The 222,949-nt window shown below is 41.2% G+C and overlaps 1 protein-coding gene, 2 long non-coding RNA genes and 1 other non-coding gene across 8 annotated transcripts; 1 reads left to right on the top strand and 3 right to left on the bottom strand.

The window, feature by feature from the left end:
- Positions 1–6,469: 6,469 nt before the first annotated feature.
- On the bottom strand, positions 6,470–117,101 carry Met (met proto-oncogene). Of its 5 annotated transcripts, none has more exons than XM_011241043.3 (22): positions 117,024–117,101; positions 92,605–92,653; positions 88,013–89,223; positions 66,909–67,100; positions 54,003–54,137; positions 53,201–53,374; positions 48,867–49,027; positions 46,437–46,539; positions 46,192–46,328; positions 45,347–45,508; positions 44,513–44,612; positions 39,794–40,012; positions 33,354–33,500; positions 31,611–31,764; positions 31,278–31,418; positions 26,981–27,211; positions 24,823–24,903; positions 21,560–21,741; positions 18,183–18,292; positions 16,731–16,896; positions 8,942–9,078; positions 6,470–8,837 (listed from the first exon to the last, which is right to left on the bottom strand). In XM_011241043.3, exons 3-22 carry the CDS (start codon positions 89,207–89,209, stop codon positions 8,627–8,629), a joined length of 4,140 nt encoding a protein of 1,379 aa, XP_011239345.1. In that variant the 5' UTR covers positions 89,210–89,223; positions 92,605–92,653; positions 117,024–117,101; the 3' UTR covers positions 6,470–8,626. The 5 variants fall into 5 exon arrangements, with proteins under 5 accessions (XP_011239345.1, NP_032617.2, XP_011239344.1 ...); NM_008591.2 differs by lacking the exon at positions 117,024–117,101 and adding an exon at positions 116,202–116,493; XM_011241042.3 differs by lacking the exon at positions 117,024–117,101 and adding an exon at positions 116,310–116,385.
- Positions 38,653–44,046, top strand: Gm52893. Its single transcript, XR_003956408.1, has 2 exons — positions 38,653–38,962; positions 43,229–44,046. It is a non-coding gene; the product is annotated as a predicted gene, 52893 (long non-coding RNA).
- Positions 117,102–144,037: 26,936 nt separating the features above from the next.
- Positions 144,038–144,144, bottom strand: Gm25021. Its single transcript, XR_003956656.1, has one exon. It is a non-coding gene; the product is annotated as a U6 spliceosomal RNA (small nuclear RNA).
- Positions 144,145–196,501: 52,357 nt separating this feature from the next.
- Gm46953 lies at positions 196,502–198,541 on the bottom strand. Its single transcript, XR_001785199.1, has 2 exons — positions 198,477–198,541; positions 196,502–196,685 (listed from the first exon to the last, which is right to left on the bottom strand). It is a non-coding gene; the product is annotated as a predicted gene, 46953 (long non-coding RNA).
- Between the last annotated feature and the right edge of the window lie 24,408 nt (positions 198,542–222,949).

The following is a 222,949-nucleotide window of genomic DNA, read 5'->3' as shown; positions in this document are numbered from 1 at the left end:
AAAGGACTTCTCCCCACAAAAGGGATGGAAATTAATTGTCAGCGCGGTCTTGGGCCAGGGCTCCAAATAATGTGGGGTTATTATTTATTTAAAATTGAAATTTCTGTTTATTCATGAGAAACAGGGCCATTTTGTTCTCAGCTTTGCTTCTTCAATGCCACCTGAATAACATCTGAAAGCTATTCTAAGCTGGCCCTTTCAGTGATTCTCTCTCTCTCTCTCTCTCTCTCTCTCTCTCTCTCTCTCTCTCACACACACACACACACACACACATATACACAGACACACACACACACTCACACAGACACACAGAGACACCCCCCCACAGACACACCCACATACACACAAACACACATACACCCCCCACAGACACACCCATATACACAGACAGACACAACCACATACAAACGCACACACACAGAAACACACACACACACAGACACACAGAGACACCCCCCACAGACACACCCACATACACACATACACACAAACACACATACACCCCCCACAGACACACCCATATACACAGACAGACACAACCACATACAAACGCACACACACAGAAACACACACACACACAGACACACAGAGACACCCCCCACAGACACACCCACATACACACATACACACAAACACACATACACCCCCACAGACACAACCACATACAGACACACACACAGAAACACACACACACACACACACACACACACACACACACACACACACACACACACAGAGTGGTACATGTCTCTGTGAGCAACCATATGTCTAGTTGGAGGCCAGAGGTCAGCATCAGGTCTCTCTCTTTTTTTTAACCAATCTCTGCCTTGTTTTTTTTTTTTTTTTTTTTTTTTTTTTGAGACGGTCTATTACTGAGCCCCCCAGAGCTCACCTACCAACTAGACTGTTTGACCATAAAGCCCCAGGATCCTTCGTCTCCTTCGTCTCCACTTCCCAAAGCTGGGATTACAAATGTGCATTGTTAAGCCTAGCCTTTACATTTTTTTTTTGAGAATTTCATACACGAATACTGTATTTACATAATTATACCACTCCCTCCCCTCACTCCCTTTTAAGTTTATAAACTCTTCTACAACTATTGTCCTACATACACACACATGCACACACAAACATACAAACTACCAAGTCCATTTACAGTTGCTTATATGTACAAGTGTTTAGGACTGGCCATTTGGAATTAGATAAACTCTTAGGGAAGGCGGAGCTTTTTTAAAAAAAGAAACATGGGTGGTAGAGATTTGAACTCAGGTCCTTAGGCTTATGCACTTAGGACTTTATCCAGTGATCTCTCTTTAGACCCCTAATTCCTTAAAAAAAAACCAGCAATAATACAGGATTTAGAGTTATTTAGATATTAACTATACCTACTAATAAGTAAATTATGTGAGGAAGTAGAAAGGGGAATGCTGGGGTCCTTTCAGAATACAAGTGAGGAGTAGGACAGGGAGAAGGGGGAGAGGAGAGGGAGGAGGGGAGAATTCAACCTAAGCTATGTAGGAAAATGTTATAAAGAAACCTGTTACTTTGTACGGTAGTCAAAAGGTAAAATATGTTATTATAAATAAGTAAAATGAGAAAGGTAATTCATACAAGACTTTTGAATCCACATTTTTTAATAATAAGAAAAACACACATAGCAGGATAATTTTAAGAGCATCCAGCAAAGGAAAGAGAGAGGGCAGAAATTCCTTCCATTTCAAGTGTTTGTTCAGTATTTGCCTTGAAGCCAACACAGCTCTAGCTGGATGACAGGACAGAAAGCCCTGTTAATGATGGACTTTTCATTACCATAGGTATGCTTTTGCAGTTTTCCTAGATTTCTGCTCCAGGGTCACATGGCAAGTCAATAGCAGTTATAAACCTCTCAGCATTGTGATCAATACCCTCTGGCTGATGTAATCTAGACCTTTGCTGTGATTTACAACAAAGGACAGTTTGGGCAGCCTCTGTTTTATTACCTTCAATTCACCAGCTGAAATATTTCACTGGCTATGACTGAAGTTTTTTTTTTTTTTTTTCCATTTTTGTGATAGATAGGGAATTAAGATAGTCCTGAAGAAGAAGGTCAGGTTTGACGAGGGAAACCAGCAGTGGGTGTTGTTTCCTCTGAGGTACAATGTCCTCATGCCTTTCTGTGTCACAGCTTATCTGAAGTGCCAGACTGAGTCGTGTCTGTGGAGCTCCCTGAGTGTAGTCATCTGGATGGAAGAGTGTCCATGAAGTATTCCTTAGCTTCTCAACACATGGTATGCACTAAAACAACCCCGGACACAAGCTACTCTTCCTGAACCTGAACAGTCAGTAACAACCCACTTGAGCAAAATGAAAACATTAATAATCTTTAGGCTGTGGGGGCCGTGACCCTATCACTGCACCTCAAGCAACAGTCCTGGAATTTTATATGAATTGCCATTTTCCATGTCTTTTGTGGATTCCAGGTCTGAAGATCAAACAAGAGAAAAAGGAAACCAGCCACTGTCAGAGAGAGTGATAGACCATAGCGAGAGCTTCAGAGAAACATGGCGTGTTGATGTCCTTCAGGGTCCTCCACTGGACAGAAGTGCCACCACCTGGACACTATTTTGTCATGCTTCCCGTTTGCACATTTACTTTCTCATCTCTGTGCTCATGAATGAGATGGAATCACAGTGTGAGATGAAGGTTTGCAGTTGAACATCTGTAAGGTCCTTTCAGATCAACCGCAGGCTACCCTGATGTGGGCTTCTATTGTCCAAGACTTGATAATATCCCAGTTACTCGGCAGCAGTGGAAATCAGCTGTTTTGCACACTCATTTTGAGTCCTGTAACAATCTTGTGAGTTAAGAAGGATCAGTCTATTTGACAGCTGAGGAACTGGGTGTAGGGAAGAAGTTCAATAGATGGCTAAGTCAGAGCTTGGTCCTATCGTCCAAGAGCCTACCATTTTTGTTGTAACTGTGATGCTTCTTCAAGACATTTTATGGATCTAAGAAAAGCCATGGTATAATATTCCCCAATTAAGTACTTGCTGTCTGTCTTATCCATTGAATTCTTTGAAGTAAGAAGGATTGTTTTACAACCTCTTACCTAACAGTACCTGACACAGAAGCTGCCTGACCTAAGTGACAGGCAATTTCTTTGTTATCATACTATTCTTATTTTTTGAAATAAATTGGAAAGATATCATCATCTGAACATTTGGTATATCTTTACAGGTTATATATCTCTTCATTTTTTAAAAAAATTTTCCTTTAGAGAAGAATAGGATCTTTCCTAAAGGTCAAAGAGTAAATATATAATTGATGTTTGGATCATGAGCTGAAAATACATTTCCATAATTAAATATTCAGGACATCAAACAAAGGTATGCAAAATGTCTTGTTTTCTTTTTTCTATTTCCGTGTGTGTGTGTGTGTGTGTGTGTGTGTGTGTGTGTGTGTGTGTGCGCATGTGTGTGGTGTGAGTCTGTGCATGTTTCGCATGTGTGCATACGTTAGTATGGCACATGTGTATGTGGAGGTGTGTGGTTGACGTTGAGCATCTTCCTTTCCTTCCTTTAATCACTGTCTTAGTTCAGGTTTTCTATTCCTGTGATAAAGCATCATTTCCAGGGGTAGCTTGGGGATGAACTTATAGTTCCAAGTTATAGCCCATCATCAAAGGATTAGGGCAGGATCTCACGCAGGGTAGGAACCTGGAGGCAGAAGGAGAAGCCATGGGGGAGTGTTGCTGACTGGCTTGCTCATGGTTTAATCAGTTTGGGTTCTTCCTCTTCTTCTCGCCCTTCTCCCTCCTCTCCTTCTTAGTCTTCCCCCCTTTTTCCTCTCCTTCTCCTTTTGCTCCTTCTTTTTTCTTCTCTTCTTGTTCTTTCTCTTCTTCAACTTTTAATTGATTCTTTGTGAATTTCACAGTATGTGCTGCAATCACACTCATCTCCCAGTTCTTGCATGTTCACCCTTCACCCTTGCAACCTTCTCCCTCAAAGGAAAAAAAAAATCTCACTGGGGAAGCTGTAGCGTTTCATGTTGTGTCACACAGTAAATCCTGTTGCCCAAACAGCTTGACTTGCAAATGCTCATTGCAGTGAGTCTGGTTCGAGGCCTCTGGCTTCTGCTACACTATCAATACTGCATCCTCATCGGACTCCTCTTGCATATCCTGCTGTTGCCATGTGTTGTAGAGATCCCGAAGCTGTGGTCCTGCATGACAGCCTCTTTCATGTGCTCCAGAAGCTCATAGATGCAGTAGACGTTGGAATGGGACAACTTAAAGCCCTGGATATGGGCCTGGGTGATAGTTGGGTTGGTCAGCCTGCCAGTTCTCCTGTGTTCAAGCCACTAAGACTTCACTGCCCAGGTGCCGAACAGGAACAGCTCACCCAAGTGCCACATCTGGCGAGGAGTGGGGGCATCTCAGAGCAGCTCTCAGACATCAACCTTGCCCCAGGTGGCAGGCAGCCCAGACCATAGCTGTCCGCAGGGCTTTTGGTGGTAACATGGGCCAGGGTCATGAGCACAGATCCCTGCTGTACTCAGGCCAGGAATACAGACATAGCCCTCGGCAACTTCATGGGTCCAGACGTCACCATGGGCTCAGGTGCAGGCTACTCACTTCAGGCTGTTCCTCACCAGTTCATCTCCAGTTCTCTCTCTTTCTTCAAAGTGCACAAACTGCTCTGCTTCTTTCTTTCCATGACATTCTTGCTCATGGCACTGGCTCCTCCACCCTCACCGTGGCATGCACGGGCAGGCCTCTGGCTGGGCCTCTGTCAGTTTGTTTTCTTATACCACACAGGGCTTGGGGGGCACTATTTCCATATTTTTGGACCACCCACATAAATCACTAATTAGAAAAACATACCACAGGCTTGTCCCCAGGCCACTCTGATAGGGGCAACTTCTCAGTTGACATTTCCTCTTCCCAGATGAATCTAGCTTGTCTTAAGTTGACATAAAACTAGCCAGCATACTTCCTATATCACTCTTTGAAGCAGTATTTCCATTATTCAGACCTTGCTCAAAAGGCTTGTTCTGGAATCCCTTATCTCTGTCTTTAGAAGCTGGAATCAGAGCTGGTTGCCATGATTACCTGACATTTCTGTGGGTTCTCAGAATCTGAACTCCAGTCTTCATGCTTGTGTGACAAGCATTTCAACCACTAAGCCATCTTCCAGCCCATATTATTTTCTATGTTATCAAGTTTTTATGTCAACTTGGCCCAAGCTAGACTCCATTTAGAAGGAGGAACCTCAGTTGAGAAAATGTTCCCACTAGACTTGCCTGTGGGCAAGCCTGAGACGGAGGCGCATTTTCTTGATTGATGATTGATATGGGAGAACCCAGTTCACGGTGGGCAGTGCCACTTCTGGTTTGGTGATCTGGGAGCTATATGAAAGCAAATTCAGTCAGCTATGTAGAGCAGGCCAGTAAGGCGCCCTCCTCATGGCCTCTGCTTCTGCTCCTGCCTTTAGGTTCCTGTCCTGTTTAAGTTCCTGTCCTGACTTCCTGTGATGATGGACGATAATGTCTAACAATAAGCTAAAATCAACTCTTTCCTCCACAAGTTGCTTTTGGTCATGATGCTTTATCATAGCAAAAGAAGCTCTAACTAAGACAATCTCTTTCCTCAGAAGGCTCCTATGAATATGCCCTGTGTTGGTGTTCACCAAATGTCACAGGAGATACATAGCTAAGAACTTTTCCTGCTGGTTTAAAGTGGCTGTTAGGAATCGAATCTGCTGGCTCAGTCCAGTAATTGTAAGGGTCCAAATACTAGGGGTATAAAGATGACAAGATTTTCTCTTCAAAAGACAGAAGAGTGAACTTTGTATAAGACAGCATCTCCTGCTGGAAGCCTGGCCGTGTACAGGAAATAAAGAATTAGCCCCCACTGTATTTATAAACATCAGTATAAACTTGGATTTTTGAAGAATCAGATATCCCCAAAGTGCTACACCATTCTTAGATGGCTGACTTATCATCTTTGAGTTCCCGTTCCATTTTGAGAATATACAGTTAAGATGACTATAGTTTCTCTAATATCTAAAGGCCCCAAAGGATGGATACATGTATATATCAAAAGGAGGATTTTGATGGGGCAAAAAGACATCTCTTCCCTACTGCCACTTGCAGAATCCAGCTTTCTGTGAACGATGCATTGAAGTTCCTTTGTCCCAGCTTCTGGCCCATGGATGCTCTCTTGCTAGAGATATAGCTCCAAGTTAAACCAGAACCAAGGACTCCAGCAGGGGAAAGGCTGTCAGAAAAATGCAGGGAATTGAAAACTCAGGAAAAACCACCCGGAGCAACACAGGGACTTCCAGAGAGTCAGGCATGCAAATCTATATAGCTACTGCCCATACATTAAGAATCAGTATCTGGGCCATGGAGCCAGGGGAATTCAATCTTAGGCTTCCTCTGTCATTATGTAAATGAGGTAGGTAATCAAGCAGGACTAGCTACAGCCAACTCACAGTATACAAGATGTTACGTCACTTTATTTCAACTGTATGATTCATCAGAACAATTATTAACACATGGAGTACCATTCAGCTCAACTGCAGGTATAGGCAGTGACAAATATCTAATTCTTTAGGAAAATGACTTACTCTTACAATCTGTCCAGACACATTGCCCTAGGAAGAGTCATAAATAGAGAACATGATTTTCACATTACAGCTTTCTCGAGCATGTATATACAGGTATGGGTGTCTTCCACAGCTCTTACTGTTATTGGCGCATTCATTTTCTTGACCCTGTAATGGCAGACAATTCTTTCTACAGAGCAGATCTTTTTTTTTTCTGTCAGTCTTTGACAGTGCTCTGTAAATTTGCACTACTCTTCATAATTACGAAGCAGTAATATTTGAATTGAAATAAATCTGGGCTACAGTTCCTTATGTGTTCTGATATGCTCCACCACCATCAAAGACCTGTTGATGCCATCATTTTCCTGTAACAACAGCCAAGTTCAACGATTGGGTTTCAGCAGACCACACACCCATGTCATAGCTTGCCCTCTTAACCCTTGGCTTCAAGTCCTGGTGACGTAATGAGGGTGGAGTGCACTGGCAATCAGTACATTTCCTTATCATAACTTACAGCCATTTAAAAAATCATGCTGTCGTTGAACTGGGTCTCACATACCTCTTCTGAAATGCTCACAGTGCAGGATTTCTGCGGCCTAAGGAAAATTTTTCTTACATCATTAAAAATAAACATTTCTATAAAAATATAATACTTTCAATGTTTACACGGACAAAACCAGCTAGGGTAACCTAAGCCACATGCACTATACAGTAGTAAGCACAAAATTCCACAGAGCAAGACATGTCAAAAGTCCTGTCCAGAGTAACTATTCATCCACGATTTTCAGTTGGCTTTTGTCTGTTTCTAAAATATGCTTTTGTTTAACCTAAAATATGTCCTAATGCAAAAATGAGACTTCCCCAAAAGTGTTGGGTGCAATTGTTTCAGGCGAGAAGCCTCCTCCTGAACGAGAGTGTCTGATTCTCGATCACTGACCCTTTCTTTCTTCTATACACAGGTTGTGACTGGAAGTAGCGAACCCTTCAGTCAGTTTATTTTGTCCTTTAAAAAATACTGAGTTGCCTTTAAAAAGATTTATCACCGCAAGTTACTTATTTCCAAAGTTGCCATTAAAAAACAGATAAAAAATTTAAATGTCCACATTCATTAGATCAGAACAAAATCTTTCTCAAACAGTTGAAATTTTGTTTGCTAAGACAGACAGTGTAACCCATGCTGGCCTATATATACATCATCTGTATGCAGCCAAGGTTGGTTTCAAACTTGTGGTAATCTGCTTGCCTCAGCTTCCCAAATGCTGGGATTGTAGGTGTGAGCCAACACTCCTTGCTAAACAGCTGGGTTTTAAATGACAAATATTTTACTGTAACAAAGCTATTTCTTGAAATAAACAATTTCCTATTGTCATCTATGTACAATACATAAAATCCCTGATAATTTATAAACACACCTCATGTCATGCTCGTTTAAAAATAAGTGCATTGTCCGTGGATATTCTTCCAACCTAAGGAATGTGTATATAAGCATTTAAAAGGGAATGTTTGCCTGATGGGCAGACAACATCAGAAATGGAAAATGTTCACGACTGCAACACAACAAAAATATTTTTAAAACACTGGAATTTCAACAAGCAGCCTGCTAGGAACACCACATTTATCCTGAAAGAGGGCGTTTCTTCTGAGTTTTCTGAGAAATCTTCAAAGTTCATTGTATTGGATATATATATGTATATATATCTTATTTTTAAAACTTTTAAGCCAGAACTGAGATTTAGAATTCCGCTGAGATAGGAGTGTTGTAGCTGCAGGTTGCCACTGGTCCCCAGCCTGTGGGGGCCATGCTTCTATTTCTGTTCCATTGTCAGATGAGAAATTCCTTAGAATCCAGGAATTTGAAATAGCAAGTCAATGTTTCATAGTGGTGCAGTTACCGCAAAAGCAAAACAAAAAACAAAACAAAACAACAACAAATGTTAAGTGACCTTCCAAAGGCCAGGCAGTGAGAACTGTTGGGGAAGGGATAGTCTGGTTTGGGCCAGAACTGTTTCTTGGAAGTGGGCTGGTGGACCTCTCATTCATCATGTGTTCCCCTCGCCATCAATGTTGTCTTGGGATGGCAACAGAGAAGGATATGGAGCAACACATTTTACATTCACATAAGTAGCGTTCACGTGGACGTAGTGTTCCCCAATGAACGTGGAGAAGATTGAGGATATCCTGGAGACCAGTTCGGAAAAGGACGGGCGCATTTCCGCTTTGGGGTGCCAGCATTTTAGCATCACTTCGTACCTGTTTCAGAAAGAAATGCTGTGAGAGGCATAATGGCAACAAGCACTTCTGCACAAGTCACGAACTGGAGACATACACAAAGACCCCAGCAAACTCTTACTTACAAGGCGTCTGGACAGTATTCTGGTTGCAAGAGTCTTCTGCCTTGCAACAGGTAGATAGTGATATCAAATGTGTTCACGTCGGGATAAGGAGGGGCTCCTCTCGTCATGAGCTCCCAGAGGAGCACACCAAAGGACCACTAATAAAACAAGACAGAGAAGCCAGTTGAGAAAAGTGTTAACCACACTCCTATGAAGGGGAAATCGGTAGCTCTCCGTAATTCATCCTTGCTTGACACACTTCACACCATTTCTGTTGAGGGGGAAATTTTCTCTACAGAGAACTAGAACATTTCATGGCCTGTTTAAACCAGAACGAGATAAGGTTCAGATTACAAGAATTATAGTTATAGATTCAAAAAGAATATGTGAAGTCTGCAGGATGTTTAGGATTTAGTTGGTGGTTAGTGGACTACATTTTCTGAGTTGGTTCTTGCAGGGTCAAGGTACCAACATGTTCCTATCTTTCCCTTCAATAGTTTTGCCACAACTTTATATTTTTATAGATAAGAGTGACTTCCCAGAATTAAAAAAGATGGATTAAAAAATTCTAATGATATATGCTTGTGGGTTGGTGTGAGTATATTTGCACCACATGGATAAAGATGCCCATGGAGGCCAGAGGACATCAGATCTCCTGGGACTGACGAAGATCATTGTGAGATGCCTGATTCAGGTGTTAGGAAGAGAGCATAGATCCTCTGCAAGAGCAGTCAGTGCTCTTAGGCTGCTGAGCCATCTCCAGTCTTATGGATCCAAGTCCTCTTCTGACTCTGTAGGCAACAGGTATACATGCAAAACATCAAAATATATACATTTAAAGAGACAGGAACTGGAAACTTATCTAAGGACACAGTATTTGCTATGAAGTCGTAAAGACTAGAGTTCTTATTACTAGTGCCACAAAAAGAGGGGCAGGCATAGCAGTCTGTCTGTAATCCCAGACTTTGATAGGTGGATACAGGGAATCCCTAACTAACAAGGGCAAACTAGCTAGTTAGACTAGCTGAACAGAGAGCTCCAGGCTCAAGAGACCTTGCTTCAGTAAATACAGTGGAGAGAGACTGAGGAAAACACCAAGTATCAACTTCTGACCTCCACAAGCACTTGCTGGTGCACCCGAGTTTAAATACACACACACACACACACACACACATACACACACACACACACACAGACACACACACACACACAGACACACACACACACACACACACACACACACAGAGACACACACATCAAACAAATATGAACATGCAAAAAGGGAGAAATGTGAACATATCTAAATGTTAATGTTAAAGGGAAGCTCTAAATCAGTGTAAGTAAAAAAAAAATCTGTATTAAATGCATAACTAATCCAATTGCTAGGCAACAGTTTTCTATTGAAAACTAATTTCAATAAATCTGAACATGCTAAAGTGCCTGGTTAATGCGAAACAGCTGTATCAGTATTTTCCTGGAAGACCAGAGAGACATGGAGGGGCTAAGGGAGTTGCTAAAATCCCCTTATGTATCTGAATTCACACTGGCAAACACATTTAAGGAGTTCCTGACCCTCAGGTCTGGCAGTGTCTATTGAACTTCACAGATAGGCATTTTCTTGATTTAAAGCTCCCTACTCAAAATAGCACAGGTCAGTCATATCATTCTTCCTACCCCACCCCCACCGGACATGAGACAACCTTGACAGGGAGGTAAGTCAGCATAGGCAAGTCACCCTGTGCAGAGGACACAGGACAATAGTTTTTGCTAGGTGACATTTCCAGGTCATTTCCATACAAAAGAGCCTATGGGAAGGGGATGAGGCGCACGCGTGTGTGTCTGTGTGTGTAAGAAAGAGAATCTATACCAAAAAGGAAGTTAGAACCAAATATAGCTCAGAATATTTAGCGAAAAGAGCAATATATGTCTTGGAATCCTGAGACAGAAGGAAACTCTGGAGCTCCAGGGTCAGCTCTCTAGTTGTTAGAGCTGCCAAAGCCATCACATTAATGGCTCTTTCCTTTGTTCAAATATAAGAGCCACCCCTCCCTTTTTCTATCTATCTATCTATCTATCTATCTATCTATCTATCTATCTATCTATCTATCTATCTATCTATCTATCTATTGTGTGTGTGTGTGTGCATGTGCACACATGCTATGGCGAATACATGGAGGTCAGAGAATAACTCCCAGGATTCAGTTCTCTCCGACCACCTTGTGGGGTCACAATGGGGAGCAGACAGGTCCTCTGGCCTGTGTGCAAGCACCTCTACCCACCAAACAACTGTGCCGGCCCTCAAGAGCTCTCCTGCCCTTTTTCTTAGGATTGGGGGTACTGTCTCACCCTGTAGTCTACTTTGGCCTTGAGCTGGCAGCAACCTTCCCACCTCTGCCTCCTGAGAGCGGTGTTATAAATAACGAGCCACTCTCGTCTGTTTCAAGAGCCATTAAGATCATCGAAGTAGGGAACACAAATCCTCTCCCAGGAGCGAGCTAGATAATTTCACTCTCAACTCAGCCTCTCATCAAAGTTTTCATGCATGTAAACTCTTATTCTGGAAACTTACGGGGTAAACACTTAAGCTCTAGAACTTCAGTTAAAATTTAAGTCCATTGAACAAGTGCCGACTGATCTTTGACCCTGTCCAAGTCAGTTATTGTCCAGATAGGTAGGTCCCAGGGCTGATTGAACTGTGTTAACAGTGTTGTGCAATAAGTCTGTAACTGTAATAGAGACTGATGATAGAGAAACAGGACAGCTGCTGTGAAAAATCAGAGAGCACCAGAAAGATTATGGGAGGACGGAGGGGAAAATGGATCTCCGGGAAGAGGCACAAACTGACCCAAGAGTTCATGGCGTCAGACATCAGGATGGAGCCGTGTAGTAGCCAGAGTATGGCCATGAAGCTAGGTATGCTGGCACGCATCTCTAATCCTAGACTTGGGAAGCTGAGGCAGAAGACTAATGAATCTGAGGCCAGACAGAAGTGCTAGAGACCCTGTCTCAAACTCTTATCTCCCTCCAAAACGCACAGGTATTTCTTCCTGTTGAATTTCCAATACTGGAGAAGTCACACTTCTCACCGGTGGAGTAGGTCATGAGGAGATATGGTTTCAGCAAAACTGTGAGGGGAGGTTTTCAAATGTTGAAAATGGGCTAGGCTGAAGCTGATGAGCCATGGCTGCCATGTGCCTGGGGACTGTGACCTCAAAGGTACGTAAGGCAAAAGGAGACTCTAGCAGGAGACACGGCTGAGTTGGTGGAGAGTTTTCCTAGCATGCACAAAGCCCTGGGTTCCTTTCCCAGTACATATAACATCAGGAATGGTAGAACACGCCCATCATTCTAGCTCCCAGGAGGCAGAAGCAAGAGTGTCAGAAGGTCAAGAACTTCCTCAGCTGCATTGTAAGTTTGGGACCATCCTGGGCTACAAGAGTAAGACTCTGTCCAGCCTGGGCTACAAGAGTAAGACTCTGACCATCTTGGGCTACAAGAGTAAGACTCTGTCTAAAATTAAAAAAAAAATGGAGACGTTGGTTGACAGATCCTCAAACGGAGGATTCGGAATATGAACAGGGAAGGGAACTTCAGTGTACAAGAAACACGAGAGCCTGTGGATCTTTCCTCCAAGTCCGAAGCCAGAAGAGTGTCTGCCATACAGTGCAGCATGTGTAGGCATCACTTCCTACCCCAATTATTTATTTCATAATGGCTATTATGAATGGTTTGACAACGACCATAGCCTTGAAGTATAAATAACTTTGTACGTGTTGTAGGGACAAGGAAGCCAGAGTTGTGAGAGGCTGATGAGCTCCAGGGTCTGTGATGGAGAGGGGGTAGAATAGAGAAAAAAAAAGACTCTCGAATTCCGTATACCTCAGACAATGACATCAGAAGGGAGTTGGAGGTCTCCTGGGACAAAAGTTAGACAGATACAGCTTCCCGAAAGCATTGTCCTAGGCTATAATGAAACACTTGCCCGATGGCCCACCCATATGCAGAATACACAACTGACGCAAACAACTCAAGCCAAAATGAGGGTAAGGTATGATTAGACGTCTCATCAAAAATGATACAAGGGTGACACTGAGCACATGACATGTTCAAAATTAGTAGTCATTAGAGCAATATAGATGAAATATAGATTAAAAAGAAAGTACAGCTTTATTAGATTGGCCTGAACTCCCCAAATCTGACAATGTCAGCTGTAGGCGAGGATGTTGAATGGTCTGAACTCAAAGGGGTCACTGGTGGAAAGAGAAAACACTACAGCCATTCTGTAAAACATTTGGCACTTTCTTAAACATTTGAACACACAGGGGTGTTACTCCTAACTATGTAAAATGAAACAAAAACATATCCACACAAACACTTTTATTAAGCAGGTGCCTTGGCAATTATAATTATGTGTAGGTAACTGCCTACCAATAGAAGACTTCAGCTGGTATAGGAGGAGACAAGAGGAAGATAGGCTGTGAAGAAAAAAGAAAACTTCTTGGTACACATGGTGGGACCCATGGGTCCAGCTGCACATGTAGCAGAGGATGGCCTAGGCGGTCATCAATGGGAGGAGAGGCCCTTGGCCCTGAGAAGGCTCTATATGCCTCAGTGTACGGGAATGCCAGCGCCAGGAAGTGGGAGTGGGTGGGTTGTTGAGCAGGGGCAGGGAGGAGGGGATAGGGGGAGGGGATTTTCGGAGGGGAAACCAGGAAAAGGGATAACATTAGAAATGTAAATAAAGAAAATATCCAATAAAAAAAAAGAAAAAAAAGAAAAACTTCTTGGTTAAGATGTAGGAAGAAAAGCCAGGTGGCTCAGAGTCTAGAAGCCAAAAGAAAGGGGTATTTCAGGAAGGGCTGGGTGCCTGTGGATGGTGGATTATCCAGGGAAATGAGGCAGAATGGGGACAGAGAGAAGCCAGCCGGACTGAACAGGCAAGAACACAAACTTCAGAGAAGAGCTCGTGCTAAGTGAGAGCCACGGAATGGGGCTGTCTGGCCATGAGTAACTTCATGGAAAGTGATTCCTATCTGCTTTGAATGCCCCGTGAGTATTTGGTGTGGCCAGATTGCACCTAGGCATTGGCTGAAAAGAGAACCTATACAAACACAGGCAAGTTTTTGCTGGTAGGATCCGAGATACTTTCAGTTTACCACATGCTTTTGGAAACACTCCACGTCAACATTTAAAAAGACTACGCTGCCTTTGAAACAAAACTTTATACAAATTATTCCGTGCAATCAGCAGCTGTTGGTCAATGCAGCATTGTGTGTGTGTGGCTTACAGTTCACAGTGTTGTGTCTTTCAGTGAGAGGGAGAGAGGAACCGCACTGATATCAGCAATTTCCTTTAAGCATTGGTTTTCGTTTTTGTGGCTCTTGGGATGGGCCTTTTCTTGCTGATGTCTACTTTACAGGTTATAGAATTACCAGTTTATCAGTATATAATCAAATGCTAAAAAGTTCAGCTAGGTTATAGGCACCATTGCATCCCAGTCTTAGCTTACTTGCAACACCCTGGGAAGTTTCCTCATGCCTATTTGTAATCAGTCCCCATTCCTATTCTTAGCAACAGGCAACCACTGATCTGTTCTGGTCATAGTTCTACCACTTTCTAGAAATTTCTCACAAATGGGATCATTGAACATTTCATCTTTTGGGTCAGCTCTCTTTCACTTGACATAGTTTTGGGGGTTTTAACAGCACTGCAGCATATATCAGTCATTCTTGTATACTGCCAAATGGTTTTACACCATAGGTCTCTCTCTCTCTCTCTCTCTCTCTCTCTCTCTCTCTCTCTATATATATATATATATATATATATGTATGTATGTATGTATGTATGTATGTATGTATGTGTGTGTGTGTGTGTGTGTGTGAAGGCTAGGGATCAAGGTCTACTTTGGGTATCTATCCACCTTATTTTTATTTTGTATGTATGAGTATTTTGCCTACACACATGTGTATCATGGGCTTGGTGCCCACAGATGCCAGAAGAATGTGTTGGATCCCCTGGAACTGGATTTATAGAAGGTTATTAGCTGCTACAAAATGCTGGCAGGGCAGTAAATGCACTTACCTGGCTGAGCCATCTCTCTAAGCCCCATTACCTTTAGTTTTTTGGTGACAGGGACTTTCACTGGGCCTGGAGCACACCAATTTGAATGGATGAGATGGGCATCAAGCCCCAGGTCTGTTCCCTGTCTAGGCCACCCCAGGGCTGGGACCACAGATGCCTGGCTCAGCTTTTACATGGGAGCTGGGGACACACTCAGGTCTTAGGCCTGCACAGCAAGTACATTACTGACCGAGGCATCTCCACAGCACGAGGTGCATCATATTTCACTTATCCATTCTCAAGCTGATGATTATTAGGACCTCAATGGTTTACATGTAAATCTTTGTGTGGGCATGTTCTTTTCCTTCATTATTAGCTAATGAGTTGCACATGTGTTTGGTGTGATGCCCATTCAGATCTTTTGTCTACTTCTGCTGTTGAGCTGTTATCCCCTCCAGTAAGCACAAAGGCGGTCAAGTCTGAGTGTGAGGATAAGTAAGCTCTCATCTTAGGCACTGACCTGCCACCTTGGTTAGTGTCCCTCTCTAACACTCATTTTCTCATACTTCTTCACCTATACAAACTTTCACTGTCAAAAATCTCAGGCACTTGGCTCCACTTTGTGCTGTCACTTTCTTTTCTCTCCTCCCTCCCTCCCTCCCTCCCTCCCTCTCCCTTTCTTTCTTTCTTTCTTTCTTTCTTTCTTTCTTTCTTTCTTTCTTTCTTTCTTTCTTTCTTTCTTTCTTTCTTTCTTTCTTTCTTTCTTTCTTTCTTTCTTTCTTTCTTTCTTTCTTTCTTTCTTTCTTTCTTTCTTTCTTTCTTTCTTTCTTTCTGGATCTCATGACCCCAGAAATCTCTTTACATTTGCCGTGGCTTGTGAAAACAAACGGTTAGTCACCTCGAATAAATGTCAGTGCCTCCTCTTCCTCACAGGATCAGAAACTGGATGAACACTCCTTCTTTGGCTTATTCCACAAAGTCTACCCCTCTCTGGCTGACAGAGGAGTGAGATGACTTCTTTCCACCACCCTCGGTCCCTATCCCTTGTCATCTCTCTGCAGCTGTCGACTTTCCCTTTTGAAGCTCACAGCCTCCAGGAACATTTCCAGGATGGCTTGTGTATGAACAGCACAGATTTGTGGTTGTATCCTTAAGGGGAAAACATCACATGTTTTTCTACCTAAACATCAAACTTCTCCTGACTCTTGGCATGTGAGTAAAACATCCTCCTCGGGGTTTCACACAGCACTCATGCTCTGAGCATGCTCTGGAAGTCCTAAGAGGCCAAGGCCAAGGCTTCTGGACCAGTGAGAACCAGTAGACTTGCTTCTCTTCACCCACAATGTTTGTTACATGTTTCTCTCTCGCTGGCTGCCCTGGCAGTCTCTCCGTCTGGATCTTCAGCCTCTCTGCCTCCCTTCTCACTTTACTGTGTAGATTCTTTGAAATCATTTCTTTTGGACTCTCAGAAAAATATCACTAGTCTAGATTTCTGTGTGTGCCGGTGTTGGAAGATGGGGGATCTCTAGGAGATTATTGAAATCTGACCGTATAGCTCAGTGTGGTGCTTCGGTCTACAAATATTTTTGAATAAACAAGAGAAATTCTGAATATAGTTTGATACCTACTGGACAGCTAACTCCAGTTTTACTCCTTCAATTGGTGGTTTTGAACTTCATAAAAAAATGTTACCATACAACTACGGAGAGAAAGGATAGAAAGAGAAATTTAGGAAGGATGGGTACATTACCACATCTGACTTGGTGGTGAACTTCTGCGTTTGCAGACTCTCTAAAGCCATCCACTTTACTGGTAGCTTGGCACCCGTCTTGTTGTGGACACTATAGTACTCTTTATCGTACATGTCTCTGGCAAGACCGAAATCAGCAACCTTGACAGTGAATTTTTCATCCAACCTACAGGAGAAAAATTATTACTGACTGGAGTAGAATAATTTACAACAGCACTGAATGTCTATAGATTTTCAAAAGTGGCTTTGGTATTAGTGATCCATAATTTCCTCTGGCCTATTGACTAATGCTAAATTACAGTGGAATTCCTGAATAAAAATGCCTGACATTTACATTACAAATTCCACTGGCTGAAGAGAGACATTGTGAATGACATGGCATTTGGTATGGTGTAGGTTTGCAGAAAAGGTAAAGCTGCATTCCCCATGGCTCTCCTTGGTGGCAAAACAAATAGGGCGCCAGGCCTACACACTACACCACCTACATCACCTACATCTTCCCTTGTTATCTTACTTACAATATATTTCATGGGATGAAGAGGCTATGGGTGCTATTTTACCATTTTTTGCTCTAAAATAGGCCAGCCAGCAAATAAAACTCATATGTGCCATCAGTGAGGCAGGGAGATAGAAAGCAAAACACTGTCATGCTAAAAAAAAACCAAACCAAACCGACACAACATCAGTGAGACAAACACTTTCTGCTAAGACCACGTATCCATTGTTTAATGTACTTTTATGATGTTACCCTGAGCAAAACCTAGGTAGAACATTAATAGCAGAGCTCTTTCATTCACACATACCACGAGCCATGGATCAGTGTGCTCTGCAAGGGAAAGCCGCGACTCTCAATTATAAACTGTTGACTGTTGTCGTTACACAGCCGGGCAGCCAGACACAAATAAAAGTTCTTTGTATATTCATTCCCAAAGACCATTTTTGGTAGCGCTTCTGCAGGCTGGTTTCAGAGCTGCTGTTGGGAGTTACACTGCATTGGTATTCCTGTTACCAGCTCGCCCCTTTCACTGTCAAATGCTGGAGATCAAATTCTCTCTCCCAATCACTAATTCGGTGTGAAACCACAACACTGGAGACTGCTGGTGGGAAGGACCAGGAAAGCTGGAGTAGAGCAGCTGTTTGAGGTCCCCTGTGGAGCAACCTTTTAAATGCTTTGTTTGATAAAACTAAAAGCCCCACCTACATCCCAGGGGCTTACAGATTCACTCAAAATAATCAGGGAAATACATTTTCTTCTTTTTCCTTTCCTTTCCTTCCTTTCTTTCTTTCTTTCTTTCTTTCTTTCTTTCTTTCTTTCTTTCTTTCTTTCTTTCTTTCTTTCTTTCTTTTTTTTTTTTTTTTTCTTCGAAGAGAAGAGAGAAAATGTCCTTACTGGCATAGTAGTGAGAAAACACTTCATTTGTACTTTGCAAATAGAGATATTTTCATACTTACATGCAGTTTCTTGCAGCTAAGTCTCTGTGGACAAACTTTTTGCTGGCAAGATATTTCATGCCTTTGGCTACTTGAAGGCCAAATCCTATAAGATCTTTCACAGTTGGATTCTGCAATCAAAGAGGGTTGGAAAAGCATAAACACTCGATGTTCTAACAGTGAGCTCAGAACACTGCAATGTTTATATGACTTATCTAGTCTCAAATAATAACTCATGCCCTGTGGAGAGCCACAGCTATTTGTTAAGTAGTACTGTATACAAAGTACCGGGCTAGATGTTTTCTATAAATTTAGTTATTTCGTACACACTTCTGCTTGGGAAGTGTTACAGGCTCTGTTTTCCAGATAGGGAAATGCAGATGTTTTGAAATGCAGGTTTTATAATTTAATGTGCATGATGAGACAGAATTGATCAGGAGATAGTTCCTGTTGAAAAGACAGTTTGCTTCTTACAGTTTCAAAAACAAAAAACAAAAAACCCTATTATGACACAGCACACATGCAGAGCTGTATTGGAAAGCATCAGAGACAGTCAGGAGGCAGGAGGGGAAAGCATGAGCAAGATGCTTTATTGCAGTTTCCTTGCGAAGGTGCAGGACAAAGCCAGCCTTGGCTCTTTTCAATAGTTTCAGCAGGGCCACTTGCCTGGTCCTAGGGTGATTAAGATAAGTAGACACTAGCTCAGAGTCTGAGAGCCTGATGTAGAGGTAGCTGAGGCACCGGTTGGTTTGCACATGAAAGGCACACTCTAAAGGCAGGGTGTAGACTACTTTAAGAAAAAGAACACACATGATATGCACTCACTGATAAGTGGATATTAGCCCAGAAGTTCAGAATACCTAAGGTACAACTCACAAACCACATGAAACTCAAGAAGAAGGAAGACCAAAGTGTGGATATTTTGATTCTTCTTAGAAGGGGGAACAAAACACGCATGGAAGGAGTTACGGAGACAAAGTATGGAGCAGAGACTGAAGGAATGACCATCCAGAGCCTGCCCTACCTGAGGACCCATCCCATATACAATCACCAAATCCAGACACTATTGTGGATGCTGTCTCTTAAGAGGCTCTGCTAGTGCCTGACAAATACAGAAGTGGATGCTCACTGCCATCCGTACTGTGGATCCAATGAATGAATCCTGTGCCATTCATTGAACACAGGGTCCACAAAGAAGGAGATAGAGAAAGGACCCAAGGAGTTGAAGGGGTTTGCAGCCCCATAGGAGGAAGAACAATATGAACCAACCAGTACTCCCAGAGCTCCCAGGAACCAAACCTCAACCAAAGAATACACATGTTGGGACTCATGAGTCCAGCTGCATATGTAGCAGAGGATGGCCTAATCAGACATCAATGGGAGGAGAGACCCTTGGTCCTGCGAAGGCTCTATGTCCCAGTGTAAAGGAATGCCAGGGGGAAGGCATTTTCGGAGAGGAAACCAGGAAAGGGGGTAACACTTGAAATGTAAATAAAGAAAATATCCAATTAAAAAAAAGAATTAGCCCTGAAAGAAGGAGCATTTCTATCCAAACCAACAAGGATCTAGATGTCAAAGCATCAGGCACTTGGTGAATGTAGGAGGCTCAGAGAAACAAGCCAAACCATTCCCAAGGACTAGTGGTGCATCAGGGTATCCTCTGATGAAGTCTGCTGGAAGCTCATCAGAACTAATGCACCAGCTCACTCGTCATCCAGCAGTCCTGGACCAACACAGAGAATGGTGTATACTGTTCTCTACAAGTAAGACTGGAATCTGAAGTTATAGATGTCACTGTGGCTGACAGCTCTGAGACAGACATTACTATCCAGAATGGGCTGTCTCTCCTTCAGCAGCTACCTTGGAGCTTCTGATGACAATATTCCAGGGAGAACCCAGACAGAAGGGCTGCAGACCCTGCTAGTACACAAAGCCCACAGAGCATGTGAACAGGCCACATCTTGAAGCTTAGACATCCCATTAGGACATATGTGTTAGGACCAGTAACCACTCTCTAGGTTTTCAGAGGCCAGCTTCTATTCTGTAATGGACAGTAGGACATCTCTCCCTGCTTTAATCCTGGGAGAATAGTGCTAGAGAGAAGGTGTCTAAGCTGACTGACTCGTCAGAGAGACGACAAGAGTTAAAGTAAGGCCTTTTTGCAATGCCAATTTGAATTATCTGCAAACATTTTCATATCCTGAGGGTGTTTTATTCTTTTGGCTGAATGTAAACTATTTCCTCAATGTCCTAGAGCTTACTTAGCTCATGTTTACACAGTCATTTTTGATGAAGAGCAAAGCTACTTGGTTGACTCCCCTGGGGACCTGCACAGCAGTAGCCAAGCCGGAGGCCATCCAATCAGCTTAGTTTTGGGAGCTCCCCATTCCATTCTCCTCAGCCCTTGCCTGGCCAAAGTTCACTTGACTGTTATGTCTTGTTATAAGGGTCATAAAAACCTCACACCCACAAGAGGTGTGGGCCTCTTTTGTAACCGTGAGCTCATCTATTGGACTAACATTTATTAAGAGCCTATGTGCTGAGCACTGGACCCACAGGCGCAAACAAGATATGCAAAGTCCCTACGCTATAAGCTGGTGTGTATGTGAATGTACATATATATGGTATCTGCCTAGTATAGCACTATTTGGTATCAAATAGAGTAAGATACACATATACTTTAAAACGGAGGTAGATGAAACATCACAACATATTTTAACCCATATTTTCTAAAGTATTATTTCAACACATGATCAATATACAGAATTATTAAAGATCTATTTCTCTTTTTCTCAGACAGCATCTGCCTATGGATGTTACAGAGACGGCATCATCAGGCAGGATTGGCAAGTAGCTTTTTATGAGAGCCGCACGTTTGTGTTGGAGCTGGAAAGATGGGTCAGTGGGTAAATGCTTGCTCTGTAAGCATGAGAACCTGAATTCAGACCCCTACCATCCATGTAAACGCCAGGCGCTACGCTACACCTCTAGCACCAGAGCAGGGGGCAGGTGCTATGGTACACCTCTAGCTCTGGAGCAGGGGGCAGAGACAGGCAGATCTTAGGGTCTCACTGGCTAGCTAATTTAGGCAAAATGTCGAACTCCAGTTTTGGTGCGACACCTTGTTTCAAAAACCTAAGGTAGAGAAAGAATTGAGGAAGAAACCCAATGTCAGCCTTTGGCTTGAACGTGTACTCTGATAGGTGCACGTGCAGGCATCCCAATACACCGAACGAAGAAGCAAGAGGGCAAGCAAACCAACTGGCTGGAAAGATGGCTCCCTTGTTAAGGGCATTTGCTACTCTTGCAGAGGACCTGGATTTGTTTTTCTGCACATCCATGATAGCTTATAACTATCTGGTTAAGTTGAAGGTCAATGAGCTTAGTAAAGTACTTACATGAGTCTCGTTTCGAATGAAATTTCGCAGATCTCCATGCTTCATATAGGGCAGGACCACCAGAGGAGACCCTTCACTCCTCAGGCAGATTCCCAAGAGTGAGAGAACATTGGGATGGCTGAAGTCTTTCATGATGATTCCCTCAGTCAGAAACTGGGAGACCTCTTCTATATCTGTGATTCCTGAAAAATTCAGTGTTGAGACTTTAGCCTCATTGGAGGACAATGAATACTTTTTCAAATTTAGGTAGCAAGAGAAAAAAAAAGTCCAAAACCAGCAGGTGACACCTTGTCCAGTTGCTTCAACCACAGGGTGTTCTTTCTACAACGTGCCTGAGTGAGTGGTGTCTGGGGCAGAAAGGTCTTTTTTTTTTCCCCACTTTCCTTACCTATCCTGGGGTAACATCTGAGAATCCTACAACTAAGAACTGATTAACAACAGAAAAGTATGAGGTCTTCTTTAAAAACAGTTTTATTTATTATTACAATTAATATGTATATGTGGGGGTGGGAGAAGAACAGATGATGGTGAACCACCCACAGTGGCTGCTGGGAACAAAGCCCAAGTCCGCTGGAAGAGTAGGAAGTTCTCTTAACTGCTGAGCATCATTCTAGGCTCACATAACATCTTTTGAAAATGAGCTTTATAAGACATGGGGGCCTTCAGAAATGGAGATCTAAGTACCCAGGGGAACTATTCCTTTCATGCTTGGATTTGAGGAAAAATGGACAGTTGTGAAAAACATGACTCGATCAAAAAGCCTGTGACCTAATGAATGGAAACTACTGAAGGGGAACCCAGCAAAGCTCATCTGTTTGGCCATTGTCCCTCTCTCTGGGACATCGTCCCTTCTTCCAGGGTGTAAGTAGGACCCTTTCTATAATGAGGGTCTCATGAGTGGCTGGCAGACAATGTAAGTCAGGGAACATTTTGTGGCCATGCAGCTCAAAAACAAGAAGAGGATGCTCAGAATAATATTTCAAGGGACTATGCCTGGCTTTTGGGAACAAGGGTTCTAGTTTTTATGATTTGCCCTGGTGGGGAGAAGTTCTAATTTTTGAGGCCTACTTCTACTTTCAGGAATAAAGCAGGCCTGGGGTGAGAGAGACAAGAGATAGTCAGAAGAGGCCTGACAGAGGCCTTTTAGTTCAAAGGACTCAGCAAACCAATCCGATGTAGTGTAGGATATTGTTTTCTCGAGCCTCAATGGTGTCACCCTGTGCAGTGCCAACAAGTCATCACTGACAACATCATTTGTAAAACAGAGTTCAGGAAACAACTGGTCTCACGCAGAAGCCTAGGTTGTCTTATACAGATACAAACCAAGGAAGCACACTGTTCCATCCGGGCAGCGTCCAGGGTCTAGGCTGTCAAGTTCTGTTGTAGTTGGTTAGTGTTCGGCTTTATGGGCCATGTGGTGCTGTTGCAAATACTTAACTCTGCTGCTGAACCATGAGAGTGTGGACAGTAAATGCCTGGGGCCCAAACAATGTCACCCATGAAAATAGCCAGTAGGCTATGGTTCAGTGATTACTGATCTAGGAGAAGTTGTGGACCAGTCACCATGCGGCATATGTAGGTAGCTCCCCAACTCCTTTCTGTATTGAGGATTAAACTGAGCCTTGTATATGTAAATGCTCCACCAGTGAGTTCCATCCTCTGCAACTAAGTGGGTTACATGCGTTTGAGTTCATGCAGTGTATTCGTGTGTGTGTGTGTGTGTGTGTGTGTGTGTGTGTGTACACAAAGGTCCGAGAATGACATCCATTTCCTTTTTGTACTATTCTTTTGAGCCAGGGTCTCTCACTGAATTTGGATCAAGGCTGCATGTCAGCAAGCCCCAGTTATCCTGGTTCCAATCCCCATAGTTCTGGGGCTATAAACACTTGTGGGCATGCTGGCCTTTTTTGTGAGTGCAGGGGTCCTTATGCTTATTGATGTTACTCACTGAGCCCAGAAGAGCTAGTGGTTAGTGTAGTATATCCTAATTACTTCTAGAACGACCTACCAAGGGCATGATGGCACACCCACAAAGAGTTAACAGCATTCACATAAATGTCATGACTTATCTCTTTGATGTTCCCGAGAACCAAATGTGTTCTAAGGCCTGGATGATGATGGAGGTCAACGTGGACTGACAACAGTAACCACAGGACAAGGACAGAAAAATGGCTTGGGATTAGGGCTGTTCTGAGTATAAATGGCAACACTGCTTTCCTTTGAGGTCAGTTTATTGATCGGTATACTTAATCTACCACAGATTGCTGCTGAACTCCACGTAGACTGTCCCTTTAATTATTTTTGTAGTCAGGTATCCAACAAAATTAAGCGTATAGAATGATGCTCATCATGGAGAATTGATGGATGTTTGAAAGAGCTGAAGTAGTTCTGGTATCAGAGTGCCTTGGAGGGAAGCCTACCGTTTGCACTTTCGAAGCTTATTAGATCTAATACAAATCTATAATGTACTTTGCTAACATTTTCCAGGTGGCTTCAAATTCTAAGGTATAAAATTACAAAGTAGCAAAGCAAATATGTGAGCTCTGTCAATAGAGGCGGAGCCGGGGATCCTCTCACGTGCAAAGTACACTGGCTTGTACAATGTCACAGTTGTGCCTCTGCATCAGTAAAGACTAAGTTTATGTTCATAAGCATACTTTGGACTTTAAAGAGAATGAGCATTTGATCTTAAGAGTTTTCTATGTAATGGCTAAATTTTTAAGAAGTATTGCATTAAAAGGGGACACGTTGCATCTCCTTAGGAAACGTATTTCTGTGGGACACCTCATTGCCTAACCGTGGATAAGTGAGGGCTACCATCCTTAATGATTTGTCAGTCCTCTGCCAGTACATTTCTCTCCTGCTCGTATTACTTCAGTTATCGTTTTTTTCTAAAATGGAGTGCTGGTTAAAAAGTGTAGTGTAGTAGTGTCTCTGGGCAAAATGAGTCATTACTATGGTATGTGCCAACGCTTTCAATAGTTTCCATAAATGTCATTTGCAAAACAAATATTATAAGTTGAACGTGGCTAAATGGTACTCAGTTCATCTAAGAGACTCACCGCCCCTCCTGCCTTACTTATTAGTTCTCCGTAGGATAATTTCAGAGGGACTATCTCAATAAGTGTTTAGACTAAACACATTTTCAGGATTAATTCCACAATTTCAGTAGCAGATGCCTTTTTTCCACAAGGGAAAGTGCAAATGAACACTTCATTATTTGCAAACCACAAATGTTCCCTTCCGTAGTAAATGCAACTTACTATTTAAGGATTTCACAGCACAGTGAATTTTCTTTCCGTCATTGTCCAGCAAAGTCCCATGATAGACACAGCCAAAATGCCCTATTGAAAAAGAGAACTTGCTAGAGTTAAACTGACTTTATGCAATAATTATTTATTAAGCCTTTTTTTCTGTAAGACAAAAAAAATGGTACATTGCTTATGACACTTTGATTAACAACATCACTCTGTGTGGTACAAGTGTGAGATATAAATATAGATGCATTACACTTCTCTCCATGCTATAAGCAATGTGATTATTTAATATATGGTGCAAATTGTAGTAATATGGCTTCTTTTAAACGTTAATATACCAAAGTATCAAGTCATTGGGGTATCACTGGACACAATAATAGCTTCTGCATGAAAGGAAATATATTATATTAAGGATAAAATAATATTAAAGAAAACATGTAAATAATTTTATCCACTTGAATACGTGTAAAATATGTCCTCTATAGTCTAGTAACTGATTATAAATAATGTATTATAGAGTTAGGGTTTCCCCTGTTAGTCACTGGTTAATATGTAAGCCACTTTGGCAGGGATCAAAAGACAGTTGCCCAAATGGAGCAGATTCCCAGTGACTCACTTCATACATTTCCCTCTGACTTTAACCACTCATTTCCCCAATAGCAGCCTCTCAACAGAGGCGGCAGTAATTTCTCCCAGAGGTGCCAAGTGTCTGACGGCTGTGTAAGTCATTTAATTAATTCATGGACTTCGGCAAGCTGTCCTGAGTGCTTACTATATGAGGTATGGGGCTATCCTCTGTGACTTACACAAAGATGAATATAATAAAAGCCATGCTCATGAGTGGTCACAATTTTCCATGTGTGTGTGTGTGTGGGGGGGCATATAAACAAACAGTAGTTAATACTGATAGTTTCTTAATGACTGTGACTTGGGAGAAATTATCACCATGTTATCACCTTTCATTAAAAAAAAGTCCTGATTTTACAACACGTAGAGTGAGTATTGGCTTACAGAGAATTCCACTAGGCTCCTCCCAGGGACGTAGGATCTAGCAACAGCTTACATCATCACCTATAGCCATGTATAAGGCTGATATATAAGAGGAATGCTCGCACCCCACACCCCAGGTCTCTCTCTCTCTCTCTCTCTCTCTCTCTCTGTCCCCATCTGTTCCTGGAAGGCTTTTGCCCAATATTAAAACTTCCTTTTATGTGAGGCCTGCTGTCACTTGGCGTGGTTGTTCGGGGTGACGTCTAGGCACAGGCCCACCGAGATGCTCCCTCCCTCTCCATTACACTGCTGTTTTATAAAATACAACAGTGAGAATATAACCAGTGAGACTATATCTCCAATACTGGACCACTTACTGGAGTTACAGGCCAGCAATATAACCCAATCATACACTCGTGCACAGAGGCCCCTTTTCAGGAAGAAACAACGTAGATACTCAGCTCTGGATGCTCAGAAGGACCAGTGTTCACGTACCGCCACCCTGTCACTTTCTCCTGCACCACCCTGGCAAATGCCTATGCAACCTCTTTAGAGCATTTAAAATAGGAGTAGCCCAACCCGAAGCCACTACGTTTAAAAGGATTTTACAGTAGATTTTATCTCATGGCTTCTGGTTGGTTTCTCTTCCTGACAAATATTTCCTCCAATAGTGTTAATGTTTGAAGTTATCGATGCTCTGGCTAGCTTCTTGCAAATAGTCATTTTTTGTGTGTGAAGAAATTGGAGTGCATTGTGGAGATGATATATGTTGCCTTAGATTAGGGGAGGGCTATAAATTCCCCGTATCCTGATGCTGTCCAGCAGTGTACAAGCCGCTATAGACTAGATTTTGTTACAGCTCTCAGGATAAAGTAAGATTGAAGAGATAAAGGAGTGAAAAAACTGGCATGATTTTCCCCCAAGACACTGTAGTTACTGTGAGAAATATGAGGGAGAAATGGGGTCTTCTCTCCTGTGATAATATCCAAATGATTCCACGCACAGGGCAGTCTCCATGACTATGACTTTTCATGTCTGTATTTCTGCAGGACAAAACTCGTTATCAGGCTCTGTCAGGAGCCCTCAGCATTGTCTAAATTCCTAATCTGCAAAACAGGAGATAAATGGCTTACTGGAAAACTGTACTTAACAGAGAACTGATGGAAATACTTACCTCTTCCTATGACTTCATTGAAATGCACAATCAGGCTGCTGGGTCCAATCACTACGTGCTGAACTGCTTGGACCAGCTCTGGATTTAGAGCACTGAGGTCAATGTGAACAGTATTTTGTAGTAATGGGCTGGATATATCAGAGTCTCCACTTGTCAGGATAGGGGACAGGTCTGTCAGAGGGTATTGCACTTGTCTGCATGCTCCATTCTGAGAGGAGTTGGGAAACTGGTCTGCAAGATAAAGCAAATAGATACAGCCATGAAACCTCACTCATTGGGGTGTGCCTCAGGGGTGGTAAAGGGGATTAATAGTGGATTTTAACAGTAACGAAATGCTAGGCTGGGAACACTCTTTGCAAAGGAATGGTTGGAGAAAGATGGCAGTGAATCGGGAAAAGGCACACACACACACACACACACACACACACACACACACACACATGTTTGGACAGAGAAACATTTTATAAAGTAGAAAAAAAACCATTTTAAGTGAGCAGTGTTAACAATGGACTCTTGTTTGTCTGATTGGTTTCCTTGGGTATTTATTTCTCTTTTTATTAATACCAAAAAGCAACGCCTGAAGTTCCTTTTAAGACATAATCTTCCTCTAAGAATCAGAAGCAGTATGGACAGGTGATGGCTTCTAGGGGTAAGGGTTACTTTCCCTTAAGTGTGAGGACCCATGTGAGCACCATGTTCGACTACATGGCCCCACACCCAGGAATCTGTGGGTAGCACATATTGACCTACGTAAGTTATTAAAATGCAAAAAGAGGACATGAGATGGGGTGGGGAGGACAGGGAGTCAGCGGGAAGAGTAAGGCTAAAAACGATCAAGATGCATTGTATGAAGAGTCCCAAAGGGTTAACACAAGCATTATGCTAAAAAGGAAAAGAGTCAGAGGCTCGGAAGCAGTGAAAGTGGTTACGCAGTTGCCCAGGCCTGCAAATAAACAGTTTAGATATAAAAAATAAAAAATAGATGCCGTTTGAGATGACGACTTACTAACGGAAACGATAAGTGTCATGGGAACTCCTGGACAAGGGAATATGTACAGAAAAATACATACAATCAATACAAGTTGAATATCCCTTTCAAAAATGCTTGGGACCAGAGACTGTTGAGATTTTGAATTGTCTCAGAGTTTGAAACAGTGACATGGACTTTAATGGTTGGTCATTCATCCCTGATCACACAATCTGAAATTTAAAATCGAAAATATAAAAACTTTTCAGCGTGACACTTCAAAGTATCCTAGTTCTTAAGGGCTGGGGAGATGGTTCTGTGGGTAGCAGCACTAGCTTAGCAAGCGTGAGGACTTGAGTTCAAACCCCCAGTTGTCATATAAACAGAAAAAGCATTGTGGAGACAAGACAGGTGGATCCCAAGAGTTTCTAGTGAGCCTAGCAAAAAAAAAAAAAAAAAAAAAAAAAAAAAGGTGAGCATCAGGTTCAGTGACAGAGCCTGTCATAAGGTATCAAGGCCAAGAATGATAGTAAAGGCTACTGACATCTTGCTCTGGGCTCTACATGTAGGTACAAGGACATGCACATACAGGCACACACACACACACACACACACACACACACACACACACACACACACACACACACGCACACCACAGAGCTTTCAACTATTTTTTTACTTCAAAATTTTGGGCTATGATTGTCAACCTGCACTTATATATTGTTAGAAGTGACTAATGCGACATTCTCAGGCTTGGGAGTCTTGCACAGTAGTGGTAAGTGCTCCCACATTATGGTGGGGTCACAGAGTGTTACGGCTTCTTAGAGCAGGCAGTTGGATCTGTGTTAGTGTGCCCTACCACTGTTCAGTTGAGGATGTTTGGGCAGGGCTCAGTTTCCCACTAGCCCATCTTTACAACCAAAGTGACCCTTAAGCAAGGTTTCTTTTGTAGGGAGATGGCAGTTTCATGCCAAGTTAAGGAGCTGTGGCACTGAGTGCTTTTAAACCTAAATGAGACAAAGAAGCCACTAGGTGCTTTGCATTTCCCACTGGAACACCACCCACAACAATGACTGGACATTAGAATCACAGCAACTGGCTGGCAGTTTGTGTGTGTGTGTGTGTGTATGTGTGTGTGTGTGTGTGTGTGTGTTGAGGACTTCTTAGTGCTTTACATTCCTCACTTGCCTAACATGTATCATCATGGCTAGGAAACCCCATGTCTCCCTCCTGGCTTGCTTTCCACCTGCTCCTTGCAGGCAGGGAAAGTAAGAAAGGCAAAGGGAGGCCATCCTAAGAGAAGAATGAGAGAGTGCACATCCCAAACCTAGCCAGTAGCAACTGCAGAACTCTTTCTATAGCTGTGAGAATAATTTTCCCCCGTGGGGACTCAGAATTCTCTATGACATTTCAGCAGGATTACATACGAATGATCTGAACTGGCTTCTTTGTGTATTGGAGGCTCAGGAGGAGTTTCCTTCAGGAGACCTTTGTTTTGTATCTTACAAAAGATTTTCCTCAGCCCCCAAGAACCTACAGCTCTGAACTCCAGATGCAAAGGAAGGTGAGGGTAAAGGAGCAAGGTTAGAAAACCCTCATTTGACTCCTTGCTATGGAAGGGCCAGCCAGAGAACAAGTCTTCCTTTTTCCTTTACCCATCTACCATTTGTGAAGACCTCTTCAGAATTCTAGAATCTTCTTGGGAGGCTGCATTCGTTTGTTTTGAGCTACAGATTATTATGACTATAAAGGCCCTTCCAAAACTTTCCTGGAGGTATTTTTGAGATTTATTGTCTGGCTGAGTAAGTATTATTAACCAAAAGAGCTACTGTGGAAAATACTAAACATGCTTAAGTGGAGTTAGAAATAGTCATGACGTCATCAGCTTTCTTAAGTACTGAGTTTCTTGTTTGATTGCAAGTAAACAATATTATCTGTTGTTGCCACTGGGGACCACTTATCTAATCCACCTTTCATCTCGTACACCACACACACACACACACACACACACACACACACACACACACATACACACACACACTCTTTAAAGATCAAGAAAGTGTTATGGTGTGTGTGCTTGTATGTGTTTATATTGTGCTTATGCCAGAGGTCAATGCTTGGCGTCTTCCTCAGTCATTCTCCACTTTATTTCTCCAACTGAATCTGGAGCTGCTCTGCCAACAGACTCTGATGATGTGTGCCCTCCATGCCCAGGACATGTGACTTTTATGTACGTTCTGGTGACACAAACTCAGATCTTCTTTCTTGGGCTATAAGCATTTTATAGACAATTATCTCCCATGCCCAGGAAAGCTTGGTAAAGAGCAGTTAGTTGCAAACCTCAATAATTCCAGGTTAGAGCTATTAAAGATGGTTATGAACTACTACTTATACCTCAAGTTTAAAAGCATGCATTGAGCTTGGTTCGTCCACATTCTTAAAGGACTGGGTTTCCTTCTAACAGTGAATGGAGTCCTGTGGGGCATTCGGTAATCTCTGGAGAACTAACCCAAATCTCAGGAAGGGCAGGCAACAAGCGGTGAGAAACTTGGAATGTTCAGTGTCTCACTGCTGGTGTACTGGCTTGGATGAGCAGCTTCTAACTTCTCAGTATCCACACTGTCTGTGACTCACTTTATTTATCCAATGGTAGATATTTCAACAGGGAAGTGCTTGTACTTGACTCATGTCCTGTAACTTCTAAAGATAATGGCCCTGGTACAATACAGACATTTTGCTTTGTGTAAGACATGTTTAAGTAAAACAATGTGAAATGCCCTGGCCAACCTGACCATTTGTCGGTCTGGTGTTTTGCAAAGCAGATGCTGTTGATGAATAGCAGTGCTGGAGGTTTTTCTTGGATGCATCTCAAAATATATTCAAGTTGTAGATGGTGCTAGGCAAAAGATATGCTCATTGAGAATGTTTTAAAGATGACTAATGGCATAATTCAAAAGTTTCCCCCAAAAGATAGCACTTTAAAATTACATTGAAATAAAAATACTTTATAAGTCTAAATGAAGGGTTAAGGAGAACATCTCAGGTCTTAGAATGGCTGAGGTAAGTTACCTTGCTCAAATAATTCTAAAGTGAACCTGTCTGTACGTGAGCAGAGAGCTTGCAGATGCTAAAATTCCAATATGATACCTGCATGAGTTTGATTTTAAAGTGAAGGCCATGCAATTCTGCATCAAGTTTAGCAGAGGTCAACACCTTTTTTTTTCCTACTTGTATAAAAATATCAGGACAAAAAGCAAAAAGCAAGAACAATGCCACAGCTCACAGAGGTCTATGTATAGATATTTCTCAGGATAGTAAACTGAATTATACCTTCTGGAAAAGTAGCTCTGTAGTCTACAGACTCATTTGAAACCATCTCTGTAGTTGGACTTACACTTCGGGCACTTACAAGCCTATCCAAATGAGGAGTGTGTACTCTTGCGTCATAGCGAACTAATTCACTGCCCAGATCTTAAAACAGAGAGAAAGAGAGAGCTTGTTAAAGACTTTGCTGTCACAGGTCCCAGGAGACTTTGACCCAGTGCCCAGAACTCACAGCCTTTTATGAATGCTTATTAGACAACCCATATATCTCCATGACAGTGTTGAATGTAATCACTAAATCACTATGGTAGCTTCTTAGACAATAAACAAAATATGCACCTTTATGCTTTCTCTTTCTCATCCACAGGAAGAGCCCGGATAATAACAAAACTACTACTGATATTGAGACCGCACCAATGATCAATCCTGCAAAATTCTGATCCGGTTGAACGATCACTTTTCCAAGAACAGTTGAAGAGACTGCTTGCTTCCACTGGAAATATATAAGAAGGAAAGTCAGATTTTGTCCGAGGTTGATATAAAATATACTATCTATGGGGGACCAAGTTTCTCTGGATTCCAATTAGCACCCTGGTGGCCATTATTCTAGAAGGTGCATTACAGCCTTCAGAGTAAGTGAGAATTTCCTTGATTCTGCCTCAATGTCCAGATAATTAGGAAATATTGATTACCTAAAGCATGATTTAGATAAACAAAAATATTCTTTGATCTTGAGGAACTAAAGAATAATGAAGGGAAATGGATCGATCAAGTATTATGATACCATTGAAGTATGAATAAATGAAACTGATGCCCCATTTGGGAGGGTGGAATGCATAGCAGAAAAAATTTCTCAGAAGAGGGGAGACCATATAGGATAATAAAGTCTCATAGTCTATTTCTACTTTGATATATAGAAGAAATCTGTGGTTCCTCCCAGCTCAAGTGCTTTCTGATTTTTAACTTTGATGGTCATTCTGAAATTTCTACATTCGGTCTCAGATTTTGTAATTCTTTTGTATATTTCCATTTCTTAACGTTTCCAGAATATTTCAGGAATCCTTCAAAGCTACCATTTCTAGAGTAAGCAATATATGATATGCATGAAATAAGATATCATTCAGCCATAAACTAGAATGAACCACAAAAATATTTGCCAAGTCAAATGAGCAAGATGCCAAAAGACAAATATTGTATGATTTGACTTAGATGAAATACCCAGGTCAGCAAATTCATAAAGAAAAGAAGTAGATTAGAGGTTACAGGGCTGTGTTACCGCAACTTAAAGAAATTTACAATTTAAATGTTCCAAGCCCCTTGAACTGTACATTCCGAGTGGCAAATTATATGATTTATGCGCTATATCAAAAATAAACTGTTAAAAATAATAAAAGAAATTCTTCTTCTGGGTCATCTGACTTAGTTGTGGATGCGAAAGAAGGTAATACAGAACAATTGGGGGCGGGGTGGAGAGGTGGCTCAGTGGTTAAGAGCAGTGACTACCCTTCCAGAGGTCCTGAGTTCAATTCCCGGCAACCACGTGGTGGTGGCTCACAACCATCTGGAATGGAATCTGATGCCCCTCTCTGGTGTGTCTGAAGACAGCTACAGTGTACTCATATAAATAATAAATAAATAAAACTTAAGAAAAATGATAACAAAAAGATTGATTAAAAAAAAAAAACAACATCAACTGGGTTTCCACTTTACTCTGCCAAGTGGATACGATTCTTTTTATTTATAGAGTTCTATGCATTGTGACCACTGAAGTGGGAAGGCCCCTTAGCCTGGTAAAAAGAGGGAGAAGGGACAGTCTTGCATGTGCTCTGTTCCTTCGGAGAACGGCAGCATGTTTTGGCAAGAGTGTGGCATGACTTTTGAGAATCATACTTTTGACCCAGGGGAAAGAGACAGTGTGATTAAAAACCTAGACATTTCTCAAATCACAGCTAGGAACTGAGGCTGAGCTGATGAGCTAGAGCCAACATACAGATGAGCTTTAATGATTTATTTTAAGCCTCCTGGTGACATAATTACAACGGCATCCCTATTTACATCATGAGAGGCTTGCGGGAACCCCACCTCTATATTTAGCTCGCTGTTCAGTTTGAGCAGGTCACTGGGGACTGTACACAACACAGCTCCAGAGTGCCAGTGGAGACTCTCGCAGCTCTGATTTCCAACTTTTAACACTTCACCTTTAACTGCTTCAGGGTCAATATTGTTTCCCTGGAAGGGAAAAAGAAAACAGAAATGAAAGGTCATTAACACTTCACAGGTCAGTAGGAAGGCTGGCAGTTCTAGAAGGAAGCCAAGAATACAACAAATGCAGACGCTGTTTTCCAAGAAATCTGATTTTTTATGGTGTTCAGCTTCATGGGAGTTGAGCTGGCTGAAAGGGAGTCTGAGCATTTCAGGACACTGGGCAGGAATGATAAGAGGAGATTTTCCATCAGGCTCAGTTTTAGAGAAAAGGGAAGGAGATATTGTTTGTGTCCTTACGTTGAAAACTCTCACGCATAATTATCTTATTACTGTCTTCACATGAAGTATGGGCGTTTGGCAAAAAAGAACACAGCTTCGAGCTTAGCAGCTAAACCTGCTGATTGGCTTAACACTGTCGTTTGCAATGATTCACTTTTAGCACCACACTGAACACTTTGGAAAATACCAAAGCCCAGGTCTCATCTCCAGCGATCCAAGGAACTCCCTCGACAATACATTCCGTTAGCTGTTTGAGTTCAGCAATTTCTTTTGATTCTGCTTAGTTGAACAATGCACATAAATAAATTCATTTCAATGAAATTCCCAGAAGATGCCGTATGACCTTCATTAGGTTTTGAGAGCACAATTGCATTATTTTAAATAATTATGTAGTTTCTTGAGGACTATTAAACATTACCCAACTTGGCATAGTTAACTTGAGTTAACACCAGGAATGTTAAATGTTAAAACATCAACATTTTGTTCAAGAAAGCAATCATTAGTCTTGGGAAAGAAGTGCAAACCTGAATACATTTTTTTCATATCAAGACTTAATGAGTAGTAATTTATTAAATAGGCTGTTACTTAGAGGAGAGAGCTATCAAAACCTATTACTGTCTTTCTTATGGACAAGGAACAGCTCCTAACAACTTTGTTTTCCAAGCTCTTGAGGGTGTCCAAAACTGCTTTTCCTGTAGTGCCTCATGGATTTCAAGATAGGTTGGCCTGAGATTCTAGGGATAGGAGTATCTGAAAGAAAGCACATCTTTATATTCCACGGCTCCACTAAAGAAATGAACACAGGCAGACCCTGCCCTTATTGTACTTCCAGAGGCGGTAGGAACAGGCCATTGATCTAGGTCAGCTGCACAGGGTAATTCCACAGAGAAGCACATAAATCTCACGGGTCACTTTGGGGCTTGAAATGACAACTTGTTGGTTAGGTCTAGAAAGGGCGCAGGCCCTTACTCACATATCGGAGGGAATTCAGCGAATGACAGAGGAAAGAGATTAAAGAACCGGAGGGCTTGATTTATGAGAAGCCCTAACATGTGCCTCGAGTGCTTAGATAATAGCTAAGGGTGGGGGAAGGGAGGACAATAATACACGTCCTTCTCCAGGACTCATGTGTTCAGCCTTATGATCGCCTTGGAGAATCAGAAGAATAAACAACTAAAAGGCTGAATTCTTTTTGATTCATAACCATCAAGGAACACATGATGAGCACTGACTAATAGAATATATGTTACCAACAACACTGAAGATGAAATGTCTTTATAAGCTGAAATCAGATAGAATGGCATAGATATGGCAAGAGTAATCCCGGTGGCCCTAGCTATCTAAGCGGAACTGGTATCAAAGCAGGAAGAACAAAAATGGATGCAGCTTAAGTTTTGTATTCAAAGTAAATGTAGCTTTATCGAGCCTTGGAAATGATTTTAAAGCTTCCATTACTGATTATCAACTATTTATTAAGTAGACATTGAAGTGACAATATACGGGATTCTAAATAAAATGTTGTGAGAGAGAGAGAGCTTCAATTCTTTAGACACACAGGGCAACTCGGAATTACAATGATCGCATTTTCTCCGGTAAAACTCTTGGTATTTTGTGATTGCTGATTGACAGGAGGGGGGCTAAGCTTCAAGGAGGGACTAAGTCACAAAGTTTAGCAAATTCTATCTGATGCAAAAATCTACTCGTCACCCAATGTGGGACAACTAGGGGAAAACAAAGACTCATCGAATTTTAGATGTTCGAAGAAAGTTTAGAGTGGGGCTAGAGAGATGGCTCAGCAGTTAAGACCTTTACTACCCTTCTAAAGAACCTGAGTTCAGTTCCCATCATCCACGGGGCTTACAACATGGCCTATAGTTCTAGCTCCATGGGATCCACCCTCTTTTGGACTCCACAGGTACCCCTACTTACACCTATACATACCTACACAGACACACACACTTAAAATAAAATAAAACTTAAAAATGTTTAGAGCTATTTCACTCAAATAAGTGTGCACAACCTATGTCACATGATAAAAAAATTTCTCTACTATAAAGTATTTTTATATTCATTAAATGAAACTGAATAATTAGAAACACTGTGAATGTCACAGAACTGGGACTCAGGAAAGCTGCATCTAAGTCTTAGTACCACTGATTGCTCCCCAGAGGACCCCAAGACAATTGAGTTAATCATTCTAAACTTGTTTATTTACTTGTTAATAGGGAACAATACCTACTGACCTTCTAACCTCAAAGGTCTGCATAAGATTTAAATCGAATAACATAAAGCAAAAACCTTGTGTTACTGTAAAATGATTCATAAACATGAGTGCTATTGTTCATGGGAACCCCACGGTGTTACTACCAAAGAGAAGCTTACTCTACAACACCTTTCACAAGTGCTCTTGGTGGTCTGGAACTACCTCTATCATCTATAGGATTCCTGATCTATCATTAAAAATGACCAGCTATGGTGGCCAGTCCTTTTGCATAGACAGTCACCAGGCCAACTAGTTGCTGAGGCAGATCCTACAACTGGGGCTGAAAACTATCATGGTCCTCTTTAAATAAGGGATTCTTATAGGTACACCTGGTTGAGGAATGTGAACACCTCCTGGCAGTAAACAACAAATTTCATAGCATAATTTCTCCCATAGATATTGCTTCCTTTGCTTTCTGACATTGTTTCACTAGATAGCCCATGCTGGCCTAGAATCCCTTATCTTCCTATCCTAGCTCCCCGTAGTGGGGTTCCAAGCAGGCACTATGGCTCCTAACTACCAGTCTCCTCCTACTCCCCTCTGGCTCCTCCCTCCTCCTCTTCTTTAGTTGTTATGCACACATGCATGTTTCTTGGTGCACAAGCTGACTCCACAGGAGGCAATGGGTTTTCTGGAGTTGAAGTTACAGATGACTGTGAGGTTTGGCATGGGTGCTGGGAGACAATTCCTAACTCAGCTTTTCTGCAAGAGCAGTATACAGCCTTCACCACTGACCCACCTTTCCAGCTCCCACTTGCTTTTTGTCTAACAGGTTTATCTTTGTAGTATTATTGGTTAGGCCTGTGGTCTTGAGCATGCTCGATGAGAGATCACAACCAAGTCACACTCTAGCACCATAGCACTATCACTAATGGAAGGCAAATACCCTTTGCACTCCTGTTTGAATGGCAGTGGGATAAGTACAAGAAATTCTTTTCACAAAAACACACTACTGGGTGTCCAAGAGAGGCAGAAGGTTCAAAGTGATGGATTTTAGAAATTGAGAAAGCATCAGTCAATAAGACATACTTTCCACTTATATTTCCTCCTAGACTTACAGAAAATGGTGTATGGGAAAGGAGTGAATCGGGACATTAAAACAATTACCCTAAACTTTTCTGTCCCTGCTAGAGCACAGCTTTGTGACACACAAGTGCTATAGATTGTTAGAGAATGAGTGAACTTTATATAGCGAAGAAAGGTGACTGCTTTGTGCCCATCTCTAGGGAACTTGGGCCATGTTGGAAATACTATTAACAGACTTAGGGTGATGTCAAGTCATGTTTTTCTTGGTCCAACAACTTTGTAGGACATTGAATAACGGCTGCTTAGTTTACAGAGAGGAGTTTCTTTTCCATCAAATACCAGGTTTGTAAGGGTGGTTAAAGAACCTCTTATCTCTAATCTGTCCATCATAGACACAGGAACAGAGAAATAGTGTTTGGGGTGGCATAAAACTATTTGCACACAAACCGTTTTGTTTTGTTTTCATCAAGAAAAAACAAATGGAATCTTTCAAACAGCAAACTGTTATTGTTGAAAGCAAAAGGTCACACTAGATTAGTTTTATTGGGGGGGGGAAAGGAAAGAAGTGATAAAACCCTTTCTCTTTTAAAACTAATTAAAGAAGCAGAAGAAAGAACTTTGGTGGGGCAAACATGCTGTTCAGTGAAGCAGGCTTCCATTTAATTTCATGCTGGGTTTACTTAATTATTGTATAAAATGCAATGGTGAGGTTAGTGACTGTGTGAGGGTGAGTGTGCGCATGGGTTGGTTCAGAGACAAAAAAGATCTCCCTGAAAAAGCAGAACTATTGCAGTGGAAGTGTCACTCGGATGGCGATGACGCATGCCACCCACATGACACCTGAGCAGGGGCTACTCTGCTGCTCATGTGTGCTCTTATTTGCATTCGATGTTCTTTCAGGAGAAAACGTTCTCAATGTCTCAGACAACAGGTTGTGAGGGATGTCTAGTTTGCTATTTCAGTGGACTACGGAAAGCTCAAATCTTGATCATTTTGCTAGCTTTCTTATTATCAGAAGTGAAAATGACTCAAAGAACAGAAGACAGCTGATCTGAGTCCTTACTGTTTCTGCCTGGTTCTTAGTGATCTTTATCTGCAGCAGGAAGGTGATCCGTTACCATGTATTAAGTAGGTTTTAGAAGCTAATGCATTCCCAAGGTGGTGGTAATCCTGGCCCATTTATAAATCAGCTTAGATTTAAGCACACCTATGAAATGGCCCAGTGGGTATAAGATGAATTGAATACCCAAAGACCATGTCCAAAACTGAATGCTGTGCACCTATAATCCCAGTACTCCTATGACGGGGAGGCAGAGGTAAGAGAACCGCTTAGAAACTTATGGACCATCTAGCCTGGAGTGGCACAAACAATAAGACTCTGCCTTGCTGTGTAATGTGGTCAAGAACCCATGGCCGGGAAGCTGACAGGTTCCATGGGGGAGATTATTTTGCCAAATAGGTATAAAATCAAACTGTCTTCTAAATTCCTATCTCTGTGCTTGTAGATTAGTGTAGCTTTCAGACTTTGTCAGGGGACTTTGTGCATTGCTCGGTGGTTACAACATAAACCCAGACCTGGTCAAAGTGCAGAAAATCAGTGCTGGCAGAGTGCTAAGCCAGGCATGGAGCATCCATATCACCCTTTCCTCCCCAGGCCTGAGGGACCATATCTTGGAAGCGGGGAAGGGTGGTGAGGATAGGAAGAGTGTAAGAGTCAGAGGGTGGGGATGAGCAGCGTGAAGCCGTGCTTGCTGGTTGTTCATTCCAAACAGTTCACGTCGGAACTGTTCGTTCAGGAACACACAGCTGTCTGCACAGAACCTGTACGTGAGCTTCCACCCCGAGCTAAGGAGTTGCTGCGACGTGTGGGAATTTTGGAGGACAGCTGATTTTTGTTTTGTAAAGGGTGTGGTCTCTGGTAAGTCAACTACAAGTACATTCCAGTGGATGGCCCAGGTCTATGAATGTAGTAAGGGAGATGCAAATTGGATTTGGTAGGTTATTTCATTTTATTTTTTTTAAAGAGGACATAAAATTGAGAAGGGGGAGGGCAGGTATCTGGGAAGAATTACAGGGAGGAGAGGGGAGTGAATATGAACAAAATATGCCTATGAAATACTCTAAGAAGTAGTATATGTATATACTACTTCTTATATATTATATACCATAATATATAATTATACTATATATATAGGTATATATGGAGAGAGAAGGAATATATAGAGAGAGACATAGAAACAAGGTACAAGAAGAAAAACTAACTCTGAAAAATTGACCTCCTGTCTCCAAATATTTGCCATGGCATGCCCGCCCCTCCCCCGCAACTGGCTACACATAGATACAGAACTTCACAAACTACAAGGAAACACGAAACTGCACAAATGCATCTATCATCACAGCTCTTACTGTTTGTCTCTCAATAAGCATGTGTCGGTGAAGCCCAGGAGGGCATGCATGCCATCACATCATCATGACAGCATTGGCGGGAGCCTGTTTGATAGATTTATGCTCAGCATTTGTTACTTCTTAACATATACACAAGGAAGGGGGTCTTAAATGCTTCATTAGAAAGCAATGGATAACTACCCTTATCTTTTAGTTTCTGCCAAAGAGATTTGTTTTCAGAGCTTTGATATTTGCTGATGTAGAATAGGATACACTGAGCACATACAATGACTCTATTTACATGGCTGCGAAGCCAACAGAGCAATTCAAGTTCATTTAAGAGAGTAATTTAAGCAACTCTTACCTTAATTTCCACTACATTTTCATTGCCTATTGAGATCATTACTGGCTTTTCAAAAGGCTCAAACACAGGATTATGCACATAAGTGAGATCAAAGTGTTTGGAAAGAATCCCGTCTAACAGGAAGAAGGCTTTGGTCTTCAGGGGGAGTTGCAGGCCCAGCTGTTTCAGTGAAGGAGTAGTGCAGCAGATGATCTCTGAATTTGAGCGATGCTGACATGCCTACAGAAGACAGAGTTCCCACCGTCAGCAGGACACGGACAGCATCTATACAACTTAGCTATTTCATAACTACAGAATCAACTCAAAACACATCAGTTGTTACACATGTTCTGCATTTAACTTCCTAACGTCGAGGAACACATTTTTGGGAAACACAATGGAGGGAAAAATTTCCAAACAACCGAGCTTCACATGCTGCGAATAAGTTACGATGATGTAGTGGCAGTTGGCTCTTCCCTCCATCATGTGATTTTCCTTAGATCAACAAGGCACTTTCCTGGTTGGAACGGCTTCCTCATTTTGTAAAGCAGCTATGGGCCAAGAGGGGCTGGACCTTGAGAACTTAGAAACTTTTGATTCATATCCCACTTTTAAGTTTTAAGAACTGAGGTAAAGGCATCACACAGAAACTCAGTTCCCTCACCTAGCAAATAAGATTTAAAGATGTTTCATGATATGGTTTATAACTTAGAAAGTTCCATGTGGTTAGCACCACAGCTGACGATGTCCATGCACTCTATTAGTGTGTTTACTGGTAAGGGTTAGTTCCAAAAGATAAAGTCAGTCTCATCTAATGGTCACTATATTCCTACAGGAAGGTGTCCTGTTGTCTGTTTTTTAAGGGGTGGGGACAGGGTTTCATTGTATAGTCCTTGTTGTTCTGGAGCTTGCTGTCTTGGAACTCACTTTGTCTACTGGAGTGGTTTCGAACTCAGTGTCCACCTGCCCGGCTCCATTTTTAGACAAAGACATTGAACTTGGAAAACATACTTCATTCAGTCTGGTCACACATCTAACGGATGGAGTAGGGAGTTACCAAGGCATTAAACATCAATGTTCACTATCATCACGGCTCTTGGCTTTGCTTCTGTTTGGCTCTGTAGCACCTCTAAATAATGCTGTCCGTGCAACAAAGGCTCTGCTGTTATTATTTTATATCCTTTCATCTCTCATTTCAAATCTTCCTCTTTGAAATTCTGATTTATGGAATTTTGGAAAATGCAGTTTCCTCTTGATTGTACTTGACTAAAACCAGCCACACAAAGTGGTATATTTAAAGTCAAAGGGCTGTGTTTCTCCCCCAAGGAAAAGACAAACAGGCAACAACATCCCTTAGATTTCCTTTTCTTTGACAAGTATAGTTGGAGATAAAACAATTACTTATGCTCACAATAGCAAAAGGCCTCAGGATATACATAAAAAGCACAGAATTTACTGTGTGATATTTTCTTCTTAATAATGTTAAAACAGACTGTATTTAAAAATGTATGTTGGAATCAGATAAAACAGAGATACTATATGGATAAAATATATTGCAATATTTAGTTTTATATCAAATATAATGTCATAGCACTGAGAGCTATTTATTCCTATGATCTTGTAAAGCGGAAATGAAAGATTTCACTGCTACCATAATAATTCTCTGTATAATAATAAGAACCTAGGAACCACAAAATAATTGGGACATAGCGCACATTAACACATTAATCTACATTGTGTTAAATTAATTATTTCTACATTTTAATGCACTGAGTTTACTGGAATTAAAAAAATATTGTGGTTGGATCAGACCATGAGTTTTTATTTGTTAAATAATAAATGCTTTCAATTCATCTTAATCAACTTTAAACTCTATAAGCCACAGGGAATGGGGAAGAGTTTAGAAATGACAGTAAATTAAGGAATAATGAAAAAGTAAATAGTAGAAAATCCCTTAAATTTCTCACTCCAGTCCAGTACTAATGCATAGAGTTACAGTATGCTGCATTTTTAACTCAAACAAGAGGAGTTTGTACTTCCAGATGTATAGACCATTAGGACTTTTTAAAAATCTTCTACCACTTTTTGAGTCTTTTCTAGGGTATGCCTCTTTTATATCTGACACTGAAGGCTTCAAGCAAGCATTTAATATGTCATCTTTGGGTAAGGGAGATGAAAGCAAGCTCAGCCATTATCGTAATAATGGAGGCTTGGTCTTCAGTAAATGAATCATTTCTTAGACCCAACTTTAAAAAGTCACATGCCAACACCAAAGAGGGTTACTGCTATTTTTATTTGGTTAAAGTAAAATCGTATCTTGGTTGTGGAGAAGTGACGGCTCCTAAATTAATAACGGTGGTATTCTAACTTTGTTTGTGGCCATGTATGGGGATTGGCTTTAAGGTCCTTAACTTCATGCTGTGACTCCCTGGAGCATCTTCTCTTGGAAATATGATAAGAATCTAATAACACTTGTTAGAGGTGATGCAATGTGGATGACTGAGAGGGTCAAGAGGAATCTCGTTTGAGATGACCTTAGTGTTTGGTGATTCGGCTTGACATTTTTAGTCCCAAATTGCTTTCTGTAATTAAGGACCAGAGTGGCTTTAGTCCTTGTGAAATATTGGATGGGGGAATTTCAAAGAAAGTGCTATAATTCAATCTACCACTTGCCCAATCGAACTTAGAGCCTTTACTTCAGGTTGAGTGCATGTGTCCAACTGATGTGTGGTATTTCACAGCAGAAAAATTCTATAACAAGACATTCACCATTCTGAGGTTTAGACTTAGATTATTGGTGTTTGTTTGTTTCGTTTTGTTTTTGAAATGGTCTATTTAGCCCTAGTCTGGACTGGAACTTGCTAGGTGGAGGAGGCCAACCCTACACTCTTGATCCTTCTGTCTCCATCTTCCAGATGCTGTTATTACTGACTCCCATGCTAGGCCTAATGTAAAACTGTTACAGCTACAGATGGATCCATCTCTGTTAAGGTTAAATTATGGTTGTGCTTTCAAATAAAAAAATGTAGAGAAATGAAAAATACCATTGAAATACTTGATAATAGTATTTTATTATCATCCCCTGTATGATAATAAAGAGACAAGGACCGAGGTAAGGAAGTGCAAGGAAAAGGTTTTGATCCATAGTTTGAGGGACACAGCAAGTGGAGCGGGTGCTGTGCTTTATATTATTACTTTAATCAAGGGGTGTGTAATTGTTGAACATTTCTTAATTTCATTAGTCAAAATCGTCTTTGATTATGTATGTGTTACAAGAAATACATCTATCTATAATATCTATACATATAATGCTTTTGTGTGCATAATTTAGTCCTATCTGGCTTATTGGCATCATGTAGAATAGGTTTAAAGAAAAGAAAAATACATAATTATGATTAAAAATAGTATTTATGCACCTCATTCATAAAAATGTCTATCCTATTTCTTTCACTTGAGAAACTCATTGCGGGGTGTGCTGATTAGGTTTGCACTGCTGTGACAAAGCTCCAGGGTCAAGATCAACGTGGGAGAAGAGGGTCTAACTCATCTCACAACTCTCAAACCACACTCCATCACCGAGGAACCTCAGGACAGGAACCCAACCACACTCCATCACCGAGGAACCTCAGGACAGGAACCCAACCACACTCCATCACCGAGGAACCTCAGGACAGGAACCCAACCACACTCCATCACCGAGGAACCTCAGGACAGGAACCCAACCACACTCCATCACCGAGGAACCTCAGGACAGGAACCCAACCACACTCCATCACCGAGGAACCTCAGGACAGGAACCCAACCACACTCCATCACCGAGGAACCTCAGGACAGGAACCCAACCACACTCCATCACCGAGGAACCTCAGGACAGGAACCCAACCACACTCCATCACCGAGGAACCTCAGGACAGGAACCCAACCACACTCCATCACCGAGGAACCTCAGGACAGGAACCCAACCACACTCCATCACCGAGGAACCTCAGGACAGGAACCCAACCACACTCCATCACCGAGGAACCTCAGGACAGGAACCCAACCACACTCCATCACCGAGGAACCTCAGGACAGGAACCCAACCACACTCCATCACCGAGGAACCTCAGGACAGGAACCCAACCACACTCCATCACCGAGGAACCTCAGGACAGGAACCCAACCACACTCCATCACCGAGGAACCTCAGGACAGGAACCCAACCACACTCCATCACCGAGGAACCTCAGGACAGGAACCCAACCACACTCCATCACCGAGGAACCTCAGGACAGGAACCCAAGGAAGGAGTATGGAAAGAGGAACTGCAGGGAAGACCATAGAGGAATTCTGTACACTGGCTTAGTCTCCAGGCTCATGCTAAACTACCTTTGCTATCCCTCCCTAGAGGACCTAGAACTCAGAGTGGACTGGTCCTTCCAACATCAATAATAATAAAAAATGGTCCCAGAGACTTGCTTGCAGGCCAGTCTGATGGAGGCACTTTCTCAGTTGTGAGTCCTTTTCCCACATGACCCTTTGCTTGTGACAAGTTTGTATATATATCAAAAAGTCTGAAAACTGCTTCATTGGTGTATAAACATGTGTGTATATGTATGTATGTTTACCATGTCAGGCCAAGATTCTACCACTGAATAAAAGTACCATTTGACCTCTGCTGCAGGTTACTAGACAAAGCCAAAATGTCCTTGTGCCCTAAAAGCTTGGCAGCATAGGCAGAATGACCACTCTAAGACTTACCACTGTGTAGTTCACACCCACTTCATGCACATCTATTACCAGCTTTGGGAGGCTAACCGAGTTCAGGGTCTTCCCAATACCCGTTATTGTGCTTCCACCACTGGTAAAACAAAATAGAAAACAGGAATATTCAGAGCGTTCCTACCAGCTGTGCAGAGGTTCAGTCTTATACACTCAGCTTTATCCTTACTATACTCTTATGATGTTAGAGGACTCGCTAGGATTGAATGAGAGTTCAGGGTTAACTCTTCTTTGGAAATTCGAGAATATTTAAAGAAAATTACATTTCATTAGCTGTAGAAATGGCTGAATTTTTACCGACTAAATGTGGAGAAGAAAAATGCTAGTGACTATTGTTGGTGGACTGATAGAACGAGCAAAGGTGGGAGAGAGGCTCTATAGATGCTGACTAAAACAGAGTCTGGTGCAGGGAAGAAATACGTATGTGTAAAGGGATCGCAAAATGCAACAAGAGGAGAGGGGAAAGGCGACCTGCAGCTCAGTATGGAACTGACACAGATGGAGACACTATATATGACATAGATGCATCTATACCATGGCACCAGGTTGAACTGTTTTTATCTAGGTGTTGAAAGCATAACAGGAAATGTATAATAGGAAGAACTGCTCTTGACAGGAAGTAACATCGATAAAGTCAGACTGTCCCAAGGACTGGAATACAATTTCCCACTAAATTGGAAAGGTGCCTTCAAAAGAAACACAGCAGCGTTTAAATAAATGAGGGATTAAAAATGTGATAGCCCTTGGGTGTTCCTCAGCCAAATGATCCTTCTGCTTTTGCTTTTCTTCTACCCACCAGAAGCTTTTACTTACCTAATAAAAGATTTGGTCGGGTGGATTTCATAGACAACGGGGTCTTCCCGGTAACTGAAGCTGCTGGTCTCTCGGTTAGCCAAGTCAATCTTCAATTTCACAGGAAACTCATCAGAGGTAGTTTGGGCTGGGGTGTAGCATTCAAGAATACTATCTGATACACTGAGCAGCAAACAGACACAAAAGACCAGAAAGAAAGGAAGGAAAAGAATAAAGAGCAGATATTAGTTATTAGTGATATACATATTCCAAAATTACATCTGTAAGTCAAAAAAATGTAACTCAGTGGAATTTCCAGAGGTGGCCTAGGAGAAAAGCTCTCCCCACTGTAGCTTGTTTACATCCAACTAGATCCCACGCTTAGCCTTGTTGAAAGGCCATCCGTGACTTCAAAACATTTGGTGGTTCAAGCAAGCTTCAAAGTACATTTGGTACTTGAATAAACTTAGCTCCTTCAACTCTAAGAAGGAGAAACAGAACTACCTTTCAAACCTAACCTCACCCATTTTGTCCCACCACATATCTTCTTTATATTTGAATCTTGATAGAAATGCTCATTTTGATGTACTACCAATGACCAGAGCTTTAAGTTCACCGTATAGCTCAGATAAGACTCACCAAAATAAAGGAGTGGGTAGCAAGTCAAAACTCAGAATGGGGATTAATCAGTAAAAAGGGAAGGATAGAAAAATTAGCAAAAGGAAGCAGATGGATTTTGGACAGAGAGAATCATTAGTGGGAGAGAATCACGGAAAACATCTATATTGTGCTCCGCACAAACGCAAAAGAGCTTGGCTGGGCAAGTATTAAACACAGATATTAATAAACAACAATATTTACAATACCTTTTTAAAGTACATGTTTTCCCTCCAATTGAAATGTGTCTAGAATTGCCACTGTTGAGGTATTTCCCAGTAAGAGTGAGTAAGGTGCCTCCAGCCTGAGGGCCGTACCTCGGAGAAATGCTTGTTATTACAGGATCCTGAATGGGCAGCAAAACCAAAGAGGGACTGGTTACTTGCATCCTTTAAGCAGATGACAGAAAAGCCAAATGTCCTAGGTCATGAAGAAAAGCCCTGCTTGAACTTACTACATAGGAGAATGCACTGTATTGCGTCGTCTCTCGACTGTTTGAGATAATTACAGACACATTGAAGTGCTCACTCATCGCGGGACCAACTGTGCATTTCAACCTGAAAAAAAAAAGGCAGAGCTTAATATGTTTCAAATCCACAGGCATTTTCTGATTTTCTGGTTTGGCTGCTTGTTGTGATGGGATATTAAACCCCAAATTGTGAGCTCATGACTCCAAATAGCAAGCTCAGTTTCATGGAAGCATGAAGGCTGAAACATCACGTAATTCTATTTTTCGAATACTTACTTATGCCAAACTTTATATCGACTGTTGTAGGAAGCTTCATGTCACCCATGCAAACTCACCAGCTAAGAAGTGTATGCTAACCTAACCTGTAAAGTTATGCGCTTGGTTGCTTGGTACATGTAACATCATGGCTGCTATGTCAGCAGCCTATGAAGCAATCAGTATTCCAGCTATGAATAAGCCAGCTCTTTATCAGTTTATGCCAACAACTCTATTTCTATGACTGTTGTTGTCATAAATTTATTTAAACCACTTAAAGGCTAATGCAACTGTAACAGTTTTCTTCCATAGAATTATTATGGCTGTGTCATGTTGGGGGCACAAGTATGCATATAGAAGCCAGAAACCAACCTTGGGTGTTATTTCTCAGGGGCTATCTACTTGGTTTTGAGATGAGCTCTCTCTCTGGGACCTGGAGGTCGCTGATTAGGCTAGAGTGGCTGGCCAGAAAGCTCCAGGGGTCTTCCCGCATCTGACTCTCCAGTGCTAGATTACTAAGGAGCATCACCACACTCAACCTTTAATTTGGGTGTGGGGTATTGAACTTCGGTCCTTATACTTGATTGACAAGCACATTAGCAACCACGGCATCTCCTTAGCTACCAATGGTAGCATTTTAATCAGTAATCTTATATAGTTTATATATATATATATATATATATATATATATATATGTATGTATGTATATATGTATATATATATATATGTATGTATATATGTATATATAGTTTAAATATAATTTGTTTTTTAAATAAGTTACTTCTAAAAAGAGTTAATGAATTGTCTTTTTCTTTATAGATCTTAATTCACTTCGTAATAATTAAGAGTTTGAGAGAACAAGGAATGTTTCTAGAGTGAACTTGCTTTTGTCTTTGGCCTAGCAAGCTTGATATTAACTGGTTTTGGTTACTATATTAAGGTCTTCTATGATGTCTCTGAATGAAATCTATATTAGATATATTTACTTTTTTTTTTTGGTGTTTTTGAGACAGGATTTCTCTGTATAGCCCTGGCTGTCTTGGAACTCACTTTGTAGATCAGGCTGGCCTCGAACTCAGAAATCCGCCTGCCTCTGCCTCCTGAGTGCTGGGATTAAAGGCATGCGCCACCACGCCTGGCTAGATATATTTACTTTATAGAACAGATTCAACCACAATGATTCAACTGTTAAAACTTTGGTTGTTGCTCCTGCACTATAACAAATAATCTCTGGGCTACCTGGTTACTGTGGCATCTAGGGATTGTAGAAGGGATATGAAGAATATAGGAGAATAAGGTCTTGATCAGAGAGCAGCAGCTCTGGTCTCTGGCTTAGCTCAGGTAGGCTGTACCCCAGCTCTTTTAATGTTAGGCAAGAATGGAACTGACTCCTCCGAAGATTTGGGGGATGCCCAGATGGCAGGGTACCAATGAATATGACCTGAAAATAAGTTCATCTAAAAAGTCTTAAAACTGTTCGATTTGATTGATGGCGTCACCATTGTTCCAAGGACTAGCAGGTGAATCATGAACAGAGGACAGACAGACAGCTGTTTATTGATGTTCATGAGAGACCTTTGGGGCAGTGTTTGAAGTCTGAAGGGAAAGGTCCATTCTTTCATATTGAACAGGCAATTTCTGCAGAGTTTTTACTTTAGTAGTTTCAAATCTCCTAGATGCTGGCCTAGCAGGATGGAAGAGCAGTTACCACACATGACTAATGGTCTGAATTTGAGCCCTGGAACCTACTTTGGAAGGGGGTAACCGAATCCCTGAAGTTGTCTTTTGACTTTCACACGCAATACAACATGTGCAACTGCACCCATAGATGCTTGCCAAACACTCTAAGCCACAGTAATAAATGAAAATACTAAACTCTAACTCCGTATAAAGATTAAATCAAGTGAACAAGTCTAAAAACAACTCGTGGATGTTGAATTGTTCTAAGCCATGTCACCTTTGTCTTTCTCCTTGTCTGTTAATAAAGTAAGATTACAAGAAGAAAACCAAACACATCTTCAAATGCTATGACAGGTCAAGACCCTTGTGAATTCCTGGATGAGCATGTTGAACAATTGTTCTTCTCTTTTTTAGAAAACCAAGTTAAAGAATCCAGCCTAGCTTCCAAGGCCAGCCCAGCAAAGTTACCATGCTCCTTACGTATTTGTCGTGCTCTCGCTTAAGGTCAAGGTACAGCTCTCGTTGCCAAGCAGAACTTTGGTTTTCCTTAAATCAAATTTATTATTCTTCCTGAATCCAAAGTCCCAGCCACATATGGTCAACACTGTTCCTCCTTCAAGGGGCGCGCTGGTGGGGAACACCTACAACGGTAAACCCAACAGAATATGATTATCTTTCATAGTGTGGAAGCCAAACAAACTATGTACTACTTTTTAATGTTTATTTTTATTCTGAAAAATTCACATGCGTGTGTTCCTGTGTGTGGGTTTGTGCATGTGAACACACTGACTATGGAAGCTGGAAGAGGGCATTTGCTCCCCCGATCCTGGCATTACAGCTGTAACGTGGGTACTGGGCGCTAAACGCAGGGGCTCTGTTGAGCATCTCTCCGAGTCTCAGAATAAAGTAATTAATGTCTACCAATTTGTAATTCTTAATTAGAATTTTAGTTGCTTTTAAAATATGGTGAAACTTTGATCCAGAACCTACATGAAATTATGTAATATTTAGTACAAACAACACACTATCCTTTTTAAAGATTTATTTACTCTCTGTATATGAGTGCTCTATCTGCATGTATACCTGTATGCAAGAAGAGGGCATCAGAACTCACTATAGATAACTGTAAGCTACCATGTGGTTGCTGGGAACTGAACTCAGGACCTCTGGAAGAGCAGCTGGTGTTCTTCACCGCTGAGCCATCTCTCCAGCCCACCATATGCTATTTCTACTGGCAAAAATCTAAACTGAGAGATCCTCAAATCAGTATTGCAGTAATTTTTCTAATTCTACTTATTGACATTATTTTCTCTCATTTTGAAAATGAGAGATGTTTATCCTCAGTGGATAATAGGCTCATTTCGGTGTGTTAAAAGTGACCCCCGGAGTTACTCTAACACAGTGGCAGCCATCACATACCATAACACGAGGCATTTTTGAAGACTGTTCCGAGGCTAAAATTATTTAGGCAAAACACATTTCCAAGTTAAAAATAAGCTCCTCCCAGGGAGCCGTGTGACAATTGAGAGAGGAAATGCTCTTTTGGGGGGGAACATATTGTAAATTGTACTGTAAAGTACAATGGTGGGAAAAAGAAGTGTGGAGCTCAGGGCAACTCAGAACCAGCTGAGGTACTTACTAAAAGCCTGGCCTGCACCACTCTTACAGGAAAGAAGAACTTTCAGGAGAACTCAAATTTGCAAACATTCCCATCCTTCCTAAGCAAATAATTACAAACCGATGTCTTAACTCACCCTTGTTGCCAAGCCCCTCTAAAGTCTCAGCTTAATGCTTTTATAATCGCCTTTTTACCCATAAAAATCCATTACACAGTTGTGCCTTTCATGAAAACTCACCTCATCTATGTCTAGTCAAATGCGAACTGCTAGGGGGAAAATCTGTTTATTATGATATTGGCAGACCAGCAGGACAGAAGAGACAATCACTCCTCAGGACTCTTCAGGCCAAGGCTGATGCCCAGCTGCTGCTCACTGTAAGGAGGTCCCCCCTTCCAAAACAGCTGCCCAAGTCAATGTGGGCCAGCTCCTGCCTCCAGCCCTTCCCCTGTTCCATGTCAGAACTGAAGCCTGTCACTCAGCACACGTCATCACTGCTTCCAATGAAATGGCAAAGAGAGTTGGCAATCACTGAGAAAGACAGCATTGTCTAGTAGCTGTGACTACTAGTGACAAGTAACAACTGTGACAAGTGGCTATAAAACCTGCACTACCCCCCTCCCTGCCCCTGCCCTGAGTTAGAAAGGTTCGCTCTGTTTAGCATTCTCTGAGCTGAATGCTGTCCCAGTAGCTTATGAAGGAACTGTCCCTCTTCCAGGGGAAAAGGAAGGAAGCTGTTGTAGACCACACACCCTTGTATAGCCCCAACAATGGGCTGGCAAACTCGGAGTTATCCTGAAGTGCAGAGAAATTCTCCAGGCAGGAAATGAGTGTCCTGCACTGAGCCACAGACAGAAGCCGGGTCCCCCACCTGTCTGGCTGGGGAGGATACCACCACAAAGTAGTTCCTATCCTTTCACAGGTGAAAGATCACATTACTGCTGGGCTCATTCCATCAAGATGTTAGGATAATGTTAGTGCACCCCATAAAAATAAAATACGAGAAAGCATAAAAAAAATCAACTATTAACATTTACCAGTGAAGCCACTCTCTGATTTAACAGGAAAAATAAAGTCACAAATATGCTGCTGGCAATGTCCTGCCTGGTCTGCTGTTGTTCTGTGTCTGGGATTCTGATAATGATGCAGTTCAATTGTGTCTCTGAGACGGTCTTCAGAAGATTATCTGTATGAAGATGATCCCACCCCGATACATTCAGACTATACTGTGAAAATACGCCTCCTTTTCTGAACATTCCTCATTGCTCTTGAAGTAGGAGGTCAGAGGACACATTTGAAACAATGTATTGGGTTTAAAATCCCGAAATCACTCATATCTGAAACGGCAAAGGAGCTCAGCTACTGAATAGCATGTACCTTGAGCAGTATGTATCAGAAAGTGAAATTCTATACATTGGCTGAATTTGTGCATGTAGAGTTGAAGGCAGAAAAAGAAAGAGGGACAATTTATCCTTTTTTTTTTTTTCAGTAAGAATGCCCAATGTCACGGTCTAGTATGGCATGAAATCTTCCTAACAGCTATGGACAGAGGGGAGTGGGTGTGTGGGTTTGTAGACTCAGCTGTGCGGTTGCTACTTTTCTTCTGCCATAAAACCTACACCTCATCGATGTGTGCATGATACACTGAAACCTTTAAAAGTCACCAACTGCAGATGGCTGGACTTTTGAAAGATGAGAGAAGAGGAAGGCTTGTATGCAAAACTACGTTGCTCTGGAAAACTCTAAGCTATTTGCTCTGTTGTCAGCTATTTTAACAAGACTCTGATGATTAATAAAGAGAGGCACAAGGGTCAAGATGATGTGCTCCTTCTAGTCAGTTTACCAGCCTGATTTTGTAAACAGTAATGTGGGTAGTTTTTAAAAGAAACCGTTGTGGTTTAATTGTGTGAACCTGTGCACTCGCGCACACTCATACACACACACACACACACACACACACTCTCACTCACACACTCACACACACACTCAGTATAGTTGTCGCAGACAGTAAAGAGTACAAGTTTCTGGCATCTGAAACTGCCTGCCAAGGCTGTTTGTTTAATAAAGTACTCAGTTGCATGTGAGTTTTAGAAGAAGACTGAACAACATGCTACAGACCTGGAGCTACTTTCCTACTGCTTGCAGTTCATTCTGTCACTGACCAAGCCAAGGCTTGGCAACTGTGTCACACCTAGCAGAAAATGATTTTCCCGAAAGCCCAGTTACCCACTGCAAATCTTCCTCTAAACCGTAACTAAATGGAAGCAGCCATGCACTCCAGTCTGGTTTCTACTCTGCTACTTTGTCTCCTTGGAGTGCACCAGGTGACCCGGCCCTTTAACTTGAATCTTTCACAGGTACTGTTTTCAAAAGTATTCTACATGTAGACAGAAAACTTAACACTGGGTCTTCACTTGGAAAATCTTTTTCAAGCAAAATACGCGGGGACCAAGGCGTTTTAAGAAACGACCTCAGATTTCATAGTGTCAAACCAAACTTTATAGAAATGAAGCACCACTTTGTATGCAGTATGGCTGCATTGCCAAGGTTGCCATCTCTGCCAGGAGTTAGGTTCTTCAACAGCAGGCCGCATGTCTTGCCGTACGATCAGTAAGTATTTTCAGAGTGAATAAAGCCATACGTTATGAAGTGTAGATGCCAGTATAACTATTCTCTGTGTCATCATTTCGTGATCAAGGACATTGAGATTAGAGTTAAAGGTACCCACAGATGAACCTGGAAACCAACCTTTATGTTGAGGCTCATCAGTCCACATGGCTCAGCTTGGGGGATCCACATACGCCATGAGTGTGACACCTATCTCTGTGGAGCTGGAAGCTTCAGTTGGGGCACCCAGTCTAGAGCAGGCAGTGCGGAATGAGTGTGGGTGACTCCAGAGGGAATAGATCTGAACTGGGGAGCAGTACTGGTCATCTCTGACCTCACCGAGTTACACACATGGACCTAAGGGAGAGCAAGCACGCTAGAGAGGACCTAGGGAGCATGAAGCAAGCACTTCAGATGCAGAATGAGAGGGTGTCTTAAATGCTATCTTAAAGACAAAGCTAAGACAGAGGGGAGGGGCGACTTGGGCTGATGTCCCCCACGTAGATGAATACATTGATTTTTGCATTCTTTTTCATTATTGGAATTTGCGTTTACCAAAAAATACTCATACTAGATGGCAGGTATTCCTACCTTATAAACCGCCGGCAGACAGATCTCTTGAGTCCATGTACCGCTGGGGCATTCATCAAAACGCACACATTGATTGTGGCACCAGCCACACTGTATAAAGTAAGGGGCAGAGAGGCACTGACTGCAGGATTGGAAATGTCCACAGCCCAGGCCATTCAATGGAATCTTGGTGATCTGCAAAGAGAAGAGAAAGAAAGGGCTTCTAGAAGGGTTTTGAAAAACTGAGCTTGTAAAAGTCTCGTATGAGTATCAGTTCACGGCATCTAATTGAGTAGCATCTATGTGAAAAATTCCAAAACGATGGCTTTAAGTGATCTTTAAAATGCCAAACTCCTCCTTCTACCCTTGGCACACACATGATAAAACGGTAACACTGGCAGGTATAGTGTGCACCTGAGATGCCCGCTCCTTGGAAGGCTGACACAGTTCTGTGAGCTCCCCCCCCCCCCCCCGAAAGGAATTACAGGCTGGTGTCACATTCCAGTGTGTGTCTCCAGGATTTATCATCTGCTTGCTCTGGGGTTCTGCTGCTAGGATTGTAATTCATATCCCTGTTTGTTTGTTTGTTTTACTGAGAAACAGGCCTGAGGAGCCATGCACATTCTAAAGAAGGCCACCTCAGGCCTAGTGCTCTTTGACTAGTAGATAATTCTACTTCAGAAGCTCTCTTCAAGTCTCCAGAAAGAACTAAATGGAGGAGGCATGAGTCTAAGTCTCAGAGATGGGGAATGTAAACACCACCACACATTATCCATCCAAGAACAACCTCATCCGTGGAAATTCCCATGAAAGCAGGCCTTACCTTCTTTCCTGTGACAACCAATGTATAGCCATTTTGATTTGATGGATGCTCAACAATAACTTCTGGAGATACAGGATGGGAGTCCAGGAGGAAGTTCACATGAGGAGTGAGGTGTGCTGTTCGAGAGAGCACCACCTGAGGAGCAGAAGAAACCACCCTCATTCCAATAGACTTATTACAAACACAGGAAGAGTGCACTACTGTTCCAACTGAAGACCCACAGTGCATCCTGTTAGAAACCAACGCAACATCTTGCATCTCCTGCCTTGAAGCCAATTTGTCCAGACCCTCATGTTTTGCCTATGGCCTCAGCAAAGCTAGGGGAAGAGATCTTCCAATCAATCAGGCAGCACATTCAGACCGATCCTTACAAGTGCGTGGGGAAGAAGGATCCAAAACTCTCCCAGGAGGAAGACACCACATGGGCTCCATCATTCCCGGATTATTCTCTAATCTGCCTTTTTTTTTCCGAGACGGGGTTTCTCTGCATAGCCCTGGCTGTCCTGGCACTCACTTTGTAGACCAGGCTGGCCTCAAACTCAGAAATCTACCTGCCTCTGCCTCCCGAGTGCTGGGATTAAAGGCGTGCGCCACCACACCTGGCTTAATCTGTCCTTTTAACCCTCCCCATGGGGCAGTTTCTCCAAATGTAGAGCATGAGGGAGTCTGGAAACCTGGGGCTGACTCCAGCTTTGCTACTCTTAAACTGTATTTATGGATCTTCTGAGGTCAAAATAGACTCTGACTATTTGAACTGAATGTTACACACACACACACACACACACACACACCACTGTCTCATGATATACTATTACTTTTACAAAGTAAACCTGGGGATCCATCCGATATACAGTCACCAAACCCAGACAATATTGTGGATGTTAAGAAGTGCTTGCTGACAGGAGCCTGATATAGCTGTCTCCTGAGAGGCTCTGCCAGAGCCTGACAAATACAGAGGGGGATGCTTGCATCCAACCATTGGACTGAGCGCCGGGTCCCCAATTGAGGAGTTAGAGAAAGGATTGAAGGAGCAGAAGGGGTTTGCAACCCCATAGGAAGAACATCAACCAATCATTACCCCCATAGCTACCAGGAACTAAACCACCAACCAAGGAGTACACACGGAGGGACCCATGGCTCCAGCCGAATATGTAGCAGAGCATGGCCTTGTGGGACATCAGTGAGAGGAGAGGCCCTTGGTCCTATGAAGGCTTGATGCCCCAGTATAGGGGAATAAGAAGGAGGGGAGGTGGGAGTAGGTGGGTGGGTGAGCACGCTCATAGAAGCAGGGGTAAGGGGGATGGAATAGGGGGTTTCCGGAGGAGAAACTGGGAAAGGGGATAACATTTAAAATGTAAATATAGAAAATGTCCAATAAAAGAAAAGGAATAAAAGTAGGTTTTAACTTATTACAAATAAACTACCTTTTGTCCTGGCTTTAAAAATAAGGCCTGGGGCTTTAACAATGCCTGAAGGATGTGTTCAGATAAATGGTGATATGCTCGCTTCCAGGTATTTGGCATTAGGGATATTCTCCAGCAATTCAATTCCCCCTTCCTGTTTCTAGAATCAAGTGACAGTGGAAATTTAGACAGATCAACTGAGGAGACTAGATCAGAACTGTTATATTAGCTGATTGCAGATTTTAGGAGGGTTTGGGCATGCTCAGAGGGTCTCTTAAGTAGGTCATCAGTTTGCACACAGGGAGTGTGGAGTAAGAGGTTGATTCAGCACTGGGCTTCAGATCTACTGAGAAACTGCCTGACACTTCCAAGAAACTTTTATAAGTTGTAATTTCAAAATGCACTGGTTTGTTATATGAAACCTCTGGACAATGATGGGGACCCTGAGATTAGAATACAAACAAACAAACAAACAAACAAACAAACAAACAAACAAAAAGAACAAAACCAAACCACTCCCTTGGCCAGAGTTTTCTCATTCACAAAACAGAAGTGGAGATTAAGTGCTTTGGCCTCAAATACACACAAAATGAACATCTTCTGGGGAAAATGGTCATTTCGTTTTCTTCTTCAACACAATAAAGAAGTCAAGTAGCCTGAAACAATTTAGGAAGATTTCCCAGTGCTTACTTTGTTCTCATGGGATGAGCTGTTAATAGAAAAAACTAAGCAAGTGCTCACTGAGCCGTAAAGGTTTAACATTATGACAGCTTGCTTCTCCTCCGCACAGTCAACACTTTCAAAACACCTCCATTAATCAGGGGGTTATATTTACACAGAAGTTAAATACTGGTTCAAGGGTCATGTGGGCAGGATGGAACTTACTGTTATTTCTTATATTTAGGGCCCAATAGTGACCTTTGTGGGCAAAATGAAGAAGAGTTTAATTTCTAGTCCCCAACCTCCTTTCTTGGCCTACTCCCCTACCAGATGCTGAAGATCCCAAACCCCTGTAGCACAGCACCTGGATTTCAGCTATTCAGTTTTGCAATCTTAAACCTCTTCTGGTGCTTAGCTCCTCCCATTCTCTGTCGTTCTCCAGCCCACGACTTCACTTTGAAAATAAAGATCTAGAAAACCAAAAAAACCCAGCCAAACAAACAAACAAACCCCCAAAAATCAATCAACCCACTAACCAAACAAACAAATAAACAAGCAAAAAAGAACAAAAAACCCAAAACAAAATCCATAGTAATAATAATTAATAGTAATAATAATAATAATAAAAAACAAATCCTTTCTCATGCACAAGTCAAAACCAAGACAAACATCAGTATGCTGGCTAGTCTTAGGTCAACTTGACAACACAAACTAGAATTATCTAAAAGTAGAGAAACTAAACCGAGAAAACGTTTCCATAAAATCTGGCTGTAAGACACCTCTTTAATTAGTTACTGAGGGGAGAGGGCCACACCCATTGTGGGTGGTTCTCCTCCTGGGCTTCTATAAGAAAGCAGGCTGAGCAAGTCATGGGAAGCAAGCCAATAAGCAGCATTCCTCCATGGCCTCTCCATCAGCTAAAGCCTCCAGGTTCCTGCCCTATTTGAGTTCCTGTCCTGACTTCCTTAGATGATGAACAGATATGGAAGTGTAAAAGCTAAATAAACCCTTCCCACCCCTGCTTGCTTTTTGGTCATGGTGTTTCGTTGCAGTAATAAAACCCAAACTAAGACATATCAGCTTATCTTAATACTCAGTTTTCTGTGACTTTCACCTCTTTGATGATTATGGATCAACTCTTGCATATTTGCATGCTGCACCTGTCTTTCTGGTTTCTTCTCATCTCCTCAGACCTATTACATGACAGTGATCATCTCCCAGAACCCTCTGAAAGGCTATGTTTCCTTTTCCTTAGACTGCTGTCACGTGATATGTCAGGACTGGTTGCTGAGCCTTATGGCAATTCTATATATAACCTTCTTGCTCGGTTTAGAATTTCTCGAATCTATAATAAGCAATCCCTTCTTAATTACTAGACTGTTATCTCTGACTTTATCACATATCTGATTATATGTGCTTCCTAGGAATGATTAACCCTTCCTTTTGTTTTTAAAAAGAAGCTCGTTGCATCCCTGGGCTTGGGTGGGTTGATTTGTTTTTTGCCTTCTCATGATTTTTCAGCGGGAGACACCATACAGATAGATACTTTCATCATAGGTAACCGAGCCAGACACTATGCTCAGTGCTTCAAGAAGAGGTCACAGTTATTCTGGAAGATAGATGCTGCTTTTACTCTCAATAAAATCAGAGGGAGAATTGAGCTGGAGAGTGAAAGAGTCAGGTTTCCCAGTGACTTTATTTAATGCCCAAATCTGAGTATTTGATTCCTTCTTAAACACCCAGCTGCTTGGCTCTCGGAGCCCTGGAGTGAGTACCAATATAAAGTCAAAGAGCACTGGGGAGTTGAAGCTAGAACAGCTTTCACAATGCATTTCCTTGCCAGTGACTCCTTGTTTCAGTAACCTTGGCGGCAGGAGTTAAGTGTGCCTAAGGCGAAGGCCTCTCTGTTTAAGTGAGTACTGAAGGCCCACATGAAAAAGCTGCTGGACTAGAATGGGTGCTGTCCGCTATGAAAAGTGGACAGACCGCAGGAGAAGGAAGGGAGACAAAGGAAAGAGGGGGGCGAATCTTAGTCTTTATAGTGTTGAGCAGAGACCTTACCACAGATGCAAATACCCTTTCCGTTGATCATTAGCCTTTTCTCTGCAGGAGCATCCACTGTAAGGAAATGCCAAGAATACTTTTTCTATCATTAATCCCTCCCTTTCTCTCATTGCCAGAATCCTAAATAATTGAGTAACCACTAAAATCCTCAAAATACTCCCGAAGCAATGCTTACAAGAATTAGGAGTTGCTTTTTGTTGTCATGGAGATATTTCTAGGGACAGAACAAAATTTGGCATGTAAGTTTAATTCTTATGATAAATCACTTGGCAATCTGAGAACAATTAGTATGAAATAGAAGACTGGCAATTATCTTTTGAATTTCTACTGTGTCCATGACTAATTCTTAGTATTTAGGTCACAAACCCTTTTTCTTTAATGATTCTGAAAATATAGGCCTAATGCACTGTTTGGAGGGTGGAGAGAGGGAAAAATCCAAATTTACTTGCTCATTGCTGTTATGAGGCCACATAAACTCTCTCAGTAAGGTGTCTGAGAAAAGATGTGGTAGATCAATACATGAACAGAAAAATAAATCTGTGGTTTCACCTGGAAAACTTAAAATGTGAAGAAAATACTTTTTGTGATTTATTATGATTCATAAAGACCAAATTCCCTACCATATATAGATTTTATTTTCAACTAGACATCCTTACAAGTTAATTTTGTTTAAAACAGATGAAGATTTTATATATACATACACATATATATGTATGTGTGTATGATATTTTCTTTATTTACACTTCAAATGTTATCCCCTTTCCTGGTTTGCCCCCCTCCTGGAAACCCAGCCCCTACTTCTATGAGGGTGTTCCTCCACTGACCCACCCACTTTCGCCTCCCAGCCCTTGATTCCCCTACACTCAGGCATCTATAGAACCTTCATAGGTCTAAAAATCTCTCCTCCCATTGATGCCTGACAAGGCCATCCTCTGCTACATATGCAGCTGGAGCCATGTTTACTCCTTGGTTGGTGGTTTAGTCCCTGGGAGCTCCGGGGGTCTGTTTGGTTGGTATTGTTGTTCTTCCTATGGGTTTCAAACCCCTTCAGCTCCTTCAGTCATTTCTCTAACTCCTCCATTGGGGACTCCGTGCTCAGACCAATGGTTGGCTTCGAGCATCCACCTCTGTATGTGTAAGGCTCTGGCAAGGCCTCTCAGGAGATAGCTACATCAGGCTCCTAGATGAAGATAATTTTAACAAAAAATAAATCTAGGTAGCTATCTATTTCTTCAAATGCTCTGTCTCTCTTTTTAGACAATTCAATAGTTTCATGTATAAAGGGGAGGAGGGGGAGGAGGAGGGAGGGAGGAAGAAGGGAGGAGGAAGGGGAGAAGGAGGTAGAAGAGCTGGAGTGATGGTGATGTTTGTAGGGCCAATAGGAATTTCAGTGCTCACTCGAGAAGGAAATGTCCTTAATCTACAGCAGACTCATCAGCAGACTGATCGTCAGCTGACTTCCAGGGGCTTCCCCAATCCTTCAGGGAACCCACTGTCACCCGTGCTGTACTAATATGACCACAAGGCCACTCCACCTCCTCTGTCCCACAGCCTTCCCACAAGACTTGGCACACACGAGGCTGGGAGTGTGCTCCATCTCCCACTCTGACTGTTTCTGAGAATCCCCTGTTCTCCCTGCCATTCCCACAGCTTCTGGCCTGTCTTATAGAGGCCTAGCTTTTAGAGTATATGCAGATTTGTGCAATCATTACTACACTCAACTTTGAAATACTTTTAGTTGCTCAAAAAACAAACAAAACAAAACAAAAAACACCCATCAACATCCCTTAACAATCATTGCCCAATCTCTCGAGCCTCTGACAAGGACTAATTTACTTTCTATCTCTCCATTTTCCTATTCTGGACATTGTATATAAATGGAATCTGACACTGTCTGGAATTTTGTTTATGGCATTTTCTACTTAGTATATGTTTTTAAGATTCATCCCTGTTCCTTTTTTATTGCCAAGCAATACTGTGCTGTATATCCATGCCACATTCTGTGCACGTATACATCACTTGGGGAGCAGTTTGGTTGCTTCTATGTTTTGCCTCTGAATAATGCTACTGTGGATATTGATGTGAAACCATCTGTGGGATCATATACTTTTATTTCTCTTGTGGGTTGCATCCAGGATAAGGCTTTTTTTTTTTCTTTTTAAAACCTTATGGTAACCTTATCTTTATGCTTTTGAGGCATTGCTAAATTATTTTCCAGTGTTTGTACTATTCCACATTCCCATTTCTTGACAGCGTGTCTCTCTACATATCTCTGGCTGTCTTGGAACTCACTAGACCAGGCTGGCCTCGAACTCACAAAGATCTGCCTGTCTCTGCCTCTCAAATGCTGGAGTGATGAGAGGAAAGGTGAGTGCCACCGAGCCTGACCCCATTTTCCACTTCTTTATTATGGACATTTCCGTAGGTGTGAAGTAATACTTTTCTGTGGTTTGGGTTTGTGTTTCTTACCAAGTGTTTTTGTTTTGTTTTGTTTGTTTTGCTTTGTTGTAAGAGGAAAGTCTACGACTCACTGGAGACCCTTGCTTAGCTACCCCCGCTCAGCACCCATAGTCAAGGCTTGGGAGAATGTTTCCTCAGGGTCAGAGTGGGCCTCTGGAGTGCAGGGTTCTAGAGAAGCTGGTAGCTGGCGGGGTAGACTCTCACTGGAGAAACAGAGTGAGAGATGAAACACAGTTGTCTGCGTGGCAGATCTCTCGGAGGTGAAGAGACCTGTATGAAGTTGTTGGACGACCAAAGTGAATTTTCCTTGAATAAGAACTGAAAATCTACACTCCTGTTTAAAGGTAATCAAAACTCCTCTTGAGTTTTGGCACCATCTATGATATTGATTTATTTGAAATGTTAAGAAGGCCAGGATTTCTGTTAAGTAGTAAGGACAAACCAATTATCCATGAAAGAGTCAAATTATTGGAATTTCGGACTCAAGGAGAAAAATATGAGTAAAGGTGACACTATCGATAGACAGACCAAGTTATAACTAGATATAGTGCTACAGATTTAGAGTTTAATCTGCTTTCCTGTAGTTCCAGTATAGATCAGACTCTTGGTCCATAGTATGGACATAGTATGTCTCCAACTCATGTCTGTTGTTTTAATACATTTGCAGATTTAAATGTGAAGCCCACTTATGCCTTGGTGAAGGCCCAAGTGTTTCAAATGTTTCCGACTGTACCTTTGAGTTTAATGTGTAATTTTCAAGGAATGACTCTGAGGCCTTATGCTTCCGGACAGCTTGAGATTTCTTAGCATCTACAAAACGATGTTTATTAGAAAGAAGCCATAACATGAAGAGCTGCTGCTTCAATCAAGGAAACTAGTTTAATGAAATAGAAAAAAAATAATAGTGGGAATTGCTGATTAGGATTGGAAGCTCAGAACTCAAAGAGGTGGGAGACCAGATACAAAAGTTAGTGAGGTAAATAGAGCAGGAGAGGAAAGATAGGGCCCTCTGTGTTGCAGAATAAAGGCATGAAGTTCATTAAAAATCTAGTTCTGGGGAGCTTTCTTCTGTACTTTGCTTGGTTATTTTTGCTAGATGGATATGAGTGCTTCCATATCAAGCAGACATTATAGGGACAGGCATATTCAAAAAGCAAGGCCTGGGGCTGAGAAGATGATGGCTCAGCGGTTAAGAGCACCGACTATTCTTCCAGAGGTCCTGAGCTCAATTCTCCAACCATCTATAATGGGATCCGATGTCCTCTACTGGTGGTCTGAAGACAGCTACAGTGTACTCGTATAAAATAAACAAGTAAATCTTTTAAAATAGCAACTCTTCCTGTGTCTGTGTTTCAATTATTTGAAAAGAGTCAAAATGAAATTTAAGCATCTAAACCCCTAATACGCTAGTGACACTGTAAAAAGAAATGGAAAGAGCCAATACATTTGTCAGAGTTTGGGTGTGAATATGTTTCCTGCAGGCTTGTGCTTGAACATTTGGTTCTCAGCTGGTGGCACTGCTCTGAGAGGTTGGGGGACTTTTGGGAAGTGGAGTCCGGCTGAAGGAAGCCGGCTGCTGGAGAAGGGGCCCTGAGGTTTCTATCCAGACCTCGCTTTCTGTCTGTCTCTGCCCCCTCAGCTACCCAGGTGTGAGAAGCAGCCTCTGCCACAGCCTGCAGTCGCTGCTGATCACATCCCATATGCATGGCAGTAAAGAACTTCATCCTCAAGGCCAAATCAATCCTTAAGTTGGTTCTGTCAGCATTTCGTTACAGTGATGAGATAAATAACCAATGCAACTTCCAAATTCATAGTAAAACACATTGACCATAGGACAATTCATCTATGAACAGAGTTCATCTACTACTAATATTTAAGATTAATAAAGGTTCATAAATTAATGATATCTGTTTCCTAGTTTATGTGTCTCTCTGGTTTTTGGGTTTATTTTTATTTTCTACAAAGCATCCATTGAAATAAATTTTACTTTCTCTTTGTTATCCACAAGCAAAACAAACAAAATTCCACATCTTCCCAGGCTTTCAAATATTTATGATGCTTTAAATTTCTGTGATTTGATAGCGAACAAAATATATGCCTTTCAAGAGCATGTATACGTTAATTTTAAGAACCCAGCTTAAAAAGTTTAGCTGTGGGCATGACCTTGAGATTCTTATTTACAGTAAGTTCTTGCGTAGCACAAAGAAGGAAGCTTCTGAACTCAATACACATGTTTTCTTCAAAAAAAGAAAAAGATTCTAGTGCTAACATTCATTAGGTAGGTCTATATCTAGGTCAGTGCTGTATTTTTCATTTTAAATGACATTTTTTAATGATGCTTTTGTGAATATTTTATAAGAGATGTGTCAATTAATAATCCCTAAAGAGAAACAATGTTTGAGTTTAATCTTCATTCCGATGCATCTCAATTTAATGCTCCCTTTTTGGAGTAATATGGTTGCATCTACCTATTAGAAAACAACAGTAATTCTCAACATGCGCATGTCATTACTCACAGATGGAAGGCCCTGATATGGCACGCCAGATGAGGGTCTAGAAGCCCCATGCAATCGAATGGTAGGAGGTGAGGAAATGAACGGGGTTTACGGAAAGGGAGTGATTACTCTCACCTTACCAACGTGATCCTTTAAGTGATGGCCATAAAGAATAATCATGACCAAACGACATCTTTCCTCTTTAGTTTCTTGCTAGACTCAACTAGTCCCGATAAGACCAGAAGGGAAAATAATGAGCTTTAACATCAATGAAGGTACCAGAACAGGAAAGGAGTTGGATGATGCCGAAAGGCCAGAGTGGTACCAAAGAGCTTGATGGTAGCTGTGATTGTGCCCAGGCGGTAGACACTGCTAACCGTGTACTATTTGCTACACAGCAATTGTCTGTGAGTTGAGTTTGAAGCAGGCCTTGGAAAGGCCTCTGGTCCCCACCCCCATCCCTGATCCATATCGACTCTGTCCAGCCTGAAAGTCATGCACAAATATTTTAATAGCAATGCTTTGCATTTAGAGATTAAAGGCCTTATACAAGTGCTGTAAGAAAAAAAAAATCAAGCAAGCATTGTTTAGATGTAGATTAGATGAGGAGCTCAGAAGGGGAGACGCTGGCAATCCCTGTGATTAGTCCTATGATCTTCACGAGAATCCGCTGTTCTCCCACATGGCCCTGCTCACTGGGCTAGGTTTCCCTGGAAGGACACAAACTCCCCGTGTTTACTTCTGCTATCTAAAAAGACTGCTTCGTGATCTACTTCAAAGCATCCCAAGAGAGTGATCGCACAAACCAAAACCGCTTTTGAATTCTATTACTGCGCTGTTTCCAGGGATCTAGGCTCAGCTCTGGGTGCACGTGCACATCGTTCTATTCAGACTCCCGGGCACCTGCATGGGACACGTTATACACTTGTTTAAAAGTTAGCAACATGCCCAAGATGTCTCCTCTGCCATGCACAGACTATTGTTAGCTAAACAATATAATTCTTTCTAATCAAATAACCACTGTGAAATACCTGATTCACTTTGCACCCAACAGCTGGGGCTATAGCTTGTGTTCCCAGCCTAAGCTGACCAGCAGCACAATAGGAAGGGCAGAAACAGCTGCAAACTCTTGGGGTAAAAAAAAAAAAAAAAAATCTGCTAAGCAACTTTGCCATTAGGCTTGTGGGTAGGAAGGAAGTAAAATCATTTCTCTGTGTTTCTCATGTGTAGCAGCTGCCTTGGGAGGGGAAAAAAATATGTTGATTCTATTTTGTAACAGAAATGCCACAGTATTTACTAACACGAGAGTTGTAGAGACTTAGCCTGGCTACAAGATCCAGAGAAGTCCAATCAAAACACTGACAGAACCTGGTAGTAAGTCAGGCTGGCAAAGGCAGCTCCAGGTCTCACGTCTTCTCCACCCTCTTTACCCTCCTCCCCCCACTACTGTGTTTGATGTAAACAAAGTGGATTTCAGTGTGGTTGGCCGCCTGACTCTGTTGCCGGTCAAATGCTTTAGGTTTATTTATATAAAACTTGATGGAACGCAACTATCACAGACATAGTCCTTTGTGCTCCGGGGGGGGGGGGGGCTGGGGGGAGTTCTCTATCAGCACCACTGCTGCCAGGAAAACATTTTACTCTCCTTTATCAAAATTTTATTCCCCCAAAAGCAGGTTCCGAGTTTCCTTGGCTTCACTCTCTTGCCCAGTTTTTGTTTTTGTTTTTAAAAGCAAATCAGTAGAATCTTAATATATGCTTGATGATGTTAAGATGACCTGGATAACACATCTATCAGGCAGTGATGCCAGTACCTGTTATGAAATAAGTTCTCAGTTTCACTGTTTGGACCATAGCAGAAGGTAGCTCCCCCCACCACCCAAATACACTAAGATATAAGAATTATGCATCAACTACAGAGTTTTAGTTACAAGGGGTATAGGGTTACAGACACGTGATCTATTCCTTGGATGGTACAAACTCTTTTATTAAATTAACTTACTTAAAAATAGAATTTTATTATCATTTTAACATGTGGAAATAGACTATGACCCTTTTCATGATTAAGAAAACACTGCTCTACAGATGTAACAGGTTATATCTCTATATACACATAGGCATATATACAAATAAATTTACATATATTCATGCACTAACAGTGAAAAAAAGAGGCCACGTATTTGAAGGAACGTGGTGAGGGCTATATGGGAGAAGTTGGAAGGGGGGAAAGGAAGGGAGAAATACAATTATTTTATAATCTCAAAAAAATACCTTTCAAATTGTAACTGATTGTTAAATTGTATTAGTGTAGACCTGGATTGGTGAGGTAATGGGGAACTAAGAAAACAGAAATGGACAAATAAAGATGAGGGAAGCAAGCCATTGGCACACTTGAGTAAGTAGTTTACCAGATGCCCCCTTCTCCTTCAGACTCTTTGGATTTTATAGCAGTGATCAGTGTAACTGAAGAACGCCTACAAGCACACGCGATAGGATTCCATTTCAGAGATCACACGTAACAGTCATACGTTAAAGCTTGCATGTATGCGGAAGGAATATGTGCCCCACCTTCACAGGCAAGAATAGATTTAAGTGACCAAGACTGGCGATGCAGGCAGACAGCACACTAGACTGGGAAAGGGGGCAGAGAGGAGAGGTCAGCTGTGAGGGTGAAGACAGTGTGGGGACATTCATGTCATGGGGTGTTTGCTAACATTTTAGAGACAGGAGGTTGAGTGACATGCTTCATGGCTCTGGAGAGAGGTCCTCCCATGCCGACGAGCATGAGAGAACCACGATTTGTAGTTCTTAAATTATGGCGATGACCAACATCCAAATTACTCCCAAGATGATGAGAATTTGCAAAACTCTGCTTTGTAAAATAATATAGATACTGTATGTAGGGATGGGATGGATAAATTAAGAGGAAAATCTCATCACTCTCGAGTGGCTTACTAGATGCCCTTAAATAATCAGGATATCAACTACATTATACAATTAATTACTATATTAGACAATGAAGTAAACATTTTCCCTTATACTATTCATAGAAGTTCCACAGATGTCACCGTCCCTCCACATTAATTGAGAATTTACTCACGAACTCATGGTGAGAAGCACCAATAACTATTAAAGCAATAAAATATAGCCAACATGAGGGGGTTGTTAATTTCTGCAAAGTGCTCTGATTCTTGTATCTAGGAAACCCTAATTCCATCAAGTCTGAAATGTGAACTTTTATTGTATGGAAATACTGTCACTAGCCATTAGAAGCATTTCTTAATGGATCCTGCTCTGAAAAAAAAAAAAAAGAACTATCTGAACTTCTTTGTGAGACTCCACTGCCTTGCAGAAGGAGGCGAGCCCGAGGTACAGTGGGATTTTGATAGCGTCCCTTTCTGATTCCTGCCAGTGTCTCTCACGGATGTGAATGATGTGGCTGTCTCTTCTCATGGACAGGCATTGGCCACACAATAGCTCTCCTTTATGCCCAGTTTTCCCCTGAAACAGGAAAACATTGCCTGGAAGTGCTTAATTGTTCCTTTTTTTTTTTTTTTTTTTACTTTCCAATCATGTGATAAAAGTTATGAATGGGGGAAAAAATCCTGATTCTAGACAAGAAGATTAAAGCAGTCACATTTGGGCTGAAAGATTCAAAACCTTTACAAAAACAAGCAACCCACTTCATAAAAAGTAGGTCATGCCTCGTTGTTACCCCTTTGGGTTCTGTCTCTAGCTTCGACCTGATTTGCACTTTGTAGCCTGTTGGTAAACATGGTTCAGCGATAACTGTACAAAGCCAGCTACCCTAAGAACGCTCTTACCTGCATGAAGCGACCTTCTGACGTCCCTAGATTAGCAATGGTGAGGTCACCTTTGATGAAGGTGGAGATGGATGTCAGGAGCACTTGGTTAAGCCGGCCCATGAATAAGTCGACGCGCTGCAAAGCCGTGGTAAACTCTGTCCGATACTCGTCACTGCGCGCTTCACAGCCGGAAGAGTTTCTCAGCAGGGTCTGGAGTAAAACATGGCCACCAAAAGTTAGATTCTGGGGACAAACAAGCTGGTAGGAAACTTTGCTGTGTGTCATTAAAGAGTTTGCTCAGAATATCAAGGATAGTCACATGAACAGACAACAGCCTTAACTGTGCATGAACATCTGTAGTGACTGTTGGGGCTCCAGGCACTGTTGTGTGTACAGACTCTCAAAAATGGGAGGCACAGCTTGTAAATCTCAATGTTACACTGTGGTTCGAATGCACACTCATGAAGATGGGGGAACCTGGATGCCATTAAGAAGAAAAGCAAAACTTTAAATGTCTCATTTCTTGACATTAGTGTATAGTGCCTTACCAGCAAATCCTATGGAATGAATTTCAGGTACGATGATGATGATGGTGATGGTGATGGTGGTGATGATGACGTTAAAAGTCACTCTATGATATATCTTAAAATCCATGCATATGTGCATGTTTTGGGGGGCACAGAAGTTGAGGGAAGTAGTTCTATAGAGAATTCATGGGGAGGTAACCGAGCGTTATACCAACTGCTTTCATCAAGTCTCGGTCCTGAGTATGCGTGCATTTTGTACAATTTCTATAATCTTTCTGCATTCAGAAATTGAGGTGATCTGTGTTTTATTCTCTCCATCTGTAAAACAGATTGCTACAGAAAAAAAAATGTCTCCACAACCCAGAATTTTTGCAAAGATTAAGTTAACTAGCTCATATGAATCTCTGGCAATGGAACAAGCATACGGAACTTCCCTGTATGCTTCCCTGTCATCGTTGGGAGAAAGATTTTTTTTTTCAAAGTGCACATCAAATATCTCAGTAAGCACCTTCTTGAAAGACAGGCACCAATCTGGTAATGTTCAGATTGTAGTGGAAGGGTGACAAGAAATACTGTTCAACAACGCCGGGAAATGAGCCTGAAGCCCTGAGGATCCTGTCCTCTATGTCGAGATCCAGCCTCTGGTGTCTCTCTTACTTCTCTGCTTCCTGTGCAGGACCAGTCACGCCTGAGCATCCACATCAGATTCCCCAAAGCTTCGAGGGTCACCCCTGGACCACACATGCCTGGCCCATACACGTACCATACTTTCCCGGGCAATCCGTTTCTCTTGTGATATCTATTTTATTGACTCTACATGTGATCTCCATCCACAGAACTGAGAGACCTCAGGCTTAGCCTGACCCTTTGTCCCTTCCTGACCTTATATTATACACATCACAGAATGGCTCTTCCATCGCTCTAGCTGTATATGAGTCAGACATCGAAGAGTCTTCACGGTTCCCTTCTCCTTCATCCCTCCCGTGTAACCTACCTTGAAACTCCATCCGTTACATTTCCTAACCGTCCTAGTTACTTTCCATTCCTGACCAAAGGCGGCTTGGAGAGGACAGGTTTGTTTCAAGGTTTACAAGTCCAAATCACAGTCCATCATCGACAGAAGTCAGGGCAGGACCTCAAGCGGAGGCAGGAGCTATGGCGGAAAGCTCCACACTGGCTTGCCTCCAGCTATCTTGCTTGGCCCTCCCAGGACTAGCTGCACAGAGATGATACTACTACCCACATTGGGCAGGGCCTCTCCACTTCAACCACCCATCAAGACAAGGCCACACAGAACTGTCTGTAGGCCGTTCTGATGGAGGTACGTCCTCACTTCAGGTTTCACTGCTCCCAAGGGCCTCTAGTTTGGGCTGGTTTTCATCGACAGACTACTTCCCAGATCTATCCCTGTTATTTCTGTCTTCATCACTGTGATACCTGCCCTCGCCATCCATCCTTCTGCTGTGCTGGGGCAATAGCTTTTCATCCGGTGCCACTGTCAGGTTAGCTGCCCATATTGCAGTACGTCTTTATTATTATTTTTTTTATATGATCCAATACCTCCTCCTTTCTATTTAGACGATATAATTCATCCCCCTGCTCTTAGGGTAAACCTTTTTAACGTGGCCTACTAGGTTTCATATTATGTGGCTTCTACCCATCTTCTGGCTCTGTGTTCTCTGTGTCTCAGTGTTCAGGCCTGCTTTCAGCTGTGCGAGTGTTGCAGGCATCTTCCCAATAACAAGTCTGACATAAGTGGTTTGCTCTTCCAGGGTCTGCCCTCCGCCTCCACTCACCTAGTTAGCTCCTAAATATCCTCTATTCGTGAGTTTAGCACCAGTCTCCCACGAGACTTGCCATGATGCTCATATCAAGGTCCGGTGCTCCTATTGTAGATTCTCATGTTAGCTTTTGCTCACACATCAAGTATAGTGGTAGCTATTTATGCGGCAACTCAACATTCCCTTGTATACGTCAGGCTTCAGTCAACTGTAGTTGCTCTTTCAAAACTATCCTGCCTGTGGCAGACTGAACATCACACCAAACAGAGAGCTAGCAAATAATAACAGAACGATAGGATAAGCCAGGCAGACGTGGCTTGAGTAGGAAGCTGGGAACTAGTAGTTTGGAAACTACCATTTTCAGGTATAGGGCAGTTAGGAGTTCATGAGCAACAAAGAATGGCTGGCTCCTCTGTGTTGCTGATGGCAGCTGGGAGTCGGTAAATCTGGGCCAGTTAAAGGGGGTGGGTGGCTATGGGTGAAACTGTACCATATATCGAGCGCTGATTCAAAGCATATACTACCTTCTGAAGAACTCTACCCCAGCCTTCCAAGCTGTTACCACCTAATTGGCGCTGTAACTGCGTCTTCAAAAGCCCATTCCATCTTTCTATCAGACCAGCTGCTTCAGGATGATGGGGAATATGGTAAGACCAGTGTATTCCATGATCGTGGGCCCACTGTTGTACTTCTCTGGCTGTGAAATGAGTTCCTTGGTCAGAAGCAATACTGTGTGGAATACCATGACGATAGATAAGGCATTCTGTCAGTCCGTGAATGGTGGTTTTAGCAGAGGCATTACGTGCAGGAAAGGCAAATCCATAACCAGAATAAGTATCTACTCCAGTAAGAACAAAACGCTGTCCTTTCCATGAAGGAAAATGAAGGCTAACTTAGAAGAAAAGAAATGAAGGTTTATGCTTGGACATTTCGTTTGTTTGGTTTTTGTTTTTCAAGACAGGGTTCCTCCCTGTAGTCCTGACTGGCCTGGAATTCACTCTGTAGACCATGCTGGCCTTGAACTCACATATCCACCTGCCTCTGCCTCATGAATGTACGGATTAAAGGTGTGCGCCACCACTGCCCGGCAGGACTTCTTTATGTATAGCTACTCATTTGGGACAAGGATTGAGATGTTAGAAATCCTTTGTTACTATCATCTATTATAAAACTCAGAAACTTGATCTTTTGTGGTACTTATGATTGAACTCAGGGCTTTGTGCATACTGGGCAAGCATGTATTCCTTACCCTCATCACCTGACCTCTAACTTATTGTTAAGAATAACAAAAATTCAGTTATATTACTGTGTAGTGGCTTCATTCCTTAAGGCTGACCATCCATTGCATGGAATTGTAAAGTTCTTATGTTTTGCCTCTGTGGTTTAAAGCCACCTAAAATATTCTATTTTTGTGCATTGGTGATTTCTTCATTTTAATTGGCAATCAATTAGCAAACTGAGAGAGCCTTAGGAGAGACTAAATCTATTGTATCTCGTAATTAAGAAAATGGTTCGGTTCTGGACACTTATTTTGATGTATAAAAAGCACTAGCTCACTATTTAATTAGAAGCCTTTCTTCACTAAAGTATTATAGATTATTCTGAGGAGTAGCAGTTAACTGGGATGTACCAGCTATTCAATAGAGATACATCAATTGATAATTGAGTTTTGACCGGCGATTGCTGATTCATTTTGTAGAACTCAGAGCCAAGGGAAGCCAGTTAAAGGGATAACGAACAATTTCAAATCTTAAGCCATCTGAAGTGCTCCATTAGGGACAGGTTCCTTCCCTTACTAGCCTCTCCATTGCTCCTTCTAGATCTCAGTAGTCCACTGGGAACTTTAAAACCTCAAACTTGACCTAGGCCACAGAGTTTCTCAATGGATTTTCCTGAGATGCAAATACAATGTGTATCGTGTGGAGCCATCCTGAATCATAAACTATTGTCGGCCTCTGTCATCAAGACATAGGAACTTCCTCAATACTTTTGACCCAGTTTCCTTCCATCATGCCTAGGTGATGTCAGTGAGTAATAACCATTGCTGTAAGATGTGTGTATCTGCAAAGCCACCAGAGATAAGGCCCTTCTCTTAACCAGCTTGCTTTCAGGTCCACCTCTCTGAGTGGGGTGAGCAGGAGAGCAGGTGAGGTGATCTCTGGGCGTTTCTTAGAGTGCCTACAAATCTACAGGAGCTTGCTGACTTTTTCTTCAGTGGAAAATGTGCTGCAACCAGGGGCTCTGCCCCTATACACCTGTTGTCCCAGATGCAAAGGTTAAAAATAAATCAGCATCAGCGTCGACGGAATATATATATTGTGAGCTTCAAGACCCTTCCTTCAGGAAATTGGTCTCCAAATCTCATCTTTTCAAGGATTTATGTTGCTATCTCTGCCCAATAAAATTTCTGTGTGGAGACATTGCACAATGCTGGGATAGGATCTAAGGGCTCCTTGATCTTGAAAGATTGTGCAATTTAGAGCTAAGAAACAAACAGCGTCACGTATATTCTGGTTTCATTATGCACACATCCATATCTACTTCTTTTTTGTCTTTTCCCAAAGCAGAGAGCAGGAGGGGCAGCAACAAGAACACTGGCTTCTGGGAAGAATTAATGCCCCAGCATTCGCTGAGGGAGAGGGGACATTACTCCTTATCTCTCTCCCTGCTGAGAATGTTGGGCAACGCAGAGACTGCTGCAGGGTGGTCTACAGAGCTGCATGCTCTCTGAGCCTTAGCAATCGGATTTTAATAAGGAGTCACGATATGGATGCTTGGAGCCAACCTTCAGACTGAGCTCAGGGGTCACAGTTGGGGACTAGCAGAAGGACTGGAGGAGTTGATGGGGTGTGTCTGTCCACACTGCAAAGCAAATAGGGCTAGTCAGACTCACTATGTCCTGGCAGGATGTCCCTGACCTCAACATATGCACACCCACGATTGTGCACCATGCACAGGCACACACCTTAAAGGTGTTACAAACTCCTTTCCCCGGGCTCTATCTTATATCTCATCCTAGAGATATATGGAATTACTCTGCACTATACTCTTTGAAGTGATACCTTAAGTAAATCAGTGTATTGTGTTTATGTGTGTAAGGTGTGTTTTTTTTTAAATCATTTTATCATATCTTGCCTGTTACTTTTTAAAACATGACTCAAATATATATTTTGTTTCTTTTAATAAAGAGAAAATTGAAGTGCTAGAAACCTCAGTAGGTTTGACTCAAAATGTTTCCCTCAATTAACACTGTGATGTATGAAGCAAGTATGCAATTACATTTAATTCAGTGTAATTAAGGATGTGATATATTTGAAATAGCGATTCTTTTAATTGATCTATAGGACAGATTTAGCTCATCTATAGCTAATTTAAATCAGTCATGTAGATAACGTTTTAAGATTTAGTTTTGTTAAATCAGTCCATCTGACTCATACCAGTTCTTCCATCCTTGACCATGGAAAATTAACATAAGGTTTTTTCATATAAACGTTATTCAGAGTCGTATTTTGTACAGAAGGTATAGTAATGGCTTTGTGGGTGACTCAACTTTCAAAATGGAAAGTTCTGTCTCTTAGATTCTTTTAGCCAGTTAGCTAAACACTCAACTGTTAGGTTTTCTTTCCTAAATGCCATCCCTGCAGGGGTGCAGTGGAGCTGCTCAATGCAGGGGTGCAGGGACTTCAACATCTGGCTACGCTTCTTACAGAGGAAGTTTAGGCTGGTCCATGTTTGCTTCTCCCCTTCGTGGTAGCCAGGCTCATTGCCCATTACCCCACCGATCCTGAGCTGTTACCATCCCAGGGTTTAAGTGCCCAGTCACTAGAACTTCTCAGTGATCCACACCGAAGGCAGGGCTTTCTGTATGGTGCAGAAGAATCAGCTCTTGGGCAGAGCAGACTAGTCTTTCATGTGAAAAGTTGGTGTTGTCTGGACCTTGTCCTGTGCTAGGAAGAGAACTCAGGTTTCATATTCTCAGGGCACAGCATGAAAGGAAGATGGTCCGTCACTCTTTCTGCACCCATTGACTTCCCTAGATGAAGAAGTTCTGTGCTGTCTTCACCTGCCCTGGGGTCATGACTATGTGACACCTGCCTAGTCTAGCTGTAGCTGCAGGCCCAGGAGGAGAGCAAAGCTGCTTTCAGAGTTAAAGGAAAACTAGCAGAACCACATGCTTTCATCCAGGCTAGCTGTCAAGGCAGCACAAACCGGCCTCCGGTGCTTGGCTTGCTGCTGGCTCAACACTGGTGAGTCACCTGGGGACAATGTCTTAGACTTTTCCTTGCCTACTGCTGATGACCTAACTCTACACAGCCATCTGCCTTGTACTCCTCAGGGCAAGTACATCTCCACATCTGCCTGCAGGCTACATTGGGATTGATCTGACTCAAACCCATGACTTTCCCTCCCAATTTGGGAGGGAAGCTTTTCTCTCTCCTTCAGTAAAGGACTTCTATAAACCATTTTATCTTTCCTGCCACCCCCCCCCCCAGCCATCTCCACTGTGGAATATTGAACCCAAAGGTCTGAAAATGCTAAGCACATGTTCCACCAAGCTACACCCCTCCGGTCATATTTTCCATTATTTTATTACAAAAGTATTGCACTTTTACTGTGGATACCTGCTCAAGACCAGTTACAAATTCCAGCATGGAGAGGGGAGGGACTCTCAAGGCTCCATCCTTAGTGGAATCCTTTTATTTTGAAGATGGACTCGAAGGAGACTGCGTTCATGCCCTCATGAATGACCCACACTCATGTGCATATAAAACAGCACTGAATGGACTGAGTGGGTTATAAAAAAAGAACATGAAACTGGAAGGGGGAGGAGAAGCCAGAGAGGGTGAGTAGAGGCTGAGTAGGCTAGGACCCACTGCATGTGTTTATGAAGTTTTCAAAGAATTAAAACATTATATTAAATATAAATACATTAAATTATATATTAGACATTGAAGATCATAGGACCCATGTGACATATTTCACTTTTCTTGTATATATGTAACTCTTAAAAAATGTAAAAGCACTCTTAACTTGGCATGTGTGCCAACATTTTTTTTTCAGCCCATCTTCTGAAGGCACTGTGCACATAGGGAGAGCAGGGACCAACCCATAAAAGCACATAACTGATTATGTAAGACAAAGAGCTCAGCAGATAGGTAACTACAGTTCTGCACTGGCAGCATGTGCTATCAGACTAGAGAAGGATGAGAGCAGAGTGGCCTTCAACAGCTGCAGAACCTTGCAGCAGAGACCGATGCAGAGCTAGGTCTTGGCAGAGGTTGGACAACAGGAGGAAAGATTCTTGGAACAGAATATATTTTATGTGTGGCTATGGCTTTCTATATGCATGTGTACAAATGCTTGCATTCATACTTAAATATATATCCACTCTTGGGGTTAGAACACTCAACATTCTACAGTGATATGGGCTTTGGAATTGGAAATGTTAAGACTTTCGAATCTTTATCATTTCCTAAGGTGAATCAGATATAAAACAGGCTGAGCCCATGTGGTTTTGGTTAGCAGCCTTCACACTGAGCTTCAGTCAGCGAGAAGCAACAGTGATTCATCAAATTGCTCCAGGTATGGCAGGTTTGGATGCTATGAGGAAGTTTCTCTCTCTTTCCCTATTAAGTTAATAGAAACCAAATTGTAATTCACTTATTTCATAGAAGTATTAGAAAGCCAGAAGGCACAAAACGAACCCCCAACATTAACCTTTCAAAAGGAAGCCATTTTCCCTGAATACAGTAAGAGCCCCAGCTTCTTTGTAGGCTCAGAACGCTCCCTATTACTATAGAGATGTCTTAGCAGAAGGTCAGAAGAGGAGAAAGACAGATGAAATGAGAGTGTTCAGTCATGCCCTAGTATGCTCCTGCAAGCCCATGACTATATTCTAGTCATGGAGCCAACGGGCATTAGCTCATATCCTTCTTTTCCATCTTAGCATTATAGAGTGAGACTCATTTCCTGTTTTCTCATTTGGTTTCAGACTTGAACTACTTATCAAAACCTGTGTAAGTGGGCAAGGTGTCCTGAGCGCCAACCCAGTTCTCTCTTTTCAACTGGGCCTTTCTAGTTCAAGACAGGGCTTCTCTACCTAGCACACCCTTCATGCCTGTGAAGTGATGCGGAGTAAGAGGAGCCCTGTGTCCATAATGGTGGTTCTGATACAGACACTTATTCGTTTTTCTGTTAATCTATGCATCATTTTAAACATGAGACCATGGTTGGTGTCTAGCGGTGAAAACCTGCGGGTTTCCAGGGCAAATGTCAAGGCAGGTTCCCACTGTGACTATCACTCATGGTGACACTGTAACTCGAGCTTTATCCACTAGATGTTCTCCAAAGTTCGTCACCCTGAATGGGATGGAATCTAGAGAATAGTTCCTGGAGAAGATAATATCTAAGGAGAGAATTTTAAAAAATAGAGAAGAAATGTAAGTTTGACAAAACGAGTGTTGAAGGAAATCGAAGGCTGACCATGGGACAGGCATTAGAAGGCTGGGCTGGGAGGGTGACTCACAGACACTATCCGCTACAGCACTCATAGCCCAGGTATAGGGCAGAGCCCAAACCCGAGCTGCTGTGTACCAGTTCATGGGGCCATATGGTCAGGTTTGTCCCTAGTTTTTTATCAATGACAAAGCTTGTATCAGTGGTAGCTTGGCATAGACATGGTGGGACACTAAAATGCTAGGAAGTGGCCAGCCCTGCAAGTCAGGGGTTTCTACTACCCTCTGCCAAGAGTTAGTTCTTGACTGGCATTCTACTCCATGTGAAGGAAACCAGGGCCCAAGTAAGACACTCCTTGAATATCATACAAATAAGTGTGGATTGTGCTCTGAAGAAATTGGGGGAGCCCCCAAACTATTTCTAAAGTTGCAGCTATAAAAACACGCTGTTTTCAAGAAATACTACCACATCACTGGTACTCGGGAGACAAACAGATTGGGTGGAGATGAGAACAAATCCAGGATGCTCTCATTTTCTCTTACTGGCATCATTTTTAGCACACTAAAAGATTTTTTTTAGAAGCAATAATATTTTCTATTTCTGCTTTATGAATACGCAGAAATAAATGAAGGATTTTAAAAGTACACGTTTACTAGGGAAGAATCCAGATTTTACTTTGAAGATGAAATAGAAGGCAATTGTGGTCATGAAGAAGGCTGAGGCAGGCCAAACGATTCCTTGGAAATATTCAATTTCTTGATTAAATAGGCGTTGTTTGCACCCACCCCAGCTGCTGGATAAGGTGCTTAAGGAATCCTTAAGCGAGGCTGGGCTAGAGAAGGAGAATGTCAACATGGGTTAATGAATGAGAGGTTGTGTAAATGATTACTTAATCCCAGTGGAGGTTTTCCTGAGCTATTGGGGAACTGGGCTGAGGTTGACAGACAGGAATAAGGTTTGAAGGAAAGAGAGCCTTAAGCAAACAATAGTGCAATTTATTTTGTGATTTGCCTGTAGCTCAGAGTAGAAAATAAAAACTGTGCTAAGGCAAGAAAGGTAAAATGAAGCTATACTATCTTCATTATTGAAGTAATTATCCATCCATTCACTCTGAGAGATATTTTTTATATATTACAGACAAAATGGAAAATTCAACTGTCTTAATTATTTCTTGAACCTCTAACACACAGAGCATTAGATAAGGCTCTGAGAGTTCTGCTTCCATGGACCACAACCCAGGGAAAGCTTTGAAATAAAAGCAGTATTTACCTAAGAAAATGCAGGTGTTCACGTCCCAAATGGCTGACACCTCTTCTCTTCATGAGCTGAGATACACTCAGTTAGACTGTTGTCTTTTCACTAGGGTCACAATGACACCAGTGGCCGGCACTTTCTCTACCCTAGATCCTAGGAAAATGTGATGGATTGCTCTTGTTTTGTTTCAATTGTCAATAGGAAACTTTGTTTTTAGTAGGTGGAAAAATTGTCACAATTTACCACAATGTGACACCACCTTTAAGGCTGGCATATGTTTAAGTTCTCTTTGTACATGTCAACAACTTAGAACTTTTGGCTTTGCCACATAGATCATAAGGTTCACCTACTATCGTTAAACTTCCACTTACATAGTGTGGTTTTAAACCCCTATGGATAGTTCTAGCTATCTATATTGGGACGATAGTGGAATTGAAGTTGTATGTTACATACCCAACTCTACCCGGAGTCACTGCTTTTATAATAATTAATCTTAAAAATATTGGAGAGCAAGAAATGGTGCTATTTTTTCCCCACAGTGTCTCCAGCTAACCCAACGTAACTGCTCTTTTCCAAAGTAGAAATATTTCTAAATCATTCTTACTAATATAATTATTGCTTCTTGTTTACTATGATGGTGGAGCCACTAATTACTTTCTAACTTAATGAATTACCAGACATATTCTACCCTATTGTAAACTTCCCATAATAATTCACAATGTTAAGGTCTGGGACTACCTAACGTGACCTGAGGTTCACCTTTTGTACTGTACTTTAGGTCATTTCTAGAGACTCAGACTACCTCATATTATTGAAAACATGAAGACAATAGTTTCACTTTCCCATTGTCTTTTCCAAAATTGTATATATTTCTTACATCCACTTGCTCTTATAAGCAGTCTTATTACATTCAAGAGTTGGTCACTTTTCTGGAAAATAAATAGTCCTCTGCCTGTAATTACAGGCTGCAGGAAGGGGCAAGCCAATGACCTCCCTGACTTGTAGGCACAGGAACAAACTCTGAAGATTAAATGCCTCCTATTCCCTTGGCAAACATCACTTTGTTGTTGGCCAAACAACAGTGAACAGACAAACACAGAGAACGGTGAGTGTTTCTTTGGATCCTGCAGACTATTTTTACACCTGCACTTCAAATCTTTGTAGTTTATGCAGATGATGAAAACACTATCTACAATTTATTCATAAAAATACTTGAGTAAAATTTACCCAGATTGTATACGCCTGTGATTTGTATGCTCTTTCTTTCACGTTCAAATGCATAGATTGTTTTAGAGCCCTCTAAGAACAAGTTGACACGATGTATTGTCTGTGATCTATAATGCCTTGGTAGCAAAGCCTGGCAAGTGCCTCCCTTCTGAGACCTTCCCTCACTTAGATATCTGTGTGATTAAACAGATCAGCAGATGAAGATGATTAACTTAATGGGAGACATAAAAGTTTAGTGTAAGGGCACCAGAGATGAAAGGACTGGTAACACAAAGATGGCCCTGGTTGGAGGGCCCAAACTTGGGCATTCAGGAGGTGCTCATAAGATGTGCGTGAGGCCTGGGAGCACTTGGCTTCCACTTGGCCTCTCAGCCACATGATCCTCATGAGCAGGAAACACAGTAAAAAGGGATGTAATTGTGAAGGGTAGATACACTCTGCAGATACAGAAGGACGACGGGATTTGGGCCACCTCAGCATCACATTGCCTTAACTTCTATTGATGTTCATAATACTGAGGGCTTCCAAAGGGCTTATTTGTGTGTCCTCTGAGTTGCGTGATTCTTTGTCACAGGACTCATGAGTAATGGGAGAACCCTTTTCATGTGCAGAAGAAAAAAGAATGTCTTCGCAAATACTGAGTGTTGACACAAAGAGAGGCAGGGAGCCAAGGAAGAAATAATCCAGCCCAGCAGAGACCAACTTCCAAAGAAGCTGATGGTGTGGTAGGCTGTGAGTCAGTGAATGAGCCTAGCTGAAATGAGGTCTGCAGCTTCTAGCCACGCACACATTACCTACTTTACACCAAGCCCTATTCAAATGCACCGACAATTTTGCATAACAGAATATATTTATATTTTTCTTTCTTTCTTTCTTTCTTTCTTTCTTTCTTTCTTTCTTTCTTTCTTTCTTTCTTTCTTTCTTTCTTTCTTTCTCTGTCTCTCTGTCTCTCTGTCTCTCTCTCTCTCTCTCTCTCTCTCTCTCTCTCTCTCTCTCTCTTTCTTTCTTTCTTTTTTTTTTTGGTGTTTCTCTGTGTAGCTCTGGCTGTCCTGGAACTCACTTTGTAGACCAGGCTGGCCTCGAACTTAGAAATCCGCCTGCCTCTGCCTCTGCCTCTGCCTCTGCCTCCCGAGTGCTGGGTTTAAAGGTGTGCACCACCACACCCGGCTGAATATATTTTTCAAATGGTAAACTCCCACCAGGGCATTACACCTTCTGATATTTTTTGTTAAGTAGAAAATAATGTGCTCTAATGGCTCCAAGTCAGTTAAAAAAGTTAAAGTGAAACACAGCAGCTTATGCTTAAGACAAAAGGCCATGAGATGGCTGTGATTATTAGTAGATTGGATACTTGGCTTTTGTTTGCCCCAAACAAAATATACTAAAGATAGAACACATTTTGTACTGTTTTAAGCTTTGTGGAAGAGTTAACTTTATCACTCCAGAGTAGTCTTTTAAGATCAAATCATAAAATTTAGACATTGCCTTCATTTGTATTCACAGGTCACATCATATTTCATGAATTATCAGGACATCTTGTCCACTGGAGTGACTTGGCCATTTACTGCCATCTCCACTCACTCACTGCCACATGAAGAAAAGTGTCACATACAGGTGGCTCACCACTGCCCTACTAATAGAATTAGCACTCAGGAAGCAACTACTGGGCTTCCTATTGAATCGTGGTTGCATAATAAATCCTTTCCTCGGATTCTTGCTGAAAATGGTGATCTGCTCATTTTATGTCCTAAATAAAACTGTTAGGCTTCTGGGTGCTTCGCTTAAGCTAATAAGATGGGGGAACAAGCTTGTGATGTAATTAGCTGAAAATAAATGGAAAATATTACACATTTCATTGTCAAGGTAATTCTTAGAGGCACTCACTTTTGCTATTGACTGCCACTGCATTAGTGCTTGTAACCTGTTTAGTGCATTAGCTCTAAGCACTATTGATTCCCTCAGAGCTGGTGAGCCAGTTCAATCCTGCTTTGTCCCCAAATCCTAAGTGGCTCTTCACGTTAGTCTAGTGATGCTAAGTGATAAACAGATATTTCCAATGTAAACTCTCAATAAGAAATTTCGCATTCACATTTACATGTTCCCGGCATGCTGACCTACAACCAGGCCACCATGAACCACCTATGTATTCTGTGATGACAACACATAAAGAAACTCCCTGGATTTTCATGAAGTCATCTCCACAAAACAGTGCCTTCCAAACTCAAACTGACCTTAACTCACCCCTTTGACATAGAGCATAATCTGAAGTGTCACCTGCCATTTCATGTTCTCTGATTGATGTTCCCTTCGACGATATCCCCAAATAAGATAAGGGAAGTCAGACATTAGTCGGAATTAACAATGCATCTTTTCGTTTTAGAATAATGTCACTTAGAAACCATCTGTGGCCATGTATGAACACGGAGGATGGTCAAAAGGAACTTTTATTCTATGATAGCATGCACTAGACATTTTCCTTTCCCTCCCAAAGACTGGAAAATCTTCGTGAAGTGTCTGTGCACACACAGTCCATCGGCTCCCACATTAACCTAGCTCCCACAAATTGCTTTCCTAAGGTAAAGCCTAGCTTTTAGAATAAGTAGTCAATATTGCTTAGCCAGTGATTCACATGCAAATGAACTCTTCTGGAAAAGATTAGTTTGAAAAATATATAATGAGCCGACTGGAACATATCCAGGACCTTAGAGTCACTTACTACATCCATGATTTTAAAAAGAAGAAAGAAAAAGAAATGAAAAAAAAAAAAAAGAAAAAGAAAGTCAAGGGAGTTGTATTGACTTCAAGAGTAGACAAGCCTTTGATTTCATTTCCCTGGTACTTTCCAGCCCTCCATGGATGCTGGAGGTGTGACTTTATAGCAGTACCTGGGCGCTTGCTCATTTTAAACACATTGTACTTGTATTTGTGCCAAACCAAGAATAAGCAACAGGAAAAATTCCTGAGTCTTCTCTAAATTCCTTGCTTTTCTTGTTTGAGAGACGAGATAAGAGCAGAGGGAGGGATGGCCATTGATAAGACAGAAGTCTGGAGGAGGAATGCGACACCCAAGATTTGAGGTGTTATATTATAGTAAGCTTAAAAAAATATGTTATTACTCAAGTAGGTTATTATCCTTATCAACATGTGGGGCTCTGCATGCTTCCAGTAATCTCCAACCGTGGATCATCGTGGGAATGCAAACTTCAGATCTCGGTGTTTTGGCTTCAGAATTTTGCCTTTTTTCAAAAGTCAACTTTAAGATTGATTTCTTTTCCTGTGGACTTATTGTCTGACACAGCAGTTTCCCCAAATGAATCACCATCCAGGGATCAGCAACTTAACACAGTCATGCCGGGCTTTAGAAGACAGAGAGGACAGGAAGCACTCTTCAAACGCAAGGGGCACGGGTAACCTCAAGTACCCCACACACGGAGGTACTGTTACTCACATCCTGAGTCAGTGCCGCCCAGGTAAAGGCTGCCTTATGTCTTGCCTGACTTTCAACTTTGACTTTATCCTTTGGCATTTGGTTGATGAAAGCATCATGCTATAGAATCTTAAAATCTTTTCTGGGGGGGGGGGCAGGAACAGATATGTGATGATTTAAGGGGGGTAGTAGGAAGATGGGGAGAAAGGCAAAAGTCACTAATCTCTCATTTGTTACTTTTTAAAGACACCCCACCCTCACAGCCCCATGCCACCCATGCCAATGAACTCAGAGGGTGTTTTGAAATTCTGGAAAGAAATTGATTGTAAGTTTCTTTAAAATAAAAAAAATTGCACTATGCCGTTTTGTATGCACAGAGAGTTCAAGCAAGACAGGAGGCAGCAATGTGCTGAGTCTGGGAGAGACGGCTATGGAAAGGAAGCAAGAGGAAATAGAGTTTTACTTAGATTTTTAAAAACATAAAGTATATCCAATCCATGTACCTCAAGGATTTTCTCTCTTACAAGATTTTGTTATGGTAGCAATTACATTTGCTGTACAGCCAAGATATTTAATGTTTAAGTTTGGAGAACTGTCTAACATCACTCCCCAGTAACAGTGTACATATAGGGTAATGTTCCCTCATTCTTGAACACAGGAAGTAAGAAACAACTTTATAATCTGACTTTACATTTATCACTCCTAATACAAAATGCATTCCCTCGAGAGCACTGCAGTCTAAATAAGCCGTGCCAGACCAATCAAATGACATGGATTCTATTTCTAATGCTCACTCTACATCCATAGTTTGAATAGTGTGGGGGATTATAGATACACGGCCTATAGAGAGTTATAAATCTCTGTTTATTTTATTAAATATTACAAGACATGCCCTGAAGAGGACAGATCAATAATGGACCTTGTGGTTTCCTGATGGAACGCTGCAATTATTTTCTTTCCTTACAACTTAAATGTAACTCAATTTTATCCATCCATCATCTTTATGGTAGTGATAAGAAACATCACCGAAGGCTTGTTTCTCGGGCCTCTGCCTGATACTCCTTGTTTGCATCTTGTTTTGATTTCTGCTCTTATTGAAAATTGTTCTAATTGCTTTCCTTTCTCTCTGTGACCGCTCTGAGTGGTGACCCTTTAACTTTGGCACTCTAGGACGGAGATGGAAAATTACTACCTTTAGTTTCCTTTATTTTGGGAAGCAGTTGGCTACTCTTTGAATTGGAGTGCAAGTGGTATTTGAGAAACAAGGAAGCGCAATAAAAACAACCTAGGAGGTTGACTTTTTTCTGGCCCTGTATTGTGTAATTCTTAATGCAAAGTTTCACTTTAACTACAGCAGCAGGGTATCTTGCTTTGTCATAGCTAGTTTAAATTTTAAGTTAGAGAAAAAAGCAGACTTCTGTCTGGAGTGTAATGCAATTTGATTCAGTGTTGTCCCGCTCAGAGTCAGCAAACTTAAGCATGAACTAATTAAGCTTGGATAGAGTTTGGTCACTCATAATATATAGGGAGGGAAGTGAAAGATTCCCATGAGGGATCGAACTACAATATGCCTTTTTTAAAGAAATAAACAGGTCATTAGAGTCCACTTCTCTTTAGACAAGCATCCTCATAGCAACAGCTGTCATTTAATATGAGCATAGCACCGAGTCAGGACTGTGTTAGGTATTGTACTTGTCCACATGATAGCTTCAGCGTGAGGCCAGACCGTCTGGAGAATGTAAATTACATTTTCTGGGTACCAGGGAAAACACAATGGGGTGCAGGACTGACCCCATATTTGGGCTTCATGTTCCTCTCATTAGGCTCTACTGATTTCTGGGTTTTCTAGTCATCTTATTGTGCCATGTGCAAGCTTGTGAACTAGGTTGTGTTACCTGCATGTTGCAGATGAAACCCGAACTGCGAGGAGTTCATACAGCAGTCAGAGGTCATACAGCAAGAGTGCTGCAAACCGGGCCTTTCACACACGAGTGGCTGCTACCAAATGCCATTGGTGCCCTCAATTGGTGCACTAATCACCATTAAGATTACCAGGATGTCACCAAGTCTATCAACCACATGCCAGGACAAGCCCTCATGCTCAGGCAAAGCTGGCCAACGCAAAACAGACTTCGTGGTTTTTTTGGTGTGATTTCTCCCCCGCCCTTGGTTCTAATATGTTTTGTCTTTCTGTTTTTTTTTTCTTTCCTTTCCTTTTTTTCTTGAGGAAGGGAGAGGTGGGGGCAGAGACAAAGTTGGGTGGGTAGGGAGGTTGGGGGTAGTTGGGCGAGGGGGAGGAATATAATCAAAATATGCTGTATGTATGAAAACAACTAAACAAACAAACAAAAAGGAAGACCAAGTTGTTGGGGAGACATTCACTGCAAGCTTACCTTTTCAGATATTTATATAATAGAGCAAAACTTTGGTAATGGTGCTCTAAGGAAAACAGTGCAACGAATTACCAGTACTTTATATAAAACATCTTCCCTATCTCAACATCCACAAAAAAAAAAATCATTTCTAAAATGTGGTACTTCAGGTCTCCAAATAAAATACATAGTATACTTCCAGAATATGATTGCTGCTGATTGTGAGATTTTAAAATTTCTCCTATTTATGATGCTGGGGGGGGTGTTAGAGCATCCTCTCAGAGGCAGAAGGGAGGGGGGATGATGTGAAGAACTCTGGGAGGGGGGAACTGAGATGGGGGAGCATTTAGGATGTAAATATAGAAAAGACTTAAAAGAACATTGATTTGAATTTGCAGAAACTATCTCAATGTGTTCTTAAATATTTCTTTCTGGACTTTCAATTTAACTAATTTCTTATGAATGATTGGTGGAGATGCTAGAAATTAGAACTAAATGAATAAATGTATAATTGTATTTATCTTCATATAGAAGGAAGAGGGTTTTTTCCCTCTAAAATTGAATTATTATCAAGTTTCCATATTAGAGGGACATTTTCTCAGTGATTTTATTTTGCACATTAACATGTTCCTAGTGGAATATGCACTAGCCTAGAATAACATGAACTGATAATAACTTAAGATGCTTATAAAGTTTTACCTATGAATAGGTTAAAGAAAGGTCAGAAAAGATATTTAAAATGAGTTTTAAATTATTGTGGATATGCAAATGGATAGAATTCAAAGTTAGATATCACTGTAAATATGCCCTTTAAGAGTTACATTCAAATTCAACAGGAAAAAAAAAATGTGTGCATTGTGAAAATCAAGACCACATTCTTACAGAAGGTTATGAGCAACAGCACTGGTATTCCATGGATGCATACTTGTGGCTTGGGATAAGTTCTCTACATATGCATTATACGTAGAGACAAGCTTTTAAGCACAAGTAAGACACAGGTAAAGAAGAATGTGCTCTCAGAATTATCAGATGACTCAAAGGGGTCTTTCCTGTTGCAGATCTGAGAAAATGCCCCAAAATACTGTGGCTAGATACAGTCATGAAGTGTGAGGGGAGAGAAGGCAGCATAACTTGACCATCAATAAATCAGTTGCTCCTGAAACATCTGCTGGATCCCTGAATAGATGGTCTTTCCTGGCATCCCTGTGCTTGATCCTGCAGTAGAAATACATTTTCCGTATGACAAGGAGACAGAAGGGCAAAGAGTCCCTCTGATAGATCTTCTCACATACACTGAGGACTGGGCAGGAGCCTAAGTAGATAGGTACCACCACAGTATCCTTCAACTTGTCTAAAGAACACACTTAAGTCTGCCCATACATATATTAGAGATATTAATAGCAAAACTGCCTGATGTGTTTCTAGCATGAAACTTCATGCTAAAAATAAAGACTATACTCCAAGATATTATTAGAAGGTTCATCTGATATCTGGCCAAGTTAATCAGTCAAGCAAAACCGGAGTCATCGTATTGCTTAGATGATCCTCTTATTCCTTACGGGCTCGGTCCTGTAAAGCATTTTGGTTTTGTTGTCGTTTAGGACAAAGCTAGGACTATAGGCTGACGATTGGAACTCTTTCCGTGGGCCAGGCTTGTGAAAAAAAATGTGTGTAGTCTCAGTTTCAGCAAAACTTCAGCCATTAGTAAATGGAGAAGGTTAACAGGCAAAGAAGAAGAGGATGTCTACAGGTATTTCATATTATGGAATTTGGCCAGCGCGAAACTTGGCTTCCCTTGCACGAAGACTGTTGGCAAGTTACATCTTGTTTCCCACAAGAATTTTTTTGAGATGGGAGTGATAATGATTTCAGGTATGGCGTTTGGGGCATTTTTCCTTCGTGATAAAACTGGCCTGCATTTTATTGGATAATCTTGCCTCTTTGTTCCCCCTGGAACACTACAAAATGGGCAAAGCGGGTAAGATAAAGTTCAGAGGGTTTTGAGATTTTCTAAATTGAGTAAGGATGCTTGCAAGTGGGAGGCTGAAATGTACAAAATAAAACAGTGAGATAAGATACCGGTCCGCCCTGCAAAATCAAGGCTCATTTTAACGTTTAACAGTACAAAATCCAAGCATCAAGGGCATAAGCCCTGGAAGCCATGGGGAACTCCTAGTAGGCTCTTTAAACTTGTGTTGCTCAACTAGCCTACAGTCTGTGGGCAAAGCATTTTTGTTAAAGATGCTACGAGTATCGCACTTGCATTTCTGAATGCCAGGTTTCTGAAAGGCCTTCAGTGTTCTTCCATTATTTTGTAATATTTTCTATTGAAAAAAGATCAGCCTGATGAAGAATTCCATTGTACCTTAGAGAGCTTACAATGTATATTAAACATGTGTGTGGGCAGTACATCTTCGTAGGGACTGGTGTGTCCGTGTTTTGTGTACTATAAGACTTTGGAGGGGAAAGGAGGGAAGCTTTGTCTGTTTCACCAAAGGTTGTAGTTCCTGAACTCAATAAAACAGAGAAATAATTTTCCATCTAAGAAAGTACTCCAGGCTCATCGAGAGCCGGCACGTGTTCATGAGCCCCAGTCCCTCTCAGCGGAATGACATAGGTTCTCTTCCTATGAGTCTCTTCCAAAGAGACTGCTCTTCCCGGTTGCACTTACAACCTCCGTTTCTTAGACTGAAAACTGCTTGGGCAAGACACATGTTTCCAAAGACCAAGTGTTTTTAAGACTCAAAGTGACACTATTTGTTCAGTTATGGTCCCTGAGGGTCCCCTGTTAGGAGGCACAGCCATGCTCTATGTGTAAATCTAGGCCCAACACAACAATTCCCAAGACAGAAATGGACCCCCCCTTAGGTTGGTACTCTTTCTCTGTCACAAAGTGATCAAAGGGCTAGTAGAAAAATAATTCTATACTTATAGATTCCAAATTCTACTTTATTTAAATAAAACCACCAATAATTTTCCTATGCTTTCCTGTAAAAAATACCATTTTTAATGGTCATCAATCTAAAACAGAAAGTGTTGGATGGGAATCCAAATCTAAGCCTTAAAGTAATATTTTCTTTTAGTTTTATTAATCTGTCTGTCTGTGTCTGTGTCTGTGTCTGTGTCTGAGTCTGTGTCTGTGTCTCTGTCTCTGTGTCTGTGTCTCTGTCTGTGTCTGTGTCTCTGTGTCTGTCTCTGTGTCTGTGTCTGTGTCTGTGTCTGTCTCTGTGTCTGTGTCTGTGTCTCTGTGTCTGTGTCTCTGTGTCTGTGTCTCTGTGTCTGTGTCTGTGTCTCTGTGTCTGTGTCTCTGTGTCTGTGTCTGTGTCTGTCTCTGTGTCTGTGTCTCTATTTCTGTGTCTGTGTCTGTGTGTCTGTGTCTCTGTGTCTCTGTCTCTGTGTCTGTGTCTGTGTCTCTGTGTCTGTGTCTCTTTGTCTGTGTCTCTGTGTCTGAGTCTCTGTGTCTGTGTCTCTATTTCTGTGTCTGTGTCTGTGTGTCTCTATGTCTGTGTCTGTGACTCTGCCTCTCCTCTCTCTCTTTCTCTCTCTCTCTCTCTCTCTCTCTCTTTCTCTCTGTGTACGTGGGTTTACTTTTTTTGTGTGTGGGTACATGGAGGTCAGAAGTGAGACTTGGTTATCACCCCCTAGGGACCTGTTTGTTTTTATTTACTCATTTGAGACAAGGTCATTCTCATCGGCCTGGAAAGTGCTCGGTTGGCTGACCAGTGAGCCCAAGACATTTTTCTCATATTAGTGCTGGGATTATAAGCATAGACTGCCACACCTGTTTTTTTTTTTTTTTTTTCACATGGTTTCCTGTAACACAACTCCCCCATGCTTACATAATAAACATTTCACTGACTGAGCTACCTCTTCAGCCCCACATGAATTTCATAAGATATTATCTTAATCATTAATCAAGATTAATTTCTTAATTTTCTTACAAAGAATTTGTAAATATTTTGAATATTTACAAATATTCATCAACCACAGAATAGCTTCCGTGTCTTTTTTTTTTTTTTAAGACAGACGTTTATTCTGCTTCATACCAACTTTTAAGCGAGAAGCCTATATGACTTACCCTATTGAAACAGTGCTCATGGTTGGGTCCGTAAAAATGCTGGAGACATCTCACGTTGTTTTTGTTGACAATCTTGTTGAAGAAGTCATTGACATATTTGATGGGGAATGCACAGACTGCTGATCGATTCACAGGTTCAGCAGAATCTGGCTTGCTTTGTGCAAACACCCCGAAGAGAATGTCATCAGAAGGGCTAGCTCCTATTTGCTTAGCAAGATTGGCCCCTGGTTTACTGACATACGCGGCTTGGAGGATATTAAACACTTCTTCCCTTGTGGATCTCTTCCTTCTTTTTTCTGTCAGGATGCATTCCAGGGGCATTTCCATGTAGGAGTGCAACCCAGAGTCTACGGAACAGAACCTGATTATTCTTGTATGAAAAGTCTGAGCATCTAGAGTTTCCTTTTGGACAGTCAGAAAGTAAATAAAATGGTTGCTTTCGAAGGCATGTATGTACTTTATGGGGTAGGAATCTTGGAATTCTGGTAAGACATCAATATAGGACTGGTCTGTCAAAAACTTAAAACCATCTTGGGTTTCCTTCAGCCGTCTCACCGATATCGAATGCAGTGAATAACCAGGAGGATAGGAGGAATTGATCGTATTCCCCACAAAGAAATTGATGAACCGGTCCTTTTCCGACAGGAGGACTTTGGCTCCGAGGGCACTCACTACACAGTCAGGACACTGCCCTGACTCCTCTTCTGGGGAGAACATGCAGTGGACCTCAGACTGGATGTCAGCAGAATTGTCAGGAGGAAGGACATGCCGCTGGCAAGTCCCTCTGTTGACACTGCCACAGCTAATGAGTTGATCATCATAGTATGTGTCAACAAGCAGAGCCATGTTGATGTTGTCTTTCCAAACCCCTCCTGATGAATTGGCTTTGCTGCTGCAGTCCCGACAAGGTAAACAATCTGGGTGTTCCAACACGGGCCCGGTCTTGAATTCGGATACCTTCTGAAGGTCTTTGTCATTTAAAACATAAATGTAGTTTGTGGCTCCGAGATAAATATGATGGCCGTGTAGGACGACATTCTGGATGGGGGTTTCTGCCGTGAAGTTGGGGAGCTGATACTTCATGTTCACGTTCATCTCAGACTTCACTAGGGCCTCCTTGCACTCCCCATGGCTCCTCTGCACCAAGGACAACAGCAGCACCAGAATGCCAGGTGCCAGCACGGTGGGAGCCTTCATTGTGAGGAGTTGATCTGCCAAGACACATTCAGGCAAGAGCCCTTTAGTCGTCATTAGAAACAAAGAGAGAAATGGAAGCATGACTCCTCCAGCTTCGATATCAGAAATAACATTTCCTAACTGGAATTTTATTTACATAGAATGAAAAAGAAAAAAACTGCTAGCTAGCTTCACATAAAGATGTATTGTAGGGCTGGACATGACTCCACATAGTTTAATTTTAGAAGTCAGGCCACAAACGAGTCATGTTCAAGGACCATTCTGTGATGCAAACAATGTTCTGTGTTGAGGCCACACAGCAACTGAATGGCATTCAGCAGCTCAATAAGAAACACAGCACATTGTGTCTTAACCCTTGCTGCTTGCTTAATGTGGGTTTCTATCTGTGGCTAATGACTAGGTTGATGCTTAAACTTTCTTGTTTAGTCAAGTAAAGGAACTGTGGCTCAGATTCATTTATTCTAGAAATCACAGCAGGCATTGTTTCCTTGGGAGCATGTAGAATCACTAGGCTAAATTTAGCTTCCTTTTGGAAGAAAACAATCATAAATCCTAGAAGCAAGCAATCACACGCTGTTTATAGGATTTGTGTGTGTGTGTGTGTGTGTGTGTGTGTGTGTGTGTGTGTGCAGGGAAAAGGTATGGTAATAATTTGGCTATAGTTAACCTATTGTTTCATACAGACAAATGCTTAATGCAAGATCACCAGGACTTCAAAACAAACAGCAGGCAGAAATGCGTGAAAGTAAAATTTAATCTTCGGAACTGAAGTTTTAGAACTATTTCCCAGGAAAAAACAACATATTGTTCATTATCAAGCCAAAAAGCTCTTTAGTAAAAAGAACATTATTTCAGTATTCCGTGGTATGCAATTGGACCAGTTTTTCTCCCAGGAACCATAACTGGTTTGTTCTTCCTTTTTAAAAAACATAAGGGACACAGGTTAAAAACATGTGAATTCTACTGATAATAGTTATGGGCGGGGTTGGGTATTGTTATGCAAAAGAGAGGCTTTAGAAGGAAAGGTAATTACCTAACATGAGCTGAATGATGCTTAAAACCATATTTGGCACCACAGTGATGGCAAAGACTACTAACCTTGGATGTATGAAACCACACCAAAGTCACCAAGCAACTAATATGTGCATAATTCTGTGCTTACACTATGGAAAATGGAAAATGGCTCATGGTTCCTGCCTTTCACAGAACCTAAAAAAAATGGCTACTATGTAACACACATAGACTGACAATACTACCTGGCATTAAGACACTCCATACAGGACAAATCCCAAACTACAAGCATCAAGAGTCGGAGAGATGGTCCCTGTATTGGATTATGATATGAGAAACAGGCACATATTCATCATGTGGTGAGGTCCAGAAGAGAGAGGACGACATCTGTCTGACTCATTACTATATTCCAATATTGAGTACAGAGAAGCCTGAAACATAGTCTGGCATTAAACTAATATATACCGAATCTCTGTGTAAATAAAGATAAGTAGTATGGGTCAAAACCAAGAACCTTAGTCCATACTTTCTGACTTAGGTTCTCTTGCATTTCTAAAAATTGGGAGCTTTAAAGAAATGGTTGACCAGCAAATATAATGGCCTGGAGCGAAGTAAAAGAGGGCCAGAAGCAATATATTGCCCCTAAGAACAGAAAGAGATAGTGACGCATAGTTCAGTACGTAGCATTTGACATCTGGCTAGACAGAATAAAAGGAAGGTAAGGATGATGGGGAGTCATCCGGGCAGAAGTAGACTGAGTTACAACAGCATGGCAGGCAGCAATAGGAAGGTGGCTAAAAGATACAGATTTTAAGCATGCCAAGTTTTATTATGTAATGGGAACCGAGAAAAGGTCTCCCATAGGAATGATTAGGACAGTTCACGCTATTTATCAGGAATCAGGTGCTTGGAATTCATGAGGAATGAATTTTCTGAGCAGATGGAACACCTATGCCAAGGAACCGAGGTGAATAATGAAAGCCTTCTGAGGAGAGCTGCCATTATGGACGAGGGATGTGAGTGGTCCAGGTGAGACACATCTGCTTTGAGTGATCCGGTAGCAAGTGGAATTAGGAAGGGATGCAAATTCAAGACTCTGTGTAAAACAAACTGCAAAAAGCTGATAACTAAAACCTAGGTTGGCATGCTTGGCATGGTGGGACAAGATGAATAAGGAGATGGTCAGCGAGTTAAATCTGGGCGAATACCTACAGTAAAAGAACTAAAGGAAGAGTCAAGAAGGCTCAGGTCATTGAGACATCAAGAGATTGTTTCAGGGTTACAGAAGCCAGGTGAGGGTCTCAAGAGGCACCTAGCTCATACAGGAAAGAACTATCTGTTGCCCTTCAAAGAGTAGTTTCAATCCATTTAATTGCGGCTTTCAAAAAGGCTGTTAAGGTGCACGGAGTGTGTGTTTTGAGGAAAAACAAGCAGAAGGCAACAGCAGTTGTTTGGATTTCACTCTTAAATTGTAGGAAAGATGTATGCTTATTTGCAAGACTTTCCCTTCTTTTACTAACACTGCTTCAGTACCAACAAAAACAGTGCCCTGCTCTGGAAAGCTCATAGTCCATTGGTAGAGGCAAATGAGTTATCAGCTGTGTGAGTTGGGAGGACACCAGACTGTAAATGAGGTTAGAGTTCATTCCTCAAGGAGGACAGTGACTGAGGTGTCCTCACAGATACAGTGGCTTTGTGCAGAGCAGAGACCAGTGGGAGGCACGTAACAGGGGCAGGATGGTGGCAAGTAGTAGAGCCTGAGAGGTGGGGTGACAGGCACAAGTGAGTGATAAGGCTGATGATGCAATACTCCAAACGAGTATTTCCAAGATTCCAGGAGCAGAAGACTGGTCACAAGGTTCCTATAGAGGTCCATGTAGAGCCAGAGATGAGAGGTCACAGGACAATACAAGAGCAGTGAGGATTCAGAACATAGAAAGTCCATGTTCTACAAGTAAGTCAGAGTACATGAACATGTGTTTCAAGTAATGGATATAAAGGAGGGGTTAGGGATTTCAGCTGGAGGAAGAGGTTCAAAAATAACCAAAGAAGAGCATGCAAACTGAGGCCAGCAAGAAATTCAAAAGAACAGCATTAAGCTAAGATGTCTTACCTTTAAGATAAGATACATTCAACCTGTCGTGGCTACCGCTTCGCGTGCATGAAAGAGAAGAAACCTAGCACAGACAGTTGAGGACATGGTGGTCTTTGGGATCCATGTAGAGGTATCTGAGTGAGGATATAGGATTTCAGGGGATGTGTAACGAAGCCAGAAAGCCACACTAATACCAGAGAGCAAAGGAAAGCTTCAATAGGCTAAATTACTGGAAGAGGTATAAGCCATATAATAGTAAAAACAACAAAAATGTGCACTGCGTGCTTACCACATGCCAAGCGTTCTGCTACACCGTCAGCTTTCTCTCCACAGCCATCCTGTGAAGAAGGAAGTTGATTAGTATCCTCTTCTGGATGAGGGTGCTTGACAGAAGTCACCCAGTGTGAACCAAGACTCAATCCATGCCTAGCCGACAGTCGCCCATGCCCAGATGCTTCATTAACACCGAGAGAGAGAGAGAGAGAGAGAGAGAGAGAGAGAGAGAGAGAGAGAGAGAGAGAGAGAGATCACTGCCGGAGCAGGTTTCCCCATCAGAGCTCCAATCCCAGCCCTTCCCTGTCTAGCCATGTGACTTAAGGTCATTCATTCACCTCTGCACCCACAGCTCAATATTCTCATGGGATTGTTTTTTTTTTCCATTTTTTATTAGGTATTTAGCTCATTTACATTTCCAATGCTATACCAAAAGTCCCCCATACCCACCCACCCCCACTCCCCTACACACCCACTCCCCCTTATTGTTTTTAAGTATAAAAAAAGAGCGGACAGTTCGAAGATACATGACCATCTTAGAGTATATATGGCGACTGGAGCTGAACTTGCTATTTTTAAGTGTACTTCTCATTGTTCAGAAATATACTAGAATTTTTTTTTTTTTTGATGCTGGTGAGGGAAACAAGAGGGAATAAAAAATAAGGATAGGAGACAAATTGTCATATCAGTCCAGAGTACATTTTATGAAAAATTGTTTCTTAACACGACACACATCAGTATATCTTCCAGGAATGAGAACACAATCTTTATATTTTTCTCCAAAAAACTGAAGGTAAATAAATGAATGCTGACTCCCTAAGGGAAGGCCAAGCAATCTTATAACTCATTTGCATCCAAGCTGACCCAGTAGTGCAGTATTGAGTGTGCATGGCTTTTAGGTTTTCTCTTGTGAAAGAAGCTTCAGAATAATCTTTATTTTGTTTTTACATTCTGACGAGTTACCTATGTTTTTAAAATAAGAAACATGTTCTAAGGTTTATATGTATGTCACGTACCGTGCTGATGCTTAACAAACTAAAATCCAGCAAATGTATGAATGAGATTTTTGTTGTTGTTGTTGTTGTCTCATTGGATGGGACAGCAAATCAGAAGTAAGCTAGCAGGGAGGAAGGATGCTATTAATCACTTAATACACACCATTTTCTAGACCATTCTGTGCAATTAAGACTTGACCTGCCCACAGAGGTGTGTGTTGGTGAGAGCCGAGTGCCACGGGCAGACTCTGGTGCCCAGTGCACAGACACATACTCTGGTCAGGTGTATTATGGGATCCACCTCATTTCTGAGGGAGGCTCTTTGAATTCTTTGAGGAGTAGATGTTAGCATAGTGTCTGGCCCATGGTAGGTATGATCACTGTTCTTTCCTAGACTCGGAAAACATGGGTGGGTATCTATGATGTTTCAGAGACTGAGAAGAGTTGAAGGTGATTAAATTACTTTCAAACCATCAATGAGAATACAGAGTGATGGGAAGGAGAGACAATCACACAGCAGCTTAAACTCAAGGCGAGAAGTTCAAAGAAGGGAAATGTAGCCAGGCTATAGAGTTAAGTAGACTTAGCAATCAATTAGGATGCTTTTCTCATAATGCATTCATAATCTCGAGTAGTAGAAGCTAGTTTCAGTTTGTGGCAATGGAGCTACGTTGTATGACCCAAAGTAAGTCACTTAACTTCTTGGGCATCTTTCCCGATTGTAGAGTGAGTTTTGAACCAGTAGCATGCGTCAGTCCCCTAGCACTAGCTCAGTTACACCTGTCTTGTGAGTTTCTTCCCGACTTACATTTCAGCCACCTTATCTTGACAACCAAAAGTCAGCATGATGGGAGTGTTATTTCACAGGGATTGGCAAATATTGCACATTAGAGCTTTGTCCTTCCACCCTGGAATGGTTATGAAATATTTACTGGCATTCCTGAAGTGAACCAATCAACTCCAATGTATGTTCCAACTGTGACAATCCTGATCTCTGGGACTGCTTTTCTACAATTACCCGTCACTCCGGGGCCATCAACCTGAATATATGAGAATCGTGTTTACCTCACGACTCCAACTTTCTCCCCTAGCTCTATGCCAAACCGGGCTAGGACAAAAATTTGAATGTTTATGATGGTAGAGACTTCAGAAATATTCTCACTTCCATATATTTCTGCCTCCATCCATTGAATCCTGTGATGGGTCTGAATCAGACTTCAACACAGAATGTCTTGCTCTCTACTTCTCTTCGTTTTTTTTTTTTTCTTTTTGAAATAGTGCGAGTCATTTAACTGATTTTTTGACTAAATAAAACGTACAAAGATGATTCAAACAGACTGACTGATTCATTCCCTTGAAATGTGCACATAGCAGATGAAACCAAATCACCTATAAAACATTTTCTTATTTCTCTGCAGTTGGTTGCAAGAATACGCTCACTGAACAAACATTTCCTGGGAATGAGCACCCCTGTGCCATCTTGGTCATTAAGTTTGTGGTATTTAGGAGTCTCTTCATGAAAGACTGCCTGTTAACTATGAATTTGGGCTCAGGCCAACCTTCCAACCTGCCATTCAACTCTTCTCTACTACCTATCCGTTTCTAGTTTTCTTAGTGAACTACTTGGTCGCAGCATTGCCCCCAAGTCTAGCAATGTGGAGGATTCTCTAGGTTTCTATTGAGCAGGGTCTGTGCTTGCCAGCAATTCTATCAGCAGCCAAAGCATAGTGCTGTATTTAAGGACTGATTCCTCAGGGAAGTTTTCAGCAGGTGTAATGGGACATTACATCTTTTTAAAGGAGGAAAAACTTCATAAACTTTGACACAATTAACTTTGCTTTAGGGACTGATTTTTCCTAGAAGTCACATGGTATGTTACTCTGTTGAAAGCACCTTCTAGTTTGCAAGATATCCTCAGCTATATAATTTTTTTCCTAATTACAGTCATAAGGCAACTATTATTCTGATTTTTTCAGATGACATGTGTGTTGGAAGAGAATGAAATGTTAGCCAAAGGTGCACATGGAATCAAGGTCCCCTCAGTACTTATAAATTTGTAAAAACACACGATGCCTGTTTGAACTGTGCTTAATTAGTCGCAATTCTAGGGGAAAGGTTGTATTCAAAAGACATAGTACTTAAGTGAACAGTTATTTATATCCGCTCAGCTCCTATTGTCTCTTCCTCTGGCAGCTCTTTCGAAATCCCTCACTACCCCATCTACTGAGATTGCCCATCAATCATGATGCTCTCTTCTCACTGCAGGAAGAGGACGCTCACCAGTCTGGCGTTTCAATGAGCTCTAGTCGTCTGAGCCAGTGCTCAGTTAGGGTGAACATACGACCAAAGCAAGGACAACCATATGGATGCTGGCAGAGAATCACTCATGTTCAGAGATTCCAAAGATACAGATGATACTACCTTGCAGTCTCTGAGGACCATCTTGGCTACTGTGTGGGGAGAGCCAGCCTGAGTGTGAAGCTGATGCTGCAGGCAGAAAAGCTTAAACATGGAGAGGTGGAGGCTCTCACTACCAGTTGGCTATCTGTATCCCACCATGTTTTAAGGTTACAGGAGCCAGTAAAATTGTTTCTTGCATTCTTCCTTTTGGGTCAGCAGTTTCATAATGATTCCTTTATTCCTTGCAAATCACATACAAACAATATCCAGTAAAAAAATACTTATGGATTTGGGAGTTCATACATAAGATCAAATGGATAAAAGCAACTTTACATAAATTTTCAGAGAAGATCAGGCATGTTCAGGGTGGCATGGCTGGGGACTATGTACAGTACTCAAAGAAATGGAAAGAAAGGATTTCTCTGTGTTTTTGAACCATTACTCGTAAATACCTCCTCGACTGGCATCCTGGAAGCCTGCTCATCAGCTCAGACTGCTAAGGTGGTACACTCTCATCTTTCTCCTATGTATTTTTGAAGTAGAATATGTAGAATGAGCTCAAGATGAAAATAATGTATCCAAATGATGACCTGACACATACAACTCTAAAAGATTTCAGTACGTTTTATTATATAAAGAGAACTTGTTATTCTGGAAGATGGCCGAGATGCCATATTGAGGAAGTTAAACTATAAAACAATCACCCCTCCAAGTAAGAGGGCCAGCCTGAGTGTGAAGCTGATGCTGCGGGCACATCCCCGGAAATAATCGTAGCCCTCTATAAACTGATATTCTTTCCACTAGATTTAGTGTAGGATTATAAGGATGGAGATGGCTCAGGAGGCAAAGGGTTTGCTATGCATGTGTGGGGACCTGAGGGGATTCCTAGAACTCATACAAAGTGATGAAGTAGCATGCATGTCTGTAATTGCCAGAGACCCTGCTGCAAGATAGGAAGTGGAGACACGAGAATATTCAGAAGCGGGTGTCCAGTGAACCGGGCATACAGTGATAAACAAAAAGAGACCCTATCTCAAAGAGGATAAATGATTAGGACCAATTCCAAGGTTGACTTCTAACTTCTGCACAGTTACTATTCATGTGTCAATTCCACGAGGCAAGAAAATGAAGGATCATCATAATAAAGTTATAGCAATACAATTCTAATGAATAGAAATAAGTAGCACTGGGGGGTGGGGTGGGGAGTGTGGGGAAACACTGGAAAGTTCCAGATGCCAGAGATTTGAGAGGCTTCCAAGGCCCAATAGGGACGACATTAGCTGAAATACCCAACAGCAGGGAGATAGAACCTGAAGAAACTACCTCCAGTAGACAGACATGGGACCCCTTGGAGGGATTGGAGCACACACCTATTTAAAAAGTCTTAACCCCGCATTGTCCCTGTCTAAAGGAAATGCAGGGACAAAAATGGAGCAGAGGCTGAAGAAATGCCATCCAGAGACTGCCCCACCATGTGATCCATTCCATCCACAGACCCCAGATCCGGACACTATTGCTGATGCCAATATGTGCTTACAGACAGGAGGCTGGTATGCCTGTTCTGAGAGGATCTGCTAGCACCTGATTAAGATAGATGCAGATACTCACAGCTAACCATTGCACTGAGCCTGGGGACCCCAATGGACGAGTTAGGGGAAGGGCTGAAGGAGCTGAAGGGGATCACAACCACATAGGAAGAACAATATCGATTAACCAGACACCTCAGAGCTCCAAAGGACTAAACCACCAACCAAAGAGGATATAAGGAGGGATCCATGGCTCCACCTGCATATGTAGCAGAGGATTGCCTTATCTAGCATCACTGGGAGGAGAAATGCATGGTCCTGTAGAGGTTTGATACCCCAGAGAAGGGGGATGCTAGAGGGTGAGGCAGGAGTGAGTAGGTGAGTAGGGGAACACCCTCTTAGAGGCAAAGGGGAGGAGTATGGAGTTTATGGAGGGGAGACCTTGAAGGGGGATAACATTTAAAATGTAAACAAATAAAAGGATTCATAAATTTAAAAAAAGGGGGGGGAAATAAAAGAAAGAAATTTCTAATGACATTTCAAATACTGGTTTTGTAACCAGGCACAGTACATGGTGTTACACAATACTGAACAGATATTTTAAGCATCCACTACATGACACTCAGTTGTCCAAATACTGAGAAGTTCAGCTAGCTTGAAGACAGCAGGATAAACTCCATACCTTAAGTCTGTAGGCTAAATCAAAACATAAAGGAAACCACAGAACTATTGAGAAAACATTTTGTTACAACTTTTTTTTCCCTGAATTTTCTCCCATGCCTCTAGATTAATCTCAGTATATAACAGTAAAGACAATTTAACTTAACAAAATCATTTCTGGTGCAGTTTAATCATCTAAGTATAATCATACAGAAGAGCAGTGGCATGACACGGAAAACCTGGAAGCTTCCTTCTGCCCCTTTAACCACCATTGGAAATCACCATTGTGAGAGGATCTCGGGTCTGGGATTTCTCCCTGCCTAACCTCTTCTTTCCTTTCCTCCCTTCTCCTCTCCCTTTCTTTTACTTTTTTCATTTCTCCTCCTTCCCTTCCCTCACTGAGATTGATCCAAGGCCTTAAGTATACTAAGCAACTGATCTACCAAAGACCTACATCCCAACCTCAAGATCCTCTCACCAAAATGATTTCCAATGGTGGGTTAAAGTGACAGAAGGAAGCTTCCAGATTTTCCAGCCCTTCCAACTGCTGTAGTGGATGGTCATAGGCAAATAATCCAGAATGCACACAAGACAGTCTTATTTTTAATATTTAAAGATTAGTTTGTACCAAAGTACCTTTATGGCACTCTGACACGGCGTAGAACATTCTGGAAAGGAGCTGGGGTGTGGAGGGGAGAGCGAGTGGAAGGAGCTTAGGTGCTAGATGGATGTGGATGTGCCTTGCCTCTGCCTATAGCCTGGCCTGAGGCTTTTCTTTTGTTTCCGCCTTGTGGATTGTCTGTTGTCCACGAGGGTCTTAAATAAGTCACGGCTACACTGGCATTCATTTACGCACCGCACACCGACACCTAGTAAACATAATGCCTGTTTATTATCCTGAGTTGTGCCTCAGCTAGTTCTGCCAGCTCTCAAGAGAAATGAGGAAGTTGGCCAGTGATCTGGGAGAAACCACTCTGAACACCTGCCCAGGGTTTCATTCCTTCCTTTTCTCTACAAGTTAAATAGACTATTTGTGATTTCCCCATCCCTGGCCATCTTGTGGTTTTCCTTTAACTCAGTTTCAAGTTCTTGAAGCCCTTAAAGTTCTTCCAAGACAGAGGCTACAGTAAGAGCCAAACAGGAACCATTAGTTTAAAGAGTAAGCCCATATCCCCATAGAGATTTAGGAAGTGAAGATGTAGGAGTCCCAGTTACATTTGAACCTCAAATACTGGATTCTTTTTTAGTGTAAATATGTCCCATGGATGTATTTAAATTGCAATCCTAGTGGTAAACACGTAGAGAAAAATAAAGGAGTGACAGCTTTTGAAACCAACATAGCTTGGAACAAAAAGACTTGGGTAGGTTTTATTTATCTTGGGAGTAAAATAATTTTCTGTCTTCTGTTTGCCTGCTTTCTTGCTTTCCTTCCTTTATAATTAATGTTTTATTTGTACCGGAATTTGAACCAAATGCCTTGTATACGTGAGAAAAGTGTTCTACGATGTAGCTATATCCCAGCCCTTTATCTCTCTCCAGACAGGCTTGCTGAATTGTCCATGTTGTCTTCGAACATTCTCTGTGGTCCAGGCAGACCTTAAACTTGATCTCTCTCTATTTCAGCTTTTTCCATAGCTAGGACTAAGACACATTCCACCAGGCCTGACTCCATTGTTTTTTGTTTTGTTTTTTTAAGAATTTGTTTCCCTAACATGTACATATTTGCAAACTGTGCACAATTTCCCATTTTTATTTCATTTTTTGCTCCTGTTATATATCCAAAACATGTAGTTTTAAATATGGTCAATAGGGTAATTGAACTCATAAACTGATTTAAAATATTATATGAAAGTGTAACCATCAAAGGGCATAAACTTTTTGTTTAAAGAGAAGAGGTGTAATGAAGACAGCAACTTGTACATTACATGGAATTTCATAAAAAGATCTGTATATTTCTTAAAGATTCTAATATAAAAGGCTATAGAAGTACTCAAGTTAAACTTGGCACTAGAATAATATACAAGTGTTATAATGAATGGGTTTGGTGCCCTATATAATGATGGGCTTTAGAGCCACCCCTTCTGGGGTATACAAATGTTTCACTAAAGAGAGCTAGTGTTTTTGTTCTGATATTTACGCGGCTATCTCAGCCCTTTTCCCGATCAACATTTTAGAAGTTGAAAATGACAGACTTTTAGCCTAAGAAAAAAGCCGATTGTGCATTTTCTACTTTCAATATATGATTAAGATCATTGTCCAAGCCTGGTATGGCAAGAGTAAAGATAAGAAGAATAGAATACCATTCTAGCCTCAAGATTTTGCCTCATAAATTCATAATCTGTTAGCAAACATCTTTGTTCTTATAAGAATGGCTGACAACATGCAACTTCTGGGAAAAAAGAATAAATGGACATTTGTTTTACTATTGTGCATGTTGTAAAGAAAAATACCATTCAGAACATTCATTGAATTGTCAGAGTCCCATATGATGGACAGGCATCTACCCCATTAATAAATGGTAGCTCATACAAAAACATTTCATTATCCTTGGAAATGTGGAGGTTGAAATTCCCCATTGTTAGAAACATGCTAAAAGGCTTGAAACCAAAAGCAGGGTGCCCCCCCTTTCAGTCTAATAGATGAATGGAAGTTTATAATTCAGATCGCGTAGATGCCCTACCAGATTTTGCTCAATTAAGCCCAGAACAGTGAATAAAATAAATCCACAGATCCCATCTTTCCGTATATGTGAGTTAAAATAAATTAAGCCTAGCAACCGTTTCCTGCTACATTCACATCAGAGTTCGGAAAGGATGAACCTGTCTAGGCACTCAGAATGTGGACTGAGAGGAAGACACACAGAGGAAGCTGGTACATTGCTCACTAGTGAATCAGACATTCCCTCCTCTATGTGGGGGTGGGGAGTGGAAAATGTCCTGGGCACAAGGCACGTTCTAGTTCCAAATGGGGGGATCTGTGCTCCAGTGGATTATTGCATCTCTTTCCTTTCTTCTTTCCTCCTTCCCTTCCTCCCTTCATTATCTTTTGAGTGAGACAAGGTCCTGTTACCATTGTTGTTCAGGCTGGCCTCAAACTGTCCTTTTTGTCTTCGCTTCCTAGTGCTAGGATTATAGTCAGGCAACACTATTGGCTGGTCCATTTCCTCTGGGTTTTCAGAAGGCATAAAGTTAAACAGCTGCACAGGGAAACAGACAGTGAGTAGACCCAGTTTTGTCATGGTGGCTCTGTCATAGGGAAAGAGAAACCACGCGCGTTAGGAATGAGGCAAGGGTGGAGACACCAGGGCTTGTATCAGGTGGGCCTTTCTGACTCATACTCGGTTCACTTCTGAACTCTGTTTTGCTCACATCTGAGAATGTTCCCTGGGAAGCTAACATCAGCAAGCAGACTCTGAAACTGAACGAATTTAGGCTTAGGCTTTGAAGCTGAAGTACACAATAGTTTCTTCTCTAAGCATCATAGAAATTGTGAGACTACTGTGAATGAATGGAATTAACACACCTGTCTGTATTTGTCTACAGGTGAGGATTTTCATGAGTAAAAATAATGCAATTATGTTGGAAAAAAAACAAAACAAAAGCTTACACACATGGTGAGATCGATACATCATCGTAAAATAAAGAACTAAGCCCATTATCTACAAAATAAAAAATAAATGCCTTTAAATGAGCAGAGAACGGCAAGCAAGCCAGTCCCCGAGAAAGCAGGGCAGGACTGAGAAGTAACTATGGAGTCCCATTTCTAACATTCAGTAAACACCCTGGATGCTTGAAAAAAAAATCAATAAATCTAAAGGTTAGGACAACTTCAAAACAACTGTGCTCAGCATTGCATTTATATAACTGATCAATTGAAGAGAAAATAACTCAGGGCTCTCTCTGTGTGTGTGTGTGTGTGTGCACACGCGTATGCAATCATGTTATTGTGAGTGCGTAAGATCTCTGTTTGAGGGAAAGAAAGGAAGAGCAAGAAGAGGGAGTGGTCTTCTTTAATGGCCCTTTTCACTTAGAGTCACTGTCAAAATGGCAGGGAGCCCCATTCCCCATCTCCCCCTAGCACTGTGGTCATGGGGAAGAAAGGCTAAAGGCATTCGAAATGGTGATGGCTTAAGCTGGGACTTGAATGTAAATGACATGCTCAGAACAGCTAAGGGCACAGACACTTTGTGCAGTGAGGACAAGGTATGGTGCTTTCCTGAATACAGCAGTTGAACATCTGTGTGGGAGGGGCTGGCATGGTTACAACTGCCAGATCCCATTCACAGAAAGCCTCCCCTGCAGTTTGCTGAAGGCTCTGCATGCTGTCTGTAGGTGGAAGTCAATGGCTATGACAATTAGTACACATATCTCATTGTAGTTGACCATATGGTGAGATTGAAGTGAGAAGGAGCCAAAGGCTGTGAGATAGTGCAGAGGTTATTCAACTCTCTAGGCACAAAGATAAGTAAGGATCAAGAGAATAAAGTGGGGACTCCCTAGTTTGGTATCTATCTTCTTACCTTTATCAGCAGACGGTATAAAAATTCATTTCACCAGAGCTTGTTTTGCCTGTCCAACATCTTCTCAGATTGAATTCAGCACATGTTCATTTAGGCCCTACTATGTGTTTGTCATACATCAGTAAACAGACAAGCAATTCAGTTCTTGCAGAAAGTACTTCTAGTAGGGGCATTTAGGTGACAATACACGCAAGCATGCGGGATGTCGATAAAGTATATTAGAAGTTGATAGTCTGGATATCTGGACTGTCTCAAGGAAGGGTACAGGGAGAAGTCTGGGCTTTGGAAATCTGTGTAGGTGACTTTTGCAGAAAAGGTAGAGGAAGGGAGAACTCAGCCAAATGACAGGTGAAAATGGATTTCTGAGCAGAGTTAAGAGGAATGAACAAGAGACATGTTTGGTGAGTTTTCCCCTAAGCCTTTGCATCCAAAAGATGAGGTCTAGAAAGACAAAGAATCCGAACAGTAGAGCCCTCGCTGGTCACTATGAGATTCTGGCTTTTGTTGGAGTGAAATAAGAAACCAATAGAAGGTAGAGATTGAGGGGTGCTTATACTTGAATGGAATCCCTTTGAGTGTGTGACAGAGGACTGCTGGTAGCCGGGGATTGTATGGCATAAGGGTGAGGCAATGAAGACAGTGGCAGACTGCTTATGCAGTTCACCAGTGACAGAAATAATATGCTTCCTTCTAGCTGAAGTGGCTGAATTGTGGTAATATTTTGAAGAATGAGAGAATGAAATTAAAATATCAGGTATGTAAATAAAAAGGATTATAGATTTTATAATAAGGAGACTGGTTTTCCCAATTAACTGACAGAAGGGGTTAGAAAACCCAGTGGGATTCAAGAAGACCAGAAGTTTGATGGGGATGTAGAGAAACCAATGTGGTTGTGTTGTGTGCACAGCTGAAGTACTATGTACGCGGATAAGAGTTGTTGGGCATGTGGTGGGATATGAGAGTCTTATAATGAAGGATGAAAGTCTAGGTTAAAGACTTAAGAAGCTGTCATCATGTAGATGGGGTATAAAGAGAGGGGGGTTGAGTGATAATACCATGATGGTTAATCTCCAGGGTCACCTTGATTGGGTTTGGAAGCACTAAGGAGATACACTTCTGCTTATGTTTGTATGCTTCCAGAAAGATAGAACGGAGAAGGAAAGACCTACCCAAAGTGTGGTATAGATAAAAGAGAAAGGGAAACGGGAGAAAGCAGGTTGAGCATTAGCATCCATTGCTTTTTGCTTCTTGAATGTCAGCTTCATGTTCTGCCTCCATGCTTTGCCTGCCATGATGGGCTGTATTGCTGTAACCCACTAACCCCTGCCCCCACCCCCTACCCCGGACCAAAACAGTCCCCCTCTCCCTTAAGTTGTTAGCTGTTCTGCATTTTGTTACAACAACAAGTCAAGAATATAATCTAAAAGGAACAGAACATAGATGATAAGACACACAGAACTGAGGGCTGGGGCCAACAAAGCTAACAGGCTGGAAAAACAGGATGAGTAAGTCAAGCCGAGAGAACAGTTGGAGATCCTTGTGGTGCCTGTGCTCAGCCCGTGACACCTGCTCTCCAGTCTGTATCACAGATCAGCATCTCTCATCTCCCAGGTTCGCAAGTCATCATACTGGACTCCCGCATGTGAGTACTGCAGACATGACTGTCTTAGTGGTCAGGATAGAGTCATTTCTTATCCGGATTGCTCCAGCTTCCTAGCTGCTTTTATCGCTCCCCTCTTGTCTTGAGAATCTGTGCCACAATGTACAAGAAACATTCTTTTTTCTAAACAGAAAATCAAATTATTTTGTTTCTCTAGGTGAACAAAAAATCATCACCTTAGGAGAGCAGGGCAGTTAAACTTGATGCAGGCTAAGTATCCATGATCTAAAAACCAAGACTACAAACTGCTCTAAGTACCTGCACACTTGAGAGGTTTTGAATTTTGGAGCATTTTTGTATTTCTGATATTCACTCAGGACACTCAGCTAGCAGAGTCTATGCAGATATTCTAGAATCCAAGAGAACATTTCTGATCCCACCCCTTTCAGATAAGGACTAGCACTGCCTTTATTCCAAAGGTATAAAGAAAAGTCATGAACAGAGGAAACTTGGAGACACAGAAGCCGAGCCTGTATGATTTTTCAAGGGTAAGGCAGAACTTTTGAGAGGGAGGGAAGCAATCAGACACACATCATGGACTGTAGTGTATCCCACATGGAAGAGAGTAAGAATAAAACAAGCAGCCATTAGTTTTGGCAACAAGGAGACTTTCTTTGCCATATGGAGGAGACTACTCGAATGAAATGAGCTAGGGAAAAAGTAAGAATAAGGAACACAGAGCAAACAGGTTAGGCCTGTGTTTATCAAGAACTTCTGCTTAAAAGATAGGACAAGTCAGAGTGACTACTTAGGCGACTGTGGCTTCAAGATCCTATCAGTGCGCCTTGCATCTGTGCTTTATTTCTTTTTTTGAGGAGGCAGCAACTGGTTGCATGAGGACTGAGTGAAAAACGGCCAAGGAGACTTTAATGATCGGAGGGGAGGGGGCAAGAGGAGGGCAGGGCAGGCAGAGCAAGGTGATCAAAGACGTGGGGGAGAGTGGACTCAGGATCATAGGTTGAAAAGACCTCTTCGCTCCCTGAGACATACTCAAGGACGTAATGATGAGTGACGTGGAGACCAAAGGCGTTTCTGTTACTCTCCATATATAAAAGGAGACCTTACACTGAGACCAAGGAAAGCTGAGAACAACTGAGGACTTGAGAGGATAGTGAGAGTTTGCAGTCATTGAAGTGGGCCTGGGGAACGATGGGACAGAGACCTGTAGGAGAACTCGTTCAATGGACTGGACAATGCTTTCTGGATACTCTCATCTTAAAGTCCTTTGTGTCCATTCCCACTGAGTGAGCAGGCTGGGTTGAGGAGCGGATTCCTCATGTTTACCTAATCCATCAGCTCCTTGAGCCTTTATTAAGAAAAAAGTCAGTCTCTGATTATTGTAGTTATTATTATTATCATCATTATTATTAGTTCAGAATTAGATTTACCAAATCTGGAAGAAATAACTTCTGGGGAAAGAAAACACGTCAAAACAGACACTCTTCTCTCTTCAATAGAGGCAACGGCTTAAAGATCTTGAAGAAATGAGTCAGATATAATGATATCTAACTCTGAAAACTAAAACCCTTTAGGAATTGAGAGGGAGACTCAATCCTGAATTCCAGTTTATCTCTTCACTTAGAATGTTTAATAGCGGTTGGAAAGTAATTAATCAACTTATGACACAGATTCAAGATCTTTCACCTTTCATCGACATTAGGGTAACTGCCTGGGATTTTTTCTGTACTTTCCTGATGACATAAACAGCATTTTAAAAAAGTTCCTTGAAGACCAGTGCTTAAAACCCACTGGACTTTGACATACAGATGTCAAGGGACAATCTAAATATATGCTAGTCGGGCTGAAATAAAATTGAGAATTCTCTTAATTTTGGCTAGTCTGAAAATGCATTTTTGAGGAGCCTAAAACGTATATTCATTTCTGCTTGAAGTTCTTCTCCCATCACCCAACAATAACTAATATAATGTTTAAACCAAAAGATTCTTCTAATTGATAAATGATAAATATTCATTTGCTGTCTGTGTGTTAACTAGATAGTATGCAAAACCGCAGGCTCTTTGAGCAGTGTGACCTTTACCTGGAGGTGGGAGAGAGAGGTTTATGCCCAAATGTGAGGCCAGGGTCAGATGATAACAGCCCATTTCATACTCTTAGAGAAGAAAAATATGGGAAGTAAAAACAGAAGGCAGGAAGTAAGATAAGCTTTCCTCAAATCTTTAGATCACTGTTTAAATTTATTTAAAATATCAATTTCTCATTCCTGACACACTCTAGCATGGACTGTTATAGTGAGCCTCCAAAGAAAGGCTTCAAGATACATCCTCAATGGACACTAACTCACATCCAGAACAGATGATATGTCAGTGGACAATGACCATAGATGTAGTTCTTAAGACCATACATAGCTTTTGTTCACAATAATAATTCATACATTATAATGATTATATAGGATATTTTTTTTCTGTGACAGTGGTATAAAATTTTATAATCTTATGTGGTTTAATGCCAATAACTTTCTGACAAGATGAACTTGACCCCAAGTAGAGGGTTGGCTGCAGAGTGCTTAGAACATGCCATTGACAGTTGTAGCTGTGTTTCTGTCTTACATTCCTGCTATTCTTCCTAGTAGACAAAGACAAGCTAAACTTAAAGGCCAGCTCAAATCTGGATTATTACATTAGTAAGTTTTGTGATAGAATCTAGAAGGCAGCTGACTTTATGGAGAAATGGTTTATAAGCCTCATGGTTCTGGAGGGTCCTGAGCCTGGAGAAGCCTTGGTGAGGATTTCATGCTGGACAACAGGTGACAGTTGGTCTAAACTGGGTGCTGACATCTGAAGCCACGGGTCGGAGGGATAACGATGTTCCACAAGGCTCCAGTGAACTACATATTTACTACTTCCACTCATCTTTTAAAAGTCTACACCCCCTCAACCTACTTCCACCTTAAGGAAAGGGTTCCTTATTCATGGACTTTTTGGGTGACACAAGCATATTGAAATAATAATATTGATGGTAGTCTACCTTCTGTAAGAATTAAGCCATGTGTGACAGAAGAGAAGGAAAGCTTATACTCTACCCACAACCTGCTGTGTGTGTGTGTGTGTGTGTGTGTGTGTGTGTGTAAGACAGAGAGAGTGAGAAAGAGAGATTTCATAGTTGATTCCCCACTTTGATCTGCCTCTTTTCCATTAGAATGAAGGTAATAATTTTAAAAAGTGTGCTTTGGAACTTCACAAAGTTTGTAGAAGAAGATATATAAGTGGCTAAGAAATATTTTGATAAGTGTTCATCATCTTTACTCTTCATCCCAAGGGAGGAAGGCAAATAGAACACCGATGATATAAAGAGGGAAAGAGGGATGATTGGGAGGGAGGTTTAAGTGGAAAGAGGGATGGGAGGGTAGGGCAGAGGTTGGGGGTTGGGGTGGGGCAATTATTAATGAGGATATTTGAGGAAGCAATGTAGAAATCTACTTTATAAGTTTCATACACACCTATATGTATTCACATTGCAAGGTTAAGGTGAATCTATACTACACATGGGACAGTGCTCACCCCAGAAGACAATGGTTACCAAATAAAAAACCCAGTGGCAGGTGTGAGATACCCCCTCTTGAGTTGTTGGTCAGAAATGTCTTAAAGTCCGTGAAATAATTTAGATTATTGGCTTTACTCTTGGTTTGGGGGAGAAAAAGTCATTGGCGTTCCCTATCTGTGAGTCCTGTGAGCTACAGCAGTAACAGGCAATATAGACCCATTTGTGCAACAAATAATATGGGTAAACAACTGTGTTCTGAATTTCATTTAAGGAGGACACACATGCCTGTTAACTGCAAATCTGGTTGAGAGCCCATAATCAGGAGCCTTCGCCCTATGAAGGCTCAAATGGTGAACCTACTGCTATCAATGGTCATAGTATCAAATTACTCTCTAAATTTGAATTTCTCTAGCCACGGATTAGTGCTGCTCTCTGATCTAATTAGAGAAGTTTCTTCATGCGGTGGATAGTGGTTAATAACATAACACAACCACTCAAAAGCGCCTGTGGAGTACACAGCCACAGATAGGACATCATATCACACCCTTGCCCTTGGCTCAGCGAGCATGGTAGAAGAGGGGTAGAAATGCCTGCGGAGCACGAGAATCAGAGTCTGGGGGGGTCCCAGAACCAAATAGTCTCCTCTGGACATGGCAGGACCACTGGGCTCCGGAGATCAGAACAGTTGTGGCTGCCTGCACAAAACCGGCACAAGGTAGGGCACTTGTTATTTTAGATGGAGAAGAAATGGGTCCACCAGCCCCTATTCCTAGATGAAGTGCTATTGAGAGTTGATAGGTTCTGGGAGAGAAAGAATCTGTTTTCTTTAAGGGTAAGGCTCCGAACAGGATGACACTACAAATCAGAATTGATGGGCTACTAGATATATATATTTTTTTAAGGACAGGAAGTAGGGTGCAGGGAGGTGGGTGTGGATCTGAAAGGAATTAAGGGGAAGAATTTGGGGTGAACATGATTAAACTATATTAAAGTTATCAAGACGAAAACTACCTGTAAAAAAGGAAAGAAGGGAGGGAGGGAGGGAGGGAGGGAGGGAGGGAGGGAGGGAGGGAGGGAGGGAGGAAGGCAGGCAGCCTGGCTCCTCATGGGACACTGACATACATGGCACCTTGACCCTTCAAGTATTTTCCTATCATTTCCCTCTGCTTTCTCAATGATTCAGTACCGAACACAAACTCCAGGTATCACTGGTTTTCTGCATCTGTGATAAAAGTTATTCCCACAAATGTCTTAAACTGAACAATTTTATAGTGTCTGAAATATATGTCACATTTCTTCATTTATCAAGGTAAAGGCCTTTTAATTGGAGTTTAAAAATATTTGCAACACAGTTGTGTAACAAAAAAACATTGTTATTAGTGATTTAGCCAAGCACAAGAACAAAATCAGACTTATAAATAAGTTACTCCTTATATACAGTTATCTGTAACTAAATGTCAAAACAAGCTTTACTGATGATTTATGAATGCAGTAAACCTTCAGATTCAACTGAAAAATCTATAATTGTAATAACATAATTCCCCCCTTCTCTTCCAACCTCACAAAATATAAGAAATGACCAGATTTTGCTCCCTCACAAGTTGCATGCCCTGCATGAGGAAGGATTTCTGAGGATAATATATAACGGGCAATTAGAAAATCTGAGTCTGACATCAAAACAGATCTCATGGCCCTTTCAAGTCCTGTACCTTCCCCATCTCTCCAAAGCAGCCATGCATTTTATCCATGTGCATTTCACCTGCATTTAAAGCTACATACGTGTGTTGAGTTCATATGGGAAATAGAGTTACTAGAAATCACTCACAAACAGGAAATCCAGCTACAGCAAGAAGGTGTTTCTCTCCAGACAATGCACTTCAAAGACTATGTCATCACTGTTGTTGGGAACAAAACCCAATAGCACCATTACCACTGAGCAACCTTATCCCCGCCTTGTACATGACAGTAATTTATAACTATAGTATATGTTTTCTAAGCCTGTTTCACCTTGCTGCTCTTCTTATGCATCATATACCTTTCCATTTCTGTGCATAGCTTTCAATCAGTCAACGTCTAGGTGGGAGGAAGGACGACCGGAATAGTAAGAGAGGGAAAATCAATTTTCAGAAAGCATATGGTAACAACAGAATATTTAATCAAATTAGCCTAGAAATTCCTTCCTATTTTCAGCACGTTTTGCAAGGCAGTTGCTTCACGGTACAAAATGAATTTCAATAAATGTCATATATTTAGTTAGATGGCTTATTCTTGAAATTTGCCGAAACAGGTCAACCCACTCAGAATGGATCTTGTTCTAAGACATGACAGATGGATATTGATATTGAATACAAAGACTGGCTTTAAGCAAAAGGTTCTGGGCTACAATAGAAGTTCATTTACTTAACACTCAACTAAGGATTTGTTTACTGTGTGCTTAACTTAAAAGAAAAAAGAGACGAATTATCTGGGATACATGTGTAAGAAAGACGAGGTATGTCAAAAACATTTCCTTGGCCTTGGTAAGGGCATCAATTGATTAGCATGGGGAGCAGGTCTTTAAGGCACTAACAGTTTCCCATCCTGTTAGTAACCATTAGAAAGCTGTGTTGATACTTTACAACTATCCCAGATTTTTTAAAGATGCCATTTACTGACCCACAGCAAAAAGCAACTTCATAATTTTTTTTCTGGAAAAACAGGGGGTAGTTCCATGGTTTCAAAGATTTTATAGACATCAAAGAGGTCGGAGGGACATCCAGTTTATGGGTAATGGTTTAAGGTTTAGTGAATCAAAAACACATGGATTAAATTTCCCTTAAAAGAACCCTAGGTTTAAAACTCAAAGAGCAAAAATGCTCTGGTCTCAAGCTAAGCCAAAACTTATTTTTTAAAGTCAGTTTGAGTTGTCTTAGGGACGCAAAACTTGGCGGGACTTTTCTTTCTCACATGAGCAGGCCTCTGAGGGGATGACCCAGTCCCCCTAATTTTGTTACACAGATTTACTCCATCTCTCTCTCTCTCTCTCTCTCTCTCTCTCTCTCTCTCTCTCTCTCTCTCTCTCTCTCTCTCAGAGTTTGGGTGACTACCTTATGTCAAAGGTCAGCAGTTGGAGTCATTTTTGGATCCCCAGGCCATGCTGTTGTAACATATAACTTCAAAACTGAATCTGAGATCCTAGGCGCTATCTCAGATTTCCAACTAGTAGGCAACACAGAATCGCTTCAAAACAGGAAAAGGGCTGTGATCCTAACATGTGCACTGCCTTACGAAGAATTATTATGTTTGTATTTAAAATAGTAGGAAGACATAGAGCTCATAATCTTCTTTTCTTACACAATGGCCTTCTAGTTGGGCACTTTATCTAGTTTTTTGGAGTAAAGCAAACAGGTCCGTACATAACCTGTGATACACAACCTTTATTCCTTTAGAAAAATAGATTGCAACACTGGCTGCTATGAAAGGGCCCTCAAAGCCAGCAAGGCGGGGCATGCTTTGAGTTTCAATAGCAGGGGAAGCAAAAAGGGGGTGGGGGGAGCGTAGTCTGATCCAAAATAAAGAGCCAATATTCCAAGAGGAGAGTCTATTCTGAAGGAGAGAACTTGGAAATGAAATGAAGTTCACATACAGAGTTATGATGGACTCAGGTTTCAGAAAACTAGGGCCTCGGTGGAAGAACAAAATAACTAGGTTATCCCGTTGCTTAGAAATGACCGTAGCCTGATGCAAAGCATGTGGACCAGTTTAGAGAACTATACGCTAATAGGTGATGACTGATAAAATATCCTTTTCTTTTCTGACTTAATTTTCCACAGTGGGATTATTATTCTTTTAAAGAAGTCTAGAAAAAAATAAGCACTTTATTTAGAAAATATGCTAAGTCTCTCTGGCTGGGCTGCTCATTTGGACAGTACCTGAAAGAGTCACACAGTAGGGCAGAGCTCAACCAAGGCCCCATGCTCGATCCCTCTCGGATATCTAGTGCTTTAAAGATACCAAGTCAACAGTTTAAAATTGGGAATTGTGTGGCTTCTCTTGAAAATTCAGAAGAGAAGAAGCACACTTCGGTGCATGACACACAGGGATGTCACGTGACAGCTCCAATGATGGATGCCAAGTAGGGACTGCCTCATCTGAGGTGGAACTTTCATCAGTACCTAAGAAAAATGGATGGTCTCATTCATTTAAGCTGTTTGCATATGTTCATAAAGGGCATAGGCAGAACAGAAGATAGGGAAAAGGACACAGATACAGGAGATGGGAGAACACGGCACACAGGCACACCATCAGCAACTGCCTTATTTACTGGCATCCACTTGTCACCCTGGAAAGGACCAGCATTGACTATAATGGTATTACTGTCCACAAATTTCACTGGGCCACGCTCAGGGCAGAAAGTAAGAAAGAACCTTCTTAACCTAATGGACCAATATTTCTGATGTTGGACCTGATGAATGTTGGGAAATGCCATGAATCAAGGCAATAAGACCTTGGTGTTCTTAACACCTGAAGTTCCCTGACCACATCTCACAACTTCTTTGCCTTGCTGTCTCAGAAGTACAGTCGGGTTTTCACCCTCACGATATAATTTATCTGACCCATAGGTCTTTACAGAATTACTATATGGCCCTGTAGCTACAGATGTTGATGCAAGTTAAAATGGAGAGTAATCTGTGCTCTCCATTGCACACACACACTTGCATACAACCACAGAAAGAAACACACATGCCTGGGTCTGTGATTTTCAAAGTTGATTGTTCTTCATTTAACAGTGCTCACACCTCCTGGTACAAATGCCACACGTGTGATTTTTTTCTCTCAATTATGTTTTATAGCTAATAAAAACACTTTCTTCATTTTGTCCCTTGAAAAGCAAAGTAGTCAGATTTTACTGGATGTTTTTATTAAAACAAAACCCAAGGGGAATATAAACGTTAAACAATTTAACGCAGCTGAAGAAATATCTGAGAATGGGCTTTCTGATGGAAGGGTAGATTACAAAGTCACTCACAGCTCTTAATCTGATAATGGGGCTGAAGACCCCACACATATGAATAAGTCATGGAGTTTTTAAAAAAAGTCTTTCTACAAAGAGAGAAAGTAAAGAAAACTAAAAGGAAGAGAAGACAGAGAGAGGGGGAAGGAGAGAGGGAGAGAGGGGGAAAGGAGGAGGGAGAGAAGGTGTGTGTGTGTGTGTGTGTGTGTGTGCGCGCATGTGCGCGTGCATCAGCATCAGCAGAGCCCAGCCATCAGCAGAGGCTAAGCCCCTGGCAACATGCACGTGCACACACACACACACACACACACACACACACACACACGCACGCACGCACGCACGAACACACACACACACACACACCTGCACGTTGCCAGGGGCTTAGCCTCTGCTGATGGCTGGGAATGAACTAAAGAGCTCAGAGTGTGGCTCTTTAAACTGTGAAGACCTTAAGATGAGCCAGGCTCAGCTTCTTGGAGGTTATGAAGAATTAAATAAGCAGAAGCAGGCTTAGCTATGTTAAGGTCTTTATGTTCCCTAATAATTATGGACTTTAGCTCTATTTTGTATCTGTAATCTCTGTCTACCTAATCAGACCGTAAACATTTCAAGGACAGAAACGTTTCATCGCCCGTGCCCAGTTTCAGATGCTTGCCTAGAACCAGCACAGCTAATGCTCACAGCAAAACTTCTTTGCTATTTCTGGTGAGAAAAAAAAATGTGAGTTTAGTCATGAATCAATATGTGTTAAGAACTCATAGTCAAAATGGTTCCAAACTGGCATTGGCCACTGCACCTATTGCATACTAGTGAGAGTTGCATGTTCTTCTGCACTGAGAAAAGGATCATGAAACTCTGTCCTGAGGGCTCAGTATCTGACAGGAGTTGCGACATATACCGGTCAGGGAAAGGAAACAGCTCCCCTCGAACTTGGGTTTCTGCATTCAGTTTGTTGCTCAGGGGCAATGATAAGAACTTAGGTGCTCCAGGCACAAACACAACAGGCCACAGAATAAAGGGAAGCCAGTGAAATGGCTCAGCATTTAAGAGCAGTGATTACTCTAACAGAGGAGTAAGCTTGGTTCACGGTACCCACATGGCCGCTCATTCAACTACCTTACCTTCAGTTCCGGGAGATCTTCTGGCCTCCATGGCCACAGGCACACACATGCATCCAGGCAAAACACATGTACACACCCCAGCCCCCTCCTGACCATCCCTAAACCTCATGTTAGTGAAGAAGAAACCAGAAAGCTGTGTGAAATGGGAGTTACAGAGATGAGGAGCAGAGGAGTATAGAGAGGGGATCTGGATGTGTGATTAGTCCTGTGTGACCACGGGTATGACAGCAGATCACTACTCTGTCAGATACTGAGCCCTCAGGACAGTTTCATAATCTTTTTTTCTCAGTGCAAAATAACATGCAACTCTCAATAATATGCACTAGGCACAATGTCCAGTGTCACTGGGGCAGCCACACAGAGCTTCAGCCCCTTCTGTGTTATCCTCTTTGTTCTGAGAAAACCTTTACCTTATTACATAAACTTGTAAGAGAAAAATCAGACTCATCCTATTTTGAACTAATTATTTCCATCAACAGCTTTGTAAATTGACTTTTCAAATATAATTCTAAGTGCAATCCTCATTTTTTTTTTTAAAAAGTTTAAGACAAATATGGGACACTGTTTACATGGTCTTAGAAATCATAAACTGTAGGTATTTGCCTTTTTGAGATAAGCTATAAACACTTTATTTTCCTCTCATTATTGACTTAAAAGGAGTACAAATGTTAGACTTCCGTATCAACTGCCTGTTATTTATACTTTTTAATTTTACAGATAAAGCTTGCCCTCAGATCCACAAAGCCAGTAGTGCATCTCTGGCGTAAGTTCCCTGTTGCCAATGATCAAGAACAAAGCAGTCTCGGGAAAGGCAGTACTTGCCTGATCATCCTCGACATGCCATAAATCCATCTTGCTTACAGCGGAATGTGGCTAAGTTAATAACTATTGACTGAGGCCCTGCTGAGTTTGAAAACTGACCACAAATTTTAAAGCACCTATTGCACTATGTAGGAACACATTTTTGGTACCATCAAATTTCTTATTGAAGTTGTACGTCTCATGTGTGTTATTTATCTGCTCAGAGGAGATAAACAGTGAGTATATCACAACCTGAAATGACAGTGACAAGTCTGCAATGTGTAACAGAACCCACTCCTGCTCCACAGTGGAAATTTACACTTGTGAACAAAGCCGAGGAAGCTTCCAGCTGGAGAGGAAAGCTATATACCTGTAAATAATCCGGGCAACACTAACACTGGGGCATAAAAGCACAATTTATGTCCCAGTAGCAAAGGGAAACACCGTGTACATCGTTTTCAGATCATCTCCATGCAGAGGAAATTCATTAGTCAGCTATAATAGTTGAGCTATAAAGGAAAATAACGTTCTGCTGAATCCATTTGCATGGCAATGTGTGTGTGTGTGGCTGGCTGCTGGAAGCGACAGAATAAACCTCCACCCAATGCTACAAAATGCTGACAGTCTTCCTAAAATTCTGTCTATATTCTATCCAGTTACAGCGTTTACAATCTCCTCATAGTCATGGACCGTTTTAACTTGGCCATTAGAGCCTCCTGATTATTTTGCTTAAGAAAGTTGACAATTTTTCATTCTGCCCCAGAGCTGCTTTGAACAGAAGCCTGTGATAAGGGAAAAGCCACTGGACGAGCATTCATGCGTGAGCCCCTAGAACCCCTGCCAACTGCCAAATTAGCAAATGGCTCTTCTAAACATAAAAAGGTAGGAAATGGGAAACCACAGTTTGGAATAAATTCTGCATTGTACTTTCTTTGGTCTTTTAATAATTACACCGCTACTAGCCAGACTACCTGACCTCTGGTTATAATGTATTTCACCTCCACTGAGTCCCAGGAAAAAAAAAAGATAAAGTGGGATAGAAAATGATGGATCACACCCTCCGTGTGTTTGCCAGGAATAAAAAATTCAGACCATCCCAGAAACACCTGCCCTTGAGAAAGACACCCCCACCCCCTCCTCGCGCGCTCCCTCAAGGCAGATAAAGCAAGACTAGGAACAAGGAAATAGCTGGGCTCAAACCTTGCCGGCTGTATCACCCTGGACAGGGTGACCGATCCCTTCTGTAAGGGCTGAGTCAGATCCCAGAGGTGAAACTTGCAGAGCTACAGCAGCCCTGGAGCACCTAATGCTCTTGGCGCCCCTGAGTCACACAGGTGGCCGTCAACAACACTCCTTCTAAAGCGACAAGCTCAATTCTAGTTTGCACCTCCCCGACCCCATACCTTCAGTTTCCTAAGCCCCCGGGCTCGCACCCACCTCGGTGGTCTTGTCCTCCAGAGCAGTAGCCAGTTCCCTTAGTGGAACAAAGAAAGCAGAGGGGCTGGGAGAGGCTGGGTGCCTGATCGACGCGGCTGGAGTTTGTACCTTGGGGTGCCCGGAGCGCGCGGCGCCGAAGTCAGCCGGCTGGGGACCACCCGCGCGCTCCGCCCTTCTCCAGCGAGTCAGCGGTCGCCCAGCATCTGGCTCCGCACAGGGTCACCCGGGCTCGGACGCTGCGGGCGGCGAGGCCGTCCGGGTCACCTGCGGCCCGGGCCGAACCCCGCCGAGCGCCCTCGGACTGCTCCGCCCCTTCCCACACGCGCCCTGCCCGGCCCGTGACTCAGCCGGGCAACAGCGGCGCCCGGGCGCGTCCGGGCTGGAGGCGAAGAGACCCGGGTACCCGCCCCAGCACGTGTCTGTTCGTCCCTGTCGCTCTAGGTTTGTCCCCAACGGTCCCTCCTGGGGCCCGAGATGGGGACTGGCACCACCCTTGGAGGGTTGGGGGGGGGGGGGTTGGCGTCCCCGCCCTTCCCGCAGCCAGTACGCTTAGCCCGGGGGGTCGCACTTCCTCAAGCCCCGCCCCACCCCCCGCCCTCGGCAAGGTGAAACTTTCTAGGTGGAGAAGTTTCCCTCTCCCCAGCTATGCGCTTTCTCTTCCTCCTCCAGTTCTGGAGTCTGAAGCCAGCGCAGAGGGAGATCAGTGGCCCCGAGTCTCCCCCTCCTGGTGCTCCAAAGTCACCCGCGCAAAGCGCACGCACCCCCTGGCGCACCCCGGAGCTGCAGCCTCTCTCACGCCCGAGGTGGCGGCCCCGCACTCACCCGCGTGGACAGAGATCTAGGCGCCACGGAAACAAGGCGCTCATTGTCACAGACAATGTTGGGAGTGCATGGACGGATTGTCCCAATGATTTCATTTTGCAATCATTATCCCCCTAGTATAATTTCTCAGATTTCTGGAAGAACCCCAGGAGTTTAACCCAGGGGAGGCTTCTGGTTAATTTTCACTTTTTTTTCCTCATAGCTGGACACAGGGTAATTAAATAGACAAATGGACACAAGGCGGTTACATAGACAAATAGCAACTAACAAATCCAACACATAAGTTCAAATCTCGAATATTAAAAGAAATTGAAAAGGATTTACTTAGGAAGATTCGTTTATTAGAATCGTTTCTAAAATTTTGCATTTCCCTACAAGGATACAATAAGGTGAAAGGATCTAAGGAATCCATTGCCTTTTAGAATAGGAGTTCTTTCCAATTGTCAGAAGAGCTGATTCGATAATGGACATAGAGGTATGTATAGAAGTAACTTTGAGAGTCATTCAAGCCACAGCCACTATACAGGTGCAGGGGACACGTCTTACACACAGAGCAAAGACAAGGAAGGTCTCATACATTTCTTATAACTGCGCTATGTATGTGTTCAGTACATTACCAGACACTAGACAGAGCTATTTCAGTCCCAAGAGCAGTTTACCTCACCACTCCTCAGTTTGATGGAAAAGGAAAGTTCCTATTACAGTTTTGGAGGCCTGCACGGAATCATTTTGCAGATGAATAAAACAGCCCGTACGAATTCCTAGGAAGCTCACACAGCTGGTATTAAGAAAGCCAGGGTTAGAACCCAGTTCTCAAATCTCCTTCAAGGGTCTATACTATGTCCAGGGGTTCCAGCCAAGCAAACTTGATTCAAGCGGGTCCTTCCAAATATCACGCTATTCATGAAGGTTGTGGCTCATTCTGAAACTCTGGTGTTACTGGTTACAAGGCCCCTGGCCTTTAAAAAGCCATCTTGATTAGCTTGAAAGTTTATAACATCTTTCAATAGAAGGTGAATAGATGGATTTTACACACACACACACACACACACACACACACACACACACACACACACACACCGTAGTTGTCTAAATGAATGATTAGCGTGCTGTTTCTATTTCCTGGTTTCCATAGCAATATGTTAACTGGATTTTTTTTTTTAAACATCCCATGTAGTTGCCTTAACAGGTTTTCCAAGTTTGAGTGCTATGATTAAAAATAGAAAAACAGAACAACAGCAACAACAAAAACAATTAAAGTTGTATAAAGGCTCAGAAAAGGCAGTACAAACAAACTGAAAAGTGGATTATACATGCAAGCATTCTATTATAAGTTTTTTTAGAATAGAATTTTTCCCTGCTTTCTACTCAAGGACAAATTTCAGTTCAGTTTTAAAAAATGGCTTTAAAATTATGTTTTTGATATGTTAACCATAAACCAGAAGATATTAATAGTTTATAAAGCTAGCTAAAAAATAACATAATTAAAGGAATGACTGTAAAAGTTGTATAACTTTTACACTCTACCTGGACTCATTTATTAGGAAAAGTATTTCCCATCTTTAAAATGATAGAAGCAGATAGTTTCTAAAGATGGCAGGACACCCCCTAATTCCAAGCTTTTGCAGCCAACTTTAATTGCTCTTTGACTTTCTTAGCGTCTGTGGCATGGGTGACACATTGGATGATGAAGTTCTACTGGTATTTTCCTGACCAACCAAACCTCTGTGGCTAATACTGTTGCCTGGCTAAGCCAGCACCTGTTTCCAAGCAGATCTCCCTCCCCTGACTTCCCTTCTCAGTCTTGAAAAATTTTCTCCCAGAATCCCTTGCAACCAGTGATAGCCGCGTGATGTCTGTCACGCTGGCAGTGAAGTCCAAGGTGAAATCTGATGGTGCCTTTAGAAAGGGGTTTCGTTTCTTGCTTAAAAGAGAAGATGCAGCTGAGTTCAGAAGTAGTGTATAAAGGAGAGCTAGCCATTCGATCACCGTGGAAGAAGTTAATGCTGACACTAATGTCCATGTTTGTGGGAAAAGCAGTTTAACCAGACACTAATAGCCAGGGCTTTGTCACCTACAGTCTTTAAAGAACTCAGAATGGATTTGCTCCCTGAAATGGGAGCAAGGTGTTCCTTCCCTAAGCTGAATCTGCATAGTAGTCAGGGGTCACGAATTAGTGAGACTTTTCTCTGCTTCTTGCTAGCTAACTGTGGTAACATATGCATCCCAGCATCTGGCAAAACATCAGTGGACAAAAACTGGGAAGTTTTCTTGTCTACCAGCTTGTAGATAACACACAGAGCTAAGCTGTTACAAACTTACATCTTAACCTTGAATTGGGCCTAATAGCTTTGGTCAAGGGAGACGGGAACTGCCACCTCTTCCTCTAACTACGCTGCATCCTTTCTGACTGGCTTCGGCACATCAAAACTTGGATCTCAAGATCTTGTTACATGGTGTGCCTTTTTAAATACAAGTGGAGGTAACTTCCTTAGGACAAAGTCTTGTTGCCTGCAAGTGATGAAGGGGGCTCGCAGACACAATAGGTTTATAAAAAGGTTTTGGTTTGCTTTTTTTTTTCTTCTTACAATCCAAATCATGGTAGAAAAAGCATGGGCTCTTCGGTTTGTCAGCAACCTATAATCATCTCGTGTAACACGTGCAGATTTCGGCTCTTGACACCATGCTCCCGTTTCTGAGGAGAAACTATGACCTTGGCCTCCTTGGGTTCTTTTGTGCGTTCCGGCTCCTCAGGTTCTACACCTCCCCCTCCGTATCACTTCTGTTGCAGTGTCTAAGAAAACATTTCACCTAAACCAATAAAAGATTTAGATGATGGCCCCTTCTGCTGTTTCTGAGAGTAAATAAAATCTGGGAATGGAGGGTTTCTATTAAGTTTTGGAACACATATCATGTACATTAGAATAGTAAAAGTTCTAAAATTCAGACTGGGAGAGAAAAGAGAACAGAACAAAGAGAAAATTCTTCTTATCTTCACTCCCCCTACCATACTCCAAACTTAGTTCATTGCAGAATGCCTCCTGTGCTCTTAATACCCAGAGAAGCAATTTCCTATGAAATTAGTTCACTAGATAACCCATTTTTAGGAAACCTGACTTTAAAGGAAAGACAATGCCAGAGAAATGGAGGAATAGTTATGCCTTCGGTTGTGGATGATGGTGAGAAGTGGGTCCTTTGGGTATGCAATGCTTTGAAGTGGCTTTGATTGCCATTTACTGATGTCTGCATCTCTAAAACTGTTTTCTATTAAGACACTAAGGATGTGATCAAGCCTGTTCAACGCTAAGGACAAGAAGACTACGTGGCTACAAACTGCAGGCATCACGGTTATAACCTCAGAAGACTGAGGGAGGTGCAGGTAGAACAATTCAGAGTTTCTAACACGGTGTATGCTGTCATTTTGTTAGTCATTTGATTTACTCGGGTTAACCTAATGTTTCTGCGTTTCTCAAGCAAGGGCTTAATTTTCCTTAATAGTCATCGGCGTATTTGTCACATACTTGGATTTTTTCTTATGTCCTCATGATATACTCCAGACCATGCATCACCCTCCCCTTATACTTAGGAAATCAAGCCTCAGAGAGATCCTGCAGCTTAGCCAAGGTTACACAATTGGCCCGAGGCTGCTATTCTCATGACCGTGCCTTTCCACTATAATGAATAGAAACTGTGAGCATGAATAACAGTCATTTAACTTGGAGTGGCAGAGCCTACTGTTGCTTGTTAACTTCCTTTCTTCTCTGGCCACGAAGTCAGCTGCTACTCAGGACAAGACCATTCCTCTTCTGCTTGCCTGATCCTACCGGACTGAAGCTACAGTGAGGAGCAAAGGTGCTGGTTCCTCTGGGTTGTCCATCTGAAAAGCACTTCCCAGGCTGGAGCAAGCCCCTGGGCAGTCAGGACAGGGCAGAGATTATTTGAATTCGGAAAAAAGAAGAGGATGTTTCTTTCCCCCAATGCCTTTGTTTCAACAACTTCAGAATTTTCCCTTGGGGTGTGTATTTGTACATTTTCTGTTGCTCTGCAAATAACTATAAATAACGTATAAAGGTGGCAGCTTTCTTTTTTAATCAAAATTTAGGAAACCTTCAAGATCTGGATAGTCTCAGCTGTTTGAAAAAGTCCCATAGACTGTTTATCACAACACGGCAGAGAAACTCACAAGGATCAGACATCATGCAAAAGGGAGCAACGAATGTGTGGTATGGCCTGGTTTATAACAACTCAGTCTCAAGAGAACGGAATCTTTCTGCGACACCAGCATTAATTCCTTCTGGAACGACGGTCTCAGTAACTGCGTGCCTCAGAGGTTCCACGGGGCGGCACAACCACACAGAGACCATGTTTCCAGTTTAGGCATCGCTGAGAGACAAACTACAGCTAAACCACTATAGGAACACAAGGACTGTGGGAAAGGAAGGGAGCATCAGTGGCAGAATAGACGATCCTAAGGGAGCCTTTACAGGGTCTGTCCTCTAGAAGAGCAGAAATGGATGCCAAGACATGGAGAAAGCCCTGGAAAGAGGCTCCCAGAACCCTTTCTCCTGTCAGTACCTCCCACCTCAAAGCCATAGCCACTAAGTTTTCTTTTCTTTCTTTCTCCTTTTACCTTGTGGCAAATTGGTGAAAGTGGTCTTAGAGAAGACAATTTTCATTTTTATCCAAACAGCACTAGAGTGGTCATTTCCTATTTAGCCCACATCTCCCATCTGTTGATCTAAAACTCAGCACTCGTGCCTAGTACTACAAAGTTGACCAAGAACGTACAGCTGGGAGCTCATAGTCTCTAGTGGAGAACCTACTACTACGACTACTCTGCTAAATAGACACATTATCAAACTGCCTTCTAAATGCTAATTACTTTTTGTACCCACTGAGTGGCACAGCTTTCCGACCCTCAGTGGATGGTGGTGAAAACAGGGACTCACAAGTAATCAAAATACAGAGAATAAAAGCCTGAGTAATGTTCAGCCACAGATTCCATATCTCACATCCCCACATCCCAAGACTCACGGAAGGTCATAAAAGACCCATGGAGAAAGACTGTATGAACCTGAAGTTAGGGGACTATTGCAAAACTGTAACCTGGATGTGGCACAGCTGTCGTGCTCACGAACTCATAGGAGCTGAGGTGGCTCGCACATGACCTGCACAAGATCAAGCTAGACAACATTCCAGCACTGATAATGGAGGCCCCATGAAGTCCCATTCCTGGCTAAGATGCTAAGGAAGCCCATGACTACTGGAGTGAGGTACAGGGGATGGGGAGTCAGCTTTCTTCAGGAATGCAGCTCCTGGTTGCCAGTGTTCCAGTCAGTGGCCTTGCACCCATAAACCTAGGCAGCACTAGCTGATGGAAAGAACATTAAATTGAGACATGATGTGGAGGGGTTGGGAGGAGTTGGAGGTGAGGAGTTGGGGTGGACATTAAGACACATTGTATGCAGGAAATTCTCAAAAAGAAATTGTTTTTTAAGATCTCAGTACGTTTATAAAAGCTTTAGTCTATCTTAGGAAATAAAGAAATCAGTAAAAATAAATACAGGGGCTGGAGAGCTAGTAAAGTTATTTCTGTGTAACTTCAAGAACCTGAGGCTAGACCACATAAGTAGAAAGCTGGGTGTTAGCAGTATACACTTAAAATCCTACCTGGGAAGGAGAGGGGTAGGTCCTGGGCTTTCTAGCCACTCAACCTAACTAAATAAGTGAGCTTGAAATCCAATGGGATTCTCTGCCTCAAAAAAAGGGAAGAAAGCTGGAATCAACCTCTCTCTCTCTCCTTCTCTCTCTCTCCTTCTCTCTGTCTCTGTCTGTCTGTCTGTCTGTCTGTCTCTCTCTCTCTCTCTCTCTCTCTCTCTCACACACACACACACACAATTTCATTTGCGAATCAGCATTTGTTTATGGCTAGTCTTTTTTTAAAAAAAATGTGTCTGTCACTATTGCTGATGCCAAGAAGCACTTTGCTGACAGGAGCCTGGTATAGCTGTGTCCTGAAAGACTCTGCCAGATCCTGACCAATACAGAGGTAGATGCTCACAGCCAACTATCAGGACCCAATGAAAGAGTCAGTGGAAGGATTGAAGGAGCTGAAGGGAATTGCAACCCCATAGGAAGAGCAATAATATCAACCAACCAGACACCCCAGAGCTCCCAGGGACTAAACCACCAACCAAAGAGTATACATGGAGGGACCCATGGCTCCAGCTGCATATGTAGCAGAGGATGTCTTATCTGGCATCAATGGGAGGGGAGGCCATTGGTCCCATGGAAGTTCCATGTTCATGCTCCAGCATAGAGGATGCTAGGGCAGGGAGGTGGGAATATGTGAATGGGGGAGCGCCAAGGGAGCATGGGGGATGGGTAAGGGGTTTGTAGAGGAGAAATCGGGGAGGGGTACAACATTTGAAATTTGAAATGTAAGTAAATAAAACAACCAATATCAAAATAAAAATTAAAAATATGTGTCTGTATGTGTCTTTGCATAATTACTGCAGTTCTAGATCTTACTGCTAACACATTGAGTATTTGGGTAGTTAAGTCCCCAGGGATCAGTTTCTCCAGCTATAAGCAAGGTCTTAAATCCTGATGAAAATGATTTTAAAAATGCCAGGTTCCAAGCAAAACTGTGTATAAACCGCTTCATGTGAAGTAAATAGAGCAACTCATGTCTGAATTCTAGCCAGCAGAATGAGGCTTCTATGAGACAGAAAGTATTCAGGGTGTGGTTCTTATTAACTACCGCACAGTCCAAATATGATAAAATTCCTTTCTCCTTCCAATACAAATAATTAAATAATCAGCTTAGGGATAGTGGATTTGATGAGTCCAGAAGTAAATTAGGCAAGTCAAAAATAGCTATGAAATTGAACAGTTTAAGGAAAATTATGTAAGTCTTATGGAATTGAAAAATGATAGAATGTTTGAAGGGTTTTGGATAGGATTACTGAAACTAATATACATGATTGATATGTTCTGAAATATAATAAACATGGTTGTATTAAAAAGACTTTCCAACACTTTTACATTGGCAAAAGGTTGGCCTTTTGTTTAACAACCTTAGAGTCTAAACATAATTACTACTAATATATACTCAAGCACACAAGAGAAATGGCAGTACCTCCAGACTAACCTCAGGTTGCCAATGAAGAATTAAGGAAATAAACACACAAGCGAGGGCCAGAAGTGGAGAGTTGGCAGTGACACAGTATGTTTCGTTCACTGGCCTATTGTAAACATTTTGGCCTATCCAGCAAACCCAACCAAACTCCACACAAGAGGCAGTTGGAAACTAACCTACAGACAAAACTGTCAGATCTGATCAAAATCATCTGCAAACTTTTAAACTTATGCTGGAGGAACTTTCAAGGAGTGTATAACCTGAATAAGCAAAGACATCTTGTTAAAGCCTTCTCCAAGTGTCGGGTCCATCTGCTTGGTCTGAGCGCCCCACGCGAGAGCTGTTATCAAGGACTGTCAGCTCATCGCTTCTCCTGGCAACCAGTGGGTTTGTCAATCTAAAGTTAAGAAAACACAGTTTATTGTTATCACACAGTCTGAAAACTTTCTGTAAACACTTACTTGTGAGTGTGTGAAATAGTCTGTGCAAGGGCCAGAATACAACATGCAGAAGTGTTCTCCTGTCCACTATGTGTGTCCTGGAGATTGAACTTGGATCATTAGACGTGGCAGCAGGCATCTTTTCTTGAGAGCTGTATTGTTCTATATTTTGATGACATACCAAAAGTTTAAATAGCACCAGAGAGATGGATATTTAGAAATCATTTTATTAATCTGATCAAAGAAATAACGTGATTTATATTGATTTTCAATATTTGTTCATTTGCTTCTATTAAATTATCCCAAATCCATCAATTTTTATAACATAAACCTGTATTTTATGAGAATCATAACTTGGACTGAAGCAGCTGAAAATATGGAATAAAATATTTAAACGTATCAAGTCTTGAAATACATCAAGTAGGTTTTTATCCAAATGATTATTGAGTCCTGTCCATTGCCAGAGAAATTTCTTAGTGCCTGGGGCTACAAAAATGAATCAGTTGTGGTACTTAACACTGAGAACCTAACAATCTGGCATGAAGACAGACATGTAAATCAATATACATGACACACTTGGCAAGCATGCCTCACTTTTAGGAGAATTTTGTGGTCTAGAAGATATTGTGAGGAGGACTACTCAGGTCCCTATACTCAGGTCATTCACTATAAAAAGTGAATGAGCAACATTTTGCCAGTAAGTGAGGGGATTAAATCTTAAAGGATGGGGTAGACACACAGATTTTAATTTTTCCACTAACATAGTCTTTGTACCAATCATTTACATGGCATTTACATTGTATTAGGTATTACAAGCAACCTGAGATGAATTAAAGGATAGAAAAATTACCTCGGTCATATGCAAATGCCATTCTGCTTTGTAACAAAGAAAGGGACTTGAGTACTTTTGGATTTTGGATGCCAGAGAAGGCGTAGCAGCTGGTTCTCCAGTGATATTCAGGTGTTTGGTGTTGGAATGCTACCTCTCAGTGGAACAGTCCATTTTTATGGACCATTTGGAACATGGTGAAATTGAGGCAGGTTCCCAGAGACAAGAGCTTTTTGTTTTGTTTTGTTTTGTTTTGTTTTGTTTTGTTTTGTTTTGTTTTGCTTTGTTTTGTTTTGTTTTGTTTTGTTTTTAACTGCAGAGGAGCAATGATGAAAGTGTGCTCTAAGGTAGTCATTGCTGGGACACAGGGCTGGGGGAAAACTGGATAGGTGCTTACAATGTGGGATGCACAAAACCATACAAATAGGTCAGAAACTGAGCAGAAAGGCTCCCCTTTTACCCTAGCAAAGCACTCTGTTACCAACTATAGGTAAATATTATTTTTATGCTTCAATTATAATTTTAAAAATTGAGAGTGAAATGTTCATTTTCGTCTTTAAGTGCTATACAAGCACACATTCACTTGGGACTTTCTCAGTTTGTGGAGGAGCCCTTGCTTGAGCTGGCATAATGGATTGTTGGAAGTCTCAGCACCACATCAACTAGTATAGCTACAGTCTACTCAGTTATATTCAGACCGGTGGGTGTCAGGCCATCTATTTTCATGAAGTTCCAGATTGGAGTTGATATGAAGAGAAAAATGCACGATTCTGGGAGGTGGAAGAGGAGCAACTGTCATGTCTTCTGAAGATTCTTGTCACTTATTTGTGGTAAGAGGCACATAGTATGATGTCAACAGATTTCGGCTCATCTGTGCTTTGTCCTCATGGTAGCTGTGTACCTGCAAAGGGCCACTGTGCTAGATCAGATTCTGTGTTGAGAACTCACAGAGAACACAATGAGCTCTGAGACCCCATCACACAGCAGGGAAGGCGGGTTCTCAGAACCCCTGACAAGTCTGAATCCTTTCTAATTCTTCTCTGCTTCTTCTCTTCCTCCATTTGTAAGGTCCAAACCTCCCATGCTTTCCCCACAATTGTATAAGAGTCAATTACTACAATGATTTTATTTATTTAATAATTTAGTGTGAATCTGTGTGGATACATGCATGCATGTGTGTGCCATTGCACATGTGTGAAAGTCAGAAAATGAATGAGGACAGCTGGTTCTCTCCTTCTAGCATGTGAGATTCAGGGATTGAGCTCAAATGATCAGGACTTTGCAGCAAGCTCCTTTTTCCACTGAGCCATTTCTCCAGTTCATGCAATGCATTCTTTTGTCTGTATCACTCATGATGGTTTGCTTACATGTTTTAAAGGCTATCACTGAGGTTCAACCAAAACTTCATAAACTGTCACATTTCACATTCACAACTTGTATAGCTTGAAACTGTTAAGATTTTAAGTCAGATTGCTTAGTCTCTGATAGTGACTGCCAGAAAAAAGATGATCTGAATGTGTTCATATGAGAGAAATTGTCAGGCTACTTGAGAAATATAAAGGAAATTCAACATTAAGTTCTTAAATTGTGGAAAAACATCATTTTACATTTTGCATAAATATAGCATAATATAGTGTCTAGATCTTTCAAAGTCATAGAGAACAAGTCATAAAAAAAATCCTTGATGCTTTAGAGAATGGCAATGTGAAATGAAAGAGCCGACTGACAGAGGAGAAGACATATTTTTTCTTGTGGGAACACAGAACCATTAGGTGTGGGTGCTAGTTTCAAAGTCCTAATGATGTTTTTCATGCACAGATCAACACAGAATGAACAGGAAATAGTGCCCAGATTCTAGAATAAGTAGGCAGATTGCTCTTGAGAATCATTTGGCTAAGCACCACAGAGGACATGTGGGACAGGTTTGGTTCCCATGGTGGGACACTATTGGCAGGTGATGGAAACCTTTAGAGATGGAGTGGAGGATACAGGGCACTGGGTATGCTCTTGAAAAAGACGATGGTGTCCAAGAACCTTTGTTTTCTCTCTTAATATCTGTGGTTGTTTGAATGAAAATGGCCCCAATAGGTCCATAAAGAGGGACACTATTAGAAGGTGTGGCCTTGTTGGAGAAAATGTGTCTCTGAGGATAGGCTTTGAGGTTTCAGATGCTCAAGCCATGCTTAATGTCATTTCCTTCATCTCTCTGTCTGCAGATCAGGATGTAAAACTCTCAGCTCCTTCTCCAGCACCATGTCTGCCTATATGCTACCATGTTTCCAGCCACGACAATGGACTAAATCTCAGAACTCTAAGCCAGACCCAATTAAACGTTTTCCTTTACAAGACTTGCTGTGACCGTGGTGTCTCTTCACAAACAGAAACCCTAACTAAGATAGCATCTGAACTACACGGTCAGTTGAGCAACTTTGCTCTGCTACACAGGCCCCACTGTAATGTGCTATTCCTAAACAGCGAGGCCAATGGAACTTGGACTGAAATACCGAAAACCATGAACCAAAACAAACCTTTTTCTTTATAAGTTGACTGCTCATAGGCATTCGTTGCAATGAGGGAAAGCCAATGTATCTAACTTGTTCTGCCCCTTCCCTGGGGAGAGGGTAACACTTAAATTCAAGGCTGATAACAGAAATGTCATCAATCTTGTGAGAACTGGGAAGTAACAGTTGGACTCGAGTGTTGTGCGTGCTTCTGCTTCTTGCCTTCCTTGCACAGCCTTGAAAGGAATGCATGGGATCTCCTTCTCAAGAAGAGAGAGTGTCCGAGCCATATTACAGTGGCACCTGCCTTGATTGCTGCCATCTCTGGAAATGATTTTTCTTATTAGATTCACACAGCAATTACAAACCCATCCCTCAAAATCCAGACCTGATGTTAGAAGGCTTCCTTGACTGGTCCTCTCCCTGGGCAGGCTGACAGGTGGCTTAGTCTATTTTCTATTGGCATTTCATACTCCTAATTTAGCATATCTCACACTGTATTACAATTAGCTGGGTTTTTTTGGTGTGTGACAGCATAACCCAATGATATATTAATTTGTGTGGTGTTCTATAACTTCTACTTTATGAATCAGAGAGTGCTAAGGCAAAGAAAATAAGAAAAGCTGTCAGTGGGGTTAAGGGAAATAGATTCTACATTTTTTAGACACACTGTATATCCAGTGTATATGCCTTACTGCAAAAGCAGGATGACCCAGCTCTTTATTTGCTTGGTTAGGAAGGAATCAGAAATAACATTGTCCATAAAATTTCTTAAAACCCTTCATCTCTACATATGTACAAAATTTTGAAATTCACTAACAATTCCAGCAATCAGGCTGAGTCCCCTACATATATTCTGTAGTCATAATAAGAGTTTCAGATCACGTTCTGAGAACAAAGCCACCATACACAGGGTATATAGATCTGTCCAGCTTCCACTAGTTTGCGTCCTGAGAGAGTCGTGGGCAAATGGCCTTTATGAGCCTGATGACCCCCTGACCTACAGTGGGTAATTAATAATGTTCTCCTTCTCCTGGGAGACAAATGAGATTAACAAACTGTGACAGTGTCTATTATTCTAAAGGAAGTCACACTGAGATTGGTATCTCCTTTCCAAAGGACAAGTACACATTACACAAAGGGGAAGACGGACCCTGCGTGTAGAATTCTTGTGATAAATTTGTCTTTGTTAAGATAACATGCATGCTAGATGTGGTTTGTTGGATAGGCAAAAAGGAGTTCAAGCTTCGCGCTCCCTCTGAGGTGAGAAACTGAGACTGGAAGAGCCCATTGAAGTTGTCAAAGTGAAGTGTGTAAACAGTTGTGGAAGACACATTTCATGGTTCTAAGCAAAAGGGTTCTGTCTGATGTCTCCCCAGTATTCACATACTGATGCCCTTGGAAGCATCTGTTGATCTTTCTCCTGGTCCATGGCTGAAGTGTGGGAAGAAGAGCTCTGGCTACTCTGAAATCAAGTTGGCCACTGTCAGGGCTTTTAGCTGCTCAGGCAAATGGGACTTCACATCTGCCTGTTTGTCTCTTAGGCTTCTGTAATTCCTTTCACATGATAATCAACAATAACAAAATAAATCTGAACTAGAAAGGATGCTTAACTTTTTTTTCAAAATTCTAAAATGTATGGCAAGGTCTCCATTGTTGAAGGTCAGTTTAATCTTTGTAGAGGGGTGTCCATTTATAATTGGACACAGTCATGTGATAGGAATCGAATCTCAAAAGTCTGGGCTAAAGTAATTCTAATAGAGGTTCACCCACAGAACTTTTGGGAGCTGGTTGTGGGTTCAGAGTTGTCTTAAAGCTCAAGGCGTTTGACACTTTATGATGGTAGAAACAGCCTAGAGAATCTGATTTTAGGTGGAGTAGGGAAACGAAAGGTCATGATGAATAAGGAGAACTTTGTGCCAGGGTCTGTGGATGAGAGAAATGTGAGAGTCAGGAGGTAGGAAGTGGGATGGTTGTGGGTTGGAGAGATGACTCAGTTAAGAACACTTGTTGATCCTGTAAAGAACTAGGATTTGGTTCCTAGCATCTACATCAGGTATCTCCCAACCTCCTAAAACTTCTGTTCCAGGGGAATCCATGGCCTTCTCTGGGCTTTGTGGACACTGCATGTGTGTGTATGAATATATATATGTGTGTGTGTGTGTGTGTGTGTGTGTGTGTGTGTGTGACTATATATATGTATTTACACATACACATAAAACAAATAGACAAATAAATCAGTAAAAATAAATAAATAAAATGTAAGTGAGACAATTGGCACTTCTATGTGTTTCCCAGGACCTTAGGCTTCTTTCTTAATTCATTCTCATTTTGGTGGGATGACACTTAAAGCTTTATTAATTAATCAGTTACTTAGAGGGCATATGGTGCAATTTTTGATACCCTTTACATCTGAAAAAATGCTTTACCATGCTGGCCTCAAATTCAAAGATCCACCTGCCTCTGCCTCATAAGTACTGAGATTAAAGGAATGAGCCACCACTGCCCGGCCTGAAATGTTTTTAATTTTGTCCTGAATATTTGATTAAATGTTTGGGTAGTAGTGGAATTCTAGATAGAAAGACAAAGAACCATTATTGTCAGGCCACATTCCTGCTTTTAAATGTTTGAACTATTTTAAGCTGTGTGTTTATCTATACTCAGTTCGTGGGTACTTAAGTGAGGACTTGCGGGGATTTCAGGGAACTCAGAGTGTTCCAGATGAAAACATTCCGGTCAATACCTGAATTCAGCCTTGTGCTAACCTGAACAGAGGACCCAGTGACTTCCTAAGAGATGTCCATGCTACAGAATGACAAATAATAAGTAAACGATGGGAAGCTATGAAGCCACATGTAATTGATTTCACTGCAGTTGGAAAGCAATGTAATCTTTTCATTGAACTTTTTCAAATTTTGTTTGTTACCTGTTTATTAAATTACAAAGTCCTAAAGGAATCATTCTCTCTGTGCTGGTACTTCAGAGTCTCTTGATCCAAATATGAGACTCATTTTTGATTGTGTGTGTAAAATTTTTTTAAAACTCATCTACACATATTACATAGTTTGATCATTTTCATCCCCAAGTATCCCTCATCTCCTCCTCCCATATCCCCGTGCTTCCTATCAATTTAGTGTTGTCTTCTTTGAAAACAATATACCACCTAGTCTTATTTGTGTTGAGCATAATAATGGGTATGGGGCAATCCATTGGAGCATGGTCAACCCATCAGACACCATATGCATAGAGAAAACTCTCCATCCCTAAAAGCCATCAGCTTTCAGTAGTACCTTAGCTGGGGATGAGGGCTTGAGAGCCCATTCATCTGTGGTGACTGGCTTGTTGATCTTGTGCAGGTCTTGTGAAGGCAGCAAGAGACAGCTGCTATGAGATCATGAGTGCAGTGGTGCTGACATGTCCAGAGCACAGCGTCACTCATGTCTTTGCTGATCTCGCCACTTACTATCTTACCTGAGAGCTGTACTAAGGTATGAGAACAGAGATCCTGGGGCCTTGGAGGAGAGGGTAGGGTGTCCTGTGGATGTCTCATTCTGTGGGTAAGCAACCCACAAACTCTTATTTAATGCTCTTGACCAGTTATGAGATTCTATGCTAGCCACAGTATACTACACAAAGAAACCTCTCTGAAAAGTTCTGAGAGATGTACCAAGCTATAAGCATAGAATCTAGAGAACTTTAATACTGTGTATATTTGGCAGAATAATGGCAGCAGGTTTATCACTGGGGCCTGTGAGCTCCCTAGCTATGGGTTCTTGGCCAAATGTACAACACCATCTCTCTCTCTCTCTCTCTCTCTCTCTCTCTCTCTCTCTCTCCCTCCCTCCCTCCCTCCCTCTCAGTGAAGTGAACTTTAAATGCAATAAAAACAATATTTGATTACTCTCAGATGCTCATGCTACTATTGCACATGTGGCATGACATCACGCATTTGTCATTATTATAAAATTTCAGGGTTCCCAAGTGGGAAAGGATGTTGTGGATTTTGCTTTCTCAGCAGCCTACACAGCACCTTCTGATAATATGAAGATTAACCAGTATGGGCGCTGCTGTATTATTTTGGGGGGAGTGTCTCTGTGGCATAGCCGAGCAACAGTTAGTGGGAAGGTCTCCACACCTAGCACTGAGATTTTTATTTGGAGCTCTATGGATTCTTGGAGGAGCATCATCCACATGCAGGTTCTACAATTTAGTTCTACACACACACACACACACACACACACACACGTCATAAACCAGCAGTCTTTTATATGGATTTTCTAAAATCAGTAGCATTAGTTATCCCTCCCTAGCCCCCTTTCCTCCCCTCCCCTCCCATCTTTCTTCTGAATCTGTACTTACCCTCTCCATTATTCTTCATATTACCTATGTTTGAGCATCTCCCTCCCCTTAAGATTTTTCTTCTTCCTCCCCATCTATGGCCCTTTTCTAGTTTCCTGGAATCTATAGGTAATCTAATTTAAATGCCCAAAGCTAAATATTTGATGCTAAAATTCACGTATGAGTGAAAACATGATTTTTGTCTTCCTGGGTCTGGGTTACCTCACATAGTACAATGTTTTCCCTTTCCACACCTTGACCAGAAAATTCACAATTTCATTTTCTTTAAAGCTGAATAAAATGTCATTGTACATCAGTATTATGTCTTCCTTACCCATTTATCGGTTGATGGACATTGGAGCTGTTTCCATGTCCTCTCTATTGAGAATAGAGCAACAATGAACATGGATGAGCATGTGTCTCTGTAGCACAAAATAGTCCTTTGGGTATATGCCCAGGAGTGGTATAGCAGGGTCATATGGTAGATCTATTTCTAGCTTTTGGAGGAACTCCCAAAATGATTTACATAGTGGCTGCATCAGTTTTTCCTCCCACCAACAGTGCAAAAGGCATCCCCAGGCCTCACATCCTTACCAACATTTATCACTTTTATTTTCTTAATCTTAGCATTTATGACTGGGGTAAGATGAAACCTCAGAGTAGTTTTAATTTGTATCTTCATGAAATTAAAGATAGTAAACACTCCTAAAAGTATTTCCTAGCCATTGTGTATTTATTTCTTCTGCTGAGAAGGACTTCATGTTCTTAGTTGCTGAGCCATCTCTCCAGCAGGGTGTTTTGACTTAGTAAATTACTGTATTAGCTTTGCCTGTGACTCAAGAGAAGTAATTATGGGAAATAATTTTGGCTCACAATATCAGAGCATTGAGCCCTTGATGCTCAGGAAGGCGTATTGGAACCATATAGTTAGTGTCATGGAAGCCATAATGGTATTTTTTTTCTATGCTTGTGCTCACAAGCTTTTTGGTTTCCTCTCTCTATTTATTTTATCTTCCTTGGAGAAACAGCTTTCTCTCTTCCTTTTAGATTATGAACTCCTTGAAACTAGGAACTATGTATTTCTCATATATCTACTTATTACACGTCGGAATACTATCTACTGTCAATGATTTGCTGAATTTTACATATCAAATCTGTAGTCAAAAGTTCATAGTTTATTTAAAGACCTTGTCTCCTGTATATAGAAAAGCTTGTATATGGTGTATATGGGTCCTTCTTCTTCACAAGACTTTTATCTCTCAAAGATGAAACTCTTGAATGAAAGAGTTTCATTCATAGGAGATAAAGCTATCTTCCATGTGGTCACAGTGACCATTAACGTTTCTATTTCCCTCTCTTCTTTGCAAAGAGACTTCCCACAGTTTTTAGATTTTGATGACCAGAATTTTTCCAAGGATAAGTCATTAAAGGCAAAATTTCCTCTTGTAAAGTACCCTTTACCTACTGCAGCCAAACAACATAATATATAGTTAGACTTTTAGCTTTCAAATGGCTTTGATCAGTAACTTGTTTTAAAGGCTTGCTAGTATGTTGATTATGCCAATGCATGAGAAAGGGTGAGCCAATGAGGAGGGAATCATGGGCCCCTTGCTCTCCTATCCTAGTCTTAGCAGAATGAATATGCTAGGAGAAATGTCCAATATTTTTCATGTTATTGTGATTTGAGAAACAAACACCCTTGAAGGAACTTTAGGTCATTGTCATTTTTTTTAAGGTTATAGAAGAAGGTTGGCAAAGGTTTCTGATGAGACTGTGCGATAAGTTTCCATTCATTCAGCTGATGGTGGTTATTGGCAGATATTCTCCACTGACACTTTCTCATTCCTAGGAAAGTAACTTGCTTTTCCTATCATGCTTGAAGTGTCAAAGTGAGGCATAGACTTCAGCCTTTAGACATAGACCAGATTGTTAGAAATAAGCACAATGTTTAAACTTTCACATAGTGTCTGAAATAGGGTTATCTGCCCCATAAGGGTGGATGATTATAAGTCTTGTGTTTAAAAAAAAAATCCTTCAAACACCCGATATATATACAAACCGTGGGATTTTAAATATTGTCAAAAATGTCATACCAAAGACTATGAATGCATAAATATGCATGCATTTCAGTATCATTTTTATTATTTATTCTACACAAATCTCTAAGGTTCAGAAAACATATAATGCATATTCATACATAGTTTATTATTTCATTCAAATAAATCAGATATCAACTATCCCTTCCTGACACATAAACTGAATAACTCATACTTAACAGTTGCCTTTTCAAATTTAATCTAGAGATAAATTGCAAGCTTAGTGTGAAAAATCTCCATGATGAAAAATCTTTCCAATTTTATGATTATCTTTTGATTTATACACAGGTTACATGTCAGTCTTTTTTTAAGCTGAAGTTGCATTTCAAAATAAAGCCTTCCTTTCCCCTTTTGTTTTAGTGACATGGCTTGCTTATATTGGACCCAGAATAACACTGCTTGGGGGTAACTATAAAAGTGATTATCAGATTGCCATTGAACTCTCAGTGCTGCCTGTTTGATGTCCTTACATGGCGGAAACCAAGTCAGCTCATATTGCTTTATTGTAATGTTCATCTGGCTTCCTGCCATGTAAGTGGATGTATTAATATACAGTTCTCAAGTGTGTTGTGAAGTTTAGTTAATTAATGCTTATAAAAGCTTCTTGAGGTTGTCTCCTGAAAGATAGTGCATGAGTTAAAATTGTATAAAAAGCAAACATGTAGGGCACTCTCGAAATTGTTGCTTAGGAGAGATAAAATGGTCTATTAGCCATGTCTGAATCAATGACTTCTGCCTTCTTTAATTTATTAAGGTATTTTATGGCTGGTGAATAAAGATGACTTAAAGGAGCACCCTCTCTTTTCATAGTGCAGGCCATCTTTATGAAATTGTGGTTCGAGAGGTTTACATAGCACATTTGTCTAGTGTTCATTCAGGCAGAACATTCAAATTACGGATCTCATAAAAAGTAAAATATTAGTTACAAGATTAATTCTTGCTCTCGAGTGAGGAGGCTCTGTGACAGGCACACTATCCATCCGTCCATTTTTTCTCCTACAGCAATAGAATGCCTTTTATGTCCATTTTTCTCCTACAGCGAGAGAATGCCTTTGATTTTTTTTCTGAACACATGGCCATCCCGAATGAAGCTCTACCTTGCTTGTCTTTTTACAGTGAGGTGTGCTTACAATTACTGTTCTGCCCAGTAGAATGTGTACACCATTAATTAATGGAGCATATGTATTATATCCTTAAGGGAACATATGACCCTTTTCCCCTTCCTTCATTCTGCTTGGATTGTAGATGAAACACAAGCTGTATTATATCGGTGAGTAACAAGAACAACCTAGAGATGAAGGAGTAACAAGACAAGAGCACTAATGCTCACAGCAATAAGCCACCATGCCAAGCATATATGATCTCATTATAAATGTGTTTAAAACACTATTATTTTGAGTCTCAGTTATAAAAAGTCTTCTACATATTAACTTACACCTGCTTCTACAGGAAGGAGGAAATGATTTGATGTCTAAATATTACATAAATTAGCTACTCCTGGACCAGGGATCCTTTGAAAACCCACTGTAACTTTTATTTATTTGCTAGGCGCATTAAAACCTTTTAATCGAAGAGTGTGATTAATTTCCCTGAAATGGATACAGACAATTTTCTTTAGCTACCACTTTCAGTAGCACATAGACCTCTGTTTGAAATTACCTTTTCCTCTGAACACTCTCAAATTTTTGAAAATATTAAAACTGAAAATAAACTATCTAAATTAAAATTATTAAGTTTTAGTATGTTAGACATAATCATAACTGGCCATTCTTTCATAGCCTGATTTAATTCATTCTTATGATATTCATACTGTTTAGTAACCATAGCTTATTTTTCAACTGAGCTAACTATATTTTGATTTTGACTTTTAAGCTTATCTCTGTTCTATATTTTTTTAAGCATAAGTATTTAGAGCTCTGCAAGATGCTAAGATTGGAATAGCTGCTTTTCAGGTATGCTTGCTGTTTGCTTCTGAAATACTTTTTCTTACATGTTAATAGGAGAGTATACTCTGTATAATTTTGTTCAAATAGTTGGGCTTATGGGTGTCTACATTAAGCTAGGAATGCTACGAATATGGATGGTTTGGGATTCTCATATTAAACAGGGGAACAGGGCACATTCTTGGTGATATTTATATTTATTACATTCTTTAGATAGTATCTCAGGAAATTCAGATGGCCTCATCTTCACTGTCCAGCAAAGGATGGCCTTGAACTCCTGAACTTTCTCTGTCCCCATTAACAGGGCTATAATTACAGACGTGTGCTATTAAGCGCAGTTTATAAAGCACTGGTTATCGAATCAGGGCTTCTTGCATGATAGGCAAACACTGTACAACTGAACTACTTTCCCGGGCATTGTTATGAGTTTTGATTGTGAGAATCTCATCCAGATTTACATTGCATTGGCATAATTAACTACTTCCATTGAAAGCAATTGTTTTTGTTATCTATTGCTGTGATGCAAACGATCTCAGTTATTAATGGTTTACAGCAACAACCATTATTTATTTTACTCCCAAGTCTGAAGTTTAATCATTATTCACAGGGAGCAACTCATAAGCGATGAGTTCTGCTTCATAAGGTAAGTAGGACAATTCAACCCGGGCTAGAGGCTCGGCTCCTAAAACAGCTCCTAACAATGAGTGATATTTGCTGCCAGCTCTCTTCTGAAATGTTAAGAAGCTGGGGCTTTGGTCACTTTCCTACATTTAAGGGACACATGTAATCTCAGCCCCTGAAAGTGGAGGCAGGACAATTAGAAATTCAAGATCATCCTTCATGGACCTTGGAGTGAGTTCACATCTGGATTGCATAAGACCCCATCTCAAACAACAACAAAAACAGCAAAATGAAACATCAAAAGTCCTGGATCCCATATTTCAGTTGTTTAAAGCTTTTGTGGGTTCATCATCCAGGGTCATAGAATTTTGATCGACAGTAAGTATATGCTAGACTCAGACGGTTCTCTACCCAGTATTCATTACACTCTCTATTCCTTGCTTAGAGATCTCAGCAATATATCCATGTAACAATCCCTTGGTTCCGTTAGCATCTTTCGTCAGAAGTGATAACATGGAAGAAAGCTTCATGTCAAAGAGGAGAAGGGGAAGGCTTCCTTGAAGATCCTATGGTGTCACCACACAGTCTTATACCACCCACTCTGGGCCTTCTAAAACATGATACAATAATCGTCTACGTTGCAAAGCCACAGAAACTGGGTTTATGTACCACAAAGCCTAATTTAGTTCCTAACTGAATCAGTACAGTAGGAAAGTCAGCAACAGCTACAATTGCCAGAGATTAAGAAAAGCAGCAGCAGATTTCCCCTGAGCTCATGGTATTCCTGAAGAACTGGCATTGATCTGATTGCCCCTTTCTTTTCTTACATTTATAAGGCAAAGTTTTTGGCAGGCTAGTAAGTTCCCAGTGTCAGAAAAACAAAACAATAAAACACCAACAAGCTTCTTACGTGTATTTGAGGCATATTGAACTCTGCTTTGTCATGGTCAACACTATCCACTCTGCTCAGCATTTCATTGAACATGCAATGCTTTATTGGTTACCAGGACGGCAAAAGTAGGTGAAATAGACGAAATAGATGAAGTAGAGTAAACCAGTGATGTAGCCATTGTAACCTATGAGTCATAATTGAGATAAATTTGGAAAATATTTTATAGCACATACTTTAAATGACATAAAGAACTATACTGAAAGAGTAGAGTCAACGTAATATATGGGAATATACTTTAAGTAGGTGATATAGGCTTAGCTGCATAACAACGGATTACACATGATGGGGAATTTGTTTTCCTTATTTGTGAAAGTCAGAGTTGGGAAGGAGTCGAGGCTGATGTAAGGTGATTGGTTATAGATAAGCAGCTGTGTTAACTAAGAAACCAGGGTCCTTCTGTGTCATTGCCAGGGCCACTGCATACACTGGAGTGTTGTCTTTAGCCTCATGGCTAAAGTTGGCTTACTTCCATCTTGTCTCTGTACTAGATTTCAGAAGTGTGAGAATCATCAAAGGATCATAGCCTCCCATAAGGGTGTGGTCCAGAAGCTGTTCATATCCTCTTGGTTTAGATCTCACCAGTCACGTCCAAAAGCCCCATCAGCTGAATGGGCAGTCAGAAACAGACACTAGATGGGATCAAGTGTGCCTAGCTGGTGGAATGGACGGAGTCTGTATCATTCAAAAGAAGCTGGATATTGAGTGCCAAATGGCTACCTCTTTTATAAGCATCTTGTCTATCTTCAGAGAATAAACCTTCTTTCATGCTGATGATAACAGGATTCCGTGATTGTAATAAAAGTATGTCAGAGTGGACTTTTGTTCCCGTGGTACTGAAAGCATGTGGGTCAGCTATCAGCAACAGGGGCTTTAGCTCTGCAGCTCTTCTTCACAGAAGATGGATGCAATTTCCCGACTCTCTTTCTGTTGTTATTTGGTTCTCATCTTCTTTCATCCTCTCATGCTTGCTTTCAATGCATATGTGTACATGTTAGTGTGTTGGGTTAACCCCTACTCTGTGCATGTGTGTGTGTGTGTGTGTGTGTGTGTGTGTGTGTGTGTGTGTGTGTAAGGACCTTAGCTATCATCCTCAGGGGCTCATTCGTTTGAGACAAGGTTCCTCAATGACCTGGGAACAACCAATTATGCAGGGATGGCTGGCCAGGGAGCCCTTGGATCCACTTTGTTTCTGTCTCCCCCAAAGCTGGGATTATAATACTTGCCACTATGCCTGGCATTTTCACATAGATTCTAGGGATTGAACCAGAGTTCTTCCTGTTGGCAAAGCAACAGAATCATCCCTGCATCACCATCATCTCAACTTATTGCCAACTTGAATGGCGGTTCTTAGCTTTTGATATCCATTTGCACAGAGCAATGCATGATGAAATGGTACTGAAGATCAAGGTTGGTGGGAGGCGATCAAGGATCCTTGCTCCCTGGTTTCAGCTCCCTGATGTCGCTATTCTTTTTTTTTTTTTCCATTTTTTCCATTTTTTATTAGGTATTTAGCTCATTTACATTTCCAATGCTATACCAAAAGTCCCCCATACCCACCCACCCCCACTCCCCTACCCACCCACTCCCCCTTTTTGGCCCTGGCGTTCCCCTGTACTGGGGCATATAAAGTTTGCAAGTCCAATGGGCCTCTGTTTCCAGTGATGGCCGACTAGGCCATCTTTTGATACATATGCAGCTAGAGTCAAGAGCTCCGGGGTACTGGTTAGTTCATAATGTTGTTCCACTTATATGGTTGCAGATCCCTTTAGCTCCTTGGGTACTTTCTCTAGCTCCTCCATTGGGAGCCCTGTGATCCATCCATTAGCTGACTGTGAGCATCCATTTCTGTGTTTGCTAGGCCCCGGCATAGTCTGACAAGAGACAGCTACATCTGGGTCCTTTCAATAAAATCTTGCTAGTGTATGCAATGGTGTCAGTGTTTGGATGCTAATTATGGGGTGGTTCCCTGGATATGGCAGTCTCTACATGGTCCATCCTTTCATCTCAGCTCCAAACTTTGTCTCTGTAACTCCTTCCATGGGTGTTTTGTTCCCAATTCTAAGGAGGGGCATAGTGTCCACACTTCAGTCTTCATTCTTCTTGAGTTTCATGTGTTTAGCAAATTGTATCTTATATCTTGGGTATCCTAGGTTTTGGGCTGATATCCACTTATCAGTGAGTACATATTGTGTGAGTTCCTTTGTGAATGTGTTACCTCACTCAGGATGATGCCCTCCAGGTCCATCCATTTGGCTAGGAATTTCATAAATTCATTCTTTTTAAGGGCTGAGTAGTACTCCATTGTGTAGATGTACCACATGTTCTGTATCCATTCCTCTGTTGAGGGGCATCTGGGTTCTTTCCAGCTTCAGGCTATTATAAATAAGGCTGCTATGAACATAGTGGAGCATGTGTCCTTCTTACCAGTTGGGGCATTGTGGGGAGCGGGTGTGGCGGCAGTCCCAAAGGCGCCAGGGACTGCAGCTAAGTCATATGACTTGCACCTGACTTCCTCATATAAGACACAAACATCTTGAGTGCTGCACAGGTGTACCAGGATACAGGTGAATCCAATTTGATGGAGATTTGCCCCTGCTGCCCTGATTAGCTGAAGCTTCGTGCCTGGTGAGGTGGCGTGGCCTGCTGTGCGTGGATGAGAACTGAGAGTATAAAAGAGTGAGAGGCCCAGGGTTCGGGCGCGAGATATAAACAAGGGAGATATAAACAAGGGAGATATAGAGAAAGAAGAAACAGGACTGAATAAACGTGTGCAGAAGGATCCTGTAGCAGCGTCGTTCTTCCTGGCCAGTTGGGCGCGCGCAACAGGGCATCTTCTGGATATATGCCCAGGAGAGGTATTGCTGGATCCTCCGGTAGTACTATGTCCAATTTTCTGAGGAACCGCCAGACGGATTTCCAGAGTGGTTGTACAAGCCTGCTATCCCACCAACAATGGAGGAGTGTTCCTCTTTCTCCACATCCTCGCCAGCATCTGCTGTGACCTGAATTTTTGATCTTAGCCATTCTGACTGGTGTGAGGTGGAATCTCAGGGTTGTTTTGATTTGCATTTCCCTGATGATTAAGGATGTTGAACATTTTTTCAGGTGCTTCTCTGCCATTCGGTATTCCTCAGGTGAGAATTCTTTGTTCAGTTCTGAGCCCCAGTTTTTAATGGGGTTATTTGATTTTCTGAAGTCCACCTTCTTGAGTTCTTTATATATGTTGGATATTAGTCCCCTATCTGATTTAGGATAGGTAAAGATCCTTTCCCAATCTGTTGGTGGTCTTTTTGTCTTATTGACGGTGTCTTTGCCTTGCAGAAACTTTGGAGTTTCATTAGGTCCCATTTGTCAATTCTCGATCTTACAGCACAAGCCATTGCTGTTCTGTTCAGGAATTTTTCCCCTGTGCCCATATCTTCAAGGTTTTCCCCACTTTCTCCTCTATAAGTTTTAGTGTCTCTGGTTTTATGTGAAGTTCCTTGATCCACTTAGATTTGACCTTAGTGCAAGGAGATAAGTATGGATCGATTCACATTCTTCTACGTGATAACAACCAGTTGTGCCAGCACCAATTGTTGAAAATGCTGTCTTTCTTCCACTGGATGGTTTTAGCTCCCTTGTCGAAGATCAAGTGACCATAGGTGTGTGGGTTCATTTCTGGGTCTTCAATTCTATTCCATTGGTCTACTTGTCTGTCTCTATACCAGTACCATGCAGTTTTTATCACAATTGCTCTGTAGTAAAGCTTTAGGTCAGGCATGGTGATTCCACCAGAGGTTCTTTTATCCTTGAGAAGAGTTTTTGCTATCCTAGGTTTTTTGTTATTCCAGATGAATTTGCCAATTGCTCCTTCTAATTCGTTGAAGAATTGAGTTGGAATTTTGATGGGGATTGCATTGAATCTGTAGATTGCTTTTGGCAAGATAACCATTTTTACAATGTTGATCCTGCCAAACCATGAGCATGGGAGATCTTTCCATCTTCTGAGATCTTCTTTAATTTCTTTCTTCAGAGACTTGAAGTTCTTGTCATACAGATCTTTCACTTCCTTAGTTAGAGTCACGCCGAGATATTTTATATTATTTGTGACTATTGAGAAGGGTGTTGTTTCCCTAATTTCTTTCTCAGCCTGTTTATTCTTTGTGTAGAGAAAGGCCATTGACTTGTTTGAGTTAATTTTATATCCAGCTACTTCACCGAAGCTGTTTATCAGGTTTAGGAGTTATCTGGTAGAATTTTTGGGGTCACTTATATATACTATCATATCATCTGCAAAAAGTGATATTTTGACTTCCTCTTTTCCAATTTGTATCCCCTTGATCTCCTTTTGTTGTCGAATTGCTCTGGCTAATACTTCAAGTACTATGTTGAAAAGGTAGGGAGAAAGTGGGCAGCCTTGTCTAGTCCCTGATTTTAGTGGGATTGCTTCCAGCTTCTCTCCATTTACTTTGATGTTGGCTACTGGTTTGCTGTATATTGCTTTTATCATGTTTAGGTATGGGCCTTGAATTCCTGATCTTTCCAAAACTTTTATCATGAATGGGTGTTGGATCTTGTCAAATGCTTTTTCTGCATCTAACGAGATGATCATGTGGTTTTTGTCTTTGAGTTTGTTTATATAATGGATTACATTGATGGATTTTCGTATATTAAACCATCCCTGCATCCCTGGAATAAAACCTACTTGGTCAGGATGGATGATTGCTTTAATGTGTTCTTGGATTCGGTTAGCGAGAATTTTATTGAGGATTTTTGCATCAATATTCATAAGAGAAATTGGTCTGAAGTTCTCTATCTTTGTTGGGTCTTTCTGTGGTTTAGGTATCAGAGTAATAGTGGCTTCATAAAATGAGTTCGGTAGAGTACCTTCTACTTCTATTTTGTGAAATAGTTTGTGCAGAACTGGAATTAGATCATCTTTGAAGGTCTGATAGAACTCTGCACTAAACCCGTCTGGTCCTGGGCTTTTTTTGGCTGGGAGACTATTAATAACTGCTTCTATTTCTTTAGGTGATATGGGACTGTTTAGATGGTCAACTTGATCCTGATTCAACTTTGGTACCTGGTATCTGTCCAGAAATTTGTCCATTTCGTCGAGGTTTTCCAGTTTTGTTGAGTATAGCCTTTTGTAGAAGGATCTGATGGTGTTTTGGATTTCTTCAGGATCTGTTGTTATGTCTCCCTTTTCATTTCTGATTTTGTTAATTAGGATTTTGTCCCTGTGCCCTTTAGTGAGTCTAGCTAAGGGTTTATCTATTTTGTTGATTTTCTCAAAGAACCAACTCCTCGTTTGGTTAATTCTTTGAATAGTTCTTCTTGTTTCCACTTGGTTGATTTCACCACTGAGTTTGATTATTTCCTGCCGTCTACTCCTCTTGGGTGAATTTGCTTCCTTTTTTTCTAGAGCTTTTAGATGTGTTGTCAAGCTGCTAGTATGTGCTCTCTCCCGTTTCTTCTTGGAGGCACTCAGAGCTATGAGTTTCCCTCTTAGAAATGCTTTCATTGTGTCCCATAGGTTTGGGTATGTTGTGGCTTCATTTTCATTAAACTCTAAAAAGTCTTTAATTTCTTTCTTTATTCCTTCCTTGACCAAGGTATCATTGAGAAGAGTGTTGTTCAGTTTCCACGTGAATGTTGGCTTTCCATTATTTATATTGTTATTGATGATCAGTCTTAGGCCATGGTGGTCTGATAGGATACATGGGACAATTTCAATATTTTTGTATCTTTTGAGGCCTGTTTTGTGACCAATTATATGGTCAATTTTGGAGAAGGTCCCGTGAGGTGCTGAGAAGAAGGTATATCCTTTTGTTTTAGGATAAAATGTTCTGTAGATATCTGTCAGGTCCAATTGTTTCATAACTTCTGTTAGTTTCACTGTGTCCCTGTTTAGTTTCTGTTTCCACGATCTGTCCATTGATGAAAGTGGTGTGTTGAAGTCTCCCACTATTATTGTGTGAGGTGCAACATGTGTTTTGAGCTTTATTAAAGTGTCTTTAATGAATGTGGCTGCCCTTGCATTTGGAGCGTAGATATTCAGAATTGTGAGTTCCTCTTGGAGGATTTTACCTTTGATGAGTATGAAGTGTCCCTCCTTGTCTTTTTTGATAACTTTGGGTTGGAAGTCGATTTTATCCGATATTAAAATGGAAAAATATGGAACGCTTCACGAATTTGCGTGTCATCCTTGCGCAGGGGCCATGCTAATCTTCTCTGTATCATTCCAATTTTAGTATATGTGCTGCCGAAGCGAGCACTGATGTCGCTATTCCTATGTCTATCCTTCACCTATTCATGACCAACTTACCCCTTGGCTATCAAGCTTGGTTTTTCTCTATTTAGCCAAACCACTCTCTTGATCTTCTTAAGTTTGCACAGCCCTGTAGATCCATAGAGATTTCTGCTTTGCCCCTAAGTTGTTTACCTCTGAGATGGAGCTCCATTGCCAGCTGTTGAAATAATAAATGTCCTCACCTCATTAGAAAAGGAGATCAGCTCTTGCATTTGTTGTAAAAATGTTGTTGAGGACACTGCTCATTACATCACCTCTTCTCCTCTCTAGAAAGAGTCACAGCAGAAAGTTCTTTCAGATTTCAGCGCCAGGAAAAACTTTGCTTCTCTCTTTTGATAAGAAGAATTTTACAACTTCTCATGCTTTCTGAACCCTGTAACTCAAAGCCAGTTTTGCAGCTCTGTCATTGGAGTTATGTTAAACACAGAGCAATCATATTAGTATTTCCCCGTTTGCTTTGGTCATTTTTATGTCTATCATATGGACTTGAGTTTTACTTATAAACTATTTCAAATATGTGTGAAAAGAAAAAGAGCCAAGTTATCTGTTTGCAGTGATGTATGTCTAGATCCCTAGCTACTCAGGAGGACAGTTTCTTGAACTAAGACATTCAAGGCCAGCCTTACTGAAAAAGAAAATAGACTAGAAAAGAAAAAAAAAACAGGCAAAATAAATCAATGTGCAGCATTTTAGAAACCCACCAGGTATTTGGATAAAGTCAAAGGTGTGCCACACCACCTACTCCACTCTAAACAATCCCACTTTCGGGGGTGGGGGTGGGGGTACAGGGAAGGATAACTTCAGAAAACTGACATTTTTGAATTTTATTTATTAATTTTTTCTGATGCTAGGAGCTGATGCCAGGGTCTTGCGAGTGCTAGGTAAGTTCTCGGCCACTGAGCTTTAGCTCTAAGCTCCAACTAGTACTGTTGGTTAAGATTGAAAACTTAAAAAAATTGACTCTTGACAGTTTACTCATGTATGATGTCTTCAAGAATAGCCATTTGTCTCTCTTTCACCGTCACTATAGTAACCAAACTGATGAAGACTCCCAAAGATTTCAAGAAACCACAAAGTAACAGCACCCTCCCCCAAACTGTACAATGAACTGTCTACCGTGGTGCTTCTCCATGATGATAAGAGCAGCAATGATTGGCCTTTAGATATTGGGAGACTCCAAGGCTGGGCAATTTATGCAATTTAGCTTTTCTATTCTTCTGCTTTTGAGGCTCAAACTCAAGGCCTTGCCCTTGATGGACTAGTGTTGCACTGCTAAGCAACACCTCCAACTCACCATGTTAGTTTTTTAATAAGATAGGCTAATGATGAGTGTTTGAAAGTTCTTCATTAGTTGTCTAAAGACCCCAGAGATCCTAAAAATGCAGACAGCTTCCAGCCAACCTTCTTACTAGTGTTTTTCTGGGGAGCAAGTCTATTCTGGAGTTTGGAATGACAGTAGGGCTGGAAATGTGAATTGGATTAATTAATGCAAGACTAAGAATGAACCTTCAGGCAATGGTCAGAAGTAAGAAATAACAAAAATTTGAGGGAGAGTCTAACACATACGTGTTCTGAAGTGAGCCGAGTAGTTGAGGCCAGGAAGCTTTAAGAAGGCAGGTAGGGGTTGGAAGCCAGCAGCGTGTACACAGCAGGCTGGGCCTTGTTGATGCTACTGTTCAAACTTGGGCTAAGAGTAAAGGCTTAATCTAGGACAGGTGGAAATTGAGGAACGATGATCTAGGATAGGCTAATCTTTCATATGGGCTTTCTGCAACTCTGTAGACTTTTAAGGAATTTGTGGCTTGCAGGCTAAGGCTTAAAGATAACGATAGCAAGTCCCTCCTCCAGGAAAGCCAGGAATGTTAAAGGTAAAAAACTCCAGTACTTTCTGAAAAAAATCCCAATGATTTAGAAAAGATGACTGTTGTTTAGTATTTTCCTCTGATTTGAAATATTTCTTCCAGAATTAAGGGTTCAGAGGAGCTCATGCGATTCAGGAACTAAACAAACTTCACAAGTATAAGAAAGCTGAAACTTTCAAGATTCACAAGGATTCCCGCCCTTGCCCTCAGGTTATAGAGGCAGCAAACAACTCCAAAGGTGGCGACTGACTGTCTGGAGAGTCAAGAGGAGACCCTTTGACCTGCCCAGCTGCTTGTGTTTTATCCAGAGAGCCCCAGGAGGTGGCTTCCACAAACCCCCACCTGTGCTGGAGTAAACTTTCCAGTGATGCAGCAGCATTCGCTGTTTCTGCTCCCATTTCTGTACATTAACCTAATTAAAATGTACTAGTTCGCGGAGCTGGACTTGGGGAGAATCATTAGTTTGACTATGTGTGTTCCTCTTCTGGGGTGACTAGATATGTTTGTGTTGTGACTTTCCAGGATACGTCTCACACAGGACCGGTAAAAGAGATGATAATGGAGAGTCAGAGAAGACAGGAGTTCTTCTGAGTCTTCCTTCTTTTGGAGGGGAAACTTTGGGATTTGTATTTCACCTGAGTTTTAGATGTACAGATACCTTTCTGAAGAACCGCACATGGTCCCGTGCAACTGCTCAATATTTCGTTGATGGATATGAACTAATTTAAGGTGAGACTGAAGAACTGCTTTTCCTCTTGGTTTACATTATGAGCCATCTCCATCTGTCCCTGACAACTGTTGCTAGGAAGTAACTTGCCAGAATAAATAGGAGGAAAGTCACTGTTTTAGAAGATAGACTAATCACATAGAGTGAGTCCATTTTTAATTTTTGTCAGAATCAAAAGATATGGAACACCCTCAGATCCTAGGAGACAAAGGAACTGAAGACCATGTTGACATAATGTCCTCTCTAATTTTAAGAGCTCATAATTATTGTCCCCATTTGATAGATGTGGAGATGTCCCAGACAGCTAAACAACTCACAGAGTTAGTTAAATACAGATTCAAAGCCAGGTCTATGGCAGTCCCAACACCTGAGCTGTGTCCTATTATCAAATTCCTTGATTATTTTTGTATGCTATTGACTCATAGTTGACCAGAGAGCCTCCATGTGGTTAGTTGTAAAGGTGCTATTATCACCATTATAAAATGATGGTGATACTTCAATGAGAGACTCAGACAATACGGACAAATTAAGATAGCCACATTAATGAGCATTTTAAATTGGTTAGTGTCAGCACCACGTATTTGGATACTGTTTGCCTGTATAAAGGAAAATATGGAAGGGGCAGTGGTGGTGACTTCAGCCTTTAATCCCAACAGAGGCAGGGGCAGGGCAGGGGCAGGGCAGGGGCAGGGGCAGGGGCAGGGGCAGGGGCAGGGGCAGGGGCAGGGGCAGGGGCAGGGGCAGGGGCAGGGGCAGGGGCAGGGGCAGGGGCAGGTGGAGCTTGAGGTCAACCTGGTCTACAGAGTGAGTTCCAGGACAGCCAGAGGCAATACAGAGAAATCTTGTCTTGAAAAGAAAAAAAGAAAGGACAAAAAAAGGACAAAGCTCCTTTAAGCGAATTTGATTTTGACAGAAAGAAACGTTAAGAAATGCAAAGTCTAGCTAAAGAAGTGTCTTTTTATATAGTAGGAACATTCATTAGAATAGGATAAAGAATGGAAAAATATGTGTCAACGGAAGGGAAGAGTTCTGAAAGCTTGACAAACTAGTGACCTGAAAATCCCGAGACTGCACCATTGCTGTAAGCAACTTCATTTAGCCCCAACCAGGCACTCTCACCAACAATCTATGTATATAATAATGTCTCAGAACAAACTGCCCTTGAAGGGAAGGCAGCTAAGACAACCTCCAAACCTCCTAAGCAGATCTAACCCAACTCTATTAGAAACGTCCCAGCTAAGAGGAAAGCCTATCTAAATACTTTTTGCAGCATTCTTTCTGGTCCATTAATGCCAATGGTCTGCAAATATATTATAGTTAGTCTATCATACCATAAGAGCAAATTATATTAATGCTTTCCAACTCAGAGATCCTGGGAATTAGAATAGTTAGATGGCTGAATCTTAATGAGCTTAGGCATAACAGGTGCCTCATTAATTACTCATATGCAGAAAACATTCCCCTTACTATATCTTTAAAAGTGAAAGAGGCCGCTATTTTTAGTGTGGAGCTTGCCTCACAGTTGTATCAAATCCTGTCTCTACAATCCCAGGTTCTATGTAGAAACACTTAATATCACACAAATCAGCTATGGCAAAGATAAAAGGATTTATACTTCATATCAGAAATAGTTTAGCTTAGTTTTAATCATAGAAAATGTTCCAAGAAAATTTTGCTAAAATTTCTGTAGGGAGGACTTTTTTTTTTAAAGGTTTCTTTGTTATGACTTTATTTAGGATATTTATTCCTAAAACATCCAAGAAATGAGAAAGCTAAAACAAATAGAAAACACAAGTAAGTAAAGGCTTCGGAGACGTTTAGGGGAGAGCTTGAACGTGGGGTATTCAATAGGTTTTCTTTTCCTTCCCTCCAAAATGTTCCCATCAAGCAGATTACATCCACGTTGAGATTTACTTATTTTTTCTTTTATACAATTCAAAATAAAAAAAATATTTTTAACTGTACCTATTCCAGTGTAGGCCACAATATTCTTTAAAAATCAACTTTAGATTCTTAACATACCAAGATAATATTTACTGCAAGTTTTGGTGAGGTAAATTCAATTTATGGCTGGCTTTTAAATCACCTCTCAAAACCAATTTAGAAAACTGAAAAATTCTATCAAATGATCCAGTTCCCTAATAGAGATCTTATCCAGAGAAGCCTCGGCTTACAGAGATACTTGGATATTATTCTAGATTCTGGCTTAATTGCTCTTTTCTTTTTTATTCAAAGATGAAACATTCCGTTTCCAATTCTTACTGAAAATCTTTTTAAAATGTATTCAGAGTATTTCCTGTCACAGTAAATAGAAAGAGTACATTAATCTTCCTTTGTCCAATGAAAATTTCCAGGGCCCGAGAGATTGATCTTTCTGGATGTCGATAATCACAGTGCAGTCCGAGATTGGGATGAATGTGTGTGACTTCAGCACAGAGCGAGGGAATTGATTATCTGAGTAAATCCTGACAGAAGATTCCTCTCTTAAGATGTGCTTCTTTTTTTCCTTATTCTCAAAATAGAGTTCCAGAAAGGGTCTAGGATTAGAAATGTTTATTCAGAACTCTTAGATTTAAGACATGATCTTGTTCTATTCTTAGGTGATAGACTTCTAAGGCCTGACCCATCATCTCTTAGCAATTTGTTTCACAGAATGTTGCTCATGGGTCAGGAATGAATAGAAGAGCATCATCCAGAGGGAGAGGTGACCTAGAATAAGGCCTTTCTGTTTAACATCTCAACACAATTGTCAGTCTTTGAGTTTGAAAACAGGAATCTGTGATCGTTAATTTTAACTGTCAACTTGACAACCTAGAACTACCAGGGATGAAAGTGTCACTAAAGGATTGTCTGCATTGGATTAGCCTACAAGCTTGTCTGTGTGTGGGAGTCTTAATCAAGTTAATTGATGTGGGAAGACTCAGACTACCGTGGGTGGCCCTATTCCCTATGCAGTGGCTCCTGGATTGTGTAAGAATGAAGTAGGAAGCCTATAAAAGCACATAAAAGTGAGCAAATGAGCAGCAAGAGATGCATCAATTATCTTATCTCCTCTTATCTATGGATGTGACTTGACCAAAGTCCCTCCCTTGGCTCTCATACAATGATGGCCTGTTATCTGGAAAGATAAACTGAAATAAGCCCTTTTTGCCCGCAAATTGCTTTTATTTTTTTGGGGGGGGGTCAGGGTATTTTATCCCAGTAACAGAAATGAGACTAGAACAGAGTTAAAATATGACAAGGCTATGAGAGTCAACAACTCACTAGGTAGTCAGTGGTTGCTTGATTTGGAATAAACACAGAAGTTCATTTGATTGGATTGTCAAGTCTCAAGGAGATAGGCGATAAAGATACAGTGGGGCTCCTGGTTATTTGCTACATTAAGAGAAGAGCAGGGGATCTACATAAAAACCCCGAGGAAGACACAAACTATAGTATAGAACCAAGGCAGAAACGTCTACCAGCATGAAAACAGAGATGACTGGAGAAGTATCTGTCTCTTCTACAATATATAAATACTGGAAAATACATTCATTTAAAAAATAGATACCAAGCTTGAAAGCAAAAACCTGGCCTTTAAAATCAAGAAGGAAACTGAACCCACTGTAGGGGAAGCTATGGAGCCTGATTTGGGGTTCACAACCAGACAGAAGTTGGAAAGCAGGACTACAAAGAGGAGAAGAAAGTCCAGAGCATTGTAAAGCAGATGTTGGGACACAGTCTGTCACAAAACTAGGAGTCTTGTGTGTAATACTATTACAGAAACTCTACCCTCCAGTGCAGGCCTGCCTGAGGTAGGTCAAATGAAGAAATCTGTAAGGAACTGGAAACCTAAGTTGGCATGGAGCAGGTGTGAGCTCTGAATTTACACCACTCCTGGGGTGCAGGAATCCCATAGTGAGAAATTAACACCGAGACTGCCCTGGGACTCATGAACCTCCCAGGCTTCTGGAAGAAACAAGAGTGGAATAGCTCCAAAAGGATTGTTCCGCAACACAGAGCACAGTAGAATAAAAATAAATAAATAAATAAGAATGTAGAAAACAAAACTCCACGTGGGAGACAAAGCAGCTGCAACAACTGGGAGAAATTATATCCAAAGGTCTGGGGATTATAGAATAACATGAAACACAATAAGCACATTTAAAAACATTAAAGAGATAAGAAGAAAAAAAATAAAAGCATAATAAAAATGAGAGTGTGATGGAAAGAGACAAGGCACAGTCATACAGCACACACAGAAAATGAAGTGAAAATTCAGGAGATGTTAAATAACAGATGATGCCCAGTGCATGAGGGGATAAGTGATTTAGGAACCGTTGTGAAAGATAATGATCGAAAAACAATACACACAGGCTGGCAAGGTGGTTCAGTGAGTGAAGCCACTTGCTTCCAAGCCTGGTAACCTGAGCTCCACTGGCAGGGAACTCATAGTGGAAGGGAAGAACTGATTACTGCAAGCTGTCCTCTGACTACCACCACCGCATGCACACTCTCACTCTCTCTCTCTCTCTCTCTCTCTCTCTCTCTCTCCTGTACACACATTATGAGCTTTCTATACTTGAAGAAAGACATGTGTCTTTAGTGAGCTGGTCAGCTCAGCTGGTAAAGGTTGCAAATTGTCCTTTGATTTCCACATGTACACTGTGGCATGTACACATATGCACACACACACACACATATGCACACACACATACAGACATGCATACACAGAGAGAGAGACAGAGACACAGAGAAACAGATGAATACAGAGAGACACACAGAGAAACACACAGAAAGAGAGAGAGAGAGAGAGAGAGAGAGAGAGAGAGAGAGAGAGAGAATGTAAAAAGAAATAAAAAAAACCCTTAGTTTGATAGCATATACTAATATCTGGGTGAGATAAAGAGAAACAATTCCAAATCCAGGCTCTTCAAAAACAAACAGATTATATTATCTGCCAGAGAGAAATGGATTAGTGAAAGAAGATGACAGATAGATTGAGTGCAATTTTCTCACAGAAGAGCAAGATATCAGGAAATGATGGGATCTATTTTCGAATGTTGAAGCAAAATATCAATCAATTTAAGTCTCAATGGCCAAATAAGTACAGCTAAAGAGAAAGTTGTTAAAAGAGTGCATCTTAAATGTTTTCACAACAACAAATGATATGTGTGCAGGGCAATAGATTTGTTTATTAGCCCAACTAAGTCATCATACATTGTATGCATATATTAAAACATATTGTGCCCTGCTTTAGTTACTTATGTGTCCCTGTGAATAAATACCTGGGAGAGAACACATTATTTGGCTGGCTTCTGATTTCAGAGGATTTATTCATATTTTCTTTGCCCTATGTGTTGAGCAGAACACCATGGCTTCCAGGGGCAGGCAATGGATGAGCTTCTTTTGTTCTGTTCTGTTTTGTTCTGTTTTGTTTTGTTTTGTTTTGTTTTGTTTTGTTTTGTTTGTTTGTTGTTGTTGTTGTTTTGTTTGTGTTGTGGTTTTGTTTTGCTTTGCTTAATTTACTTATTCACGTTACATCCTAATTGTAGCCCACCTCTTCCCTGTTCCCCTAACCCCACATACACTCCCCTCTTCTCCTCTGAGAAGGGAGAGGCCTTCTCTGAGTATCAACCCATCCTGGAGCTTCTTTACTTCATGGTAGGCAGGAAGCAAAAAGGATGAAAGAGGAACAGGGGGTGGGTGGGTAGTAACAACATCAAAAGGCATGCTTCAGTGACTTTCTCTCCCCTTTTCTATCTTCCTTCCTTCCTTCCTTCCTTCCTTCCTTCCTTCCTTCCTTCCTTCCTTCCTTCCTTCCTCCCTCCCTCCCTCCCTCCCTCCCTCTCTCCCTCCCTCTCTCTCTTTCTTTCCTTCTTTCTTTCTCTGTCTGTCTATCTGTCCGTCTTTCTCTTTATTCTTTCTTTCCCAAGAAGAGGGTCTCACAATGTAGCTCTGTGGTCCTAACATTCACACTATATACAGCAGGCTGGCCTCAAACCCATAGAGATTTACCTGCCTCTGCCTCCTAAGTGCTGGGATTAAAGGTTTAAGCTACTATACCCAGCTTCCAGGGGCTTTCTTCACTAAACTAGGCCTTACATTTAAAAGGTTCCATCACCTCCAAAAATCTCCACGTTCACTGAGAGAGAATTGTAAAGTCAGATGTAGCAACTCATGAAAGTGATGGAGTGTACTTCTTTGCTTGGTGGTTGTAAATTCAGTCACGTGGTTTATGCTAGCTCATTGAATGACGTGACAATGTGTCAGTTTTCAATCCAGGAACTGATAGGAGCTTTTGCTTGCTTTTATGTATTGATACTGCTACCATGGCACAAATGCCTGGCTGTACTACTTAGCTTTAGTTTTAAAATCAACATAATCTGGGTTCAGTGAGAGGAAAAGTCTGCACTGAGGAGTGGCTGAGATCAAATGGGGCCACTAACTGTGTTAGTGGGGGCATGGTCTTAATTGTTAATAGACACAGAAGGGCCCTGCCCACGGTGCACAATACCATCCCTAGGCGGGTGGTCCTACTCTATATAAGAAAGCTAGCTGACAGGAGCTTCATATAGTTGTCTCCTGAGAGGCTCTGTCAGAGCCTGACAAATACAGAGGTGGATGCTCACAGCCAACCATTGGACTGAGCATGGGGTCCCCAAGGGAGGAGTTAGAGAAAGGACTGAAGGAGCTGAAGGGGTTTGCAATGCTAGAGGAAGAACAACAATATCAACTAACCAGACTCCCCCAGAGCTCCCAGGGACTAAACCACCAACCAAAGAGTACACATGGAGGGACCCATGGCTCCAGCCACATATGTAGCAGAAGATGGCCTTGTTGGTCATCAATGGGAGGAGAGGCCCTTGGTGCTGTGAAAGTTCAATGCCCCAGTGTAGGGGATTACGAGGGTTGGGAGGTAGAAGTGGGTAGATGGGCGAGCAACCTCATAGAAGCGGGAGAAGGGGGGATGGGGGATGTGGTTTCAGTGGGGGGGAAACTGGGAATGGGGATAACATTTGAAATGTAACTAAAGAAAACATCCAATTTAAGAAAAGAAAGAAAACTAGCTAAGCATAAAGAAGCAAGAGAGTAAGCATCAACCTTTTTCCTCTGTGGTGCCTGCTTCAAACTCCTGCTAAGTTCTTTAATGATATATTGTGACCTTGGATTGATTATAAGACAAATAATTTCCTCCCATGTTCCTTTTGGCCAGAGTATTTAATCACTGGAACAGGAAGGAAACTAGAAGGCCAGACCATTTCATTTCATTTCATTTCAACCAGAAGGTTGGTGGGAATCATTATTAATATTACCACATTATGTTTTTATTTTCAAGCCCTTGAGTTTGGGGCTTGATTATGATTTTTGTTTTCTTTACTAGTAGAATAAGTCATCACAAATTTAGTGATTTAGAGTCTAACCTATTCTCTTATGGTCCTGGAGACCAGAAGTTGGAAATCAGTCAGAGGGAGAAGTTTGGGCATTGCAGGGGGTTTGCTTTGGGGCTGCAGGAGAGGAAATGTTCTATTGATCTTCCTAACTCTGGGTAGAGGCTGCATTCTTTGACTAAAGAATTCTTCCTCGTTTCCCTCTTATATTTTGCTTTTATTTTCAAAGCTTGGCTTCGGTCCTATCTCTGTCTACTTTCCACTTCCAATGAGTCTTGTGAATAAATTTAGGACCTACCAGGATAATTCAGAGTATTCTTTACATCTCAAGACCTTAGTTTAGTTGTATCTTCAAAATTTCTTCTCTATGTGAAGGGAACATGCAAGGTTCTAGAGATTAGGATGTGTCAATTCAGAGAAGGAGGCACAATGTAGCTCATCGTGATTATTAGGTAGGGTTTTATTTATTTAAGAAAAATTGTAATAAATAAAAGCCCAGGAGACTTACAAGGCACAGATCAATATTACAAAGAATATGAAACGGTATGGTTAATGCATGACATTAGTACAGTAATTAAGCACATAGATTTTTTTTTTCAGCTTGATGTACTTGGTTTAAGTACATGTTGGTTTAAGTATATTCTGGTCTTCTATGTAACATCGATCAAATCACTTATCTTTTTGTGACCTGTTTCCTTATACGTAAAATAGATGTAGTCATAATAGCATATACCACATGTCCTTTGTATGAGCAGGAAATGAGTTACTGTCAGTTGTATCCTTAAAACATAAAGCACAAGTTAGAAATATATCATAAACAATAAAATCTATTCTATTTTAGTATGTTCATTTGGTATTTATTTTATTAGTTCTATATTTTTCTCTCATTTTAATATGTTTGTGTTTACTTTAAATAATAAAGGGAAACAATGCAGGACAAGGGATGGAATAGATGAATCATGTCACTCTTAATTAATTTCTTAATTTCTAAATTTCAAGTATCTGACAAGTGCTGGAGTTTGTTGAGAAATAACTCACACATAGTGGGGAGAGTTGTGTAGACAACACTAATTTAGTTCTATAATACAGAAAATTGAAAATGTTGAATTAGTTGAAGATAATGCTACTTCTCCATGCCTACTCCTCCACGGGTTCACACAACTGGAGGCGAAATCCACACGTAATAAAAGTCATATAACAATGGTGCTGCCTTGGATCAAGTTCCAGAGGAGCAGAGTCCATAGCTAGGAGTATGGTGCATGTCATAAAGTGAAAAGTGCTCTTCAGGAGAGCCCTGTGGAGTCTGTTGAGGAAAGCTGTTTAGGGTACAGAAGCACCAACTAAGGATGTGGATCCATGCTAAATAAAATCTAGTTTGGGTTGGTTTATGAGGACTTTGAGATATAAATCACATAGGAGCAGTTCTTCCTTTAAGGGTTTATCTTGTATTAGTCGATCACTCAGAGCCAGTTATAAGGGACATGGGTAGTGAGGGGCCCACCAGAGTAAGGCAGCCCCTGTCAGCCAAAGAGGAGAGAAGGACAGGTGCAAGGTGTAAGATCCCAACATTGCATTGGCTGTTGGTAGACATGCTGTCTGAGTAAAAGAGTCTCTAATGGAGAAGTTCAACTCCCCTAAAATATATAAAACTACAAAGCCTCTCTGGTCATTGTCAGAAGACAGCATTTAAAATGGAGGCATGTGGATATAATGACATGCTACATAGTAAATATGAATGAACTAGGTCTACATGTGTTATATAGATAAAATTGAAAATATAATTCAGAGCCAACGATCGCAACCTGAAGAAAGTTAAGTACACAGGCTTTCACTTGTACACAGGAAAAGAATATGTGCCTTATATGGTTACATAATATAAAATTAAGATATTAAAATGTGGTTCATACTGACTTCATTGGGAGAGTGATTAGTTTTTTAACTGATGAATAGGAATAGAATCAGGAAGGATACAAGTAAAGCTTTGGGTATATTTACTGAATTGTTTTTTAATAAGTGTAGTCTATTTAAAAATAACTCTTAACTTTTCAGAAATATTTAAAATTTCTTATGAAAAAATGGTATTGTTTGATGGAAACAGAACAAAGTAATAATTTTACCAAAGACCAACTTGGTTAACTGAGGAGTTTACTAGGGTTCCTTTCAGGAACATGGATGAGTTAAAGACATCTCCCAGAATCTCACATGAACATGGGCAATGACTCAGGAAGACTGCATTCCTGAAGCCCTTTGTGCTACTTGCAGACAGACGTTGTTACTGCTTATAAAACCATAGCCAGGATTCTAGTGAATCTTGTAAGTTCCAGGAACTTCCTGGGACTTGTTAGTTTTGTTTCTTAGTGAAATCTGTAAATTTTATTTCCTGAGTCCTAAGAAGTGTCCTCCAGAGGAGGGTATGTTTCAATTCAGATGAGAAACACAGAACAGAAAAAAAGAAAAATTCAAGGAAGAGGATCATAGTTCTGGGTTGGGCCAATAATAAAGGTTAGAACTAATGTCCTCATGTAGCTCCTAGAGTCATGGTCTGGCTGTCTTTCAAGAATATTATGAGTAACAAGCAGTTACATTTATTTTTCCAATGATATTTTGGCTCTAAGAATACTGAATCGGAAAATAGCATGGTCTAGACTTAAATGATCAATTAGTAAATTTAGCATGAGGGAGATGCATGAAGGAAAGGGGAAGGGGGAAGAAGGTAGAAATTTGGTAAGAAAATCTCAGAGAAGTGTAGCATATATTTGTTTTGCCCTTACTATGCACCAAACAGCTGCTTGGAAGCAAATTGCTTGATACATATTACTCAGTAAGCTAGACTGAGGGATCAAATGAGTGTCAGTGTCCCTACATTTAAATTTTTGAGCACCAAGAGGAAATTGGTGAGAGAAGACTGTCTGAAGAACTTGGAGGCATCTCAGCATTGAAGCCAACACATGTATTTATGGAAAGAATCCCTTGTTTCTGATTCAAAAGTCTCCAAATGATTTCTGTGGAACGTGAATCTTCCAAGATATTCTGTGAACAAGGGATTTTATATCAAACATGTTAGCAAGTTCTGTATGCCATATTCCATTCTTGGAGATTCACAGGCAATTAACATATAAAGACTACCAAGGTGATTTATAGAAAACAAAGCTATGAGGAAGCTTTACATCTTTCTAAATTATTTGATACCCACATGAACTTAGGAGATGATGGAATAATACCATGACGAAACCTAAATGTTCATAGAATTTGTTTTATCCCTGTTTGATTTACAGCATTCTTTCCCTAGTGGTTTTGAAATATTCTAGTTCTATAAGTTTTTGGTATTTTTTTTTAAATTAAATCTTAATTTTAGTGTTTCTTTTCCAGTCCTGTGCTTACAATGTTATCCAGAGGTACAGTTATTTTTAATTTGTGGGAAAATAAATATGAGCTTTTTGGCATATTATTTTAGATGTTCAAAATAATTGTAAGACAGAGCTTTTGTGAAGGTGTTCAGCATTCTATTTTTTTTCTAATCCTATTTTATGGCACCCTTGCACATTTTTAAATGTCCCACAGAATGCTCAGTTGTGAAGCTTTTGAATCAACATGTCACTGGCTTTAAATCAAATGACCATGTTAAAATATATGACTGAGCCACAACCATTTGCAGCCATCCATTTAATTGCATCCTATAAAATGAGCCAGGAGGTATAAGTTTACAAACATAACATCTGAGGTGGTGGTAAGATTAGAGCTAAATAACACATGTACTTTAAACTCTCAATATGAATTCCTGAAGGGCTATCATTTTAATAATAGACTGCTGACAAGGAGCATCTAAGCATTAATGTGCGTTCTCAGTAAATATTCTGCAGTGTTATAGAACACAATATCTCAAACCTTGTAGACTAGGCTTGTTCTCCAACAAACCTTTAGTTTGCATTTCCTGAAACATTATAATAATTCAATAAGCATTGCCTTGATCTAAGAAAAACAATAAAGCTATTTTGCTTTGGTGGAGAACTTTTAGAATAAAATTGTTGTTCTATGACTACTTACTGCATGGTTCAAGTTTCTGTGGGTAGGTTGCTCAATATTTATCTCATATGTCCAAATAGAGTAAATATATGGGAATGTTAATTAGACATGAAGCCAATTTCCATTTAATGAAATACACTCTTATTCATTTGTTCAGGCTCACAATTACCTATTTGCATAGGTCTTTTAAGTTGTACATTCGTCCTATTGTACATAAACTTGGATTTGCCATTGATAAATTGGGTACCTTTGACAACTTGTTTATTCTTTCAACTTTTCAATTTCTCTGCTTTCTTATTTGTAGTAGAGGTGTTAATTTTATTGTGGATTATTATGCTCATGAATATTAACGGTTAGAGTATATTGAAGTGCATGTCTCAAAGGAGAATTTGATGAGATTACATGAATGTTATTTATTATTATTATTATTATTTTGTTATTTAAATGTATTATTATTTAAATGTACTGGAAGAGACTATAAACACTGGCAATATATAATTTCATTGATCAAAATATGAGTCTCAATTGAACATGTTTAGCATATTAACATGCTTCCCTAACATAAAAACTTTGATCCTTATAGTTGCTTTCAAACAGGCCATTTTCCTAGATAAGTATTATATAGTTAAATGTTTTATATGAACCTAATAGATGAAACATTCGTTTTTTTGTGACATAAAAATGTATTTCAGGTTAGAACTTATTCATAACATTTTATTTGCTTGGTTTTTTTGTTTGTTTGTTTGGTTTGGTTCTTGTTTGTTTGTTTGTTTGTTTGTTTTTGAGACAGGGTTTCTCTGTATAGCCCTAGCTGTCCTGGAACTCCCTCTGTAGGCCTCGAACTCAGAGATCTGCCTGCCTCTGCCTTCCAAGTTCCGGGATTAAAGGCATGTGCCACCATTGCCCATTGTTTTTTTTTTTAAATAAGAAATTTTATATAATAAAACTAGATTAATTTTTAATTTTGGAGGAGGAGAGGGGCAGCAGAGAGACAGGGTGGGATGAAAAATATGTAGAGTTACAAATGGTGATAAATGTTCTTTGTTCTGCTTTAAGGTTTATGTGCTATTTTTCAGATAATACGAAAAGATTAAGGTCCCACCCGCTTGTACGCTCCCCATCTGTCTCCTTTAATACCTAGATCCTATGTTCATTTATCCTTGACAGCTATTCTTCACTTCTTCTTTATGTCTTGATGGCAGACCGACCGATGGGCAGAATCAACAAACATCGGGAGACATAGCCTGGCATAATAACACAGGCAAGAGTTGCAAGAGGGCTGGCTGTGTGGAACTGGACATCGACCTAGGAGAAAAGAGATTGCTTCTTCTCCATATCCACATTTAATTTTCAAATTTATCAAGTATTTTGTTCATATATATATTTCTGTGACCATAAATAGATAAAATTCTTTCTTTATTTTCAAGGTCGGACTCTTACTGAAAAGAGAAATCACACATGCAAAAGAATCTTTCTTACTACACTTGAACAGTAATTAATAAAACAAGGTTATCATCCAAAAAATAGAGAACTAGGGTAAAAATGTGTGTGTTCTCCCTCCTTCCTTCCTTCCCTCCCTCCCTCGCTCTCTCCCTTCCCCTTCCTTTCCGCATTTCTCTGTGTAAGTTGGAAGCTATCAGTGGGCGTCGTCCTTAATTGTTCTTTTTTTTTAATTAGATATTTTCTTTATTTACATTTCAAATTTTATCCCCTTCTCTCATTTCCTGTCCATACCCCCCCCCTAAAATCTCCCCTCCCCTGCTCACTAGCCCACCCACTCCTGCTTCCCTGTCATGGCATTCCCCTACACTGGGGCCCTTTACAAGACCAAGGGCCTCTCCTCTCATTGATGTCCCACAAGGCCATCCTCTGCTGCATATGCAGCTGGAAACATGGGTCCCTCCATGTGTACTCTTTGGTTGGTGGTTTAGTCCCTGGGAGTTCTGGGGATACTGCTTTGCCAGTGCCTAACAAATACAGAGGTGAATGCACACAGCTATCTATTGGACTGAGCACAGGGTCTCCAATGGAGGAACTAGAGAAAGGACCCAAGGAGCTGAAGGGGTTTGCAGCTCCATAGGAGGAACAACAATATGAACCAAACAGTACCCCCAGAGTTCCCAGGGACTTAACTGCTCTTTTAATCGAATTTGAAACTGAATCTTGAACAGAACCTGTGGTTCTTCAATTTAGATAGCTACCCAGCCTGTCCTAGGATCCCTCCAGTCTCTTCTTTCTTAGCAATGAGATCATAAGCACCTGCTTATTTATTTTATTTTTGTTATTTTGTATGGAGTCTCAGTGTGTGACTTTGGCTGTCCATGTAGACCTGGCTGGTCTTTAACACCAGAGAAATGCCTTCTTTTGCCTCCCAAGTACATACTAAGATATGACACACCATGCCAGGCCAGGGCCTGGCTTCTCACACAGACACAGGGATCTGAACTCAGCGTGTGCAGCAAGCACTTTATCCAAGTGTAGAATAACCCAAATTCCCAGCTTTTTCCAAGTGTAGAAAATGTCTTGGATTAGAAAATGAGTTTTAGTGTCCAAAAATACCAATGGAGCCATAAAAGCTTTTCTTACATATATTAGAACATATGTTCTTTAAGTTTGGAAAGACAAGCTAAATGCCAGCAGATTCCCACAGTACTATGCACTTGGGTAAGAGATGTATCAGACTATGTCTATACAGTCATAAATAAGTGCATAGTGACATGGTAACTTCAGTTCATGGTTTGAGGCAATATATTCATGTAGGAAAAGAGGTTGGGACAAGAGTTTAAAGAAATGAAAATGATAAACTGTTCTAATTCTTTTATTTGGTTCAAGTTTCATTTTAAGCATAGGGAGGCATTACGATCAGGGGAGGAAGTACAGTCATCTCTCCGTATCCATGGAGAATTGGTGGTAGGGCCCTAAAGATACCAGTCAGAAGATGCTCACATCTCTTATATAAAGCAGCATAGATTAGCATGCAATCTATGCAGATCCTTCATAAGGAGGATAACTACCAGTACCCACCACAACAGAAACACTATAGAAATAGTTGTGCTGTACTTTTAAAGACTTAAGGAAAAAAAATCTATATTCAGCACAAAGAATTTTTTCAATATTTTCTATCTATGATTGGTTGACTCCACAGCTGCAGAACATATAGAGGTGTCAGGGCTGCATTCATGCCTACTAGAAGGTAGAAAATGATATTGAGGTTTAGAGGACCCAGCCTCACACTAGTCCATGAAGCAAAATGTATCAAGATATTTGAACCTTTCATCTAATTATTAATATGTTGACATATTTTCATTTTGAACACGGGATAGGGTTATTTTGTGTGTGTGTGATACATATGTTTTTGATAAGGGGGAAATATCATGGAGAAATATTCACATGCTAGGATAACTTTATGTTGTGTTACCAGCACACACACACAAAAATACAGACTTGTATTTAGTCTTCATTACCAAGTTGTGAATAAGAACATAAAGTCCCATTTAGGGTCAATGGAAACTCAGAACTTGGAGTTGCTCTAGGGAGACATTCCTCCTTAAATTCCAAAGCAAGAATCAAAACTGAAAAAACTAAAAGTCAACTTACTATCTAAAACCATGGGCTTTTTCAAAATTCACTATACACCAACCAAAGCATTAACTTTGCAAAGAAGACGTGGCTGACAGAGAACACCGATCCAAATTTGCTCTCTGAAACCCCAGAAGCTAATTTCCATGTCCAAGCTAGTGTTTCAAAGAGATTTCTTTTCATGTGTTTTCCTAAGAGGGCAAGATTTCAAAGAGGGAAACTCAGCAAAGCAAGGTAACCCAGAGCTGCTGGCTGGGGCTTTCAATTAGCATTTCTGACTAATACTTTGGCAAAATTACTCACAAACATTTCCAGAGCTGAGAAATAGTCTCGTGGTACTTGTTTGCTCATATGCTCAACACAGCAGGTTTGCAAGTTTCGGGAATGGAAGTGTTGGCGTTTTGTTTTTACTATCGTGTTTATTTGTGCATGTTGCTTCTGTGTCAAACAATGTGTTTAGAAACGAAAAAGGAAATGATTGGCAGCAAAGGCTGTGAGTCAGTCATAGACATACATGCACATACATGCAAACGTGTGTATATATAAATAGACATATTAAAGCAAGAGATATTTAAAGTAACACACCATTGGTATTAATTAAAATATTAACCTGTTGACATAGTAAAATGTAAAACTTTGGAAGGCCTGATTATAAAACTGGAAGGAGCTCAGAGGCCATTTGTTCCAATCACGTCATTTTACTAAAGGGAAATTTGAGGACCAGGGCAACAAAACAACTTTCCTGGGGTCACATGCAATGTCAACAGCAGAGCTGTGACAGGACTCAGGTCCCCTAACCTCCTGGCCTTGACCATTCATTGAGAGTGCTTCAAAGGGTGTTTATAACACATAGCATACACACAGCTTATCTTCTGGTTAATGCTTGAAGAATTAACTTGACTTACAGTATTTTTTCTCGTAGATGCAAAATGAAAAATAGTCTTTCTTATAATTTGATATAAGGTTTGTATAAGGTAAAACAGAGAAATGGCAAAGCTTTTACTACTCATTCTTCATATGTACACGTAGTAATTTGTGTGTGTGTGTGCTCAAGATGGAGAGAGGGGAGAGGAAGAAGAAGGGAGGGAGAGAGGTCAGAGAGGAGGAGAAAAAACAAGAATACACACACACACACACACACACACACACACACACACACACACACACACACTCACATATGAATAAGGCCTTTGTTCACTGTTCCCAAATTCCTAGTTTTTTCCCCCCATCAAACCTTGATGAAATCCATTGCTGGGAAAACTGGTGTGAACTGAGGTGGTGATCTGAAAAGGCTTCATGTGTGATCACTTACATTTATTTTAGAAGTAGCATCAAACAAAAAAAGTATTTTTGATGATTAGTACTAGTTCAGACATGAGATGATACACTGTTTTCTGGGACTAAGAGAGAAAAAGAAGAAAAGATTACTCTGAAGTGATGGTGTTCTTGGAACTGGCTTCAGACACAGTTTCCTTTCAGACCCTCTGCTTGCCTGTGTCTTATTCCTCAACTTCTCCAGTGACAGACCATGAAAATTAGGAATTCACTTCCCAGGGCAGGTCATAGAAGCCAGAACCCATTTCCCCCAAACAAGCCATAAAAACTCAAAACATCATTTACTTTTCTATGAAAGAGCTGGAAGGTAACAGGAGCTCTTCTGTCTTACTTTGTTTGATTATAAGTAAAACAAAACAAAACAAAACAAAACAAAACAAAACAAAACAAAACAAAACAAAACATCCCACCTAGAAAGGAAGAAACAGTACAAGCAACTAGAAGAATCAGAAGAGACAGGCCCTGACGGGTTTCCTGACTCTAGCTCCATTAGTTCATGCCTTTTGCATCCAGTCACGGGTCTACACAGCAGTCTGTGCGGCATGGAATGGGAGGAAACAATGCATAGTTCATTGAGTCCCTAGGCTTTCAAGCTGAAAGCTTTCCTGCCGTGTAAATTCTGATTGAGTAAACTTGCAGTAATTCTCTCTTGTTAACCAGTCATCTTGTGTTGCAGGGGTGCGAGCCATGGCTCTTATAATGCCACCCACTTTATAACTGATCATATAGCCATTCTCAATTTTGTTCCAAATGGTTACAGATAAGTGATTTGGTATTTTAAATTGATCCGTAATATAATTTTATTACGTTGGTTTAGACTGGGCTTAGCCATGGTCAGAAAACCTTTTTACATATATGGTGTTTTTTTTTTAATTCATAATTTAGATGAGCCAAATAGACTTAAATGAAGTAAGCAAAGAACTTCTTATTCAACAATAAAGTTCTGGAAAGTAAGCTTAGTTTTTTTCTCCATTATTATTGGTCCTACAGCAGCCCAAGGCATATTCTGTGTTTTGTTGTGACAATTATCCTGTTTCAGATTAAATCATCCCTCTCCCTATTGTAACTTTCATTTTATAACCTCCTTTTAAAAATGGTGTGTGTGTGTGTGTGTGTGTGTGTGTAGAGGGCATTAGATCTCATGGAGTTAGGTTTATAAGCAGTTGTGAACCTCCTGATAGGTGCTAGGAACTAAGCTCTGGTGCTGGTGTTCTTTAAGAGTAGCAAGCTATCTTAATTGCTGAACCATTTATTTAGCCCCTATGATGTATCATATGTATGATATATACATATACATCATATACATGCTAGATCAAGTGTTAACACATATATGGGAATTGAAGTAAAGAATTTCTACCCCAAGACTCTCAACAACTCCATTTTTTTGCATTTCTTTTTTCATTAGGTATTTATTTCATTTACATTTCCAATGTCATCCCAAAAGTCCCCCACCCCTCCCCCACCCACTCCCACTTCTTGGCCCTGGCATTCCCCTGTACTGAGGCATATAAAGTTTGCACGACCAATGGGCCTCTTTCCTCTGATGGCCGAACTCCATCTTGTTATGTATTTTAAATTGTAATGGTTTGAATTAGAAATATACCATCAAAGGTGTTTGAACCCTTGATTCTCAGTTTTAGTGGTGCTGTCCGAGGAGATGGAAATGTGCTGGAGGGAGTATGCCATAGAGCTGGGGCTTTGGGGTTTCATATCGTTATTCTACAACCAGTTTGTTCTCTGTTTTGTGTTTGCTGTTGAAGATGTGCTCTCTTGACTTCCTGCTATCGCCACCATGTTTGGTCCTATGCCCCTGGCTGCTAAGGATTCCTGTTCTGGAATGATAATTCTAAATAAAGCATTCCCTATATAAATTGCTTCTGGTCACTGTGTTTTATTAAAGCAACAGAAAATAATTGATACAATAATGATGAATTGGAGAGTTATTCATCACATGTTTAGAGTTCAGTTGTGTTTGCAGAGTTAGCACAGACACGGATTCCACTAGATCTAGCACATATACTGTCATATCATTTTTATTCTACGCCTAAATGTGTGCAAGGTTCTGAAACTCTGTGGTCAAGCTTAATCAGACTGGTTCAGTCCCAAGTGGAATGCCAGTTTCATCAGTAGCATACACAGAGGAAGTGTAACAATCAGGGAAAACTCACAAGGCCAGTCTGTTCTTTATTGACAGAAAATATTAATCAATTGAATCTTGACCTGTCATATAGTAGTGGGATAGTTACATGTTCACCAGTGAGTAGAACTAGATATATTAGATTTTTCTTTTGTTTCCTCAAGTAGAATTTACAGATTAAATTTGTAGATTTATAGAATTATAAATTTATAGAATTTATAGATTGAAAAATTACTATTTGGGTCTGAGTTCCCTCACTCAGGATGATATTTTCAAGTTCCATTCATTTTCCTGCAAATTTCATGATGTCTTCATTTTTAATTGCTTAGTAGTATTCCATTGTATAAATATACTAATTTTCTTTATCTGTTCTTTGGTTGAGAGACATTTGGTTTGTTTCCAGTTTCTGACTATTACAAATAAAGCTGCTATAAACATAGTTGAGCAAGCATCCTTGTGGTATGGTAGAGCATCTTTTGGGTATATGCCCAAGAGTGGTATAGCAGAGTCTTGTGCCATCCTGAGTGAAGTAACCCAGACCCAAAACCCAGCATGCACGGTATGTAATCATTTCTAAGTGAATATAAGCCACAAAGTGCAGGATAACCACAGATCCAAAGAAGCTAAGTAACAAGGATGACCCAAGGGAGGAATCTTTAATCTCACTCAGAAGGGGAAATAAAAGAGACATTGGAAGCAGATGGAGAGAGATAACTGGGTAGGAGAAGAGGTGGGAAGGGAAACAGGAGTGAGGAATCAGATATGGAGAGGGGGATGAGAGAGGGCTGGGAGAGAGAAGGGAAATTGGTGGGGGGGGGACATTTCTGGGATGGGCTGGAGACCTGGGATGGGGAGACTTCTAAGAGTCTATGAGGGTGAACCTAGCTGAGACTCCTACCAATGAGGGATATTCATCCTGGAGTGGCCATCTCCTGTAGCCAGGCAGGACTTCTAGTGGAAGGAGGGAGACACCAACCTACCCATAAAGCCTTTGACCCAAAATTTGTCCTGCCCACAATGGCTAAACAATGAGCTGGCCAACTTGAGACCCATCCCAGAGCCAACCCACGACACTATTGATACTTTGCTTATGCTTGCATACAAAAGCCTAGCATAAAGGTCTTCTGAGAGGCTTCATATAGAAGCTGATGGAAACAGATGTAGAGACCCATAGCCAAACTCAGGGAGTCTCGTGGAAGAGTTGGGGTGGGGGAGGGTTGAGGGAGCCAGAGAGGTCAAGGACACTATAAGAAGCCCCACAGAGTAGACTATCCTGGGTCCATGGGGGCTCAGAGAGGTGGAACCATCAATCAAAGAGTATGCATGGGCTGGACTTCACATATATGTAGCACATGTGCAGGTTGGCCTTCATGTGGGTCCACCTACCCATTGGAGAGAAGGCTGTCTCTCACTCTATTGCCAGCCTTTAGATCCCTTTCCCTAACTGGAATGCCTTGTCTGGCCCCAGTGGGAAAGGATGCAGCTTAGTCTTGAAGTGACGTTATGGGGGTGGTTGGTACCCATGGTGGCCCTCCCCTTCTCTGACGTGTGGGGGGGATTGAGGAAGGGGGTGGAAAGATAGGACTGAGAGGAGATGTGGGAAGGGGATGTAAAGTGAATACATTAATGAGAAAGGAAAAGAAGTTACTATCTGGCATGCATTATGCCCATCCTCCTCTTGGCTGTCCCTAATCACATAATGACAGCCAAGTTAAATTGAAGAATGCTGTCTTATTTTTGTACATGCAGATCTCAGTGGAGGAGGGTGCTCCATATTTTTGTTAACAGAGCTTATAATGTGCACTTTCTTGGATTGTACCGTGTAAGGAGGCAAGCTTGACATACTCCAACACTCTCTTAAGACATCAGCAGTTCAAAAAAAAAAAAAAGAAGAAGAAAATGTTGGCATCTAATGGAAAGATAAAGAACGAGGCATGAGGTCTTTTCTGCAACATGACTTGGCCTCAGAACATTGAAGAAGGCTGTGTGCAAAGATTGTGAGAGTGTTGGAGTTTGGGGCAGACTGGAGTGAAACTGTCTTCTGGACTGTGCAGGATCCTTGCGCACACGCCAAATCAGCTATGGTTGCCTGCACAAGACTTGCACAAGATTAAGGCAGTCAATATCCCAGCAAAAGGAGGATCAGGATGAAGATCACCACCCACAGCTGAGGAGCCATGGACAGTCGATGGGTTCTGGGTGAGCAAAACTCATTTTCTTTAAGTTGTGGTCCCTAGAAGGCTGGCCATGTTCCATTGGCTTTCCCCAAAGCCATGAAGACACGGGCAGTACAAGTTGGCCTTTGTGGGTTATACAAAGGAATGCTGAAGGGATGTCTCAGTGGTTATGATTAAAAATTCCTGCTGCTCTTATAAAAGTACTGAGTCTAATTCCAATTTCTCACATCAAATGACTCACAAGTGCCTTAAGATTCCAGGTCTAGGGGATCAAATGTGCTCTTCTGGCTTCTGTGGGCATTGTCCTCTCTTGTACAATCTCCCACATATACATGCACGCACACACATGTGCACACACACTTATATGCATGATTTACTATATCAGCACTTAAGGTTTACTGAGTGCACACACTTATAAATAAAAGTAAAATCTTTCAAAAGAAAAAAGTACATGAAATTGGGGTGGATGAGATGACAGTGTATCTTGGAGGAATTAGATGGAGTGGGGGTGATTATAATAAAATATATCATATATATGCATGAAATTCTAAAAGAATTAATAAAATATGATACTTTAGAAAGTGCAAACAGATTCTAAATCCATTGGTAGCTATCAAAAGAAAAGTAGCCAAAAACAAGTATAAAAAGTTAACTTTTAAAGAAAAAATTTGTTGCACAGGATACCTAAGACCTAATAAATAATATCTCTTAGGTATTTAGTAGAGACGAACTGCCTGTTTCAGCGCTTAAGGTTTACCGGATACCGTATGATAAATCTCTGTAACCTGAAAACCCAAGCGCTCCAAATGTAAAACTTTTTGTGTTTCAAGATGGTGTCAAACCCAGAAAATTCCATGCTATAAGGCCCTGTTTCAAGAAAAAAATATTTAACATGTCATATGAAGTTATATTTAAGCAATATGTACAAGGCATGCATGTGTACAAGGCATGCAGGAGAACTCTGTTAATTGAGTCTTTTACCCACCTTTGTAACCACATGAAATAAGCTGATATTGTATCCATTTTACAGATGAGATTGAGGCTTATGGGACTCAAGTGACAACCAGTTTCATCTAGCTAATAAACAGAAGCATCTAAGATTTAAATCTAAATTATGGATTTCTGCTATATTTTTGTCTCATTTGTTTTCAAGATATCGATGCAGACTGTGGAGTCCATTTTGTCTCTCGTTCACTCTCTTCTCTTCTTCTGTCCTCTCTCCTTCTTGCCATTTCAGTTCAACTCCTGTCTCTGTTGTCTTCCTTCTAGTCTTCAAGAGTGCATCCTGGGAAGGTTACCTGTGGTTTCAAGGCAGCAAATAATTCCCTTTATTAGAGTAGATAATTACAGGATCTTCTGTTTTCTGAATGTTTTTAATGAATAGCTCCACTCATTCCTCCAGATAGTGTAAAATTGAGATGCAAAAAGATTGTTGAAGTCAATTAACAGAAAGTTTATCTTCCATACATTACTCTCTACTGCAGTCTATTACAGATATTTATCATTATTATCTGGAAGACTTCACAAGCTACAGACCAAAGTTGACTATAATCACAGTAATTAAAACATTGTTAACCCATGCTCCCCAGGAACAAATTGAGATTTATATGTACTGTAACTTAAATATATAAGAAAACACTGAATTATGATCTTATCTTTGTCAGAGGAAAACAGAATAATACAGCATAAAAGCCTTTCTGCAAAGGTCATATTATCCATTGGTTGACAAATGGGGAAGCTCACACCTGGTTTCTGTCTTGCTTGATAGAAGCCCTGTTTTGACCTCTTGTCCTCCATGCCCTGGCTTAGGTCCAGGCATTTCCAGTAGCGATGAAGGCTCTTGCTGCACTGTCCTCTAGAGTTGGACTAAAAGGCAGGGGACGCTGAGCCACTGGGACAGACATCTGTGGTCATCAAGGATGCTTATGAAGAAAGGAAGGTCCAGAGCCACAATCTTGCCTGTGATGCCTGGTTACCAGCTCTGCAGAAGGTCTTGGAGGGTCCATTATGCCAGTAGTGGCCACCATGTTTGTTTGTTTGTTTGTTTGTTTGTTTTCTGGCAAATTGCAGGTATTCATGGAGCTGAGGGAGAATAAATCCCCTGACTCATCATTTCCTGCTTCTTCTGTATTCTGCCACTAACCCCTTAACTTGACTAACAGAGCTACTTCTTTGGTTTATAAACCTTATCCTAGAGGGTTAGGAGGTTGGGGAGTTTAGTCTTAGTCACTGAAAAATCTATGACCATTGATTGCTTACTGAGCCTGGGATTTTCTTTTACCTCCAAAGCTTAATTCATTAGCTGTTTTGCCAGGTTTTTTTGTTTGTTTGTTTTAGTGACAGGGTTGAAGTCACACAGGTCTGCGGTAGCCTAGGTCAGCAATTTAGAATCTCAAGGAAGGGTACTGAATACTGAGCACTTCCATCTAGATTTTCTGCTTTCACACTCTGTCCCTCTGTGGCCCTCTTCACTGCCTGCCTTCTTTCACAGGGAAGTTCAAGAAACTTGTGCATGCCAGAGCATATGTAGGCAGAAGCAGCACTTATCTCTCATGCAAACCTTCCCCGCCCTTCCCCATATTCACAGTGCAGGCTGGAGGTGGCTCTATGCCAACGTGGGGCTTCTTTTCAAACAGGTAGCCCTTTCCCGACTCAGACTACATCCAGATAAACAATCTCCTTACTGCACGATTCTCAGGCATTCCATTTGTGTCTAGATATGTTGTAGTGAGCTCCTTGGGTAAAGCTATGACATGTTGCGTGGATTAGCTCACCCAGTCTCTAATTTCAACTTCCTCCTGTGCTTTCTGCCTCGTACCATAGGTATTGAAAAAAAAAACGCATCTTTAATTCTCCCCAGTCACGTGGCTCTGAGAATCAATCCTAGCCAAAATTGTGCAGCAGAAACCAGAAAAGAGTTCTTCTCTTTTAAAATTATTTATATACATATCTATTTTTGATTGTGTGTGTGTATGTCTGTAGGCTTGAAACTGATGTGAGGAATATTTCTTAATTCCTCTCCACTCTATATGTTGGAGTAGGGTAGACCAACCAAACCACAATTGGTGTAAAGCCTTCTAAGAATGAGGAAATTCTCAGCGCTGTAGGCTACTGAGATCTGAGTACGTCTGTTAGTCAGCATTAATGTGGCAATAATGGGCTCATATACCAGCTAGCAAGGACTTCCTCAAAAGCTAGTTCACACACTCTCTTCCTGTGACTGAGTGAAAACTAAGGTATTCGTCAGTGAAGCTGGGCTTTTGACACGTAAATGGAACTTGAGCAACTTTAGAAAGATTTAACTTCCTTAGTCATCTTGACTTCAGTATGTTCCTCATACTAGAAAAAAAAATTGGTACTCAATTACTAAGCATATATTATTTTTCCATTTTTAAAATTTCTATTAAATAATTCCATTTCATTTCCAAGGTAAACAGGTGTCTCTGCCCCACCAAATTCCTAGGCAAAGTAGACAGAAATGTGAAATATAGAAATATGTAAATATACTTAAGGAAAACCATAAAGTACAGCTTCTATTGTTGCTTACTTCTACTGTTTCTGTGGCATCAGTAAGACATTCCTCAGTCAAACTATGATCTTCAGGCAGAATTTGATCATTAGGCTTTGTGTGGCCCTAACATTGAACTAACAATGCTTTTCTGTAGATAAATATTTATAATTAATTTAAGTATAGAGAAATCAAGCTCTGAACCTCCCAGTTCAAATAATTGTTACTTCTCTGAAAACAATTTCATTACTGTTATTAGCACATCTTTAATTTAAAATATACTCAATTATCACTTTTAGTATATTTTGAATTGTACCAATAAAACTCCAGAAATCTATTTTCACCGTACTGAGTTTTTGGTAGTTTTTTATGTTTGTTTGTTTTGTTTTGTTTTGTTTTGCTTTGTTTTTGTTTTTAATTTGTAGAAATACATATCTTTAGTTTTGTGTCTTGGTTCACAAGCTTCAAATAGGCCTTTAAGCAGAAGATGGCCTTCTGCCCTAAGAAATGCCTGGCTATTGGTTTATGAGCAATATTATGATGCACGGTTTCAGGAGGCACACTGTCCAGGGAGTAGAGAACATCTGTGCTGCCTTCTGTTGTCTACAAGAGACAGTCTTTGTTTCCAGGAAATTTCCAAGAAGCATAAGGCCAAACAATCTTCGTGAACTTCTGTGTCCTTTTTCTCATCTCACAGAATGCTCTTTTTGTGGAAGAATTGGGGGAAGGATTGAGGGCCCTGACTTGGGATAGGAACTCCATGGGAAGACCAATAGTGGCAACTAACTTAGATCCTTGGGGGCTCTCAGAGACTGAACTAAACAACGTAAGGGCATTCATGGGCTGAACCTAGTCCCCTGCAGATATGTAGATGTGCAACTCGGTTTTCATGTGGGTCCAGAACAACTGGACCTAAAGCTGTTGCCTGTCTGTGGAATACATCCTCTAGTTGGACTGCCTTGTCTGGCCTCAGTAGGAGAGAATGTGCCTAGCCCCACAGAGACTTGATGTGCAAGGTTAGGGAGATACAGGGGGTGAGGGAGCTGTACCCTCTCAGGGGTTAAGGGGAGAGGGGTGCGGGAAGAACTGTGGAAGGGAGAGGCCAGGGGAGGAAATAATCCAGATATAAAGGTAATAAATTAATTTTTTAAAGAAAAAAAACCAGAATCATAGGACACTCACTGGACTGGCATTGACACTGTGAACTAAGGGAACTCATGGGTGACCAGGTTAATACAGGGAACTCATTGCAGACAACTGAGTCACCCCTGAGTCATCCTGTGGGAGTATAAATAGCTACAGGATCATTGGAGCTCATTTGCAAGTGATTTCACTCTTATTTGTCCTACTCACTGGTTTAACATATAAGTCTAGGCAAGGTCTTTTAAGGACACTTATTTTTTTCTTTCTGATTACTATTAACATTTTTTTTTCTTTTTGGTTTTAGTTACCAGTGATAATTGTGTTCTAATGTAATTTTTGAAATAGCTTATTTTTTTTGTCTTTATTCTGAAGTGACATGTGTTTTGCTTCTTCCTTTCACTTCCCACACAAAATAATTTTGTGCATGGATTAGTTCCTAATGGTAGTAATAACTGGTCATCGTCAAGATGAAAATTATTATGCTTTTGCTTTTTTTGAAAAAAAAAATTAGTACATTCTCAGGGCCAATGGGCTGTACAGTTGTAAGGATACTTCATGCAGTGTATATATGTGTTTTAAATATCAGCAGGACTATCTAATATTATTATATGAAATGATTATCCTGATTTGGTGCAGGATTATGCAATTGCTTCGTGTGCAGAATTTTAAGATTTTTCTTTAGTGACTATCCAAGAAAGTTGCATCTATTTTTCCCTATCAGGATCTTTAAAGGTCACTTGAGAATTGCGTCTTGTACTTGTATAAAATCTACTTAATTAGATTTATATGACAACATTTCAGTCACTCGAAGTTTGTCCTAAGCTCTGATAGGTAGCCTGGGAACCCTACCTGTGATGTTGAGAAGTCTGCAAAGACAGCAAGTTGGTAGATGTAGTTGTTAAGCCTACCTTGATTACTATCAAGAGCTTCCCAAGGTTCTGCGTTCCCACCCTGCAAAGGCTGTAAGTTGATTTAACTCCCCGTGATTGCATCTTTAGGCTATAGTCCTCAGTAATGCTGCCTATCCTCCCACTGACGTTCAGAGCATGTACAATGTCCATATACTGTAATCAAAGTTTTCCTCTTAAATGCTGGTCATGTTTCAAAGGCGTCCTAAGAGTCTACTTTAGTGGAAGATTAAGCTTGTGATGAGCTGAGTGTGGAGCCTGACATATAATAAGGACGCCATAAATGGTAGCTTTTTTGTGACTGCGTTGGAATTTGCTCACAGCATAAAGGATGTGCTTTTATACAAAGTCTCTGGAATTCCTTTTTCATAGTGAAATTCAAGTCTCATTTTAAAACTGAAGCTCTCTGGTTACGAAAATGCTGAATTTTGTACATTTAACTGAACAATCCATTGATATCACCCTAAACATGAAAGATCATTATTTTAATAACTTATTATAGGTCCTTTGTGGAGATAGTCTTGCTTTATTCCCTCTATAGGAAAAGTAGGTTATTTTCTCAAAGCTATCTGGTGAGAATATTACTTTTTTTTTTTTTTTGTCCTAGACTTTCTCTGAAGTACTATTGTCTTACTGTACTGTGTGGATAAATATTTAATTTTAAGAGAGTTCCCCAGTGTTCCTGAGGGTTGAATAGAAAGGTCTAGAAAGTTTTATTTTTATGCTTTTTTTTGATTTGTGTATTTGTGTGTGGTTTATGCTTGTGTACATGTGGTGTGTGTGTGTGTGTGTGTGTGTGTGTGTGTGTGTTTGTGTACTAGCCTATGCACCCAGAAGTGGAGGCTAGAAGTTGATATCCAGCATCTTTCTACAATGGCTTTTTCATCTTCTGTTTTTTTTTTTTTTAAATCAGAATCTCTTATGTGAATGGCTCATCTGAAGGTGACCATTTCTGTTAGAGTAGCTGGCCTGCATTTTCTGGGATCATCATGTTTCTGTAACCAGTTCTTAGGTTACACACCCGCTGTCACCCACAATGCAGATTCTGGGATCTCACCTCTTATCATGTTTGTGCAGGAAGTGCTTCATCCATTGAGCCTTTTCCCCAAACCTTGAGCATTTTTGATGCAATAGAAACGTTTCTTAAACATTTGCCTTCTATCCTAAAGTTAAGACTAGAATCTCAGAAATGCTGAATCTCAGTTTGTTTCTGGAAACATACATTCATATGATCATTTGTCAACGCACCAGAGAATAATTTCAATTTCTCAAGTAAAATCATAATTAAATTAAACTACAATTTTAAAGAGTTGTATCCAGATTATAAAACTATTCAGTTAATGAATTACAAGCTGGAACAAAGACTTACTTCCAAATAGTGTAGAGTTTGATGGTATCGTTATTCATTTTGTGGTTTAAAATATCTCAGCAGATCAAAACCAAAGAATTTTTTGTTAAATTAGCCCACTTTGGTAAATGATTGCCTTTCCCACTTGTGTGACATACTGTGAAGCATGGCTGAGTTTGAGTCCAGGGAGCATCTAGCAAGCAGTCTTCAGCAAGAACACTCAACAGGATCAGTCTAACTTCACAAGTAGGCAATTTTTTACCAATCATGACAACAATTTATATGAACAGAAGAATAAGGTGTGTGTGGGTGGGGATGGCGGTAGTGGGGTGGAGGCTACAGACATGTCCTGGGAAACAACACTGGGGATTCTCTGAGATAAAGTTTCCATTAGCCAAACAACAATTGAATTTAGCATAGCAAATAGTTCTCCACTTTTTTCTGACTACTAGTTAACCCTGCACGAGTGCCTTAGGACACACTATTACCACATTATGTAGATAACTTACTCAAGAATGTTAACTTGCCCAAGTGAATTTTATGAATTTCACAAGTTGTGTTGCCCCAGGGAAGCAGTTTTGGTCACTGAAGCTAATGTAGGACATAGTTTAGATAATTCATAAAATTTGTTTAAAAATTGCTGTGCATCAAGCACATTCCGAGGTTAGGAATCTAACTGTAACCAAATCCTTGCCCCCAAAGAGATTACAGCTTATCGATTGTGGAGACAGCCTGAGACACATTAAATGGTAGGAATGAAGTACATGGATTCCCATGGTCACAGGGATTCCCTGTGATTCAAAGAAAACAATTTTCTTCCCTTGTTGATGACAGAATCCAAGGGTCAGGTGCCTGGGGTTCCTAGTTATGATTCTGAGTGTGGAATGAAGACTTTGGTGAAAAAGGAAGTGACTGAAGTTAGCAGATGATAAAATCCAGAATTGGTAAAATGCTACCCACTTCATTGAGAAGGAGTTGGATGTGGTGGGGCGTGGGCTCCCAAGGGTGCTGACTTAGCCTCGTAGTTCATGTTAAGCAAGTGTGGCTAAGAGTGGGAAGAGCTATTTAAAGAGGCAGCTGATAACAACAGTTCTTAACCTTGGGTCTCCCACAGGAAGAGTGGGAGGGAGAGCAGTGGAAAACAGTGGCAGACAAGAGGAAACAAAAGTTATCTCTTGGATAAGTAGATGGGGCCAGGGATGGAGAACAAGAAGAAACTAAAGATGCTGATGTTTTAGATTTGCACAGGGGCCCTCTGACCCCTTTGAATTTCTGAAGATATGGAAGCCTCTTTGAGGAGACTCTTAGCTCTTTTAAGGGATCCATTAAAGTCAGGATGAATTTTATCATCACATGAATTGGCTAGTTGCCTTGTTTATCTGTTACCAGAAATTCTGGGGAACACCTTTGCAACTTCCAGATGATACCGTGAAAATCGGGGTACCTTCTTGGAGCTCTTAGTTTTATTGATAAAAATTTAAGGATGACTTCAAATAGAAGCCTAAAGACAATTTTAAAAGAAATATCCTAGAATGGGCGAGCTATATCATATACTATATCAGAAGAGGAGTCTGAAAGGAGAAGGAAAAGAGGCCATGTCATTTGAGTTAAACTGTCCAAGGATGTCAGCCACATAGTGAGGAGGAGAGCTTTAGAGAAAGAATGAAGCCCAAGGCATTAGTGAATGCATGCTTCGGAAAAAAAAAAAAAAAAGGAAAGGAGAAAAGGAAAAAAGTTATGCTCTTTTAGAAAATTTCATGGACATTCACATAAAGCATCAGGTCTGCTCTCTCTAAGAGACTGAGGTGGGATGCCTGAGAAGTGAACACACACTATCTCACTTTTTACAGGGTTATTATACTGCCTAGGTCCACAGCATTGCTTCCCATGAGCCTGCCTTCCTAGTGGTGGTCCTACATTAGGAGTGATCCCTTGGCCAGGTGATTGACTAGTCCAACTGCGCATGTCAAGTTTCCACCCAGGCCAGGGACTTCATTCTCTTCACCAGAAGGACTTTGCTATACCTTCATGGGCCTTCACTGTTTCAGTGGCACTTCTGGCTTAAAAAATCTAGACGGCCAGAGGGCAAGAATCTTTCATGATAACGTTCAGAACAGGAGTAAGAGTTTGCCCCTAGATATGTCTAAACCTTGCTGATCTAGTAAAATTCAACTTTGAGAGTCCACCATGGTTTTATGCATCTGCCTTCTCTGCCTTTCTTTGAAAGCATTTGTAAGGATCTTGCAATATCATTTTAATGAGGTTCTGTAAAGTGACTACCCATTAAGAGGTTATTAAGGCCTTTTCAGGGAGAGTATATAAAATAAGCATGCAGAAGAGGAGGAATCATTAAGTCTGGAAGGGAGAAACTCAAAATGCTGAGAAAAGAAGCCTAAGCAAAGACAGTGTGGAGTGACTGCCAGCCATGGATCAGTCATGTCCAGTGAATAGAGACTTCCTGCCACGTGTAAGCGCAGCAGGAAATGGAGCATCAGGGAAGATCTTGTTAGTCCTAAAGTCACCAGAGCCTTCCTATTCCTTTTCAGCTTTTGGTGACCTACTGAGCTCTGATGGAAGTGTTTTTGACTAAGGTGGACTCTCTCAGGACTGCTCCATCTTTACTCCCTGAATTGTGGTTTTTACATTTCTATCCTTTCTTCCTTGGGCTTTTGTGAGGGACAAAGTACTTGACAGGACACTGAATTCCTAGCGCTAATATTAAATCTTTCAAAGAAAAAGGTGAGACCCTCCCTTTGTCCTCTTCCCTCCCCCTCAGCTAACATTTTGTCCAGCTTCTTTGTCTGGCTGCAGAGGATCGGCGAGAGCTGCTGACAATTGCTTAGTCACAGTGCATACTTAACCAGTTGCCACATAGTTTCTGATTACATTATTGATAACACTGATAATAGCAGTAGTCACAGCAACTCACTCCATACTTCACATTCAATGAACAGCTCTAAGCATTGGAACTGCAGTCTAAGCCCTACGATGTAAGCGCTGTTGTGACAACATCATTTTAATGCTATGTCCACATACCAGAATAACAGTAGTAGGTCCTCTGCTAAGGATATGGCTTCTATTTTACAGATAATTAAGTTGAGGCAGTGGGTTGGGGATGGTGTAAAGTAATTTACTGAAATTGCACAGCCAGAAAGTGGTAGAGCCTAGTTTTGAACCTGGCTGGATTGTTGTTTAGCAAAAGTATGGAAACAGTTTGCATAATAAAAGCAAAAAATATACTACATGCAAGATGGGGTACCCTTGAATAACCCCACTTTTTGATAACCAAGCATTGAATCTTTTACGATATTCTTGCCACATGCTGAGTTGACTTAACAGTTGTAGTTGTTTTTACTCTTCTTTTAATGTAACTTATATTTTCTACACTAACATTTTATGAATTGTGAGCTATATATTTTTTTTGGCCCTTAACTTATTTTCCCAATCCAGATGGCACCTTATGAGACTGCCAAAATACATAAGAACCATACTAATATCAACATCTCATTTTATAAGGAAAAATACCCCTCCATTTTAAAAGCTCATCCATTCAAAATCTGGAAGCTTAAATCTGTAGGTATTCAAGAACTTCACCTGTTGGTCATCAGAGAAGCAGAGTCTCTTAAAGGAGAGTGAGAATTCCCTTTCTTTTTCTATGCTCAGAAGGCTCCAGAGAGCATGTCCCAGCAGGTGTTATCAGTAGCAATTAAACTGCGAAGCAATTAAGTGGTCCTTCTGCATAGCTGCAGAAGAGTTCAGTGCAATCCTAGGAGAGTGGAAGAACACCTGATGATCGAGTTCTGGCACTGCAAGCAACAAGAAGTCATTCACTGTTATTTGTAGCCACTCGAAGGTACTCATCAAATCATTCCAACAATTATGAAGAGATCCAAGAGCAATCTGTGGTTCCTAGCTCTAGAGAAAGAGACAGGAGCTGGTGTCACTGTGCTCTCGAGGAATTTATAATCCAAAAGAGGAAAGCAGAAAAGTAAGGAAAAATATCATAGGTGCAATGGCTGCAGCATGGGTGGCTGGAGAGAGATGGTGGTCGACTATAGGATGTGCTTGAAGGTTTCTTGGCATAGTAGTCACCTGAACTGAGTTTTGAAAGATTCGTTTGTTTTCAAGGTGGAACACTTAGTAAAAAGTACAATGTTAAAGAGGTGAAGGTGACACCAGGGATGGCAAGTTCTTAGGTGTCCCTGGAGCACAGTGGTCATTTTACCCTAGAGCTCACTTTCTCTACTGCTTGCCTGTCTTGGCTTGTCAAATCAGACGGCCAGACCTGCGCTTATCTCTTTGGAATTGCAGGAAGCAATGAAGCATCCAAAGTCTCAGAGATCATGTCTCTGAAGCCTAGTTACTTGAGGGAGGGCTTTACAAGATTGGTGGAAAATACAAAAGGAGTTTAGGAAAATTCAATTCCGATTCAGTATGTTTGGTCGGAAAATAAACAGTTGAAGATTTTTACCAGGCTAAAGATTCCAGCCGTGTGTAAGATAGCAAGTAGTATCCGTTTTGTTCTCCCTGCATTTTTCTCTATCTGCTTCCTCACTTCCTAAGAGTGGCCAGAAATGTACATTTCTTTTCCAGAGGGTGTTTTAGATTGTTACGTCTGAAGTCCTGTTGCCAGATGAGCCTAATTTTATTTGGAAGGCAACTTGGCTTGTTAAGGGAATAGGAGGGAGGCAGGAGAGTCTCTAGGCTGAGACGGAACGTGAGTGTGTCAGTTGACTGTAGATGTATACTCCGTCCCCTTGTGATGTGTCAGCATACTGGCACAGGTGAAGATGGGAATGGGGCAATATGCCCACACATGGCTGGACACATAGATGCTTCTAGGTCCAACCTTAGTGAGTTGCTATGCTTAGGAAGAGCTAGTCGTGCCTCTACCTCCAAGGGATTGCATTTAAGATTTTGGGAGCTCTTGGAATCCTGAAGTGCAAATGAGAGCAAAGTCTATAATAATTGAAAATGAGATTTTCCATTCAGAGTTCTATTTAAATTAGTAGTTGAAAAATAATTAGGTATTACTTCTACACTCAAGTTAGTGTACCAAAATCCATAGCCATATGCATCACGGAATGATTTCTCTGTTGTGTTGAAGAACAGATAAGGGTATATCTGTGCTCAAAGCAAGAAATGAAAAGGCATATACTCAGAAGCAAGCTAAGGACAACAAGGCTCTAAACTTAGACTGAGACCCTGGGGCTATGGGGAAGTTGATGGATCTGGGAGATGCTTAGGAGATATAGGTGAAATGGAGAGATGTGCTAGGCTTCTAGTTAGGAGACAGAAGGTATGCAGAGGTTTGAACAGGAAAACAATATAAAGTATTATTCACTGGTAACTCTAAGAGTAGGACAGAGTACTCCAGGAAAAGACATTTTGAAAGACTCCTATTCTCCAGGGCTGAGCCAGAGCTCAATGGAGAGCTTGCTTCTGTAGTTCCCTGATGGATAAAGTTCACTGAGGTGCCATAGCCTGAGGCTAGCAAGCTGAAGCCAGCCTGCTAGACAATATTGTGACAGAACCAGCCTGCAGGAGTTGGTGGAATTGACTGAAACAGAATCTAGAAGAATGTTGCAGAACTTGCTGGAGGTCACTTTGCAGTGCGCCTGCCCTCTGGGAAGCTAGTTGTGGCAACAGTAGAACTCACTAGAAAGCTGCTTATCTTGAGAGCCTCTCATGAGCTGCTCATACTCAGTGTCTCTCAAGGTGAGCACCATTTAATGACCTTCATGACGGCCAGTCAGTAGAAAGGCCAGAAGAGAGAACAGAAGACTGGTGGTAGAGGAGAGGCCCCTGCCTCTGTCACAGTGCACTTCCCTCCACTGGCACAGCCTTACTCTGGGCTGGCTGGCTGCCAAAAGAGGAGTGTTACTGGCACCCACTTACAGGATCATAATCAGGACAAAGAAAGGGAGGCCTGGGGCTTGGAGACTACAGGTGGAAACCTGCTTAGGGGGACTGAGACAACAGCTATGATTTGAATGTTTATGCCCTCCCAAATTCATACGTTGGAATCCCAACGTCATAGTAATAGTGTTCACCAGCTTGTGAGGGTCAAGTCCCCACCATCACGATTATTTTCCTTATAAAATGTCCTACAGAGTTCTCCTATTGTCTAGCACAAAACAACACAACAAGAAGGCCCTGTTAATAAACTAGGTCATTAGCCCACCGGACAATTTCTCTGCACAGTGACAGTGGACTTCCTAGCCTCTAGAACAGCAGAAATGAATTTCTTTTGTAGCTTGGAGACTACTCATCTTATGGGCAGGGTAGATTTTTCTTTTCTGTAATTGTCTTTATGTTGTTGTTTTGAAGGAAACAAACATCAAATTGGGAAGAAGAATTATATTCATAATTAAAAGGGGTTATGACTATACTGAAGCACGGGCCTATCAAAACTTGAGAAAGTTAAGAGATCCCTCTGAAAGAAATCAAGAGATAGAAGGATGTAGAGGTATACTTAGGATAGAGCAGTATTATAAATGCCAAGAAAAGAGAGACTTACATAAGGGACAGAGTGATGAAAGGGTGGATATGCTACATAGAGGCCAAGGGAAAGTAAGTTGAATCCATCAATAGGATGTTGAAGCTGAGGGAGCTTGTGTAGAACCCATCAAATATTAACCACAAAACTGTCCAAACTGGATACAGGACTAAACAGGACTGTAAGGAGTTTATTCATCACTCTAGGTGTAGAACATGCTATGATTATTTTGGAACTAACTTTGAAATGGGTAAAGCTCATATGAGGGTTAACCTTGATGTTCTGATTGTTAGGGCTTAGAATCACATAGATAAACCTCTGGGAGTATCTATCAATGAGAGTGTTTCTAGAGAGTTTAAGTGATGTGAGTCGAGCCACCCTGAATGTGGGTGGTACCATCCTGTGGGCTGGGGTCCTGGACTAAATAAAAAGCAGAAATCCAGTAGAGTATCAGCATCTGTCTCTCTCAAGCGTGGGTACAGTGTGATTGGCGGCTGCTTCATGCTCCTGCAGTCACTGCTAGGGCTGCCTTTACTGCCAAAATGTTCTGCGCCTCCAGACTGTGAGCCAAATCGAACCCTTCCGCCCCATCCGGAAGTTGCTTTTTGTCGGATATGTGTTGACATAGCAACAAGAAAGGACACCAAGGCAGTAGTGCAAATTATTATTATTATTATTTTATTTATTTGCTTATTTGTCAGGGTCTCATGATGCAGAAAGCTCTCTGTTGTCTGGCACAGAACTCACTATGTAGATCAGTTTGGCTTCAGATTCAGAGAAATCCACTTGTCTTTGCCTCCAAAGTTCTGGGGTCAAAGGTGTGCACCCCCCCACCCAACTCCTGATAAATACTGAGGCAAGGTTATAAAGTCAGAATTCTTTTCTTTAGGCACAGTTTGTTTGCTTGCTTTTTTCAAGATTTGTTTATTTGTACTTTATGTGCATTGGTGTTTTACCTGAAAGAATGTCTGTCTGTGTGAAGGTGTCAGATGTCCTGGAACTGGATTACAGCCCGTTGTAAGCTGTCATTTAGGTGCTGGGAACTGAACCCAGGTTCTCTAGAAGAGCAGGCAGAACTCTTAGCTGCTGAGTCATCTCTCCATCCCCTAGACCCGGGTTTGTGTTTTTTTGTTTCTTTGTTTGTTTTGTTTTGTTTTGTTTTGTTTTTCGAGACAGGGTTTCTCTGTATAGCCCTGGCTGTCCTGGAACTCACTCTGTAAACCAGGCTGGCCTCGAACTCAGAAATCCGCCTGCCTCTGCCTCCCGAGTGCTGGGATTAAAGGCAAGTGGCACCATGCCCGGCTAGACACAGGTTTTTAACTATTACTTAATTCTGTTCTTGTATGTATGTCTGATATACTCATCAACTAACTTATACTTCCTGGTGACCAGCCACCACTCTCTGTACTACGTGGTAACTCTCAAATCACTATGAACAAGTCACAACAGTTAATTAACAAGAAGCTATCTGCTAAATAAGATCTGACAACTACTTAATGTTCTCCAAGGGTTCAGAGTGGGATTAAGAAAACCTTGATGGTTCTTCTGGCTTATTTGAGCAGGATATAAGTAAGGTCAAGGTCAGAGGTACAATTCCTTGGGAGCCAGTTCATGAGCCATTTTCCTGCTAGCAATCTTTATATATATATATATATATATATTATTATGTATTTTCCTCCATTACATTTCCAATGCTATCTCAAAAGTCCCCCACACCCTCCCCCCCCCCCCACTCCCCTACACACCCATTCCCATTTTTTGGCCCTGGCGCTCCCCTGTACTGGGGCATATAAAGTTTGCCTGTCCAATGGGCCTCTCTTTCCAGGGATGGCCGACTAGGCCATCTTTTGATATATATGCAGCTAGAGTCAAGAGCTCTGGGGTACTGGTTAGTTCATAATGTTGCACCTACAGGGTTGCAGATCTCTTTAGCTCCTTGGATACTTTCTCTAGCTCCTCCATTGGGGACCCTGTGATCCATCCAATAGTTGAATGTGAGCATCCACTTCTGTGTTTGCTAGGCCCCGGCCTAGTCTCACAAGAGACAGCTATATCACGGTCCTTGCAACAAACGCATACTAGTGTATGCAATGGTGTCATCGTTTGGAGGCTAATTATAGGATGGATCCCTGGATATGGCAGTCTCTAGATGGTCCATCCTTTTGTCTCAGCTCCAAACTTTGTCTCTGTAACTCCTTCCATGGGTGATTGTTTCCAATTCTAAGAAGGAGCAAAGTGTCCACACTTTGGTCTTTGTTCTTCTTCAGTTTCATATGTTTTGCAAATTGTACCTTATATCTCGCTATACTAAGTTTCTGGGCTAATATCCACTTGTCAGTGAGTACATATCATTTGAGTTCTTTTGTGATTGTGTTACCTCACTCAGGATGATGCCCTCCAGGTCCAACCATTTGCCTAGGAATTTCATAAATTCATTCTTTTTAATAGCTGAGTAGTACTCTATTGTGTAAATGTACCACATTTTTTTGTATCCATTTCTCTGTTGAAAGGCATCTGGGTTCTTTCCAGCTTCTGGTTATTATAAATAAGGCTGCTATGAACATAGTGGAGCATGTGTCCTTCTTACCAGTTGGGACATCTTCTGGATATATGCCCAGGAGAGGTATTGCGGGATCCTCCGGTAGTACTATGGGCAATTTTCTGAGGAACCGCCATACTGATTTCCAGAGTGGTTGTACAAGCTTGCAATCCCACCAACAATGGAGGAGTGTTCCTCTTTCTCCACATCCACGCCAGCATCTGCTGTCACCTGAATTTTTGATCTTAGCCATTCTGACTGTTGTGAGATGGAATCTCAGGGTTGTTTTGATTTGCATTTCCCTGATGACTAAGGATGTTGAACATTTTTTCAGGTGCTTCTCTGCCATTTGGTATTCCTCAGGTGAGGATTCTTTGTTCAGTTCTGAGCCCCATTTTTTAATGGGGTTATTTGATTTTCTGGAGTCCACCCTCTTCAGTTCTTTATATATATTGGATCTTAGTCCCCTATCTGATTTAGGATAGATAAAGATCCTTTCCCAATCTGTTGGTGGTCTTTTTGTCTTATTAACAGTATCTTTTGCCTTGCAGAAGCTTTGCAGTTTCATGAGGTCCCATTTGTCAATTCTTTTTTTTTTTTTTTTTTTTAAAGATTTATTTATTTATTATATGTAAGTACACTGTAGCTGTCTTCAGACACTCCAGAAGAGGGAGTCAGATCTTGTTACGGATGGTTGTGAGCCACCATGTGGTTGCTGGGATTTGAACTCTGGACCTTCGGAAGAGCAGTCGGGTGCTCTAACCCACTGAGCCATCTCACCAGCCCGTCAATTCTTGATCTTACAGCGCAAGCCATTGCTGTTCTAGTCAGGAATTTTTCCCCTATGCCCAAATCTTCGAGGCTTTTCCCCACTTTCTCCTCTATAAGTTTCAGTGTCTCTAATTTTATGTGAAGTTCCTTGATCCACTTAGATTTGACCTTAGTACAAGGAGATAGGAATGGATTGATTCGCATTCTTCTACATGATATCAACTAGTTGTGCCAGCACCATTTGTTGAAAATGCTGTCTTTCTTCCACTGGATGGTTTTAGCTCCCTTGTTGAAGATCAAGTGACCATAGGTGTGTGGGTTCATTTCTGGGTCTTCAATTCTATTCCATTGGTCTACTTGTCTGTCACTATACCAGTACCATGCAGTTTTTATCACAATTGCTCTGTAGTAAAGCTTTAGGTCAGGCATGGTGATTCCACCAGAGGTACTTTTATCCTTGAGAAGAGTTTTTGCTATCCTAGGTTTTTTTTGTTATTCCAGATGAATTTGCAGATTGCTCTTTCTAATTCGTTGAAGAATTGAGTTGGAATTTTGATGGGGATTGCATTGAATCTGTAGATTGCTTTTGGCAAGATAGCCATTTTTACAATGTTGATCCTGCCAATCCATTCAATTCCACGTGAATGTTGGCTTTCCCTTATTTATGTTGTTATTGAAGATCAGCCTTAGTCCATGGTGGTCTGATAGGATGCATGGGGCAATTTCAATATTTTTGTATCTGTTGAGGCCTATTTGTGACCATTTATATGGTCAATTTTGGAGAAGGTCCCGTGAGGTGCTGAGAAGAAGGTATATCATTTTGTATTAGGATAAAATGTTCTGTAGATATCTGTCAGATCCATTTGTTTCATAACTTCTGTTAGTTTCACTGTGTCCCCGTTTAGTTTCTGTTTCCACGATCTGTCCATTGATGAAAGTGGTGTGTTGAAGTCTCCCACTATTATTGTGTGAGGTGCAATGTGTACTTTGAGCTTTACTAAAGTGTCTTTAATGAATGTGGCTGCCCTTGCATTCGGTGTGAAGATATTCAGAATTGAGAGTTCCTCTTGGAGGATTTTAACTTGGATGAGTATGAAGTGTTCCTCCTTGTCTTTTTTGATAACTTTGGGTTGGAAGTCAATTTTATCCGATATTAGAATGGCTACTCCAGCTTGTTTCTTCAGACCATTTGCTTGGAAAATTGTTTTCCAGCCTTTCACTCTGAGGTAGTGTCTGTCTTTTTCCCTGAGATGGGTTTCCTGTAAGCAGCAGAATGTTGGGTCCTGTTTGTGTAGCCAGTCTGTTAGTCTATGTCTTTTTATTGGGGAATTGAATTCATTGATATTAAGAGATATTAAGGAAAAGTAATTGTTGCTTCCTTTTACTTTTACTTTTACTTTTGTTGTTACATTTTGTTCTTGTGGCTGTCTTCTTTTTGGTTTGTTGAGGGATTATCTTCTTGTTTTTTCTAGGGCGTGGTTCCCGTCCTTGTATTGGTATTTTTCTGTTATTATCCTTTGAAGGGCTGGATTCGTGGAAAGATAATGTGTGAATTTGGTTTTGTCATGGAATACTTTGGTTTCTCCATCTATGGTAATTGAGAGTTTGTCCGGATATAGTAGCCTGGGCTGGCATTTGTGTTCTCTTAGAGTCTGTATAACATCTGTCCAGGCTCTTCTGGCTTTCATAGTCTCTTATCCTGAGCTTTTGTCCCCGCCGGCAAGAACACACTCAGGACAACCGGAATCTTCTGCGGCAAAGCTTTTATTGCTTACTTCTCAGGAGGGAAGACCCCGAACCGGGAAAATGGCGCTGCTTATATAGCCCGCAGTGTGATGTTTCAGCACCTGATGTGGCGTGACAGCTCCTGATTCGTTGCTAACCCATCACCCTATTACTACACCTCGAGATGGGCAGTGACTAGTGAGTTCACACTTGCACTTGCGCATAAGGCTTATTTACTAGTTAGGCGCTATGGAAGCAAGCGCCATCTTAAAATGGCAATTGCTCACAGCACGCACGTGATTGCTCGCAGCACGGCTCTCCACAGTCTCTGGTGAAAAGTCTGGTGTAATTCTGATAGGCCTGCCTTTATATGTTACTTGACCTTTCTCCCTTACTGCTTTTAATATTCTCTCTTTATTTAGTGCATTTTTTGTTCTGATTATTATGTGTCGGGAGGAATTTCTTTTCTGGTCCAGTCTATTTGGTGTTCTGTAGGCTTCTTGTATGTTCATGGGCATGTCTTTCTTTAGGTTTGGGAAGTTTTCTTCTATAATTTTGTTGAAGATATTTGCTGGCCCTTTAAGTTGAAAATCTTCATTCTCATCAACTCCTATTATCCGTAGGTTTGGTTTTCTCATTGTGTCTTGCATTTCCTGGATGTTTTGAGTTAGGATCTTTTTGCGTTTTGTATTATCTTTGATTGTTGTGCCGATGTTCTCTATGGAATCTTCTGCACCTAAGATTCTCTCTTCCATCTCTTGTATTCTGTTGCTGATGCTAGCGTCTATGGTTGCAGATTTCTTTCCTAGGGTTTCTATCTCCAGCGTTGCCTTACTTTGGGTTTTCTTTATTGTGTTTCCTTCCCTTTTTAGGTCTACTATTGTTTTGTTCATTTCCATCACCTGTTTGGATGTGTTTTCCTGTTTTTCTATAAGGACTTCTACCTGTTTGGTTGTGTTTTCCTGTTTTTCTTTAAGGACTTGTAACTCTTTAGCAGTGTTCTCCTGTATTTCTTTAAGTGAGTTATTAAAGTCTGCCTTAGTCAGGGTTTCTATTCCTGCACAAACATCATGACCAAGAAGCAAGTTGGGGAGGAAAGAGTTTATTCGGCTTATACTTCCATACTGCTGTTCATCACCAAGGAAGTCAGGACTGGAACTCAAGCAGGTCAGAAAGCAGGAGCCGATGCAGAGGCCATGGAGGGATGTTCTTTACTGGCTTGCCTCCCCTGGCTTGCTCAGCCTGCTCTCTTATAGAACCCAAGACTACCAACCCAGAGATGGTCCCACCCACAAGGGGCCTTTCCCCCTTGATCACTAATTGAGAAAATGCCTTAGAGTTGGATCTCATGGAGGCATTTCTTCAACTGAAGCTCCTTTCTCTGTGATAACCCCAGCTGTGTCAAGTTGACACAAAACTAGCCAGTACAATTGACCCCTTGTCAACTTGACACACAAACACATCACTAGTAAGCCTCAACCCTTACATTCTTATTCATCCCCAAGATCTAAATAACTTTAAAAGTCCCACAGTCTTTACATATTCTTAAAATTTCAATCTCTTTAAAATATCCATCTCTCTTAAAATCCAAAGTCTTTTTACAATTAAAAGTCTCTTAACTGTGGGCTCCACTAAAACAGTTTCTTCCTTCAAGAGGGAAAATATCAGGGCACAGTCACAATCAAAAGCAAAAGTCAATCTCCAACCGTCCAATGTCTGGGATCCAACTTATGATCTTCTGGGCTCCTCCAAGGGCTTGGGTCACTTCTCCAGCCATGCCCTTTGTAGCACACGCGTCATCCTCTAGGCTCCAGATGCCTGTACTCCACTGCTGCTGCTGCTCTTGGTGGTCATCTCATGGTACTGGCATCTCCAGAACACTGCATGACCCCTTCAGTCCTGGGCCATCAATTGCAACTGAGGCTGCACTTTCACCAGTGGCCTTCCATGGCCTCTCACAGTGCCAAGCCTCAGCTGCTCTGCTCAACTCCTTCATGCCTTCAAAACCAGTACCACCTGGGTGACCCTTACACATTACCAAGTCCAGCCACAGCACAAGGTATAACTTTGCCTATATCTGGAACGCAGCCACTGTGCTCTCAGAAAACACTTCCCAGAAGATGTCACCTCAATGATGCTGGTCTCTTCTTAATCATCACTAATTTCTTAGCTCCAGCTAACCAGCATCAATAGTCCCAGTAATGCAAAATTTTTGCTTTAGTAGTTCTGGTATCTTGTTAATCACAGCTGATTCTTCAGCCCCAGCTATCCAGAACTACAGAATCTTCACAATCCAAACAGCAATAGCCCTGAAAAGAGTCTTTAATTTTCCCTCTGAAATTTTACAAGCCAGGCCTCCATCTTCTGCACTGTTCTCAACATTATCTTCCAAGCTCTTACAAAACATCTGACAGAGATCTTAACAACGAATGGATCTTCAAGCCCAAAGTTCCAAAGTCCTTCCACAGACCTCCCCAAAACATGGTCAGGTTGTCACAGGAATACCCCACTTCTGGTACCATTTTGCCTTAGTCAGGGTTTCTATTCCTGCACAAACATCATGACCAAGAAGCAAGTTGGGGAGGAAAGGGTTTATTCGGCTTACACTTCCATACTGCTGTTCATTACCAAGGAAGTCAGGACTGGAACTCAAGCAGGTCAGAAAGCAGGAGCTGATGCAGAGGCCATGGAGGGATGTTCTTTACTGGCTTGCCTCCCCTGGCTTGCTCAGCCTGCTCTCTTATAGAACCCAAGACTACCAACCCAGAGATGGTCCCACCCACAAGGGGCCTTTTCCCCTTGATCACTAATTGAGAAAATGCCTTAGAGTTGGATCTCATGGAGACATTTCCTCAACTGAAGCTCCTTTCTCTGTGATAACCCCAGCTGTGTCAAGTTGACACAAAACTAGCCAGTACAAAGTCCTTCTTGATGTCCTCTACCATCATCATGAGATATGCTTTTAAATCCAGGTCTAGCTTTTTGGTTGTGTTGGGGTGCCCAGGACTAGGTGGGGTGGGAGTGCTGCGTTCTGATGATGGTGAGTGGTCTTGATTTCTGTTAGTAGGATACTTACGTTTGCCTTTTGCCATCTGGTATTCTCTGGAGCTAGTTGTTATAGTTGTCTTTGTTTAGAGCTTGTTCCTCAGGTGATTATGTTAGCCTCTATCAGCAGACCTGGGAGACTAGCTCTATCCTTAGTTTCAGTGGTCAGAGTACTCTTTGCAGGCAAGCTCTCCTCTTGCAGGGAAGGTGCCCAGATATCTGGTGTTTGAACCTGCCTCCTGGCAGAAGTTGTGTTCCACTCACCATAGGTTTTAAGATCCCGTGGAGGGTCCTGTGGGGGTCCTTGCGGGTGTCCGGAGACTCCCCGGGCCAGGGACCCCGGTGCTGCAGTGGACCGGAAGGGACTTATGACCCTGATCAGGCCGGGTTTTCTACTTCCTTAATTAATGCAGTCTCAGGTCCCTGGCGATTGGATTGGAGCAGGCGCTGTGTTCCACTCACCAGAGGTATTAGTATCCCGTGGAGGATCCAGTTTGGGTCCTTTGGGTGTCCCCCTGCTAGCAATCTTAAACAGACTTTCAGGCAAATGCTTATATATTCCCAAGGAAATTAATAGAAAAATGGGGTGACTGGAGGAGCAAGTCAGTCCCAACTTGTCAACACTGCAAGACAAATTACTCGTTTTGATGCGTTCCTTATGAACTGCTCATAATTATCGCACATCCTACTTGAATTTTTGTGTGTGTGTGTGTGTGTGCTGAAATCCACACTAGCCTCGATGCTTTAAGTATGAGAAGAGTCAATCAAACTCTGATCAAACTCTGGTTGTCAGACTTGGCAGCAAGAGCATCCACATCCACCTACTGTAGTTTATGCTTCTTCCTTTTCCTCTTCCTCCTTCTCTAATGTGATAAATTATGTTAATCAAAAGTAATTTGGAAATAAAATGGCATGTGAACAGACAACAGAGTAAAGTAAGCAAGCAAAGATCTGGGCCTGCTGACTTTGCAAGGTTTCTTGGCTAGCCCAGGTGGTAGAACATTAGACTCTTTCTTTTTTTAAAAAAATGGGTCTCCCCACCCACTGCCCCAGAGATGGTTCTGTAGATCTTGATAAGTGATATATATGATGATGTCATGTACTGGCGATCTTTCAAAAGAAGCTATAGCCCTTTCCCTCTTTATTATTAAAATATCTCTAAATTTATTCCTTTTAATTTTGACATTAAGTAGATAAATTATTGTTTAAAAAGCCTATAATAAAAAAACAGTGTTTTTATAGTAGCATGCTATAAATGCTTTAAGTTATTTACTAATTTTCCAAAACAATTTTCATTTAACTAGTTCAAACTCCTGATGGGAACAATAGTTACTTTAGAAAGAAGCCAGAATGAGGCTCATCAAGGCTGACAACCCAAGGCTAATCTCAAGAAAGAAAAACCTGATGTCTAAAAGTTGTCCTCTGACCATCACTTGAGCACCGTGGTATGAGCAGATGCCCACCCATTCACACATGCAGGAACACATCCACAAATGCAGGCACACATCCACACATGCAGGAACACATCCACACATGCAGGCCCACATTCACACATGCAGGAACACATCCACACATGCAGGCACACATCCACATATGCAGGCACACATCCACACATGCAGGCCCACATTCACACATGCAGGCACACATCCACATATGCAGGCACACATCTACACATGCAGGCATACCTTCACACATGCAGGCCCATATTCACACATGCAGGCACACATTCACACATGCAGACACACACCTCTGGGCAGTGGACCCTGAAATGTTTAAGAGTGAGAGAGCAATCAGAGTGTAAGTAGGCATGCATTCATTACTCATCTTTCTTGATAACGTTGTGACAGGATCATCTTCCTCAAGCTCCTGTCACTGTCACTTCACTGTTATGATGGACTGTCACCTGAATTATGAGCTAAAATAAACCCTTTCTCTCCTAAGTCAGGGTATTTTATCAAAACATCAGAAAGGGAGACCAAGAAACCACATCTAAAGAGCACATCTGCTGGGGTCCTCCAACCTTTTGATACCACCAATATCTCCTTCCTCAATGAACAAGCTGGCATCCTGGAAAAATCAGATTAGTGCAAATGCCAAAGAAAAGTATATTGACTACTGTAAGATAAAATGCTTGCCAAATAAGATATTTGGAAAGGTTCATAGAGAAGGAGTCAGCCAGCCATGTGCAGTGCGCTCTCTCTCTCTTTCTCTCTCTCTCTCTCTCTCTCTCTCTCTCTCTCTCTCTTTCTCTTTCTCTGTCTCTCTTGTTTCTCTCTGTGTGTGTATCTATCTCTCCCTGTCTGTCTCTCTCTATGTGTCTATCTCTCTTTGTCTCTGTGTCTCTCTGTCTCTGTAATTCTGTCTCTGTGTCTCTATCTCTCTGTGTGTCTACCTCTCTGTCTTTCTGTCTCTCTGTCTCTGTATCTCTCTGTCTCTCTCTCGTTGACAATACGCTTCCATTCTTTGTCAATAATTCACACTGAACTGAGCGTCTCCTGACTCTGAGTGGTACCTATTAATCTCTGTTACTTACATTCTCATTTTTCTGACTGATGTTTCTCTGTAGAAGAACATTTAGTAGAAGAAAGAATGAAAATGTAGTTTGTGTGTGTGTGTGTGTGGGGGGGTGCTGGGCAAATGCATAAAATAGATGGAAGAATAAAAAAACCCAAGGAATCATTAAGATGAAGAATTTATGTAGCACAATTTGTCATGAGTTGTACTGACCAATAAAGAAAATGAAAAGTTTGTGGATTAATATCGTAAACTCATACCCTGAATTAGAAGCTGGCAAATCAATGTTAGGAGCCAGCAAATCTGCTTGGTAATTAGTAAGAAGAATAAAGACGTGAGCTAGTTAATCAGCCTTAGAGCATACTTTGGTTCAATTCTGCATTCTGACCAAAGAGTTTCAAACTAGTTGTCGTTTACTTTTAAATTGCTGGTATAGGGAGTTGGCTGTAAATAGAAGCACTAATTGTGCAGCTTGGAGCCAAGCATACTCTCTGCATGTGATGTATATTTGTCTCTTGCTGTACAGTTCTGCCAACCAACCTGCTCCTGCTGTTCCCATTCCTTCCTTTCTTGGACACAGCATACCATTTACTGAGCTCTCAGTGTGTATGTAGGGGTGTGTGTGTGCATGTGTGTAATGCATGAATAGAGTCTTATAAATGAATAATAGTGTGAGCATGCCTAACTCCTTTCCATTTGTTCCTAGGCCTTCAAATCTCATTTCCTCCAACAGGGAAGCGGACTCTGTGAGCCTAATGAGCCACTTATGTCCTATTTCATTATTTTATAGATAGCCTTTGTTTCTCTTCAGTTTCATGATTTCCCATAAAAAGTATAAATGGATTAGTCATCACACTGCTCTGTAGTTCCACCTCTCCCAAGCTGCTCCTCATCTGTGAGTCACTGAGCTATAACCAAAGAAGCCTTCATACTAATTTGATGGAATTGATGATAATCTGAGCCTGGCAAGTCAGGTCTCAGGTTGGGGTAGGAATGAAAGCTGTGCAGAAACTGAAAGGGCAGCATTGTCACCTAATGTGTGAGCATTTCCTGAAAACTTCTGGAATATGAGTGGAGGCACAGAAGGAATTGTGAGGATATGGTACACACACACATGCACACGGACACGCACACGGACACCATACACTAGTTTATAAGAGGCGATGTAGCATTCTCTTCTTTTTAACTCCAGTTTACTAAAGGTACTTGTATAACATGAATTAACTGCAGCCTATAACGAATGAACTAGTGGGTAGGTCGTAGGAACACCAAACCATGTCTGGATGAAGGTGAGGGAGAGCACCTCTGCCCTGTTCCTCCACCAAGGCAAAAGCCAAACCTATGAAGTCTATGCATTCATTGCTATTAATCCCAAACGTTTTTATTTTATTGTGATATGCAGCAGCCATTACCTATACAACCAGCTTCTCGGGAGAGCTGTCTTAGAAGTCAGACGAAGCTCACAAGTCTCAACTCTCGACCATTTGACCAGAGTGTTGTATGGGATCTGAGACACAAGGGAACATGATCCCTCAGAGGGATCCCTTTTCTGTTTGAAAAATTATTTTATGTACTTGGATGCTTTGCCTGGATGCATGCCTGTGCGTGCCTGGGGCCCACAGAGGCCAGAGGAAGGTATTGGATTCCCTGGAACTGGAGTTACAGATGGTCATGAGCTAGTATTTGAGTACTAGGAACGAAGTCTGGGTCCTCTGGAAGAGCAGCAATCGCTCCTAGACATCGAGCTGTCTTTCAGCATCCAGCTATTTTCTTTTCATGCATTCATGTGTCCTCCTTCACATGAACTGGCTTCAGAGTTAACTTTGCTGTGTTATTCATAAACTCAAACCTCTGACCTTCATCATCTAGATTAAATTTTTTTCCTTAGTCAACTCAGACCACAGAAAAATTCCTCACAAACGATGCTGTATGAACACAAAAGGATACTTGGGGTTGTAAGATGCCACATTGTTGTTGTGTTCCCTGTTGCTGTTAGCGACAGGCTTCTTGCTCAAGAACAAGGAGTGCGCCATTTCCCTACTTGTTTGCTAGCAGCTAGCAATGAAATATTCAGCTACTGTCACTGGTTCATCAAACCTAGATAATGTGATCATGTATGCCACATATTCAGGCAAAAGCAATGTGGCTATATATATATATATATATATATATATATATATATACATATATATATATAATTTTCTTTTAATTGGGACCACCTTTTATGTTCTGTCTTCATTGTATTAAAAAAGAAGGCAGTCAGGAGTGTGGTAAGACGAGAAGAACTGAAAACATCATTCTACTACTCAAGCTTGTATGCACTTTGAGTGTGCCTCTGTGACTGGACACAGGAGGGATAGAAGGCATCTCACTGGACATGTGACCAATTATTAACAACACTCTAGTTATCTTTTCTATTGACTCAAGGTGTTTGAAAATGTCAAGGTTGCAAAATAGAAGTGCTTGTTTTTCTTTCTTTCTTTCTTAAAGGATGATTAGGGGTGTTTTGTAACTTTGAAATTAAATATTAATTTCAAAAGATATTCATTTCCCCCTCACCACACAGAGGCACTTTTGTGATCAATGTGTGCAGTTTCAGCAAGATAACTGTCCCTAGAGAAATGCCTTCAGGGGAGTGTCTTTCTCAGGCACCTTTCACTTAGTAGCATTATTTTTACATAGATGTTCTTACATTTATATTATGCATTAATTAACAGTCCATACTTTAAGAAGTTAAAAAAGTTAATTTTTATACATTTTTACTTCCCTTCAAAGATTATAAATATTTTAAATTACCTACTGAGTTTAATAATGGACATTTAATATCCTTATCTGAGTATAGTTCCCCAATTGCTGTCCATTAGCTTTGTGTATGTGATATATCTTTTGATCGATACAATGTACTTACATGCACAAATGGGAAAGGGTCTTTTTCCTTGTTCAGTTAACACTTATGGGGAGGACACACCCCTTCTCTGCTCAGTTAAATATTCTCTTTTGGCTCCTTTCTTTTCCTTCCCCTTTGAATCATTTTGCCCATATTTAGAGCAGACATAGGCACTAGGATCAGAGCACCAACTAGGCACAGAGCCTCATAAAAAGCCTTTGCCATGGTGGAATGACATTGCCAAGAACTTGTAAGATTAGTAATCTCATAATATCAGAATAAGACCAATAACCAGTTGCATGAAACTCTCAAAGAACTAACAAAGAAAGAAAGAAAAGAAGAAAACAGAAGTATATCTGATAATATCTGCTTCGAAAATTGATTGTGCAATCTTTACCCCCATGGTAAATTGCGTCACAAAGAGACGGTTATATACCAGATTAAATTAACTGTTGTGAGTTTAGGAAGAGCCAAGGGAAACTGGGTATTCCTGTCTGTGGTCAATGCATTTCCTTTTTGAGATAAATTTTAGGGAAGTCAAGCTGTGATGGAGCAGATTGCATAGTGAGCACCAGGCAGGAAAACATGGAAAATGAGGAGCCGATTATGCAGTGATCTCCCCAGGCATCGAGGGCATGTCCTCCTCCACTTGGTGAGGGTGAGTCCTCCCTGACCTGGTGAGGGTGAGCCCTCCCCCACCTGGTGAAGGTGAGTCCTCCTCCACTTGGCGAGGGTGAGTCCTCTTGTTCCTTTCCCTCTTGGGTTGCACTCGGAGCTCGGTTGAGCACTCCCACTACTCACCTCTTTGAGACTATTATCTCTTTCCACTGCCCGATTTCCAACATGCCAACCACTTGGATTCCTTCACACCTTGCTCCCACCCTCATTGTTCCTTGTGAATGACTTTTTTTCTGCAGGAAACACTTATATCTGAGCAGATATGGAAATCCTTCTAGCCTCTGCGTTCTGAGCAGCAGATTGCATGAAAGTTAATTAGTTTAATTTATGGAAGTCTGTTTTGCATTCTTAAGCTTGTGGTTTCAAAGGAAATAATACTTGCTATATGACAATCCCCTTCTTTCTTTGGGCTGTTCTGTACGTGACATTGTTGTATGGTTGGACCTTCAGCACTAACATTTTAGGGGTAGATAGCTGCCTCACGTGGCTATAAGCTCTTAGACAAGTATTCACAGCAGTTATGTTTGGGGTGCTTCATCAATAAAATAGAGAAGAAGATTTTGAGTAGATTGGCAGCAGGCCTTACTGCTGAGGTCTCCTCTGTAGTCCTCTTTGTTTTCTGTTGTCATTTGTTTACTTAGAAACTATAGCTGATATCTTATTAGCAATTTAAGAAACCAATGTTTTCGTGGTATGTGTGTGTGTGTGTGTGTTTGCATGCGTGTATGTATGGTGTGCAGATGTGTGAATACATTCTTGTGCTACGTGTGCACAACTATGTGGAGGCCACAGGAGTACACCCAGTGCCCTATTCTCTGCCTTACTTTCTTGGACCTGGAGCTAAGCTGGCAGCCATTAGATCCCTGAGCTTTGCCTCTGTAAAAGCCGCATGATTGTGGTTATAGGTATGTGTGGTCCCAGTTGGCTTTTAGGTGGATGCTGAGGATTTCCATTCAGGTTCCCAAGTTTGCACAGCAAGTGTTCTTTCCCAACAAGTCACCACCGCAGTCCCTCTCCTCAGCATCTTCTTACAATCTGAAGCTTCATCAGAAATTGCAAAGTGTTAGACGGTGAGTGGGGATAAAGACTGCAGCTGAGGCTCCCAGCAGGTACAGAAGCTGGGGGCTGGTTCCTACTCCAAGTGCACAGGGCTCACTGTTAGGAGCAATGGAGAATGGATGAAGAGAGCAGGTAATCAAGGAAGCTCGAGGCTCTGCGGCAGGAGCTGTCACTACAGTTTCCGGGTGGAGATTCTTCAGTCTTAGATCTCAGGTGCATGTGTGTGTGTGTGTGTGTGCGCGCACGTGTGTGTATGTGGTATGTCTGTATGTATATCTGTCTGTAAGTATGTATGTATTTGCTTGTGTATGTCCAAATATGTACATACACACATGTGCTCATACACACATGTGTGGAAGCCAGAGGTTAATGCTGAGTGTCCACTTTAATTGCTATGCACTTTACTATTTGAGATGGGATCGCTCAATGAACCAGGAGCTCACAGATTTGGCTAGGCTGACTTGTCAGTAAGCAGAAATCCTCCTGTCTCAACTTCACCTGTACTTTATTTATAGATGCAGCTGCTGGCTCTGGCTTCACGCCGGTGCTGGGAATCTATACACAGGTCCTAGAGCCTGGATGGCAGACTCTCTCCTGGTGGAGCTGTCTTTCCCACTCCTGTCTCAATGATCCAGATTTTAAGTTTTCTATTTAGAGAGATCTGTGGGAAAACTTCAAATGAATTTATATAGTTATAAATTCTTGAATTTGATTTTTATACAATTATATTGTATCTTGAATGAAATTGTACTTTCTCAACTATTGATAATTTGTAAGTCATAAAAATTAACATGTAGAACTGTAAATTTTACAATGGAAGTTATATTCATATCAGTAAAAATAAAGTATAAAACTAAGATGTATTTTAAAAAATTCACTTATTAGGCTATTTTTAGCTGAAATAACACTTGTATTTATGAATTTTGTCTTTTAATGACCTGAATTATTAATTGTGTGATATTTATAAATCATTCTCCTTCATTTTTCCATTTTAAAGTAGATTGAGCTTTTTTTGTTTTCTTTTAGCAAATGGCAGGATCACAGTGAAACCTCATAAACCCAGACACTCTGGGATCCCATTTTAGTCCATGGTTTGAACTTTTCAACCAAATTCTTAAGAACTTCAGATCAAGACTGAATAGAATGGTGTGGGCTGGTCCCCTCATATATCTCTCACCCTAACGCAGGCAGGCTTGAGATCAATAGTAGTGAAATGACTCTAGGGAAGGCAAAGAAAGAGGATTCCCAAAAAAAAAAAAAAAAAAATCTGGGATTCTGATGACCATAGTTATGTTCCCATAAACTGGCTGTGTTTAAATTCTATCAGTTGTATGCTTAAAAATTAAGACTCATAGATTGTCTACTTGATTTTAGAAAGCCATGTAAGTTGTGCTAAGGTTACCGGAGTGTATCTGACTGTTTCAAAAGGTCTTTGTTTCGGCTTATATGGAACCTTTCTGAATGGTTTCTTGACATCAGGTGTTTCATTTAGACAGGAAACCACAACCACCCAGCTCTCATTATGTCCTTTGAAGAAGAATAAACATTATTGAAGCCTTTGGCAGGTATTTTCACACAGACGTCACCTCCACCAGTTCTATTTTATAGGCCAGCTAGAAGTCAAGCTAGTTCAGCTAATGAAATTGACTTTGATCAGTGGAGTCCAATCATCCTTCAAAGCATTGTTGTGTTTTGAAATGCAGGCAAGTGCCTAATACATTGAGGGTACCGCAGCAACAAGGGATCAGAGCAGAGGCTGGTGTTTCACTAGATCACAGTAATACCTGACAAAGGCTGACTGCAATCCCTGGGGAAGCCCTGTTACACGTGGGCGACGTAGGGAAGGTGGGCTTTTCCCTTTTCCCTATCCACTTTCCTTTTAAAGATTCCTTTGAAAGAATCTCCGCTCTTCTTTCTTCTTCCTATCTCCTTCATCCTTTTCTTAGTTTTACCAAAGAATTTAGACTCAGAAACAGTGATTTCAGGCTAATACTTTTTGTCATTCATTGGGCAAATTTCAAGGGTTTATAGGATAACAGTAAATAGGACAGTTAAGACAGAAATACACACACACACACACACACACACACACACACACACACACACACACAACGTTAAATATTTGTGTAGATATGCAGTTTTGACTGAAGAGTTTTCAAACAAACTTTGTATAAAGATATGACTTGTGGAAAAATTTAAATATGGCTCATATAATAAATCATGCATCTTCTCACTCCTGTATGGGGAAATTACAACATGCCTATTTAATTACACATCTTGCCTCTGAGCTTGATTTAGTCAATTAATTAGCCATTGCTTAATTAAATAGAGTTTTTCACTTCTTCCCCCATCACATAATTCTCCAGTTTTCTGACATTAACAGGGCGTTCACCAATAAGGCTTTGACTTTTTAAGACTAGCACAGACGTTGGAAGTTAAGGACTCAATCCCACACAAAACTACCTGAACGTCAGGCAGTAGCTGCGAATGGAGTCCCCAGGCTACTCGTGCTTCTGCCTGGCTGACTACACACTTGGCTGCCCTCACAATCCTACCTCCCTCAGGTGTCATAATTTGCTAGGAGAACTCAGAGCTCAGGAAAGTTCCATGCTAGTGATTGCATTCTTATTACACAGGCTGTAACTCAGGAACATGCAAATGAAATGGGTGCTGTGTTAGCTCCTTGTTGCTCTGGCCAAAGCCTGACGAGAAACAACTTCAAGGAGGGAAGGTTTTCTTTGGCTCATGATCTGGGGATACAGTCCATGTGGCTGAGGTGGCATGGCTCCTTGCTTACATCCCAGATGAAGAAGGAGAGACAGGAGACTGCCGGACCACCACTGGGCTTCTCCTTTATTGGCTTCTACTCTATGTAGTACTCCCGCTGCTGGGACGGTACTGCATCCAAATCAGAAGAAACTTCCCCTTAGTTAACCCTCTCTCTTTGCAGACACATGCAAAGTCATATTCACAAAGAGCTCTGGGCATTTCTTTTAAATTCTTTTTTGCATATGTGTATGTGTCTCTGTATGTGAGTGCAATTTCATGTATGTGTAAGTGTGTGGGGACCAGAGAACAACTTTGTGTGTTATGTTCAGAAATACCGCCTACCCCTTTCTGGTCTGCGGTTCACCACTTAGATGAGACTTGCTTGCCCTTGAGCTCCAAGGGTCCTCCTGTCTCTGCTTCCACATGGCTGGGATTGCAAGTGCATACCACCAAGCCTGACATTCTTAGGCAGTGTCTCATGCTGTCTAGGCAAGCACTTCACTGAGCGATCTCCCCAGACCCTTTTGTGTTTATTATTTCATTGACGTTGAGAGATTTGATCATCATATTGACAGATTTGTACATCCTTGTCAACGTATGCTCAGAAATGTACTTCTAAACCGTACACTACAATGTGGTCTCTAAAGTCTCCCAGTCTACCTTTAAAAGTTGCCCAAATATTAAACATTCTAACACTGTTCAAAAACCCAAATTCAAAGTCTTCTGTGATGTTCAGTGTCATTGCTTAAGTGTAAGCCCCTGCTGAAAAATTAAAAGATGCTTATGCCATGGGTAGATGGTAATGGTGATAAAGAGCTCCCATACTCTTCTACAAGATTACCATCTTCTAATGCGTTCATATGTTCTCCAGTCTGGAAAATCCCTGAATTTTGTTAAGATTTTAACTTACATATCCTATGGAGGCATGGATGATCAAATTATTGGTCACTGGTGACTAAAGTGGATTGCCAATGTTCTACCTCCCTGAAATTTACTGAATATCCTCACCTGTAATCATATACATTAGTACTTGGTATTTCTGGTAACAATTTCTTATTTATTGTTCATTAACATCAACTCAAGTGTGGTAGGAAGGGATTGGCTATGACTTTCACATCACTTAAAAATTTTTAGTTTTAGGGTTCTGTGCCAGGAACCAAAGATAAAGGAAACACACACACACACACTCATTATTCTGGGAGATGTAAACAAATATCTATTTACCCCAGATAGGGCACCAACTACAGAGCAAAACACTATTTGACCTGTATCCAGCTAGTGAGCCAGTATGCTTATTGGCATTACATAACAGGTCACAAGTGTGAGGAGTCAGTCTTTCTTTTGTAGGATCTTGGGTAACTCTGCTGTATTAACAGAAGTGCACAAGTGTTTGTGATGACTCACGGAAGCTTGCTGTATCCCTGGAGCCCGCTGCACAATTGTAGGCAGCTCAGCTGGTGACCTGAGTCTCTTCTCTTCAGCATAGCAATTGCTTACTGCTTTTAGACCTTTGTGGAAGGAAGGGCGTGTGAATGTTAAGAGATTTAACAGCTTCCTAGACCTTAAAAGTTTACTTTCAGAATGTTCCGAGTCTCTCTTCTTCCTTCAGGGAGTAATGTTTCAACTCAGCAGAAATAGACAACCACTATGTGTTTGTAGGGTCCTGTTGCTATTTTTTCACATCTATCTATCTATCTATCTATCTATCTATCTATCTATCTATCTATCTATCTATCTATCTATCTTCTCTCTCTCTCTCTCTCTCTCTCTCTCTCTGTGTGTGTGTGTGTGTGTGTGTGTGTATGTGTGTGTGTGTGTGTGTACCAAGCATGTAGAGATTGGATGACAACTTGTGGGACTCTGTTATCTTTCTTTCACCATATAGATCCTGGGCATTGAACTCCTAGTCTTCGGTCTTGCCCTCTGAGCAATCTTGCTGGCCCCTGTTCCTATCCCCAGTCTTGAACTTAAATTTATATTCTGTTACCTGGTACTGATGTAGGTCAACTCAATGTGGTTAAAGAACTGAAGCTTAGATAATTCTCTGCAAGCATCTGAGGCCCTGTGGGGCAAGGAATTGAACCAGTTCTTGTTTCATGTATTGGGGATTAGTGTGTTGCTCAGAACAGAGGCTGATGCACTTATCATTGCCTTTGGTGTCATTATTGTTATACTTTGCTTCTCATGGGGTGCAAGACAAAATCTAAATGAGATGAGGTGAGGCAGGCAGGAGCTCTTTCAAGCAGGAAGCAATGGTAGACACTTGACTTTCTAGGTAGGAGTTGGTTATGGAAGGTCTACGAGCTGAGTCTGATTGGGAGGACTTGCCTTGGTCACATTCTAGGCAGCCACAGCAGCCCACATCACAACTGGGTGACTGCCACATGTTGAGAGCTGTTTAATAAATACCTCGTGCTGATGATCACAACAGTGTTTTATGTTTGCTCTCAGTCTACATGATACAGAAGTATTGAAGTAGTTTAATCCTTAACGGAACACCAATTTTCCTGTATTGCCTATTAAGCTCTCATAGTGAAAGCCAGTAACATGGACTATGAGAGAATTGAATCTGCGGTGATAGCAATTTAACGAGAAAGTTAGTGTGTAAGCCAAATTCCCTTTCAGGTGCCTTAAATTCTACCTTTATTGTCTCAATGCTTTTTGCATCTGAGCTTGGCAGTTAATGGGCTCTGTAATAAATTCAAACTCAAGTTGAGCCAGTGTGGAATTCTCAAGTCTGTGTGTCTATGCAAGATGCTCATGCCATTTAGGCCCCTCCCTGGTCATTTTTACCAAGCTGATTGTGTTGTGTGTTGGATCATGTAACAAATGATTTACTAATTGGAATTTGAACTGAATGCTAGAGCAGGAAGCAATCTATGCTCAAGATCCTGAAGTCTTTTAGCTGTCTCCTGTTTTGTTGCTAATCTCGTTCAAACTGTGGAAATATCAACCAATACATATTCATGTAAGTTATAAAACCATTTCTACAACATCTTATTTTATCATTGAGTTTCGCTGCCAGCTCATGGCAGGTAAGGAGGTACTCTGAAAGTGTTTGTGCATGATTAAAATTACCACTGTGGTCAAGAAGAATGAAAGAAAAGGTCTTTATTACTCATGTAATAAATAGCATCCCATCCCTGTTTAGCCTGTAAACCTTTAGCACTGCATCATTCCTTCATCCGGTTTCTTTCATGCACAGGAGTTGGAGGTGAGCAGGATGAAGCACATGGTGGCCTTCTGGTGGCTTTGATACTGCTTCCTTTGACCTTCCTGCTGTTATTAATAGCTTAAAGTGTCCCTCCTTTTTTTCTTTGCTTTCCCCTACTTCCTTCATCTTGTCCCTGTTGGACAGTGATAGAGGTATATCATTAAATATCAGCTATCGATAAACCAGTAGTATTGATTAAAGAAAAAACATTATGTAAATTGTTGTAAGCAAGGGTTACTATAGAACTTTTCTTAGATTACCATTAATTGACTCTGTCTACAGAACAATCACTACAATGTTTTATCTTTATTGGATTCCTGATTTTTTTCCAAAATATTTTATCTTCCAAGCATAAAATGACACAATCAAAATGTTGTTTGTTGGTGTGAAGATACCCTGTAAATCAAACTGGTCCCTACTATTGCAGCTAATATAAGTCTAGGACTGAAGGTAGTCAAGACCCTGGAGGTGACATTGAAACTTCCACTACCTCAAGAGACCATCTGAAGTTATATGCAGCCCTTATAGTATGGCCATGAGTGTCAAAAGAAGTGTAAAACACAGTCTTGGCTCTTAAGGAGAGAGCCAAGGTAAGCTTACACAAGTAAGCTTCAGTTTTAATGTCTAAATCAAGCCAAATGAACAGGAGGATGCCCAAAATGTTCTGAGTCAATACATGGTTTACAAGGAGCATGCAGAGAATAGGAAGCATCTTAAGCAAAGACAGCAGAGAGGACACTAAGTTCCAAAGCCACAGCCTTACAGCAGAAGTCAAGGTACAAATCAACTGCAAGCACTCCTGCTGTGTTCACATGAACAGAAGCAAGAGCTGCTTGGTGTTTGGTTTGAGAGGGGTGGACATTGTGAAATTTCAGGTGTGCTTTTGTGATGCTGGTCTGTGTGCTTGGCCTGAACCCGTTATCACTGGGGCTATCATTCTGTCAATATTTGAGGAGTGGAGGTATCATCTAACAGAACAACACAGGACTCGAGGGACCAGCTTGAAAACAGAAGAAATATGGGAATTTGGAGGTTTATCAAAAAACCCATGATGTTATTAAGCTTCTCCAAGGAAATAGAGTCAATATAATAGTAACTGTCTCTAGCTGATCTATTTGTATGTCCATGCATCTACCACAGAGAACTGACTTGTGATTTTAGAGGACTCTAAGATCTGTAGAGTGGGAAGGCTAGAGTCCCGGGGAAGAATCTCTGTTGCAGCTTGAGTCTGGTCTCTGTCTGTTGGAAGAGCTCTTTCTTAGGTCAACCTTTTCCTACTAAGGCCTTCAACTGAAGGGCACAACCTGTCTGCCTATACAGTGTGGTCTGCTTTGTTAGAACCGACTAGTTTAACGACTAACCTCACTTAAAAATATCTTCACAAAACATTGAAAGGAATACTTGAACAAATATCTGGATATCTTGGATGACTCAAGTTGATGCAACTAATCACCCTCAGAAATATCCTCTTTGTTGGAGTAGCCTGCGTTTCTCACTGTTATGGAGACCTGTGAGGAATCTATGCATCAGATATCAAAGTTCCAGTGGTCTGCCTCTTAAACTCTATAGCAGAGTAAGGGAGGGAAGCTCTGCCCTTGATTTCTGTGGTGGGAGACAGGTGATGACTTCATTAAGGACTTTCCTTTGATGGAAAATGTGATGCTCCGTGGAAGAAAAGCAGGATTCTGGATATCAGCAAAACAAGAATCAGCTTTCCTTATTCTCTGAGTAACCCATGTTTCACAGTGCCTTGTGCCTACCATGTTTCTGCACTTGGTTTTCAGAGGACATTGATCTTGTTTTATTTTCTCATCATCAAATTATTACTGTTTAAATGGAGATTAATAGGATGAAGTTTTCACTTTTTTATCTACAACTGTAGATAAAAATGTACTCAAAATTATTTTGGAAACATAGTACATGTTCTATATTTTCTTAGTGAATTCAAGTATGAATGCCTGCTTGCCACAATAGCACACATTTTGAAAATAAATTATATATCTCTATATCTATCTATCTATCTATATGTATATCTTCCATTGCTTGCTACTATGGTAGAAAACTAATTTGGAAAATAGGACTGATAACTTCATTCTTACATTTTAGCTCCATAGAACCAAAAGTCATAAAACCAAAAGTTTTGACATGAGTTCATCCATAGACAGAAAGACACACACACACACACACACACACTACTCTCTCTCTCTCTCTCTGTCTCATACACACACATATACACACAGTACTCTCTCTCTCTCTCTGTCTCTCTCTCTCTCACACACACACGGAGAAAGAGAGAGAGAGAGAGAAGCAAAATTAGCTATGAAATAAATGAAAATAATTTTAGGGTTGGGGGTACATAGACATAGAGAGTAATAGATACTACCTACGATACATTACATAGTATACATGCTTAAAAACAATTTATAAGTTTGTTCTTAAAATCAAAGTCTCCCTAAAATCAATGTTGTATTTATGGGCCTTTGTCTTACAGTTCATAGGTTTATCTAAAGCTTTCCACTGTCTGAAGAGTTTCTCATATCTTATGCGTTGTTATTTGCATTGGGGGACTACTTACTAAAGGCTCCAAGAGCAAGCCAGATGTTAGAGAAGACAGCTTTTTGCCTTCTAAGAAAAGCAACAGCCCCCGAAGACAATGATCAAGGTTTTTCCAGATGAGCTGTGCTTCTCATTGAAGAATGTTTTAAAATATTTTCCACAGCGGAGAATCCACATTCAGTCTTCCATTGTTGCCAGGAAAGGCCTTCCCAGCCCCACATGAACAATACTCGGCTATGATAACCTTTCTGTGTGGATACTGAGGCATCTTTCATAGGGATGCCTTCTATGATAGAACATACTTTGTAGCATCTTGAGGCAGTGTGCCTGGGAGAATCCCAAACCTCACCTTTTAGAGTCTTTGGTTTTCTGTCTTTCTGGATAAATCTCCCCAGGCTGTTAGTGTGACAGGTCACAACAAACTTGTGGGCAATAAGGCAGCAGTCATCGACTGTGCTCATCAGGAGCCCAGCCAGCCATGAGCACATGTTGCTTTTCTGGAACCTCAGCTGGGAACATACAGTTATCTGAGAGTAGGTGGGATGAGTAGTGGCTGGAATCACCTGACCAGTCCATGTCTGCGGTCTGAAATTGTATCCTCTGTGTAGCTGAGGGAATGGCTGAGAGCCTGTCTGTAGCTGGCATTATGGTCTACAGTACTACTAGTGACTTGTCTCTGTGTCTTGCCCTTCTCATGGTATGGTTTTGGGGGGCAAACACCCCAAGAATGATATTTCATATTATGAACCTCAGTGTACTGGCTAGTTTTGTGTTAACTTGACACAGCTGGAGTTATCACAGAGAATGGAGCTTCAGTTGAGGAAATGCCCCCATGAGATCCAACTGTAAGGCATTTTCTCAATTAGTGATCAAGTGGGAAAGGCCCCTTGTGGGTGGGACCATCTCTGGGCTGGTAATCTTGGTTCTATAAGAGATCAGGCTGAGCAAGCCAGGGGAAGCAAGCCAGTAATGAACATCTCTCCATGGCTTCTGCATCATCTCCTGCTTTCTGACCTGCTTGAGTTCCAGTCCTGACTTCCTTTGGTGATGAACAGCAGTATGGAAGCGTAAGCCAAATAAACCCTTTCCTGCCCAACTTGCTTCTTGGTTATGATGTTTGTGCAGGAATAGAAACCCTAAGACACTCAGAGAATCTTCTTTCAGCCAGGTTGATTCAAAGCTCTTCCATGGATCAGTATAAAGGATTTGGCTATCTTTTGTCTCCTTTTTTTCCTTTTTCTTATTTGGTCAATAATCTATCTGAGTTTTATCTTTTGCGTCTGCGTTAAGAGATTCTGGCAGAAGAGAAGGTACATGTTTATTTCCTGCTGGGGGATGATCTGGAGTCATCCTTCAGTATCTGTGTTGGGGATCGATGCCAGGACCCCTGAGGACACTAAATCTGTAGATGCACAAGTTTCTAAAGTAAAATGCTACATTTTCTTACACCAGCGAACACCTGACTTTATACTTCAATCATCTCTAAGTTACTTATAATACCCAATATAATTCAAATACTCTGTAAACGCTGGTAATGCTGTACTGTTTAGAAAATAATGGCTAAGAAATAAATCTGCATATGTTCAGTAGAGACACAACGGAAAGAATTTTTGGTCCATCCAGAGCTAGTTGAAGCTGAAGCTGAGAATCTGTAGACAAAGGGATGGTCTGTGTTGGCTATTTGGGAAGATGTAAGGTGATTTTTATAGTGTTGCATAAAGGGTTCAGAAGACTTTTAAGAGTGAAGGGATTAAAACTATCCATCACTTCCAGAAATCCCAGTGTTCCTGCGATTATGAGTAAGTAAAGTTAAAATTACTACAATTGATAACTTAATATTATTATTTAATTTACAATTACTATTACTTAATAGTTTACTTAACAAGTAACTATTAAGTTTGAACAAGACCCAGAAACTGTATATTATATGACATATAATAACACACACACACAAATAAACTAGTGGTGTGTGTGGAGACCAATGGGTCACACCCATTGCCTGGAGAAACAAATAAGGCTGGCTTTCCCCTCATGCTTTTATGAATGAGAAAGGCTGGCAAGAAAGAGCTTGGGATAGCTGGCCTTGTTCCTTCTGTTGATCTTTGCAGCAACAGACAAAGAGACAAATAGCATCTCCTTTTGACAGATCACGGGGCTGGGGAGAAGGGTGATTTCAGAAAGACAAGCATGGGCTGAGCAGGGCTAATGCCCTGCAGCTCTCGGGGAGAAACTCCTTGGTCTATCCGCTGTGATAAATGCGTGGTCTCCTACTTACGAAGCATCAGGGGCACTGGCTGGCTTTAGACAAGTGGTTCTCACCATTCCTAATGCTGTGACTCCTTAACACAGTTCCTCATGTTCTGGTGACCCCCAACCACAAAATTATATTTATTGTTACTTCATAATTGTAACTTTTCTATGCTTATGAATCATAATGTAGGCACCTGTGTTTTCTGATGGCCTAAGTGTTACCCCTGTGAGAGGGTGGTTCAACCCCCAATGGGGTCACAACCCACAGGTTGAGAACTGCTGCTCTAGACTGAGGTGACACTTATGTCAACTATGAGATGGATGCCTCTGGCTGGCAGTATATACTTCTGGGTTTTAGCTTCAAACAAAGCAGTAAGTTTGGGTGTTTGACTATTTTTAGTTACTTGCAGAAGACCTTGAGCTTGGCTCACAGTGGAAACTCTGCAACACTCACTGATAGTTCTTAGCCGTCTCTACCTCACTGTGGTAATCATGGTTTTGGGGGCAGACAGATCAGCTTTTTCAACCTGGCTTCCTGCTACCTGGGACCAGTCAACCTCTTCACCTTTCTAAGACTCAGCTCTCTCATTGGTGAACCAGGTTAAGAAGAATCATTTTATTAATTTAGTACATTAAGGTATGGAAACTGCATAAAATATTCCCATGCATTTTCTAAATCTTTTTTTCCCCCGTTTTGCACTTAACAATAAATCCGTGTCCATTTTAAAGATCCAACTTCCAGGGGAATTTCAAAAGCATTCCTGTCTACTTTCCCTGATTGGCTGTAGCCTTAACCAGCCCTTCTTTGGGACCACCCATGTTTCCGAAGCTGAAAGTCCCCAAATATCCTTGACTAGCTACCCCAAGGGCCAAGGAAGCTTCCTTCCTTTATCCAGAAACAAGGAGTACTACAGTCTAGGTTGGAAAGTGTCCATTAGAGTCCACACTGCTTTTATATTTGTCAACTGCTACCTAAGGCTGTATGGTTAAAGGCAAGATCCCCCATCTTCAGGACAAAATGGTATTTCCTTCAGAACACTAAAGGAAATAGTTTTCCACAGAGGACATTTACATCCTCATCATATACTGCAGTCTCCTGAGGTACCAGGAACTGAAAAACTCCTGATAAAAGCAGTTAAGTTGAAGAGCTTGAACTACTTTCTGATTAGCTGGCATCGATCCCTACACTGAATAAATTCTTTGACCTGAGAGCTACTCCGTTCCAGAAGCAATGGATAGTGTAGAAAATCTCCCCAGACTTCCAAGTCCTTTGGGGGTAGGTTTAGGAGTTTCCAGAGTGACTTACAGTTAGATAATATTCTAATGTGTTACATGCTGATGGGAATCCGACTTCCCCCTTTTTCCTAACTGCTATCTGCACGCAGTTCTTCCCAGATGCTGTGAATCACCTTTTAGGCAGGTTGTCAAAGTATTATTGTTTGTTGTTAGTTTTAGAGTTTTCTAAGAGATCAAATGACCAACTGCGGTACTTAGCAAGTATTAAAGATGACAGTGGCATGTCAGATTGTAAATAGATAATTTCATTATCTGGGACTATTATCTGAATTTCTCTTATAACTACAGTGCTCAAGTATTAGAAAGAACAGTACACACACACACACACAGAGAGAGAGAGAGAGAGGGAGAGAGAGAGAGAGAGATTATACCCCCACCCAGAAAGGAAGAAACCACCTACTCTTCACACTCATTCTTATTTTAAAATAAGGGGACATGCTGTCAAGATAATCCAGGATAAACCAGGTTGCTCTGGTGTCCTCATATGCTAGTAAGAATGACCCTCGAGGGTCATTAGACTGAGAAGCATGAGATCCAAATACCATTGGCTAGTAGTTATTCCTTGGAAGAGAGGTTGCAGGAGATGTTGTCTTTTGCCTGCGTGTCAAGAAAACAAATTGGGACTTGTGGGTGAGACAATAACCAAGAAGGAACCAATCAGTAGGAATATGAGGAAAGTCTCGGCATAATAGAGGTGATGGTGTTGAGTATCAATGCTTGAATTTGGGTTGGGCAAATACCCATCAGCAGTGGCACACATGGAATGCATTACATTGCAGCAGCCATTTAGAAAGTAAATAAACAGGTGTTTATGATATTCATGACTAAACTTGGGAAGCCTAAGGACAACGTGTTGAAGCAGGTTGAAAAAATGGTGACTGGAATGTTAAAGAGCTTGGTATTGAATAAACCAGGAGTGACATAAACCAGAGTCACCTGGGTAGAAGAAACCTCAACTGAGGGATTGTTTCTATCAGGTTGACCCGTGTGCACCTCTGGGTGGGGTGCATTTTCATGACTGATGTGGGAGGCCCCAGCCCACTGTGCGCAGTGTAACACAAGGGCAGGTAGTTCTGGGCTGCATAAGAAAGGTAGCTGAGCAAGCCTTTGAGAGAAAGCCAGTCAGCACCATTTCTGCACGGTCTCTGTTTGAGTTCTTGCTCTTTTTTTTTTTTCCATTTTTTATTAGGTATTTAGCTCATTTACATTTCCAATGCTATACCAAAAGTACCCCATACCCACCCACCCCCACTCCCCTACCCACCCACTCCCCCTTTTTGGCCCTGGCGTTCCCCTGTACTGGGGCATATAAAGTTTGCGTGTCCAATGGGCCTCTCTTTCCAGTGATGGCCGACTAGGCCATCTTTTGATACATATGCAGCTAGAGTCAAGAGCTCCAGGGTACTGGTTAGTTCATAATGTTGTTCCACCTATAGGGTTGCAGATCCCTTTAGCTCCTTGGGTACTTTCTCTAGCTCCTTCATTGGGAGCCCTGTGATCCATCCATTAGCTGACTGTGAGCATCCACTTCTGTGTTTGCTAGGCCCCGGCATAGTCTCACAAGAGACAGCTACATCTGGGTCCTTTCGATAAAATATTGCTAGTGTATGCAATGGTGTCAGCGATTGGATGCTGATTATGGGGTGGATCCCTGGATATGGCAGTCTCTACATGGTCCATCCTTTCATCTCAGCTCCAAACTTTGTCTCTGTAACTCCTTCCATGGGTGTTTTGTTCCCACTTCTAAGGAGGGGCATAGTGTCCACACTTCAGTCTTCATTTTTCTTGAGTTTCATGTGTTTAGCAAATTTTATCTTATATCTTGGGTATCCTAGGTTTTGGGCTAATATCCACTTATCAGTGAGTACATATTGTGTGAGTTCCTTTGTGAATGTGTTACCTCACTCAGGATGATGCCCTCCAGGTCCATCCATTTGGCTAGGAATTTCATAAATTCATTCTTTTTAATAGCTGAGTAGTACTCCATTGTGTAGATGTACCACATTTTCTGTATCCATTCCTCTGTTGAGGGGCATCTGGGTTCTTTCCAGCTTCTGGCTATTATAAATAAGGCTGCTATGAACATAGTGGAGCATGTGTCCTTCTTACCAGTTGGGGCATCTTCTGGATATATGCCCAGGAGAGGTATTGCTGGATCCTCCGGTAGTACTATGTCCAATTTTCTGAGGAACCGCCATACTGATTTCCAGAGTGGTTGTACAAGCTTGCAATCCCACCAACAATGGAGGAGTGTTCCTCTTTCTCCACATCCTTGCCAGCATCTGCTGTCACCTGAATTTTTGATCTTAGCCATTCTGACTGGTGTGAGGTGGAATCTCAGTGTTGTTTTGATTTGCATTTCCCTGATGATTAAGGATGTTGAACATTTTTTCAGGTGCTTCTCTGCCATTCGGTATTCCTCAGGTGAGAATTCTTTGTTCAGTTCTGAGCCCCATTTTTTAATGGGGTTATTTGATTTTCTGAAGTCCACCTTCTTGAGTTCTTTATATATGTTGGATATTAGTCCCCTATCTGATTTAGGATAGGTAAAGATCCTTTCCCAATCTGTTGGTGGTCTTTTTGTCTTATTGACAGTGTCTTTTGCCTTGCAGAAACTTTGGAGTTTCATTAGGTCCCATTTGTCAATTCTCGATCTTATAGCACAAGCCATTGCTGTTCTGTTCAGGAATTTTCCCCCTGTGCCCATATCTTCAAGGCTTTTCCCCACTTTCTCCTCTATAAGTTTCAGTGTCTCTGGTTTTATGTGAAGTTCCTTGATCCACTTAGATTTGACCTTAGTACAAGGAGATAAGTAAGGATCGATTCGCATTCTTCTACATGATAACAACCAGTTGTGCCAGCACCAATTGTTGAAAATGCTGTCTTTCTTCCACTGGATGGTTTTAGCTCCCTTGTTGAAGATCAAGTGACCATAGGTGTGTGGGTTCATTTCTGGGTCTTCAATTCTATTCCATTGGTCTACTTGTCTGTCTCTATACCAGTACCATGCAGTTTTTATCACAATTGCTCTGTAGTAAAGCTTTAGGTCAGGCATGGTGATTCCACCAGAGGTTCTTTTATCTTTGAGAAGAGTTTTTGCTATCCTAGGTTTTTTGTTATTCCAGATGAATTTGCAAATTGTTCCTTCTAATTCATTGAAGAATTGAGTTGGAATTTTGATGGGGATTGCATTGAATCTGTAGATTGCTTTTGGCAAGATGGCCATTTTTACAATGTTGATCCTGTCAATCCATGAGCATGGGAGATCTTTCCATATTCTGAGATCTTCTTTAATTTCTTTCTTCAGAGACTTGAAGTTTTTATCATACAGATCTTTCACTTCCTTAGTTAGAGTCACGCCGAGATATTTTATATTATTTGTGACTATTGAGAAGGGTGTTGTTTCCCTAATTTCTTTCTCAGCCTGTTTATTCTTTGTGTAGAGAAAGGCCATTGACTTGTTTGAGTTAATTTTATATCCAGCTACTTCACCGAAGCTATTTATCAGGTTTAGGAGTTCTCTGGTGGAATTTTTAGGGTCACTTATATATACTATCATATCATCTGCAAAAAGTGATATTTTGACTTCCTCTTTTCCAATTTGTATCCCCTTGATCTCCTTTTGTTGTCGAATTGCTCTGGCTAATACTTCAAGTACTATGTTGAAAAGGTAGGGAGAAAGTGGGCAGCCTTGTCTAGTCCCTGATTTTAGTGGGATTGCTTCCAGCTTCTCTCCATTTACTTTGATGTTGGCTACTGGTTTGCTGTAGATTGCTTTTATCATGTTTAGGTATGGGCCTTGAATTCCTGATCTTTCCAAAACTTTTATCATGAATGGGTGTTGGATCTTGTCAAATGCTTTTTCTGCATCTAACTAGATGATCATGTGGTTTTTGTCTTTGAGTTTGTTTATATAATGGATTACATTGATGGATTTTTGTATATTAAACCATCCCTGCATCCCTGGAATAAAACCTACTTGGTCAGGATGGATGATTGCTTTAATGTGTTCTTGGATTCGGTTAGCGAGAATTTTATTAAGGATTTTTGCATCGATATTCATAAGAGAAATTGGTCTAAAGTTCTCTATCTTTGTTGGATCTTTCTGTGGTTTAGGTATCAGAGTAATAGTGGCTTCATAAAATGAGTTGGGTAGAGTACCTTCTACTTCTATCTTGTGAAATAGTTTGTGCAGAACTGGAATTAGATCTTCTTTGAAGGTCTGATAGAACTCTGCACTAAACCTGTCTGGTCCTGGGCTTTTTTTGGCTGGGAGACTATTAAAAACTGCTTTTATTTCTTTAGGGGATATGGGACTGTTTAGATGGTCAACTTGATCCTGATTCAACTTTGGTACCTGGTATCTGTCCAGAAATTTGTCCATTTCGTCCAGGTTTTCCAGTTTTGTTGAGTATAGCCTTTTGTAGAAGGATCTGATGGTGTTTTGGATTTCTTCAGGATCTGTTGTTATGTCTCCCTTTTCATTTCTGATTTTGTTAATTAGGATTTTGTCCCTGTGCCCTCTAGTGAGTCTAGCTAAGGGTTTATCTATCTTGTTGATTTTCTCAAAGAACCAACTCCTCGTTTGGTTAATTCTTTGAATAGTTCTTCTTGTTTCCATTTGGTTGATTTCACCCCTGAGTTTGATTATTTCCTGCCTTATACTCCTCTTGGGTGAATTTGCTTCCTTTTTTTCTAGAGCTTTTAGATGTGTTGTCAAGCTGCTAGTATGTGCTCTCTCCCGTTTCTTTTTGGAGGCACTCAGAGCTATGAGTTTCCCTCTTAGAAATGCTTTCATTGTGTCCCAAAGGTTTGGGTATGTTGTGACTTCATTTTCATTAAACTCTAAAAAGTCTTTAATTTCTTTCTTTATTCCTTCCTTGACCAAGGTATCATTGAGAAGAGTGTTATTCAGTTTCCACATGAATATTGGCTTTCCATTATTTATGTTGTTATTGAAGATCAGTCTTAGGCCATGGTGGTCTGATAGAATACATGGGACAATTTCAATATTTTTGTATCTGTTGAGGCCTGTTTTGTGACCAATTATATGGTCAATTTTGGAGAAGGTCCCGTGAGGTGCTGAGAAGAAGGTATATCCTTTTATTTTAGGATAAAATGTTCTGTAGATATCTGTCAGGTCCATTTGTTTCATAACTTCTGTTAGTTTCACTGTGTCCCTGTTTAGTTTCTGTTTCCACGATCTGTCCATTGATGAAAGTGGTGTGTTGAAGTCTCCCACTATTATTGTGTGAGGTGCAATGTGTGCTTTGAGCTTTACTAAAGTGTCTTTAATGAATGTGGCTGCCCTTGCATTCGGTGCGAAGATATTCAGAATTGAGAGTTCCTCTTGGAGGATTTTACCTTTGATGAGTATGAAGTGTCCCTCCTTGTCTTTTTTGATAACTTTGGGTTGGAAGTCGATTTTATCCGATATTAGAATGGCTACTCCAGCTTGTTTCTTCAGACCATTTGCTTGGAAAATTGTTTTCCAGCCTTTCACTCAGAGGTAGTGTCTGTCTTTTTCCCTGAGATGGGTTTCTTGTAAGCAGCAGAATGTTGGGTCTTGTTTGTGTAGCCATTCTGTTAGTCTATGTCTTTTTATTGGGGAAGACTTCTTGCTCTTAAGTTCCTGCCTTGGCGTCCCTTGATGACACGCTGTCACTTAGAAGCATAAGATGAAGTAAATTCTTTTCTCCACAAGTTTGGTTATGGTCAGTGTTTTATCACAGGGGCTGAGAAACAACCTAGACCAACTGGCAATCAACTTAGACCAACAGGTATGTTAGTGGCTCACAGTTGCTGGGAGAATTCACTTCCCAACTTTGCATTTAGAGACTTCTTGCTGGCACCTGGAAGCTGTCATAGTGAATGGGAGCATTAACACTCTGAGAGGTGGCGAAGTGGCAGACCTTATAAAGTGGCACACGATCTTTTGCATACCCTGTGGGGAGTCATTTGTTAACATTTGTTTGTAAAACCATTTTTAAGAAACGTATGCCCTTCCTTGGTCTGATGTATAGCTGGCAAATAATTTTTTCCCATTCTATAGGCTGCCTCTTCAATTGATTTACAGAAATTAATAGGCATGTCAAGCTGACCTCTAAATTTGTATCTCTCTATCCATAAATTAGTGCAGTTTCAGAACTCAGAGAAATTTGTGCAGTGGATGGTGGTCAAACTCATAAGGGGTCAAAGGGTCGACAATGTATGGAGTATTCAGTCCCAAATGGGACACCTATAGCGTTCCCCTTAATCCCCTGATGAGAGATCATATTAGATAAAGGGGTGGGAAGATTTTAAAAAGCAAAGCTCACAGAAAGCTTCAGGGTGAAACTTCTGGACATGGCAAGACTCCTGCATTGGCGAACTCACTAAAGCTGTAGTTGCCTGTACAGGACCTGCAAAAGATCAAGCCAGTTAATATTCTAGATTGGAGCGGGAGGAGTTCACAAGCTCCCACCCTTAGCTGACAAGTTACTTAGAATTGATGGTTTCAGGGAGAGGCAGAGTCAGTTTCCTTTAAGAGTCTAGCCATTAGTCAGGCATGGTGGCACAGGTCTTTTATCTCAGCACTTGGGAGGTAGAGGCAGGTGAATCTCTGTGAGTTTGAGCCCAGCCTAGTCTACAGATCAAGTCCAGAACAGCCAGGGCAACACAGAGAAACCCTGTATTGAAAACCAAACCAAACCAAATCAACCAACCAACCAAAAGGGAGTATGAAAGAATGAGTAGCACTAGTAGGTCAAGCACACTCCAGTGTGTGGCCCTACACCCTGAGGAAATGTGCTGCACAAATTGGACTTGGTGGGTCAGTTAAGGGAAGAAAAAGGAGGATGCAGGATTGGGAGAGGGTTGAGAGGCACCAATGAATTGGAAAGGAGTTGGAGGAAGGGGTAAATATGATCAAAATACATTGCATAAAATGCCAAGGAATTACTAAAATACTGTATTTAAATAAGTCTTTTCAGTGTATAAATTCTGGTGGTGCATAATTATTCAACCCACAACAATTGTTCTTGCTGAATAACTTTCCCCAGAAATCTGTAGCATTGTACATTACTGGTAGGGAATTCTGGATTTTAATACAAACCATTTTATTCTTGAAGATTTCAGGAAAGTTAGGGGAGGAATTATGAGGAGATTGGTGGAAAAAGAAGAAGAGGAGAAAGATAAACAGAAGAGGAGGAGGAGGGGATGGAAAAGGGAAGGAAGAGGAGGAGGAAGTGAAGAAGGGGAGGAAGAGTATGAGAGAAGAACCCCTCCTTTTCTCCCCACTGGGTAGAGATCACATAGTAGAACGGTGACCATGTACAACGCAAGGTGAAAGCTTTCACCAGGAACCAAACCAGCTGACATACTTACTGATCTTGGACTTCCCAGCACCCGAACTCTGAAGTAAATTTGTTGTTGAAGGCAAAGATTTAAAAAGAATACTCTTTCCTGGATTCCAATGTGTAGTCCAGATAAAGGAAGGGTGAGATTGGAGGAAGGGCTCCCATAACATACCCAGGTTTCCCCTTGTTATTACTGTGTCCTTCCCCCAATAAAATGCTCCAAAGCACCACTGTGGCAACCTACAATGCCACAGGAATTAAAAACCTTTGGGAAAATCATCCTTTCATCTCACACTATGACAGCATTCTTTCAACCACCGCTTCCCCTCTCTGAGATCTAGGAATACCGACACAAAGCAGCAGGGTTTCCCCCCAGTTTTATGAGACTTTTCAAACGGAATGCCAGAAAAATGTCAGTGTGAGAACCCTGGAAATTTGATTCTTATAAAGACAAGAAGAGATATGCATAGGAAATAGTGAGCATCCTCACCAGTCTGGGTCCCTAGCCTCCGCTTGGATCTTCCTCTTGTTGAAATACAAAGTCAGCCCTGTGCAGTGACTAAGCTTACATGCTATAATGATGGCTCCCAATTCTACCATCGACATATCATCTTGTCTTCTTCTTTTCCAGGTCAAAATCTATTCTTGGGAGAATAAGATTTGATGGGATGCTGTGTGTGTGTGTGTGTGTGTGTGTGTGTGTGTGTGTGTGTGTGTGTAGGGAGTGGGGGGAGGAGCCTTAAGAAGAAAGTCTTGAATGACTGCTAGATCTTTGGATGGGCTCGTACAGGTGCTGCACCTTGAAAAGGCTCCTGGCATGGACACATTTTGTGCACTTGATTTATTGTTGTTTGTTTGCTTTTGTTTTTGTGCTCCAATGGTGAGTTAACAAAGTCCTTGAGACTGGGGCAGGAGGATCACAGAGGCTGTCCCGTAGCTGGAACAGAAGTGCAGACATCTGGCATGAAATCCTTGAGTTGATGTTTCCAGGGTGTCTGGGTGGTTACAAGAGAGAAGTAGCGTGAGCAACCCGACTTCTGCAGAAAACCAATCAGAATGCCGTGTCACTAGCTGTGCCATGACTTTCCCAAAGGGTAAAGTGATTCAGGCGACATGTGCTTTATGGTGACCATTTTCCTTAGAGGTCCTCTTGTACTCCGTAGTTTGATTTTTTTTTCTTTTTATCTCACTCTACCCCTTTCCCAAGAATTGCAGCAGGTTCTTTGCCTCTCAAGGCCTTCTAATTCTATCACGTCTTTCCTTGACTTTGTCCCCCTGGTTTCCGTTCTGTGGGATTCTCATCTTCGGAGGGAGCGGCAGAGTCATGGCTGGCCAGATTGCACCCCTTATCTTTACCCACACTCCTTCCTGTTCCCTGCCCTTGCCAAGTTCCATTCTTCACTCTGCCCTTCAGCCTCCGAGCTAGCTTTGAACACAGTCTTTCTTCTGCTGTGCACCCTGTGCGTCTGTATTGAACAGTCTTCTGCCGTGCTCCCTATGCGTCTGTATTGAGCATCTCCCAAACAGCAGGGCCCGTGAGCGCTCTTTCTTCTGCCGAATTCCTTCCCTGTCTCCCTAGGACCCAACCTCCCACGTTGTCATTTACAGTTTTGTCCTATATTTGTGTATTTCCTTTTAAATTATCTAAAGCAGAGACATTCTTTATCTGCACTGGAGTTAGGCTCTCTTTACAGAAAGATATTAGACAAATATCACAAGATAAAGTATAAATCCACTTCGGTCTCTTTACATTTGAGAAGTAATACGTTTAGCTGCTTTCTAAATACAAATAAAAATAATTGAAAATCGTCCCCAAATGATTAACAAAAGTCAATTAAGGTTTATGAAAAGTAAATATTCTTCTCTTCCTAATCAGAGGAGCTCAGAAGAGGGTACTTGACAGATTAAATCGCTCCAACTCACAGGGACAATTTAGGCAGGATCAATGTTTTAGCCTTACATGCTGTGTCATTTTGCAATATAGAAGAAACAGATTATTTCTCATCAATCGAGTACAGCCTTTGGATTCATCTAGGTTAGCTTTTCTAATCTGGTGACCTGACACCTAGTGTTAACTTTGAGTACTGCTAAATGTTCACTTAGGAAGTTTCTGTATTAAAACCTGCATTATTATTATTATTATTATTATCATTTTAAATTCTGTTGAGTTTCTTAACTTGTGAGATTTATGCTGGTCACAGTAGGTTCTCAGCGTATATTCAGCTGAAATGAACAAGGGAACTTAGAGTCAGGAAGCTGGGTTTCAACCTGATTGAACTAGCTCCCACAACCTTGTGCGCACTGCTTTCTTCTTTGAGTCTGATGCCATCAGTGGTAAAACTAAGCGCACGTTCTTTTTGACGGGCAGTTGTCACATTACTAAAGACAACTTACTCATGTTACCACATCTTATAAGATGGAGTGACAACTAGATTTGAGTGGTTTATAGTGACACCTTCTAATAGAGCCTTTACTGTGGTGACAGTGTTCCACATGGCTACTGAAATACGCCTGGGGATACTGAAGAATTCAATTGGATTTTATTTCATGTAAAATGAACTTAAATATATATAGCCACACATGCCTAGTGGCTTCCACCTTGAAAGAGTATAGTTTTGTTTATTGTTTGTTTGTTTGTTTTGTTCTGAGCATGGAATGATAAGGCATTCTTCATAAATTTGAGGCTTATTTGCCAATATACTTGAGTTGCTCTCTCTACTGTGTGACTTTGATGATGCCATTGCAGATTCGTCACATTTTGGAGTGAATTCACAACGCAAGCACATTGGTATTTGTTGTATGGTGTCTCTCATAGTTCAGTTAGATCTGATTCAATAAGATCAAGATAAAGACAGCATCTTTTTCTAGTTTACAAGCAGAAATTGAAGTATGTAAACACATTAAGATCTGCTCTAATCTTGGTGGAGGTGAATTTCAAAGCTCACTTCCTAATTATTTTCTAAGATAGTAAGTATTCTCTGCATTGAAGACATCAGATTTTTAAGAGGTTATCATCTATGAAAAGGTATACAACCATATTACTTTCTTTTTGTTATGCTACAGAGTATAGATTTATATTAGTTCTTATTTGCTATGTAGTCTGTAGAAGATAAAAATGCCTAGATAGTTTCATTACATTTTATCAAGCACTCTTAAAATCCAGACTTTTTATCTGATCAAAGAACAAGATGTACTTGAGATAAACCCAACACTGTATACAATGAATATACATGGATGAAAATTTGTAAAAGTCTCTCTCTATATAAAACACCAAATGATTCTGAACAGAAGCTTTATTTTATTTATTCTTTATTATTTATCACTAGACATAATTTATTCTGTGTATATCATTTCAGCACATGAACACATATACAAACATTCTCTCTCTCTCTCTCTCTCTCTCTCTCTCTCACACACACACACACACACACACACTCACGCACACACACACACAGAGTCATTTAAGATTCAAGGTTACTGGGAGTGATTTTTTACAAGGGTGTTGAAAGTGTTTCTCTTAGCAAGATGCTTATACACAGCAATATTTATATAAAAATAAGCAAGGGTGATTTAAGAAGTCTAGTTATAATATATGTAATTAATGTTATCATTTCTACAGCTAAGACTACTCAACTCCAAACTTTCACCTTATTATAATTATTGTAAACCTCTCAAAGAATGCAAGGTCTATATGTACATGTCAAATATTCCTGGCTGGTCACTTTATACACTTTGGGATGAACTCTGTGTGACCTTCTTTCCATTCAAAAGATTGTCCTCTGTATCTAGAGCAACAGTGGTTGGAAAGATCAACTTGTGATGATTTTGAGAATATTCCTTTAAATAATAATTTTAATAGTGACCACAAGGCATTGCAAAGCCCTGCAGTATTTTTCTGAAATGAAGATAAGCTTTTCATTAGAAATTCGGTGTATACGGGGGGGGGGGGCGGCGGGAAGGTATAGGGGATTTTCGGGACAGCATTTAAAATGTAAATGAAGAAAATATCTAATAAAAAAATGAAAAAAAAACCCAGAAATTTGGTGTATGAGTGAGCTGAAGTCCTTAGAAAGTAGAGTTCCATTTTCTGTGTATAGTTTTAACAAGGTTTGTACAGTATACATTCATAATATGTGGTTACAGTGAATGCCATATTCTGTTGCTATGTTGGGGAAAGGGAACATTCTCATATACATTTTTCCTCTATCACATGAAGTTATAGGTTGTCTCTGCTCCCTGGGTCTATCCAGGAACCACAATTTGAAGATCATTTCATTTGTATAGCTCCAGTGGCTCTGTAGTCAGCAAGTATGAACATTGTAAATGGAAATGCACACTCCTTTAAACATAACCGTTTCAAAAACCAGAACATGGTTGTGCTTACAGGTTCCTATGTGTTCGCTGATTTATTCAGATTGCTGCCTTTCTTAGGTTGGGACTGGAACAGGAGGGATCAGGTGGGAGTAGTCCTGGCAGGGAGATAATACCAGGAAAGACAACTAAAGTTGGGGATATCTTGGGGATTAACTAGAAACATAGTGCAATGGAAACTCCCAAGAGTCTATGAGGGTGACCCTAGCTAAGACTCCCAATAATGAGGGATGCAGAGCCTGAACCAGCTATCTCCTGTAATCAGGCAAGACTTCCACCAACTCAGCCACAAAACCTTCAACCTACAATTTATCTACGTGGGATAAAGGTATCTCAGAAACTGTAGGAGTGGCCAACCAATGACTAGTCCAGCTTGAGACCCAATCCTACCAGAGGGAGCCCACCCCTGACATTGCCTGGAGGGTCAGGACACAGAGGGTGGATAGCCCAGAGGTCTAGGATAGAACCAAACAGAACACACAGGAAACAAACAACAACCAAACCAAAGCAACAACAACAACAAAAAAAAATTCTCTTTAACCAAACCAACCAATCAACCAAACAAAATGGTTCCAAATGATATTCTGATATGCTTGTAGAATGGAGCCTAGCATAATTGCCATCAGAGAGGCTTCATCGAGCACCTGATGGAAACAGATGCAGAGACACACAGCCAAACATTAGGCAGGGCTTACGGAATCCTGCAGAGGAGGAGGAAGGATGGTAGGAGACAGAGAGGTCAAGGGCTCCACAAGAAAACTTACAGAGTCAACTAACCTGGGCTCATAGGGCCTGACAGACTGGATTAACAATCAGGGAGCCTGTGTAGGTCTAACTAGGCCCTCCACAAACACATTATGGTATCTTGGCCTCTCGTGGATTCCTAGCAGTGAGAGCAGTGGCTGTCTCTGACTCTTTTGCCTGCCTTTGCGACCCTTTCTTCTTGCTGGGCTGCCCTGTCCAGCCTTGATGTGAGGATATTTGCTTAGTCTTATTGTAACTTGTTATGCCATGTTTAGTTGAGATCCCTGGGAGGCCTATTCTTTCCTGAAGAAAAATGGAGGAGGAGTGGATCTGGGTGAGAGGGGAGTTAGGGACGGGAAACTGGAAGGAGTGGAAACTGAGGTCGGGGAAACTGAGGTAGCTACATTTGCAGCATGATTCCTGTTTGTGGAAGACTTGCTAGGTCTCCTCAGCAGTTCGTTTTCTGGTTGTCCAGTAGATGGCAGTCTACGCACTGGTTTTCATTGACCATCTTCCGTGTAGAATCCAGCCTTCATCATAGAAGGAAACATGCAATTGTTCTTTTTTATTGTTTTTGAAAAAGATTTTGGCACAATAAAGCAAATGAAATAATTTACTTAAAATACTTAAGATCTTAGAATAGTAAGAGCAACAAAAACTGTTTTTTTGTTTATTTGTTTGTGTTGTAAATTTTATTTGTTAGGGCATGATTGGCAGCCAAGATGCTGCCTTTAAATGTGACTCGGACATGCTAGATGGTGCTTTGCTCTCCTGGAAGATTTTCTTTTACATTGAAAGCACAACTTAGGGGCAGATGTGAAGTATGACCCCAAAGGTTCAAGTTACAGACTTGGGTCTTAGCTTGGTCCTGTTAGGAGGAAGAGTGTAGCAGGAGCCTTTCAGAACACCAAGAGTGCTTTTGAAGGGGATTGTGGGATCACAGCTCCTTTGATATCCATTTCTGGCTGCTGTGTGAGTGCTTTTGCTCTATTTTGCATTTCTGTCACTGCGTGCTGTCACTAGTCCAAAGCCATGGGTCATCTGATCACGAACCAAAATCTCTAAAACTGGGAGCCAAAAAGTTATTACTATGAAATACTAAGAGGTGGCTCTTAAAGGGGCATTTAGAATGATCTGGGAAAGGAAAGAGAAGAGGGAGAGGAAGAGAAGAAGGAAGGGAGGGAAAGAGTCAAAGAAAAGGAGACACAGAGACACACAGAGAAAGAGGAATATGTAAAAAGATTGAGACAGAGGATAGATGTTTGCCCTAAGGAAGAGGCGGGTTTAAGATTTTCACCCTCATGGTAGTCTTGTGTTTCTCCAAGATTTTATACAGTTGTATAAAAGAAGAACTCATTTTTGATGAAGGAGTAAGGAGGAACCAAGCAATACCACTTACTGTTGAAGCATGTGCCTTTGGGTAGTGTATTAGTTAGGGTTCTCTAGAGTCACAGAACTTATGGGTAGCCTCTATATAGTAAGGGAATTTATTAATGACTTACAGTCTGTAGTCCAACTCCTCAACAATGGTCAGCAGCAGGTGTGAATGGAAGCCCAAGGATCTAGTAGTTGCTCAGTTCTATAAGGCAAGCAGGCAAAGAAGATAGAGTGTATCTTTCTTCTTCCAATGTCCTTATGTAGGTCTCCAGCAGAAGGTGTAACCCAGATTAAAGGTGTGTGCCATCACGCCTTTAATCCCAGAAGACCTTGAACCTAGAGATCTCCCTGTCTTAATCTTCTGGAATTCATAGCCAGTATGCCTTAAGATCTCCATTCCAATATCCAGGTCAGAAACTTCTCCCAGCCTCCAGATTAGGATCACTGGTGATCCTCCAATTCTAGATTGTAGTTCATTCCAGATATAGTCAAGTTGACAACCAGGAATAGCCACTACAGGTAGCAAAGCTCGTACTGGACTGGGGGGAAGCAGCTGATGTCTTTAATCCCAGCATTCCAGTTCGAGGCCAGCTTGGGAGAAGATTAACTGAGCATATGTCTCTCACACACACTGCTACCAATTATGAATGCTCTTTGCGGTTGCACTTTTCACAAGGTCGTTATCTTTCATTACCTTTTCAGTCTTTAGGTCTCAAGCTCATAGCAAATATGTCTTTACTAGATACATGAGTATCTTATAATGCAAAAAAACATATTTCAACCTTAAGAATTTGCAGATTCAAAGGAGACGGCCATCTACAGTGATAGAGATGATGGGGTGGGGAAGCTTTTCAATGGGAAGGTCAGCAAATGCTTACCTCTCTAAAAAATGCTGCGGAGGCAAGGCCAAGTACAAGAAGCCACAGAAGTCAGGGAGGAAACATGGGAAATTGGTACAATGTACTTAGTTTGTGCGCAAAAGAGCTGATAATAGTATATTTGCGCCTTCATGTTCATAGCAG

The sequence above is a fragment of the Mus musculus genome, chromosome 6, assembly GCF_000001635.26.
Source record: "Mus musculus strain C57BL/6J chromosome 6, GRCm38.p6 C57BL/6J".
Classification (NCBI taxonomy): Eukaryota; Metazoa; Chordata; class Mammalia; order Rodentia; family Muridae; genus Mus; species Mus musculus.
The sequence above is the reverse complement of the archived record's forward strand: the minus strand, read 5'-3'. Positions and strand labels throughout refer to the sequence as shown.

Excerpts from the sequence above, each read along its gene's own strand:
- Met (XM_011241043.3), bottom strand. The coding sequence starts at position 89,209 with ATGAAGGCTCCCACCGTGCTGGCACCTGGCATTCTGGTGCTGCTGTTG. Across the intron at positions 54,138-66,908 it reads CAGAAGGTCGCTTCATGCAG|GTGGTGCTCTCTCGAACAGC; the intron begins GTAAGAGCGTTC and ends TCTGCTCCTCAG. Across the intron at positions 24,904-26,980 it reads CAATGAAGTCATAGGAAGAG|GGCATTTTGGCTGTGTCTAT; the intron begins GTAAGTATTTCC and ends CTTTTTCAATAG.